The sequence below is a fragment of the Peromyscus leucopus genome, chromosome 19 (genome assembly GCF_004664715.2).
Source record: "Peromyscus leucopus breed LL Stock chromosome 19, UCI_PerLeu_2.1, whole genome shotgun sequence".
NCBI classification, from domain to species: Eukaryota; Metazoa; Chordata; class Mammalia; order Rodentia; family Cricetidae; genus Peromyscus; species Peromyscus leucopus.
The window spans coordinates 21,736,794-21,976,497 of record NC_051079.1 but is presented as its reverse complement, the minus strand read 5'-3'; the positions used below and the strand labels follow the sequence as shown (position 1 = coordinate 21,976,497).

The 239,704-nt window shown below is 43.5% G+C and overlaps 2 protein-coding genes and 2 long non-coding RNA genes across 4 annotated transcripts; 1 reads left to right on the top strand and 3 right to left on the bottom strand.

The window, feature by feature from the left end:
• Nucleotides 1-73,177: 73,177 nt before the first annotated feature.
• Nucleotides 73,178-105,990, bottom strand: LOC114691641. Its single transcript, XR_003734243.2, has 3 exons — nucleotides 105,263-105,990; nucleotides 87,958-88,550; nucleotides 73,178-74,041 (listed from the first exon to the last, which is right to left on the bottom strand). It is a non-coding gene; the product is annotated as an uncharacterized LOC114691641 (long non-coding RNA).
• An 11,468-nt stretch (nucleotides 105,991-117,458) lies between these two features.
• Ercc3 (ERCC excision repair 3, TFIIH core complex helicase subunit) lies at nucleotides 117,459-152,690 on the bottom strand. The gene is made up of 15 exons (XM_028867066.2): nucleotides 152,560-152,690; nucleotides 152,161-152,366; nucleotides 150,609-150,845; nucleotides 148,461-148,510; nucleotides 147,399-147,534; nucleotides 147,064-147,228; nucleotides 146,220-146,424; nucleotides 144,868-145,182; nucleotides 137,985-138,169; nucleotides 130,774-130,976; nucleotides 126,397-126,493; nucleotides 123,554-123,671; nucleotides 121,618-121,736; nucleotides 119,490-119,642; nucleotides 117,459-117,879 (listed from the first exon to the last, which is right to left on the bottom strand). The coding sequence occupies exons 1-15, from the start codon at nucleotides 152,585-152,587 to the stop codon at nucleotides 117,748-117,750; spliced, it is 2,349 nt and encodes a 782-aa protein (XP_028722899.1). The 5' UTR covers nucleotides 152,588-152,690; the 3' UTR covers nucleotides 117,459-117,747.
• Nucleotides 152,691-163,178: 10,488 nt separating this feature from the next.
• Nucleotides 163,179-232,094, bottom strand: Map3k2 (mitogen-activated protein kinase kinase kinase 2). Its single transcript, XM_028867067.2, has 17 exons — nucleotides 231,759-232,094; nucleotides 198,736-198,804; nucleotides 196,733-196,851; nucleotides 195,359-195,399; nucleotides 193,608-193,707; nucleotides 190,089-190,202; nucleotides 189,191-189,278; nucleotides 185,916-186,046; nucleotides 184,764-184,843; nucleotides 183,663-183,730; nucleotides 183,421-183,513; nucleotides 180,728-180,934; nucleotides 175,009-175,157; nucleotides 173,963-174,094; nucleotides 172,483-172,612; nucleotides 168,242-168,419; nucleotides 163,179-166,815 (listed from the first exon to the last, which is right to left on the bottom strand). Exons 2-17 carry the CDS (start codon nucleotides 198,737-198,739, stop codon nucleotides 166,590-166,592), a joined length of 1,860 nt encoding a protein of 619 aa, XP_028722900.1. The 5' UTR covers nucleotides 198,740-198,804; nucleotides 231,759-232,094; the 3' UTR covers nucleotides 163,179-166,589.
• Nucleotides 232,095-232,531: 437 nt separating this feature from the next.
• Nucleotides 232,532-236,509, top strand: LOC119086250. The gene is made up of 2 exons (XR_005089486.1): nucleotides 232,532-233,139; nucleotides 235,370-236,509. It is a non-coding gene; the product is annotated as an uncharacterized LOC119086250 (long non-coding RNA).
• The last annotated feature ends 3,195 nt before the right edge of the window (nucleotides 236,510-239,704 follow it).

The window sequence follows — 239,704 nt, the reverse complement described above, 5'->3', positions numbered from 1 at the left end:
GGGGGATTGCCTAATCCTGTAATAGGGAAATGATTAAGGGTCATTCACTATTCGTGAAGATAAGGCTGTCCAATGACACATACTACGTAGTCACTAGTGGGGGAGGGGCTGTGCTTCGACTTTGACGAATACCAAAATTCTCCGGATTCTCAGGTCTTTTAATGCAAAGACTCCCAGGGAAAGAGAAACAGGCAGTTACCTGACCCGTGCTGGCCAGCCAGCCTACTGTAGTTGGGGAGCTACAGGCCAATCAGATCCTGTGTCAAAACGACAGCTCAAATTGTATTCTGGCCTCGTGTGGACAGCACACACACACACACACACACACACACACACACACACACACACTCATGCAGACATACACACATGGCAGAGTATTTACATATAACTGACACCTATTCCCCCCCATACTTTAAACCATTTCTGATGATTCATAATGTCTAATTCATGCAGATATTGCATAAATAGCTGTTATACTGTTTTGTTCAGGGAATAAGGACAAGGAAAAAGAATTCAGTGCAGATACTCAGTGCAGATAAAATTTTCCCCTGAACATTATCAGTCCTAGGATTCAGAACTGCAAATAGGGAGCGCCAACTGTGTATATTTGTGAGGTACGCTGGTATCCACACCCTCTGCCCAAAGCCATACCAGGGACTGTGAAAAGTTCTGGGGCACTCGGCTACCCTGGAAGTGTCTCAGGATTTGTGGGCAGAAGTTGAACAGAGATGAGTGCTCCTGGGGGCCTAGCTGTGTCCAAAACATGGACAGGAGCCAGGGTGGGAGACCTATGGAATGCTCACAGTAGACAGAGGAACACTCCAAAGGTGGCTGGGGCAGGGTCTCAGAGACAACGGGATTCCCCAGGGGAACAGGAAGTACTCATGTAGGCTCTCCCCCAAGTCCTTGTACAAATGGAGAAACTGAGGCCTGAAAAGAAAAGGCTCAGCCAGCCTTCACAATGGCCCGTCTCGCCCCCTGGACCTCCCCTGGATATTGCCTGGCTACATCTGGTTCCCCATCCTGGACTCCTTCCTGGCCCAGGAGCTGATCACTGGCAACAGTCTCACAGATAGCAAAATAACCAGCCCTCACAAGCACTGAACACTGGGAATGGAAACCATTATGTTGAAATTATCCACCTAGGACCCGCTTTGGATCCTCGGGATGCATGGAAGAGCCAGGCACTGTAGGCACACTGATGATTCCCAGCCCTGAGAAACTCAAACAAGGGCATCTGGCCGGCCAGCCTGACTAAAGGAGACTATGAGCGCCAGGCCAGTGAGAGACAGTTTTAAAAAAATAATATGGAAAGCAATTGAGCAAGATATTCAAGGTTGACCTTTGTTCTCCATGTGCATTCACATACACACACACCACACTTACATGCACACACATACACACACACCACACTTACATGCACACACATATACACACACACCACTTATATGCATATACATATATGCACACAAACATGCAAATTCATTATAAACTTATGCCCCATTTATGAGCCCCTCAAACAAAATCTAAATAGCCTGGGTTCCTAAATCAGCATTCTCCTGAAATATATTTTTGCCTCATGGTCTCTTTCCTAATTTAAATTGTCTACTATTCTCTCAAAGTAATTATTTTCCTCCTCCTCCTCCTCCTCCTCCTCCTCCTCCTCCTCCTCCTCCTCTCCCTCCTTCCCTCTCTCCTGAGTCTCATATATCCCTTGACCTAAAACTCACTATGTAGCTGAGGATGACCTTGAACTTCTGATCCTCCTGTCTCCACCTCCTGAATGCTGGGACTACAAGCATGCACCATGGTGCCCCATCTATGGGGTGCTGTGCACAGAATCCAGAGCTTCATTCGTACTCGGTAAGTCCTCTACCAATTGAGCCCCATCCCCAGGCCTGTCAAAGCCATTCCTTCCAACACTCCTTGAGGGAAGAAATGAGCAGAAGTCAAATTCTATTACAGTCAGCCCCTGGGAATGGAAGATTCTGCTTCGTTGGGCTTCTGGTGTTTCCAAATATGACAGAAAAATATGAAACAACAGAAAATGTTCCTCAATGGGAAAGGGTCAGCCACGCCAACACAGCGGTAAGAGAAGCCATTGGGGAATCCTTCACAATTAGGAAACAATACAAAAGTGATGCCCTTGAGATGATCATAAATGAAAAGACAACCAAAATATATATATACATGCGCTATCCTTAAATCTACGTATGAGTTAATTAGGCACTCAGGATCAAAGACTCGGAAGAGCTATACATAAGAAAGAAGACTGAGGCCCTAGTTCCATCTCCAGAACCCAAATAAAAAAGCCAAGCTCACTGGCCAGTCAGCCCAGTTGAATGGTGGATTCTAGGTCAGTGAGAGAATCTTTCCCCCAAAAAGATGGACAAAATGGACAGCTCCTGAAGAATTATACCCAAGGTTAGCCTCTTGCCCACACACAGACACACAGACACAGAAGCAGGGGGTGGGGTGGGGGAGCCATCCTAACCAAATTAGCAAGTTCCAGGTAAAATTGAGCAACCCTATCTCAAAAAACAAGATAGACAGTATCTTGAGGAACGACATCCAAGGTTGTCATCTGGTCTCCATGTGTACCCATACACACAAACACTCACGTACATACATTTTTAAACATAAACATTGTGAGGAAGCTATTTTTGAGGACAGTATTTGGGAAGCAACAATGTGACAGGAGAGGCAAAAGCTTGGGAAGAGAGCGTGTGTGCTCCGCACCTGAATTTAAGGGGCAAAGAAACAATGCTTGCTTGTTTCTAATTGACTTTCTATTTCAGAAGGTCTTTTTTTTTTAAGACTTATTTTATTTCAAGTTGTATGTATGTGTTGGGTGTGTGCATGTGATCGCAGATGCCTATAGAAGCCAGAAGAGGGTTCAGGTCCCATGAAGCTGGAGTTACAGGCAGTTTTGATCCACCCAACTTAGGAACTGGGAGCCAAACACAGGTCCCCTGCCAGAGCAGAAGGACTTAACTACTTAGCCATCTTTAGGCATGCAACAAAACTGAGCAGAAGATGCAGCCATGCCCCAGGTACCTGCCACTCACACTTGGGAACAGTACCCTAGTTTCTCTGTTGACAAAAATAAAAAAGCAAAGTAGGGAAGACAGGATTTATTTTATCTCACACTTCCAAATTTCAGTCCATCATAGTAAGAACATCACAGCCGCAAATGCTTACGGGAGCTAGTCACATCGAGCACAGAATGATGCCTTCTCGGTGCTCGGCTGGCTTTGTATACTCTTCCAATCCAGGGCCCAACAGCAGGAGATGGTGCCGCCCACTTTCACACTGAGTCTTTCCCCATCAATGAAGGCGATCAAGACAATCCCCCACAGATGTGCCTACAGGTCCACTTGACCTAGACAGTCTCTTGCTGAGATTCTCTTCCCGGGGATTCTAGGTTGTACCAGGTTGGCAAAACTAACCATGACATGTAGCCTTCCCCCACCATCAACATCTGCATCAGAGTGGCCCGTTTATTATAGTTGATAAACCTGATAATTTCATGATCTGCTAAATTCCATAGTTTCCTTCCATTAGGGTTCACTCTTGGTGGTGGACATTTTATGGGTTTGGACAAGTGTACGGTGACATGGTTACCATTATAGCATCATACATACATTATGTGGGGCAGTTTCACTGTCTCCTGGGTACCAGCTATCTCCCCTCCCATCCCCAACCCCTGTCAATACAGGATCTGCTCCCCCTTCCCACTGGTGTGCCTCTTCCAGAATGTCACATCGTTGGAGCTACGCGGTATGCAGCCCTTACACACGGACCCCTTTCCCTTAGTGGTGTGCATTCCCGATTCGCTCTTCACGTCTGTCGCGTATGTAGGGAGATGGCTAGGTGGTTAAAGTGCTTGACTCACAAGAGTGAGGACAAAGGTTTAGATCCCAGAGCCCACACAAACGCTGGGTGGGTGTGGTAGTCTGCCTGTAACTCCAGCCTTACAAGGTGGAGATGGGATCCCCAGAGCTAGCTGGCTAATGAGACCAGCAGTGTCAGCAAGATCTGGGTTTGCCTGAGAGACCCTGCCTCAGTGACTAAGGTGGAAGAGCAGCCAAGAATGATTCCTGGCGTGAACCTTTGTAGCACGAATCTTAACAGTTCTTAATAATAAAATCAAACCTAAAGCCAGGTATTGGGGTGAATGCTGGAAGATCAGAGAAGCAGAACAAACCACAGCCACCTCGCCTTACCAATACCTCAGCTGATCCTGTTTCCTCAGACTGGAAGTCTCTGAATCCTTATCCAAATGGATCTCAGCTGAACTGCTTCTCGAAAGCCTGAAAGCTTAACCAGCTCTAGTTCCTGGTCCTCATGCCTTATATACCTTTCTGCTTTCTGCCATCACTTCCTGGGATTAAAGGCGTGAGTCACCATGCCTTGCTGTTTCCAGTGTGGCTTTAAACTCACAGAGATCCGGGTGGATCTCTGCCTCCCAAGTGATAGGATTAAAAGCGTGCGTGCCACCATTTTCTGGCCTCTATGTCTAGTGGCTGTTCTGTTCTCTGACCCCAGATACATTTATTAGGGTGCACAATATTTTGGGGAACACAATATCACCACAAACCTTAGCCCTCCACATACATGCACACACGTGCAAAGCCTGTACACAGGTATAGCACATACAGGGGGAGGGGCATCCTTTATTGCTTTTCATGTCTTAACAGCTCATTTCCTTCAGCACTATATAACATCCCATTGTCTTAAACACCACAGTTGTCCCGCTCGCCTATTAAGGGACGTCTTTTTTGTTTCTGATTTTGGATAATTATAAATAAAGTGGCTGAGAGCACCCGTATTCAGGTATTCATAAATGTAAATTCTAAACTCCTTTGGATACATATTAAGAAGTGCGATCCCTGGACCAAAGGACAAGAATAAATGCAGTGTTAAAAGGATTTCCCAGACTGTCTTCTAGAGCTGAACTGTTTTGCATTCCTACCAGCAAAAGTCGGTCCCTCCACTCTCTCTGCACCCCCCAGCGCTCTGGCGCCGTCACTGTTCTGCACTGGGTGGTTCTGACGCCTGTGTAGTGATGTCCATTGTGTAGGTATGCTAAGGGTGGTCATTTTTCCCTTGCAGAGAAACAGGATTTCCTTATGTTTCTCTTATACTTTTGGTTGTGAATCTGGCCCTTAATGGCTGAGCCATCTCTCTGGCCCTCCTTATTTTCTTTTATACTTGAAGAACTGGAGGATATTATTTGAGCATCTTTCTGTTATTATTTATATTACTTTTACTAAAAAATATTATTTTGTTTTATGTGTACAGGTGTTTTGCCTGCATGTATGTTGTGTACCACATGCATGCCTGGTGCCCACGGAGACCAGAAGAAGTTATCAGATGCCCTGAGACTGGAGTTATAGATGGTTGTGAGCCAGCATGTGGGTTAGAGGAATCAAACCCAGGTCCTCTGGAAGAGCAGCCATTGCCCTTTACCATCTCTTCAGCATTTAAATTCTTTTGAACGTCAGACTCAAATCATAACCAGCATATAACCTTTTCAGACTACCTTCTTTCACTTAGTAATATGCTTTTAAGAACATTTGGTTGTAAGCCGGGCGGTGGTGGCACACGCCTTTAATCCCAGCACTTGGGAGGCAGATGCAGGTGGATCTCTGTGAGTTCGAGGCCAGCCTGGTCTACAGAGTGAGTTCCAGGAGAGGCGCAAAGCTACACAGAGAAACCCTGTCTCGAAAAACCAAAAAAAAAAGAATATGTGGATGTGGTACCAGGAGGTGCCATGCAAGTTTTCAAAAAAGGGAAGCAATGTGCCCAGCTAGGATGCCTATGTGCCTAAACAATGAGACCACCATGGCACAAAACCCCTAAGGGTGTAATAGAGGCACACATACCTTGACAGTAAAGAACACCTACCTCTCTAATTGAACTTGAAATCCACTCAACAAGAGGGAAATCATGCCTAGTACCGGAAACCTAGCCAGCCACCTGGGGCTGGTGAAGTCATGGATCTTGAAGAAGAACCTACAACTGTCATTTTCTAAATCAGTGTAACTCCTACTTACATTCTAAATACTTATCCCTCTACCCACCTGTAAGTATAGTTCTCTCCCCCATCAAGGAAACATCTCTTTGCAACAGACAGAGACCATGACAGAAAACCAGAACTAGTTAAAATGCAAAGATCAAGTGACCACAGGGTGCCCAGCCCCAACTGATACATCTATAGCACAGATGCACCAAAGGTCAGGGGTCACAGAGGAAGAGGGAGAGGAAGGATTGTAAGAGTCAGAAAAACAGGAAGTTTACTGTGAGAGTTCTCCCAGAAATGTCAGAGAAGTTACATGTATGAAGTTTCATCAGCATGACCCGTCTCAACAGGACTGAACAAGGATTCCGCCAATAGACATGCTAATATGGAAGGGGGAAGTCTATCGGGCCTCAGCCACAGGCAGAGAACTGCAGGAGACTAAGGGATGCTAAGAACCATAGAAGGAAGTCTTCTCCAGATAATGGCTGCCCCCACCCACTGGTTATCCAATAGCAAGTGGCCGGCCCTAAAAATCACGTCCATACAATTAACAGTACGTGGACTGAGAAAGTTTTATATATATATATATAAACCGTTTATAAAATGGAGACCATGAATTTGAGAGAAAGCAAGGGCAGTGGAGATTACATGAGAAGGGTTGGAGAGAGGGAAGAAAAGGGGAAAATAATATGATTATATTTTAACTTAAAAAAAAAGAATCTCTGTGGTTTTCATGGCTTCATTACTACCCTTTTATAGGTGGAAACTCAGAGATGATGACGTTAACAAGGACATCTGGCTAGCAGACCCAGTGTGAGTTCAGTTAGCACCCCACCATCTCTGAAATAGACCAGCTTTATGCCTTCACACTGGAATGGACTTCACCTCTTAACATAGGGAAAGGGCTATCTTGCCCAGAATCTAGAAGAATCTACAAGCAGAATGAATTGTTTCAGAGAATTTAAACGTGTGGTAAGGTATCCAAGATCTCATGGATTTGAATGACTTTCATTCCCTCTCGTTTGTAAAATGCCACCAGCCTAAAAGTATTATGGAAGAAGTAGACAGATGCGGGGTCAGAAATCAGTTCCCTGTGTATCACTTTTCCATTCATAGGCATCTCGCCTGAACTGTTCTAATCCGATCTGTAATAGTGGAGTAGTGTCCTTTTCAGTTTATTGTGGGAACATGAACGGGATAAATGGTGATACACAGTAGACACCAGATATTATCAAGTCAGTAGACACCAGATATTATCAAATCAGTGTTCCCTTTCAGTAGTCCTGCTCCTTTTCAACTCCTTTAGGCTGAAAGCATGCTTACTGCAGCAATATTGATAAGTGTGGCTTGTTAAGGGATGAGGCCTAGTGAAAGGTGACTACCCCATGGAGCACTGTTTTCAGAACACATGAGTGTAGCTCTCTCATGGTTCAGTTCTCGTGAGAGCAGGTTATTATAAAGAGACACTGTGTCACATGCCTATGTGACTACTCTGTCATGCTATGGTATACTAGCTACAAAGCCCTCACTAGAGGTCAGGTGAGGGAGAGCCACCCAACCTTGCATAGTCAGCATCTGAAACTGTGAGCTACATCAACTTCTTCTCCTTATATATATGATCCAGCATCAGGCATTCTATTATGGCAACATACAATGGACTAGTATGATTAAGGGAAACTTTCCCTTTGCACCTGATCCATGCATACCATCCTAAATGTGAACGGCACCATTCCACCAGACCGGGGCCCAGACCGAAGAAAATGGAGAACGAGAGATGAGCGCCACTGTCCCTTGCTCTCTGATTTCTGACTGCAGACGGTGGCCAGGAACTTCAAGCCTCCTGCTTCCACGCCTTCCCCACCAGGGACAGATGTGAAGAAGAGTGAGTAAAGAGGCCAAGGCCTTCCTAGTCCATGCTAAGCACTGATGTCTGCACATCATCTACTGGGTCTGTCCAGTTTCTCTACAGTCATCCATGCAGACCCAGAAAGATGACTATCCAAAGAACTCTACAGGAGACCTGTCTCCTTCCACCCCAGCCTCCAAACCTGCTGACGTGGATGTTTAGAGGGGTCTCAGCCGTGGGTCGGTTACTTGGCCACCTGCTAACTCCAGGATAGCAACAAGGCTTCTGACAATATATAAACTAGTTCTTTCCTCTTGCCATCAGAAAATGGAGTCCTCCAAAGGGAGGGGGCTGTCTGGGCAGCTGAGTATGTTACTCGGTGATTATGAGGAATTCAGATCCCCAGATTCCAGGTAAACGGGGCACCTGTAACTCTAACCTTGGAAGGTCTAGACAGGGAAAACCCAGGGCAAGCTGATTAGTCAGACTAGCCATATCAGTGAGCTCTGGGTTTGATTGAGAGAGCCTGTCTCAAAGAATTTGATGGGAGAAGATTGGTGAGATCAACCTCAGGCCTCCACCTGCACACAATCTCGAATGTGCGTGTGTGTGTGTGTGTGTGTGTGTGTGTGTGTGTGTGTGTGTGTGTACATACATTCAGACATTCACACACACACCAAAAGAGAAAAACAGACTTTTCGAGAAGACAGTTTCCTTGTTTCTCCTCTGCTCTTTGCTGACCTCGCAGCCCGCGGTGCCCCTAAAAGACGCGGACTGAGAAGACAACACAGCTGTGGTTCAGACTTGGTGCCACAGTGAATGGCTCTTCTGTCCACGCTGCTCACGTGGTCCGGCGCCAATTGCTACTTGCTCTTCTTAAAGAAAGCAATCGCACTGGTCTGGCGAGGCTGTTGTTAGGGGACGGAAGAAACCTCAGCTCTGCCGACCCTGCACCGGAGGGACCAGTAAACGGTGACCATTACCACTATTCCCAGTCTCTTTGATCGGTGTAGCGTGGGGCCCACGTCACAGGTAAGACAGGAGTCTGACCTGTCCCAGCCTCACCAATGTGTATACACCTCAAGTGGCAAAAAAGCAAACGGCCCTCCCTTCGCCCAGCGCTCCTGCAAATCGCTGCTGAGATCCACAGAGAAGCAGCTCTCTCCCTACCTGTGGGCTGGGAGCCTTCTGGGGGCCGAACGACGACGCTTTCACAGGCGTCTCAGATCAGATATCCTGCATATCAGGTATTGACATTATCATTCATAACGGGAGTGAAACTACAGTTATGAAGTAGCAATGAAGTAATTTTATGGTTGGAGGGGTCACCACAACATGAGGAAATGTATAAAGGGTCACAGTATCCGGGAGGTTGAGAACCACTGGTCTAGAGTTATGAGCCCCATCCTGGGAGATGCTCACTGGAAATTTACTCGATCTTTGTATTAGCTACCACACAAACAAAACAGGGCTTACTAAACAGAAGCAAAGCTGCCTCCCCTTCTAAAGTATTGCTAAAGTTACACTAATCTATAAATAAATCGATAAGTTATAGGGTATCTAAGAGGACTATTCACTTCCCTGAATCACACTTACAGGGACAGGCACCCCTTAGGAGAGCAGTATCGGGGTATATAACAAACATACGCATCCTGAGGTGCTGTGTCAGAGCACGGAATAAGTCCAGTGGTGAAAAGTGAGGCCCAGATAGATGTTGGATGGCCCACATACATTATAGTTGGCTGTGTCTAATTTAGGTTTATCTATAACTTGAATATGGAGCTACCATTAAAAACAGCTAAATGTGGGGCTGGAGAGATACAGCTCATCAGGTAAAAGCACTTGCCAAGCCAGCGTGATGCCCTGAGGTTAATCTCTGAAACTCGTGTAAAATGCCCAGTGTGGTGGCATTGCTCTGTGGTCTCAGCATCCCTACAGCACTCGGGAGGCTAAGACAGGAGAAGTGTCCAGAAATGTGAGGGCCAGCTGACATGGAGTGTGAGAGGAGAGAGACCCTGCCTCAAAACAAGGTGAGTCCGGAAGGTTTTCCCCTGACTTTCACGTGCCATACATAGCACACACACACACACACACACACACACACACACACACACACACACACACACTTGGTTCACAGATGTGCACACCCACACTAGGATGTGTGGGGAAACCTTGGAGACTAAAGATCCCAACTCAGGTCCATGTATTTGAGCAGCAGGAACCTTAGTGACTCATCCATTTCCCCAGCTCTGGACCCAAGTCCTAACCTGACAGTGAATGAGGATGCGTGTTCTACTTCTCCAAGTGATAATTAAAGGTGTGGAGAAGATCACACTCAGGGGGAAAAAATCACTTCCTGCTCAGGTGCCACATTAAAAACTTCTATCACACTTTGCAAAATACTGTCTTTTTTTTCCTTGAGTAGAGGTGAATCCATTAGAGAGCCACAGTCTTCAACTCTGCCACTGGAAGACGGAGACTAGGTCTGGTTAGCAGTGACACTCAGTACTGTCTTTGGGGCTGGGCACAGGTCAGACATTCAGGAAATGTGCATGAAAGGGCTTGAGGAACCATTCATCCAAGTTCAGATGTGGCCCTCAGCACTCGAAAGAGGACAGGGAGACCGTGGCCTCCCTAGAGCTGGGGTCCCATCCATGGCAAGTGTATCTGTCTAGCACCTGCCTGCGTATCCATCTTCTCACTTAGGGCCTACACCTGTTGCCTCCTTTCTTGTGCTTATGTGTGTGGACGTGTAAGTGTGTGTGTGTGTGTGTGTGTGTGTGTGTGTGTGTGTGTGTGCACCTGTTCCTGTGGGTGTCGGTGCATGTGTGTGCCAGAGGACAGCCGTGAGTGTTGTTCTTCAGGTACTGTCTATTTTGGTTTCAGAGAAAGGGTCTCTCACTGGTCTCAACTTGTCAAATAGGCTAGGCTGGCTGGGATATCTCCGCCTCACTAGCTCTGGGATTGCAAGCATGAGCTGCTGCGCCCAGCTTTTCTGTAGTGGGGGTTCTTGGGGGGCGGGTGAATTCAGGTTCTCTGGCTTGCAAGGTATGCACCTTACCAATCAAGCTATCTGCCCAACCACTTCCCCTTTCTCTATGAACATTGGCTAAAATAGGTTTGGACAGGACCTAGGGTTTTAAGTCATTGGTGTATTTAACTCGCTTTTCCCTGACGCTCTGTCCTGAAGTCACCATCTACTAATCTTGCCTGGCTACACAGTTCCAGGAGCTGGTGGACACTCTGGGGACACAGCTGGGCTTGGCCTGGCCAGACCTTAAGGACAGGCTCACTGGGACAGACAGACGCACATTCACCGAAGTACAGGTGGCCAGCATTACTCTTGCTGTGAAATCATGGGGTTTGCCTTTTGCATTTTACAGAAGAGGACACAACATAATCATGGTTTTTGTTCGCTCTGAGTAAACATCTGACAATGTCCAATTCAGCGGGCTCTGCCCGCGGTCACAGCAAATGTTGTCAGATGTGTCGCTCACCCTACCATCATCACAGGGCAGGAAAGGACGGGCTTTTTATGCTTCGTTCTCTTTCTTTCTCTTAAGTGTGTGTGTGTGTGTGTGTGTGTGTGTGTGTGTGTGTGTGTGTGTGTGTACGTGTGGAGGTCAGAGAACAGCCTTAGTAGTCATTCTTAAGAGCCGCATACCTTGTTTCTAAGACAGGGTCTCTCACTAACCTAGAACTCTCCAGTTTATCTGGGCCTCCTAGTCTGCAAGCCCCAAGGATACAGTGCCTCCACCTCTCCCACACACCTCTGTGCTTGGCTATTCATTTGTTTTGTTTCGTTTTAACATACAGAGAGGGAAAGACAGGCACACAGAGAGAGGGGGGAGGGGGAAGGAAGAGAAGGGGGGAGAGAGAGAGAGAGAGAGAGAGAGAGAGAGAGAGAGAGAGAGAGAGAGTTTAGTTCTCTATAGAGTATCCCATATTCTGAACATGAGACAACTGTTTGTCTCCTGAGTCTTTGGTTTATCTTGTAGCCAGGACTTGGCATAACCACACCATAGAAAAAGTAGGTCTATCTAGGGAAAGGTGCTTTTTGCCAAGCCTGACCACCTGAGTTCAATCCCCAGGACCAACGTGATGGGAGAGAACTGATTCTTGTCAGTTCTCTGACCTCCACACACACACACATGCCACACACAGACTTGCCCCTGTAACACACACAGAAAGAAATAAGTAAAGCTAGTGATAAACTTCTACACACTCTGAACAGGCATCTGTGACCCACGTCACCATGGAAAGTGCCTGATGCTGGCTGGACCCAGTGCTAAGGTGGTGACCCTCATTGCTCCATCATAACAGGTCATTGTCACCTTGCAGTGAGCAGAGGAGTTGCAGGCAGGGTCGTCATTTGTCACTGCACAGAACCCAACCCCCAGGGACTTTCTGATGCGAACTTTCAGTGGCCGGAATGACCCATTCCCTGACCTGATTTCTCCCTGGGGAGCACAGTAGAGATTTTCCAACTCTACCATCTTACCACATTTCCTGTGAAGAAGTCCGAAGGCATGATTGTGTCTAGAATGGGGAAGTGGCAGAACTGTCATCAGTAGTGACAGATGAAGCGGGTTTCCCCCTTTCGATTTCTTTTCAAACATTGCTGTGAGCACACTGAGGTTTTTTTCATTATTATTTTTCAGTTAGCTTACAAAGCGGCCAGTTTCTTTGCGGCGTTTTCATACATACTTCGTTCTGATCGACCCTTTCTGCAATCCCTTTGCTCCCTCATTCCTGTTAAAGCCTTCCACCCAACATCCCCCACCCCACCGTGGTTGGATCATATGTGTTCTATTTCTCTCCCTACCTTTCTCCCTTAAAGCCCCGCTCTGGGGCCTCTGCACATGCTTATGTCTCACAAATACACGCATATAAGACGTAGAAGCCGGGATCTGCCCCAGGAGAGAACGTGCTGTGCCTGACTTCTCATTAAATGTATTGCCTCCCTTAAGAGATTTTTCCAGTTCCATTATTTTCCTGCAGATGTTTTGTTTGTCCTTGTTTTCTCTGATTGACCTGTGAGGCTTGCTTTGAGCGTTTTGGTTTTTGTTTGTTTGTTTCGTTTTTAAGGTAGGTTCTCCTGACATAGACCAGACTGTCCTAGTACCTGTTTTAGCCCAGAGTGACCTGGAGCAGATGACCCTCCCACATTAGCCTCGGGCATTCTGGGATTACAGGCCTGCACCTCCATACCAAGCAGAACTCATAGGTCTTTATTTATTTGAAGTTTTTGATCAATCTGTTCTTTTTCTTTTTGGTACTCCAATTAGTCTGGACTTGGCCAAGCCTAAGATCTGTAGACTAGGCCAGTGGACTGGAAATGCCTATGAGACTTCTGGTCACAGCCCAACTTAATGCTATCTAGTCCAGAAACTACAGGTATGGCTAGCCCTGCCTCTATCTGATAGCATGAGCTCACCTTAGGAAGGGCTGCCTTTGTAACTGACATCAACTGACTTTATATGTCAATCATAGCTACAAAATTTCTTCCCAGCAACAGCTCTACTCCTGTTTAACAAAACAGTGGGTCTAAGCATACCGATACATAAAAGCGACCAACACAGATGGAGTCTTTTTTTTTTTTTCCAGGAATATTTCAAGCTCATTGCTATAGACTAAATGTTTTTACCTCCCTCCCCAAATTAACATGTTGGCTGAGAATGTTTTACTGAACATAAGTAACAAATCAGGTCATACTTGGAAGGCACAAGGCTTTAGTTTTGTTTGTTTGTCTGTGTTCTGTACGCCTTCTGTCTTGGTTTCTTTTCGTGTTGCTGTGATAAAATATCCTGATAAAAAGCAAGATAAGAAGAAAGGTCCAGGGGAAGCTGGAGCATAGCACACCCTGCTCCCAGCCCAGAGATTCCACAGTCATCCTAGGCCAGCCTCCAAAACAGATGCTGCAGACAGGATGGGAGCCGAGGTCTCGAAGGACTTTAGGCTGGGTGCTGAGCCCCACTTACACGGTCTTCCCTGCGCTTACCGTGTGGCCTTCTGCAGGCTTCTCTAAGCTGGGGCTTTAACTTTAAGTAGGATATGTTTTAAGCGCACATCCCTGTTCTGCTTTTTAAGTTCCCTTCCATCCCCCACCCCCACCCTGCCTCTTGCTTTCAGCAGAAACAGCGAGGAATGGTTAGATTAGATCTGTACAGCTCAGATGGAAGGGGAGGAAGGTGGAATCTCCACAAACTGCCTGGCCCTGGTCCTCAGGCTGGCTGGGGTCAGCTCCTGCCCTGGTAAGCTGGCCTTGGATACTGGCCCCTGGGCTAGGCCCAGACTAGACACTCATTGCTCATCCTGAAACAGCAGCAGGTGCCACCTCTGTGCACATGCCCTAAGCGTCCACTTTTGTCCTAACGAGTCACCCCGGTGGCTCATCCTTTGCTCCTGAAGCCCAGGAGCTAAGAGTCCCTTAGTGAACAAGATTCATCCTTGTTCAGCAGTCTCTGTCAGAGCACCCACTTGATGTCAGAGCCTGGCATGGGGAAGGATCATTGCTTGGCCTTTGTAAGGGGAGAGCTCACACATCTCACTGCTGCACACTGTGTGGCTAAATGAGGAAGTGGGGGCTGGGGAAGGTAGCTGGTCGGCTCTGTCATCGTTCCTATCTCAGCATCCCAGCACATTACCCTGTCAGTCACCACCGCTGCCCATTGTGGTAGTCTGCATGTAATTGGTCCCCATAAACTCAGAGAATGGCACCAGTAGGAGGTGTGGCCTTGTTGAAGTAGGTGTGGCCTTGGAGGAAGTGTGTCACGCTAGGGGTGGGCTTTGAGGTCTCCTTTGCTCAAGCTTCCCTCAGTGTGACTTTCAGACCATTTCCTGTTGCCTGCAAGATATAGGACTCTTAACTACTTTGCCAGCTAGCTCCACATCTGCCAGTGCACCCCCATGCTCCCCGCCATGATGATAATAGCCACCCCGATTAAATGTTTTCCTTCATAGGAGTTGCCGTGGTCATGGTGTCTCTTCACAGCCATACAAACCCTAACTACGATGCCCATCCATCATCTTCAGTGCTGAAATTCCTTCAAAACCACATTCACCGAGTTCAGCTTCTCTTCTCTGCTCACATGGCAGTGGTTCTTCCCTCCAACACCCCCTCTCTTTAACACAATGGATTCCTCAAAGCTTTGGACGGGGGCACTGTCTCGATGGCTAAAGCACTTGCTATGCGAGCACGAGAACCAGAATTTAATCCCCAACACCCACATCAGAAGTTGGTCACGAGATCTGGAATGATGGCTCAAGGGTTAGGAGCACTTGTTGCTCTTCCCGAGGACCCGGGTTCAGTTCCCAGCACCCATGTGGCAGCTTATAACCATCTGTAACTCCAGTTCCAGAGGATCCAACACTCTCTTCTGGCCTCCATGGGCACCAGGCACAAATGTGGTACACAGACATAAGTGCAGGCAAAACACCTGTACAGATAAATCTCTAAAACAAAACAAAACAAAACAAACAAACAAATGCTGGGCATGATGGTACACTTTTAATCTCAACACTGGAAAGGTAGAAACAGGTGGAATCCTGGAGCTTTCTGGCCAGCCAGCCTAGCCTACTTCATGAGTTCCAGGCCAATGAGAAACCCTGTCTCAAAAAACAAAACAAAACAAAACAAAACAAAAAAAAACTGAGATGGGTCAAGCATGGTGGCACTTGTGTTTAATCCCAACACTCGGGTGGCAGAGGCAAGCAGATCTCTGTAAGTCAGAGGCCAGCCTGATCTACATAGCAAATTCCAGGCCAGCCTGGGCTACATAGTAAGGCTCTGTCTCTAAAAACCATAACCCAGCCGGGCGTTGGTGGCGCACGCCTTTAATCCCAGCACTCGGGAGGCAGAGCCAGGCGGATCTCTGTGAGTTCGAGGCCAGCCTGGGCTACCAAGTGAGCTCCAGGAAAGGCGCAAAGCTACACAGAGAAACCCTGTCTCGAAAAACCAAAAAAAAAAAAAAAAAAAAAAACCATAACCCAAACAAAGCAAGATGTGCAGTGCCTAAGGGATAAGAGTCAAGGTTGGCCCGTGCCCTCCACACACAACACTCAAAGTCCTCACAAGTTCGAACCCACTGAGGCCATCCCTTCCTGTTCTCTGCAGCATAGATCTACAGGCTGTGCATGTTTTTATCTAACCTTTTTGATGACTTGGGGTAGGAAAAGGCAATTGGCATTCAATCCACCATTTTGAACTAATTTCTAAAGAGGTTGTGTGAATGCTTCCCAGCAGCCCTATGAACTAGATATTAATCATCACTTTCATTTCACCAGTGAGAAAACAAGGTTGCAGTTAAAGGTGTATACTGTGTTTTAAGATGTCATGCCCAGAAAAGGGGGAAAAAAACAAAGAGTGATAACACATGCCTTTAACTCTAATACTTGGGAAGCAGAGACTGGTGGATCTCTATGAGTCTGAGGCCAGCTATGTAGAGAAATCCTGTCTTAAAAAAAGAAAAGAAAAGAAAAAAGAAAGATAGACTGGAGAGATGGCTCAGGGGTTAAGAACACTGACTGCTCTTCCAGAGGACCTGAGTTCAATTCCCAGCACCCACATGGCAGCTCACACCTGTCTGTAATTCCAGTTTCAGGGGACCCCAACACCCATGGCAAAAAAACACAAATGCATATTTAAAAGAAAAAAAGTAAAATAAAATTTAAAAAAAAAAAAAAGATGTCATGGCTGACAAAGCACAGCATTGCCACTAAGTCCAGAAAACTGAGTCACCTCCCACACTGGTGAGTGAAGCGTGGTCTCATCTAACTTTATAGTTCCCTGCAAACTCTGAATCCTCTGCCCCAGGACACAGCTGTGGACCCTAACTGTCTGCCATGTATCCAAGGCCCTTCCAACAGTCCATTCATCCATCCATCGATTCATTCATCCTCCTCCTCCTGAAGTTGTTCACTGAGAATAGCCTGTGTCGCAGACTCTGGGAGAGCAAACCTGGTACTGGTCCTTATGTACCTCTCTACCGCTCAGCCGTCCTTCATCTTTCAGATGGAGATGCTGAGAACAGAAGGGAGAAGACCTCCCAAGATCACATGAGAACAGTTGGAGGGATGCACAGCTAATGAATAGTCTGCCGATCCCCAGAACTCACATTGTCTGTGAGGGGGAGAGAGGGCTTGGTGTGCTGGTGCACACTGAAATCCCAGTGCTGGGGGGACAGACAGGAAGACAGACAGATCCCTGGGGCTCTCTGGTCAGTCAGCCTACCCTATTTGGCAAATCCCAGACCCTATCTCAAAAAATTAAGGCAGATGGTACCTAGGAAATGACACCTGAGGTTGTCCCCTGGCCTACAGACCCCCACGCATGCAAGGTCACAAAGACAGGAAAGCAGATTCTCCCTTTTTACAAACTGGTACCTAATACTCCCTGCCTTTTGAAAATAAATAATACATGGATGTTGTTGGAAAACTAGATTAAACACTATGTACATTTCTCCCTAACAATATTTGTAGGCCTTAGAACATTTGTTTTATATTTCAAAAGCTGAAGTCATATTTTTACATGTTATTTCTCTTTAGGATGTGCTGGAAGCTGAACAGGGTAACACACACCAGTTATTCCAGCTCTGAGGTTCAGCCAGGATCATAGAGAGTTTGAATCCAGCCACACTACATATATAATTTCCTTTTCATATACATAAGAATCTGTCTTCTGTAACTTTTTTTAGTTAAATGATTCCGGTAGAAACTTTATGAATTTTGGCTATATTTATAAAGTCAACATTTTAATTAAAAGAAAGTAAATGGTATACAAATGAGATATTTGCTGGGTTTTGCAAGTAGACCAAGAACTAGTATTTTCTATAGATTAAAAACTACAATCTTCGAAGTGCCGGGCAGTGGTGGTGCACACCTTTAATCCCAGCACTCAGGAAGCAGAGCCAAGCGGATCTCTGTGAGTTCCAGGCCAGCCTGGTCTACAGAGCGAGTTCCAGGACAGGCACCAAAAGCTACACAGAGGAACCTTGTCTAGGAAAAAAAAGAAAAAAAAAAACCAAGAAGAAGAGGAGGAGGAGGAGGAGGAGGAAGGCATATTATTCTTTCAGAGAACTTGACAAAGACCCATTTTGACTCACAACCATCTGTACCTCCAGTACCAGAGGGATCAGATGTCTCCTGCCTCCAAGGGCACCAACACTCTTGTACACATACCCACATATGTACATAGACACACATACCTAATTACACATAAAAACAAAGCTGTAAAAGCTACAGGGATGTGTGCCTAATGTGCACCCATCCTGGGTTCAATCCCTAGCAGCAAAAAACAAACAAAACTCAGCCTACATGGTGTATTATTAATTTGTCTAACCAATACCCTATTTTTTGAAAATCAAAAATGATTTCCGATTTTCGTAACTGCCAATCAACCTTTTAATTAACAACCTCGTGTTGTGCAATGATCTTCAAATAAGAAGAACTGTGGCTAATGAGCTTTGACACTTGCCTGATTTGGGATGGACTTTTGAGTCTCTGTGTCCTCGCCTGCAGAATGAAAATAAACTGTGCATTGTACATTCGTCTAGCTTGGCTCAAACATGCACATATCTGAGAAGATAAGGCTGGCATGGGAAGCCCCAGCCCACTGTGGGCAATGCTACTCCTGTGCAGGTGTTTCTGGGTTATATAGAAATAGGACTGAGTAAGCCATGGGGAGCAAGCCAGTGAGCAGTGTTCCTCCACGGCTCCCGCTTCAGTTCTTGATTCAAGTCCCTGTTTTTGTTTCCCTCCATGGACTGTGACCCAGGATATGTAAGACAAATGCCTCCCCCAACTCACACACAGTCTGCCTTTGGTCGAGGTCTTTACCACAGCAACAGGGAGCAAGGAAAGACCGTGTATCCGTTTCCCACTGCAATGTCAAAATGCCTGAGTGAATTCAATTACAAAGAAGAGAGATCTGTTTGAGTCCACAGTTCCAGTCTCTGGTCAGTTGGTCCCATTGATTCGGGATTGTGGTGAGGCCGAGCATCAGGCAGGAGTGTGTGATGGAGCGCTCACGTCGTGGTAGTTGTGGCCAGGAAATGCAAAAAAGAGAGAGGAGCTGGACATCCAACAATTCCACACCCGCAAGTGCATGAATACCTCCCCACTGGATCCCACCTCTCAAACGTCCCCAGTACTGCCAATCTGGAGACTAGCTTCTATCACCTAGGACACTGGGAGACATTGCACCTCCAAACTATCGAACAACTCCTGGATGCTGGTGAGCCGGGGAATCCCACCAACTGAAAAGGAGAGAAAAGGCCGAAACTCGTGAGCCTATCTGAGCCCAGTGCTGAAAGGACAGAACAAAAATCCCAATGAGCTCCAGAGTGGGTGGAGTCTCAGGTCACTGGCCTCCTAAAGAGCCATCCCTCTGCCCCTCCAAAACCCTATCACCACTGAGGAGTACCCAGGCATGATGTTTAATATTGATTGTCCACTTGCCACTTAGGAGACAATTCTCTGGGTATGTCAGTGAAGAAGTTTCTGGATTGGGTTGAAGTGGGAAGTGTTGGTTTTATGCAGCACTTTTACCCTGAGAGGAAAAGTCATGAGACACAACAAAACCCACTATAAGAGTTTTATTAGGAGGAGGGAGGGACAGGACAGAATGTGTGGTCAGGCCTGCTGAAAAGACACGTGCGGAGAGAGGGGGAGGGTACATGGGACTGATGTGGGGTTTTTTTTTTTGGTTTTTTGTTTTGTTTTTTGTTTTTTAGCTGAGGATCGAACCCAGGGTCTTGTGCTTGCTAGGCAAGCATTCTAACACTGAGCTAAATCCCCAACCCTGGGATGGGCCTTTTATAGACTACCCTGTGCGTGCGCACATGAGCCCACATGGCTACTCCACGTATGCACATAGATTACGTAATCACACTGAACACAAATTACGTGACCATGTAGCACACAGATTACGTAGGATGTAGGGCCTGGAAATGACTAGGTGGAAATGACTAAATGTCTCGCCAGGGCATGCGAGATCATGGGGGCGTGGCTAGAATTCCTATCAGGAGGACCCTCCCTAAGTGTGAGTGACCTCATCCCATGGGCTTCCGGTCTGAGCTGCCTGGGAGGGAGAAAGTGAGCTGAGCACCGGCACCCACCCCCTCTCTGCTTCCCCAGGGCAGGTGCAGCGTGACCAGCTGCCTGCCGCTCCTGCCACTCTGCCTTCCCTGGCGTCATGGACTGTGTATCTTCAAACTGTGAGCCAAGATAAACTCCTTGTCCAGTATGTCGTCATAGCCATGACAAAGGCAGCACCGTGAGTGCTGGTGGAATTTTCGAGCATGAGCATGAGCATTTCCGTGCTCAACTGCAAAGTATTTGCAAGCATGGCCACCTTTGGTCGCCTCCGACTTTAGAGTAGCCAGGACCAGGATCTTGCAAGGGTCTGTTCTCCCATCCCGTGCTTTACTACCCAGGTATTCTACACAGAACTCTAGAAACTCTCAAAGAACCCAAGTCTAAGACCATGAGGTCCTTTAGGGAGCTGAGCAGGAGACGCCCTGATTTAAATGAAAAGGCCTGCTGTGTGGTGGGTGGTGATCCCCCTCCTAAACTCATGTTAAACTGTGCTGTGACAACCAGGGAGGAAAGGGGTTATTTCATCTCACAGCTCACAGTCCATCACAAAGGGACATTCTGAAGGCAGGAACTGAGGCAGAGGAATGCTGTTTATGGGATTGCTGTCAGGCTTACGTTCAGCTACCCTTCTCATACCTCCCGGGACCATCTGTCAGGATTGAGATTGCCCACAGCAGACTGGGCCCTGCCACATCCATTAAAAAATCAAGAAACTGTTCCTCAGACATACCCACAGGACAATCTGATGAAGGCAAGTCTTCAATTGAGAGTCACGTGGCATCTACAGTCATATCCAGGAAAAGATATCATATGTCTGGGTTTGTGTCAAGCTGACAAAAATTGACCAACACACTCATGTTGGAACATAATCCCTAAAGTCACATGTCAATGGAACTCGGGAGTGATATATTTGGCAGGTGTCGAGTCATGGGCCTGTCCTCAAGAATGAAAGGAACCGTTAATGAATCAGGGAATTAATGGGTGAGCAAGGAAGCCGGTCTGCTATAAAAGTCAACTGAACAAGGGCACGGTGGTGCATGTCTGCAAATCAGTGCTCCTGAGGCAGAGGCAGGGGATCAGAAGTTCAAGGTCATCCTCAGCTATGTAGTGATTTGAGGCCAGCCTGGGCTACATTAAAAACCTAACTGAAAATCAAAATAAAAGGGAGTTGAAGAGATGACTCCACTATAAAGAGCCTTGGCCACTCTTCCAGAGGACCTGAGTTCAATTTCCAGGACCCATATGGTGGCTCACAACCATCTATAACTCCAGGCCCCAGGGGCTCCAACATCATCTTCTGACCTTTGCAGGCACCAGGCCCACACAAGATGCATAGATAAACACGTAGGGGAAATACTCACGCACATGCAAGAAAAAGATAAAAATCCAGGTTGGCCACTCCCATGAGCCCTCTCTCCACTTGCTGCCCTGGCTGCCTTGGGTTCTGTCTTGCCCTGTCAGCAGGGAACCCCTCACCCGAGCCCTCAGCTGCACAGCCTGCAGAACTGTAAGAAGCAAATTCTCTACAGTTAGAGCTTTGCTTCCTGTTCCTCTTTGGTGTGGAAAGCAGGAGAGGCAGGAGAGAAAGTGAAGAGGGAGACAGGCAGCAGAAAAGAGATCAGAAAGGGACCCGTGGTGAGTCGTCCAGTTAGTTATGAACTGAGGCGAGAGCAGGCTGCAGAGGCTCTGGTGAGCGTCACTGCCCCCACGGGCCTTACATCTAACTCCAGCTGACAGTCAGATGTCATGATGAATCTTAGACCTGCTGACGAGAAGAAGAATGCTCAGCTGGTTAAGTGCTTGCCTTTGCAAGGACCAGAGTTCAATCCCCAGAATCCACACTGAAGAAAAACAAATCCAGACATCATTACACATGCTTTTAACTCACAGTACCAGGGAGGTACAGATAGGTAACTTCCTAGGGTTTGTGGGCTACCAGCCTGGCTGAATCAGCAAGCTGCAGGCCAGTGAAGAAGGTCTATTTCAGAAAAAGAAGAAGGAAAAAAAAAGGTGCCATGCAAGCTTCCAAGGGAGGGAAGTGTGTTGACTAGTTTTATGTCAACTTGACACAAGCTAAAGTTATCAGAGAGGAGGGAGCCTCCGCTGAGAAAGTGCCACAATTAGATCCTGTTGTAGGCAAGGCTTGTAGGGCATTTTTTAAATTAGTGACTTATGGGAAGGGCCCTGGGCTGGTGGCCCTGGGTTCTGTAAGAAAGCAGCCTGAGCAAACCATAAAGAGAAAGCCAGTAAACAGCACTCATCCATGGCCTCTGCATCAACTCCTGCCCCCAGGTTCCTGCCCTGCTTGAGTTCTTGTCCTGGCTTCCTTTGATGATGAGCTAAATAAACCTTTTCCTCACCAAAGTTGCTTTGGTCATGGTGTTACATCACAGTATTAGTAACTGTTGGTTTTTAAAGCCACCACGAGGCATGACAAAACCCACTATCAGAGTTTATTAGGGAAGGAAGGACAAGAGAATGTGCTTAGGCCTATGGAAGACATGTGGGGGGCGGGGAAGTCTGTGACCCACTTTTTATGGATTCCTCCTGCACATGCGCATATGGGCTTATGGAGCTAGGCCAGGCATACACATAGATTTCGTGATCACGCTGTGCATCAATCATGGATTAAGTAGGACATAAAGCCCTGGAATGACTAATTATTTTGCCAGCACATGGGAGGTCATGTAGCTGGGGGAGTGGCCAGGGATTCCAACAGTAACCCTAACCAAGACAGGAAGTAACCAATAGTCCTACCCAGCCATTCTGCCTAGGAACTAAAACAATGACCAGCATAGCACAAAATCCATAAAGATACAACAGTGTCACACATAACTTGGTAGTAATCAACGGCTTTCTAATTGGTCCTAAGGCCTGCTCAAAAACATGGAAATTATGCCTAGTGCTGGAACCTAGCTAACTGCCTAAGACTAGTGAAGTCTTGGTCTTGAAGGAACACCTACAACCACCACTTTATTAAATCAGCTTAATTCCTAACTACCATCTAAACATTTGTCCATAGTTATACCCACAGGTAAGTAAGTGTATCACCTACCCTTCATCAAGAACACTTCTCTTTACAGCAGGCAGAGACCATTACAGCAAACCACAACCTTTCAAAATGCAGGAAACAAGTGACCATGTGGTGCCTAGTTTCCATTGACCCGTCCACAACACAATTCCTGCACCTAAGGTTCAGAGATCATCGCAGAAGAGGGAGAGGAAAGATGGTAAAAGACAGAGGAACAGGAAGTTTGCTGTGGGATTATGTCTCCTAGAAATATCAGAGAAGCTACAACCCATGAAGTCTCATCAGCATGACTGCCTAAACAAGACCTAACCAATGGTGACACCAGTGGACGTGCTAACACGGGAGGGAGAAAGCTCACAGGACTTCAGCCCTAGACAAAGAACTATGGGCAACTGGGGGTGCGGGGAGCAGGAGAAATGGTCTGCCCCAGGGAAGAGCTCACCAACTGGTTATCCAGTACCAAATGGTCAGCCCTAGGATCAGAAACGCACACGTAACATTATAAGGAATGAGCAGGGGGCATTTATGTATTTAGGAAAAAAAATACATAAAACAATAATTAAAGAAAAAGAAGCCATGAATATGGGAGTCAGCACAGACACATGAGTGGGAGGGGTACAAGGGAGGACAGGGAAAAATAATGTAATTATAATTTCAAGAAAGAAAAAAAAGTAGATAGTGCCTGAAGAATGACTCTCAAGATTGTCCTCTGACCTCCACATATGCCTAAACATAGACATCTCACACACACACACACACACACACATGCACGCATGCACACACACATGCATGTGCACCTGCCACCACAAATGCACTTGCACATATCTAAACATGTATACATATGTGCACACAGAGATAAATCTTAGAGCTCAAGGCAGTCTTGAGAGACTAAGCATTAATGTTAATAGCTAATAACTAATATGGAGTATTAATGACACTGTTTCTGTTGGGCTCATTCTCCCCAGAAGTACAGACATTGTTTCCATTCCTCTTTCGCCCATAACTTCACTGAGAATCCTACCGCTGGCGAGGCAGAGGCAGGTGGGTCCATGATACCTCACCTCTTTGACCACGAAGCCATTGGGATTGTTTTGTTTTGTTTTGAGGCAGGGTCTCACTATGTAGCCCTAGATGACTTGGAACCCACCATATAGACCAGGCTGGCCTCAAACTCACAAAGACCAGGCTGGCCTCTCAAGTGCCGGAATTAAAGGCATGTACCAACACACCTGGCCTGAATGTTGTTTTTAACCAAACTAGGCTTTGAAGGCAAAGATCTGTTTATTGCCTGAGCTTTGCCCTCTCTCCCCGCCCCTCACCGCTGGGCAGTGCACCTGGGCTGCTGCCTCCAGGTCTTCCTGACCTCTAACGCCCACAAATCTTCCTAAGGTTCCACATCTGGGCAAAGCACCGTGGTCTCTGAGTACTTGGAAGAAAATGTACTTGCAAGGTGTAGCAGGTTCTCCAGGGCATTCATCTGTTTCTCTGTCCAGTCCAGCCTCACTGATTAAGGATGTTGATCCAGACTCAGGATAGGTGCTGACAACATGGACCTGAATCACAGTCACACAGAGACTTTTTCTTTGAGACAAGGTCTTTCTACACAGCCCTGGCTGACCTGGAACTCCCTCTGTAGACCAGGCTGGCCTGGAACTCACAGAGATCTGCCTGCCTCTGCCTCCTGAGTGCTGGGATTACAGGCGTGCGCCACCACACCCAGCCCAACACCCACAGCCTTTCAATGAGTGGTCTTTCGGGCTACAAGCCGCCATCCCTCAGAAGAGTGAAGACATTGGCTAGTTGCCAATGCAGCTGTCAGATGTCACTCAAGCAGGAACTTTAGAAAGAAAACAGGAGGATATAATCAGTGATAATGTGTGCTTAGCAACAGGTGAGGCCTTGGGTTCAAGGGCAGCACCACAGAAAGCAATTTGTTCATTTATGTATATGTGTGTGCGTGTTTTGGAGTAGGTGGAGGCACATGTGTGAACATGTGCATGAACACAATGGTGCCTGCATCTGTTTAGAGGCCAGAAGCCAACCTCAAGTGTCACCCTCTGGAGCCGTCCATCTGGTTTTCTGAGATGGGACCTCTCCTTGCCCTGGGACCGACTTCCTGAGTAGACTAGGCTGGCTGGACGGTGAACCCTAAGGATCCACCTGTCTCCACCTGCCCAGCGTTGGAATCACAAAGCACATATCACCATGCTCCAGTTTTTTACATAGGTTATAGAGAGTAAACTCAAGTCTTCACACTTGCAAAGAAAGCATTAAGCCTAAACCATCATTTCAGCAAAGGAAAGACAGACAGGAAGGAAGGAGGGAGGGGGAGAGGGAGAGAGCAAGGGAGGAAGGAGGGAGGGGGAGAGGGAGGGAGGGAGAAAGGAAGGAAAATTATTTTTCAAATCATATGCGTTATTTTTTTTCAAATGACTACGTTTCTACTTTGAAAATGGAACTATTCATTGCTTCTTTCAGCTTACGAAGTACCTTAAAAAACTCTTTTAGTGTGTGGCTAAAATTCCTTTCCTGGGGGAGACATAAATAATATCTCTCTCTCCTCTAAGGTCCCAACAATTAACTGAGGCACGATTCCACAAAAGTTCACCCTGGGGGACCACTGAGTTTATTTGGCTAATTGACGGGGCAGTGGGGGAGGGGCTATGGGTCAGCGCACAGGTGGCCTTAAAGCATCCACACTGGAAGGTCTGCACCCAGTGTGAATGATGACTCCCCAAGGCTGTACAGATGAAGCCCTAGTCCTTCCTGTAGACTCTAGGTCTTCCAGGAGACCCCCCACCATGTACAGCTAGGGAAGAATTGCATACATCTTGCTGGGAGGCGTGGCTGGGTCCTCCGATGACGGTTCTGGATAGCCTGCATCCCATCCTTCTGTGAGCAAAGATCAAAAGTCAAAACAAATGCAGCTCTGATGGTCTTTTGCAAGCAGGCCCAGCCGGTCTCCAAAGATGAGGTAGACTGGCTTGTGGCTAGTCCTGTGGAGCCACCCACCGCTTCCTCCAGCTCTTACATTATCTCTGCCTTCCTCTTCAGCAAGGGTCTCTGAGCCCGGCAGGAAGTGACGTACATGTCTAATTGTTCTCCAGCTCCAGCAAGGTACCAAACCCTCAAGGCTTCTTGTCCATCTCCAGAACGCGGCTGTTGGCCGAGGTGAGGGATATCCCTTCCATGACAAAACGCAGATGAGGAAAAAGACGAACAACAGAAATAGAAAAGTAACCAAATGGACGTGGACTGTGGTATTAACCTATGATTGGAAACACAAATGCGGGGAAGCCCCTCAGCCAGCACGTCATTTAACACAGCAGTAACAGCTGGTTCTCCGCTGGATCCTCCGTTCCCTCCTCGCAGGATTGGAATCCAAGTTCCCAGGACCAACTGTGAATCCCCCCCCCACCCCCCCACCCCCCCACCCACCCCCCGTGAGGTGGGCCTCAAGTCCAATCAGAAAGTTGGTTCTGCCCATAACCGTTTGTCCCACCATTGCACTAGCTGGCACAGGTTGCCGGGCACTTCCCCTGTGAAGCAAGCAGGATCCACAGCTGAGTTAGGACTTCTGGTGTTAATCCTCCTCAGCGATTTTAGCAGCAACGCCTGGCGCTACAGGAGCTAGCTGGAAGGGAGGGGACATTTCCAGCTCAGTCCTAGCTCTGTTTCTCCGAGTCCTGCAAGAGAAGTTTGTGATGCCTTCAGCCAAAGGGTCTCACCGTCTAGTTCGGGAATGTAACCAACAGCCTCTGTCTTTAGGGACATCCAAGGCCTCGTTAGCCACCAGTCTCTAGAGAAGTAACTCACCCCTAGAGCTGCTGATTCTCAATCAACAACCAAATGTCTTCTGGCAACACCTGCTTCTCCCCCTCACACAATGCCCTTGTTTACTCTTATCATTCACAGGCCCAGGCTATTGCAGACTTTCCCCGGTCACCTTGGTGGATCACATCTGTGCCTTCATCCAACCATAAAGCTGCCAAGAATTGCGCGGCTGCACCTGTGCACGTTGTGAACTAATTTCCCCTGCTTGCTCCTTCATTTTCTCTTTTCTCTAAGTTGCTCTCACACTTTATGGACACTCATCCCATGCTGAAGTCACTTAGATCCCCCAGAGTCTTTCCTGCTTCGTGCAGATCCCGCCCCACGAAAGGCTCAGCAAAGCTGCTAAAGCTCTCTGCCTGTCTCCAGGTCCTTGCCGAATACAGTTCTTCCTTAAGTCTGTGGTGAGCACTGACCTATCAGGCCCTGGGAACCGGGCATCATAACTGCTTCGCTCATACCTACTTCCCTGAGTGTGCCTGTCCTTCCTATATCGTTAGGGTCCTCCACTGGTGATGACCCGGTGTCTCTGCTGGCTGAGCCAGTCCATCAGAGATTGGGTCCTCCTGTACTGCCTCAGGCTACGCAGCCCGTGGCTCAAGGATGGACGTGCTTCTGCAGCACTCCAGTGGATCCCACCTGTCTCTGCATCCCATAACTCCGTAATCCAGACTGGGAGAGATTCTTTCACTGCTTAAGTCTTTCCCCTAATGCCAGCAGTTCCAGTGCTGAGGATTCTCTGGGGGCCCTCACCCAGGGTCCCTCACCCAGACCATTGTTAAGACCCCGTCCACATGCTGAATCATAGATTTTCCCTTTCTCGGTATCCAAGGTCAGACTCAAGACGTATCTTCTGCTGCCTCTATTGCATTCCCTTCCTTTTTGGCATTCATCTTATGGATCCCAGATTTGGGGGGTCTCAGGAAGGGCTCTTTACTACTTTCTAATCTAGGCTCTCTGCTCTTTTTGCCCCCAGTCATTAAAAAAAAAAAGAAAAAAAAAAAAAAAAAGGACAGGCCAACACCTCCGTTTCTCCTCTTTTATGCAATTTATCTGCTAAGTTGGAAGTCAATTCCAGCTTCATATCTGTTTCTTGCTGCGACCCCCCCCCCCTTACACCTTACATCCCTGTGAGCTGCCCCCTCAGCCTCAGAAGATCTCTTACTACTGGTAGTGGAGGCCAGGCTGCCTCTGCAGCTGCTTGCTGACACCTCTGCCCCTGACGCACACTCCCGGGGCTCACAGTGTCTGCTGATACTTCTGCCCCGATGCACACACCCAGGGCTCACAGTGTCTGCTGACACCTCTGCCCCTGATGCACACTCCTAGGGCTGCTCTGGATCTCTAGCTTGCCGCAGAGCATCTCCATATTCCCAGGGGGACCCCACCCAAAAGGCAGGCATGTCACGCCCCACCACCTAGAAGAAGACTGCCATCCTGGGATTTCCGCTACAGACAATTCCCACCCAGGTGGCCTCACCTTACTTACATGTCTTACTATTCTCTATACTACTGTCCATGCCCCTGCCTCCACTCTCACAAGCCCTACAGGCAAAAACCATGTCTAAATATACTCTGCAAACATCACCCTCGATACACACACACACACACACACACACACATACACACACACACACACACATACACACACACACACACTTTCACGTCTGTTGTTTGTCTCCAAAAAAAGGGCACCACCATTGCTCTTCCCAAACTCACCCCGTTTTGTCTATACTGTCAACTACACCAAGTGTTGCTAAAATTCCTTTCCTGGCAGAGATGTACGCAATGTCTACCCCCTCCTCCTATGATCCCAGTGATGCACCCAGGTGTGATTCCACCGAAGTTCACTCTGGGGAACCAATGAGGTGATTAAGTTTACTGACAGTGCAGTGGGTGAGAGACTATGGGCAGGGGCATAGATGACCTTAACAGGGCGTCATGGAAGACCTGTACCCAGCAGGGATGACAACTCCCCCAAGGCTGCGTAGGTGAAGCTGTATCTCCAAACCCTCCCTGAGGCTCCAAGGCCATGTCCAATCAGGACAACCTTGCATACAATGGTTGGTGGGGGGATGGCTAGGCACTCAGGGGAGGGTCACGTGACCCTTCCTACCCCACCCCTCCCTCTATGAGGAAATATCAACAGTCTCCAAGCCCAACTATGAGGCTCTTTTGCGAGCAGGCTCAGCTGAACTCCTGCAGACAGCTGGGCTGGGGCTTGGGGAAGTCTGCTACAACAAATAGTTAAAACATCAACTTGGAAAACTTCTCACAGACAAACTCCTGCAGTGGCATTTGCTCCCTAAAAGGGCAAGATGGGTTTATTCTCTATACATTTTAAATCCAAACTTCTGTCCAGAGAGTAACATCTATAATCTGACCACTGGGTTATGAGAACAAAAGAGTTGAAAAGTAACACACTGACCTAGAGGCTGCAAGTAGCCGATATTTTCACTTTTTAACTTGCGTTTCTTGTGTGTGTGTGTGTGTGTGTGTGTGTGTGTGTGTTGGGGGGAAGTATTTTACATGTACGAGGGTGTATGAGCATGTATGCATATGTGGAGGCCAGAAGCCGATGTCAGGAATCTTGTTTGATCACTTTCTACCTTATGTCTCTCGATGAACACAGAGCTCGCCCAGCTTGCTCAGGGCATCCCCTGTTTCCACCTCCAGAATGCAGGAACTGCTGCTACAGGACACCACACCCTCTGGCATTTGTGTGGGTTCCACTAATCCAATTCCAGTCCTCACACCTGCACAGCAAACGCTTTACCCACCCAGCCTCCTCTCCAGGCTCTTCCTTTGTGGCTTTCTTATTGCAAAGAAACCAGGAACTTTCCTGGAATTAATATTTATCTCCGCAAATGCATATGCAAATTATGCTCTGTTCTTTCTGTTCTATAGAATTTTGAGCATTTCTCTTCTTGACATTGAGAAGAAATGCATTGAAATGGCAGTGTTTGCTGTGCATGAGTCTCCCAGAAATTGCTTCTCTACAGTTCTCTGTATTATCTGAATCCTTTACAATAATTATATTCAAATTTTGTGTGTGTGTGTGTGTGTGTGTGTGTGTGTGTGTGTGTGTCTGCACACAGGTGTGTGTGCATGTTTATGTGCTCATGTCGATGGGTGGGCATGCATGAGGATCTGCCTGGGTGCAGTTTTGTGTGCACACATGTGAAGGCCAGAGGCCAACCTCAGCTGTCATTCCTCAGGAACCATCGACTTTATTTTTTGAAACAGGATCTCTCACTCTCCTTGGAATCACTGACTTAGCTACTGGCTGGTCAGCAAGCCTGAGGTCCACCTGTTTCCACTTTCCCAGTGCCAGGAGTTCAGGATATACCACCGGGCCCAGCTTTTCTCCATGGGTGCTAAGGAGCAAACTCAAGTCCTCATGTCTGTGCGGCCAGTACTTTACCAACTGAGCCATTTTTCCAGTCCCAATTTTTTAAATATAATGCTTTTATTAATTACATGAGAATTTCATACCCTGTATTTTATAGATCTACCCCATCACCCTCCAAACCCCAAATAGTGACCTTTTTATTAAAAAATAAATTTCCTTTTTATACAATATTCTGATCACCATTTCCCCTCCCTCATCTCCTCCCAGATCTTCCCCACCTCTCTACCCATCCAACTCCATGATTTTTTTATCTCTCTTAAGAAAAAAAAAACAGATGAAAAACAAAGAAAAGGCAGGAGAAACACATGCGTAGACACACAGAGACATATACATACACTGGCACACAAGACCCGTAAAAACACAAAATCTGAAACCACAATATATAAGCAAAAGTTTAAAAAAAAAAAAAAAAGCCTAACCAAAGCATTATGAAAATACCACTGAGTTCATTTTGTGTTGGCCATGTACTGCTGGGCATGAGACCTCCCCTCAAGTGTGGTTTGTATACCCAGTGAGACTCCGCTGGAGAAAACTCATTTTTCCTTATGAAGTGCAAGCCACTGGAGATGGCTTCTGGGTTAGGGCTGGGGGCTCATGTTCACTTCCCCTGCCAGTGCTGGGACCCCATCTGATTTGGACCTGTCCAGGCCTTATACATGCTGCCATGGTCTCTGAAAGCTTACATGTGCTGTTATGTCCGGGAGGCATGGTTTCCTTGGTGTCTTACTGGCTCTTACAATCTTTCTGCCTCCTTTTCTGCAGTTTCTTGAGCCCTGAGGGGAGGGGCTTGATGGAGACATCCCATTTCGGGCTGAGTGTTCCAAGGTCTCTCTCACTCTCTGCACCTTGTCCAGTTGTGGGTCTCCGTATCAGTTCCCATCTCCTGCAGGTGGAAGTTTCTCTGGTGATGCCGACCGAGCAAGCCGTCAATCGACTAATAGCAGAGTGCTGTTAGGAGTCATTGTATGGCTACATTCCTTTAGCAGAACAATTGTATTTGGTTTTCTCATGTTAATGTCCTATCTAGTCTCGGGTTCTTGGCCACCTGAGCAGTGTCAGGCATGGGTTCCATGTGATGGAGTGGGGCTCAACTCCAATCAGAAAGTGGCTGATAGCTCCCATGACTTCTGCGCCACCATTACACCAGCCTACCTTACAGGCAAGTCACCGCTGCACATAGGATCTGTGGTTGGGGTGGTGTTCACCCTTCTCCTCCAGTACTGTGCAGAGTACCTCCCAACTACATGAATACCGGTCATTAGTGGTGAAGGCTCTAAGTCGGCACCAGCGCAACTTAATCTGTGTTCAGTGAAACATGGGAACAACTGTTGTCTTCAGCAATAGGGGCCTCTTCCCATCAGTTTGTGGAGAGCACTCGGCAATCACTTGAGTTGTTTGGGGGTTTCCATGGGCCCCTTCCGCCAACAACTTAATTAGATGTAGATGTGACCCATTCCTGGTACTAGAGGTCTTGCTTGCTGGCAAGAGATGTTGGGTCTTTGTCTCCACCACCATTTGGTGATTCCATTTAAAGGTCTTTACAAGAAGTGTGTATTTTAAGAAGCGTCTACTGTGGGACGTTTCCATGTGGCCTTCAAATGGCCCTTAATGTTAGCTGTCCCTCCCCATGTTCCCTACCTCACTTACCCTCCCCCTCTCTACTGAATCCTCCTGTTCCAGTTTCCTCCCTGTCTCTCTGTAACTAGACAATCTAATTCTTTTCTTGTAAGATTCTCCTCTCCTCCATATATGACCTTTTTAATGGTTATAGATTATTTCATGCCTATCAAAGGCGTAAAAACTCATCTGGTTCGGGGAGAAAGCCTTAAATATATCGGATTAAGTTTGGCCTCAAATTTCATTAATAAGCTCAAGACACGGTACAAAAATATCTACCTCCCGCACCCTTCTCTTCCGAGATGAAACCCTGGTCTTATAAAAATAGCCTTTGCTTGAAGTTAGGTGGAGAGAATTTCACAGGAGGAAAAAGAAAGGAGAAGGGAAAGTGCTGGCTAATGGGTCCCTGCTGACAGATGTCCGAGGGCTGACAGAGCCAGGCCACCCCAGTTCTCCTGTGTGTGCTGGGTGCCGGCTCTGTGTGTGGCTGTGATTAATTTTAGAAGACCCTGGCATTCCATCTGAGTCATTCTGATGTGGCCTGATTGGAACTAAACGGGCAGGTCCATTTCAACACTGTCTTCTCTAGTGTCCTGACCTCTGGGGTTCTGCCAGCTCCCGAAACTGCCCGGCCTTGTTCCTATCAGTGTGTACCATCTAGCTACCGGCAAGGGTCCAGTTACCACCAAAGGCAACAGAACCACCTTAAAACAGCTCTGTGTGTGTCTCCACTCAACAGAACCGGTGTGGTGAAAGCCTACCTCAGATCTTTCCAATGCAGCAGCTGTATGAACTGAACTATATGTAATCTGGGCTGCAGTGAGTCCACACCTAACCATCCACCTCCAATAAACAGTTCACTAACCACACACATGCTAAACCAGGGAGACGGTTCAGTGTGGAAAAGTGCTTTCTACGCAGCCTAACGACCTCCAGGACTCACATGGTGTAAGGAGAAAATGGATGCCCACCAGTGGTCCTCTGACCTCCATATGCACACCATGTCACACCTGTAATCCTCTCCATGGCCCGCTCCACACACACAACATTTTAAATTTTTAAATACAGGTGTGGTAGCTAAGTCAGTCAAGTGCTTCTTTTGCAAGGACAAACTTGAGTTCCATTCTCCTGGAATCCATATTTTAAAAACAAAGGGGTGGTGGCAAGAGCTTATAGTCCTGGTGCTGTCGATGCAAAGACAGGCAGATCCTGAAGCTCAGTAGCCAGCTGCCTAGCCCAGTCAGCGAATTCCAGGCCAGTGAGAGACCCTGCCTCAGAAAAAAAAAAAAAAAAAAAAAAAAAAAAAAAAAAAAAAAAAGGTGAGCAAAGCCTAGAGAATAACACCCAATGGGCAGTAGTGGCACACACCTTCAATCCCAGCATTCGGAGGCAGAGGCAGGAGGATCTCTGTGAGTTCAAGGCCAGCCTGGTCTATAGAGTCCTGTCTCGAAAAACAAACAAGCAAACAAAACCACCCAATGCTGTCTTCAAGCCTCTACTCCACTCACACATAAATGTGTTCACCTGCACCTGCAAACATATGCACGCCTACCTTTGAACATCACATACACACACATAAATGCCTAGGACCAACCCAGACACACTGATTCAGTGCATCCAGCCAAGGACCCCTGGGTATTTGTTTCTTTGAGGTCTGGGCACCTTAGCTGTGGAGGATGTAGAGGGGAGGGACACTCAGCCTTTGCCCTGAGGTTCTCTGAGTCAGCCAGGAGCCATTGCTGGGATGACAAGGAATCGACTTTTCTGAAAACCTTTTCTGGATCGTGTTCCGTGCCTGGGGACGAGGGGCATCCAAAGACACGGACTGAAAGCAAGACCAGCGTGTCTCCCAAATGAAGTCAGGATTGTTGTGACAAAGGGAATGTTGGGCAAACGGCGAATCACAAGCACCATGCTGGTTCAGCTAGGCCAGGAGTTTATAAGCCCGAATAGCTTTTTTCGGCACAGCGTCTAGCAAGCACCAGGGAACATACACCATCAGGCATTCTCATTTGTCTCTCCCATACTGTCCCATTCATCTACAGAGGGACTTCCATCTGGAGAGGAGCTGAGAATTTTCTGTATGCTCACGTGCTCACGTGCTGGCGTGCTCTTGCTCACCAGCCTCTCTGGTCCTGGTAATAGGCTCAGAAGTAAGCACCAGACCTAGGATGAGCCAATCAGAACCGGAAGCCAGGAGGAAGGTCCTCAGGTGTCCAGACGAGGTAAATCACAAGTGTCTGTGGCCGCGTGCGTCCCTGCGAGCAGCAGGCATAGCGAAGTAGAGGAGCCCACAGGGGAAAAGACGCCCTGGTGATGCTGTGTCTGCTCCTATCACCGTCACTACTGTCCAAGCTTGGGTCGTAGTTTGTGTCATTAGCAACCAGTGTTATAACTCCCACATGTGGGAGTGTACATCTGTAACCCTGGCCAGTGCTGGGGAAGATGAGGCAGGAGAATTGTGAGTTCAAGGCCAGCCTGGATCTCAGAACCCGCTCAAAGCAGCACTGCATGTCCATAGATCTCTGTATTCTGGGGTAGCTATAAATACCCGTGACTTCTCTGGAGCACACATACAGTACTCTGCCTATTCTTAGCATGCTGAGCTGGGAAGGGCTCAGGATCCCTGTGGCTACATGTCTTGAGAGAAAGATGAGCTGGCCCTCAGCTGTGCTGCCCTGCTTAGCTCACATTGCAGCTGAGGATTGAATCTCACGGGCTCCGAGAATCCTGTCTTAACAATGCTCAGGTTGGGAGTATGTCCAGCCAACACGGCCTTCAAAGTACGATGGTCCCAGTGCATACATCAGGTGGCTTCAAAGGCTTCCTCCCCCTCCCCCCAACTGTTCTGCAAGTTAACTCTCATCATGGCAACAGCCCTGCGTCCAAAGTTGTAACTGTCAGATGTCAGGGGTCTGGGACACACCCTTTCCCCTCAGAGACCATGCAGACACTAGATGTCTCAATTGAATGGTTTGGGAACATCCACATTTTTTTTTCTTCCCAAGATTTACTTTTTATGTGTATGAGTATTTTGCCTGCATGTATGTATGTGCCCATCTGCAGCCTGGATGGTTGTAAGCCATGTGGGGACTAGGATCTGAACCCCAATGCTTGGGGAAGAGTGTCAAGTGCCCTTAACCCCTGAGCCATCTCTCTGGCCCATCATCCCAATTCCTTGAAGTCCAAATTTTCCCCTGAAAATATTCATATGTTGTGTGTGCTTTTTTATTTAATTTTTTTTCATTTTACATACCAATTCCAGTTCCCCCTTCCTCACTTTCTTCCACCGCCCTCCCTACCCCCATCCCACCCCCATTTACTCCTCATAGGGGGTAAGGCCTCCCTTGGGGAGTCAACACAGTCTGGTATACCAAGTTGAGGCAGGGTCTAGCCCCTCCCCCCTGCATTAAGGCTGAACAAGGTGTTCCACCATAGGGAATGGGCTCCAAAAAGCCAGTTCATGTACCTGGGATAACTCCTGGTCCCACTGCCAGGGGCCCCACAAACAAATCAAGTTACACAAATGTCATCCACATTCAGAGGGCCTAGTTCAGTCCCATGCAGGTTCCTCAGCTGTCAGTCCAGAGTCCATGAGTTCCCACTAGCTCAGGTCACCTGTTTCTGTGGTTTCCCCCATCATGATCTTGACCTGCCCCCCTTGCTCGTATGATCCTTCCTCTCTCTCTCTCTCTCTCTCTCTCTCTCTCTCTCTCTCTCTCTCTCTCTCTGTCTCTCTTAAACTGATCTCCAGGAGCTTGGCCCAGTGCTTGTCTGTGGATCTCTGCATCTGCTTCCATCAGTTACTGGATGTAGGTTCTGTGATGACAATTAGAATAGTCACTAATCTGATTATAGAGGAAGGCTAGCTTAGGCACCCTCACCACTGTTGCTAGGAGTCTGAGCTGGGGTCTTTCTTATGGGTCCAGAGGATTTCCCTAGCACCAGGTTTCTCCGTTACCCATAATGGCTCCCTCTATCAAGATATCTCTTTCATTGCTCTCCCTCTCTGTCCCTGCCCAACTTGGCTATCTCCATCCTGTAGACAAAATTCTAAACAGTCTTAGTAAAAAGAAACACAGAGACAAATACAGAGGAAATAGCCAAAGAGATCAAAGCAATAGCCACGACTAACTTTAGCTTACCACCAGAAGTAGCGTCCTCAGAGAGAGAGTTTCTTCCTGTCTGACTTGTCTTTTTATTGCCTTTCTGTTCTGCCTTCTCATTGGCTCTAAACCCAACCACATGACTTCCTTGTCACTACCTGTCTATACAGACCTCCAGGTCTCTATGGTTGGTACTGGGATTAAAGGTTTGTGTCACCATGCTTGGCTGTGTCCTTGACCACACAGAGACTCTGCCTGCCATGTGATTGGATTAAGGGCATATGCCACCACCGCCTGACTCTGCTTATGGCTTGCTATCACCTCTGATCTCCAGGCAAACTTTATTTATTAACATGCAAATAAAATCACATTTTGGCACAAATAAAATATCATCATACCATCCCTCATGTTCCCCTCCCCCAACCCTCCCTTCCACCCCCTCCTCTCAGTTTGCCTGAGATATCTTAACTATTTCCCCTTCCTGGGGCCCTCCATACGTGTCCCTCTTAAGGTCCTCCTTTTTACCTAGCTTCTCTAAGGTTGTGGATTGTTCCTGTTTATCCTTTGATTTGCCTCTAATATTCACTTATGAGTACATACTGTGTTTGTCTTTGTGGGTCTGGGGTTACCTCACTCAGGATGATTTATTTCTAGTTCTATCCATTTGCCTGTAAATTTTCATGATATCATTGTAATACTCCATTGTGTAAATGTACCACGTTTTCTTTATCCATTCTTTAGTTGAGGGGCATCTAGGTTGTTTCCAAGTTCTGGCTATTATGAATAATGCTGCTATGAACATAGTTGAGCAAATGTCCTTGTAGTATAATTGAGCATCTTTTGGGTATTTGCCCAAAAGTGGTATTGTTGGGTCCTGAGGTAGGTTGATTCCTAATTTTCTGAGAAACTGCTATACTGATTTCCAGAGTGGCTGTATAAGTTTGCACTCCCACTAGCAGTGGAGGAGTGTTCCCCTTGCTCCACATCCTCCCCAACATAAGCTGTCATCAGTGTTTTTGATCTTAGCCACTCCAACAGGTGTAAGATGGTATCTCAGTGTCTTTTTGATTTGCATTTTTCCTGATGGCAAAGGATGTTGAGCAATCCCTTGAATGTCTTTCTGTCATTTGAGATTCCTCTGTTGAAAATTCTGTTTAGATCTGTACCCCATTTTTTAAAATTGGATTATTAGGTATTTTGAGGTCTAGTTCTTGAGTTCTTTATATATTTTGGATTTCAGCCCTATGTCAGATGTGAAGTTGGTGGAGATCTTTTCCCATTCTGTAGGCGGTTGTTTTATCTTATTGACCATGTCCTTAGCCTTACAGAAACTTCTCAGTTTCAGGAGGTCCAATTTATTAATTGTTGCTCTCAGTGTCTCTGCTACTGATGTTATATTTAGGAAGTAATTTCTTGTGCCAATGAGTTCAAGGCTACTTCCCACTTCCTCTTTTATCAGGTTCAATGTGACTGGACTTACATTGAGTTCTTTGATCCATTTGATCTTCAGTTTTGGGCATGGCTATAGATATGGATATATTTGCATTCTTCCACATATCAATATCCAGAAATGGCAGCATCATTTGTTGAAGATGTTTTCTTTTTTCCGTTGTACAATTTTGGCTTCTTTGTCAAAAATCAGGTGTTCATAGGTGTGTGGATTAATGTCAGGGTCTTCAATTTGCTTCTATTGGTCCACATGTTGGTTTTTATGCCAATGCCAAGCTGTTTTTATTACTATAGCTCTATAGTAGATCTTGAAGTCAGGGATTATAATGCCTCCAGAAGTTCCTTTATTGTACAGGATTGTTTTGGCTATCCTGGGTTTTTTGTTTTTCCATATGAGGTTGAGTATTGTTCTTTTGAGGTCTATGAAGAATTGTGTTGGGATTTTGATGGGGATTGCATTGAACCTGTAGTTTGCTTATGGTAGGATTGCCATTTTTACTATGTTAATCCTACCTATCCAAGAGCATAGGAGATCTTTCAATTTTCTGATATCTTCTTTAATTTCTTTTTTCAGAAACTTAAAGTTCTTGTCATATAGGTCTTTTGCTTGTTTGGTTAGAGTTGCCCCAAGGAATTTTGTTATTTGTGGCTATTGTAAAGGGTAATATTTCTCTGATTTCTTTCTTAGCCTGTTTATCATTTGTAAATAGGAAAACTACTGATTTTTTTTTTAGTTAATCTTGTATCCTGCTACATTACTGAAGGTGTTCATCAGTTGTAGGAGTTCCCTGGTAGAATTTTGGGGGTCACTTATGTATGATATCATATCATCTGCAAGTAGTGATACTTTGACGTCTTCCTTTCCAATTTGTATCCCCTTTTGTTGTCTTATTGCTCTAGCTAGAACTTCAAGTACTATATTGAATAGATATAGGGAGAGTGGACAGCCTTGTCTTGTTCCTGATTTTAGTGGAGTCACTTTGTGTTTCTCTCCATTTAGTTTGATGTTAACTCTTGGCTTGTTGTATACTGCCTTTATTATGGTTAGGTGTGGTGGTATTTTGTGTGTGATCTAACGAATAAAGCTTGCCTGAAGATCAGAAACAAAGCCAGCCACTAGTTAGCCATAGAGGCCAGGCAGTGGTGACACACACCTTTAATCCCAGCACTCAGGAGGCAGAGGCAGATGGATCTCTGTGAGTTCAAGGCTACCCTGGGCTACACAAGACTGATACAGTCTAAAAGAGAAACAGAGCCAGGCAGTGATGGCACACACCTTTGATCCCAGCACTTGGGATCTCATGCCTTTAATCCCAGCACTAGGGAGGTAGAGACAGGAAGTGATATGACTGGGTGGAGAGAGAAATATAAGGCAGCAGGAGACAGGAGCTCAGCTCTCTTTCAGGCTGAGGATTTAGCAGAGGTAAGAAGTCTCTCTAATGGTGGCTCATTTACTGATCTTTCAACATTTACCCTGATATCTGGCTCTGGGTTTTTATTAAGATCAATCAGAATTCATGCTACATTTAGGTGTGTTCCTTGTATCCCTGATTTCTCCAAGACCTTTATCATGAAGGGGTGCTGGATTTTGTCAAAGGCTTTTTCAGCATGTAATAAGATGATCATGTGGTTTTTTTTTTAAAGTTTGTTTATATGGTGGATTATATTGACAGATTTTCATATGTTGAACCATCCCTGAATCTCTGGGATGAAGCCTACTTGGACATGGTGTCTAAATTTTTTATGTGTTCTTGGATTCAGTTTGCCAGTATTTTATTGAGTGTTTTTTGCATCAGTGTTCATGACGGGATTGGTCTGTAATTCTTTCTTTGTTGCATCTTTGTGTGATTTGGATATCAGGGTAACTATTACCTCATAAAAAGAGTTTGGCAATGTTCCTTCTGTTTCTATTGTGTGGAACAATTTAAGGAGTATTGGTATTAGCTCTTCTTGGAAATTCTGATAGAATTCTGTGCTAGAACTATCTGGCCCTCGGCTGCTGCTGCTGCTGCTGCTTCTTCTTCTTCTTCTTCTTCTTCTTCTTCTTCTTCTTCTTCTTCTTCTTCTTCTTCTTCTTCTTCTTCTTCTTCTTTTTTGGTTGGGAGATTCTTGGTGACTGCTTCTATTTCCTTAGGGGTTATAGGTCTATTTAAATTGTTTATCTGGTCTTGATTTAATTTTGGTATGTGGTACCTATCCAAAAAATTGTCCATTTCTTTTACATTTTTCAATTTTGTGGAGTACAAGTTTTCAAAGTATGATCTAATGATTTTCTGGATTTCCTCAGTGTCTGTTGCTATATACCCCCTTTTCATTTCTGATTTTGTTAATTTCAATAGTCTCTCTCTCTGCCTTCTAGTTAGTTTAGATAAGGGTTTGTCTATCTTGTTGATTTTCTTGAAGAACCAAGTCTTTGTTTCATTGATTCTTTGTACTGTTCTCTTTGTTTCTATTTCAGCCCTCAATTTGATTATTTCCTGCCATCTATTCCCCCTGTGTGAGTTTGCTTTTTTGTTCTAGAGCTTTCAGGTGTGCTGTTAAGTCGCCAGTGTAAGATTTCTTCAATTTCCATGAGTATGTAGGCTTTCTGCCATTAGAGTTGTTGTTGAATTCTAACTTTAAGCCATGGTGATCCAACAAAATACAGGGGGGTATTCCAATTTGTTTTGTATCTGTTGAGATTTGCTTTGTTATTAAGTATGTGGTCAATTTTAGAGAAGGTTCCATGCGGTGCTGAGAAGAAGGTGTATTCTTTTGTGTGTGGGTGGAATGTTCTGTAGATGTCTATTAAGTCCATTTGAGTCATAACATCTGTTAGTTCCCTTATTCCTCTGTTAAGTTTGTCTGACAGACCTGTCCAGTGGTGAGAGTGGGGTGTTGAAGTGTGTGGGGTTTGATGTGTGATTTAAGCTTTAGTAATGTTTCTTTTACAAATGTAGGTGCCCTTGTATTTTGGGCACAGATGTTCAGAATTGAGACTTCATCTTGATGAATTTTTCCTGTGATGAATATGGAATGTTCTTCTCAATCTATTTTGATTGATTTTTATTTTGAAGTCTATTTTGTTGGATATTAGGATAGCTACGCCAGCTTGTTTCTTAGGTCCATTTGATTGGAAATTTTTTCCCCAACCCTTTACTCTGAGGTAATATTTGTGTTTGAGGTTGAGGTGTGTTTCTTGTATGCAGCAGAAGGATGGGTCCTATTTTCATACTCATTTTGCTAGCCTCTGACTTTTTATATGGGAATTGAGTCCATTGATATTGAGAGACATTAATGACCAGTGATTGTTATTCCTGTTAATTTTGGTTTTATTAGTGAGGATGGTAGTGTGTGTGTGTGTGTGTTTCCTTTCTTTGGGATTTCTAGTGTGAGATTATCTATTGGCTGTGTTTTCATGGGTGCAGCTAACTTCCTTAGGTTAGAGTTTTCCTTCTAGTACTTTCTGTAGGAATGGATTTGTGGATAGGTATTGTTTAAATCTGGTTTTCTCATGGAATATCTTGTTTTCTCCATGTATGGTGATTGAAAGCTTTGCTGGGTATTGTAGTCTGAGCTAGCATCTGTGGTCTGTTAGTGTCTGAAAAAAATATCTATCCAGGACCTTCTGATTTTCAGAGTTTCCATTGAGAAGTTGAGTGTAATTCTGATACATCTGCCTTTATGTGTTATTTGGCCCTTTTCCTTTGCAGCTCTTAATATTCTTTCTTTATTCTGGATGTTTAGTGTTTTGATTATTATGTGGTGAGGGGACTTTTTTGGGGGATCTAGTCTATTTGGTGTTCTATAAGCTTCTTGTATCTTCATAGGCATGTCCTTTTTTAGGTTGGGAAAGTTTTCTTATATGATTTTGTTGAATATATTTTCTGTGCCTTTGAGCTGGAATTCTTCTCCTTCTATCCCCCATTATTCTTAGGTTTGGTCTCTTCATGGTATCCCAGATTTCCTGAATGTTTTGTGTTAAGAATTCGTTGGATTTAACATTTTTTGACCAGTGAATCTATTTCCTCTATTGTATCTTCAGTGCTTGAGATTCTCTCTTCCATCTCTTGTATTCTGTTGGTTATGCTTGCATCTGTAGTTCCTGTTTGTTTCCCCAGATTTTCCATTTTCAGAATTCCCTTGGTTTGTGTTTTCTTTATTGTCTCTATTTAAATTTTCAAGTCTTGAACTGTTTCCTTCACTTGTTTGATTGTTTTTTCTTGGCTTTCTTTAAGGGGTTTACTGATTTCTTCCAATTTTTTTGTCTATCTTTTTCTGGTGGCACCATATTTTTCTTTACATTGTTGAATGTTCTTACCCTGCTGTCTACCCAATTGGTGCACATGGAGCCTGTGGCTCCAGAGGTTTCTCTTCCTCCAGTCAGGGCCTGTGGCTCAGGGGGTTGTTGAGGCTTTGGGGAGGGTTGAGGAGGTGGGGAGAGGATGCTGCTACCAGGTTACTGGGGCTGAGGTGGGTGAGGAAGGGGCCGGGATGTGCCTCTGGGGGCTAGGACCTAGAGGGTAGGGCTGTCCAGCAGGCACTCAGACACTCACCTCTTCTACCAACTGGGTGCAGGTGGGGACTGTGGCTGCAGTGGTCACTGATGTGGCAGGGGATGGTTGGCGGGGGAGGGGGAGTGATGCCGGCAGGTCAGTGGGAGTCTGTGTGTGCTTTTTAGCCACTTTATTTTGTGTGTATGTGTACAAATAGGTATGTGGGGGAACACATGTCCATATGTGTATACACATATGGATGCTGAAGGACATATGCTCAGGCGCTGTGCATATTTTTACAGGGACTTTCATCACCCAATAGGTTAGGCTGGCTGGCCAGCGAGCCCCAGTGACTCCTGACTCCATCTTTTCAGCACTAGTTGACAAGTATGTGTCACCACACCCTGTTTTTTAAACATGTTTTCTTGGGATTGAACTTGGGTCCTCACGCTTGCAAGGCAAGCTCTTTGCTAACTGAGCCATCTGCCCAGAGCCCAACACCTTTAATAAGGCAGGATTTATATGATACACACTTCTGCCTTTTAAAGCTTTTAATTCCATGGCTTGCCTGCACTCACATAGTTTTACCAACATCACCACAGTCGCTTTTAGGACATGGTCTTCACTCTACAAAGCAACGTGAAACTTGGAGCCATCTCCCAGTGACCACATCGCTTCAAGCCCTGGTCCTCTTTTCAGTCCCTGTAGATGGGATCATGTACTGAGTGACCTCCCTGGTTGGCTTCTTTTACGTAGCGTGTGCACAGTGTTCTCAAGATTCATCTATGCTGTCATGAGTCGGTGTGTTCTTAGGGCTGGACAACTCCCTGCTGTGTGAATCTGTTATGTATCATATTATGCCTTCTACAGAAAGAGATGGTTTGACTTCTTTTCCTGTTTGTAATTTCTTCTTCTTGCCTTATTGCTTAGGCTAGTGTTTCCAGCACTGTATTGAAAAAACAGTCAAGACACCAGACATCCTTGTCTCGCCTGATTTTAATGGGACCACTTTGAGTTTTTCTGCATTTAGGATAATGCTGGCTTGAGATGTTTTACCTTTCTTTTATTTATTTAAAAGTATTGTCTAATTTCCCTTACTATTTCTTTTGCTATGCATACATTTATGCATTTTCAAATGTATTTTTGTTACTGACCTACAGTTTCTTTCTTTCTTTTCTGCCAGTCCTATAGATTGACTCAGGGCTTCTTACATGCAAGTCAGGTACTCTACCACCAAACCACAACCCTCAGCTTTCATTACATTCTGATGTGGAAATAGACTTAGCAATAGATCAGCTTTTCTAAGCTTAATTAGGATTGTTTTGTGACCTACCATGCTCAGTTCTTCAGGATAGAAAGTTCTAGAGCTATCTATTAGCTCTAGTTGTTTTTAGTGTGTGTGTGTGTGTATGTGTACGTGTGTGTGTGTGTGTGTGTGTGTGTACACATGCACACGCATGCACATGCACACATTTGAGCTCTGAAGACAACCTCAGATGTCAGTCCTTGCCTTCCACCTTATTTGAACATGGTCTCTTTGTTGGAGTTCTGTCACCAATGCTAGGCTGCCTGGCTTGTGAGCTTTCAGGGGCTCTCCTGTCTTGCCATAGGCATGCTGGGATTACAGACCCATGACGGCAGCACCTGGCATCCCGTGAGCTCTGAAGATTCAACTCAGGCCCTTGTGCTTACTAAGCAGCTTCCCCAACCCTGTCCCATTTGTGTTATTCTGATATTTGTTCCTGATTTGTTCATCTGTTACCTAATTCTTCCATCCATGATTGAACATTAGTTGTGCAAGTCTCAAACTATTGCTGTTGAATCTTCCTTTTTTATTCAGTTCTATCTTTTATTGCTCATGTATTTTGGGCTCAGCTGATAGATGTGTATATATTTACAATTCCCTTCTTACTAATGTACTGACCTTCTGTTGTTCTAAATGGTTCCTATTTATCCCTATAGTACTTGGGGCTGGAGAGATGGCTCTGAGGTTAGGAGCACTGACTGCTCTTCCAAAGGTCCTGATTTCAATTCTTTCAATACTTTCTGCTTTTTATTCAGTCAGTCCCAGACCCCAGCCTAAAGAATGGAGCTGCCCACAGTGGGCAGGTCTTCCCACTTCAATTAACTTATTAAGATAATAATTACCTTTCAGACATGCCTAGAGACCTGTCTCCCAGCTAATGCTAAATCTCATCAAGTTGACAATGGAGATTAACCTTCAGTGGGTTGTTGCTGTTATTGCTATTGTTTGGGGGGGCGGTGTTTTAGTTTTAGCCTTTAAAGCAGTCTGACAATTCTGTTTTTTGTTTCATTTTTTTAACCTAAGTACATTAAATATTATCATGGCTATGATTAGGATGGTGTCTATCACTTTGATTTTTATGTTTTATATTTCTTACAAGTTTTGTTTCTTTGTTTCTCTGTCACTTTCTTCTTTCAAGTTCAACAGATGTTTCTAGTGTAGAACTTTCCTCAATGCTTACTTAGCTGTTTTCAGGGTTTCGTCTTGGTGTCTACTCTGATCGTTATAGTTCCTCCTTCAATGTACACCAATCTATCTTTTACTAATCCTTTCTTGGTTTCAGTAGTTTGCAGATCTTTGTTCGTAGGAAGTCGTTCCCTTCTCTCTGTCCTGTTATTTTTACAGAAGTCATGTTTATTAATGGGTTTACATTGCCTGCCCATCACCACAGGTTGCAAACAGATGCCTCGGGTTGCTCTCCTTTAGATCAGCAGAGGGAAGACGGCAACTTTACTCATTCCTCCCTCTTCTGTGTTTATTTCTGTGGTTCCCCTTCTACCAGCGTTCTTTATTTCCTCACCGACATTCAAGTCACTCATGTAAAGCCAAAAACAGCTCCAGCCTCAAAGGGAGATAAGAGAGTTTATTTTGGAGCCCAATTTGAGGGACCATGGTTCGCAAAACGTGGATCTCTGCTACCCCAGGTCCCATGTTGCCACTGGAAGCAGTTTCAGGAAGCTTTGCATGGCAGAGCACAGAGAGGCATGAGTCAAGTCGGTTTTAAAATACAGCAGTGGGTACGCGGGAGAAGCAGGTCACAGCCCTGTGGACAGGCCTCGGGTGGTATCTGACAACAGTCTTGGCCTTTGCATTTATATAAAATAGAGTTTTGTGAAGTTAATACATTACAAAGGCTTTTATCTGTTTATCAGGATGTTGGATCTGATGAGTGAACGAGGAATAGCTCTTAAGTCCATTAGAGACCCCAAGATAAACTGTCAATTAGGCTCTGAAACTGCACCATTCCAAACCCCCATACTCAGTTCATCGGCCTTGCACATGGCTGCTTTCCAGAGTTTTCTTTGCACTGCCTAGGGCTCTTTTCTTTTCTCCTAAAGGACTCCTGTTAGTGTCCCTCACTGGGTGATCTCCCTGTGACAAAGTTTATTTACCTGGGAGTGTCTTGATTTACTTTTATTTTTGAGAGATGTTTTGCTGGATGTAGAGTTCTTATTCTACAAGGTTCTGGTTTTCTTTTTAATTTTTAAATTACTTAGTGTGTCTCTGTGTGTGTCTGTGTATGTGCCTGTGTGTCTGTGTGTGTGTCTATGTGTGTGTGTGTGTGTATGCATGTTTGTGTGTGTATGCATGTGTGTGTGTGTCTCTCTCTCAGTGAGCATGTGTCTCTGTGTGTGTGTCTGAATGTGTGTGTTTGTCTGTGTGTCTCTGTATGTGTCTGTTTTTCTATGTGTGTGTCTGTGTGTTTGTGTATCTGTGTGTGTGTGTGTGTGTGTGTGTGTGTGTGTGTGTGTGACTCGTATGATATGGAGGTCAGAGGGCAAATTGTAGGACTTAGTTCTCTCCTTCCACTGTGTGGATACCAAGGATCAACTCAGGTCATCAGGCTAGGTGTTAAACGCCTTCATCCACTGAGTCATCTCATTGTGTCTGCGCACACGCACACACTCACACCTCCACCATTTTGAATATATCATCCCTTGCTTCCTGGCCTCTACTGCTTCTACTGAGAAGTTCACCTTTTGACTTACTGGAGACACCTCATCTATGAGTCATCCCCCTGCCCCGCCCTCGATTTCCAGAGTCTCCCTTTGTTTGTCTTTGTCTTTTTTTTTTTTTTTTTTTTTTCAGTTTACAAAGCATACTTTTTACTAAGCCAGGCAGTGGTGGTGCACACCTTTATTCCCAGCACTTGGGAGGCAGAGGCAGGTGGATCTCTGTGAGTTCAAGGCCAGCCTTATCTACAAAGCGAGTTCAAGGACAGCCAGGGCTGTTACACAGAGAAACCCTGTCTTGAAAAAACAAAACAAAAAAAACAAACAAACAAAAAAACCTGATTCATCAACAGTGACATGCTTTAGAATTGTAACATACAGTGGGCAGAAAAATGTTCCTTGGTATTTTCAAATTCCTGACATGATATTCTTTGAGATTAAGGGTATTCCCACATATTCTCAGAGTTTTCAAAATTATATTTTAAACATACTTCTAAATATCTTCACAAGCTATAATTTGAATAGCTAAAAATTGTAAAGACTAAAGTACTCTTAAGTTTATTAGTACTTTCAAAAACTGCATCCTACAGGAATAGTCAATAAAAACATACTTTAAAATTTAGGTCTCATGATAAAGTGACAGCCCTTCATGAGATCACATGTGGACACTGCCCACTTAAGGATTATTTTTTAATGAAAATGCATTAGACATTGAGAGAGCACCCGAAGGACTTACACAAGGTGATCTATTTATGTGAACTTACTAGTTCAGATTTTGTCTTTTTTATTATCATTTCTTGTTCTTGTTTCCAAATGTTACACTACACCCACACATACATTGCTTGCATCTACACCTATATACATTGTAGGCTCATGTCGACATGGGGGAAGATTATGTAGTATTTTTCTTTCTGAGACTGAGTGACCTCACCTGATATGATACATCCTAAGTCCATTAGCTTCCCTGAAAATTTCGTGACTTCATTTTTCTTTAGGGCTAAATAATAGTGCGTTTTACATACACACCAGGTTTTCATTATCCACTCAGCTATTGTTGGACTAGCTTGGTTCCCTCTCCTTGCTGTAAGGACAGCAGTGAACACAGGAGTGTAAAGATCTCCTTGGTGTGGAGTTCTCTGGGTATATGCCCAGAGTGAAATGGCTGGGTCATATGGTAGTTCTAGTTTTAATTTTTTGAGGAACCTCCAAACTGATCCCCACAATAGATAGATGTGTTAACTTGCACCACAACTGTGAATAAGAGTTCCTGTCTGCATCGCCAGCCAACGCTTCCTGTCAGATTCCTTAGTGACCACCATTCTGATAGGGATGAGGCAGCTCCACATCATTTCAATTTCCTCGATGTCTAGGGATGTTGAAAATGTTTAGAAGTAGTTATTGGCCATTTATAACTTTTTATTTGAAAACCATCTATCCAATTCATTAGTCCATTTGTTGATTGGCAGTTATATTTCCTTGGTATTCGGTTTCTGCAGTTCTTTGCAAATTCTAAGCCTCAGCGCCTCGTCCGAAGCGCAGCTGGTAAAGGCGGTCTCCCGCTCTGGGGGCGTGGCCTCTGCTGCTGTTGCTCTGCAGAGCTTTTAACTTTCACGTGGTCTCTCTGTTGACACTTGGGACTGGCTCCCGTGATTTGAGGGTTCTTGACTACTCCAGTGTCTTGAAGAGCAGGTGCTGTGTTTTCATCTGGAAACTTCACTTTGTATTTTGAGGAACAAGTTCATCAGAACTGGTCTGAAATCTTCCTTGAATGTTTAATAGAATTCAGCAGTGAACATGTCCCATCCTGGCTTTCCCTTGTGGGAGATTTTTTGATTACATCTTCAATCTCCTTGCTTGCAGTGAGAGTGTTTATTTATATCTTCTGGCTTTAATTTCGGTAGATGATACATATTTAGAAATTCTTCTATTTCTCCTAGGTTTGCCTAGAGTACGTTTACAAAGTGTTTGCTAATAATGTTTTGTATTTCACTGTAGTCTGTTTTGATGGCACACTTTTTTATCTCTAATTCTGAAGTAGCTTTAAAACTCCATTCCCTCTTAACGTTCTGTGGACCCCAGTAAAATAAGCAAGTTAAATCCTTTCTCCCTCCACAATGGAAGAGCCAGGGCACGGGCACGATCAAATCAAAGAAAAACTGAAGTCCGACGGTATAAAAAGTTCCGTGCTTGGCGTCTGGGACCCACTCCTCACAACTGCTGGAAAGTTGTACTGATGAGTTTTTCATCTTAGGTGTTAAATTTTCAATTCCAGAATTTTTTTTTCATGAAGGAGTGCGAGACAGGGTCTTACTACATAGCCCAGGCTAGCCCAGAACTGGCCTTCCTTCTGCCTCAGTGCTGAGACTGCAAGTGTGTCCCCAAGCCCACGTCAGACTTTCCCATATGGACATAGATAGAGACCATTTTTGTGTTTGTATTGGCATTTCTATTTGTTCTGATAATGTTCTTTCTGTTGGCTTCTTTGTTTGCCTTTTTTTGTCCTATGAATACACTTAAATTTTAAGAAACATGGTCTTACTGTGTTGCCCAGGCTAGCCCCGAGTTCCTGGGTTCAAGAGACCCTCTGCCTCAGCCTCCCTAGCAGCTGGGGTCACAGGCATGCACCACTAAACTCCATCTAAACAGCGGCTTTAAAGTCCATGTCTAGTGAGTCCATCTGTACTTCCTTGCAGACAGTGTCTACTGGTTATTTTTATTTCCCTGTCAATGGGCCAGCCTTGTGTCTTCCAGTGTTTATATTGTTTTGTTAAAAGCAGGAAGATTCTGCTTCCCTGAACACCAAATTCTCTATCTCCAGAGAATTTGAGTTTTGCTTTTTGTTTTGTATACTTTATAAAGTTGATTATGCAATCTACTTTTTTTAAATTATAGCCTGAAGTCTCCTCAGTTACCAGGGTTATTTCCAGAATGTTGAATGGCCTGTGGGTATTCATTTCCCCAGATTTCCCTTTCAAAGATTCTGGTTAGTCTGCTGTGTGTTAGTCACTGCCCCAGACATCTATGAAGTTACTCAGTTGCCTGAAACTATTTTCAGTGGATGCCCTGTAACACAAATGCCTTTCCCTCTGTGTGAGCACAGAAACAGGCCGTGAGTAGACATCCTAACAGTGGGTTTTCTGTGGGCTACTTGACCAGCGTGTAATGGTAGCCATTGGCAAAGGGGTTTGAAAACCCTCTGAGCATGTCTGTTTCCTTAGGTGGCTGCTAAGATGACAATTTTGCTAGGAATACGGGCTGTAACATTTTAATGTTACTTGGGGAGAGGTAACCAAGGCTTAGAATTCGAACCAAAAGCCAGACACTTTCCTTGAATATATATATATTCCCCAGACTTCTGCAATTTGATTCATTTCCAACATTTGAAGAAAAAAAAAGATTCTGACAATTTTTTACGCATTTTCTAATGACTTTTAAAATGTTTTAATTCAAATAAAAACACATCACATACCATTTTCCTTTCTCCCCTGCAAGCCCCCCTGTGTCCCTTCCTCCTTCTCCCCCCATGTTACCCCTCACACTCTCTCTCAAATTGCTGGCCTCCATTTCTTTTCTTCCCTTTTTTCAAAATAGATTTTTTTCACACAGTATATTCTTATTATGGTTTCCCCTCTCCCAACTCCTCCCACTTCCTCCCCTCTTCCCCTCCCATCCACATCCACACCTAACAGACATCTAAGAAATAATAACATAAAATAAATACAATAACATAAATAAAAAACAAACAAATTGAAATATGACAAAACAATCAAACAAGAGAAAGAGCCGAAGAAAAAGCACAAGACATACATATAGACACAGAAACACATGTATTTTTTGCGCGCGTGCGCGCGCGCGCGCGCGCGCACACACACACACACACACGTTTGCACACACAGGAATCCAAAAAAAAAAAAAAAAAAAACCCACAAAGCTGGAAGCCGTAATACATATGCGATGGGCCTATCAGCTTTTTTTTTAATGTCCTGACTTAACATTTATGAGACAAAGAACCTCCATGAAGGTTGGACTTCATTCTGTGTTGGCTGTCTACTGCAGCACATGGGGCCTACCCTTAAGAGTGGTTTGTTTCCTCCCTGGAAGAAAACTACTTTTTCATTTGCAAGTGGCTGTCAATTGGAGGTAGCTCATGGATTAGGGATGTGTGTGTCCACTTCTCTCAGCTGTAGGACCCCATCTGGTGCAGACCCATGCGGGCCCTGTGCATGCTGCCTCGCTCTCTGTGAGTTCACACGTACACCAGCCCTGCTATGTCTAGAAGGCCTTGATTCCTTAATGTCCACTATCTCCTCCGGCTCTTAACTCTTTCTGCTTCCTCTTCCAGACTTCCCTGAGCCCTGAGGGGAGGGATTTGACGGAGACATCCCTTTTAGGGCTGAGTGTTCCAAGGTCTCTCACTCTCTGCATGTCTGGCTGTGGGTCTCTCTATTTGTTCCCATCTGTTGCAGAAGGAAGCTTCTTTGCTGATGGCTGAGTGAGGTACCGATCCATGAGTACAGAAGAATGTTGTTAGGAGTCATTTTATTACTACATCTCTTTAGCTAAATAGTAGCCTTTGGTTTTACCCTGTGTGATAGCTTGAACGTAACTGGCCTGCTTAAGCCCAAAAGGAGTGGCACTATTAGGAGGTGTGGCCTTGTTGGAGGAAGTACGTCATTGTGAGGGTGGGCTTTGAGGTCTCCTTTGCTCAAGCTTCACTCAGTGGGATACTCAGACCACTTCCTGTTGCCTGCAGGTCAAGATGTAGGGCTCTCAGCTCCTTCTCCAGCACCATGTCTGCCTGCCTACATGCAACCCTGTTGCACCATGATGATAATGGACTGAACCTCTGAAACTGTAAGCCAGCCCAATTAAATGTTTTTCCTTTGTAAGAGTTACCATGGTCATGGTGTCTCCTCACAGCAATTCAAACCCTAACAAAGACACTCTAGTTCCTGGACTATATTTTCTCAGGTTCTTGGCCATCCAAGTGTTGGGTATGGATTCCATCTCACAGAGTGGGCCTTAACTCAAATCAGATACTGGTTGGTTAGTCCCGAAGTTTTGTGCCCCTATTGCACAAGAGTATCTTGCAGGCAGGTCACCATTGTAGATCAAAGGGTTTGTAGATGGGTAAGTGTTTACCTTTCTCCTATGGTAGTGTACAGAGTACCTCCAAGTACCCTGAACACTAGTCAATATGGGTAAAGGCGGGCACCAGCTTGACTTCTCTATGTTCAGTGATTTGTTTACATGTTATCTCCAGCAATAGAGCCTTTCTGTCTGTTGGTGGAGAATCACAACCTTGGCAATAGCCTGACTTGTTTGGGGCTTCCCATGGAACCCCTGCGGCCAAGAACTTGATTAGCTATAACCCATTCCTAGTACTGGAAACTTCATTTGGTAATGAGAGATGTCCAGTTTAGGCTATGTCTCATCCATTCTTTGGTAATTTCATTGAGATCACCTTCATATAGGTATTGTATCACAGGAAGCTTCTACTGTATTCGGTTTTCATAAAACCCCTCAAATGGCACTGAATTTTAGCTATCCATCCCATATTCCATTCCTTGGCCCCTTCTTCCTGCCCCTCACTGTTTGATCCTCCCATCCCTGCCATATCCATCCATTTTCTCTGTGTGTCAATAATTATTAGTTGCCTGTAGTTCTTTGTCCAGGAGTAAGACCCTGTGAGATGAAGACCCCTTCTGGGTCCACGTGTCTATTGGTGTTGTTATTCTTCAGGTCTATCTTAGGCAGCCATATTGTTGGATATCCTTGGTGTAGCCTCCCTATCATTTCTGGGAGATACAATCTCACAACCAATTTCCTGGTCCTCTGGCTCTTACAGTCTCTGCTTTTGTCTTCCTTGGTTTCCCCTGAGCCTTGAGTACAGGAGTTGTAGCATATAGATGTATCTGCTGGGCTCCCCACAGTCAGCTATCCTCTGCATTTTGACCAGTTGTGGTTTCCTGTGACGGTCTCCATCTGCTGCCAAGGGAAGCTTCTTTGATGAGCGACAGCTATATTTATCTGTGGGTATAAAGTTAAGTTTTATAATGCAGTTAGAAATTATTCTGGTCCAGTAAAGTGGTGGTTGTTGGCTCTCCTCTGAGATCCATGACCCCACTATCCCTGAGTAGTTGGCTAGGTTTCCAGTACCAGGCAGGATTTCCCTCTTGTTGGGCAGATCTTAAGTTAATACCAAGGTATGAGTGTCATTACAGCACCTTCGGGGATGTCTTGCCATGCTGGTCACTGTTGTGGTTCACAGATGTAACAGCTGGCTAGGACTATCCAGCTTTCCTATCTTAGAAGCCTGCACAGCACTTTTCTAGCAACTTGCATAGAGAGAATTCTGAGTCCTTGCTCTGCCATTTCCACCCACATCCCTTTCACATTTGGCATTCTACTTAAAGGGTATCCAAGTGCGATCAGTAGCCTGGACTGTCAACTGGATGGCCTCTAGAGTCACCGTGGAGGCAAGTCTCTGGACGTATCACTGGGGGAGTTTCTAGGTTAGGCTAGCTGAAGTGAGGAAACTCACTAAGTGTGAGTGGCACCATCCCATGCATTGGGGTCCTGGACTGAATAAAGGTGAGAGGAGACCCAACATTCATCACACGCTGCTTCCTGAGTAGGGGACACACTGTGACCAGCTGTGTCATGGCCCAATGGTCATGCCATCCCTACCACGACTGCACTTCCAAGGTCTGAGCTAGAATAGATTCTTCCTGAGTTGCTTTTGCCAGGTTTGTTTATTTATTTATTTTTTCAGCAATGAGGAAAGTAACTAACACAAATGCTTCAGTAGAAGCCAACTTGGTTTTAAATTATTTGCCATGGAATGAAATCCGCTCTCAAGAAGGATGGGCTGAGTCTATTCTGGGAGCTCACACCTGCCACTCCCAAGCAGCAAAGCTCTATTTAATGTTCTAATTCTGTGTTGTCTCATCTACCAGATTATATCTGCCCTGGGTGTAGGAACAAGTAGCCTTCATTTCTGTCTACTGTGTCTGGCATAAAATGGGAACAGGGGTGGAAGCGTAAATGAGAACCCAAAACAAATGTCCCATGTTCTTATTCTGACTACCCTAACTTTGGGCAGGACATCCCAGTAATACTAAGGAGTGTCCTAATGTCCCTACTAACTTATTTCTGAACTCTGTCGTAAGACTTAGGCATCCGAGATCCATGAGTGCTCTGCCACCGGCTATACGATTCCTAATGGGAATCACTATCTTGAAATTTTAGGTTAGGTGCCTCTAACAGTAAGGACAACATTTCTTTTTAGTGAATATAATCAAGTAGGCTACAGAATGGCTACATTTCCATAGCAGCTCCTTTCTCTGTACTCCAACAGCAAATGCTCAAAAGAACAGTAACAATGTGCTCTGACAGTGCACATGTGTACATTGGCATTGTGTGTGTGTGTGTGTGTGTGTGTGTGTGTGTGTGTGTGTGTGTGTGTGTGCATGAGTAGATGTACCCATGGAGACCAGAGGCATCCCATCTCCTGGAGTTGTAGCTTTGGTTTTAAGTCACCCAACATGGTTGCTGGGAATCAAACCCTGGTTCTCTGCAGGAGCAGTAGACTCTCTTAACCACTGAGCCGTCCCTCCAGCCCCAAGAAGTGACATCTTATGGTCAGTTTTGATGCTGTTGAACTGTGTGGTGTGTGTGTGTGTGTGTGTGTGTGTGTGTGTGTGTGTGTGTGTGTGTGTGAATAGCATGCATGCATGTGTGGGTATACATGGCTGTGTATGTTCACGGAGTCCAGGAGAGGGCATCCTGTGTCCTCCTTTATCAAGCTCCACCTCTTTCTTTGAGGCAGGACTTTCTCCTGGTACTTGAACTTCTTGGGTAGGGTGGAATCCAGGAGACACAGTGATCCTCCTTTCTCGGCTCCTCTCAGAGCAGGGCTCACAGGCATTTGCAGCAATGTTATGTAGATACTGGGATCCAAACTCGGGTACTCATGATTACAGAGCAAGCATTCCTAACTACTGGGCGTCTCTCTCTGGCCCCTGTTTTATTTTATTGACTTGTCAAAAGTATTTTTATCTTCATCTTCATGATCTAATAATTGAGACTGCTAGTATTTTACTTCCTCCAGCTCACTACAACCTTTACAACATAATATATACTTGTAAAACTAGACACTTTACTGTGTGTCACTTTTCCATACTAATTGTATAAAATAACAAGTTTCATCACAGCAGTTTCATGCATGTATACAACAACTTCTATAAATTAACATGTAAGGCTTACTCCTGGCCCAGTGTGACGGGCTAGTCCGTGTGTGTGCTCCCTTGAAATTCACTTGTTGAGGCCTGGAGAGAAGACTAAGGCAGGAAAGTGCTTCCTTGAAATCATAAAGACCTGAGCTCAACACCCAGGACAAAGAACAGCCATGGTCGACCTCTGACCTCCACATGCATACACACATAGGGGTCGACCTCTGCCCTCCACAGGCACATACGTATAAAGATGCACACACACACACACACACACACACACACACACACACACACACACACGTTTTCTTTAACTTCATTGTTGATCCCAAGCCCCCAATGTGATACATTTACAGATGGAATAGGGGAAATGCCTAGGATCAGGTGCTCATGCCCCCCCCTCTCTAGCCTGCTTTTTTTCATTTTTGTTCTCCATTTTTGAGATTATAATTACATATTTTTCTTTTCCCTTTCCTCCCATAGACCCCTCCTTGTTCTCTTTCAAATTCATGCCATCTTTTTAAAAAATTGTTATATGTGTATAATATATATTCATAAATATAACCTGCTCAGTGTGAATAATGTTAATTGTATGTTTTCAGGGCTGACATTTGCTGTTGGGTAGACAATTGGTGCGCTCTTCCCTGGGGACGACTGTTTCTCCCACTCTCCGAATTCCTTAGTTGCCTGGAGTTGTTGGTGAAGGGCTGAGGCCTCCTGGGCTTTACCCTGTTCACTTTGGGATGTCCATTGTTGTTCTTGTTCAGCTCAGGTTTGGGCAGCCATGTTGGTGAGACTTTATGTGCACAGCTTCTGACATTCCTGGGAGACACGGTCTCGCAGCAAATGTCCTGTCCTCTGATTCTTACCATCTTTCCTCCCCCTCTTCCTCAATGTCCCCTGAGCCTTAAGTGTGGGAGCGTTTTGTAGATGTATCCATTGGGACTGGGCTCCAAAATTCTGCATTTCAATTGTCTGAGGTTTTCTACGATGCTCTTTATCTGTTGCAAAGAGAGATTTCCTTGATGAGGGGTGAGGACTGCACTTCTCTGTGGGTGTAAGGACAAACATTTAGAGTGCACTTAGGGGCTGTGCCGGTTTGGTAAAGTGATGGTTGTAGCTTCTTCTCCAAGATCCGTGACTTCACCAGCCCTGAGTCGTTGACTAGGTTCCTAGTACCAGGCATGGCTTCCCTCCTGTTGAGCATTCCTTACGTCCAATTAGAGAGCAGTTGGTTACTGCCACAGTATGCATGCCACTACTTCAGGGGCAGTCTTGAAGGCAAGGCCCTCACCACGGGAGTAGTGAGTGCTGGCAGTTTCTCTGGGCTTCTGAGTATGCAGTAAGCACAAGCCCCTTTTCTAGGCCAGGGAGAGCATCCTTCCCGAAGGCCAAATCTGCTGGCAGCTTTGTCTTAGACATCTAGCCTTCTGAACCATAAGACATAAATAACTGTGGTATTTTGTTGTTGCAGCCTGCATCCTCAACGAACCAGAACATCCAGGATTCCAGATTTTAGCAAAATGTGTTCAGAAAGTCTAAAGAAATAACAAATCTCTATACTCCACAATATTGTAAAATACAGTGTGTGTGCATGCGTGCGTGCGTGCGTGCGTGCGTGCGTGCGTGCGTGTGTGTGTGTGTGTGTGTGTGTGTGTGCGCGCGCGCGCATGCATGCGTGTACATGTATGCATACACAGGGGCTCGTGTATGGATGATTGTGTGTATGTGAATGCATGCAGAGTTCAGGAAACAATGGTGTCTTTCCTCCTCAGGTGCCATCTGCCTCATTTTTTGATACCAAGTCTTTCACTGGGATCCAGGCTTCCCAATTTATATAGACTTGCTGGTCAGTGACCCCAGAGATCCTCCTGTCTCCACCTCCCCAGCACTGGGATTAGCAGCATGGGCCAGCTCACCTGTCTCTTTATGTGGGTTCTGGGAATCAAACCCATGCCTGCCCGACAAGCATGTTCCTGACTGATCGTCTCCCAAGCCTTTAATACTGCTTTTCTTCCCACCTGCAAGGTTGCTGGGGAGCTTGATTGTTAATATTTCAAAAACATCTTTGAAACTGATCACAGAAAGATGACCATGATTGATGAAAGTACTATCCAAATTCCAGACATGGCTCTGACTTCATACGTAATGTGTGTGGGTGACAAAGATGCATACTGCTTTCTAAATTTCATAACAGCTTGTGTAGCATGGACGTCGGATTTCTATCTAGCTCTAAAAGATATTATCCTTGAGTTAAAAAAAAACAAGGGACATGTTGGGAAGTTGCAGAGGAGTTAGAAGTGGTGGATATGATTAAAATATGCAGTGTATGTCTATTGAAATCCCAAAGAACAAATAAAAATGCTATAACTAACAAATGTTATCCCTGATATTCCTACTAAGCAGTCAATATTAAAGAATAAACAAAATATCAAAAATGGGTTTTCCACTAAAAATGCATTAGAATTACCTGCGTCCTCACCCTGGGGCACAGGGGACATTTAATAAAAAAGAAACCAAAAGAGGAGGTGGATGTCAGCAAAGTGCTTGCCAGTCACCCATGTGAAAAGCCAGACAAAGTGATCTGGCCTGTAATCTCCGAGCTGGTAGGTGGGGACAGGAAGGTCTCTGGGACCTGGTGGCAAGTCGGTCTAGCTGAATTAGAGCTTCAAGTTCAGTGAGGGCTCTGTCTCAAAAACTAAGGTGGGGAGCAATTGAGGAAGACACCTGACAATGTCCTCTGGCTGACACACACACATGAACACATGCATATACACACACCACAACACACACACACACACACACACACACACACACACACACAAGCAAATACACACACATACAAATACAAGCACCTCCAGAATCCAAAATGGTCCAGGTTTTCTTAGAGCCTCTTTACAGTCACAGAGACACACCAGGAGAGAAGCTCACAGACAGATGAAAGCTTGTGGGCTCCGGGCTCCAGGCTCCGGGCTCCGGGATCCAGGATCCAGGATCCAGGCTTTCTGCACTGGATTGAGACAGCCCACTTGGGGTTGGAGGGCAGGATCTCGGGGCAGGGTTGGCTTGTCTAAGGAGTAGAACCCAGACACAGATTAGAGCCACATTTAAGGAAAGGAAGCAAGGCCAAGGAGAAGGTACTATGGCTTGGCTAAGGCTAAGTATGGACCCTAAAGGGTTCCCATGCAGGGAGCTTGGACAGCAGTGTGGTGCTCTGAAGATGGTGGAGACTTCTAGTGGTGGGCCCCATGAGGGTGGTGAGGTCGCCAAGGCTCTTCTGTGAGAATGGATCAGCACTGTCTCATAGGAGTAAGTCTCATGTGACTGGATTACTTCTCTGAGAACAGAATGTAGTAGCTCAGTTGGTAGACTGCTTGCTGTGAATGCAGACCGACACATTTGTAAGCGACAATATCGTGCCTCAAAGTCAAAAGGTTGATGACTCCAGCCCCACGCTGACTTCATCTATTGCTCCCTTCCGTCAGCAGGAAGCCAATTCCCTTTCCTCTTCTACGTCACTGCGATGTAGTGGATGACCTCACCAGATGTGGTGGTCAGAAGCAGCCACTGGAAGTCTGAGACAAAATGCATCCTTCTTTATAAAATATCCCAGCTTCCAGTATTTTATTAGGGTAACACAAAACAGTCCAAGACAGAAGGTTCTGGGGGATATAGGAGACCTACCTTCCCATCCAATAAAATTCCCTCTTTTGGAGGGAAGCTCAGGAGACTCAGGAAGTAAACACGCTTTACTGTCCTAGGGAGATGAAATTTAGAAGATTCGCCGGGCTCCTCCCCCAGGGTTATGGACACAGTAATGGGACACTGATGGGGACTGGGAGACTCTGTCCTGCTGAGCTGGGGCAGACTGACACTTGCTGACCTGGCGTGCAGGAAGTTCTCAGGTTACGGCCTTCCTGAGTGATCACTCATTTGGGGGTGGACTTTTCAGAGGTGTGGCTGCTTTTGAGTCATCCGGGCTCCTGTGAGTAACCCCTTACCCATAGTCCTATAAAATCACCTCGGCAAATTCATTGGCTCATCAAGTTGGAATCTGGTGCAACCGTAACTCTGGTCTGCCCTCTGTTCCCTTTCTGGGGCGTCACATCTCCCCAGGAAAAGTCGCACACAGCATTACCTCACAATTGAAAAGCAATAAAGATCTGGAAGACCGCATCCACAGGCACCTTGCCCTGTTAATTTTAAAATTCTGAAGTGCCCACTCCCAGGCCTTTCCAGTTCAGGAGGAGCTGCCCTGTGGATCCAAGGCTCCAAAAGCACTGGGGGCTTTCCAGAACCCCTAACAATCACCTCTCTTGTGTCTTTCCCAGTCTATCCTGCAGGAGGGCCCCGGAAGCAGCCAGTCAATGTAACCTTGGGCCTGCAGTCCAAGGCCAAGTGCTCTACATGATTAAACAGAAACCAGGAAGAAGGAATGGATGCCCATGGACTTGGGTCCCTTTTTTAAAAAAATATTTTTTTAAGATTTATTTATTATGCATACAGAAAAGGTGCCAGATCTCATTACAGATGGTTGTGAGCCACCATGTGAGTGCTGGGAATTGAATTCAGGACCTATGGAAGATTTATATGTGTGTATGTTGGCCACTGCCTCAAACCAATCCATCTCCAGAGAGCATCCCCTAAACTCTTGCCACTAACTGCCTTGTGACAAGTGCCTGCATACAGATTCTGTCACTGGTACTTGCTTGCATTGCAGAGATGCCAGCCAATCAGCCAGCAGGTACCCAACCCACGGAGCTCAGGAGGCTTGCTAGGAAAGGATGGCATGGACACACCATCACAGGCTGTGAGGTGCTTCTATCTGCGGCCTCTCAAAGTGTGGTAGAGACAACCTGGGCATGCCCAAGGCCTTTACAAGGGTCCCGACATCAACATGATCTCCACGGTGATTGTCCTATGGGTATTTGCACAAACAATAGATGGTAAAATTTCTGGGGCGTTAGCTAGATACGGCATGTTTGATGAGAACAGGAGATGGAGAGGCCACTCAGGGCCCAAAGCAGCAGTTCCTGAACATCCTCGTCCAGGAGTGCCGAAGAGGATCCTCTTAAATGAGCAACCTATCTGGAGATGACACATGAAGAGAGGGGCAGGAACTCCAGGCCAGACACTGATCCCTTCTGCTGAACAGCATTTAGAACTGAGTCTCCAGATTCTCATGGGAAAAATGAGAATTTACTCCCCAATTTCAGCCCACCTCCAAAAACGATTTTAGGGTTGTCTCTTCAGAGGGGTAACGACACAGTAGGACACAACAGGAAAGGCCCATTAGCAGAAAACCAGTTCCTTCTGGTCAAGATGAAGTCTCTGCCCTGGAGACCTAACATTCCAGTGGGGTTAGCCAATCACCAGGCCAGGGCACCACCCCTCAGGAAGGTGGAACCATCCCCAGGAAGGCAGCCTTGCCTTAAGCCAAGCTAAAGAGATATAGCAGAATAACTATTTCCTTTAATGAAATACTGTACTTTTCCTTCCCAGAATTCCCATCCTTACCACCGTAGCTCACAGGGCTGTAGCCATGTAGCTCCATAAATCTGCTTGCTTTTCGGAATTACTCAGAAAAAACCAACACCAACAACATAACTTTTCCTTCTCTTCTATTTCTGTTCTAAGCATGTTTCCCTAACACTGCGGACTTCCTCACCATTTCCTCCCTCCTCACCATGGGCTACTTGTCCAACATATGGCTGTCCTCCACGCCTGCTTTACTCAGATGGCATGTCTTTTCCTTCTCTCCTCCCTAGGGACCTGCTGAGATCTACAGCCTCCCACACTGGAGTTTTTCTTTTAAACTCTAATGAAAGTGTCCTCGAGCGTCCACTAAATTCGTTTTACCAGTGACACCACTAAGAAAGAGGAGACTCAGACATCCCCAGCATGGTATCCACGAGAGGACTGTCTCACGTTTCTGGCAACACTTTGATCATAATGTCTGCATATGGCATCTGTCTTCAGCTATGGAGCTGGCAGACTGCAAGTGACCTGGACAGATGTGTTTCCCATAAAAGCTAGTTCTCAGGGTTGGGGATTTAGCTCAGTGGTAGAGCACTTGCCTAGCAAGCACAAGACCCTGGGTTCAGTTCTCAGCTCCAGAAAAAAAAAAAAAAAAAAAAAAAAAAAAAAAAACAGTTCTCTTGCTGAGGAGATGGCTGAGTTGGTAAAGTGTGTGCTTGGCAAGCACAAGGGCCTGAGTTTGATCCCCAAAACTCAGTTATATATCAGGGTATGGCCAGGCAATCTTGTAACCCAGCACCAGGGAGGCAGAAACAAACAGATCCCTAGGGAGCTCCCTTCGCCAGCCAGCCTAAGCCACTTAGTGAGAGACCCTGTCTCCACGCTGACAGAAACTGGGGATGGTTCCTGCAAAACAACACCCAAGGTTGTCTCCCGGCCTCCACACACACGTGCACTCGTATATGTATGGGCATTCACCCACACAGACATCTGCATACACCTCCAACGGGCCGTGTAATTAATTGCAATTAAAGCAGCATTGCACACAGCAGGCGGTGTGGAGAGGCTGGACACTCAGATGAGGGTCCCGGGCCCCTCCCCACCCCTCTTAAGGGGAAGTGAATAGTGACCAATCCCAGCTGGAGTGACCTTTGGCAGACAGGCCCAGCTCCATATCTTCCTCCAGCTCTTACACTCTCTCCACCCCCTCTTCAGCAAGGGTCCTTGGGCCTTGGAGGGGGCGACTTGGCTTTCTGTTTCCCTTAGATTCCTGCCAAGTACTGAACCCTTACACCTTCTCTCCATTCCTGGGGGACACACAGCTGCTGCCAAGTCTCGGTGGTGTTTCTCTTACTCCAAAACACAAGAGGAAATGAATGAAAAACAGGAAACAAAGTAGCGAAGAGGATACAGGCTTCTGCACTAACTGTGATTGTAGCCGTGACTCAACCAGCTCCACTGCGTCAGCCCAGCAGGGCAGGGGGCATGCACAGAGCCCCGCGAGAGTGCTCCAGGGTGATGCAGCCAGACAATTTCCTTTGGGGAAATCCCCCACCCAGGTGGGCTCACCTTAATTACATGTCCCAGTACTCTCTGCATCATCCATGCCCCTGTCACTACCCCACAGGCCCTAGAGGAACAAATCACCACACACACACACACACACACACACACACACACACTGGCTTCAGTTGTTGTCTCCTTCCCCGTAGCAGGAAAAGAACCATTGCTCTCCCTCCACTCATCTTGTTTTGTCTGTCTTGCGGACTTTACCAACTTTAGCTAAAGTTCCTTCCCTGGGGGAGACATCAGCAACACCTCTGTATAAACTGACATGTCTGCTCCACGGTGCAGTTAAGGGGAAGATTCTATCCTTGATATGAGAACACCCAAGGGCATCTGGAATAATGGTCTGAACACAGCCAGTGGACTGGACGTGGCCAGGGCAATCTGCAGGAAAGGGGTGAAGAACTGTGCGTGCGCGCGTGCATACACACACACACACACACACCAGGAATAGTGACAACAGCTGGGTTATGGGAGGGGTGAGCAGCTGGGAGGAGGGGGACCAGGAGGCTGGCTGGCATGGGGGCTTTGAAATACACACAGGCACTTATGAGTAGGACTGAGGGAGCCTGGAGGCTACCATGGACCTTGAGAGGCTGACAGGCTCCACAGGTATGGTAGTCCGAGCGCCACTTCTTTGCTGGAGGTAAAGGACTCCTTTTGGCCAGCTTCACAGGTTCCTGAGGAATGCTGGCCTTTAACCACCAGAACTCCTCCTATAATCCAGGTTGAGCTTCTTTCTGGATATTGGACTGCCTTTTGGATTTGGGGAAATTGGAGTTTCCCTTGGACCTGACACTCTACACTTCCTCCTAAGGCAATGGCAAATTAAGGTACCATTCCACCAAAATTCACTCTGGGAAACCTAAGGGTTTATTGTCCTTACTTTCCCTGTCTCTTTCTCTTTTCATCCTGAGTGTAGACGCACAGACAGTAAGCAGCAGGGTTACATTTTGAGGCTCTAACTATAGTCATCAGGTCTAATTCTCTCTGGTTCTTCTGCTTAATTGGAGACCCCACTCTGTGAAATTGGCAGAAAAGTTTCAAGGACACAAAATGTGCCTTAGTCCGGTTTCTGCTACCTGAGAGTGGATAATTTATAAAGAACAGACTTATTTTGCCCCTGTTTCTGCAGACTGAAAAGCACAGAAGCATGTTAGCAAGGGACTTGTGATGCTTCACTCATGGTGGGAGGCAGTAAGGCAACCAGTCACACACAAGCTCTCAGAACAGACAGACATATAGAGGGACTGACACACAGAACACGGACAGATTCACCAGATAGCCTTTGGGAAGGCACATATCATTAACAGACAGACAGACAAAGGACAGAAGACACAGGAAGCATGAAGTAGAGAATTTAAATCTGGGTTCACTCTTGGTTAAATGACTCCAAGGGGAAGTGATTTTATTTCTTTCTTTAATGTGACACCAATATGTTATTGGTATCTTAGACTTAATCGCTAAAGCATTATAATCTGCACATTGTGGGAGTGAATTTGTGATGTGGAATAATCCTTCTGTACACTATGAAGGTGTGTTACTCTCGTAATAAAGAGCTGATTGGCCAATAGCTAGGCAGGAGAGCCAAACTGAGAGTCCCAAGGAGTCACTAGCCAGACTCATAGAAAGCAGCATGGGCATTACAAAGTAAAGGTAACCAAGCCACAAAAAAGAATGTAGATGAAAAGAAATGGGTTAATTTAAGTTATAAGAGCTAGTTAGAAACAAGCCTAAGCTATTGGCCGAACTTTTATAATTAATAAGAAGTGTAGGCCGAGCGGTGGTGGTACATGCCTTTAATCCCAGCACTTGGGAGGCAGAGGCAGGTGGATCTCTGTGAGTTTGAGGCCAGCCTGGACTACAGAGTGAGTTCCAGAACAGGCTCCAAAAAGCTACACACAAAAAAAAAAACCCTGTCTCAAAAAACCAAAAAAAAAAAAAAAAAGTGTCTGTGGTTTTTAAGGAGCTGGCAGACAAAACAGGAAAATCGTCTACAAACTTGTCCTTTATAGTGGTTACTATAAAAACAGGGACACACAAGCTCTCAGAACAGACAGACATATAGAGGGACTGTGTGACTGTGACTGTGTCCCTAACAAAGGGCTTCTCTGTATTTGTTGAACATCATAGAAAGCACCACATGGGGAAGGGATTGGAAACTACAGCAGTCCTGAACAGAGTTTTACAAGGCATTAAGTCGGTGGCGCCAGCGAATCCCAATGACAAACAACGTTGTTTATCAACCAATCTCCACCAATGGTCACTTTCAACCTTTGTGGTAGATTTTAGGAAGTTGCTTTTAACTTCTGCATCTGCTGCTCTCAGCAAATGATGCACGTGCATTGGCTGGGCCATGGGCACGGAGGAGAACCCAATTTAAGACTGTCACTATGCGGTTTTTTAGGTTGTAGAAGTCAGTTGTGTCAGGTCCCAAGGAAGCTCCAATTCCCCAAACTCCAAAAGGCAGGCCAGTGGCCTCACCCTGGACTGTAGGAGGACTTCTGGAGGTTAGATGAAGGCCAGCATTCCTCAGGAACTTATGCAGTCAATTTCCATTTAACCAAAGGAGTCACTTCCCTTACCTCTGGCAGAAGGGACATGCCGCCTGTCAGCATATCAACACTCCCGCTGGCCTCCAGGCTCCCACGGTACCACAAGTACCTGCTACTCGTTTTACAATCCACACTAGCCTCCTGCCCCTTCTTGTTCCTCCCCTTCGCCCCCCCCTCCAGCTCACAGACTTCCCTCCCCCCAGCTACCCACCCTTCTTATCACCCTGGTATTCTTGCTCTTTCTCTACGAGTCCTGTTCTCACCTCTCTCTCTATTTTCTATCGCCTGCTGTTCTTCTCCTTCTCACAGGTAGCCCGGGCCACGTCCAGTCTACTTCTTTATCTTTCCCTTTGGACTCTCCCAGATGCCCCTGACTGTTCTCTCTCTCATGTCTACAATAAAAACCTTCCCAGTAACCACACCATGGAGAGGTCATGTCTTCAGTTTGTACAGATTGCCTAGGAAATCCAAGACAAGGAAGGCTGATTGTTACTTGGTTATCTCAAAGGCAGGTTAAGCAGTTTGAGCACACAGTAGGACAGCAGACTTAAGTCTTAAATGACCTAAAGGTATATTATTAACTCTGGCTGTGAGGTCCAGCAAAAGTTCCAGTCTCTTGGAATGTAAGAGATACTTTCAAAACATTGCATCGCCACACCACAAGAAAGGCGTTAACGTCTCGCATTGCCTCCTGCCTGACTACACTGGCACATTGTGGATCAAATTCCAACATGAGGCACTGACTCAGCAGGTAAAGGTTTGTTTTCAGGCATGAAGACCTACGTTCAAGTCCCTAGCACCCATGTCAAAAACCAGGCATGACCATGCCCACACCTGCTACCCCAGTGCTATGGTGGGCAGAGGCAGAAAGATCACTGAGGTTTGCTAGCTGCCAGCCTGGCTCCAGTTCAGTGAGAGAGCCTGTCTCAAGGGAGCAAGACAGGAGTGATCACGCAGGACACTGACATCTTTCTCTGACTGCTCAACATGTGTGTAGGCATGTGCACTTGCATATGACACACACACACACACTCACATGCTCACACCATACAGTCTCACACCCACACACTCACATACACTCTCTCACACATACATACTCACATACTATTACTCTCTCTCAGTCTCTCTCTCTCTCTCTCTCTCTCTCTCTCTCTCTCTCTCTCTCTCTCTCTCTCTCACACACACACACACACACACACACACCACACTAACCAAAATGTCCACGTAAGTTCAGGGGGAGAGGAACCGTATTCACACCATGTGGAGTAGAAGAGGAGTCTAGAGCTGGAGGAGTCTGGGAAGCCGGCATCCAAGGAAGCTGTGAATTCCCGAGGGACGAAGCAGTTGGCACTGTGGGCCACACTGCTAGAAAACCTCCTTCATCAGATCGTCTGGGAGCTGTGGTGAGCAGTCATTTACACATTCTCTAGCTCTTTCTCTGAGAACAGCTCCTCTGGAAGAGGAAGCCTTTCCTGTGGAGTCACATGCACAGGAGGTGGGGGCAGCCGAGAACGCACTTGCAGCAGCTAAGAATACAGAAATCCAAAAGATGAAAGCTCTCAACCGAAGGGGTTTGTTTCAAATGTTTCTAGTTTAATCATTTAAATGCAACATGTCTACTTTACTCAATAAAAGTAACAAGTGGGGTCTGGGGGTGGGGGTTGGCTCCATCAGTAGAGTGTTTACCATGCAAATGTGAGAATCTCAGTCCAAGGAACCTATAGAAAGCTGGGTGTGCTTGCTCGCCTTGTGATCTCAGTGATGGGGGAGGAAGAGACTGGTGGACCCTGAATTGTGCTGACCAGCCAGCCTAGCCCATCCAGCAGGCTCCAGGACAGAGAAATACCCTGTCTCAAACAGCGACACCTGAGGCTGACCTTCGGCCAGTGCATACACACACCTACAGATTGTGCACATACCCACACACCTACATCTGCACACACCCACACAGTACATACATTTCATTTCTGTCTGTCTCTTAGAAGAGATCCTTAGAAAGGCTATACAGCCCTGACTCTCTGATCCTATAATCAGCCTGTCCTAGGCTATTGGATGAGGCATCTCCTCATCCCTCTTTGGATGTCATAGGGGTTTGGGGGGAACTTGTTTGCAAAGCACTCTGGGTAGCACAGCATACCAATCAGCGCAGTGCCTGGAGCAGATCTGCTTGTGTGCCTTCCTATGGAGACACAGCTGGACAACTACCATGCCTACACCATGTGCCACAGCTGTTTCCACATCTGGCAGCAGCAGGGACTGAACAGGGGACAACGACCTCAAAATCTAATCATGCTATAGATGTTGCCCATGCAAGCTGAAGGTTTGTGTGTGGTATGCTGTGGATGTGTGTGTGTGTGTGTGTGTGTGTGTGTGTGTTGTAGGTTCACATGCACAAGGTGCCTGTGCATACAGAGGTCAGAAGTCAGTGTCATATGTATTTATCACTGTCTACCGTGTGTGTGTGCCCGTGTGTGTGTGTGTGTGTGTGTGTGTCCGTGTGTGTGTGTGTGTGTGTGTGTGTGTGTGTGTATGTGTGTTGTGGGTTCACGTGCACAGGGTGTCTGTGATACAGAGGTCAGAAGTCAATGTCACACGTCTTTCTCGATCACTTTCCACCGTGTGTGTGTCTGTGTGTGTGTGTGTCTGTGTGTGTGTGTGTGTGTGTGTGTGTGTGTGTGTGTGTGTGTGTGTGATGACAACTCAGGTCTCCACACTTGGCAGCAAGCACCCTCACCCACCGGGCTGTCTCACTGCCCCGCCACCTTACTTTTGACACGGAGTCTCTCACTGAACCTGGAGCTCACCTATTTGTCAGTAATGGCCGGTGAACCCCGGAGTTCCTCCCGCCTCTGCCCCTGCAGCTCTAGGGTTTCAGACGTGCACTGCCACACACCTCCCTCCCACCCCCACATTTTAGCACATTTTAAATTTTACACATGTGCCGGGCGGTGGTGGCGCACGCCTTTAATCCCAGCACTCAGGAGGCAGAGCCAGGCGGGTCTCTGTGAGTTCGAGGCCAGCCTGGGCTATAGAGTGAGTCCCAGGAAAGGTGCTAAAGCTACACAGAGAAACCCTGTCTCGAAGAAAAAAAAATTTTTTACACATGTGTGTCTGTGTAGGTTACCAAAGGACAGTTGGCGTCTGTATTAGTACTCACGTTTCTCATCACCATGACAAAATAGCTAACAAAGACAACCTAAGAGAGGTGGGTTTGTGTTGGCTCACACTCTGATGGTCCAGATGATACAGTCCATCATGTCAGGGAAGGCATGTCGACAGAGCTTGAGGCAGCGGATCTCATTGCATCCACAGTCAGGAAGCAGAGGAGAGGCCGCCGGTGCTCAGCTCACTTCTCGCTGTTCGGTCAGGGACCCCGGGCCATCATGGAACTGCTTGTGTTCAGGGTGGAGCTTCTGTTTCTAGCTGACTTGGGAAATAATTAAGTCAGTGAATGCTGCCTTGCAAGCACAAAGACCCAACTTGGATGCCTAAAACCCTCATTAAAAGTAAGTCAGACATGTCAGACAGTGGTGGCGCACGCCTTTAATCCCAGCACTTGGGAGGCAGAGGCAGGCGGATCTCTGTGAGTTCGAGGCCAGCCTGGGCTATAGAGTGAGTCCCAGGAAACGTGCTAAAGCTACACAGAGAAACCCTGTCTCGAAAAACAAAAACAAAAAAAACAAAAAACAAAAAAAAGTCAGACATTATAGTGTGTGTTCATAATTCCAGCACTAGGGAGGTGGAGGCAAGTGGATGCCTGGGACTCACTGACCAGGCAGCCTAGCCTTCCGGGTGAGTTCCAGGCCCATGAAAATCCCTCTTAAAAATACAAAATTTGGACAGTGTCTGAGGAATGCCACCCAAAGCTGTTACACACACACACACACACACACACACACACACACACACGTGTGCTCATGTGTGCACATGTACCCACACACATACACAATAGCATGCACACATACACAAGGAGGAAAATAACCTTTCCGGATCATCCTCATAAATGCATCCATATGTATGTTTCCATGGTGATACTAAATCTAATCAAGTTCACACTGAACAGTAATAATATATCACGCCATCTGAAAGGCTGAGGAATAAAAAATATATGGGCCTGAACCCCCAGAACTCTCTGAACCCCCAGAACACCGAGATCCCAGGAGGCCTCAGAGTCTGGCAGCCGGTGTGCCTCCTGCCTGTGGACTGGCTTAGAAGATGCACTATGCTCTGAGGTCTAGAATCTTTGTCAAAGGCCAATACCCAGGAGCTCAGTTAAAAGCACCTGCTACTCTTGCAGAAGACCCAGGTTTGGTCCTCAGGTCCCACATGGTGGCTCACAACCATCAGGCAAAAAACCTATACACATAAAACACATTAAAATAAAATAAATCTTACCTTTAAAAAAATCCACACCCAGCACTTTGAATGAACGTGCAGCCATTCATGGTACGTTTGCCTTTCCTTTATTTCTAGAACTAGTGGGATGTGTGTCTCTTCCTCCCTGTGCTGCGGGGCCAGCTAAACTCAGCCAGGTCTGTACTCAAATGTCAAGTGGCCTGAAAGCAGCGTTGGTCTGGTGCTTTGACCACGGAGCCGTTGAGAGAGGTTGAGCAAGGTACATGGGACAGGATCTGACAGGAGCTTCCCCTTCCAGAATCACTCCACATGCGGGCAGCAATGTGGAGAAGGACCCTAACCTCTGAGCTGCCCTCCCCCACACCCCGAGCTGTGCTCTAGAGAGCTCCACAATCCACAAGGAGGCCTGCCTCCACGACAAACAGCAGCCCACCACCTCCCTCACATGCTGCTCACCTCAGTCCTGGGACAGCCCAGCCCATCTCCTGCCCTCTTTCTTCCCCATTGTCTCCTGCAGGGACAATCTGGTTCCAAGCCTCTTCTCCATGTTTCCCTTAAGCAAGGGTATTCTTGGCACCCAACCCCCGTCCCAGTTATTTGATGTGAAAAGCAGATTTCCTCAGTGCTGTGTGAGATGTCGCCACCATCACACTACCTCTGACCTGAAAGCCACCCTCCCTATAATCCTTTTCTAGACATCCAGGGCCATCTGAACCTCATCCTGCTCCTGGTAAATCTTTGGGCCAACTGTGGGTCTTGCCTCCGGGTAAGGATGCATCCTGGGTACTGGGTTCTCGGGTTCCTGGCTAGTGCTGGACCAGGACTGGGCTGCTGCCTGCACCTGTGTCAACATCCAGCACAGAGCCTTCCAAAGATCTGAGAGCAGAAATCTAGTCTACAGTCAGCTCTGATGCCAAGAGACACCCCAGGGTGGTGTCCTTTCTATAGTCACATCAGATACCTTTGGAAAGTGGAAGTGTGTATTATTTATTTTTCTCCTGACTGTGAACAAATACCTCTCTCTCTCTCTCTCTCTCTCTCTCTCTCTCTCTCTCTCTCTCTCTCTCTCTCTCTCTCTCACACACACACACACACACACACACACACACACACACACAATTAAGGGAGGAGCTTATTTTGGCTCACAGCTTAAGGAGAGGCATAGTGGCAGGAGTGTAAGAAGGTGACTGGTCATGTTGCGTCCGCAGTCAGGAAGTGTGGAGAGATGAACAATGGTGCTTGGCTCACATTCTTCTTTCTGTGAACTCCAGGACACCGCCCAGGGAATGGTGCCACACACATGTAGAGTTGATCTTCCCGAGTCAATTAACCTAATGTCCCTCACAGACCTCACAGTGCCCAGAGGTTAGTCTCTTTAGTGACTCAAGATTCTGCTAAGGTCACAACCCTGACTAACCATCAGAGACAGATGCAGAACTGTCTATTGGAGCATCTACCCTAGCCTACAGCTGACCCACTAGTCAAAGCCACACTGTATGAGTCAGGGTTCTCTAAAGGAACAAAAACTGATAAAAACAAATATTCATATCAAAAGGAGACTAACTAGACTATCTCACAGGCTGTGGTCCAGGTAATCCAATAATGGCGGTCTCCTGACAGAAAGGCCAAGAATCCAGCTGCCCAGTCAGTGAGGTTAGATGTCTCTGTCCCAACCTGATGCAGGAGTCCTTGAGGGTTCCTGGAGAGCAGCTGGTCTTGGCTCTGTGTTGGAATCTTGAAGAAGTTGGATTTAATACTAGGCACAGCAACAGGATGGGCAAGCTTGTCATGGAGAGTGAGGGCAAGCAGGCAACAGGTAGAAGCCTCCTTCTTTCATGTCCTTTATGTGGGATGCCACCAGGAGGTGTGACCCAGATTTAGGTTGAGTCTTCCTTCTTCAAAACATGTGGCTTAAAATCCCTCACAGGAGTGCCCAGCAGCTGGGATTTCAGTTGATTCCAGATGTCGTCAAGTTGACAACCAAGATTAACCATCACATAAACTATATCTCCTTGAAGTACAGTCATCTTCTGTATCCACAGACTCAACAGTCTCAGAGTCCACCAATGACAGCCAAAGGAAGACAAATTGCATCTACAGGAACAAGCACAGGCTCTTGTCACCGTTCTCCAAACAACAGTATAGTAAACTGTTTATATGCTATTGGCATTGCATTAGAGATATTCAATAAGGTAGGGACAAGTAATTTGAATAAATTGAACACAGATTTTTTTTTCCATCACAGGCAATTTATTTTGTTCTATTCATTCACAGTTAATACAGAAAATACTTGGAAACATTTCCATATAATGTTTGACACAGAAATCATCAAATAGAAGTATACAATGTTGACAGGAGGCAGTACATTTATAATTTATAACCCCAAATGTATTTATAAATTAGAAATGGAAAGATCTACAAATGAAATTATGAAGGTTCACCAAAGTCATTTAATCTGTCAGTTTCTCATTCATTTTTATGTCTTAATAATATTCTATTGTATGAATAAGCCACATTTTATTTCTCTCCAGTATTTGATAGCTATTTGAGTTGTTTTAACTTTTTTTACTATTAGCAACACACTGCTGTAAACCTTCATGTACATGTTTCATAGGTGCACATTTTCAGTAGTTTGAGGATATATTCCTAAGGGTAGAATTGTTGAGTAACAGAGTAACAATGTTTTACATTTTGACCAACCACCAAACTGTTTTGCCAAAGTGGCACACCATTTTACAATCTCACCAAATTCTTGTTTTTAAGGCTCTGATTTTTGTACAAAAGCATTCAATCATTCTGTCAGACCAAACCAGGAAAAGTAAGCTATAGTTCAGAGCTGTTCTATTCCATTTACTATGCAAAGTCATTCTTGGCGTTTGCAACTCTCAGCCCTTTTGAGTATTCTTGCAGTGTTCACCTTTTCCTCCACCACTTTTTTTTTCTTCCTTTTTTCTGGTTTATTTCTATCTATTACAAATGTATAAAAAATCCTCCATCAACGCTGCTGTTAGCAGCAGAACCTTGAGAAATATACCTTTGGTTTGCCTCAGAAAAGGAACATGTAAAGTTTATAAAATTGGCGCAAAACATTGTGATAATGTTACAATACCAGTTTTAAGAGTTCAGTGACTAATGGGGAGCCGATGGGATACATGCAGAACTGTGAAAGCGATCTCACTTAGCCAACTGTACACGTAGACTGTAAATCTACATTCAGATCATTTCTGAACTAAGACTATCATCTCAGTTTATCTGTTGAGGTCAACCAGGAAACCCTAGAATATACTTTGATTTTTGCAAAAAACAAAATAGGGGGAAGGGTTTCTTCAGCATTTCAGTCCACGAGTAACAGTATCCTAACAGGCAAAGTGTTCTCTCACTGTCAACATAGAATGAACTGCTGCTGGAGGTCAACTTGGGTTTTAATTTGCATTAGCACTTACATGCATAGTAGTCCAAGTTGTTGACCTCATGACTTTAAAAAGTAACTCTAAAAAAGTAAAATGGCCCTTCTTGGAAGACTAAAGAAAGACATCCAGCCACAGTTGTAAAAAATCTCATCAAAACAATATACCCTTTTATGAATTACGCCTCAATTTAAAAAAAAAAGTAGCCCCAAATAAGAAGCAGCTCTGAAAAAGAAAATATAACTTAAGATATTTGAAAAAAACAAGGTGAATACAGGTTCAAAAATAATTAAGATACATTTTCTTAAGGCTACCTAGAATTAGGCTTTAAAGAATTCTACCATTTCAAGTTTACCACTAGTTACTAGATACCTATTTACAAACAAGATGTTCACTTTTTTTGTTCCTTTATCAAGAGAAAAATCTACCTTCAGACTATGAGGGTGGTGATGGGGAGGGACTAGAAAACAAGATTCAAACAATCCCATGCAAATATCACATTTTTCAAATGGAAGAACTCCAAACTGCACTAGAAGTTCCAATCACTAAGACACTTTCCATTGAAATGATTTAAGTACAACTACATGGCACCAAGGTTTAGGCCTAATATAGGCCTGACAACCAAGTCCTTGTTTTCTGGAAGAAAGGCCTCAAAAGTCCCACTCATTTCCACATAACAATACTTCAAAGATCAATTAGGTTTTCCTTTCCTTAATATTTTTGTTTTTGACTTCTAATCTTAAAGACTAGATTAAAACTTAGCTCATTTCCCAGAAGGCATTGCTTCCCTTTGCTCTATGAAAGAGTCCACCAAGACCTCTTCCTCAAAACCATCTAGCCCCCAGCCTCCAGTCTGTGCTTGTGATGCATCTTTCTCAACATCCTGAAAAGGTAATGTAGGTAAAATATGCTCATAAACATTAAAACTAGTTGTTAGAACACAGATTTTATATGAAAGACTTGTAGTCATCTGTGGACAGGGGCACTTGCAAAGTTACCTGTGGCTACCACAAGGGAGCACTGCCCTGTATCATAACTCACTGACTGGCCCTTCCTAGTTCAACCTGACAGCTCCCCCATCCCAGCCTAATCTACACTCTCTGCCACAGCCAAGGAAATCTTTAGGTGTGTTTATATGCTGTGTACATGTGTGCAATGGAGGCTGGAGGACAGCTTCATACATTGTTCCCCAGGCACCATCCGCCTTATTTTTGAGACAGGGTCTCCCACTGAGACCTAGAATTTGCTGGTATGTGAAGCCAGCAAGCTTTAGGGATCTGACTGTCTCTACCTCCTCAACACTGGGATAGCAAATGTGAGCCACCGCTTCTGGCTTGTTATTTGGGTGTTGGGGATTGAACTCAGGTCTTCACACTTGTCAAACAAGCACTTTGTCAACTAAGCCATGTTCCCAGCCCTTCCATCAGCATGTTAAGGGCTGTGGAGTATCATTCTGTATGCTGTGAACGTGATGCTCTGATTGGTAGAAAATAAAATGCTGATTGGCCAGTACCCAGGCAGGAAGTATAGGTGGGTTAAGCAAACAGAAAGAATTGTGGGAAGGCTGGAAGGCTGAGTCAGGAGACGCCAGTCAGCCGACGTCCAGGGAGCAGCATGTAATGGCACACAGGTAAAGCCACAGAAAGTGTGGCAACATATAGATTAACAGAAATGGGCTGAGTTTAAGTGTAAGAGCTAGTCAGTCACTGGTAGGCCTGAGCTAATGGCCAAACAGTTTTAATTAATACAAGCTTCTGAGTGATTATTTTTATAAGTGGCTGCAGAGCTGTGGTGAACAGTCATTTACACATTCTCTAGCTCTTTCTCTGAGAACAGCTCCTCTGGAAGAGGAAGCCTTTCCTGTGGAGTCACATGCACAGGAGGTGGGGGCAGCCAAGAATGCACTTGCAGCAGCTAAGAATACAGAAATCCAAAAGATGAAAGCTCTCAACCAAAGGGGTTTGTTTTAAATGTTTCTAGTTTAATCATTTAAATGTAATACGTCTACTTTATTCAATAAAAGTAACAAGTGGGGTCTGGGGTGATGGCTCCATCAGCAGAGTGTTTACCATGCAGACATGTAAGCGGCTGCAGGGTCCGTGGGGCTGGGCAGGACCGGAGAAAACTTCAGCTACACTTATGTCTTCAATAGCATCTGTCCAGAAAGCTTTGTCCTGGGGTATATCTGTATCACCGAAAAGCTCCCTCTATGTGGGAAGGACTTGAGAGCCCTGATTTCCTTTTGCATGGCATATTATTGAAATTAGAAGACATAAAACTTCACTTATACACAGCCCACCAGGGTCTGTCTTACACCCTGTTTATTCATGTCAATCATCATCCCAGGAGCACTGAAGTTCAGGAGCATTCTGCGACCTTGGTTGGCTGGAGGAGACAACTAGATCCACAGAAAGGACCTGTAAGAAATTTAAGCATAATCCAGTATTGACAGCCTGCTAACTCTCCAACCAGGAACTCCTCATCTTCTGGCCCTTGTGTAGTAGATGTGCAGCTGACCAGTGTCTTGGGTACCAGAGGACCAGCACATCATCTCAGCCTCCAGAAGCATTTCCTTGTCCCTGGAGAATGGAATTATAAGAAATGTGTTATAATCATCCTGACAGGAACAAAGCTACTCTCCAGAGAAAACTGTGCCCCTTCCTTTGGCCATCAGACTGTTGAAACAATGGACCCCAAGAAATTTCAGTTTACCTGGGAGTCTCATGCTGTGAGAAGAAAAAGGCTGAAGCCTATTTGCCAGCGAGAGAGATGTTTGTCTCCCAGAAGAGATTTCACACCATGCTGACCATTTGTCAGACCTCCTTGCAGGAGAGGCTGGAGCCTGGACAATGCTGATGGTGAGGACCACACTTTGACCAGGATGACTGAGTTATGCATATGTTCTAACTTCTCTTAAAACCTAAACCTTATGTCAGGACCCCAGAAATGAACTTAGGTAGTCACTGGGCTTAAGGAAAGGGTTTACAAGTAACTGAGCTGACATTGTTAGAGTTGTCAGAGCCCATGTTATGACCCTCATATCTCCCCAACAATATAGGAGTCTGAGAGTTCAACATATATATGGGCAAGGTTTGGCAGTATCATTCAGGTGTGGCTAAGTCTCTGGTCTTTTTATACCCAAGGTACAATGTATCCATCCCAGGTGACCAATTCAACACCCAGTATCATTTCTACCCAAATTCTCACCACCATAATAAAGATGCCAAGTAGCCAAGTGGAGGCATTTGGTTCATTCTTGTATTAAAAGTAATGCCCGCTAGGCAGTGGTGGCACATGCCTTTAATCCCAGCACTTGGGAGGCAAAGCCAGGCAGATTTCTGTGAGTTAGAGGCCAGCCGGGGCTACCAAGTGAGTTCCAGGAGAGGTGCAAAGCTACACAGAGAAACCCTGTCTCAAAAAACCAAAAAAAAAAAAAAAAAAAAAAAAAGTAATGCCCTTATTTTTATTTTTTTTTCTTAAGAGGAAAAAAGCCAGCAAGAGAAAAAAAATAAACAAACAAAAGACCCACAAATCACATATAAAGGAAAATCCACCAAAATAACAGCTGATTTATCAATAGAAACTTTAAAAGCCAGAAGAGCCTAACATAATGCAATCCAAGTCCTTAACATCATGACAAACAACCTAGACTAACACACCCAGCAAATCTATTTACCATAATTGACACCATGATAAACCAACCTAGACTAATATACCCAGCAAAGCTATCCACCATAATTGAAGGATAAAGAAAAACTTGCCACAATGCAAACAGCATAAAAATTTTGATATCAGCTGAGTGGTAATGGTGCATACTTTTAATCTCAGCATTTGGAAGGCAGAGGCAGATATATCTCTGTGAGTTCAAGGCCAACCTGGTCTGTTGAGCAAGTTCCAGGACAGTCAAGGCTACACAGAGAAACCCTGTCTTGAAAAAACAAAAAAACAGAAAACAAAACAAAAAAAATTGATATCAAACAAACCAAACCTAAAGAAAATACAAGAAGCAATACATTGAGCCAAATATTTAATATTTTGTATTAAAATACAAATAAGAGCACCCAGAATTAGTAGCTCAATGACAATGAGCATACACGTTTCATTAATAACTCCAAATTTCAATGACCTCAATATTCCACTCAAAGATATAGGCTAAATGAACAAAATCCAAGCTGGGTGGTGATGGCACATGCCTTTAATCCCAAACCCTGTCTCAAAAAACAAACAACCAAAGCCAAAACAAAAAAAGAAGGAAAATCCACCTATCTGTTGTCTGCAAGAAACTTCTTGACTTTAAAGATAGGTACCACCTTAGAGTAAAAGGATGGACAGAAAGTATTCCAATCAATGGGACCAGGAGGCAAGCAGGTGTCACCATCTTAATATCTGACAAAATAGACTTCAGATTAACACTAATCAAATAGGATAAAGAAGGACACATCAATAAAGAAAATTTTAAAAAAGGACACATCATTCCAATCAAGGGATGAATTAACCAAGACATTAGCATCCTAAACATAGATGCACAAAACTTTAGTGTACACAATTTCAGGGGGATAATATACTACTAAATTTAAAGACATGAATTAATATCAACCCATTAATAATAGTGATTTCAATACCCCACTTTCTCCAATAAGCAGGTCATATGAAAAAAAAAAAAAAACAACAGAGAAACACCAGAATTAATTGGCATCATATATTTAATGGACTTAACAGATATCTACAGACTATTTTACCCAAACACCAAAGAATACACATTCTACTCATGGATGTTTTCTAAAAATAGAACAAAATCCTGGGACACAAACACACAAAAAAATCTTCACAAATTCAAAAAGATTGAAATCACTCCTTTTATCCTATCTGACCACAATGCAATAAAATTTGAAATGGACAGCAAGAAAACCTCTAGTAAGCATATAAACCCACAGAGATTAAATGACTCATTATTGAATGATGAGTGAATCAAAGAAGAAATCAAGAAAGAAATGCAATTTTCCTGGAAATAAATGACAATGAGAATATAACAAAACCTCTGGGACACATTGAAGGCAGTCCTATGAGGGAAATCTAAGTGCCTAGATTTAAAATTAGAGCACAAGTAAATCACTAATGCAGTTCCCAAAACTGGAAAAACAAGAACAAACCCAACTCAACCCCAGTTGAAAGCAAGAAATAATGAAAATCAGAGGAGAACTCAGTGAAATAGAAACAAAGAATACAACACAAAGAATCAATGAATCTAAGAGCTGGTTCTTCGAGAAGATTAACAAGATTGACAGACCCCAGGCCCAAGTAACAACAATAAAAAGTAGATGATGGGCATCAAAGAAACTCCATATGGAGTTTGCTTTCTTTGTGGCAAAAGTTAGACACTGGGCAAGAAAATGTCCTTGCCTCAACTGATGAGAGTGTGCTGTCCAGGTTGGACAAGCAGGACACAAAAGAAAGTGACTGCTGAACTTTGCCAAGACAAGGTGGAACAGTCTTTCAAAAATTCCTGCTTCATAGAAAAGTCTGTCAGATGTTCTAGGCATATAGGCCAAAGATGGATGTCTCAACATTGCAGAGGAATCTTGGTTGACTGTCCAGGCTGCTAGCTGTTTCTGTCATTTTTTTCAATTTTCTTAATTTTTAAAAATTTTATATTATTATTATTATTATTATTATTATTATTATTATTATTATTATTTTACCAAATGCAGTTTATTGAAGGAGGGAGGAGGTCTTAAATACAGGCTTGCAGCACAATGGGAGAACCCCAGAGGGCAGAAGTTCACTACCAATGTTTTACAATCTTGCATCTAAGCTGTTAAGGCCCATTATGGAAGATACACCGAAAAGGAACTTCCATTAAGCATTCAGGAGGGTGGAACCCAGCAGGGAATTAGCATAGGGAGGAAATCAAGGTCAAGGTTTGCAAGCAAGACAACAGTTACCCAAAACGGGAGTCAGGGCCCTACAGGTCCCCCTTTTACTAGAAAATGAGTTTCTGACTTAGGTTGCGTGGGACGTCAGCAGGTCACCTTACCCGTCATGGAGATGCCTGTCCAGGCCACACAGGTGCTCTGTCTTAGGTTGGTGAGCACCCTCCAGGCATTACCCATCTCTGAATACTCATTATCATACAGGCTCAATCGTGTGTGAGCTGCAGAGTTAACTGTTGCCAAAGATCTCAAAGTGGCACTGGGCTTGCAATCTGTGTGTTCAACACATAAAAGACCAACAGAAGTCCTAACCCACCCATAGCCAGTAGGCTAAAGACAACTGAGCCATTCCCTTCCTTAACGAGCCTTATTGCAAATTAGAGTCCTTGTAAGATGGTATCCCAAAAGCAAATGGATCTTGAGTTTATAAATTTATAATTTTCAAAGCCAATCGGACTGTATATAACTATTGAATTAAATTTATCATGCCCAATAGAATGGAAAATTAACTAACTGTGGTAGCTACTTTTGCTGCCAGGATCTCCACTGTGCTAGCTGTAGTAACCAATTATGAAATGGTATTCCCAGAAACAGTAGCAGCAGTGGCTGCCATTGCTATAACAGCAACAATGGCAGCAGTGATGTCAAATTCTCTTCTGGAGCATGTGGACATCCACTGGCATGGATACAACTCCAGGAACATGAACCGCCAAGGCCCATTTTTCTTGATGCCAGTACAACTTAGGCTGGCAGCTCTGCAAAAGAACAACTAAGAACCATAAAGAAAAAATAGGCAGCTTACAAGAAGCATAACTAATGGTCTCATAATGGCTACATTCAGGCTCATAAGTTTTAAGGTATCTTCAAAGGGGGCTAAATGAATTTCAGGAGGCCAATAAATGTTGCACAGAGCCACTCCTGAAAAGTAGGTACTACACCAGCTTGAAGAGGATTGTGAAAATGAAAAGGCTTAGCTGGCATACTACTGTTAACAAATGGAGGTCAGTGACCTTCAGAGTTACCCTTATTCTCTAAGGTGTCTGGGTGACACTTTCTCAAACATACTTGAAAAAGCAGTTACCATACATTACCTTCTGGAGAATCCAACCACATGGCTATAGTTCCTAGGCTTACGTTAATGCTTGCCAAGGCTGGCCATATTGGGCTCTCAATCCCCATTGCATCAGAAGGGGAGAGTTTTTCACAAAGGCCCAATAGATCTCTGCCATGTTGGGCTTCAGCAGCAGCCACAGGGCACACACAGCGCTCAGGAATCCAAAGAGGAACCTCATTGTCCTGAGGAAAGACATAAACAGAACCCCGGGCCCACACCAGCACCAGATCAGGTTTCCTCCAAGTGCCAGTAGAAAGATCCTTCCATCTCTCCAGAGGGTGATTTGCAAAAGGAGCCCTCCAGTGCTTATCTGCAGCAGATACTCCAGCAGAATCCACCGATAAAAAATTTAAAATATATAAAACAAGGGAAAGAATAGAATGTGGAGAGGAATGATGAGTCCCTAGTTCCCCCTTTTTACTTTAGCAAAATATGTTTGTTTGGTTTTTTTAATAGTTCAAATTTTTCTTTTATTTTTATTTATTTTTTATTTTTCTAATTAATTAGTTAATTTATTTTTCTATTATCAGCTTGATACAGTATAAATTCTTATCTTAATAGTGAAATGTTTCATTGAAGTCTGCCTCGTTTTTAGGCTCCATTCTTCCAGACTCCACCACCATTCTAGACCAGTAAGCAAGTGGCACCATGAATCAGGGACCTGAAGTCAGCTACAAGATAAGAGAGGGGGACCCTCCCAGAAGGAGGTGAGTGAAAATAATGGGGCAGAGACTGGGGAAGGCTCTGTATTGTGTTGAACTTGTGCATCATTTTTTAAAGAAAGGAGGAGAACAAGCATCAACATCACAACTATTAGATGCTTGCACTTTGTTTCTAATTGTAATCTCTGGTTTCCAGAAGAAGGAACTTTAGATGAAGATATACAGGGTTTGAAAAAACATTGAAAATGCATTTAAACAAGGGAAGAAGATCCCCGTTAAATTTGGGGTCACTTGGGCATTAATTTGGACTGTTATTAAAATGCTAACTTTACAACCTAGAAAAGCTAGGGCACAGCAGGGAAATAGAATTCATTACCAATTCAGATTAAAAGAGGCATTTGTGTATCGTGTAGCTTCTTCACTGCCTTTAAAATTACTTATTTTCCCCGTTAAATTGCTTCCCATAGGCACAAGAGGAAAAACCATTGGGATGGGTTTATTTACAGCATAAGGTTCATAAAATACTAACTGCTTACCTTACTCTTCTTGCTCAATTAGTAAATCGGGAAGACCCGATGTCAATAATTATATGGGTTTGGTCCTTGTTGTATTATATTACCCTCAACTAAGAGTCAGCTTTTAAGAGCGTTACAGAACCTTGTAGATTTTCAAATTTCATTTGCAGATTACTACTGAAGGAAGTATCCAGCTGATGAGCTATGGGATTTTCTCATGCGAACTGAATCTGTAATTACAGAAATTGTCCAACCTTCTCCCATTCCACCGGCAGATACTTATTTTATTGATGGCTCATCTAATGGTATAGGAGGGATATTATGGTCCAGATAGTCATCAGTCTATTTATACTTCTTTTTTCCCCAGCCCAACAGGTAGAACTGGCTGCTTTGATTCATCTATTATGGTTAATTCATAAACCTTTAAATATCGTTTCAGATTCTGCTTATGTTGTAGGATTATTTCTAGCAATAGACTCAGACTTGTGCACGCTCCAACCTCCCTGGTTTTATTGCAGAAGGGAATAAGCAAGCTGATGCATTAACCTGCCCTATTTTTACTTCTCCAGAAGAAAATTGGGAAGGGGTATACATTTGTCATTGCAGATGGATCCCCTGAAACATTATGGATTTCTTTTGGACTCCTGGCCCCAGGCCATCAGGGACAGTGACGGAAGGCAAGGGGACAGTAGAAGTCACCAGCAAGATGGCAAGCCTCCAGTTGAAGGGCAGAGGGAGATATTGACCATGTCATCAGAAGTCAAGTCTGCCACCTCAGGCCAAGTTAAGGCCCTATGCGGCAAGGGAGAACACAGTCTATGGAAGACACAGCCCTGTGTCACCCGAGACTCTGTTCCTGGCAGCGCTAGCTGCTTTGACCTGTGCATCGCAGTGAGTGCTTCTGATTACACGTGTGTTCCCATCCTCCTTTGCCTTAACTCACAGATTGGATGCATCCAGCTCCGGTTCTCTCTCCTGACTCTGTTTATGACTGGACCTTGAGACTCATGGACTCATTCATCTGAAGAATCGACTGCATTTCATTTTTCCTTGGGGTTTAAATCACTTCCTATTTGCATAGGACATTGTATTCCTATTAAAGGCAAACGTGGGCTTATGTTCCATAAGATACTAAGAACTATGAATCATATGGGTCTCTTTTCAAGCTATTCGATTGATTTTTCTGATCAATATAGTAGTGTAACCAATAGCACTGGGCATGGATTGGATCCCTGTTCTTTTTTAAATTTTTTTTTTTTTTTTTTTTTTTTTTTTTGGTTTTTTTCGAGACAGGGTTTCTCTGTGTAGCTTTGCGCCTTTCCTGGAGCTCACTTGGTAGCCCAGGCTGGCCTCGAACTCACAGAGATCCACCTGGCTCTGCCTCCCAAGTGCTGGGATTAAAGGCGTGCGCCACCACCGCCCAGCAAATTTATTTTATATGCATTGGTGTGAAGGTGCCGGAATCCCTGTAGTTGGAGTTACAGACAGTTGTGAATTGCCATGTGGGTGCTGGGAATTGAACCCGGGTCCTCTGGAAGAACAGTCAGTGCTCTTAACCACTGAGCCATCTCTCTAGCCCCAGGGATCCCTGTTCTTGGTGGCAGAGTATTTATTATACACAATTCTTTCAATGTTCTAATATTATTCATCATGTTTATAATGTATTGCTTATAGGATACCCATGCATCAAATGATAATTAGATTTATCTACAACCTCTCAAATCAAAACCACTCTGGAAGTACTTCTATGAAAAAATAAAAAAGAGGACAATGTTGGAATATAGTTCAAGAGTGGAGTCGTGCAAGGGAAATTCTGAGTGCTTGTGAGAAAACTCCAAGAACACAAAACAAGATTCTTGTTTCCTCAGTTTTTTCAAAAACACAGAATTGTTCTTGGAATGTGCTTTCATGCCCCTCCCAGGTGTAATGGATAGGAGTGAGTTTACTTTAAATTATTCATTACAACTGGATATTGTTATTGGTTTATATGCCTCTATGGAAAGCATGTTTTTGTCATGTGTGGCTTGTCCTTGTGATTACATACAGCTTGAAGTCATGAGAACTTTACTCAGGTGATTTTTCGTGACCCTCAGAGTATAAACTGCCTGATGTTCTGAATAAAGTTGGCTATTGCAAGAGACTTTAGTCTGCCTCATTTTTAGGCTCCATTCTCCCAGGTCCCACCACCATTCTAGACCAGTAAACAGATATCCAATGCCCATATACTGGTAGAATTAACATTGTGAAAATAACCATTTTTGATTACCAAAAGCCATTTCTAGATTCAATGTAATCCCAATAAAATTCCTACAACATTCTTCAGATAGGAAAAAAAACTATGCAATAGAAAAAAACTATCCTAAAATTAATATGACACCACAAAAGATCCCAGATAGCCAAAACAATCCTGAGCAAAAAGACTGTGCTGGAGGCATCACCATTCCAGGTCTTAAGATATATTATAGAAAAAATTATATATTATAGAGCCATAGTGATAAAAACAGTGTGATAATGGCACAAAGATAGACATATAGATAATGGAGCAAAATCAAAGATCCAAATACGAGCAAACATGATTTTAGCCATTTAGCATTTGACAAAGATGGAAAACATGAGGTGCAGAGGAGAAAACATCTTCAACAAATGGTGCTGTGGAAAACGGGAGTCCCCATGCAGAAGAATGAAATTAGACCCATTTCTATCACCTTGTGCAAAAGGCAAAAAATAACAACAAAAAACTCCAAATGGATCAAAAACCTAAGTATGAAACCTGAAACACTGAAACTCCTAGAAAGAAAGAAAGAAAGAAAGAAAGAAAGAAAGAAAGAAAGAAAGAAAGAAAGAAAGAAAGAAAGAAGGGAGGGAGGGAGGGAGGGAGGGAGGGAGGGAGGGAGGGAGGAAGAAGCAGTACCCTTACTACAAAAAAACATAGGCAGTACCTACAAGATATATAGGCATCGAAAGTAATTTACAAATAAGGACTCCACTTGCCTGGAAACTGAGGCTAACAACTGAAAACTGGGACCTCTAAAATGAAAAGACTTCTGCACAGCTAAATAATTAACTAAGACAGTTGAGTGAAGAAGCAGCCCACAGAATGGGGGAGAATCTTTGCCAGATATACAACCAACCAAGTTTAGTATCCAGAATATGTATTTTTTTAAAAGATGGGGGAAAAAAGAGTCAAAAAAGTAAAACAACTTTGAGATTTCATCTCCTCCCAGTCAGAATTGCAATGATTCACAAAACAACTGCCAGCCAGTGCTGGAAGGGGTGTGGGGAGAGGGGGACCCTCACTCACTATTGGTGGGGTGCAAAGTGGTCTGGCCACTATGCAAATGAGTGTGTGAAATTCACAAAGAACTAAAAATAAATCTGCCATGTGACCCGGCTGTCCCACTCCTTGGTGTGTGCCCAAAGGGCTTGGCGGCCTTCTCCACAGATGCTAACCCACCCTGTTTCTCGATTTGCACTTGCTCCAGGAAATGGAAACAACCTAAATGTCATCCGACTGACCGGTGGATCATGGAAATGGGGTCCATATCCACTATGGAACACTATGCATCTGTAAAGAAAGATGAAATCATGAACTTTACAGGTAAATGGGTGGAACAAGAAAAGATCATATTGAGTGAAGCAACCCAAACCCCCAAATACAAATGTCACGTGTTCTCTCTGATTGGAGACTCCTAGCTCCAAAACCTCAGATGTGCGTACACATCCCGGGGTCCCTGCAGAAACCAGGAAAGTGGAAGGTGGGGCCATTGCCAGGGGAGGAGACCCAGGGGAGCCATAGAAGGGCCAAATAATCTAACTGGGGCAGGGGCCAAGAGCAAGCAGTCTCTAATTAGGGAGGGAGAGGGAGATAAATACACAGAAAAGGAGAGGAGGGTAAAATAACATTAAGGAGATCAGAAAAACATAAGAAATCACACTATTTACTATCTACCTTTCTAAAAAAAAACTATAATACATAGAAGTCTGTGTATAAATAAACATATATCATTTAAGTGAAGTTTTCTCATCTGCTCTGGCAATGATCCCTCCAAGAACCAAAGACCAACAACACCAGGCATGGGTTGTCATTCAGTTTTGTCCAAGAGACTCCCCAAAACATTATAGACTTTTGCTATTGCCCTTGGTTGCCCTCCAGAGGATCACACTTCACACACCACGCACTTCAGACACAGTGTCCCGGAGCTGGAACTGACCTGAATGCCTCCTCCCTGGGGACTAGCTTTCATGGTACCAGAAGGCGTCAAACAAACTTCCAAAGGAGGGGAGCAACTGTCAGTCCTACTCAGCTACGATGCCTGTGACCCACAACAATGACCAGCACAGAAAGAAACCCCCACGGGTGCAGTAGCAGCATGAGTCCCTTAGTGGTGACCATCAACTCTCTAATGGACTTAAGACCTGTTCAACAAGAGAGAAACCATGCCTGGTGCCGGAAAGCTAGCCAACTACCTAGGGGTGATGAAGCCGTGCATCTTGGAGAAGAACTACAGCCACTATTTTACTAAACCAACATAACCCCTAACTACATTCTAAATGTTCAACCTTATACCCACAGATAAGTGCAGTTCTCAACCCACATCAAAGAAAGTTCTCTTTGCAACAGACACAGACCATTACCAAAAACCATAACCAATCAAAAGGCAGAGTTTCGGAGCCTGATCCAAATGGATACAACTGCAAAACAGTACTACCCCTAAGGCTCAGGGGACATTGTAGAAGGGGGTATGGATAGACTGTAAGGGCCAAAGGATAGGGGAGTTTTCTGTGTCTTTGTGACAGCAGAAGCTACCTAAAGGCTCACCCACATGACCACCTAAACAGGGACTGAAAAGAGAACATTAAGTGGACATGTGAAAAATTATGGGGCATCAATGCTACACAAAGAATTCCAGACAACAAAGGAATGTCTTCTGTGGGGAAAAGCACACCAATTGGTTATTCAAGACCAAATGGTCAGCCCCAAAACATACATACGAGTGACATTATTCCTGAGCAGTCAGATCTAGGAATATGTGTATATGTACATACATCATGTAACAACAATCTTTCTTTTAAAAAGGACACAAATTTGAAAGAAAACAAGGAGGGGTGTATAGGAAGGTGTGTGTGTGTGTGTGTGTGTGTGTGTGTGTGTGTGTGTGTGTGTGTGTGTGTGTGTTGCGGGGGTATCTCTTCAACCTTCATGGGCAGCAGAGAGAAGAGCCACGGGAGGTAAGAAAACATTTCAGCACAACATAACTCAGTAGCCAGTGTTGGTTCAAACTTCAGAAGTCTGACCCAGATTATTTTATTTTAGGCTTATTTAAACACAGCAGAGCCGGGCGGTGGTGGCGCACGCCTTTAATCCCAGCACTTGGGAGGCAGAGCCAGGCGGATCTCTGTGAGTTCGAGGCCAGCCTGGGCTACCAAGTGAGCTCCAGGAAAGGCGCAAAGCTACGCAGAGAAACCCTGTCTCGAAAAACCAAAAAAAAAATAAAAAAAATAAAAAATAAAAAAAAAATAAACACAGCAGAATCTGGTGAAAACTATTCTTACGATGATTAACCCAGTCCCCCATTCACAACAAAGCACACCTAAATCACTTTGAGGAACACAGTAGGCTAAATACAGATCAGATGTGACTACATCAAAACTCTTCATAAAGTCCACGTGGCACCTTCCACAGAGATGGATTCTATAGATTGAGAAAAACAAGTTGACGAGAAGGGTCTGGAGCAGGGTCCTGTGCTTCAAAGTCTCCAGCCACACATTGCCGAAAGATCACCCAGCTAGAAAGCACGTCTGCTCCAGCCTTCTGGGTGGAAAACTGATGTTGCCTCCCTTCCCTTGAAGGAACAACTTAACATTCCAGGCTCCCCAGTGCAGGTCTGTGAACACAAGGAGCTCTGAGCCCCTACGTGTTTGGAGGGAGGAAAAGGAAGTGGAAATGATGCAACTGTATTATAAGAATTTTTCTTTAATTTAAAGGAGCCAAATTAAAGGTGGAACACAGAAAAAGGAGATTTATTCAATGTGGCCCCGTTAGGAGGAGGGACAAAGAGATCCAGAAAAAACGCTTTAGGTCAGCGGTTCTCAGCCTTCCTAATGTGTTAAGGAACCCTTTAACACAGTTCTTCATGTGGGGTGACCCCCCATCATCAAATTATTTTCTTTGCTACTTCACAACTGTAATTTTGCTACTTTTATGAATCATAATACAATTATCTGTGTTTTCTGATGGTCTTAAGTGACCCCTGTGAAAAGGTCTTTTGATGGCCCAAGGGACTACACCCCACAGGTTGAGAAACGCTGCCTTAAATCCATCTTCCTAATTAAATCCCTAGAACCCACGTTAAAAGCTAGGTGCCTTGGCATGCACCTTTATTCCAGCAGTCCCACAGGTAGATGAGATGGGAGGTGCAGATGTAAGAACTGCCTGGGAGTCTGTGGGCCAGCTAACCTGGGGTACAGAGCCCAGCAGCAACAGTAGCGAGAGAGGCCCTGCTTCCACAAGGTGGGAGGCGGGGACCAAGTCCCAGAAGGTGCTCTCTGACCTCCACTTGTGGCATATGCATTGTGGCATGTGTGTGCAAGCACACATACATATGCACACACATACACACACACACACACACACATACACACACACACACAGTTGTTTAAAAAATACAAACTAAAGATGGAGCAATGGCTCAGTGGTTAAGAGCCCTGGCTGCTCTTCCAGAGGACCTGGGATTGATTCCTAGCACCAATATGGCAGCTCACAACTGTCTGAAACCCCAGTTCAGGGGGGATCTGATGCTGCCTTCTACCCTTTATGGGCACCGGGCACACACATGGTGCACAAATGTATATTCAGGTGAAATACCCATATACATAAAATGTTTTTAAATTAAACGTAAAAAAAGAAACAAAAACAAAAAGAGTGTTGCCTGTAATTGGGGTCTTGGAACTAGGGAAACAAGGAGTGATTTAACACAGGGTGTCTTCAGGTTGCCTCAGCTTTGCTTGGTTGATTGGTTGGTTGGTTGGTTAGTTGGTCACTTGATTGGTTTTATAGGGTTAGTGACCAAAGTGACCAACCCAGGCAGGCTGAGAAACGGTGACTGGCCTGATAGCACCTGTGGGCAGTCAGGATCGACATACTGACCTCCGTTGGTATCTACCACTTTAAGTCTGCGGGAGCACTGTCCTGCAAGTGGACTGTTCCATCCCCAAAGTCCCCTTTTCCGCCCTATAAAACCTCAAGGCCCCGACACCCTGTATACACAATCTCCATTCCCTTCAGAGGTTCTGATTAACGAACAGTTCTGCTTGTCCAGAGGCCGGTCTCTGTTTTCTTTAATTTCCAAGTCACACCTGCCTCCTTAGCGCAGCAGGCAGCGCGTCAGTCTCATAATTTCCAAGTTACCTCTATCAGTCCTGATCTAACAGGTTTGGCATGTTTTAGGGTTTTGTTTGGGTTTTGTTTTTTAAGACAACGTCACATTCTATAGCCCAGACTGTCCAGAAACTCACAATGTAGCCCAGACTGGGTTCAAACCCAGGGCTGTCTTCTTGCACCAGCCTCCTGTGTCCTGGAGTTATAGGCGCGAACCTCCACGCACAGCTGGTTTTCACTTTTGCCTAAGGGTCAATACCGAGAACCTTCACTATCCTGCCCATTGCTCCTGGCCTATTTGGGAATTTGACTGTTCTCTTCTAGTCCTGATTTCTTGGAGTTCTGATAAACAGTTTCAGCACGGTCATGCGGAACTTTAGCAAGGGTTACTCCGTTTCAGTCTACCAGACAATTGAAACAATGAACCCCAAAGAAATGGGGATTTCCCCAGGAATCTCAATCCAGCCAAGGGCCCAGCCAGAGGAGGGGGTTGTCTCCCTGAAACAAATCTCACACAGCTTCAATGACTTCTCAGACTACCTTGTAGGAGAGATTGAAGCTCAGACAGTGACGGCCCAGTGGTGGCCAGGACCACTCTCTGACCAGGACTTCTCAGATGCACATCCTCGGCCCCCATTTCAACTTGACTCTCACTTTAGGAACCCGAAAACAGCGTTGGGGAAGTCCCCGGAACTACTTGTTCCTCTTCCCAATGTGGCTGCATTAAATAAAGCTCCTTTTTCTGCTTTCTGCTGTTTACCTGACTCTTTCAATTGACTTACTGGGGACGGGCGGCTAAACCCAGCGTGGCTCTGACCCCCCAAGTGTGGAAGCACTGGGCAGTAGGCTAGTTGAGTCTCCCTGGTTGTAGGATATACTTTTATAGGTCCCGATACCTGTTTTGGAATTGTCCTCCCAAGCCAGTATCATAGATGAACAGCAGCATGTGAGGTGGCTGTCTGCCTCCCTCCCGATTGCTTTGACAGTGTGTTTGAAGCTTCCATCCGGGGAGATCAGGGAAGACACCTTTGATTGAAGACCATCCTTCCTCTGTTGGGCAAGGTCATTCTCTTCCACTGCGTGCACAGCTAGAGGAGGGATATACGAGGACCAATGAAGGAGAAGGGGGACCCCACCCAGCCAGCCAGTTCAGCTGAATCAACGCTGGCAAGTAATGTGGCAACAGATGTTGCAGCCAGATCGCCCTCACATCCACTGTTACCGCTTTGAAAAGACCAGACATCACCTGCGTCAATCACTAGCACGCTGCGAGGAGGCCCAGCTGTCGACTCCATGTGAGAATTTACATTTCTTTGATGACCTTAGACGGGGCAGTGATTTCCTGTCAGAAAATACTGAGACTTCCTGAGCGCTTGCACCGTTCCAAAGTTGGCAGAAAATGAAAAGGACTGAAGGATGAAAGGCTCACTTATGGAAAGAGCTGGAGTTCCTGAGAGCTTGTCTTCCATATCCGGGTAATCATCTCCTCCTATGTGAATCAGATGAATAAAAAATAAAAATAAAAAAAAATGGAGGGGAACAAAGGCAGGAGGCTTTCTTCTGTGGTGGTTTGAATTTCAAATGTCCCATAGGTTCACGTGTTTGAACACTTGGGCCCCAGCTGGTGGTGCTGCTCGGGAGAAGCAGCCTTGCTAGAGGGTGAAGGTGCTGGAGACTGGCCTCGGAATTTTATATCCTGCCCTTTTCCTGTTCCTTCTCTTCTTCCTGACTGCTGATGTGGTGGGGCCCTCAGCCGCCCTCTCCGGCTGCCATGTCTACACACCAGGATGGATAGTTACCCATTAGAACGATGAGTCAGAATTAACCCTTCCTACTCAGTTACCCATTAGAACAATGAGTCAGAATTAACCCTTCCTACCCAGTTATCCATTAGAACGATGAGTCAGAATTAACCCTTCCTACCCAGTTATCCATTAGAACGATGAGTCAGAATTAACCCTTCCTACCCAGTTATCCATTAGAACGATGAGTCAGAATTAACCCTTCCTACCCAGTTATCCATTAGAGCGATGAGTCAGAATTAACCCTTCCTACCCAGTTACTTCATCAACTGTTCTGTCAAATCAATGTGTAAGTAGCGAGGACATCCTCCCTCACAGCCAGTAAGGAGGCACACTAGACTTTGGTGTGTTTACACACTCAACGGCCCGGCACCCCTGTGTCAGTACAAGTTCTAAACGCAGCACATTGTCCCTCTCATTATATTTCTGAAGTGTAGTGCTACCATGCAGATCCTTCCTGCAGCTTTCCTTCCTCACCCAGCGCCCTGCCCCACCCTCCAACACCTGCGTGGTCTCTCCCTGGAAATGCTCTGGCCACACTGGCCGGGAATCAGGTAGGCCATCTTCACTCTCCCTCCCATCCTCCAGCTCCTCAGTCTCATCCCCTGCAGTCGACTACATGCGGGGGGGGGGGGGGGGGGGGCTCTCTTCCCTCTTTTCCTCCATTCCCTGTGGACCCCGCAGATCCTCACAGCAAACCCAGCTCCCCTCCCTCCTGTGGACCCTCTCCCCTCCAGTCCTTCTAGCCTCCCCGTTCTTGGTGTCAGCTCCCAATACCAAAAAACAAGTTCTACCTGGGACCCCCAGAGGCCCACCCACAGGGACTCAGAAGCACTCCCTATCAGGCTATCTGCAGCCATTACAGGCTGCTAAGATCCAAAGAAAACAACAGAAACTAAGGAATGGAAAAACCCACCCAACAAAGACAAGACCAGAGATCAACATCTGGAATTACAATCATACCAAATCCAGATGCCTAGACGCCAGCTTAAGAACACAGTCAAGGGCCGGGCGGTGGTGGTGCAGGCCTTTAATCCCAGAACTCAGGAGGCAGAGGGAGGCCGATCTCTGAGTTGGAGCCTAGCCTGGTCTACAGAGTGAGATCCAGGAAAGGCTCCAGAGCTACACAGAGAAAGTCTGTCTAAAAAAAAAAGAACACAATCAATAACAGCCAGAACAATGTCTCCACTAGAGCCCAGCAAACCTACTACACTAGGCCCTGAAATATAGCTGAAGCACAAACAAGGACTTCAAAAGAGCTACTCTGAATGTGCTCAAGGACCTTAAAGAGGATGTGAATAATCCACTAATGACACCTAGGAAAACAGTGGGATGAAGTGAAGAAACAGCTCAAGGCCTGCAGGTGAAAACAGAATCAATAAAGGAAATTACAGACAGAGGGAAACCTGGAGATGAAGAATTTAGGAACTTGAACAGAAGACTCAGAGGCAAGCCTCACCAACAGAATACAAGAGATGGAAAAGAGATTCTCAGGCACTGAAGACAAGATACAAGAAATGGAAACCTCAGTTAAGGAAAATGTTAAATACTGTTGAAAAATCCAGACACAAGACACTCAGGAAATCTGGGACACAATAAAAACACAAAATCTACAGATAATTGAAATAGAGGAAGGAGAAGAAACCCAGGCCAAAAGCACAGGAAATATTTTCAACAAAATCATAGAAGAAAATTTCCCCAACCTAAAGGAGGAGGTGGGTGGGCTGGAGAGATGGCTCAGAGGTTAAGAACACTAGCTGTGCTCTTCCAGAGGTCTTGAGTTCAATTCCCAGCAACCATATGGTGGCTCACAACCATCTGTAATGAGATCTGGCGCCCTCTTCTGGCCTGCAGGCATACATGCAGGCAGAACAAATTTTAAAAAAAAAAGGAAGAAGGTGGCTATCAGAGCACAAGAAGCACACAGAACACCAACTAGAGTGGACCAGAAAAGAAATTCTCCCTGGCAAACAATAATCAAATTCTAAATGTACAAAACAAAGAATAGTAAAAGCTGGTAGGAGCCGGGTGGTGGTGCACTCCTTTAATTCCAGCACTTGGGAGACAGAGCCAGGAGGATCTCTGTGAGTTCAAGGCCAGCCTGGTCTACAGAGCAAGATCCAGGACAGGCACCAAAACTACACTGAGAAACCCTGTCTAGGGGGGGGGAAGCTGGTAGGAAAAAGAACAAGTAACATATAAAAGCAAACCTACTAAAATAACACCTGACTTTTCTACAGAAATAGTAAAAGCAAGAAAGTCCACACAGATGCTCTACAAACTCTGAAAGATTACAGGTGCCAGCCCAGACTACTATACCCAGCAAGACTTTCTAGTACAATATATGGAGAAAGAAAAACATTCAACAATAAAAGCAGTATCTGCCTCCCAAGTGCCTTTAATCCCAGCACTTGGGAGGCAGAGCCAAGTGGATCTTTATGAGTTCAAGGCCATCTTGGTCTACAGAGCAAGATACAGGACAGACACCAAAACTGCACAGAGAAACCCTGTCTCGAAACACCCCCCCCCCAAAAAAAGTAGTATCTATCTACAAACCCAGTCCTATAGAAGACCCTAGAAGAAAAACTTCAACCTGTAGAGACTAACCACACACAAGAAAACAAATAATCCCAGACCAGCAAATCAAAAGAAGATGGGTTTAAAAAGAAAACCACACAACCACAACAAAATTATAGAAATCAACAAAACACTGCTCATTGATAACTCTCAACACCAACCATCTCAATTCCCCAACAAAAAGACAGAGGAACAGAATAGATAGAGAAGGTCACTACATACTCATCAGAGGAGAAAATCTACCAAGAGGATACTGCAATTCTTAACATCCATGCACCAAACAAAAGAGAATCGAGTTCATAAAAGAAACGCTACCACAGCTTAAATCACATACCAACCCTTACACTGTGATAGTGGGAGATGTCAATCTCCCACTCTCCCCATAGACAGGTCATTCTAAATAGAGAAATGCTGGAGCTGAATGATGCCACAAACCAAATAGACTTAGATATTTATAGAACATTTCACCAAAATACAAGAGAATATACCTTCTTCTCAGCAGCTCGTGGAACTTTCTTCAAAACTGACCACATACTTGGACACAAAACAAGTCTCAACAGATACAAGAAAACTGAGATAACACCCTGCATCCTATCTGACCACCATGGAGTAAAGCTGAGTATCAACACAACAGAATCTTTATAAACTCATGGAAACTGAACAACTCACTACTGAATGAAAAATGAGTTAAGATAGAAATCAAGAATGAGATAAAATTAAAAACATTTTAGAACCGAATGAAAACACAACATACTCAAACCCATGGAACACATTGAAGGCAAGTTCATAGCACTAAGTGCCGACATTTAAAAAAAAAAAGGATGGATCTCATATTTGTAACTTAATGGTACACCTGAAAGCTCTAGAACAAAACACACTTATGCCCACAAGGAGTAGACAGCAAAAATAATCATCTCAGGGGTGAGATCAATGAAATAATAACCAACAAACCAATACAAATAATCAATGAAATGAAGAGTTGATTCTTTGACAAAACCAGTCAGGTTGACAAACCCTTAGTCAAATTAATTTATTTTGGGGTAGAGACTCAAAGACCACTCAGCACAACTGAAGTCCGAATTGAGAGTCTGTATCAAGCCTGCTGGAAGTTATGTAGAGAGAAATGCTTCTCACAGAGCAGCATTTCTTGAATGAATTTTACAGGGAGCTTTTAAAGGCAAAGAACAGGGTTTGGGGATTTAGCTTAGTGGTAGAGTGCTTGCCTAGCAAGAGCAAAGCCCTGGGTTCGATCCTCAGCTCAAAAAAAAAAAAAAAAAAAAGCAAAGAACAGAGAAAAACTACATCCTGGTTGAAAGTTGCAAGGAGAAACAAGCAAGCAGTTTAACAGGATCCAAGAGTGAAGGAACCAGAGAGATCAGGGATATCTCAAGAACATGCCCACAGAATCAACTGACCAGGACTCACGGGGGCTCAGAGATCAGGGAGCCTGTAGGGGTGTGACCTAGGTCCTCTGCATACATGGTATGGCTGAGTAGCTTGGTATTCTTGTGGGATTCCCAACAGTGGGAGCGAGGGCTGTCTCTGACTCTCTTGCCTACTTGTGAGACCATTTTCTTCCTGCTGGGTTGCCTTGTCCAGCCCTAATGTGATGGTTTGTGCCTGGTCTTATTGTGGCTTGTTATGCCTTGTGTGGTTGATGTTCCTGGGAGGCCTGCTCTTTTCTGAGGGGAGGCAGGTGGGGGGGGAGTCGGGGGGGGGGGAAGAAACTGGAGGGAGGGGAAACTATGGTCAGGATATAATATATGAGAAGAATAAAAAAAATGTGTATATGAAAACAGTAGTCAGTTGGGGCATTTCAATCTGAGTTTCTAGAACAGGATAGGTTGCTTTCCTATGGGACTTTTCATGGTTGGGAGCAGAAAAAAGGGGCAGTGAGTTTCAGTTTAAATGAAAGCAAACACCAACCAGCACAAACTTTGATCTACAACGGTGACCTGCAGGCCAAACGCACTAGTGTGATAGTGGCACAGTTGTGGGACTAGGCAACCCATTTCTGACTAGACTTAAGGCCTGACCTATGAGGTGGATTCCATCCATACGTGACACTGCTCAGGTGGCTACGAACCTGAGACTAGACAGGCCAAGGACTTAGGGCAGAACCAAACACTGCTGTTCTTATAAAGGAACCCAGCAATCCGATGACTCCTAATGACATCTGCTGTCCTCATAGATCAGTGCCTTGCTCGGCCCTCATGAGGGAAGGAAGCTTCCTCCTGCAGGAGATGGGAACAAATACAGAGACCCACAACTGGACAACGTGTGGAGAGTGAGAGACCTTGGAACACTCCAACCTAAATGGAATATCTCCATCAGTCCTTCCCCTCAGGGATCAGAGAACTCTGTGGACGAGGAAGCAGAAAGATTGTCCGTGCGAGAAGGAAGAAAGACACCCCCCCCCCCCAGAAAACAAGGCCTCCTGAACACAGCAGGACTGACTCACGTATGAACTCCCAGCAACTGTGGCAGCATGCACAGGGCCTGCACAGGTCTAAGCCCGATGGGGTCCCAGAACTGCGGAAGGAAGTAGACACAGGCCCCCGTCCCTAACCCAGAAGCCGTCTCCAACTGGTAACTTGCAGATGAAAACTTAGTTTTCTCCAGCAGACTCTCATTGGGTGTCTACAAGCCAAGGCCAGGTCCACGCTCAGCAGTAGACGGCCAACCCAAATGAACTCAATGCCATTTTTCGGAGGTTCTTCGTCTCATAATGCTTCGTTTTATTGTTTATTTGTTTTTAAATCTTACAGGTCCTATTCATATATATTATGGTTTCTGGTTTTGTTTTTTATGGGAGTTCTGTGTGTGCAAATGTGTTTCTGCATATATATATATATATATACTGAGCTTTTTTGGCTCTTTGTCTTCTGTTTCTTTGTTTTGTCCTATTCTGATTTTTTTATTTTATCTAATTTTGTTTTATTATTGTTTTTAAGATTCCTGATTGTTTCCTAATGAGAGACAAAAAGAGAGGGTATAGATTTGGGTGAGTGGGAATGGAAAGGAGGGGTTGGGAGATGGGAAAGCATTACCAGAACACATTGTATTTTTTTAAAAGTCTATTTTCAATAACAAATAACACCCCTCCCCCACAAAAGTGCACTACCTCCAAGAAGGGCGCTGCTTTGTCAGAGAATGTCGAATGTCCATGTGTGTAACAGACGTATCTGAAGCAAGCAGGGTAAGTACCACACGTCTGCAGGTGATTCTTGGTGTGCACCAGTTGTGGGAGCCCATTCTGGGGTTCCTTGTGGCTTTACCCAGCAGGTCCGAATAGAGGATGATCAGGACCACGGGCCTGAGTGCAGGTGTCTGAGATGCTCTGCACTTGGCTGTGCTGGGGGAGGAGGTCTTTTGCTCCGTCCCTTGGCGTCTCTATAAAAACCCTGGACCAGAGACAGTCGGGGCCCGTTGGAATAGGTTCCAGGCCCTCTCGAGGCTATCCTTTATTTTCTATCTGTTTATCTCTGCTATAAATTCTTCTATCTAATATTTCCTGCCGATCGCACTCAAGAAAACTCTGGGAAGCTGTGGGGGTGGTGGGTAAACGCCCCACAACCAGTGAACTGGTTAAGTGTGCCCCGTGAATGTGGAGGTCAGAGGTCAACCTCCAGTGTCATTCCTCAGGAGCTGTCCACCTTGTGTCTTTTTCTTTTTGATTTGTGCGTGCGTGCGTGCGTGTGTAAGTTCAAGTGAATGCCATAGCGCATGTGTAGAGATCAGAGGGCAGCCTTTGGGGGTGGCTGCTCATCCTCTGCTCACGTGGCAGGCTCTCTCTTGTATCTGCTTCTGTGCTGGGTCCTCCAGGACAGCTGGCCGGGGGGCTTCCAGGTGATCCTGTCCCCACCTCCCATCTCACCGTAGGAGTGCTGGGACTGAACTTCGGTGGCCAGACGTTCATGTCGCTTGTCCCCGCTGAGCCATCGCTCTGGCCCTCTGTATTTTGAGACGGGGTTTATTACTGGCCTGGCTCATCAGCTAAGTTAGGCTGGCTGGCCAGCAAGCCCCGGAGACCTCCCCACCTCTCCTGCCCAGCACTAGAATTAAATGTGCACTACCCACCTGGGTTGTTTTTATGGGTGAAAGGATGGAACCCAGATCCTCAGGCTTCCACAGACAACACCGACTGAGCCTCTTCTTCTCCAGCCCCGAAAATGATTTCATTTTTTGTTTTTGTTTTTGTTTTTTGAGACAAGGTTTCTCTGTGTAACAGCCCTGGCTGTCCTGGAACTCTCTCTGTAGACCAGGCTGGCCTTGAATTCACAAGAGATCCACCTGCCTCTGCCTCCCAAGTGCTGGGATTAAAGACATGCAACACCATCGCCCAGCCCCAAAGTGATTCGTAAGTATTCTCTTTCTTTCTTTCTCTCTGTCTCTACCTATCCCTCCCTCTCTCTCCTTCTCTCTCCCTCTGATACACACACATACACACACACACACACACACGCATGCATGCACGCACACTTGCATATATGTAGATTCTCTGGTATGCTCTCTATACCAGCATATATAGTCTATATATATTATATACATATATACTCACACACATACATTTAAGTGCTCATGAATATTCACACCCTCAAGGGTTCAGAGCACATAAAGAAAGCACTGGGCAGATGCAGCCAAATGCCAGTGGCAGTGAGCCACGTGAGCCCAGCGTACATTCCATCACTTTTCTGTAGGCTTCAACTTTTTTCGAAATTAAATTTGTAGGAAGAAAAAAACCCTGAACTCCATAGTCCTACACCAGGGCAAACTGGACTCCTGCGTCTTACCGAGCCGTTCACCGGGCTGTAATTTCTGAGCAGTCAAAACGTCCCCGTGAGGGCTGGGGCAATGACTCAGTGGGTAAAATACTTGCTGCACAAGCTCGACAACCTGAGTCTCATCCCCCAGAACCCGCAACTTAAAAAGCTGAGCACTGGGCTGGCAAGGTGACTTGCCACACAAGCCGGACAGCCTGAGTGAGATCCCCAGAACCCACAGTGGAAAGAGCGAACCAAATCCTAGCCGCTGTCCACACTCAAACACACATCACACATACACACACAGTAGTAAAACGTACTTCACCCTTTGTTTCTTGAGGAGTCCATTCATGAGCACTGTGTTTCCATCACTGCCACCTCTCCCTTCTCCAACTCCTCCTCTTAAACCCATGACCTCTTCTTCTTCTTCGTTATTGTTGTACATGTGAGGTGCTGAGTTCATTTCCTGCTCATATGTGTAGGTGTTTAGGGCTGAGTACCTGGGACTAGATAACTTCTCAGGGGGTGCCTCCCTGTGAAGACAGATCCTCCACCAGGACCCGTTAATCGCTTGTAGCTCTTCATCTAGGGCTGGGGCTGTCAGGATTCTGTACATGCGCAGCTCGGGGTCCTGTGCCTTACGTCTTACATCATCAGCAGTCACTGACGCAATCCCGACCTTAAAAAAGCCGGACAAGGACCCCCACCCTCTCTCTCTGTTTTCTCTCTGCTCTTCTCCACTCCCTCCCCCATCTTTCTCTCTTACCAGGCCTGGTCCCCTTACCCACACCCATTTTCCCTCCTAATAAAGCTCTAAAAACTCACATTGGGTTCTGCTGTGGCCCGTGACTTTTCCACGGGTAACCAGCGCCACTAACCAGAGCAATATACCCATCAGGGGCCCCATGGGAGCTCCTCTTTCCACAATGACCTATCAACCAGTGTTTTGTACAGGTCTTTCTCTAGGTGACCACACTGCTAAGATTTCATGGTAGCTCCTATGGTAGACACTATCTCCAAGCCTATGTATGGGTTCTCTCCCCTCGTCCCTCTTCTAGGATGCTCCCTGAGCCTTCGGTAAAGGGGTGGTGTTGTAGATGTTGGGGACCACATGGCCACTTGTTCTCTCCATTTTTACCACTGGTCGATTTCTGTAATGTTCTCTGTCTGCGACTAAAAGAAGAGTCTCTGATGATGGGTGAGAGCTACACTGATCTGTGGGTATAAGGATAATACTTAAACCGCAGTTAGAAATAAATAAATTGGCAATGATGGTACGTGCTTGTAATCCCAGATCTGGACAGGTAGCTCTAAGTAGGTCCTTGTGGCACTGGCTAGCTAGCCTAATTTAATAAGCAAATTCTGGGCTAGTGAGACACCTATCCCCAAACAAAAAACAAGGTGGCCCATGCTGGGTATAGCGGCCAGTGCCTTTAATCCCAGCACTCAAGGAGCAGAAGCAGGCAGACAAATGTCTGTGGGTTTGAGACAGTACAGTCTACTGTGGGAGACCTGCTCTCACTTATATCCCAGAGTTCTCTTGAGGAGGAAGAAGTGAGAAATATTTAGATAGATGGATAGAGGGGAGAGAGGGAGAGGGAGAGAGGGAGGGAGGGAGGGAGGGAAAGAGAGAGAGAGAGAGAGAGAGAGAGAGAGAGAGAGAGAGAGAGAGAGAGAGAGAATAGCCTCAGGAGGGTCTGGATCCTTAGCCACCGGCCCCTTCTGTCTCTTCTAAAGGGCTTTTTAAAGGAATACCAAGTGCAAACATTCCAAACCCCTGATAACCATGCACACGTGCACGCGCACACACACACACACACACACACACCGTCAAGCAATCCTCTAATGCATCTAATGCAGCTCTGCTGGGTAAAGCAAGCTCAAATCTCACTAGGAACTTTTGTGGGCCTCCACAGTCTCCATGGTAAGGTTCAGGCCAATCAGGGAAAAAGAAAGAGGAGAGGAAATAAAGAATAAGCATCTCAATGCCTGCATACATTTGAGCTAAACAAAACCCTTGCAGTGAGAAGGGGAGGGGAGTGTGCTAAGTCCCATCCCTAACCAAGAAAGTATCTGCAGCTGATGCCTGCTGGGAAAGGGAAAATGAGCTTCCGCCATGGGGAGTCCCTGGGCATATCAACCCCACACCCAAGAGTAGTTGGCCAGCACAAAAAAGAACTTCGTGTGTTGTTGTTGTTGTTGTTGTTTTATAGGCTTTTTGGGTTTGGGAGACACTTTTGTTTTTTGTCTACTGGATTTTTGTTTGTTTTGATTTTCTTTTTGTGTGTGGGTTTTGTTATTTTGTTTTTTGAGAGGGGAAATATCAAAATATACTATATGAAAAAATTAATTAAATAAAACAACAACAAAAAAAGAATAAACAAATGAACACCTTAGGTTGTCCTCTGGTCTGCACACACATGTCTGGGGTGTCTCCAGGTCAGCTTGATCTAGTCTCCTCTGCATTGTAGCAGAGGCTAGCCCCCTTTCAGTACCTCCCTGGCAGCATGAGCTGGCTCTCCTAACGCAGTGGGAGATGTCCCACTCGCAGGACATCTAGGGCAGCTGAGGAGCAGCCCCATCTAGTGGTGGGATAGGAGTAGGGAGCCAGTGCACACCCACAGCTTCCTCCCTCTCTTCCTCCCTCTCTGCCTGGCCTGTCCCACAGCAGCCGGGGACACAGAAAGCCAAGCCTTAGAGACAGACAGAATGCAGTAGTTACTCAATGGATAAATATCTGCTGACCCGAGTGTCATAGGTTTGGATAAAGACCAACAATCTATCCCCAGTGCCTCTCTTTTCAGGTTCTGCCGTGAGTCCTTACGTAGGGCTGTGATGTGGAGTATTATACTCAGGTAAGCTCTGAGTCATTCTAGAAAACAGCAGAACATGATAGGATTGTATGAATCTGATGTGAGATTGGCCTGCTGGATTCCTAAGCCTGCGGGTGAGTCTCAGTGAAGAGGGTCTGATTAGACAACTGTGCCCTTAATATGGTAAGTTCCGTCCCCCTGAGTCAGTGGTACCAGCAATCACTACAGCTGTTTGCCGAACCCTCGGTCACTTGTGCCATGGCCTCCCCAGGCAGACTCGTGAGAGCAGTGTTTGCTCATGGAACCCCAACTTCCCTAGAGTCACCCACTTATGAAAATTGCACATATGAAAATTGCACACAGCCCCTGGAGGAGGATGTTCTTTCTCTCCACCAAAAACCAAAACATCATATGTTGCTATTTTCTTCTTTACCATTTTTTTTTTGGGGGGGGGGAGATGCTGGGAGATGGCTCAGGGGGTAAGAGCATTTCCTCTGTAAGTACAGGGACCTGAGTCCAATCCCCAGCACCCACATAAAGAGCCAGGCTCCTCAGTACATTGTAGCTTGAGTTTTCCTGCCTTGCCCACAGTCAGGACAAATCTTTGTCACCCGCCAGTCCCACAGCTGCTCAGACCCAACCAAGTAAACACAGAGACTTACATTGCTTACAAACTGTATGGCCATGGCAGGCTTCTTGCTAACTGTTTTTACATCTTAAATTAATCCATATCCATAAATTTATACCTTGCCATGTGGCTCGTGGCTTACTGGCATCTTTACCTGTTGCTTGTCCTGGCAGCAGCTGGCAGTGAGTCCTTCTGCCTTCCTGTTCTTTCTTTTCTCCTCTGTTAGTCATGCCTATACTTCCTGCCTAGCCACGGCCAATCAGGTTTTATTTATTGACCAATCAGAGCAACTTGACATACAGACCATCCCCCAGCACAGCCAAGTGCAGACCATCTCAGACACCTACACTCAGGCTTGTGGTCCTAATCATCCTCTATGCGGACTTGCTGGGTAAAGCCAAGAGGAACCCAAAAATGGGCTCCCACAGGACATACAGAACATCCCGCAGCAGTACATGCCTGTGACCCCAGCAGAAATGAGCTTACCGGTCAACCCACTACTACTGAAGTGAGAGAGCCTAAAACAGCAAGCCAGAGAGAAATGGAGGGAGACACCCAGCATCCTGCTATAGTCTCCATATGTGCCTACATCAGCCCACGCATCTGCACATTCACATTATAACACACACACACACACACACACACACACACACCAAACACGGTTTTGTGTGAAATCTGTTCTGGCCACATTTTCTGACATAGATGTTAATCTTAAACATCCTACCGGTCCCCTGAGGAGTGGGGGTGGGGTGCCATTCTAACATTCACGCCAACATTAGCCCACGGTCATATCCACCCCACTCGCACTTACGATGTCTGTGACTCAGCGCTTGGGAACCAGGAAGGCTTGTGTGAGCGGCACAGTAATGCTAGGCTTTCACTAAGCTTGTAATTTAAATATCTGTGTGTGGTGACATTAGCATAACCACCTGGCACACCTCTGACACCAAAATGGTCCCCGGGGAGGAGCCACGGTGGGACACTGCAGGGTAGTGATGGCCAGCATTCTCTCTCTGCTCCCAAGTTGCACCCCCCAACTACAAAGCTCTGCTGGCCCCCAGGCAGAATCCGAGATGCCAGGGGGTCTTCTGAGAGGTTTTAATTGCATAGGAACTACAGCACCAAGCAGAGCCTGCATGAAACAAAACATTGGCGTGACTAAGACACTTCCTCCTCAGCGAGTTTCACCGTGACACACTCATCCTGGAGCCCACGGTCATCCTCAGACAGGGCCCCTGCTCAAATCTGTGACTGCCCTCCCAAGGTGGGGAGGGAGTGTTTGTTCTCTTCAATCCACACACTCCCTCAGCACACACTGGTGAAGTGGAAGAAGGGACACATGGAGAGGCCCCAGGAAAGCGGCCTGCTTAGGGATGACACTGTGACTCTTTCTAAAGAAAGGCTCTCTCAGTTGGCACCAATAAGGTGGACAGAGGCGTGAAAATCTTTCTGTTACAAAACACCTAGAAAAGATGAATAAAGGTTTAGCGTCCTTTCAAATGCATGAATGGGTTCATAGAAAAAAAAGAACCAGGGGTCAAACATTTGGGTAGTGTATTAGTTTTGGTGTGTGTGTGTGTGTGTGTGTGTGTGTGTGTGTGTGTGTGTATGTGTCTGTGTGTGTGTGTCTATGTCTGTATGTCTGTCTGTGTGTGTATGTGTCTGTGTGTGTCTATGTCTGTATGTCTGTCTCTGTGTGTGTGTCTGTGTGTGTGTCTATGTCTGTATGTCTGTGTGTGTGTGTGTGTGTGTGTGTGTGTGTGTGTGCAGTGTACTTGTGTCTGTAGGTTTATGTACATGTGGAGGCCTGGGGACAACCTCAGCTGTCATTCAATAAGACATCATCCATTTTTGTTTCTTTAAGATAGGGTTTCTCACTGGCCTGGATCTTGCCAATGAAGCTAGTGTGTTATCTAATGTGTCCCGTGGATCTGCCTGTTTCTGTTCCCCAGCCCTGGGATTATAAGCACATGTGCCTGCACATGATTTTTTTTTTTTAATGTGGGTTCTGGGGATCAAATACAGGTCCTTATACACACAAGGCTTTGGTGACTGAGCTGACTCCCCAGCCAGCTCCATTGGTTTTTTTTTATTGCTAACATAACAAATCACCTCAAACTCAGCAGCTCAAAACGAGTCAATTTGCTCACAGGTCTGAAAACGTGCAATGCAGTGTCACTGGACGGTCTTCCCCCAAGGAGGAATCTGTTTCCACAGCCTTTTCTGCTTCTAGAAGTTCCTCATATTCTTTCCAACATAGCCCTTCTTTCATCTTAAAGACCAGCAACACGACATCATTGAGACATTTTTCTCCCCCACCTGCACAGACCTTTGAGACGAAGTAACTCACACTCATAACTGACCAGCAGTCATGACTTCATCTGTAACTCTAATTCTTCTTTGTCATGGAATCTGCAGGGTGTATATGTTCTAAGGGGCGTGACCCTGCCTGCCACGGAGCAGAAACTGAAACCTACAAATAGAAGTAGGCTGTGCTGGTTAGGATTTTAATTTTGTATTCTGTGTTTTTTGTTTGTTTGTTTGTTTGTTTGTTGTTAGGTTAACGCAGACCACCAATTTCTGGGGGAAAGAGAACCTTCACTGAGAAAATACATTCATCGGATTGGCCTGGAGATGAGTCTGGAGTGGGAGACATTTTCTTGATTAATGATTGATGGAGAGGAAGGGGTCAGTCTAGCCAACTATGGGTGGTGCCACCCATGGGCTGGTGGTCCTGGGTTGTATAAGAAAGCAGGCTTGGTAACCATGAGAGTAAGACAGAAAGCAGCACTCCTCCATGGCCCTCTGCTTCAGTTCCTGCCCTGATTCCACCAGCCGCTGGGCACTCCTAGCAGTGATTTTTTTTTTTTATCAGATTATCTAAAGTAGAAAGATGCACCTAAATGTGGGTGGCGCCCTCCAGTGGCTGCCCAAATACAAGGAGGCTGAAAGTGTTGGAGAATATTATTTTAAGGTGTTAGTTACATTTGTTTATGCTGTGGAACATTTGTTTAATGATGCAAAGATGTGTTGCATTCTTTTATGTTGCATTTGTTTAACTCTGTGAAGCTGTGATTCTTTGCCTGTCTAAAACACCTGATGGTCTAATAAAGAGCTGAACAGGCAATAAAGAGGCAGGAGAAAGGATAGGCGGGGCTGGTAGGCAGAGAGAATAAAGAGAAGGAGAAATCTGGGAGAAGAAAGAGCAAGAAAACAAGGAGAGAAAATGAAAGGGGCCAGCCACCTGGCCACCCAGCCAGCCACTTAGTAAGTGTGAAAGTAAGATTACAGAAGTAAGAAAAGGAAAAAACCCAGAGACAAAAGGGAGACGGGATAATTTAAGTTAAGAAAAGCTGGCTAGAAACAAGCCAGACTAAGGCGGGGCATTCATGAGTAGGAATAAGACTCTGTGTGTGATTTATTTGGGCCCTTAAAGAAATGAGTTAAAAAAAAAAACCTATAACATGAAGGAAGCTTTTGCTTGCTTGCCTTCACTCTGGCCAAGTTCATCTCGTCTGTGGCTACATTCCTGTCCCAATAGCAGAACCTTCCTTCACCAGCCTTCCAATGTGGGCTGAAGACCAGAGGCTCTCCAGGGACCCTCTAAGCCCTCAGTGCCAGATCGGGGCAGCTGAGGCTCCCTGCCTCACAGATGGAGCAGCTGCCAGACATTCAGCCTTGGCAGCGCCAGGTGGCTGTTGTAGAATCGTTACAGAAGATGCTCTAATAAAGACGCGTGTCATACACACTCATTCTGTCAGTTCTGTTCTTCTGGAGAACCCTCACTAACGTATAGGGTTGACATCAGAAGCACAGTGAGAAATTCCGTACAGCGACTCAATATTTCTAAACAAATAAATTGCAAGGAATCGGGGGGGGGGGGCACTAAGAGATAAGTAAATTATCCCATGAAGTGAAGAAAGTAAAATAATGGGAGAGGAAAGGAATGGGCAAATACAACCAACTGGAGCCACCAAATTAATATGAAATAAAAACAGCTTTAATATCCAATCAGATAAAAACAAAAAGCAGAGTCTCGGGGAAGTGAGAACATCCCTATATGGCAAGCAGTTACCCACTGAGCCGCCTCCCTGGCCCCTACAAGTGGGAATGAAGGGGGGGGAGAGAGAATTGCAAATGCATCCTCAACTCATTGGTTCACACTGATTGAAAGACGAATATTTTTGCTGCTACTGGGATTGAATTAGGACTTGTACATACTGTGGACTCTACCACAGCAGTTAACCTCCAGTGTTAAGTGGGAATTTTTAAAACACAACACAAAACTCCCTAATTGGTAAGTATAAGACATGGCTGACCCAGCAGTTGGAGGACCTGCCTTCTTCATAAACGGACCCAGAACACCTTCTGAACTTAACCCTGTAGAGACGTAGACTTCGGAATCAACTTCAGATTGATGTGGTGTGGTTAAGTTAGTGACTTATATCAGGGGAGGCTGGCTAAGGGGTATTATGACTGGCTAAGTTGAAAAAATAGACTAGACAACACAGCATCCTGAGGCCCAGGGAGAGACAGGGTGAATGGTCTCACAGCTAAAGATGGACATCTTCTGGGTTTTGTCTCATGATCTCTAAAAGCTCATCACTTATGACTTGGACTGGCTTATGTCTCGATGTTTCAATGAGAGCTCCTGTCTCACATAAAAGGTAGACGTACCTGAGGACTGGTAGCCCAAATCCTCTGACCTCCAAATGTATGCCAAACACATGCATGTCTGTATCTACACATGTACCCCAACACACACACACACACACACACACACACACACACACACACACACCCCTGGAATAGGTGCATTGCCTGTTTCTTTAGAAGTTGGTCTGGAGTCTTTCTGCTTAGGAAACAACCAAGATGACTCAAGGGGGAATTGATGGCTCCATGATGCCTGACCAACTGAAGAGGCTCCGGCCACCTCCAGAATGTCATCAGTCCAAACCCCTCCTGTCCACAGCCCTCCCTCGCCTCTGACTCAAACATTGGGAGCAGGGAGCCTGTCATGGGCACAGTGCAAGGAATAGAGGAGAGGAAAGTCAGGAAATACGGGAGATGCCGATGGTCCCAAACTACTCCCAGGCTACTTACCAGTCTCAGGCTTCCCTGAGCTGAGAGAAGGGTAGTACTTGGCCTGTGGAGTTTTCCGAGATATTGCCTTTGTGTGAGACAGGCTGTTTCCACTACCAAATGAGATGGTGGCTGAGAGTTACTGGGGACCATTTCTTTTCTAGAAATGACCTAAGAAGCATTAGAAACTGCTCAAGGTTAAGGAGGGGGAAGAGAAGAAGGAAGAGATGTATAGACTAGAAATAACAATGCAATTTCCAATCTGCTCCCCGAGCACTCTACCTGGCAACTAGTGATTTGGACCCAATATGGAAATGTGAACTGGGGGCTCATTACCAAAAACTCTGCAGCTGAGGCCAGGTCACACTATACAGTAATAAGAGGACTCATCACATTGTTCAATAATTCTGTCCATATTATTTAATTTCAGTCTCAAGAATTACTTCCTCTACCTCAATGTATCTATAATAGGTACATTAGTTACTTTTCTGTTGCCGTGATGAAATACCATGAGCAAATGCAACTGAAGAGTTTACCTTGGCTTACAGTTCCAGCGGGGTCCGAGTCCCTAAACAGTGAGGCAGGCATTGCAGCAGGCAGCCAGGGCAAGACACTGATCACATTTCACCACACAGAAAGCAGAGAAAGGAAACTGAAAGTGGGCTATAAACTCTGAAAGTCTGCCCAGTGACGTATTTCCTTCAGCAAGGCTCTGCCTCCTAAGTTTCATAAACTCCCCAAACAGCACCACCAACTAGGAACCAGCTGTCCAAACACATGATGCTCTGGGAAACAATCCTCATTCAAACCAACCCAACAGGTAATAGATGTGCTGCTACTATTCCAAACACGCCGGTTAGTGGGTTGGAACAGCCAATCACAGAGACATACTTAACTCTACATACTTACAGTATTCATATTGGAGTTACTCTGTCATCCTAGTGAATTCAACATCACCACATACGTTAATACGAATAGTGTGTGGAATTGATATTCTTTTCATTCTATTAACGGATTATTTTGCAGAATGGCAAAACAAAGACCCTGCCTCAAATAAGCACAGTAATAGAAAAGACTCTTGACAATGACCTCTGCCCTTCACATGAGTACGTGAAGACGTGTACACACACACACACACACACACACACACACACACACACACACACACACCTTCATTTATAAATACAGATGGAACAAACATCACTGTGTCAACCCAGAACTGTTGATGTAACCAACCGTCTTATTAAATAAGAAACACAGAAACAATGTAAAAGAGAAAGCCGAGAGGTCAGAGCTCAGAGCTAAAATCTCACCCTTCCTCCTGCTGTCCCAGCTTCGCAAAAGAGACCTACTTCCTGTCTGTTCTTTTTTTTATAGTATGTTGTTCTGCCTTCTCATTGGTTGTAAACCCAAACACATGACTGCCTCGTCACTGTCTGAATGTACAGCCCCCTAGGTCTTAAAGGTATATGTCTCCAATGCTGGCTATATCCCTGAACACACAGATATCTATGGGATTAAAGGCGTGTGCCACCACTGCCACACTCTTGCTATGGCTCTAATAGCTCTGACCCCCGGACAACTTTATTTATTAACATACAATCAAAATAATATTTCAGTACAATTAGATTACCACCACACAGAACTATCAAGAAAATGTTGAGAGGATAATAAATATAAAACTTAGATTTGCTTTTACCTCAGTGGCTTAAATCCCACAGGGCTTACAAATACAACTGAAGATGTCCGCTTTCAAAAGCTTCCTCTCTGGTCTCCTCTTGTTCTGAGAATACTGTGCACTGTGTTTTATATATTTGTACGTTCTGCTACATGGCTATCTCAATAGCTTGAACAGTCCTCACTCTGGGCAGTCATTCATTTGATCACGTGACCTTTATGGTGAAGGAAGACCATGAATGAACAATTCACATACATCACACAACCATGGGGCTTTAAGCCCTGAGACAGAAAAGCCATTGGTTCTGCTTAGAACCAAAGTTTACACAGCACCATTAATAGAAATTAGCAGCAACAGCTGCTGAAAGCAAAAGGTGAAATAAATGAGCTCACCCCACTGGAGGGAAAGCATGCCTGGTACTGTGAATCTGGCCAAGAACCCAAGGTTGGAGCTCATAGGCCTGAGGGATGAAGCTGATACTCTAATTTTACTAAATGGATAGAGTACCAAACTGCTCTCTAAATTCCTATCTCTTACCCATAGGTTAGTGCAGCCCTCAAACCTCATCAGAGAAGTCCCGTTGCATAATAATTGTGGTTAATGCAGAAACTCACAACTGGTCAAAGTGCAGGAAATGAGTGTCAGTGGAGTGCTCGGTCACAAATAGGACATTGACATCATACTACCTCCCCACAGTTCAGGAACATTGTAAAAGAGGGGGTGAAAAGACTGTAAGAACCAGAAGGCAAGAAGATAAACAAGCAATCTATTTAACTTTGGTTAAGAAAATAAACCATTAATGAACTTGACCTATGTTTATAACTGTTGGATATCTGAGATATCACACATTTTCTGGGTTTTAGATATAGCTTGAGTTTTCATTTAAAATTACCTCATTAAATTGTTCTCTAAATTTTGTAGTAACAATAAAAATGTTATGTAGTAGGACATTTCTCTCCTGCCAGCCAGTTTCCAAATAACCATTCAGAGGCTTAATATTATTTATAAATGCTTGGTCCATAGCTCAGGCTTGTCACTAGCTAACTCTTACACTTAAATGAACCCATAATTCTTATCTATGTTTAGTCACATGGCTTGGTACCTTTTCTTGGTATGGCATTCTCATCTTGCTTCTTTGCATTTTGTCAGCAACTCCTCTGACTCCGCCCTTCCTCATCCCATCATTCTCAGTTTGGCTTTCCCACCTAACTTTATCTCCATCAGCTTGTTTATTAAAGCAATCACAGAGACATATATTCACACAACATAAAGGAATATTCCATAGTAATGTTAAGATTAAAGTATGTTATAAAATGTTTAAAAATGAATATAGTTGTAACTAAGTTAAAAATAATATAAAGTTATAAAATTTTAAGGTTAATTCCCTACCCTAAGATACAATTAATGTTTGGTTTTCTACAATATTTTCTTAAGTATTTATTTGTTTTTAGTTTCCTCTTACTAAATGGATATTTAAAACCCGTGATTAAATTTTATTTTTTTATGTTTTACCATTGAACAAAGCCTTTGCTTTTTGGATAGTTTTTGTTTTCTTTAATCATGAAACAAAATCTGTTTAGAGTGATGCCTACTTAGGATATTCTTACTAACTTACATAGTGATTATAAACTTGTTTTAATGAACAAAATTTAAGTGTTTATGAAGTTGAGTTTATTAGATAAACAAATAATGCATGATATTGTAACAAACTTAATTCTTTTAAATTTTTTTATTTTATGTGTCCGGGTGTTTTGCCTGTATGTCTGTATACCATGTTTGTGTCTGGTCTTTGTGGAGACCATAAGAGGGTATTGGAGCCCCCAGAATTGGAGTTACAGACAGTTGTGAGCTGCCATATGGATGCTGGGAATTGAACCTGGGTCCTTTGGAAGAATAGCCAGTAAATGTTCTTAACTGCTAAGCCATCTTTTCAGCCATAAGACTTAACTTTGATAACTAAAATTCAAAATTAGTTACAGGTCTTCCTCAAAGAATTAAACAAACAAACAAACAAAAAACCCAGATGATTCCATCAACCAAGGGGGGGGGGAAGACATCACATCAAATACTCCATTATGATTAAATGTCAGGACTGTATCCAGGTTCTTCTAACTCACTAGGAGGCAGGAACTTTCTCACATCATCTGAGAGCACAGATCTGTGGGTGTCTGAAATGCTAGATGTGCTGACCTTCACCACCACTGACAATCCAATGCCCCAAGGAACTAAATATTCCCCTCACTTTCTGTGTTTCTGAAATATTTTTGTAATTAGATTTTAAAAATTGCTCATATCTAATATTCTACCTGACACATTGCTAAATGACAAAATACTTGTCTTGATTTTAATGAAGCTACAAAGGAAAATGTTATGTCCATTTAATTTGATCATGGCTTTTTTCTTTTTTCTTTCTTTTTTTTTTTTGTTGTTTTGTTTTTTTGTTTTTTTTCGAGACAGGGTTTCTCTGTGTAGCTTTGCGCCTTTCCTGGATCTCGCTCTGTAGACCAGGCTGGCCTCGAACTCACAAAGACCCGCCTGCCTCTGCCTCCCGAGTGCTGGGATTAAAGGCGTGCGCCACCACTGCCCGGCATCATGGCCTTTTGTTATGACTCTTTGCTTATACTAAACCCCTATCTTATTCAAAACCACTGTTAGAAAGATTCAAGTTTTTCCAGTCTTTATAAACATGTATATTCTCATTATTTAGTATAATTTGGATAAAACAAAATAATCTAGTTTTTAGCATAAACCTTTGTGGGAGGCCAGCTCCCAGCTTTTCAAGGGTTCTTATGAGGAGGAGAGAGGGATAAGAAAATATTAGAAAGATAGCAAAGAGGAGAAAGACAGAAACACAGGATTGCTTCCAGAGGACCTGGGTCAATACACAACAGCCTTTTCCATTTATTCAAAAGAACTTTTTATAACAATGCCAAGGGGCGGGGCAAAAGACCTTTCCCCAGCTAGATCAAAGCACACCATACAGCCAAGTGTAGACCCTTCCAAACACCTGGTACCCACACCCACGGTCAAAGCATCCCCTTATGCAGCCCTGCTGGGTAAAACAACAGGATTCTCGGACCCTGAGTAAGTTCTCACTAGGAAACCTCTGTGGGTCTCCACAAACTTTAACTCCATTTACTCTATCTGGAGATAGGCAAAGGCTTGGGTTAACTCTTACTTATCAAAAGAATACAAGAGACATGTTTCTAATAACAACATTCATGTTTTGTACCTCAAGTATTGATGTTTACTGATTTAATTGATACCTAAAATACAGCCAGGATTAAATAATTAATTAAACAATATTTGTATTTTCTAATAGGAAGACAATACTACAGCGACTTATTCCAAAGTCCATCCTTTCTTTCTCTCTTCCTCCCTCCCTCCCTTCCTTCCTTTCTTTTTTTTTAGTTTCTTGAGAGAGGGTCTTTCTGTGTAACCACTGGGGCTGCCCTAGAACTCGATTTGTAGACCAGACTGGCCTCAGAGAGATCTGCCTGCCTCTGCCTCCTGAGAACTGGGATTAAAGACATGCGACACCACTGCCCAGTCCAAAGTCCCATTTCTAACCATTAAATATAAGTAAGAGCCGGGCGGTGGTGGCGCATGCCTTTAATCCCAGCACTCGGGAGGCAGAGGCAGGCGGATCTCTGTGAGTTCGAGGCCAGCCTGGGCTACCAAGTGAGTTCCAGGAAAGGCGCAAAGCTACACGGAGAAACCCTGTCTCGAAAAACCAAAAAAATAAATAAATAAATAAATATAAGTAAGACAGTTCATATAAGACAGTTCATAGAATGAGGCCAAGGTGATGTGCCTGGGCTGCTGTGCTGCCCCCAAGAGCCATGTCTGGGTCCGAGGTCCTACTGCAGCAGGGGACCCTGTTTATGGCTTGTGCTGTTGCCAGAAACCATGTGGAGGCCCATGATCTGTGCTCCCACTGCCTGAAGAGCAAGGAGGCTATGTTCGCCCTGCTATCTGCAGCAAGATTCCAGAGACATTGCGTCTGGCTTGAACAGCAGTGCTAGCACCTAGACTTTGAACTACCTTTTGTTTAAAGTTGGTTCTTATCTGAGTTCTTCCTGAACAATTCCAGAGCCTTTGCAACAGTTAGTATTGAGAGGACCTGGCAAACCAGGTCTCGTGGCTGAGCTTAGGCAAATGGTTCCTTCAAACAACCCCAGATAAGAGGGTTTTTTGTTGTTGTTTTGGTTTGGTTTGGTTTTTGGTTTTTGGTTTTTCGAGACAGGGTTTCTCTGTGTAGCTTTGCACCTTTCCTGGAACTTGCTCTGTAGCCTGGGCTGGCCTCAAACTCAGACATCCACCTGCCTCTGCCTCCTGCCTCCGGAGTGCTGGGATGGGGCCATCACCACCCAGCTCAGATAAGAGGTTTTGATGTGTGGAAATTGCTTGCTGAAGGTGAAAATTGTCTAACAATAGAAAGACTTTGTGTGAAGTAATGGACAATGGTTCACCAGAAGCTGGCTCAACCTGCTGCTTTTGGTAAGCCCAAAATTCATCTTGGAATGACCTTTTTCTTCAACAGACTCATGCAAAACAGAACACCAACAGATATCCAAGAATGCAGACACAGTTGAGAGGGAGGGGCATGGAAGGCTTCTGTGACAACCCCGGCCCCTCTACCCCAAAGAAACAGCTTAGACAGGAAGCCATCAAAGAGAACTCTTTTTTTTTAAGACAGGGTTTCTTTGTGTAGCTTTGCACCTTTCCTGGAACTCACTTTGTAGACCAGGATGGCCTCGAACTCAGAGATCCGCCTGCCTCTGCCTCCCGAGTGCTGGGATTAAAGGCGTCCGCCGCCGCCGCCGCCGCCGCCGCCACCACCACCACCACCCAGCAAGAGAACTCTTAAAAAGTGTAGTGGAGATGCTGAAGAGCAGCTCTCCACAATCGATGGCTTCTGGCGGAGGTGTGGGAGGGAAAGGCCTCGGCTCTAGTTAAGTGGCAGGCCACTGAGAGTTTGACCATGCTCCAGTGAGTATACAGATGACACAGAGTGGACTTGGTTTGGTTTTGCTTATTTTTATTTTTTACTTCTTTTTTTTTGGGGGGGGCAGTCACAAGTGGGGTCAGACATGAAGGACTGGGAAGGGATTGTGATTGGGGTATAAGACGTGAAATTCCCAGAGAATCAATAAACATGTTATGCGGAAAAACTAAAATATTGACATGCTGCTGTTAAACAACAACTAAACTAGACTATCCTTCTTCAGGACCAGCTAGAAAACAAAGACATCTGCTCTTGCCGCTTGAATTCAGTGCTGAACTGCAGGCTCTAGGCAAAGCCAGGGCCAACTAGACAAGAAAAGGAATCCATATTGGAAAGGAAAAACTCAGTGTCTCCGAAGACGGCACGGTCTAGCACACGGGGAATGGAAAGGGACATATACCAGCTGCCAAGAAAAAACACACAGGCTCATCAGAGTTGCAGGGGAGCTGGTCAATAAACAGAGCAGTGTTGCTCTACCCTGGCAATGAACAGCTTGGAAAGGAAACCAAGAAAAGTGTTTTACTTGAGACTGAGAAGATGGTTCAGTTGGTAAATTGTTGGCTATGTGTCTTAGGGTTTCTTTTTTTTTCCCCCTTTTTTTGGGGGGGGGTTGTTTTTGTCTTTTTGAGACAGGGTTTCTCTGTGTAACAGCAATGGCTGTCCTGGAACTCACTCTGTAGACCAGGCTGGCCTCAAACTCACAGAGCACCTGCCTCTGCCTCCCAAGCACTGGGATTAAAGGCATGCGGCACCACCGCCTGCCTCTAGTTAGGGTTTTTATTGATGTAATGAAACACCATGTCCAAAAAGCAAGATGGGGAGGGAAGTGTTTATTTGGGTTACACTTCCATAGCACCATTCATCATCAAAGGAAGTCCAGACAGGAACTCAAACAATGGGGGAATCTGGAGGCAGGAGCTGATGCAGGACTACCAGCCCAGGGATGGCACCACCCACAGTGAGCTTGGCCCTCCCCATCAATCATTAAGAAAATGCCCTACAGCTGGATCTTATGGAGGCATTTTCTCAATTGAGGTTCCCTCCTTTCAGATAACTCTAGTTTGTGTCAAGTTGACACAAGACTGGCTAACACACTGTGCATCCATGAAGACAGAGTTCAGACCCTGACAGATATGTAAAAAGAAATGTGGCAGCATATTTCTGTGATCTCAACACTTTAGGGGCAAAAGATGGAGGATACCAAGGTCTTGCTGCCCACCCAGTCTAGCTGAATCTGTGAGCTCCACATTCAGTGAGACTCTGTCCCAAAAACTAAGGTGAATGCTAGCTGGCTTTCATAGTGCTGGAAGGTGCTATGCAGGCCACTGGAGGGAAAGTCAACGGTCTTATCTAGGGCTGGACCCTGCATGCTCTGACACTGACCTGCCAGGCAAGATGTACCCACTAGTACAACAGTAGCATGGCTGTTAGAGCAGTAGACCAACCACTTCCGGACTGGATGTGAGGCCTGCTCCAGAGGAGGAAGTCCATGCCTGGCCAGCCTGGTCAAGTCTGTGACAAGGGAGGTCATAGACCCTATTGGGTGACCTATTACTATTGTTTTGCTAAATGGACAAATTGTCAAACTGCCTTGTAAGTATGATTATATTCATACTTTAGTGCTGCTTTCATTAGTGGTCAGAGAAGCTTTTGTAATGGGCAGCAGTAAATGGAAAGACTAATAACTGATCAAAGTGCTGAGAATAAGTGACTGGTGGTTTGAATAAGAATGGCCCCCAAAAGGCTCATAGACTGTGGCCTTATTGGAGGAAGAATGTCACTGGGGGGGGGGGGGGGGGGGCTTTGAGATTTTAAAAGCCCATGCCAGGCCCTGTTTCTCTTCCTGTCTTTCTCTGCTTGCAGGTTAGGATGTACATCTCAGCTACTGCTCAAGTACCTGCCTGAATGCCATGTTCCCCGCCATGATGACAATGGATTCTGAAACTGTAAACCTCCAATTAAATGCTTAATTCATAAGAGTTGCCTTGGCCATGCTGTCTTCACAGCGATAGAACAATGACTAAGACAGTGACTAGTAAGTGCTTACTCCTGAACGGGACATCTACATTACACGCACACACCCCACAAGGCTCAGGGAACGTCACAGAAGAAAGAGTAAGCCGGTGAGAGCTGGAGGACGGGAAGGGTCCTCTGAAATGCTGTCTGTGGACATGGCATGTCACCGCACCACAGCAGCTAGAGTGGCGTGCACAAGATCGAGGGAGTCAACATTCCAGCATGGATGAGGGAGGGGCCGAGGAGGAGCACCCCCCCCCCACAAGAGCTGTTGACAGTTGATGGCTGCCAAGGAAGGAGTCATTTACCTATCTGCACTCAAGCAGGGGTGTTAACTGAACCCAATGGGCTGTAAAAGAAGAGGAGGCATTAAGGTGGGAAGGAGATGTTTTTGCAGGATTCTGGGGAGAGCTGGGGACTGACATGATCAAGAGACATTATAAAAATGCATCAACTAGTCACAGTAAAAAATTTTAAATATTAAAAAAATAAAGTGGAGAGCAACTGACAAAACACCCAGTGTTAATCTCCCCACCACACACACACACACACACACACATCTGTATGTATACAGAGAGAAAGGCAGTTGGAGAGAATCACATACAAAATAAACTTACCAAAAGAACTGTAAGACTTGGACTGTGAAAACTATGAAACACTTGAAAAAGATTTTGTAAGACCCATTAAACAGACATTCACATTCACAGGACTTAATATCATTAGGACAGCAATACTCTGCAGATTTATCTATGGATTTAATGTAATTCATATCAAAAAAGGTGTGTTTTGCAGAAACTGACAATCTGATTCCAAATTGTATTTAAATTTAAATCAGAACAACCAAAACAAGCCTGAAAAGCTGAAAGCCAGGCTTCATTTCCAAACCTAACTCCTGGGGAAATGTTCTAGTCTGCCTTCCTGTTGCTCTAATAAACACTCTGACCAAAAGTGATCTGGGGAAGAAAGGGTTTACTTGGCTTACGGGTTACAGTCCATCATCAAGGAAAGCCGAGGCAGGAACTCAAAAGAGGAACTTGAAGCCGAAACCAAAGCAGAGACCATGGAGACATGCTGCTTACCAGCTCTGTGGAGATATATTGTGTACCCCAATATATTGTGTACCCTAATAAACTTATCTGGGGATCAGAGTACAGAGCCAGCCACTAGATTAGACATAGAGGCCACACAGTGGTGGCACACACCCTTAATCGGGAGACAGAATTCAGTCTGGATCTCTGTGAGTTCAAGGCCACACTGGAAACTGAGCCAGGCATGGTGGCACATGCCTTTAATCCCAGCACTTGAGATCTCAGGCCTTTGTTATCAAGTACTTGGGAAGCATACAAGCCCTTAATCCCAGCACTAGGAAGGAAGTAAAATGGCAGGGCACAGAAAGGTATATAAGGTGTGAGTAAACAGGAAGTCTGGCTCTGGAGGCTGAGGAGTTGGTAAGGTGAGGTTAGTTGTGGCTTGTTCTGTTTCTCTGATCTTTTAGCTTTCACCCCAATATCTGGCTCCGGGTTTTTTTGTTATTGTTGTTTTGTTTTTTAATAATAAGACTGTTTAGCAATTTGTGTTATACAGCTTGCTCCCTATCACTCGCTCACTTTCTTTCTTATACAATCCAGGACCATCTGCCCAGAGTGGCACCACTCAGTGGGCTGGGCCTTCCCACATCAACCGTTAATCAAGACAATCCCTGGTAGACATGCCCACAGGCCAATCTGAAGGAGGCAATTCTTAAATTGAAGTTCCTCTTCCCAGGTAACTTTAATTGACTTCACATTGGTTAAAAAAAAAACAACTAGCACACTTTGATAATCAAGAAGTATAGTATTAGCACAAAAATAGACACCTCTATTGGTGGAAGAGGATCAAGAGTAAAATTAAACCTGGAGATCCAGTCAGCTCCTTTTTGAAAAAGGAACCAACACAATTTCAATAAAGGAAGAATACCCTACGTAAGTGGTACAACTGGATATCCACACACAAGAATAAAACAGGACCTTACCCCATCCACTACAGTAATTAACTCAAGATCTTAGGATGTGGCGCAGTGGTAGAGCACTTATCTAACATGTCCAATGCCTTGGGTTCAACATCCAGCACTGAGAAAAATTAACTCATAATACATCAAAAGACTAATAGATAAGAATATAGAACCCTTAAACTTTAAGAATGTGAGCTCAAGTTAGGCAACAAGAGGGAACAGCCTGGGGAGCTGACTTGGTAGACAGCATCTGCCACGCAGCAGGAGGACCTGTTTGATCCTCAGAACTTACATTAAGTAGCTGGGCATGACAGTGCACGCTTACAACCCCAACGCTGGGCTCAGGACAGAGGCAGGTGGGTCCCTAGGGCTCTCCAGCCTAGTGAGCTCCAGGTTCAGTGAGAGACCTGTCACAAACAGTAAAGGTGGAGTGGCTGAACAAAGACACCCGGCACCAACGTCTGGCTTGTGCATACACATGTGTATGTATACACACACACAAACAAACACACACACACACACACACACACACACACACACACACACACACACACGCACACGATGGCGTTGGTAGAAATTTAAAACAGGACAGCAATCACAGGGAGGTGAGAACTCCTGCAGCCCTGGCGTGTGGCAGCTTCTGCATCCCTCAGTATCTGCAGCAGTGAACAGGGGCAGCACAGGCAGAAAGAACAGCCAACAGCAGCCCCTGGGGTTGACACTCCACAGGCCTTGGGTCTTGCGGTCTGTTAGTTCCTGTCCCCAGGGCTGCGACAAATACCTAACAAAAACAGGTTAAGGAAGGGGTTTACTTTGTCTCCCAGTGCAAGGGGACAGTCAGTCATGGTGGCGGGCCCAGGAGACAGCTATTCACTTTGCAGCTGCAGTCAGAAGCAGAGGCCGAGCAATGCTGGGTGCCCAACGTTTTCCTTTGTATTCTAGTCCAGATCCCAGCCCATCTGACAGCGCCACGTGTTTGGAGTAGGTCTTCCCACCTCAATTCTCCTAATCTAGAAACTTCTTCATCGACAGGCCCATGGGTGTGTCTCCTTGGTGATTTTAGTTTTGGTTGTGAGCGTAGCCGTTAACAGCTGAGCCATCTCTCCAGCCCTCCTAGGTAAGTGATTTTAGATCCTCTCAAATTCATGATCAATACTAAGCATGCAGTGGTTGTAGCATCAACTTGCCTCAAATTATATTCACACCCAAGTGTGGCACCATCTGGATCACTCACCTTTTGCTGGCTTGACCTCCTCTCCTGTCACCAGCCTTCTTTACCCAGCTGCTGCTGATTCCTTTGCCGGCACAAGAACCAGGGCTTCCAGGTGTCCATCCCTAAGGACCAGCAGCTCTCCAGGACCCTTCCATATTTTTGGCTCAAGAACGGGTGCTGAGGCACTGAGCCTCGTGGACCAACCAGTTCTCAGACTCTCAGGTGTGAAATATTAAAACCTCTCAGGTTGTTAACATTTCAAAGTAAGCTAGCTTAGTAAATTTCCATCAGTTCTGTTCCTCTAGAGAGCCCTGACTTATATAGAGCTTAAATTCCACTTTTTTGTTTGTTTGTTTGTTTTGTTTTGTTTTTTTGAGACAGGGTTTGTGTGTGTGGTTTTGGTGCCTGTCCTGGATCTCACTCTGTAGACCAATCTGGCCTCGAACTCACAGAGATCCCCCTGGCTCTGCCTCCCGAGTACTGGGACTAAAGGCATGCGCCACCGCCGCCCAGCCCAAATTCCACTTTTTTTAATAATACAAAAAGGAAAGCCCTGACATGAAATTATGAAGCAAGGAACCTCCGAAGATGCCATTGAGTCCGTTTCCTGTTGGCTGTTTACTGCTGGGTATGAGGTCTACCCTTAAGAGGAGTTTGTTTCCCCAGAAAGACTCCTTTGGAGAAAAATACATTTTCATTTGCAAGTGGCTATCAGTTGGAGATTGCCTCTGGGTGAGGATGGGAACATGCGTCCACTTTCCTTTCAGCTCCAGGGCCCTCCAAATTCCACTCTTTAATTTATCCAGTAGAACAAAGACAAATGTGCCTTAAGTGGTATACTTTTTATATACAGGAATGATCCACTCTCAGCAAGTCTGAAACAAACAAACAAACAAACAAACACAGTCTTTCTATCCTCTTTAAAGCCTGGGCACCCCATGAAGGCAGAGTAGAACCCTAAGGCTGACTGTTTTTCAGCACAGTCAGGCAACAGGTATTGCATTTAGATCAACACTAGCGAAGTACATAGACTTGGAGAGGAACTATCACACTGAGAAGTCTCTTTCTTTCAACCCTAATCTAGGCAGTCAGTCTTCAAGAGTAACATGGTGGGCGTCACTTCCTAAAGCGTTTGAAAAGTGGGTGCACGTGCTTGGTGGAAGCCTTGCTTCGGGAGGAGTGGTATTCCATATACACAGTGTCGTCTGCCCCAGACATAGAACTCATGGTGCCGAAGCGTCGGGATGCCTGTAGGGGAGAGGAAGGAGCCAGGCTGAGGTTAATCTCCAAAGGAAGGACCCTCTTACAACATTCATAATCAGATTCTGTAGTGTGTGTGTGTGTGTGTGTGTGTGTTTATACACGTGTGGTGCTAGCAATTGAACCCAGTGCACTGTGCATGTTAGGCAAGTACTCTACCACCAAGCTGAACCCCCAGGCATTTCAATACATTGTTTTTAAAATAACACTCTCTGGGCTGGTGAGTTGGATAAACGCATTGGCAGTGCAAACAAGGCAACCTGAGTTTGATCCCCAGAACCTATAAAGAGGCCTAAGGAGAGCAAAGACTCCAAAAGTTGTCCTCTGACTTCCATAAATGTGCCCCCTACACATATAAACACACACACACTTGTGCATGCAGATACACAAGGATCTCTGTGAGTTCGAGGCCAGCCTGGGCTACCAAGTGAGTCCCAGGAGAGGCGCAAAGCTACACAGAGAAACCCTGTCTCGAAAAACAAAACAAAACAAAAAAATTTAAAATATCCTTCTGACCACTTTCTGTCTTAGGCACTGCATATATATTACCTCCCCTGACCCTCACAATTATAATCTTAACCTACAGAGCAGAAAACTGAGGCACAAGAGCTTCACTTGGGCTAGCTCCAGCTCGTAAGAAAAATGGGACTAGAACACTGCCCAGGCACTCTGATGTGAAAGAACACTACAATGGCTCCCTTAATGTCAACTGCTCAACAGAACCTATTCTTTCCTTTCTTTTGTGGTTCTGAGGTCAAAAATCAGGGCCCGACACTGCACACGCCAGGCAGACATTCTGTTACCAGGCAACATCCTCAGTCCCTGCACCGAATCTTAAGAGTTAGAATGGACTGGGGCTGGAGAGATAGTCCAGCAGTTAAGAGCACTGGCTGTTCTTTCAGACTAGGGTTTGAATCCCAGCACCCACTAGAAGCTCACAACTGTCTATAACTCCTGTTCCAAGGGATCCAATGCCTTCTTCTGGCCTCCGTGGGCACCAGGCACACAAGTGGTATACAGACACACATGCAGGCAAAATATCCATACACATAAATAATTAAAAAGAAAGTTAGGATGGGAGTTCCTTAAAATCTCCTAAGACTTGATGGAAGAATTTGAACCAATGGGAAAGCCAGGAAATCCTGGCTTGACTCAGCTCCAAAGCCATAGACAAGTTTCCAGTGTCTGTAAAATGGGGATGACCAAATCTGCTCCAAAGATGGAGCATCAACAGAGCTCTCTCACTGAGGTGGAAAGCACGGTGAGCCAGCTAACCCCCAACCAACAGACACAGCATTTATTAGCTCCAGAGCCTGCAGGATTATTACTTTGGGCCCCAATATTACCAGCTTGTCATGGACAGACAGGATCCCGGTTACCGTTACAGTAAGCCCCTCTGTCTGGTGATATATTTACAAGGCACCCACATTAAAAAATAATGGGGGTGTTTCTGCATAATTTTCAGTTTCCCCCCAATCCTACTTGCTCACATGCTCACAGGTTTGCATGTGTGTGTGTATGTGCATGTGTGCATGTGCAAGCACATCACATATGCACACGTGGGCATCCTACAGAAAGACCCCTCTCTCTTCACTCACCTGGCCGGATCTAGAGCCAAACTCCCCAGCCACCACCTCTTCCTCCGCGTCCAGATCAGTGGCTGCCAGGACCTTCTGCAGGAGCTGCTGCTGCTCCTCTTTGGTGGAGAATGCCAGCTCTTCCTCCTCCATGCCAGCTAGCTTTGTGATCACCTACAAGAGCAATGGCAGACACAGGCTCTTCTCACCTCCAAATCCCCACTGCACCGCTCCTGGGCACCTCTTCCCACCCGCCCTGGTCCAACCAGAGCTTCACTACTGGCTCAAGACAGAGACTAGGGCACTCCCGATGGGCACAGCAGAAGGAGACACAACCCTCTATTTTCCCATCCTGCACCAGGAGGGAAGGAAAGCATGGAAAGGACACCCAAGGACACTCCACCCCACGGCACGGCGTCTTGGGCTTCCATCAAGAAGTACTTTATTCATACAAGATGTCAAGAATTGATTGACCGGGGCTAGAGATGGCTCAGTGGACAAGACCACTGGCTGCTCTTCCAGAGGACCTGGATTCAGTCCCCAGAACTCACATGGTGGCTCACAACCATCTATAACTCCATTCCAGGGAACCCCAAACCCTCTTCCGGCCTCTGTGGGCACTAGGCATATATGTGGTGCACAGACACACATGCAAGCAAAACACTCACACTAAAAATTTAAAAATAATTGACCAGATTTTCTCTCAGAAGCAAAATGTCCTAGTCTCATGATAAAATACCCTGACCAAAAGCAACTTTGAGAGAGGATGGGTTTATCTGACTTACACTTCCAGGCTACAGTCCATTACTGAGGGAAGTTGAGGCAGGAACTCAAGGTAGGAACCTAAAGGCTGGCCTACTTGCATTAACCCTGACCAAAGACCTCACTTCACAGCTACAGAAGTGTGGCGGGACTGCTCTGCTGAGGCTAATAATGGAACTATCACCCATGCTTAAGAGACCAGTGAAAATATATTTGAATGGTGGCTGTTTCTGTCCTAGTTAAAGAGCACACAGACACATACACTAAGCAGATACTGGTTTTTTCTTTCCTTCCTTCCTTCTTTCTTCCTCCCTCCCTCCCTCCCTCCCTTTCTCATGTACTGTATCATGAACTGAGATAACAGCAGTGGTTAAAGAGCTGTAAATCTATATCACATTTGTCATGAATCACTGAAAAAAACTCAGCATTCCTAAAGGGACTGCTGCCTCAAAAAAAACCCCACAAAAACCCACTGTGTGTGTGTGTGTGTGTGTGTGTGTGTGTGTGTGTGTGTGGTCATACATGGACAGCTGATCGTCTTAGGTGGAGTTACTCCTCTGGAACTGAAGCATGGCATAAGGAGATGTGACTGGGCGTCAAGCTGCTGGGCACTCCAGGAAGGACTCTCTTACCTAAGAGTATGTGACGCTGGAAGCCCTACACTACACCCAGACGACCCGGCACCTCCCGGTGGCAGCCCAGATGAAAGGGCGTGCAGAAGGGGACTGCTTTTGCCCTCACTCTCCCTGGCAAGTTCATCTACCCCGTTTCTGCAGTCAGTATTAATAACCTATGCAGGACTCCAGCACAGACGGCAGACCAGCAGCCTTCCAGGAATCCTGCAGGCCATGCAGGCCAGATTGAGACTGCTGAGACACCCAGCCTTGTCTCCAGTGTGAGGCTGTCATGACTGGACTACCCAGACCACACTGAGCAAGCTACTCTAATGAATGTCCTTCTGGTAAACACATTTATTACATCGGCTCCGTTCATTTACAGAACTCTAACACAGGGACCCATGTATAGTTCTTTTACAAATTAAGAACCTTGAACTTGGCATCCTGATGACATACTATTGGTAGGCCACAACAGGAGTTTTCTTCTCTGCTTCTAAAACTATTCCATTCCTCCCTCAGAACAGAACCTCAGATCAGGCCTCTCCAGCTAAGGAAGACAGCTCCAAGCCACCTGGAGGGCCGCCCCCAAGAAGAACCTCAGGATTCAGATTCTCAGTGACTACAGAGCTTCGGCACCTCAGAACTGCCAGGCTAGCAGTGTTACCCCAGCAATTTACAGAGACAAAAGAGCATGCAGCCTGCCTGAGTGCTGCCCCAGGCTGGTGCCCCAACCTTTATCAGAGCCTAACCAGAGGTAAACAAATACATACCTTAAAGCTGTAACCTTGATCCACTAAGAATCTCTGTCGCTTGGTAGAATAAGCCATTTCCTGTGTGTCCTGGGACACCAGTGAGTAGAAAAAGGCATTGTACTCCTCCGCAACCATCCCTACAGGAAAAGGTGAGAAAAGGCAAGAAAAACCCACACTAGTCACCCAAAACACCAGGGTCCCAACCAGAAACACGCACTGCAGTGAGCAAGCTCCTCATCCTGTGTGTAACACACACACACACACACACACCCCGACTGCATGGGATCGCATCAACATTAACACTCTGCTCTGAAGAGCACGATCAAGTGAGCTCAGCAGCAGGGAACTTGTCCGAGCATGTCAAAGGGGGCTTGGGTTTGGTCCCCAGCATCAGTAACACAAACAGAACAAACTTAAAAAGGAACAAAGAGGACGAGCAAGATGGTTAAGTAGATGCCAAGCCTGGGGATCTGAGTTTGACCCTGGGAATCTGTTAGGACACCATGAAAAGGCTATAGTGATGGTCTACAAAGAAAAGCAAACAGGTAAGTTCCACTTAGGAATAAGGTTTGGAGCCAGGCAGTGGTGGCGCATGCCAGTACTGGGGAGGCAGAGCCAAGCAGATCTCTGTGAGTTCAAGGACAGCCTGGTCTACAGAGCAAGATCTAGTACAGGCTCCAAAGCTACACAGAGAAACCCTGTCTCGAGGAAAAAAAAAGAAAAAAGAAAAAAGAAAAAAGAAAAAGGAATAAGGTTTGGTATAATGAGAACCTCAAGGCCATGACTGAGTATCAAGGTGTGCAGGGACCATGGAGTTGGCTTGGCCTAGCTGCCTTGAGAGGCATGTATCTAGGTTTTTCAGGTTAGAGTCTATGACTCCTGGGACACAGTGTGCCTCCCAGTTCCTGAGAGACCACACGTCCTTCAGGCAGTGAAGTGTTCAGGCCGCCTTGTGTTTCTCTGTCTGTTCCCTTATTAGTCAAGGAAGCCTGGAAACTTGACAGGACAACTGTCTTAGACATTAATCTGGTGTACCCTGTACAGCTCGCAAACGGCACTGTATCCTGGCAACTACAACTGTATTGATCCTGGCAACTGGCGCTGTATTCTGATTCTGATAAAGGTATAAACAGTCTGACTGCTCTCAATAAAAATGTCCCAGCCTTCGTGGTGCTGTGGTCCCTCCAACCAGGCCTGATTCACTCCTCGGGGCTGTATCAGGTGACCTTGGAGTGGTAAGTAAGCACGGGCACTTACACAGGCAGAGGAAAGCAGACAGAAACGCTACAATACACAGTGATAGAACTAGGAGGCCTTGGAGGGAAGGAGAGGCCTTCTCCCTTACAGCCTGGAGAAGAACTTCAGCCAGAGTGGGAATCAGAGATGGCGGCTGTCATGGAGGGGACAGCAGCGTGGAGGCCACAGGGGCCTCTTCAGAGAGCAGTGTTCATCTCCAGATCTTATTTCTGATTCAGTGTGCATGTCTGCGTGTCTCTGTGAGTGTATACCATGTGTGCGCACCTGAAGAGACTAGAAGAGGGTATTAAGACCCACTGAAGTTGAAGTTACTAGTAAAAACTGCCATTCAAGCTGGGCACGCCTTAATCCCAGCACTCAGGAGGCAGAGGCAGGAGGATCTCTGAGTTCAAGGCCAGTCTGGTCTACAAAATGAGTACCAGGGCTGCTAGGGCTACACAGAGAAACTTTGTCTTGAAAAAAAAATCACACACACACATGCACGCACCATTCAAAGACCATGGAGAACATGGATCCCTGAGGCAGGAGAAATAATGAAGACTGTAGGCTCTAAGCTCTGCTTTGGGCCCTTCCCCTCAATGGCTCCCCAGCTCTGAAGCAAAGCACACTGTGGTTAGACACACCACTCTTCCTAACCTATGTGGTAAGAGGCCATAGCATAGGCCAGCCTGTGGAAGCAGAGGAAAGGTGGCCTTACCTTTTTTGGCTCGGAGTACCCGCCCCAGTCTCTGGGCTTCCTGCCGTCTGGAGCCACCATGGGAGGAGATCTGAATGAGGACATTTGCTTCTGGCAGATCGAAGGATGTATCACCGACCTACAGAAACAAAGCAGCTATGAGTTTGAGAGTTTTTATGTAGGGAACAGTAAGAACAACAACCAAACGATCAACTAGTCCAGAATCTAAATTTTTAAATTTCTGTGCTTCTAGGGATGGAATCAGGGCTTCAGGCATGCTAAGTATGTGCTCTCCCACTAAGCTACCTCCCTATTCATCCCTAGGTGGAGATAACAGAGGGAAATCTCCTCCTCCTCCTCATCAAGGTCCTGCCACTGCAGGCAGTGGGGCCACACTGGACCTCAGAATGAGCCCCAGAACCTAGCCACAACTCGTTTCTCCTTGCTACAGGAATGGGTCTGTACAAAGCCATCTACTTGATGACCAGGTCACCTGCAGCAGCCCAGGTGGACGGTGCACACAGAGAAGGGCACCGCCCACAAGACCCTCACTAGAGCTGCTCCTCAGCTGGGGGGTCTCAGCCGCAAACAGGAACAACTTCCCAGCCGCGACCACCAAACTGTGAATACTCAAGTCTTAAGACTTGAGCTCCAGCTTCACCTCCCTCTAAATGCCAGCTTCTTAGGGCTATGGTGTCTGAGGTGACTGCAGGTGACGGTGCTTGCCTGCAGGCCCGAAGACCTAATCTCAATCCCCGGGACCCGTGAAGTGAAAGGAAAGAAGCAGTTCCCACAAGTTGTCCTCTGACCTCCACACATACAACATGGCACACTTGTGTCAGCCCTCTCCCGAACAAACAAACAAACAAACAAAGAAATGTAACTAAACAATTTTAAGGGTTTCTGAATGTTTAATCAAATGCATAATCTCACTACAGCCTTGGTTCCAAATGCACAACACATACACCTCACCCTCGCAACACAAACAAACGCAGCTTAAAATATCTCAATTCCACAGACAAACTTTTCTGCTCTTATATAATGGTTTAATTATGGAAAACAAAGACTTGTAATATTTTCCTAAAATCCTTCCCAAGCATGTGAGTACTGAATTAGTATATCTTTGCATTATATTGTGTTAGAATGTTTAATTTTAAAACTGCTGCTTCAACAGTTAACTCTTGAGTTTCATTTTTTAAAAATTATTCAATAAATTTGGTCTTGAGCTTAGGACAGAATTTCCAACAATTTCTGGAATGGTCCCAAGCATACAACTGTTATTTTGAACTATGTTTTTATGCAAAACCGCATTCTCAGCATTGACAATTATGTAAAAAAAAAAATAAATAAATCCATCAATGCTGACAATGCTCTACATATATAGTAGAATCCTCTATAACCTGTGATATCAGCTGAGATTTAATTCTTTAGTAAAAGCAGCAAACAAGTCCATCATCACATTGATGGGAGAATTCACTTTCATCTTTCACAAATGTCTCCACCTCCATAGTTGATCCTTGCTGCTACAGTGACAGATCCTTACGTGCTGTGAGTTCGTAAAGAGACTCACCAGGTACCCAGTGACAGAAGAGTGACAGGTTGTCAGACTCTGAACACGGGAGCCGGTTAACTGATATAATGGAGACAGCTCCCTAACCCTAGCAACTGTACCCGCCCACAACTCCCCGGACTCAGGGACAGCTCGGCTGTAGGCTTGTGCTGGAAACCTTCTTCCAGGACTCCCACTCTGCCTTGTGGGCTTCAATTCTCCTCAGAGCTCCCGCCATGCTGCTGCTGTCTACCTAGGGAGGGAACTCTCCTAATAAACATCTAACTCAAAAGAACATCCACTTCAGCGCCCTGCTGAACCCCAAACCCCAGACCTTTCACACATATAAAAATTTCTTGGGTAAAGGGATCATGAGTGTTTTAAACCACTGGGTCAAGCAGTGGTGGTATATTCTTTTAATCCCATCACTCCAGAGGCAGGCAGATCTCTGAGTTCAAGGCCAATTTGGTCTACAGAGTAAGTCCTGGACAGCCAGGGCTACAAAGAGAAACCCTGTCTCAAAAAACAAAATAAATCAATAAATAAGCATATAAATAAATAAATAAAAATAAAGCTGGGTGGTGGTGGGACACATCTTTAATCCCAGTACTTGGGAGGCAAAGGCAAGCAGATCCTCTTGAGTTTGAGGGCAGCCTAGTATACAGAGTGAGTTCCAAGACAACCAGAGAAACCCTATCTTGAAAAAAACAAAAAGGAAGGAAGGAAGGAAGGAAGGAAGGAAGGAAGGAAGGAAGGAAGGAAGGAAGGAAGGAAGGATGGAGGGAGGAAGGAAAGAGAAAACAAACCAGAACAGGATAAAATAAACAAAACAGAAAAACAAAACAAAACCCACTGGGTCATATGTTAGCAGTGATGGCATGCTGAAGCTTGGCCTACCAAGTCCATTGTGGCACTGGCCACCCACCGTCAAGGCACATCAGGCACCAGGACAGAAGTTTCCCAAACACCAGCTCCAAAAAGGAAGCTTCATCCAAATACCTACTCTTTTCAGAGCAGGAAACCCACATTACATTACAGCCTTCTATAAAGGAAATAAAATTTAAACCTCTATTTTCCAGGGGGAAGTGGGAAAAACCTGAGGAACAAAAAGCCCTTATAGATAACCTGCAAGCACAAGAACCCTAAGTTACTTCTCACACTACCCAGATCTGCCACTCCCTAACCCTAACCCTGGGCCAGGAGAGTGAGCATACATAGGAGGCCTTCTGCATATATGAACCATGTCCAGGAGCTCAGTGCACCTCCCAGGCCCCCAGGAGAGGGAGGCACTGCACTGCCAGACTATGCCACGTACCTTGGAGATGAAGATGGTGTTGATTTTGGGGTTGTGCTTGAAGTTCTGGAGGATCTGCATTCTTTCTCCCTGGGATGTGGGCCCATAGATATAAGGTCTAGAGAAGAGCAAGGAGTTTTAGAAACATCACAGAATCACACATGGGGATTAGAAACTACCTTTGCTACAAAGCACTGACTTCTCACCTGGGCCCACAACGTAACTAAGCAGGGTGCAAGCTTGGCATCTTTGCCTGCATTGTGTGTCTGTGTCCTTTTCTTAGGGATGAGCTCCTACTTGACTCTGCATAGACGTATGTGGTGGTCTGAATGAGAATGGCCCCGTAGGTGCATATGTTTGAATACTGGTCCCCAGTTGGTGGAACTGTTTGGGAAGGATTGGGAAATGTGTCCTTGTCAAAGGAGGTATGTCACTAGGATGGGCTTTGAAGTTTCCAAAGACTCCTGTCATTCCCAGTGCTCTTTCTGCTACTGGGATGGGAGTTCTCAGCTCTTCCTGCTGCCATGCCTTCCGCTCCGCCATCATGAACTCTAACTCTCTGAGTCATTATCCAAATTAAACACTCCTGTTTACAAGTGGCCTTGGTCATGGCATCTTTTCACAGCAATAGAACAGTAACTAATACAACGTGACAGTGGCTTAGGAATGTCTGCCTCTCAGACCTGTCTCATCCTAGTGAAAGATGAAGGCACACTTGTCCAGCCTGAATGTGATGGGTTTTGGTCTATCTTATTATATTTAATTTTGCCCTGTTTGGTAATTCTCTCAGAAGCCTGTTCTTTTCTAATGAGAGACAGAAAGGGAGTGTGCATCTGGAGAGGAGGGGAGGTGGGGAGGGACTAGAAGTAGGAGGAGGGGAAACTGTAATCAAATATATTCTATGACAAAATTAATTTCAATAAATGAAGAAAACCTCAAAACAAAAGGAACAAAAATAACAAAAAAGGATGAAGTACAAGATGTCACTGTCCTACACTCAGTCACCTTGGATTTGAGAAGGACAGACAACTCCCTCCGCACATCATATGAGAACAATGGTCTACACTGGGAAGACTATAGATCCTAGAGCTGGTCAGCCTGTAGGAGCCAGATGTGACAGCTGTTAACAGCTTATCAGACCATCTTACAGGACCCCAGCTGACACAAAGACGACGGGCCATACCTCGGCCAGAACTGCTTCATTATGTGTACCTCCTAGCCCTGGTCTCAATGCATAAAACTCTCAGGTTGATGGACTCTTGCCAAGGCACACTGATGAAATAAACCTGTCTGTTTTTCACCATTCCTTGTCTGTTAGGGCTGCTGAGGTCTGGCCTTTCGCCCTCACAGTCCAGGTGCTAAAGCACACCTGAGGAAGCCCTGCCACGTCATCATGAAGAGCCGGGACACGGAATGCTGCAGACCTTTCTCTCTCACCAACACCCCCCACCCCTATCCTTCCCCCTGCTCACCACTCTTCACAATTCCTTCTCTTGTTTCTTTCTGGTTGGTTTGGTTGTGTTTTGGTTTGTTTTAAGATAGGGCTCCATAGGTACCACAGGCTGGCCTCAAACTCATGATTCTCTTGCCTGTCTTCTGGGTTCCAAAATAACTTGTGAGCATCATGGGTCCTGGCACTTACTGTTTTTCAGCTTTGATTTTTCCTGCTTCAGTATCTGTGGCTCTAGGCAGAGTCCACAGCAAGCAGAATCCTTGATTCACAAGGCAGTGGGACAACAACCAGGAAAAGAGCCTCATCCTAACCACAGGCTGACTGTGGGTGAGGATGACAAACGCAGGCGCCCTTCCTTCAAGTGAGCAGAAAAGAAGAACCAGCCTAAGCGGCTTCTACTGGTCTCCTTAACACTTAGTTGAACATCTCCTTTGTTTTCAGCTTCCACCAGAGGGCAAGGTAACCCTGCTGCCTACTTCCCACACAGAAAGGAGCCGGTCCTCTGCATTCTTTCTGATAATCCTGGTGGCCTGTTTCCGGGGCTTCTCAGTGGCAGTAATGACTAGACAGGTACTCTGGACACACCACGGAACTGGGTACTAAAACAATGCAAAAGGCAGACTGCAGTTCCCAATTTACACACGGCAACTGAGGATCAGAAGCCCAACAGTAGCCATCCAAAGCCTGGGCCCACAGCACCACTGCTTCTTCTGTTCCAGGTAGCACTACCAATGTCATGTGTCCCATAGTATGCCTGTAATCAAATTTCTCAGTGTGGGGAGCTGGGCAGGGCCTGGGACAGCTGCACATTCAGATAGGTGGTCTTTGGACAGCCCAGATGTGAGCTGCTGTCCCTGGCACTATGAGAATCCAGGACCCTGCATAATGCTATCATTTTCTGCATACCATGCTAGGAAAAATGTTGGGAAGCCACACTCATCAGGACAGGTTTTAGGGGGTCTTTTTTAAAGGCCTCTATCCATTTGGAAAATGCAGGCCCTTGGATTAGGAGGCTTCTCCCATACAGGAAGTGGAACAGAAGGTACTAATCCTCCACGAAGAGAACCTCACATTTGGTAAACACAAGAGACACCAGGCACAAGCATCCTCTGTGATAAGTGGTGCAGGTCAATGTGACCAAGAGGAAAAAGAGGTTCAGAGTGGCAAATCGCCTTCCTGATGTCAGACAGCCAGGAATTCGGTCTGTCAGACTCCAAGATGATGGACCCTCTGCCCACTCCCACAGTCACACAGCCCGTCACAGCGTCCTGCAAGTACTGCAGTGAAGATGGGAAAAGCAGACACTTGGAGATCCTCTGCCACATACCAGGGCTTCTACCACAAGCTAAGAAAAAAGCAAGACCCAGAGTCCACAGTATTATTTCAAAAGCAAGAAAATAAAACATGTTGGGAAGAAGAAGTGAGATGGGGTGATAAGAGAAGGGAACCGGAGAGTAAAGATGGGTTCCAGAGTGTGGTGGTTTGAAGAAAATGGCCCCCACAGGGGGTGGCACTATTGGGAGGTGTGGCTTGGTTGGAGTGGGTGTGGTCTTGTTGGAGGAAGTGTGTCACTGAAGGTGGGCTTTGAGGTCTCATACATGCTCAAGATACCACCCAGTGTCTCAGACCACTTCTTGTTGCCTGCAAGATGCAGGACTCTCAGCGCCTTCCCCAGCACCATGTCTGCCTGCACACCCCATGTCCCACCATGATGAGAATGGACTGAACCTCTGAACTATAAGCCAGCCCCAATTAATGTTTTCCTTTATAAGAGTTGCTGTGGTCATGGTGTCTCTTCACAGCAATAGAAACCCCAACTAAGACACAAAGGGAGACAGGAAAGAGAGAGGAAATGGAGAATCCAAAGATAACAAACTTTCCCTCCTTCCAACTACCAGGTCATGTGCCCCAACAAAAGAACTCTGAGGCCGGGCAATGGAGGCTCCGATGCAAGAAACTGGCCATGGAGATTTAGAAGACGGGTGTCTACAGAAAGCCCCATGATGGCAGCAGGGCAGCTCTAGCCCTAGACAGGCTGGAGCAGAATGAGAGAATGATGTGCAGGAGTCAACAGGAAAAGAAAAAACAACGGAGAGGTCCCAGACACACTGAGAGGGAGTTCATGCTTAAAAAAGGAATTTGGGGGAGAAGTGATATGTAGAAAACCAAAGCAACAAGGCAAGTAAAGTTCCCAGGAAAAACAAAATGCAATCACAGTATACTACAAAACTCTGCCTGGACAATGCTGGAACGGTCGGGACAATGTAACCCCAGCTCAGACTGTTATCAGGTTAGGAGGGAGGAGCAGAGAATGCCGTATGTCAGAAAGCTAAACCTTAACTCCCGCAGTAAGAAGCTAGTAGGCAATTTCTACAATGACAAACCAAAAACTGTCACCAAGGTACCAGTTAAAGAGTAAAAAAGTAAATAAAGAAGAGTTGAAGGTGGCTCCTTCCAGGGAACTGGGTAGCAAACAGATACAAGAGCTGCTCACCCATCACAACAGACTACAGCCCTGAAACAGGAGCCGAAACGAGCGTCTCTTCCCTCGAGTTGATTCCATCAGGCATCTGGGCACAGTGATGAGAAATGCGAGCGTACCTGGGACACCAGCCACTCCATCTTGCCCTACTAGCCACTCCATCTTGCCCTACTAGCCCCGGGACCACACAATCTGGCCTCAATGCCAACCCCAGTTCTCACTTAGCCTGAAACATGACACGCTGGCCTCTGGAGTCCAGTTCAGGCGGCCAAGTGCCTCTTTTCTACATCTTCTAGCCTCTGACCTGACTAAATGCTTCTGTGTCTTGCCAGTTACTGGGACAAAGGCAGAGAACAGAGACCTTTAGGTCCCAGGGACTTCTTGAGGGCTCACAGAGACAGGCACCTCCCACACTCTCAATGGCAAGAGGATTTGGAGGCAACTCAAAATTTTCAACTCTTACTTGTTCAGCCGAATGGCATATTCCTTCAAGGCAAATACGTTATCAGCAAAGACAATAATCTTGTCATTCCTCCGTTCATGGAACTTGATCAGAAACTGGCAGGCTCTGAATTTGTTGGGATTCATGGTGTACAGCAGGATTCGTTTCTTTGTTTTGATTGCCACATACTCCCGGTAGAACTCAGGAGACATCGGACACCAAACCTGAGGTGTAGTAAGAATAAGGAATAAGGGATCATTTTGCAAAACAAAACACCACACCATTAAGGATCTTTGATGCTCTTTCATTTAGCAGAACTGCTTAGAAAAAAACATTTCAAGTGCCAGTGGCTGAATGGCTCACAAGCAAAGGTGCTTGGGCTTGCAAAGGCCTAGTGAGCTGAGTTTGATACTCGGACTCCACAGGTAGTAAAAGAGCAACAATCCAAGAGTTGGCCTCACCCTTCACAGACACACTGAGGCATGTGTATGCCTACTCACACAGGCACGCATGCAGGCACACATGCCACAAGAATTTTTTTTTAATTAAAAAACAAAACCAATGGTAGGTGAGTTTTATCTCAATACAGTAGTCATCCTTTACCCATGACTTCAGTCTCATACAATCAAACGTGATCTGAAAATACTAAATGGGAAAATCCACCAACTACACAACTCATGAAGTTTAACCTGTACACTATTCTGATAATGAAATCCTATGCACACCCATCCTACTATGCCTAGGCTGCCAATCATCTCTTGCTCTAGGTTATCTGCACTTCTCTACTCCAAAAGGTAAAGTCCTTGACTTAGGAAAAGACAAACTCGTGCTGAGGCTGCTAAGAGCCATGGTAAGTGACTATTCTACCATTAAACCGTGAAGAAGGACAGCAAACTCCAGCTGGGTGTTCTGTCGAGCCTCACAGAGCAGAAGTTATGGCAAGTGCTCAGTACAGTGCAAACGCCATTAAGTCAGACGATCCAGACTATCTGGTATCTGACACCCCGTGGGGGTCTTAGAAGAAATCACCATGGACAGGAAGGGAAAATTACCGTACAACTATTAATCAAGTTTAATACCTAGGGCCATATCTTTAATCTCAGGACTACAGAGGCAGAGGCAGAGGCAGGGGCAGGCAAATCTCTGTAAGTTAAGGCTAGCCTGGAACCTACATAGCATGTCGCAGGCCAGCTGAGGCTACATAGTAAGACCATGTCTCAAAACACAAAAACCACGTTTGTTTTTTCCGGAGGTTAATGGTGGGAGGTGGGGGAGACATGCTTGTTTTTGAAGTTTAGATAAAGACAGTCTGAGCTATTCAGGGCGGCCACTTGTGTGAAACGCATCTAGTGGTCGGACACTTCATTTCTTCGAGCCGACGCCCCTTCCCTGGCTCAGCACCTGACCCCAGGCTGTGGCTGGACTGCAGCAGGATCTCTTCTATGTAACAGGGGCAGTTGGGTTTCTCTCCTTAGTACGAAATTTGTGTTCTTTTAATTTCCTTCTCTTGCCTTACTGCTCCAGCTAGTGCTAAATTTCAAGCTCAATACTGAAAAGATGTGGTGATAGTAAGTGGGACTTCAGAAAATGAAAAAGCTTCTCTACAGCTAAGAACTCTCAACTGAGTGAAGAGGAGGCCCACAGAGAGGGAGAGAAACCACACATATGGCAGAGTTAATATCCAGAATGTATTAAAAAAAAAAAACAAAAAAGATTCCATTAAACAAATGATCCAATTTAAAAATGGGTATGGACCAAACAAAGAGTTCTTAAAAGGAATAAAAATAAAAATGGCTAGAAATATAGCAAGAATTTTTTATCATCTTTAGCAACTAGGAAAATGCAAATCAAAACTTTGAGATTTCATCTTAACCCAGTCAGAATGTCTAGGATCAAGAAAACAACAGATGTGCCTGGTGTGATGGCACACACCTTTAATTCCAGCATTCAGGAGGAGGAGGAGACAGGCAGATCTCTGTGAATTTGAAGCAGCCCGGGGTACAAAAAGAGACCTTGTCTCAAAAAACAAGGAAGGGGGAGAAATGACAACAAATGATGAAAGGGTGTGTGGAAGGGGACTCTAACTCACTGTTGGTAGGGCTGCAAAAGCCACTATGGAAACGAGTGTGCAGAATTCTCAAAAAGCTAAAAATAAATGGGTCTACCATATGACCCATTTATACCCCCCCCTTGGTATATGGTAGACTTGACATCGCATTCCACAGATAGTTGCTCAGCCATGCTCATTGCTGCTCTGTTCACAAGAGCTGACACAGAAACAACCTAAATGTTCCACAACTGGTGAACAGATAATGGAAATGTAGAACACATGGGATACTACTACTCAGCTATAAAGAAAAATGAAATCATGAACTTAGAAGATAAATGGAGAGCAGAGGTCATATCGAGTGAGGTAACCCAGACCTAGAAAGACAAATAGTACATGTGCTCTCTCATTTGTGATAGTTCCAAATCTTCAGATGTAAATAAATAACTGGGAATAACCATAGAAAGCAGGAAAGTAAAAAAGGACGATGGGGGGGAGGAGGAGAGGATGGAGATACAGAGAGGAAAATAGCAGGATATAGGTGATATCTATGTGGAAATTGGAAAAACAGGAGGGGGTATTAGTTGAAGAGGAGGGAAGAAGGACAATGTTGTAGAATATTTGTTTGTTTAACTATGCAAAGATGTGTTGCAATTGTTTAACTATGCAAAGATGTGTTGCAATTGTTTAATTATGCAAAGATGTGTTGCAATTGTTTAATTATGCAAAGATGTGTTGCAATTGTTTAACTATGCAAAGATGTGTTGCTATTTTACCTTGCCTGGCTAAGACACCTGATTGGTCCAATAAAAAGCTGAATGGCCAATAGTGATGGAGGAGTTATAGGCAGGACTTCTGGGCTGGGAGAATATAGTAGGAAGAGGAATTTAGGCTCAAGAAAGAAAGAAAAGAGATGCCAGGGCCAGCCAGACACATGTGGAGGAAGCAGGAAAATAGGATATACAGAATGAAAGAAAGGTAAAAAGCCCTGAGGCAAAAAAATAGATGAATAGAAACAGGTTAAATTAAGTTTTAAGAGCTAGTGGAAGAAGCCAAAGCTAAGGTCCAGCATTCATAATTAATAATAAGTCTCCGTGTCTTTATTTGGGAGCTGATTGGTGGCCCAAAGAAAATTCTAACTACAGGACAATACAAGAAAGGGAGGGAAGAAGGCTAAATCATACTAAGGATGTTTAAAAAAGCAACAGTAAATTATTGTATATTTATAACAAATCACATATAATATACATATAATAAGTATACGTGTATACATACACACATATATGTGTATATCACCTGAGGACTAGCTTTCATAGTACCAAAAGGCAATACATCATCTGCAAAGGGAGGGAAGTAATCAATAGTCCTGCCCAGGCGGGATGCCGATGAACCACAACAAAATCCCTAAAGGTACATAGTAGGTGGCGCTTTCATTTGGGCAGTAACCAACAGCTGTCTAACTGGATTTAGCTGTCTAATTGCCTTAGTCCACTGAACAGGAGGGAAATCACACCTAGTACTGGAAATCGGAGCCACCAAGGCTAGTAAAGTCATATAACTCAGGAGAACTTCCTGCTGCCACTTTCTCCAAACCAGTGTAATTTCTAACTGCATTCTAAATACTTACCCTTATATCCAGATAAGTGCAGCTCTCACTCCTCATCAAAGGAGCTTCTTTGTGAAGCACACAGACAGACAGACAGACACTGTTACAGAAAGGCACTGGTCAAATGCAAAGAACAGCTAACTGTGGTGTCCCGAGCCCTAACTGATAGTCTACAACACAACCCTCCACCTAAGGCTCAGGGAACACAGTGGTAGGGAGGTAGAAAGACTAAGAACCAGAGGACCAGGACAGCTGTTGTGAGACTGTGTCTCCTAGATATGACAGGGGACAGGGAAGCTGTACTCACAACACCTTACCAACATGGCTACTTAAATAAGACCTGAAAAATGACAACATGGATGGGGGAGATCTCATGGGGCTCAATCCTCAGATGATGAGCTGTAAGCAACTAAGAACTGCTAAGAGAGGGAGAATTAATCTTTCTCAGGGGTAAGTCACTAACTGATTATCCAGTATTGAGTGGTGAGTCCTGAAAACAAGGAACACTAAGCAGGATAAGCAAGTATTTATTTATACACACCCCACAATAATAATTAAAGAAAAAGAGGCTATGAATTTTAGAGGGAGTCACGGGGGGTAGGGATTGGAAGGGTTGGAGGGAGAAGAGGGAAAGAATGATATAACTGTATTTTAATTAAAAACAAAATAGTGGCTGGAGAGATGGCTCAATGGTTAAGATCACTAATTGCTCTTCCAGAGGACCTGAATTTGATTCCTAGCACCCACATGGCAGCTAACAACTGTCTAACTTCAGTCTCGGGATCCAAGGCCCTCTTTTGGTCTCCAAGGACACTGAATGCATGTGGTATACAGACATACAAGCAGGCAAACACTCATACAAACAAAATAATTTTAAAAAAGAAAAGAAAAATGAATACTCAATACTGAACTGGATACTAAGTTAACTAAGATTTTTAGTACGGTCATATCCGGGGAAGTATCATGGAGCTGCTAGTGTGAGCCTCAGAGACCTCTCCACCTGGACCACACCACCACACACCAATCAGCACTGCTCCAGAAACGCCGCCCTCCCTGGAGAGCCAGCAGCACATCAGACTCTCGGGGTGCAAAGCCCTCTGCCACTGGAACTGTACAGCGCCCTGGTGTGAGGGGCTTTCATTCCTCCCTCTTCCCTGAACCCCAACCCTCACTCATAAATTATACTCTAATAAATGTGCTTGCTTATTTGTGTGTATGTGCTGGAGATGAACCCAGAGTCTCTCTCGTACATGCTAGGCAAGAGCTTTGTCACTGAACAAGTAACAAAACCCTTATAAAAACAACTTAGTAAATCAAAACATCAGTCAATATTAAAAAGGGTTTTCTATTGCTAGGTAGTATTTAGTTATGTATCAAACTGGGGTACATCATATGAAAGACCTACACAGTAATTCAAAGGAATGAACTACAGCTACATGCATGATCAAGAAAATAGTGCAGGGCTGGCAGGATGACTCAGTGGTGCGTGCTTGACAGGGATAACACGGGTTCCATATACCAGTGACTGCCCTGCTGGGCAGAGGGAAAGGAGGGAAGTGTGCCAGGCAGTGAGCAGGGACACCGCGCTGTGGACGGGTGGTCAGACACAACCTAACGGGAGGGTTATTTCAACACAGCAAACACGTTACAGGTTTCTCACGCTCATCTCATAAGGGATGAGTCCCCTCCTGCCCTTTCATAGGGCCACCCCGCTCTAGCTCTTGAGCGGCAGTCATGTTCAAGTGCTAAGATGTATTGAAGCCGCTGGTAGCAAACGTCCATGGAGTGTACAGCAGTGACAGCTAGAGTTCAGAAGGTCAACCTGTCAGAACTAAGGGTTCCGTTAGAGGAAACCATCACGCAAGGCGTTATGGAATTACTGCCTTTTGAATGAACTGCTGTCTCTTGTTGTAAACTTCTTGTGCAATAACAGCCATGATTCTCCCCATTTACCGTGCATCTCCATGTTATGTGTACATGTACTCTCACGATTGCATCTCAATCTTGGGAACCACCTTCCCTATACATTTGGGGTAATTGGATAACTGTCCCCAGCTGTGTTTATCTTTCATTAAGATAAATCTGGCCAGGGCCATTCTCTAGACAAAAGTATTTCAGCAAAGATCCCTTTTTCCAAGGACAAAACTGCACATAGATAAACATTAGCTCATCTCACTCACAGATAGAGAAAATAGCCACTAGCAATTAAATCCTCAACCCCTTACCTTCACCCCAGGTTATTTACACAAGACCCTAACTTAAGAGATTTACTGCTCACATTCCTGGGATGATGTTTTAGCCACCTGCTAGTTAAGGCAGTTACTTTCCACTCACCCAAGGAGATTGCCTTCAAGGCCAGACAGGTGATAGGTGCCAAGCTTCTTTCTTGTGCAAATTAATTTCTTATTCCTCCCTAGCCAGGTGCTATTACTAGATTTTCTCCTCAGCAATTACTGAGTGAAAGTGCTTTTACTAACCAAACATGCTCTGACATAGGTTGCTTAGCCACCTAGCGTATGTCCCCCTCCCTATCAGAAAGCAGCTGCAGCTGGGATGAGCGGGAAAAGCGGCACCAAAGACAATTTACTTTCTTGTGTCTTACTGACCCTAACATCCTACCTAGCATTTCTAGACTATAGTTTGAGCACATAAATTCCCTAACTGATCTTAGCCTTTAGTTGACCCTACCAGAGGTCAGTGCCCTTTAGGCACTCCCTTTTGGGTTGTAATTGGAAGCTGACAATTGCTTGATGTGTAGGTCCTTATCACCTCTGTCTGAGACTCTGAAAACTTCAAGCCTCGCACTGCATTGCCAAAGAATGACTGTATGGGTATATAGACTGGTTCTCTGACAGCACTGGGAGGATTGATGGAGAAGAACAAAGATGAGGACGGAGATGGAAAGAACTAGGTAGACATGAGAGAACAGCAGAAGGGACTGAGAGAAGGAGGGACTGAGAAGAGCTAAGTATGAGAACAGAAAAGAAACTGTGTAGATAGAACTGACTGAGAAGAATAAAGTGAATGGACTAAAGAACTCAGTGTGCTTAGATTCATTTGAGATCCCTCAGATTAGAATTCTCAGCTGGTTCTTAGACTCTTCCACAGACCCTGGGAGAAAACAATAAAGGCTGGACCTTTTATTGTTTCCGCTAAAGATATACCCTTGACTATGGATTTTAACACATACCTATGCAGGTATTCACCTGAGAAGTGTTCTCAGAAATAACACCATAAGGACCAACCTATTTTCTTAGGACTTTGGCACTGGAATTAGTTTAAGTGGTTGCCCACATAGGCTGTTGTAGCGATCCTTCAGGGCAAAAGTGGACAGAGTACCCAGAAGCCCATGGCAGGAGGAGCATGGTCTGTACTGGCTTACTGACTTTACCATATGGCAGAGACAGGATTCCACTGCACTCTGCTGTGAGGTCTGGCTCACCTTTCAAGGTGAATACGGCATGCTCATTTAGACAGGGTCCTGACCTGCCTGTGTGCCCCTGAGGAATTTATCTATAGATCCCTTCCGCTCCCACGGGAGGCGTCCTTACTTCACGTACCACCCAGGGGAGCAAATACCTCGGCACACTGGACTTTGGCGATGTACCCATTGTTCTGCAGCTCCATCCAGTTGGCTTCATAAAGCTTGGGCCCAATCAGGAAATTTAAGTCAACAATTTTGTCATCTTCCCGAACAAGGGTCGCAGTCAAACCCAGTTTACAGTGGGCCTGCACAATGGTCAGCACACGCCGGAACATCTTGGCTGGAGGAACAAAGGGAACATTCACATCATCACTTTCTACACTGAGAAGGTCCCACACACAGCTTGAAACTTGGCACTGGTCTGTGGTACCATATGGGCTGACCTGGGACTAGAGAGCTGAGGACCGTTCCAGACAAGAACAACAAAGAAAGAGTATTTCCTCATGGCTTTTAGACCCGTTCAAAAGATCGAAAGAAGAACAAGGCACAAATGACCTCAAGGAGTTCCAAGTTCACAAATGTCCCAGCATCCTCCTACCAACACTGTCAAGAGTCCAGACAGCAGCAGCAAATATGACTTGACTCCAAGCCACACAAATCACTCATCCTAAAGCTTGTCCCCAGGTTACAGCTGGGAGCGCTGGAATGTGGGCACAGAAAGAAAGCCAGCTCTGCTTGCTTCCTACCATCCCCCTCAAACAAGAGAGCAAACAGAGCTCATGGGAGTGACGAAGCTCAGCCACCAGTCTGCCTAAGCATCCAAAGATACCAATTAAATCAGGCGTGGTGGTGCACACCTTTAATCTCAGTACTCTGGAAGCAGAGGCAGGAGGATCGCTGAGAGTTCTAGGCCAGCCTATTATAGTTAGTCAGTCAGGACTACAGAGTAAGATCCTGTCTCAACAAAACAAAACACCCAACAATACCAATGAGACTGACTTTCATCAACACGCAACTTTCATTTTCTTCCTTTGCTTGATTGGTATAATTCCTGATTTTAACAAACAAACACCTAATGGGAAACACCCTTTTAAACATCTTCGTGGGCATGCTTCTCTGTGTGAATGTAGGTACCCACATGCTACAGCACGTGTGGACATTAGAAGACAACCTCAGGCACCGATGGTCATCTCCCCCCCTGTTGGAGGCAGGGTCTCTTTGTGGTGCATATGCCAGGCTAGATGACTAGCAGAGTCCAGGGACTCTACTGTCGACACTTCCATCTTCCCACAGGACAGGAGTGCTAGGATTACAGATGCACCCTAGCACATCCAGCTTTCATGTGGGTTCTCGAGACTTGAACTCTGGTCTTCCAATTTGAAGGTTTCCATGGCCACAGCTTTAAAAACTTTTAATACTTTGGAAGAATATTAAGATGTTTTAAGTTGGGGGACCAATGAGCTGGCTCAGCAGGTAAAAATACTTGCTGCCAGGCCTGATGACCTGAATTCAAAGTCTAGGATCCACATGGTAGGAGAGAACCAACCCCTGCTGGCCTCCACACCCTTGACACGGCATATACATGCCCTCCCCAAAAGTAAATATCAAATTTCTAAGTGTTTTGGGTTGGGCAACAGATTTTGGGGGATAGCCCATCCCCACCCCCCACAGGGAGCTGTTACTCTACTGGCTTGCCTGCCTTTCCAAAGGAGGAAAAAAATGTTTGAGTCATGGAGCTGAAGGCGTGACTCAGTGGAAGAGCATATGCTTCACGTGCATGAAACCCTGGCTTCAATCCTCAGAACCCCTTTAAACACACACACACACACACACACACACACACACACACACACACACACGAGTCGTGCTTATCTTATAATATAATAAAAGATGAGGCCAATGATACTTCAAAAAGAAACACAGTTGCAAGATGAAAAAGCCAGAACATTCCAAAAGACAAATCAAACACAAGAGCCATGGAAAAACACGGTGGTCAAACTCCGAGTAAATGGCCAGTTTTAAATATTACACACTAAAACAGCTTTTGAAAACTTAGATGTGCAAACACAACAAAAATTATACCAAAACACAAAAGGAGGTACAAGCAAATAAAAAGTTAATGTCAAGGTTATCTCTGGCCCCAAAAAGCAACAGCCAAGGATCCAGGCTTCCCTTACTAAGAGGAGCATTAGAGGCCCAGGCAACAAGTACAACACAGTGTGGGCCTGGGAGGCAGGTGAGGTAACAAGGACAAAGTAGGACCTGATCCAGATTTTTTTTCAATTCTGCATCCCTCTAGGCCATTTCTGGCAGCCACAACTGCCCCGGCAAGTGAGGCATGCTGTACAGAGAGGACACATCACAGTCACAGATGGAGCACTCAGCACAGTATCCCACAAGTCTCCCATCACCCCTCTGTCAATAGAGACCATCACCCTGACTTCTCTTTGACCTTCACATAAATGTAGTCACCTTCCTCACTCTGGGTGGAGCTTGCATCACTGTTATGTAAAGCTACGCCTAAAGTTCATTGGGATGACTCCAATGCCAAGCACAGTGCCTGAATTCTAAAAGTGCTTAATAAATACTTGTTAAAACAGTAGAAGAGGGAAGAATTCAGTGGAAGGTTGAGTCAGAGAAACTGCCAGCCGCCACCATGAAAAGGCGCATGTGAAGGCTCTGGTAAGCCACAAGCCACGTGGCAAGGTATAGATTTATGGAAATGGATTAATTTAAGATATAAGAACAGTTAGCAAGAAGCCTGCCACGGCCATACAGTTTGTAAGCAAAAAAAAAAAAAAAAAAAAAAACACAACAGTAGAAGTAAGGCCGGTCAGTGGTGGTGCACGCCTTTAATCCCAGCACTCAGGAGGCAGAACCAGGCGGAACTCTGTGAGTTCGAGGCTAGCCTGCTCTACACAGCGAGATCCAGGACAGGCACCAAAACTACACTGAGAAACCCTGTCCCGAAAAACAAACAAAAACAGTAGAAGTAGCCTTTAATAAAGCTAGCAGAAACACCTTTAATCTATGTGAGGCTGGGGATATAACCTAGAGGCTAATGTGTATTAAGCAATCACTGTACTAACTGAGCTCTCTCTCCAGCTCATTACAACACAGATGTATTAATAAATAGGTCCAGCAAGGTTCCTTTTAAAACACCTATAAAAGAAAAGCAAATCTCTCTTTTGAGAACTCTAGATGTAGCACTCTGCTGATCCAATGTAGTAAAAGTAGGATGTCAGGAAATTTACTGATCTGCTCACATCTGTATTTAATAGCAGCTCTTGGGGCTAGATTGCCAGTCAGTAGGGCTTGTAGGATTTGTAGTTCATCCTCTGCTGTCATAGCAAAATGCACATTAAAGTCCAAGATCGGGCAGCACCACTTGTGTGGACAAGCCTCACAGTAGATAGCATCACACACACAGAAAAGCTCCCGTGGAATCAGAAAGGCTTGCTCTCTTGTAACCACCTAGCTGGCATCCCAGGAGAACAGAATTAATGCCTTCTGCAGGTGATACACATGACCAAAAGCCTTCTCTTAAAGACCCCATCATCTCTCAGAATTGCCTCCAACAGATGAACTCTTTTTTTTTTTTTTTTTTTTTTTGGTTTTTTGAGACAGGGTTTCTCTGTGTAGCCCCAGCTGTCCTGGATCTCACTCCGTAGGCCAGTCTGGTCTCAAACTCATAGAGATCCGCCTGTCTCTACTTCCCAAGTACTGGGATTAAAGGGATGTGCCACAATCGCCTGGCTCAACGTAGGAATTCTTATTCGACACACTCAAAGGCCTGAACTCAAATCTCGGTTTCACTTTTATCCCCAAAGACAAACCAGTGATGTTGTGAACCAGATCAGAGAACAGAGAGCACACTATGAGCTCTATCTTATCACCTGATACAAGGTTCCCACATACCTGAATTTGAGATTTCAGTTAAATACTGCAGCGTGCATTAAGTACACTCTCAGGAAGAATGTCTCAGCCCTCCCCCGCTTCATACTCAGCCTCCAAAGAACTACTGCACAACAATCTCAAACTCATTTATAAGATGTGACTTTCTACACCATCACCTTTAATCCTGGCAGACCTGATACCTATACTCTTTAATGTTGAGTTTCTAAATTATCACAAAATAAATCTAACTCTAGGGAAGGAAGCATCAGTTCTATGAATTTTAATACATGTATAGACTCATATGTCTACATCAAAATCAGGACATCGATCAACCCATCACTCCCTCAAAACTGTCTAATGCTGTCCTTTAGAGTGTCCTTGAGTGCTGTCCTAGCAACCACCGGCCTGTTCACTAGCACGATGCTATCTTTTTGACAACGTCATGTATGTGTAACCACAGGCTTCTTTCAGCACCATGGCCCTGAAACTCAGACAAGCTGTCGCATGTTCATTCCTCTTTATTGCCAAGTTGTGTTCTAGTGTATAGATGTGCCATAGTTTGCTTATCTAAATATCCCCAGAGGACCACTGGACGTTGGAGATTATGAACAGAGTTGCTGTTCGCTCTATGGAGTGGTATAGACAAATCATGTGATTTTATAGTGTTTTACAGTGAATGTCAGTTTGTCCTACAGAGCAACCATCCACTCTGCAATCCCTCTGCTCTCAAGCCTCCTCTGCACAGGCAATGCCAGTATTCTCATTTTAGGCACTCTATATGGGGTAGCTGCGACATCTTGTGTTTTAATGGTCATTTCTCTGATGGCTAATGATGCTTAGCACCTAAGTGCTAACACAGCATGTGCATATCCTTGCTAATGTCATTTCCTCACGTTCTGGTCATTGCCTGAATTCATCTGACAATGCAAATCACTATGTCTCACATCTAACAGACTCCTGGCTGCCCCTTGTAAGCACGATGTTTCCAAAGCTTTCCCCATTTCAACCAACGCCCTGCTGCCCTTCCTTCACTCAAACCAAAGCCTTAGTCTCATCCTTGATTCCGCCTTTTTCTACCCTCACGCCTAACCTGTTCATGGGATCTCTGCGGCCTGTCCACTCAGGTTGTCTTTGTCTTCCTGTATTCCCCTGGGTCAAGCCTTTTCTTGGGACTCCATAAGACTGTTCCTTTCACTGCTCCCAATGCTCAGCAGCCAGAGTGATTCCTATTGTAAGTCAGCTCAGGTTAGGCTCTGTTTCTGATGGCTTCTTACTTGGAGATGAAGAGTGTAAGCCAAATCTCCACCATAGCCTATGGGGTCCTAAAGATGCTCTGACACCTGCATCAGTGCCAGCCTTGACTGCTCTCTTAGAACTTCTCTGTGGACACTTGGCTGCCTTGAGTAGTCTGAGCATGCCAAGACTATTTTGGTTTGTTTGTTTGTTTTTGAGAGAGGTTTCTCTGTGTAATGTCCTGGAACTTACTTTGTAGACCAGGCTAGCCTCGAACTCAGAGACCCACTTGCCTCTGCCCTCCCCCCCCCCCCCCCCCCCGGCCCCCAGGGCTGGGATTAAAGATGTGCGCCACACCGCCTGATGAATGCCAAGTACCACAAGGCCAGTACCCTGTCATTTTTCCTCCTCAAAGACATTCAATCTCCACCAGACCTTCTATGAACACCTCTATTAACATCTCTAGTTATCCTCAGACATATACAGACCCTGGAAGAGCTCTTATCATATAAAAAGACCCAAATGGTAGGCTGTTTTCAGTGTTCTGAATGTTCTCTGTAAAAAAAACGCCTCTCTAAAGTAGAAGAACCTCTGCTTTAGACGAGGGATCTTCCTTAATCTCTCTTTTCAAGGAAGCGCTGCCTAGCCAGGCATGTTGACTCATACCTAACAATCACAGTTACTCAGGAGCCTGAGGTGAAGGCACCATGTGAGCTCAGGAGTCTGATACCAGCCTGGGCAACACAAAAAGATCACATCTCCAAAAATCAAAAACCAGAAGAGTACAACAGCACCACCAATGACAACTCAGAAGAACCATTTGCTTAGAGCACTATGCATCAATAAAAAGAACACATCACTGTTATGACACAGATGATCAACTATGCAAAGTGAAAGATGACCGATACAAGAAGGAAGTACTGCATTGTTTCTTTTATATGAAAACTCCCAGAAAGGGTACATCTAGAACAGAGATTCTCAACCTGTGGGCCACAGCCCATTTGGGGTTGAATGACCCTTTCACAGGGGTTATATATCAAATATCCTGCATATCAGATACTTACATTATGATTCATAATAGTAGCAAAATTACAGTTATGAAGTAGCAACAAAAATAATGTTATGGCCAGGCAGTGGGGGCACACACCTTTAATCCCAGCACTTAGAAAGCAGAAATAGGGATCTCTGAGTTCCAGGCCAGCCTGGTCTACAGAGTGGATGAGTTCCAGGACAGCCAGGGCTACACAGAAAAACCCTTCCTCCAAAACAGTAATAATAATAACTTTATGGCTGGGGTCACCACAACATGAGGAACTGTGTTCAAGGGTCACAGCATTAGGAAGGTGGGAACGTAGGTGGGTTGCCTCAAAATGCAGAGGAAAATAAGGCCTGACTACAAATAGAGATACAGGAGCTGTTCTAAAACCAGATCATGGTGAGGGTTGCACAGCACTAGAAGTTTACTAAAACCTGCTGGATTATACTCTTATAATGGGTGACCTTTACAGCAGATAGATTATATCACTGAGGCTGTTTTAGAAAAAGATATGCCTGTAATTGGAGAAGTAGGATTTATATTACATTTTGACAACTGATTCTTCAGCCTTCATTTAAAGGAAACACAACAGTACCAAGGGTTATGTAGTGCTCTTGGCTCAGTTTCACAGGACCATAAAAATGGGTTAAGGGTTAAGTTTCAACAATTAGAAGATGTAGGAAGGAAGAGAATACCACTCTCTAGGCCAGGGACTGAGGAGGCTCTGAATGTGCACACCTCCCTCCCAGTTCCATCCCATCAGGCTGAATGACTATTTCAAGCTTTGCTAGCAGTGGGTAGAACACAGAGCAGCCACCTGCAACCCAAGTGGAAGCCAGCGTTTACCTCTATGAAGACCGCCCCCCTCCTACCTGGAATGGTGTGCACCTCGTCGAGGATCATGAGGCCCCACTCCTGGGTTCTGAGCCATTCCATCACCCTCTCCGCCTCCCAGGACCTCTTGGTGGTGTGGCCCAGCATAGAGTAAGTGCTAATGGCGATCGAGCAGCCAATGGGCTTGTCCTTGGCATCCGAGGTGAAGCGGCAGATCTGGCTGTCATCAATGGTTGACCACATCTTAAACTGGGCTTTCCACTGCTCCACAGACACAGCCGAGTTGCCCAGGACCAGACAGCGCTTCCTGACAGTACATGCAGCAGTCACACCAACCAGGGACTTCCCGGCACCTGCAAGCAACCAAAGGGTATGCTACCCACCAGCAGACTGACCCAAAGGTCAGGAGTGGACAGGATGGCTCAGCAGAACCAGAATCTAGGCAAAATTCACATACTAGTCCTCACAACCAGGATCTGGAAGGCATTTACTGCTTCAGGCTGTTTTCTTTACAAAGAAAGGAAGTCTGGAGCAAAGGGCACTTTGCCTATGGTCATATGTACCCAGAATACATTTAGGCAAATGACAACTTTTACCTAACAGGACAATCAAGGCTCAAGAATGCACAAAGTGTGCATGCTCCTGGCAAAGTCAGAGAAGATAAAATTCTTTCAATTTCTTACTTTAGTTTCACCTTCCATTAGAAGATTAGAGTGGAAAAAAAAAAATCAAACTGTTCATCAACGATTCTGCCTTTCCCCCTGACATAATGCATGAAGCTTTATGAGGAGAACTGAAGGCAGAGGCCGTCTCTGCACACTGTGTCCGGGTGGGCTTCCCATCCCAAAGGAGTCTGTTGTGGCCTCTGGCTGTTAACCTAGGCAGACCTGCCACTACTCAGAACTGTGAGGTCTGACAGAGGGTGTGCGTGTGTGCAAGCGCGTGTGTCTGCTGTCTTTCCTCAGCCTTGCCTTCCCATCACAAGCCATCTAGAAACAAGCAACACTTCTGGCTAGGCAGCCTCCAAACCGCCATTTCCCAAGACTGACTTCACTGGGTAAGGAGTGTGCTAACCACCGTACTGCTGTCTCCTCATACGCCACGCTCCAGTGTTCTTCCTCACCTCATTATCAGTCAAGGCTTCAGAGGCCCTGAGCTGAGCCGCTTGTGCTCATTCTCGACCCCAACTGAAAGAGCGCTGACATTCCCGCAGGGCCTAGACTAAGGGCTGCACAAAGCAGCGCTTTAATAAACCTCAGTCGAGGCCGGAATAAGGAAGTGGCAGGAAGTGGCCATTCACAGGCCACGTGCTAGCAGGGACACACACCGAGTAGGGCAGGAGGCGGTGGGCAGACAAAGAAGGAGCCTCCCTCCCTCAGGCCTCACTTACCACAGGGAAGAACAATGACTCCAGAGCGTGCTCGTCCATTCCCAAACATCTTCCGCAGGCTCTTCTCCTGATAGGGTCTGAGCACAGCTGTGGGCTTCAGGTCGATGTTGATGTCAGGGTTGAGAGAATCATTCCGGAAGTCATATTCTGCCAACAGAGGGTACTCTAAGTAGATGCAGCGCTTCTGGAGCTCCTCGATCATTTCCTAGGAGCCAGCAGGAAAGATGTTTGATAATCTCAACTCCAAAAAGTATTCAAGACAACATTCAAAAGGCCTCATGATCAAAATCTGGGAATTTTACCTGGATGAATACAATGTTAGACCTTGCTTGCTATCAAGAAGGTTAGCACAAACTAGCAATACGGTCAAAAAAAATTTTTTTTGTTTAGTTTTTTTTTTTTCTTGTTTCGATTTTTTTTGTGAGACAAGTCTCATCTACCCCAGGCCAACCTTAAATTCACTGTGTATGTAGACAAGGAAGATCCTAAACTGCTGATTCCTCCTGGCTTCAACCTTTCAAGGATCAGGATCAGATTACAGGTATGTACTACCACATCCAGTATATGTGATGCTAGAGACTGAACCCAGGGACTTACATATGCTAGGAAAGTTATTCTACCAACAGAGCTACATCTCCTCAAAATGAACATTAATCAGAACCAAAATGGATCCTGTGGAAACCAGCCTCCTAGCCCAAGGACACTCAGACCATAATCCCGAGGAGACTCTTATGGCCCACACTGGTAAGAACAAAACTGGAAACTTACAGGGATCCTTTTCTCTCTGAGTAGAGGGTGCTAACACAGGCTGGACTGGTAAACAAACCAGGAAGCATTCACTCACCTGCTTAACTTCAAAGGATACTGTCTGTGTCTCTTCTTCTTCTTCCTCATCCTTGTCCATTTGCTCATAGAAATCAAACAGGTCTTTGGGGATGTCAGACTTGGCCTGTGGATCTGCCACCTGGGAGGTAGAAGGCCCTCCGCTGCCTTCTGCTGTCTTGGAAATCTGTAAGAGAAAGGCAGTCTGGGGCTCCACACAACACTGAGCCTTGTCATCAACTGTGAACTGAAGCTGTCAGAAGCAACGGAGGCAAGGCAGCTAGACTGCAGTGCTGGGTTACAGCAGAACCGAGCTCCTCCATCCCCGGCCCCCAGGTAACCCAGGAGCTCACGCACAGCGGATTTGCTTGTGAAAGTCTCTGTGATGAGTTCCGTGGCCTCCCCCTCAGCGTTCCTCAAGCGACATTCTCGGATCACAGTGTCCTGAAGAAGATGCTGGATGACATCAGGGTGAGAACTTTCAACGAAGTACCTACAAGCAGGGAAGGAGAGGCGTCTCTACTGGCCAGCACAATATTTCCAGAACATTCTGTAACTGTAACTCAATTAGATGATCTGAAAATTAGAGCCTCATAATGACTCTTCCCACACTTCTGTCAAATCAGAGATAGGGAGCTACAGGCAAAGAAATAACATGCCAAGAGTCATAGGAGATGCTCATTTTGAAGTTAAATTGGCCTGTCAGCAGCAGGAGGGCAAATAACCTTCCTAGTGAAGGTCTGCAATGGGAAAGCACAGTTGAACTCAAGTCATAAATGCTTATAGTTTGTGTGATCACTGCTATTTTAACATTATTCTTCGAAATACCTCTATAGAAAAGCTACTACTAACTGTATGTAGGTAAACAACACTGCAATTTTTTTTTTTTTTTTTTTTTTTTTTTTTTTTTTTGGTTTAAGATAGGGTTTCTCCATGTAGTTTTGGTGCCTGTCCTGTATCTCACTCTGTAGATGAGGCTGGCCTCGAACTCACAGAGATCTTCCTGGCTCTGCCTCCCGAGTGCTGGGATTAAAGGCGTGCGCCACCATCATCTGGCAGCACTGCAAATTTTAATTTCTATCATTCTTCTTTGTTTGTTTGTTTGTTTGTTTGTTTGAGACAGGGTTTCTCTGTGTAGACATGGCTGACCTGGAACTCATTCTGTAGCCCAGGCTGGCCTTGAACTCGAGAGATCCACCTGCCTCTGCCTCCTGAGTGCTGGGATTAAAGGTGTGGGCCACCAGGCCCAGCTAGAATTCTCGATTACCAGCGGGAAGGAGTCAACTAGACTACAGGGTGAGGGACTCCCTTCCCTTCCCACGTCCTCTCGGCTTTCCATCTCGGTCTCCAGCCCCCAGCCCCAGCCCTCCCCCCTGGCAGGCATGCAGAGGGCAGTGCTTGGCAACCGCCTCCTCTTACCTGTTGTGCTTCAGGACCAGCTTGACCTTCCCATAGCTGACAGTACACAGCTGCAAGCAGAGAGACCACCAACAGGCAGCATCAGCTCTCAGAACTTGGCATGCCTTAACACAGCCAAGCGAAGAGCTGAGTTTGCGTTAGGAAAACTCCATGTGCAGTCAGAGCTGCCTAAAGGGAGCTTTTATCCACTGACCTCAACTTTTTTACGGACAAAAGCCTTCCTCCTGCCTAATTCGCACACCTAACCTTTTATTTAGAAAACACAGCTAAAAATCGCTGCTGTGTTTTCCATTTTTCTTTCCCTTGCATGCGCACAGTCCCCATCCTGATCTGGAGGCTCATCCCGCCTCCCCAGAACTCCAACAGCTCCCAGGAGTCATCAGGCACACAGTGATGCTCAGCAGTACCTGCTACACAAGGAAAGTTCAAACATCATAAATGTTTGGGCCTTCCCACCAATGTTCTCATTTCCCCAACTAAAAATCTAAACTTTATAAACTGTGCAGTGGTGGTGGCGCACGCCTTTAATCCCAACACCTGGGGAGCAGAGGCAGGCCAATCTCTATGGGTTCAAGGCCAGCCTGATCTATAGAGTAAGTTCCAGGACAGCCAAAAGTACACAGAGAAACCCTGTCTCCAAAAAAAAAAAAAAAAAAAGCTTTACTTATTTATTTATTGCATTGGCAAATAAACTCAGATCATGATGCTACATCCCTAACTACTACCACATATATTTTTAAATTTTGAGACAAGTTCTTATAAATAGACCAGCCTAGCCTTGAACTTTGAATCCTCCTCCCTGGACAGCTGGGATTAGAGGCACATGCCACCATGCCCAGCACAAAGTAAGCTTCTTGGTGACAGGGAATATAGTTTAAATCCTCGCAGGTTCCCCATCTGCTGGAAGGAACCCAGTCATCTGTGTGCTGGCAAGGACAACTCAATACTCAGGATCTGAGCCGCCTTCCGACCACCGCAGCACCGCCCCAACACCAGCATCCTTGTAGCCAGCCTCCCGCCAAGACTGACCTAGCCCCAGTGCTTTCTCCTTGGGCATCCTTCTACACCACAACAACAGAGAACTCTGCACAGCTCCAAAGCTGCTCCGGGAGTGGATGCCCACGGCATTCTGCCTCCAGATGTCAAATCTGATCTGCAGTCCTCTCAGATTAGCAGAAACTGCTGTCCCATCTTTGAATAATATTCACTTACATTCAACTGCTGTCCCATGGAACCCTCCTCACTTCAACATCTGAAGTTTTGATTCCCCAGCAGAATTCATCTACCATGGGCTTTGGGTAAATATTTAACCTTAAATGGAGCTCACTACCTGTAATAGCCAGCCACCCAAACCCCACAACTGAGATTTATTTTCTCAGAGTTCTAAATGTTCATAATCAATGGACCAGGACCAGCTGATTTTGTGACCAGGTCTCCTGGCTGGTAGATAGCCATCTTCTCTCTATATACATAGTCCTGTGAAGAAGGAATTTATGACAATTGTATGATGCCTCCTAATAAAGACAAGTATCTTCCTGATTGGGAGGTCTCACTCTTTCTTGTTTTTTTGGGTTTTTTTTGCGGGGGGTGGGGGGTAGGGGGGTGGGGGGGTTCTTTTCTTTTGTTTTTTCGAGACAGGGTTTCTCTGTGTAGTTTTGGAGCCTGTCCTGGATCTCACTTTGTAGACCAGGCTTGCCTCAAACTCAGAGAGATCCATGTGGCTCTGCCCCATAAGTGCTGGGATTAAAGGCATGCGCCACCACCTCCTGGCTAAGGAGGTCTCACTTTTATGGCCTCATTTAGTCTTACCAAATATGGATATATTGGGGTAAAGATTTATATATGTGTGTGTGTGTGTGTGTGTGTGTGTGTGTGTGTGTGTGTGTGTAGTGTACAGCACCACCCATTCAGAGCTGTTTTCCAAAGAACTCTTGCTAGCCTGGATCTGAATTATTACCCCATGGCTAGGCACAACTCACAGGAAACACAGCCTCAGCCAGAACCATGCTGGGTCCAAAGCAGCAGCAGCTGGGCCACAGGCTATTGTGCTACACAGGATACACAAACCAGACATTTTCATGGCAACATACAGTACCTGAGCACACCACTGCCACATTATCAAGATAGTTAGAATTGCTAGCAACTCACCTTAATAAACTGGATAATTCCATCAGGGACTCCAGTCTTACTGAGCTTTCTGAGGTACTCAGTGATGTCACTGGTTTGCAGCCCCACGCTGACAGCTGCATAGAGGGAGTAGGCAGTTAGCTTGTATTCGTGTACATGAGTAGGCCGGCACACTGGCTCTGCGATTGCCACCAAGAAGTCTTGGGCATATTTGTAAACCGGAGAGAAGGCTTCCAAAAAAATGTGGCCATCGGGAGCCTAAAAACATCAAGTGAACACAACAGGCAAGAATATTAATGAGCTGCAGAGACCACTGGACTCTCATATCACTATCAAAAAGGATGAGCTATCCAGGGCTAAAGATATTTTTGCAACCAATCCTTCAGGCAACTGTACGGCTCCTAATACCTTAATTAGATATAGAAGAGTAGAGGAAAAGGTTCCCAATGTTCCATAAACAGAAATCTTCCCTAACTTACTAGTCTCAAATTGTCTTTAGGCTAGAATGAGAATGAGTGCAAAACATTATGTATTTTAAAGTCAAGCAAACTCAGCTACCAAATACATGCCTTCCATTAACTCGAAAGGGGGCTAAAGAGATGGCTCAGTGGTTAAGAGCACTACTACACTTGTAAAGAACCCAGATTCCATTCCCAGCAGCCACATCAGGTAGCTCATAACAGCCTGTAATTCCAGTTTTAGGGGATCTGACACACTCTCCTCTCCTGGCCTCCTCGGGAACCAGGCACACACATGGCGCTCATACATGCAGGTACTCATACATACAAATAAAGTTTTAAAAAAATCATTTTTAAAAACGAGCAAGTAAATGGTTACCTAACACTATTTAGTGGCTGGGGAGACGGGACGGCTCAGAGGGTAAAGTGTTTGTGATGAAGCATGAGGGAGGACCTGAGTTCAGAACCCCAGCACCCACATAAAAAACCAGGAATGGTAATGCATGCCTATAACCAGAGCTGGAGGAGGTGGGGATAGGTAGGTGGGGAGACAGGCAGATGGGGGGGGGGGTCACTGGCCAATCAGTCTAGCCAAAACAGGAAGCTGGGCAAATAGGTGAAGTGTGATTGAGGAAAACCTCCCGACATCAATCTCATGAGCACACCCGAACAACGTGTGCACATACACCACACACCCAAAGAACAAATAAACGCTATTTACACATTTATTGACTGATGGTGTGTGGTGTATGTGTGAGTACATGCAGGCCACAGTTCCAATGGTGAAAGTCAGGGGACAACCTGCCTGCGTCAGTTCTCTCCTCCTACCATGTGGGTACTGGTACAGACTCAGGTCTCACTCTTGACAGCAAGAGCCTTTACCTGCTGAGTTATCTGGACGACTCATAATGCTATCTATTAGGCAAACGGCATTCGCTATTGGAATGTGGTGTGGGCCGGAGAGAAATGGAGAACGCCCAGGTCACACCAGCTATTCCAGTGTGCACGCACGGTCCCGGGCTGCTTCAGAAAGCAGTTATTTCTGACTCTTGGATTTTGGAGGTGTTATCATGTCCAAGACGTAGCTGCCACCCAGACTTTTCGGCCACGCTTACCACCCAGAGGGGCCGGGAAGAGTGGTCGCCCTTTAGCGGCATCTGCTGCCTGTAGTCCTTGGCTCCATACTCATCCACCTTGGTGCCGGACTCGTCCACCTGTTTCCCGGCGGCTGAGGGCACCGCCTCCTGAGAGTCGTTCCCAGGCGTGTCGTCTTCGTCTTCCTCTTCCTCCTCATACTGCCTCTTTTTGGACTTCTTCTTGTCTGCGACAGAAGACACCAAAGTGAGCCCAGCAGGATTCTAGGGCTCCCTCCGTCCTGCACAGGGGAACGTCTAAGTTCTCCTGAGCCGGCGCTCTGCATCCCGGCATCCCCCCAACCCGGCTGGGTACCGCATCTCCTGGACCCAACAGACCGGAGAAAACCCTGAGACAATGTGGGCACCAGGGCTCCTTACCGCGGTCCACTCGGTCTCTCTTGCCCATATCGGCTCCAGGACCAGGCAGGCAGCCACAGCACACACACCGCACCGCGTAAATTCCGGAGGAGATACTTTCAGAGGAACTTCCGGTCCGCACCGGAAATAAGCCCCAGGACGTCGGAAATCCCGCCTCTGAAGCCTTGGACCGGAAGAGCGGAGCTACACTGGCCGCAGCCGTCCTAAAGTGAGCTAGCTGCGCGTGCGTGGAGTATTCGTCCTCCGCTCGACCAGCTGTGATTTGAACTCCACGGAATTCTGGCAGCTGCGCTTGCTTGCCCTCTAGACCAGGCTGGGCCACAACTCAGAGGCCTGCTTGCCCCTACCTCCCGAGTGCTGGGATTCACTATGCCACTTTCCTTCGCTCTGGTTTTTGTTGAGGCCACTGCCTAGATCGCTAAGGTAGGGCAGTGAACAAACCTGGATGGTTCCCTCAGCCTCCCATGAGCTAGGATTGCACGCGTGTTCCACCACACCTGGTTTTTCTGGAAGCTAAGTTCTAAACGAGAACGAGAGAGGTGGGAAATACACATTGTTTTAAGGGGACTAAAATGAGCCGTGTCGTTCTAAATGGAGTGGCCCTGGGTGGGGGTGTGGCTCCTTTTGTGCCTCTACCAGAAACCAAAGAATAATAATCTTGGTGCCTCACCAAGGATGACACGAGCAATAACTCGGCAAGGCAATTCTTTTTGAAAAAGGGTGCACCAGAACCCGAAGGGACTAACAAACACATCAGAGCAGGCGGTTCACGTGGTTTTTAATTTGGTGACTGTGTCTTTTCCCCATTGGCTGGGGCCAGACCTCACATCTGTTGACAATTGTCCAGTTTTTGTTTTGTCTTTCGAGACAGGGTTTCTCTGTGTAGCTTTGTGCTTTTCCTGGAACTCACTCTGTAGCCCAGGCAGGCCTCAAACTCACAGAGATCTGCCTGTCTCCCGAGTGCTGAGATTAAAGGCGTGTGCCACCACTGCCCAGCTACAGTTGTCCAGTTTCAAAACAAGGCACAAAGGGAATGGAAGAAAAAGGGGAAAGGATCAGGTCAACTGCTTTGAGCCATCTAATCCTGGTCAACAGCATGTGTGTGTGTGTGTGTGTGTGTGTGTGTGTGTGACAGTTTTTTCCTAACATCTAGCAGGTTCCAGCCCCAGCACCACACAAACCAAGTGTGGCAGCTCATGTCTGCACCAGGAAAGTGGAAGCAAGAAAGCAGTTCAAAGCAATACTTGGCTACCTAATAGTTTGAGGCTAGCTTGAAATACCTGTTACATGTTTCCAAAAATAATAGTAGAGTGGTCCTGGAATAGCTCCAGTAAAAGTAGAAGAAAAGAAGACTGGTTTCACCCTGTTTATTTTGAAAGAGAAATAGATGAGATTTGCTGACTGGGATAATATGGGAAGTGTGGAGGAAGAAAAAATAACACCCAAGATTTTTGGTTTCAACAACTTCTAAAATGATGCACCTTAGGGTGTAAGCATTGCGGCTTGGATGGAAAGGGATTCTGGCAATCAGGAGTCAAGGAATACTAAGTGTTACAGCTCGGATGGAAAAGTATTCTGGCAGTTGGAAGGAAACCAAGCACAAGTCACAGTAAACATAACACTTTACATTTCTGCTCCAAGGAAAGGTTTCACCAATACAAACAGCTCTGCCGGGCAGGGGAGGGCTTCCCCAGAGAATTGTTACAGGTCTGCTTCCTAGGGGAAGCTTTCCCCAGCTCAAGTGTTACAACCTTGCTCCACTCTGTTCCCCGGGCAAGAAGGTCTCACCCAAACCTCTTGCAAGAGATTTATTGGGAGGGAAGAATCCAGGAGGGTGGCTGCCTCTGCCAGGGTGGGAAAAGGCCAGCAGCAAACTGAACAGGCACAGGGCTTATATAGGGGCGGTGTTTTTCCAAGGAGAAGTTGTTAAGAGTGGGAATTGGTCAGATTCCAGTCCTTGAACTCAGATTGGCTAGATCTTCTGCTCAGAGATTGGTTATCTGCTTAGTTGGTCAGGGGCTCTGGTTTCAGGGCCGAAGTGTGTTTCTTTCACTGGCCCTTTTGAGCCTTTTGGCTCTAATTTCAGGGCCAGAGCATGTTTCTTTCACTGGTTCTGATTCTAGGGCCAAAGTATGTTTCTTTGGCACTGTTTTCAGGTCAGTATGTATTTCTTTGGTTTAGGTTCAGGGATAAAGTGTTTCTTTCACTGGCTCTGGTTTCAGGGCCAGGGTGGGTTTCTTTCACTAGCTCTGGTTTCAGGGGTAGGGTGAGTTTCTTTCACTGGCTCTGGTTTCAGGGCTAGGGTGGATTTCTTTGGCTAGCCCTTTTACTGTACATAGGGAAAGTTCAGGTTTGGAAGATGATTTGGAGCAAGTCAGATGTAGGTGGCTGTAGTAAGTCTGTTTGCTGTTCATAATAAAATGTCATGGTGGGGGGCAAGATTTAAACAGCAAAACTTAGAAAAAGTAGAAAGGTGTGAAAGGGGGACCAGAAAGAGGGAGGAAAATAACAAAGCATGTCTGTCACTGTTTGTAGCTGCACGGGTGTGTGGGTTCACAGGGATCCATGGAAAGAAGACTCAGAAGCATCTTAAGAATGAATGTAACTTGCCTGGCGGTGGTGGCGCATGCCTGTAATCCCAGCACTTGGGAGGCAGAGCCAGGCGGATCTCTGTGAGTTCGAGGCCAGCCTGGGTTACCGAGTTAGTTCCAGGAAAAGGCGCAAAGCTACACAGGGAAACCCTGTCTCGAAAAACCAAAAAAAAAAAAAGAATGAATGTAGCCTTTCATGGCTGTAAGGGGGGCCAGCCTCGAAGGACTGAAACACTTTCCTTTGCCTAGGGCATTTTTATTTTCCCTCTATTTACAGTTTAGCCAGGTAATTCCAATACCTTCAAAGTAACCGAAGGGAACTCCAAAAGATAAAATGCCAAGTGCAAATTCCTTGATTTCTCAGGTACCTCGTTTTACAGGTTTCCTGAACCAAGTTTTACACAGGCCTTTGATCCTTGGGACTGACTCTTTGATCCTTGACTCTCAGTCAAGATTCACATAGGGCCATAAGAGAAATAAAAGGTTAAACAAAGGATGGATTAGGACTAGGTGCTACTCTCTGGAACCAGACCATGTGTAGCTCAGCAGGAAAGCAGCCACACGTGTCATATGTATGAAAATGTCACGATGAAGCCCATTATGCTAACAACAACAACAAAAAAGCAAACAAGCAATAAAAAATTGGACTTTTTTTTTTTTTTTAAGAGAGCTGGGAAGATAACTTAGTGGGTAAAGGTACTTGCTGCACAAGCTTGAAGACTTAATTTGGGATCCCCAGAACCTACATAAATGAGGCAGGCATGGTGTTACATAGCTGTGGTCCTGGAGCTGAGAGGCAGAGAAAGGAGAATCCCTGGGGCTTACTGGCCAGTCTAATCAATGAGCTCTAGATTTAGTGAAAAATCCTGTTGCAAAATAAATAAGGTGAAGTGGAGCTATGAGGAGATGGCTCAGTGAAAAAGCACTTGCCACAAAGGTGTATGGATCAGAATTTAGAGCTATGGAACACCCATGTAAAAGCCAAAGAGAGAGCTCAATGGCCAAGAGCACTTGTTGCTCTTCCAGAAGTGTGCTTCCCAGCACCCACATGGTGGCTTGAAGCCATCCCTAAATCCAGTTCCATGGGATCCAAGGCTTTCTTCTGACCTCTCAGACACCAGTCACACATGGGGTGGACATGCATTCAACAAAACACTCATACAAATAAATCTACACAGACAAAACAAAACCAGGTGGGCCAGGTAACCTGCTTCTAATGATGACATGCAGGAAGCCGACTGTAGGTTCCTGGAGCAAGCCAAACCTCTGGGCTCTGAATTCAAGTGAGAGACCCTGCCTCTATAGGTGGAGAGCAAATGAGAAGGGCAACTGCACACACATCAGAAAAAAAATGAGCAAAGTGATAGAGGAAGCCACCTGACATCAGCCTCTTGCATCAATGGGTACACACACACACACACACACACACACACACACACACACACACACACACCCCAAGCAAGCACACAAGGGAGTGAAAGTCAGCTGAATTTGTGGACTCAGTTTCCTTTGGTTTATACTGCTGCTAAGTCTGTACTAAAAATGTGTCCAGTGTCTATGAGAGCTGTCTCCATAGTGGCCATTTTCCTTCTGGGTACCTCTGTTGGTCTCACCCAGCTTTGCATTCTATGGGCTAAGCAGGTTCTCACCCTCTAAAGACTTTGCAGATCCTACATTCATTGGGAATGTGGAAGCAAGCACAACACTGAGATCAGTCCAGATGGAGGACTGTCTTCCTGCTTTCAAGCCTCTTGAGTATTAATCACACTGCTGGAGGGATTCAGCTGTGGCTGTCAAATGCATCCCTGGAACTTCAGAGTCCCTTCTCAAGATGTTGTGACAAAATGGGAATTCTCTCTTCTGCTGGCCCATCTACCAGAGGAATCACTCTCACCAAACCCCACAACTGGAGCTGAGACTCATGAGGGATGTAGGACTGTCCTAACAGGACTGCTTGGCTTTCATCTAGCTTCCCTTTTGAACTGGCATCTGAATCTCCTCCGTCCCCTTCTGCTTTGCTCCCCACTCCACCCCCCCAGTATCTTTTTGTGTCCTTCGTGGCTTCCCCTCTATTTCTCTTCTTGGAATAAAGTATTTTTCTTACTCTGAATCTCTTTTACCAGATGCCTTGGATGGTTTTTGTTGTTTTAAATTCTTAATGTAGTCGGAGAACAACCTCACGGGTGGGCTCTCTCCCTCCACCATGGGTTCTGAGGATTGGGTTCAGGTCCCCAGGCTTGTGTGCCAAGCACTTTAACCCACTGACCCATCCCCTAGCCCTGTGCTTGTTTTTAATTACTACTACATTCAACCTGGGCCATCATGTCCACACAAAGATCTATTAAAGAGGCTTTATGGACATTATAGGCTTAGACATCTAGAGTTTCTAGGTAACTGCTAGGTGTTCCAAAGAGAAAGCAAGCAAGAAGAAACTTCTGCGGGCTGGAGAGATGGGTCAGCGGTTAAGAGCACTAACTGCTCTTCCAGAGGACACGGGTTCAATTCCCAGCACCCACATGGCAGCTGACAACTGTCTGTAACTCCAAGATCTGACACCTTCACATAGACATACATGCAGGCAAAAGCACCAATGCAAATAAAATAAAAATAAAAAAATTATTAAGAAACTTCTGTAAACACACTATGTTAAAGAACATATCTGTACACACAAATCACAGTGGGAATAAATACCAGCTTTATTAACACTCAAAGTGCCATCATTTATGTCCATCCTACAGTCCAGAAGATTACTGATAGTAAGCCTCTGTACTACAATCCGTCCAAAGATGAACAGGAAAGAAAAAGTATGTCTCACTGTACTAAATATCGCAGGCCTTCATGCATGACAAATCTAAATAAAGATGTGTCAATAATACACAAATTGCCATATAAACAAACTCATAATCACTAACAAAATATAAACATGGTTTCTTTTATATTAAATTTTTAAAAAGCTATTTACCAGCAAGAGAAAAATACATAGAAATTATAAAACTCAAGAAATTTTACACATTTTTTACAATCACAATTTTGAATAAACAACAAACCCAAAAAGTGTATGAAATGTGGCACATACTACACTGTGTCTGGCTTCTGGTAGGTTCTAATCACATGGGTTCCTTTCAACCTAATAAGCTTAGTGATAGTCAACTTCAACTGTAGACTTTATTCCTAACACAAATCATTTATAACACCACATACTTTTAGAAGGCTTCCACTGAACACTGAATACAGTAACATTGTCAGACAGGAAACCTAACTTCCAACTCTTTCTGCCGGTTGCTTAAAACACACAGTACAGTATAAAGACACTCTGTGTATTTGGAGATTCCTAACACAATGGTAGTCAACTGAAGAATCACAATGCCAATGCATTGTTTCATAGACTCAGTCTAACTTTGCTCAGTAAGAGAAAAATTAAAACTTGAAAACTTTGGAAATAAAGGAAATATTCAAAAATAATAGCCAGACAGGTCTAAAGTAATGGAAATATAAAAATCTTGACATGTCTTCAAGACTATTTAGTTGCTCACATTTTTTAACAGCTCTGAGAAGTCAAATGCCATGTTAGTGGACAGTGTGTTTTGCTACTGCTTAACAATCCTGCATCCCACCCCCCAAAAAAGGATGTTAACTGCAAGAGTATTTTAACTGAGCTCTAAGCAAACGCTGTATCCAATTCTGGAACTACAAATGCTTAAATGGTTAAAACCAAAATTTAAAAAATAATTTTGACCAGCCAGATGAAAATATAGTATATTTATATATAGTAAATAATCTTTCAGAAAGCTTTTACATATATTTAATTATCATAAAGTTCTTTAAATTGTAGAAATGAAATGAAAATAAGAATTTACTAAGATATATACATGTACCTACACATGGAAAAGGACATCTCCACACAAACCCATAGCTCATGATACAGAATACTTTCAACCTAGGAACTGATTCAGAATACAGGATAAACTTAGAATGCAACACTGAACTCCTGAGTTCCTCAACAAAGACAGAACCACACAAGGTAACTCTGCAAAAGCAAGAAGGTCCTATTAAGTACTGTAGCAGCGTCGTAACTGAGGGCTACATCTGGAAGAAGTGCAAACACGAAGACAGTAGTTCAATGCACACACTCATGATTCGCAGACACTCAACATTATTGGTCATATAAATCAGTGTACAAATTAAATGTTTGGAAAATGTGCAAAAAAGTCAACATTGGTAAGAAACAAAAAAATATTTATACATAATTATAAACTGCCCAGTATTCAACTGAGATTAAAAACATTTGCTGAAAATAATACATTAAATATAGAGAATTTAATGGATACATTTTAAATTTACATTAAGTCAAAGGGTAAATTTACAAATTGATAATCATAGTTTGTAAGATAAAAGTTTGTTTTCAAATTTATCCAAGTTTATTTACAATGAGTAAAAACAACCACGTGAAATATAAGAGATGTCAGACATTAAAAGTATTTTTTGGTATTAACTTGGTTACAATATTTCAGAATGCAGGCTAAATTTAAAAACCAACAGCAATAGAAGAAATGTAAACCTTTTACTTACTAATTTAAAAAAAAAAAAAAAAACACCCACAACTGTTTGTCTTTAAAGAAGTATTCTCCTCCCTAGAGAATGTGGTTTTAATTCACGAGGGTTTGGCCCACTTTCTTTTGCCCATGCAACTTTCTGGCTTGTAGCTTCCCACTTGTCTACTCTCCTTACTGCAGGTGGGAAAAACAGTCTTTGGAAAAATGAGAACATGTCAAATATAGCCTGGAGTCAAAGCATCTACTAGAGTTTAACGTATAATTACTTATCTTCCCTTCTAAGTAACGCTAATGCTAAAATCACTGATTACACTGTTTTTTTTTAAGTTATAAAACATACAAATACTAAACACAAAAGTGCTTTTCAAAACAGTCATAAACTTTTCTCAACTGGCATTACAAGATTCAGAAATCCTAAGCAGGGGACAGATTCTGTAAGCTTTAAAGAACTAGAGAGCAGATGCTTCTGTACGTTCCAAATGTCTATGGCACAAAGCAGACTGCAGTTCATGACCTACTTTTCTTCACAGCATTGTCTAAATGTCCCTTAAGTCAAACACAGCTCATTAATGTTAAGACACTAGAAAGAAAATAAGCCACCAATCTGAGAAATCAGATGTCAATGCGAATCTACATACATCAGTGGTCAAAAGACGTCAGTAAGATTGGCACACATACAAACTTAAGTCTGCAAATCTACATAGCTCCACAATAGTTGAAGGAAATTCTGCATGTCTAAATGCCAACACTGAGCACCTGTCCTTTTCCTGGAAGGATAGATTGGCATACAAATGCTACTAGCATCTGCTCTACCATTTATATTCTCTTAGCTTACACATGGGCAAATTTAACAGGGCTAGTCATTTTGGCTATATGTGCAGGGAATACAAAAGCTTTGGTTTAAAGTGATTCTGGTAATACAGACTGAGATACAAACAAACATCATCAGGCAGAAGGACAGGAGTATTCTCTTATTTAATGTCTTTGCTGTTAGGAAACAATACCCTATGACTAATACTTTGTTTTTGTTTTGTTTTGTTTTGTTTTGTTTTTTGGTTTTTTCGAGACAGGGTTTCTCTGTGTAGCTTTGCGCCTTTTCCTGGAACTAACTTGGTAACCCAGGCTGGCCTCGAACTCACAGAGATCCGCCTGCCTCTGCCTCCCGAGTGCTGGGATTACAGGCATGCGCCACCACCGCCCGGCGTATGACTAATACTTTATGACTGTCTATTAAAATACACACACACACACAAACCATGAATTATATGAGACTGTATACAGGCATTGGATACAATTTATTCATTTCTTTACTATAGCTATGACTCCCCCCTTACCTTCCTGAAGCTCAACCTTGACCACTCTTAGTACCTCTGAGAAAAGAAATGTCTAGGTTCCCCTGAAAACTTATCATCTCCAACTCTGAACAGTGCAAATGGAGAGAAGGCTGGCCCTGGCATTTCCACAGCTCGTATGGCATCCTGTCTGGACAGTGGGAGGAGTCAAAGCAACACGAACGATGACTAAGAAGTAGGAACAGTGGCATCACAGCACACCTTCCTTAACCAACCAGTAAGAGGTACAACAGTATTTCCTTTTGATGACTTGGTAAGCTAAGGAAGTTGGTTAGGTTAGATAACGTCTGGCAGAATTTCTATTCCACAAAGTTCATGGAGAAATAGCTAAGATTGAATACTTTCTATTTAAGAATTATATATAAGCTAATTATTATACACACAAACACACACATTGATTTTAACCTACTTTTAGCAACTAAGAGCTTGGCAATTTACAATAAATACCTTTATTAAACAATCAATTGTACTAACTACTTACGGAAAATATACTGGCATGCCTACTTGAGGATGACCATTCTCACCCCACATTAGTAGATCATACATTTTCAATTGTTCTTCCAAGAACAGAGACAGATCTAACTGAACAACTACACCTTCCTTCCTACCCCTGCCCCAGCTCCAAACACAAACACACACACACACACACACACACACACACACACACACACACTCACAGAACAGTAAGCTAGAGTATCAGTTAACATGTTAAACACTAAGGATTAGAATTCGCTGTCCCTGGATTTCATGCTCATTGCCTCAACATTTGTGAAAGGAGCTCTTTAGGGCAAAACAACAATCCTAGTTCTGTGAAAACCATAACCGAATAATGAGACACAAAGAACTTGGACAGTGCCAATATGACTGAAAAATCAAGTAATCAATCAAAAAATCAATTTACTATGTCTTTTAGAATGAGAATGCCTTTCTATAGTTATTTTAGGACTTCACATCTAGTGGAGACTGCAATCAGAACTACTGTTTTTCTGCGAACTTTTTAAAAAAAGAGGTAGAAAGGGTAAGATGAGGAAATAAGCAATAAGAAACACATAGGGGCCAACACACAGTCCAAGACCAGATAAACTCTTGAGGCCTAGTGCTTCTGGAAAACCCTTCATTTTGTTAGGTAATTCGAATTACAAATCTAAAATAAAATTAAGGCATACAGAGAAAAAGGCACTACTAAAAATTAACAAATTGCTTTTCATTGAAGTTTAACCAGTGTTAAAGTCAAATAAATATGAATGTTACATCTAAAAGTAAATGCCAAATTTAATGATAAAACCATAGAGTCTCAAAAAACCTGATCTTTGCATAAGAAACACTTGGCGGGAGTTCAACCTCTATCAAATATTTTGGGTATTTTAACACCTAAAAACTAAAGTTTGGGGTTATTTTTCCCCTTAAAAACCAAACTAAAACAGTAACAACAGCTGGGTCAGGGAGAACCCCAATACAGTGTGCTAAGGAAAAAATGCTCCATTGTCACAGGACAGACTGGGGCTGTGTGGTGTAGTAAGAACAGGTTCTGACAGAGGCTGTCTAACCTGGGATACTGGGATAGTTATACTCTAATCCTTCTTGTTACTGTCTTTGGAGTCTACAATAGTCAACAATTATCCAAAATTTCTTCCTTATGATTTCATATAAAAATCCTAGTGTTTTAAACATCACTGCTAAACTTTCAGAGTTAGGGTATGCCATTAAGTAACTGTCTGCCCATTCTCCTCCTCAACTGTAACTTCCTGAAGGATATTAATTTGATGTGACATAGCACATCACAATTATTGAGTAAGAAAATTAAAAAGATTGACCCTATTTTTTTTAAAAAAAAAATGGACAAAGCTGGGTGTGGTGGCACATGCCTGTTTTCCCAGCACCTGGGAAGCAAAGGCAGGAGCATTTAAGTTCCAGGCCAGCCTGAAACACATAGTGAGAACCCTGACTCCAAAAACACAAATTAAAATAAGACATATATTTGTGTACCTGGTTGACTCCAGCTGAATTTATATGAAGGTTCTCAAGACCCCAAATGAAACCTTTGGCATGAACTCTGCCATTAGCCAAGGAGTCTGCATCATGCTGGGTCATCTGCCAATCTATTCAGGTTTGATTTTATTTTCTTAGTGATTTCACATATTTTATAACAACTCTATTTCAGAAGTAGTACAGGTCAGACATGACCAATGTCAGAACTTAGTAGCAGAAAGCTATTCTAAAGATGTATTTTTACTTTTTATGTAATTTCTATTGGGAACAAGATAAGACTCAAATGAAAGCCAATTCAATTTATTCTGAAATAACAGTTTTAATTTCTTTTATAGTCCAGCATGCGCATTAATATTTGACTTCTCATATATTGTAGATTGTGCCTCTTAATACTTTCTAAGGCAATAGTTATAGATGTTTTTAAAGTTAGAAATATATTTTTGTAAACAAGGAAAAGTGCTGAAATTGTTCAAGGCATTCATTCTGAAAACCTCAAAGTATGTATAACTTCCATACATTTTAATACCAATCCATCAAAAACTGTACTGGTTATGTTTTCAACCCTTTGTTTGCACTGCGAAAGGTCTCCACTTGACTCACTCCTGTCACACCACTTTGAATCTCTCAGGGCCTCGGCAGAAGGTGCTTCCTGAAAGCACATCTGTCGCTGCTAGTGGATCTCGCTCCAGCACCGGAAGTCTGCTACTGGCAATGCAGAATGCATGTAAAGGCACAAAGTCAGAAGTCTGGCCATTTCCCAGCCACAAAGAAACATTGCAGTACCAAAGAATCAGTTGTGCATTTAAAAAAACAAAATACATTTAGAGTCATTTTTAAAAATTCAAACTTCATCTGTCAGCCCATACTATTAGGCAGAAAAAAAAATGGAGTGTAATATTTTACTTCCTTTGACAAACTGTTTCCTTTCAAAAACTTCTTTTTTTTAAATTTACTATTGACCTTCCATGTCCCATACCCCTATCTACTTCAAGCTTTTTTGCTCTAGCAGGGTTTGCGCTTTTATATATATACACATGTACATGTGTGTGTATACTTTTATACATATATATGTATGTATATATATGTATGTATATAAACATTGTGTTTTTGGTACCTTCACAACTAGTCTGAAATAAATTCACATCATATTCAATATAATAACTCTGTAAATTATTAGTCTATTTTTAAGTCTTTATAATTTTATTCTTCTTAAAAGCAAAAGTATTCTGATGCAGCTAACACCTGCTTTGAGTTCCAGTGTGCAAGTATCTTTCTGAAGAGGGTTTGTCTCTCTTCTGTACTGCACGTTACCCTGATGGACCAAATATGAGCCATGAGAAATCACAACCAGACTCAAGACAAAGAAACAACAAAACAAACAAACAAATAAAACCCCAGCAATCCAGGTACCATAATTTTGCTCAAGTAGAAAAGATGCCCTCACTCACAAAAGATAAAGAAATTAGAACACACACACACACACATTAGGTTTCCAGCATAAGATTAAGATTTGCTGAGGTGAGAAGCACCTAATGCTTGTTCTTTGTAAGGGGCTTCCTTTGCTTGACACTGTACAGGAGAAGTGTTAACTAACATTCTGTGCGTTGACTCTTAGACTGTTGGAATTTCAAAAATTATTACAGGGTATGCTGGATAGGATCTTGATACATTAAAGCCAGATCTACATAACTTCAGAAGCCAAGTACTTAAAAAATATCTAAATAAACATGCCTTGCAATAATAACAACAATGAAATCAGACTCTTTAGTCCCTTCTGATGAAAAGCATCCCATTCAGGGTCTCCTGGAAGACTGTTATCGTCTAGACTTTTAAAAATAAACTACTTAGCACTTGGTTTAATATGCTGAAAATTTTCAAGTGGCCAAATTACTGACACCTTCATGTTTTTCAAGTCTCATAATTGTACTAGAGACAGTGGGATCTTCCCCAGCTTAGTCTTTCCATTTAATGACATGGCTCTAAGTAGATGCTTACACTGGAACTACCTGGCAGTGTTTTAACCTTCCCACTGCTAGCAAACACTTTGTTTTGGTATACTTTTCTGGGCCTAGAAGGATGAACTGACTTTTAAGGAAAGAATATACAGAGAGGCAAAATTCAAAAGGTTCAATACTCAAATTCATTATTTCTAAAGAGATAGTGATTCCAACACAACCAGCAGCTGTCAAAGGACCGACTGTTGCCTGCTGTGTTGAGCTGTGCACCCCTGACTAATCATCATCTCTCGGGACCCTCATGGCCCTGCATCTTTCCTCTGAAATCTGTGTTTACGCTTTGTGAATGGCTGTTTTTGGCTTATAACTGGGTTTTCCTTCTAGGCACTTCTGCCTTCTGTGGCAGGATGATTCCCGGGAAGAGTCCTTGTGCACTAGTCTACTTAGCAGCACCCCAACCCTACCCACTAGATGCTAGCAGTACCTTGTCAGTTATGGCAACAGAGTGTCTCCAGGCACTGACAGATGTCAGGTGAAGTGACGTGACTCCCCACCACTGATCTCAGTTCTACCTCATGTTTGTTCTTCAGAGGTCCCTCTGGCTACGCACACTGGGATCCCAAGAACAAGGTTTTATTTAGTGACAGGAACTTTAACAAGTGGGTATTTGAGTTGAAGAAGGTTAGGAAGATAGTATATACAATTTTTATTATTTCTCAGTTCCCTTCATTTGGGGACTTTCCCATCAAGTAAATAATGTTTAAAATATACTAAATGACACTTGGTTCTTTTTTCCATTATTTCTACTGACTGGCAAATGTGGTCTATTCTACTGCTCATACATCTAATGAGCAGTCGTCTGTGTTTTAGTTAAATTTACTCATTGGCTTCACATAATCTGCTTTCAAATACAACAGTATTTTAAGCAAAAAGCTGTCTCTCAAGGCTTACAGATTCCAGTAACATGGATCCACTATAATGTATTTGTCTATTATACTGTTTAGGATTAACAAACATACCTCTTAGAGACTCGCATCTCCTAATCAAGATTCCTACTGAGCAAAAAAGCTTGATAGACAGAGGTTAGGATCTAAAGAATACAGATATAAGAAGGAACCTATATTCTTTAAGTTGAGTACCTACCCTAAACTCAAGTTTAGGGCTCCACCCCACAAATAAGGATCTATTTAAATACTATCACTAAAAACTACAAATTGTACATCACTTTCTTTTCTTTGTCTTCCATGTCAGTGATACAGGGCAAGACTACAATCTTTATATATTCCAAATGATTTGTTTGTACTAAAAAGAGCAACTATGTACTAAAGTGCTTTATATCGCTGAACCACATCAGTACATTATAAAAATTTTTAAAAAAAAGAAGTTTCAAGTTCTTGTAAAGAAAAAAAAGATTAAATATAAAAAATTTAGTTTACTATTATTAAACAAATTTAACCAGGAATCAAGAGAAATCTTTCCCTCTTGTCTTTGTCTCCCATCTCTCATTCTTATAAAAAGGAAAGTGCAGTAAGAGAGAAGGTGAACCCGAGGATGGAGCTGGCGGGGGGGCACAGGAGCAGGCGCCGGCTGCTAGTGATAATGCACGAACAGGTGCCGCAAGAGCTCCTCCGCGGACGGTCGTAGTTTGGCCTCTACAAAAATCCGTTTCAGGAAGTCTCGGGTATAGTCTGAGACATGAGGTGGCAGCTTCGGGTTGGTTGGCTGAGTGGCAATCTTAAAGATGGCAGCCATTGCTTCAAATTCAGCCCAAGGTGGCTTTTCAGTTAGCATTTCTACCACAGTACATGCTACACTCCTAAAAAGAAATAAAAAGAAGCATTACCCAAGTAATAACTTTAGGAAAGAAAGCTGACTAGCCAGAAAATAGAAACTGGGATAAGTCCGCATATAGTTTAATATTACTTATTTCAAATACAAAGTTTCACTCAAAGGTTAATTAAATAAAAATGTAATTCAAACATGAAAATTAATGAAAGGCTGGAGCAATGTATACATTTCAATGAAAATATATCATAATTATCTATGATCACAAATGTATGGTTAGGCAAAGAACTTTATTATATTTGTTTTAGATCATTTTCTAACATGATGTTAATAATTCTGTCTCTATCATACAAAGAATACAAGTATTATAAATTACTTGCCTTCAAGTTCCTAAAATCAATATATTTCTTCCCTGGTTGGGAAGTGGACAATGGCCATTTTGTGACCTAACTTACGTGATTTATTAATTCAGTTTTAAGATACTAACAACTACACACACAGCGCTGCCATGACAGAGTCCCTGCCCCTGGTATAGGCACCAGCATCATTTCTCTTCTTCCTTACCTGGAAGACTTGCAGATACCTTAAATCATCCAGAATCCAATAATGCATTTTCCAAAAACAACAGAGCTAAGCATATTATGAAAATACCACATCACACCACCACCACAGCAACAGTTTTTATTTCTGTAAAGCAATTATCAATTTATTGTAAATAATTATATGATTAACATTCAAGATCCTTGGAAAATCTGACTTTGCAATCAAAACATAATTAATGTTTTTAATTAATTAACCCAGCTATTAATGGAGATCTCCTTGTTCTTCAAACACATAAACAGAAATTACATGATGACCCATTCATAACTACAGTGCTTCACTGTAAGGTTTTAAATTTTTAAGTAAATATCCCTGCAATGGAAAGTTTGTAGAGTCTGATATGTCCCAGCCCAGGGTGGTGGTGAGGAGTCAAGATTCATGTTAGGGTGGGTGGGTATGTCAGGAGTGATGAATTAATCTCCTCAGGTGACCTCATAACTCACTCTTACCCCAATTATTATTTGTAGTCTCACCCATCTTATACAGGCAATTATGTGTTTTCAAATGTTTATACATACCTTTGTGACTTAAAAAGAAAATCACCGATTCATTTTTTTTTTAAATTTTGTTGTTTTAAGATACTGACAGCCAAGAGTTCTTTAAAAGTTACTCAGGGGAATAAGAGCTTTCTAATGTTGAGGTTTGCTTAAGACAAAATCCTTTCTACAGAAGGAAAAATATTTCAAAGACTCAAGTATTTAGTCTTAGCCTTGGTAAGATATAACTAAAATGGAATTAATCATTACAATTCATATATCCTGCTTCCAAAGTACACAGGATAATGTGAATCTGGCAATTTCAAATGTGGGTAGAAATAAGAAGGTAAGTTTCCAGGCAAATCTGACATCCAAACTTACCAGATATCTGCTTTTCTGCCATAGCCTTCTCCACTAATGACCTCAGGACTCATCCAGTATGGCGTGCCTGTGACAGACTTCATTCCTGTGCCTGAGAGACAGATGGTCTGAAGCCGTTTGCTAGCCCCAAAGTCTCCTAATTTGATATTGCCTGTGGAATCCCTCAAGATATTTGCTCCTAAAAATAAGAAATAGTCTTATTTCAAAGATTTTATTGGCATTCTAGAATGTATAATAAGTGACAGAGAATTACTGTGTAGACTCTAATCTGTACCCAAATTAGGTTGCCTGTCTAGTCCCAGCAGTACCTGGCATGCCTCGATTAGCAAGTCCTATTTACCTTGCATTAAGCATCTGCTGTTTAGACATCACTTCTCCAGGTGTTTCAGAACCTAATGAGCTTCTCAGATAAAGGATGGGGCAGGGCTAGGCGAGGTTAAAGAGGAAGGGGAAAGGGCTGAGAGTAAAGCTTAGCCAAGCACCAAGAAAGGCTCTGGCTCCATTTGTTTGCTGATTACAGATGGCTGTGAACCACAATGTGGGTGCTGGGAATTGAACTCAGGACCTCTAGAAGAGCAGCTAGTACTCTTAACCTCTGAGCCATTTCTCCAGCCCCCAAATGTGTAGCCCAGGCTGGCTTCAAACTCGTGATCCTACTGCCTCCACCTCCTTCAGCAAATCCTATTGGCATGCGCCACCACAACCGCATTTGTTTGCTATAAAGCAAGAAGTCCATGACTGAAGATTATTTTCCTGGTAAGCCAGTTTCTCCTCAGGAACTTCCAAAAGGACCTTCATGATCAAAACTTCTACCTACTCCATATTATTGAAGCATTAGTTACCTTGTATTTTAAGGTATTCTTTTGTTGTTGCTGTTATTTTTAACTCAAGGCCTCAAACTTGAGATCTTCCTGACTCAGCACCCCAGCACTGGAATTACAGGTATGCACCACCATAATACACTTTTTTGTTTTAATGATTTCTATGGAGAAGGCTGAATAGTGCAGATAATCTACATTACAGACCATACAGAATACAGCCTCTCCACTTCCACCATGAGCTTCTACTCTCCCAGAAAATTCCCCAGCCTTACCAGCAGTAATTCCACAGGAGAGTCTAGGATCCTTCTCAGCAAAACCTATTAAGCCTGTCTGACCCACCAGTAATTTTCTCATGTAGCTCTGCTTGTTTATGATCTCCTACATCTAGTATATAAAAAAGGACTATCTCTAGACTATTTAATCACAAAGCAAAACAGACCTTTTTGTTTGCTTGAAATGTGGTCTTGCCATGTTCAGGCAGGCAACTTGAACTCTTGGGCTCAAGTGAGCCTCACAATCCTCTTATTTCAATTTTCCTAAGTAATTGAAACTACACTTGTTTAATAAGCCAGATTTTACTGGCTACAAGCAGAGGACACTTTCCCTACACAGACATGCGCATGCGTGCAGAGTCGCCGTTTGAGAAGTAGCATCAATACTGAACTAATGCTCACCCACAGGAGGAGCTGAAGAAAAAAATAGGCAGCCAGGTTCCCAACACAGTTTTCTGGTTTTTAAACTGTATTTTAAATTTAAAATAAGGCTTTTCAAACATAGGCAAGGGTAGACAGAATTGCTTATGTTCCCATTACTCACATCCAACATCCAATTAGACAACTAAAAGCTAAAGCAAAACCAAACAAATCCAGGATGGGGAGATGATTCTGTGGGTAAAGTACTTTTTGTTCAAGTATGAGGACCTGAATTCAGATCCCCAACATACACATAAAAACTGGGTGTACCGACATGCATCTGTTATCTCAGTGCCAGGGGCAAGGACATAAGAGGATGACTAGTACTCCTGGCCAGCCAACTTAGCTAGAAAATGGTAAGCTGAAGATTCAGTGAAAGATCCTGACCCAAGAAAACAAGATGGAGAGAGACAGAGCAGGCATTCCCTGTCCTTTTCTGGTGTGTGCACATGCACAAACAAAACCATTAGGAAAATAAATTGTCCTTTTATTAACTATTTGGTATTCAATAGTATAGTTCCTTCCCCCGCCCCTAATATATAGACCAGGCTGGCTTTGAACTCAGAGATCCACATGCATCTGCCTCTGCTGCAATTAAAGGTATGCACCGCCAAGCCTGTCAACAGTACAGTTCCCAGAAAGACAAAAAGAACAAAGAACAGGGCCAGAGCAATGGCTCAGTGAGTAAACCTGTGCCTTCCATGGTAGAAGAGAACCAACTCCTTCACGTTGTTCTCCGCCCTTTGTGCATGGTCTGTGGCACTCGCATGCACATGCACACACACTCAAATACAAAAACTGTGATGAATTTAGAGGGAGGAGAGAGAGAAGGAAGGAGAGGGAGAAGGAAAGAAGAGGGAGCTGGGGGAATAAACTTTGGAAATGAGTGGGTTTTCTAACAGTAATGATCTTCATCTTTGTTATGATCCGACAGGTCTGAAATTACATGAAATCAATTATCTTACCTTTCCATTTGCCACTTATAAATTGTTCAAAAGAATCAGAAGACACAGAACAAGTCAAAAGTATACTATAGAAAGCAAATGCCACTGTGTTGCCATTTGGTGGCCACCATTTTCCTTCTGTCATACTTAAATTTACAAATTTGAGGCCCTATTTTTATATCTTATTTTTCTCTCTTATCAATATTTGTCCTGTAATATTTATATATCAGCTTGCTTTCATCCCCTTCACTTGACCACGGTGGTTCATCACACTTTCTGGTAAGATTAGGAGATTGGTCCATACAGAAAACAGCTCCCTTTGTTTCTTTTCTTCATTTTGAGGGCCAAAGAGAAGTTAGCTTAACTAGGACTAGATATTCCTAACTGAATAATTTCTTTATGAAGTTCTTTAAAGTATCAGCTTTTATACTTAATAAGCCCCACTATAGTGCATGTAACCTGCCTCAGGAATTCTGCATACTAGACTCATGGTAGAAAGTACTGTTCAATTACCAGAAATGATTGGCACTTTCCTTCTTGGCCTAATCTGGACATAGTCAAGATGCGGCCCTACCATATGGAAAAGCAGAAATCTGGGAACTTGTAAGAGGGGCAATAAGATCAATGAGTAAATTTACTTTTTTTACTCAGTGATTTCTAAATTTTGGGTCATACTTCAGTTTTTAAAGACTCAGGTAGGCTCCCAAGTAAAGAGTTTTTAGTACTCTCAAATTTTACACATCTCTCCCATTAACTCACTCCATGTACTCATTTCTATATTTGATCCCTGGGGGAAAGTGAATTTATCCTAGTTGAAATTTATCAAAGCGCAATTTTGGGATCTTCCCTTCCTTCCTCTTTATTCTTTCATGACATCTATTCCCATGACTTTAAATACAATTATAACATAAAGCATGTCATCACGGTAGCTAAGTTTTAAGTGCTGAGCACTAGGCATTGTTTTAAACATTGCAACATGTTAACATATTTGATCCTTGAAAGAATCCTATAAATTGAATACTATTATTACTCTAACTTAAGAATAATTAAAAGAGAGGGCAGAGGGTGCCTCTCAGGGGTAGAGAAGCTGCCTAGTAGATGCAATTCCCTAGGTTCCATCTCCAGAAATTGGGGGTGTGCACCACGGGAAGGGAAGAAAAAGGAGGATGAAAGAGAGAGGGATGAAAAGATTAATGAGGAATGAAGATACAGAAAGATTAACATGTCCAAGGTTACAGTTAGAGCAAATGAAGCCCAAGTTTGAATCCAACTCTGTGATGGCAGAACCCCTGCTCATTGCCCTAATGCCCAGGCAGTACTCATACAAACATGGTTATATTATTCTAGGGGTGTCTGAATGACACTGATCCTATGGACCCTTACATCAAAGCTAATCATTCATTCATGTAGGCCCAAATTTCAGAACTGGTCTGACAGGACACTAACAGAGTCCATGAGAAAGCTGGAGAACTGTTCCCCTCTGGTAGTTTACAGTTTAAATGTTCAATGCTTTAATGGTATTTCTTTCATTCACACTCAAACAAAACTGTGTATTTAAAGTAAAAAGTAAGCCGGGTGGTGGTGGCGCACGCCTTTAATCCCAGCACTCGGGAGGCAGAGGCAGGCGGATCTCTGTGAGTTCGAGGCCAGCCTGGGCTACCAAGTGAGTTCCAGGAAGAGCGCAAAGCTACACAGAGAAACCCTGTCTCGAAAAACCAAAAAAAAAAAAAAAAAGAAAAAAGAAAAAAAAGAAAAAATAAAGTAAAAAGTAATTTATGACTTACCTTTGATATCTCTATGGACAATCATATTACTATGCAAATAATGGACCCCCTCCAGAATCTGACGAGTGTATTTCCTAGTCACATTCTCAGTAAGAGCTCCATATGCTTTTAGTTGGTCCTTAATTGAACCCTAGGATAAAAGAAAACAAGTAAACCTTCTGTTTAAAATAAAATATGCTATTCAATCTTTATTTTTATTTTATTTTATTTTTTGGTTTTTCGAGACAGGGTTTCTCTGCGTAGCTTTGCACCTTTCCTGGAGCTCACTTGGTAGCCCAGGCTGGCCTCGAACTCACAGAGATCCACCTGGCTCTGCCTCCCGAGTGCTGGGATTAAAGGCGTGCGCCACCAACCGCCCGGCTCAATCATTATTTTTAAGAGAATCCTTAGTTCATGGCTAGGAGACTCTAAGTGGAAAGGGCAGAAATTCTCGGTAAAATAAATATGCACAGTTTCTGTTCTTTCAGATTATTTATGTTGAACTCATCTCTTTGAAACTAATAAATTACAAGTCTTCCATATTTGTAGGCCTTTAATACAACCCCAATGTGTTTTCCAAAAATAGTGTTTAAGCCAACTTCCCCAGGAAACAGAATATTTGAAAACATAAAAGTAGTAGCAAATAAGGCCGGTCAGTAGCAATGGTATCATGACAAAGAGCTGTGCATAAAGGAGGTGTGCTGCTGCTTGCAGGACACTGACGGTGGTCAACAATAGCTGGCACTACCAGGTACGGATCTGGAAGCTCAGAGGGCAACCTGTACCTTCAACGTGCAACTCTAGCTCCCTACTCCCATGAAGACCCATAATTCAAACTTCTTTTTCCTAATTTATGCTATTAAATTATGAGAATACGTTTTCTTCTTCTTCTTTTTATTCTTTTGATATTGTGTTTTGTTTTTTTGAGACAGGTTTTTCTGATTACCCTTGGCTATCTGAGAACTCACTCTGTAGACCAGACTGGCCTTGAACTCATAGAGACCCACCTGCCTTTGCTGGGATTAAAAAAAAGGTATGTACCACATTTTTTTTCTTTTAAAGTTTTTTTTTTTTGAAGTCATTTTGTCAAGTCTAAATTGGCCTTGAACTTGAAATCCTCCTACCTCTACTGAGTACTGGGATCCTGAGTACTGGGATCACAGATATATGTTACCATGCCTGTCAGAAGGCACCTATCTCTTAATGAGTAACGATGCTAACTGCCATCTTGAAAAAAGTTTTTAAATTTATTGAATAATCACAATACTGGCTAAAGGAAAAACTAAAATTTTACTATAATGAGTCAGGCTATGATCATTCTCCTCTTGTGACTAATCAGCGTGGCTACAGTGGAATAACCAGACATCCTACGTCTCCTGACATTAGCCACATCAGGTTCAAAATTTCATCTATGACACAGAAGATCAAAAGGGCTGGACTGGAGTCTCCTCAACTTACTTTTAATAAGAATGTATCTTTTCAAAAAGATGCATGAACTTACCCCTGGCATATATTCCATAAAGATGGAGAGTGTTTTCTCCTGAGGATCCCTCAAGCAGCCGTAATACTGAACAATTCGCTCGTGTAGCAAGTTTTTCAACAACTGAATTTCACACTCAAGTGCATTTACTTCCTGAAAGACAGAACTCCTGTTAAGTCTTCTTTTAAAAGTACGTTGTTATTATATTTGTCTCTCTGTCTGTTTGCATGTCCATTTGTACATGCACCAGGAAAGACAAGTGGAGGTCATAGGACAACTTGCAGGAGTTAGTTCTCTCCTTCCACCATGTGGGTCCCCAAGAGGTGGATTCTGGGTATTGACCTAAGGTTGACAGGCTTGGTGGCAAGCCCTTTACTTGTTAAACAGTTTCACTGGCCCTACATTAAGTCTTTATAGCATCAAAGTAAACACAAAATTCTCTTAGTTCATGGACTGTCATGGAAATGTTCACTCTACATAGAATATTTTAGTCTCTACTTTTTAATGTATGTGACCTTGCCTAAATTTGTCTGGACCACATGTGTGCAATGCCCTCAGAGGCCAGAAGAGGGGGTTCGACCACCCCTGGAACTAGAGTGACAGACAGGTGTAAGCCTCAATGTGGGTGTTGCAAACTGAGCCTGGATTGTCCGACAGAGCAACAGGTGCTCTCAATCACTGAGTCATCTCTCCAGACCCCCAATATCTTTTATTTAACAGCCCCAGGTTGTTTGCTAAGGAAACACCAAGTCCAACTAGGAACACAAATGAAGCACTAAAACAGCTGATCATTTTACTACAACCCACAAATCCCTTCACATTGTTATATTACATTTTAAAGCTTTTTATGTACATTTAGTCTGTCTCTGGGTGTTGGGGGGTGTGGTGGGGGTCAGAGAACAACTTGTGGGAGCTGGGTCTCTACTATCATGTGGGTTCTGGGGACCGAATCAGGTCTCTAGTCTTGGAGTAACTCACTAGTCCCATTTTTGCTTTCGGCTTTTTCCCCTCCAAGAAAAACCACTTTTTACGATGGCCAAGTAAGCAATCAGAGCGGTGACTTTTACCTTGCTGGTCTCCGGGCTGTCCGGGTTAAACTGAACTTGTTTAACAGCCAGTTCTCTTCCGGTATCAACATCATAACAGAGGTAGACCCTACCAAAAGCTCCTTGGCCAAGCAGTTTGCCCAATCTCCAGTTCGTTGGAGCTCGAGGTGCTGAAAAAGAGTATTTTCTTAATATGGAGTAGTCAGGTGCTAATCAGTGACTTCCTAACTGAACATTCAGATTCAAGGGAAAATTATGACCATCCAAATTTATAATGGTCTCTATCGTTCTCCCTATCAAGAATTCTAACTAAAAGTTTATATCTCATGACGTATTTTTCCCAGTAAGATTTTCTTTTACCAACTACAAAAGTGACAGCCATCTTTCACTTGATCTAAGATGTCACCAACTATAAGATACCCTATTTTCCAATTTTTACTGCAGCAAATTACAAATATCTGTAAATAGTTTTTTCAGTCCATCTATAATACAGAAATGTGGAAAGAGTATCAATGTCCATCTCTATAGAAGAAATCAGGCAATCAATAAAATTACAGCTTTATGTATATGGTATTTTCCCTGCATGTGTGTATGTGCACCACATGCATACAGTGCTGGAGGCCAGAAAAGGGTAAGGGATATCCTGGAACTGGAGTTACAGATGATTGTGAACCGTCTCCTGATGCTGAGAATCAAAACTACATCCTCTGGAACAGCAGCCACTGCACTTAACCACTGAGCCATCTCTCCAGCCCTATAACTTTTTTTTTTTTAAATCGTTGTGTGTTTTATTTTGTTTTGTTTTGTTTGCTTGTTTTGAGACAGGGTCTCACTATGTAGATCTGACTGCCCTGTAACTTGTCATGTAGCTCAGGTTGGCCTTGAATTTCTGGTGCTTCTGCTCCCAAGTATTGGAATTACAGATGTGTACCACCCTGCCTGGAAGAAATTATAACCTTTACTGAACATTTTGGAAAAAAGATTACAGGGCACCCAACTAACCTAAAATCTAAGGAAAAGGAGGCGCTCCAAGGAAAGAAAAGAAATGGTGAAGAACATAGAATAATGTGGTGATATTTTGTTTGCACTCTAACAAATAAAATTTGCCTGAAGATTACAGAGGACAGATCTAGCCACTAGATTAAACAGAAGCCAGGCAGTGGTGACACACACCTTTAATCCTAGCACTCAGGAGGAAGAGATCCGTCTGGATCTCTGTGAGTTCAAAACCACCCTGGACTACACGAGATTAATCCAGTTTAAAAGAGAAACAGAGCCAGGAAGTATTGGCCCACATCTTTAATCCCAGCACTTGGGATCTCATGCCTTTGCTCCCAGTATTTGGGAAGCACACACACCATTAATCCCAGCACTAGGAAGGTTGAGATAGGAAGTGATATGGCTGGGCAGAGAAAGGCATATAAGGCAGGAGGAGAAAGGAACTCAGTCCTTTCCGCTGAGAAGTCGGAGGCATTCGGTCTGAGGATTCATGGAGACAGGATCTTCCCCTTTCAGCTGAGGAGTTGGCGAGGTGAGAAGTGGCTGTGGCTTGTTTCCTCTGATCTTTCAGCATTTATACCAGTATCTGGCTCCATGGTTTTATTATAAGACCAATTAGGATTCATGCAACAGAATAATCCATTCCAGCAAGTAAGGAAAGCTAAGTTCCACTGTGCACAAGTATGAGCTGCCATGACAACACTAATCACAGGAAAAGCAAGACATACATGGGTCCAACTTGCCCAACTTTTCTGTGTACCTCCTCCCTCCCTGTATTCAGAGGAGACAGAGATCATGGCCTTAGTGCTCAAGGTTAGAGAACAGAATGGTCCTGTGATAGAAAAGTAAGAGTCACTGCTGGACATGGTGACACATACCTTTAACCCTATCACTAAGAGGTAGAGTCAGGTAGACTTCCCTTGGGAGTTCCCAGCCACCATGGCCACAGAGACCCTGTCGGGGGTGGGGGTTAGAGCTCACAAGAGAAAGCAATCAACATAACCAGACTCAAGAGAACTCATTCAGGAAACTTAATTTTTGAATAGGCTGAGGATGTAGCTCAGTGGTAGAGTGCACAAAGCATTTTTTTGTTTGTTTATTTGTTTCTGTTTTTTGTTTTTCGAGACAGGGTTTCTCTGTGTAGCCCTGGCTGTCCTGGAACTCAGTCTGTAGACCAGGCTGGTCTCAAACTCAGATTTCTCCTGCTTCTGCCTCCCAAGTGCTGGGATTAAAAGTGTGCACCAACACTGTACAACTTTCAATGGGTTTAATTTCCACAACTACATACAAAAGCAATTTAAAATTAAAATAAAAACACAAAAAACATGGTAGCTGAAGAGATGGTTCAGCAAGTAAGAGTAGAGAGTGCTTCTGCTCTTGCAGGACACACACTGATGGCTCACGACCACCTGTGACTCCAGCTCCAAGGAATTTGATGCTCTCTTCCAGTCTCCATCGTCACTGCACTAATGTATGTGTGCACGCGTGCGCTCTCTCTCTCTCTCTCTCTCTCTCTCTCTCTCACACACACACACACACACACACACACACACACACACACACACACACACACACCTAAAAATAAAAATAAATCTTTTTTAAAAATCTATTAACATATTAAAGGTCTGGATGGAGAAGGTAGGCAACATGCAAGAACAGATGTAGAGTCAAATGAAAATGTTTCTTCAAAAAAAGGGAAATGTTTCCTCAATAAGATCATAAACAGATAAGCCCTTAAATCTCAGACATGGGAAATGGAGACAGGAGGATCAAGAGTTCAAGGTCATCTTCTGGTACACAGGGAATCTGAGGCCGATCTGGAATGCATCTCAACATCCTGCATCACAAAAGAGAAATGCTCAAAGGAGAGCAAGGGTGAGAACGAAGACGGGTGAGGTGCAGAGCAGCAGCAGGAGTGCAGGACCAGGGGAGGGGTGAAGACGGATGAAGACGGAATTTCTCCTGGAAATATGTAGGCCAAAAGACAAGGGGTGAGCTAAAGGCACTGGTTCTTTTTTTTTTTTTTTAAAGGATATCTACATGCAGAAAAAATATCTTTCAAAAAATGAAGGGGGGGCTGCCGGGCGGTGGTGGCACACACCTTTAATCCCAGCACTCTGGGAGGCAGAGGCAGGCAGATCTCTGTGAGTTCAAGGCCAGCCTGGGCTACAAAGTGAGTTCCAGGAAAGGCGCAAAGCTACACAGAGAAACCCTGTCTCAAAAAACCAAAAAAAAAAAAAAAAAAAAAAAAAAAAATGAAGGGGGGGAAAAGCCTTTTCAAGCAAATAAATGTTAATTGAATGTATTATCAACAGACTTGTATTTAAAAAGGGGTTAAATTCAATTCTTTAGGTAAGAATTTTATACTTGACTGAATCTTGACTCTACATAAAGATCTACAGAAACAGATAAACGAGGTATGTACAAAAGACCAATCCAAGACTTTCCTTCCTTCCTTCTTTTTTTTTTTGAAATTTATTTTATGTGAATGGGTGTTTTGCCTGCAAGTATATGTCCACCAGATGCTTGTCTAGTGTTCTCAGAGACCAAAAGTGGGGCACTGGATCCTCTGAGACTAGAGTTACTGACAGTTGTGAGCTACCATGTGCTGGGAATTGAAGCCAGGTCCTCTGGAAAAATAGCCAGTGTCTTAAATGCTGAGCCAACTCTCCAGACCTGTCTCCCCTTATTTTCAATCTTTAAAAACAGCTGCCCAATTAACTCTGCAGCTCACACATGATTGAGCCGGTATGACAATGAGTATTCAGAGACGGGTAATGCCTGGGGGGCAATCACCAACCTAAGACAGAGCACCTGTGTGGCCTGGGCAGGCGTCTCCATGACGGGTAAGGTGACCTGCTGACATCCCACGCAACCCAAGTCAGAAGCTCATTTTTTAATAAAAGGGGGACCTGTAGGGCCCTGGCCCCCATTTTGGGTAACTGTTACCTTGCTTGCAAACCATGATATCCTCCCTATGCTAAGTAATTGCCAGGTTTCACCCTCCTGAATGCTTAAGGGAAGTTCCTTGTCTGTGTATCCTGAATAATGGGTGTTAACAGTTTAGATGCAAGATTGTAAACCATCAGTAGCAAACTTCTGCCCTCCGGGGCCCTCCCATTGTGTTGTAAGCCTGTATTTAAGACCTCCTCCCCCCTTCGAGAAATGACATTAGGCATTTAAAATTTTATATATATATATACACACACACACATACATATACATATATACATATATATACATATATATATAATATACATATATATAATTGAATGAATACTGCGAATGTAATCTATGAATACCACCACAAATGTGATTAATATCATGAGTGTAATTAAGAAAACAGCTGCCAGGACAGTGTGACAGCAATGCAGTGTGGGGTACAGGTGTGAAGGGAAAGAGTGACAACACTAGAAAAAGGAGGGTCAGATCATGCAAGTTTTGCTGCAACATCTGTCTTTGAGCTGGAGCAGGCAAAGATGTTGTGGACATAATAAAGTTCAAATACTTTTCAATTTGATCTCCTTTACCACTGTAGTCCTAGTTCTACTACTTCAATAAGATATCCCCATGTCAGTAAAATGTCTTTGAGAGTGTTTCCAGAAAGGATGAGCTGAAGAGGGAAGGCCCAACCTGAATGTAGGTGTCATTATCCCCTGGGCTGGAAACCCCAGCCCAAGAGAAAAGAACACAATGAACTCAGGACCGCCACTCTTCCTGTGTCCCGACTGCAGACTCAACATGACCAGCCCTCAGTGCTCCCACCACTGTGCCTTCCCCTCCATGATGGACTTCATTCCCTCAACTCCTAAGTCAAAACAAACTCTAAGTTGTTTGCCTCAAGTATTTGTCAAGCAACAAGAAAACAAACTTTGTTACAGGTATAACAACCACCAGCCCACTCCATACATGCACATGAATACGTGCACGCACACGCGCACGCACACACATATGCACACATGCTGATATACTGAAAGATAAAGAAAAGGGCCTGAGAGATGGCTACTCAGTGCTGATGGAACCACTTTGGGAAGTTCTGAAAACTTCAGGAGATGGAGCCTTGCTAAAGGAAGTGCACCTCTAGGGAGGGGGTGCCTCTGAAGGTTATACCTCATCTCCCTAAGCCTAACCTTAACCCTAACCCAGATGGGAACTGAGTTCCACTTCTCCAGTCTTGTTTCTCATTTAGTATGAGGTATGTATGTATCCTCTACCAACGTGTCCATCACTATGGTACTCTGCCTCATCACAGAGCCAGAATCAATGGAGCCAAGGACAACAAACTAAAATCTTGAGCCAAAATAAATCCTTCCTCCTTTAAGTTGTTTGGGTAAGGTATTTCATCAGTGATGAAAATCTGACACATACAATTAGTAAATTTCTACACATTAGGATATAACAAATGCTATACTGTAATTTTTTCTCTACAAACCAATCTCCTCACTAGGCTGTTTCTTAGAAGTTGCTTAGTAAATCTCAGTGCTTAAAAATCTCAGTGTTTAACATGGACAAGTAGAACAGAATGTATAAGAATAATTAGTAACAATTTTCCTAATAAAAGTGAAGAACAATTAGCTAAAGTAATTAACTGTGATACCAACTTATGCCTGAATGCTTAGCCCCCTTTAAAAATCCTATTATTACCACTTGTGAAGCGAGTTTTTCCCTGAGTTCTGATTTGCCATTTACTCCTGTTAACACAAAACTACTCCAATATTCTACTCTACTTCCTATTACTTACAGCGGCTGGGCGGGCTGATGTCTGTGACAGTCAGAGTAGGATTGTCTATGTCACTTCCCCTTCTTCGTATCCGGCTGTCTTCATAGTCTGGAGTAAAGATACTGCTTCCACTACTAGTGCTTAAGGAGTGATCAGTAGGACTGAAACTCACAGGAGACCGGAAGCTGGTGCCCTGGGTCCTTCTGGCTCTTGGGAAAGTCTTACGACCTACAAAGCGAAAAGAGAGTTCACTTATTCCTTCTATTAATGTACTACATGTTTGAGATATTTAAACATCCAGAGTGTAGATAGAGTAGGAACCAGCCTTGAAATGTAAGCTGAAAAAGCTAAAATAACAATGATTATGTGTGTGAGGAGTGATAATGAATACAAATTCAAGTACTCTTGCTGTGGGATGGTCTGTATGTCAAATGCTCTGAATGGTCAATAAATAAAACACTGATTGGCCAGTGGCCAGGCAGGAAGTATAGGCGGGACTAACAGAGAGGAGAATTGAGAGAATAGGAAGGTGGAGAGAGTCACTGCCAGCCACCACCACGACAAGCAGCATGTGAAGATGCCGGTGAGCCACATGGCAAGGTATAGATTTGTGGAAATTGATTAATTTAAGCTATAAGAACAGTTAGCAAGAAGCATGCCACGGCCAGTTTGTAAGCAATATAAGTCTCTGTGTTTACTTGGTTGGGTCTGAGCGGCTGTGGGACTGGCGGGTGACAAAGATTTGTCCTGACTGTGGGCAAGGCAGGAAAACTTTAGCTACATACTCTGCTATGGGAAAATGCACATACACTCATGTATACAAGAAAGCCATAGAAGAAACCCTTCACTTTCACAGAAGAAAAAAAAATTCATTTCCAATAATGGCTTTAAAATAAACATAAAACCAAAATGGAAAGTTACAGATAACAGAGAGATACTGTTTGTCCTGGTTGGTTCTTTCTGTTGTTTTGTCAACTTGACACAGACTGGAGTCATTTTGGAAGAGGAAATCTCAATTGAGAAACTACCTCCATCATAATGGCCTGTAAGCAGGTCTGTGGGACACCTTCTTGATTAATGATAGAAGTGGGAGGGCCCAGCTTACTACGGGTGGTCCTACCCCTGGGCAGATGATCCTGGGTTGTATAAGAAAGCAGGCTGAGCAAGGCATGAGAGCAAGCCAGTAAGCAGAACTTTTCCATGGCTTCTGCTTCAGTTCCTTCCTGCCCTGACTTCTCTTCATGATGGACTGTAACCTGCTAAGTGAAATAAACCCTTTCATCCTTTGGTGTTTCAAATGCTCAAGCCAGGCCCAGTGTCTCTCTCTTCCTGGGGCCTGCTGATAGGAATGTAGAACTCTCAGCTACTGCTTTAGCATCATGTCTGCCTGTGTGCCACTGTGCTTTCCATTATGACCACAATAAACTAAACCTCTGAAACTCTAAGCCAGCCCCAATTAAATGTTTTCCTTTAGAAGAGGTGCCATTGTCATGGTGTCTCTTCACAGCAATAGAACACTGACTAAGGCAAGTTTGTTACACACACGTGTGCACATGCATGTGGAGATCCAAGGTCAACAATGGGTATCTTTTTCAATCACTCCCCACCTTTATTATCTTCGAACTCACAGAGATCCACCTGCTTCTGCCTCCCAAGTGCTGGGATTAAAGACGTGCGCCACATGCCCAGCTGCCATCTTTATTTTTTGGAGTATTATTTTTGAGTCTCTCACTGAACCTGAAGTTCACTGATTCAGCTAGGCTAGCCAACCACTAAGCTTCAGGGATCCACTTGCTCCACATCCTCTCCTCCAATCTCAGGTCAGCGGCACACACTGCTATGCCCAGTGTTCCCATGGGTTCTGAGGATCTGAACTCAGGTTCTTGTGCTTGAGCAGCAGACACTTTACGGACTGAGCTACCTTCTCAGAACCAATTTACTTACTTACTTTCTTTCTTCCTTCCTTTCTTTCTTTTCTTTTCTTTTATTTTTTATTTTTTGGTTTTTCGAGACAGGGTTTCTCTGTGTAGCTTTTGCGCCTTTCCTGGAACTTGCTTTGTAGACCAGGCTGACCTCGAACTCACAGAGATCTGCCTGCCTTTGCCTCTGCCTCCCGAATGCTGGGATTAAAGGTGTGTGCCACCACCGCCCAGCCCAATTTACTTTTTAAAGGAACAAAGCAAACATGAATTTCATCCTCAGGAAGTATATTTCTAATTTATACCATTTCCAATTACTCCTTTGCAGTAAAACATAAAAATCACAAGTTGGCAGAAAACTACTATATTATTTTGCTTTACTTATAACCCAATTTTCTCCAAAAAAAATTTTTGGAGGGTTGACAAAGGTCAAATTTGGGGCCTTAGGCAAGTACTTTACCACTGAGCCGCATCCCCAGCAAAAAGGTTTGTTGTTTTATTTTTGTTTGAAACCTGGTCTTTCTATGTACCTGGCTGTCCTGGTACTCACTATGAAGACCAGGCTGGCTTGAACTCATAGAGATCTGCCTGACACTGCCTCCTGAGTACTAAGACTAAAGGCATGTGCTACCATTCCTAGCAAAGGTTTTTCATTTTTTTTTTAACCAGAAAAATAAATAACCCAAGAATAAATTATTTGGTTATCATAAATATGAGGCTTTTTTAAAATGCAGTCTCTTTTTAAATATTTGCTCATGATCATCTGTTCATGTAGTCTGATTGTTCAAAACTTACCATCATTATATTCTTGATGATGATATGAAACATGATACCTTCTTGGATATGTTCCTCCTTTCCCAAACTTCTCAAAGATAGGGTTATCATAGTCTGTTAAGACATAACAATGCTATCATTAAAAAAGCAAATATTTTTAGTAATGAAAAGCATATTTATCATTTTTAATTCTTTCAAAATATTTCCCCCTCCCAGCCAAAGCATGATATAAACATTCGAGTATGTAGAATTTATAATCTAACCTGAAAACTCCTGATGATTATCTGGGTAGCTCTGTGCCCTAGGCATCCGTGATTTGGGATAGTTTTCTCTATAAATAGAAAATATAAGATTAAATTAAAAGAGGGTATGTAATAAAACATTTTTTAAAATCTTTAAGCAATATCTATATATTTGTATATGTGTTCATACTGTGTGTGTATGTGTGTGTGTGTGTGTGTGTGTGTGTGTGTGTGTGTGTGTGTGTGTTAAGGAGCTCACTTAAATACTAATGTAAGTTTTTAAAAAGAGAAACTTGTTTGAAACACTCATTTAGTACACACAGACAGAAAGTCAAGCTTAAAATCAGCTACTACATACAGGGGTAAGAATGATACATTTGGAATCATGGAGTTTTATTTGAAGCACCTGCATTTCAGCTTAAGTTGAAAGATATTTTTTTTTTCTGAATCTATACAAAAGACATATAATTTAACTTATCAAACATTAATGACAAATATTCAAGTACAAAATTCCTTTCTTTTGGGGTAGGGTGGGTGTGAGTAGACAGAGTAGGTTTCCCAAGGCAAACAATGACAAATAGGTTCCACAGGTATGGGTAGAGAAAAGTGTACATGAATTTCCAAATGTCTATCTGTTCTCCAAAGAAGCCCAGAGGAAATAAACAAGTGAATCATCTAATACTAATTCTGTGCTACAGAAGACTGCAAAGAGCAATGTCCTTCTGAGAACAAGAGAGGGAACCTTACAAAGGCACATCATGCACACATGGAATAAACAAATACAACTTTTAAAAAGCAACTGCCAAAACCAAACATGAGAAATTTCATAACAATTTCAAGAGCTGCTATAAAATAAACACATGTGAAGGCTAAGTGTGCACTTGCTTCAAACAGGATTTTGACAAATAGAAATAGTAGAAGAAAAAAACATAATGAGACAATTAATAAAGATATTGAACTCCATGAGGTTAAAAGATTTATTCACAATATAGAAAACTTTACTTGCTGTCTGTGTAGACAATTATCAATCAGCTACATTCTTCAGAATATAGAATAAAAGAATTATTGATAACTCTACATGTACCAATATATACTAAAAAGTAGAACTATAATCATCATTACCCATCCAAAGGGCTATCAAGTGATGGACAGCTTCCTGAGCCAGAATTTTCAGGGCTGCTTAAAGACAATGGATCCAGCATCTAAGAAAATAAAGAGTTCCACCATGACCCTGTCTGATAATAACCAAGTTATTTTTTTTTTAAAAAACTGCTTGACACATAATATAACATAAACCTCATTCATTTAAAGTATATGATTCAATGGCTTCTAGCATATCAAGAAATGTACATAACTTTCCCCACAATTTTAGAATTCTTTTTAGGACCTTCAAAAGAAACTCTGTAACAAATAGCAATCACTTTCCAGAATTATTCATTTTTAAACATCCTGAATAAACAAGCTGTGACTACGAAATTTTCTAAGGGAAAAATAAAGTTTTTCTGTAGTCAAGTAATTGAAGCTAAAGTAATTTTGCTTATTGAAAACTGAACAATGACTCTGTTTTATTGAGATAAACAATACATTGACTGCTACATTAGGAGATGTAAAATGCTGCAGTTCTGTGGGCATTCAGTGCAATATAAGGACCTAGCAGCAACTCCACAAAAACATCTGAATACTACAAAAGCTAAAGCATTTTTTAAAATGTTCTGAACAGTTCACAAACCTCAGCTTTATAAAGTCATAATTTTACTCTATCTTTAAAGTGTTCATTAAATCAGGTAGTGGTGGTGCATGCATGTCGTTAGCCCTCTACAGATAGGTGGATCTCGGAGTTCGAGGCCAATCGGATATAGTTCCAGGACAGCCAGAGCTACACAGAGAAACTCTATCTCAAAAAACCAAAAAAGTAAATAAATAAATAAAAATAAATAAATAAAATGTTCATTTAAAAAAACCTGAATGTTATTTAACCTAAGATTACAAGCCAACTGTGTCATGGATGATCAATATAAGAAAACTAGATAGCTCCAGTATTTAATAATTTTATTTCACTTAAGAAGATAGAGGATTAGAGAAAATGTGTGTATACACACACACACACACACACACACACACACACACACACACACACGCACGCACGCACGCACGCACGCACACACGCACACACGCGCACACACACACATCCCACCCTAGGTGCCTGCCATATCACACTGGTCCTGACCAGTACCTCTTTACATATAGTGAAAAACAGTATCCAGTCCGGCTTACTTGGTCCATGCTCTCTGGAATGAACTCTCCTTCACTGTTGATGCTAGTGAATGACCCATTCCGGGCAATCTCATGTAGTTCATCTGGAATGTATCCTGGGGGAGGGGAACTTCTATCTCTATTAGTGGGACCTCAGAAAGAAAAATTATAAGTTTTATTACTGTTAGCAAGCAAACTAATTTTTATTTCAATTAAATAGGTCATATTTATAACAACATAAAAATAACTTTAGCAAAATGAAATTTAGTGTTTACAAAAACTTAATCAGAATATTTAGGTTCAGAGTTTTTTACAGCCTAAATTCACACTCTACAACCTCATTAGAATATGCTAATTTACACCCAAGTTTTTCTGGCTGTTGACAACTATATCATGGGCCAATAACTGCTTTTGAATTTCCAAAGATAATTTGTATCCGCTAGTCTTAGTAAAAGAATAAGGGCTCTGGAATCAGGCATGGTCTAAATTCCAGTGCAGGTTACCATCTTAGTGTCTTTGGAAACTGGTCCGTTTTCACACCAATGAACAATGTACTCACTCCATCACTTCTTGGTAAGAATACTGTTGATGGTAAATTCATTTCCCACAGACACGTTATGCAATTCAGTCCCATGACAGTCTTTCTATTCACTCTCTTTAATCTTTTTTTTTTTTTTTGGTTTTTCGAGACAGGGTTTCTCTGTGTAGCTTTGCGCCTTTCCTGGGACTCACTTGGTAGCCCAGGCTGGCCTCGAACTCACAGAGATCCGCCTGGCTCTGCCTTCCGAGTGCTGGGATTAAAGGCGTGTGCCACCACTGCCCGGCTCTCTTTAATCTTTAGAAACCTGAAGTGAGATTGCTTCTTAGTCATTTGGCTCCTATTTTGTATTTAGTATCCTGGATCTTATTTTTTATTACTTAAAACTATGCTTTTGTGGCAAGCTATATTCCTTGCATTTAAATCTCTTCAGGTGTGCTGCCAAATACCTTTAATCTGAGCACCCAAGAGGCAGAGGCAGGCAGATCTCTTAAATTCAAAGCCAGCCTTATCTACAGAGAATTCCCGATGAGCAGCCTATACAATAAGACCCTGCCCCACCCCCAAAAAACCTTTGTACTTTAAGAAAAAAATGGAGGAGAGCCTGGCATTCATTTAGATAGTTCACTTAATTACTCACAACTCTTATGAAACAATAATCTGCCTTATTTTTACCTGGTTCACAGGAAACAATACTTTATTAACAGAGTTTTCTTCTCTCCTTGCCGTTTTTTTTTTTTTTTTAAGTGAACAGATATGTAAGTGGTGTAATCATTTAAATTCTATTTAAGTTTAAAGGAAAAAAGCATGTGTAAAGGGGTCCTTTGCTAAGTAGAAGGAGGAGCAAGAGAACACCTATTAGATGTGCAGAGACCTCATCTGCTGTCTGACAAGGAGCGTGGGCTGAGTTTTGAGTCCGGGTTCATGTAGACTTTAACAGTTATGGCCACAGTCATCACAGCATCCTGACATTTTAATTCTATCTGGATACTCTTTTTTTTTTTTAAATAAAAGAGCAATATATTCAACTACTAAGAGGAGACTGAGAAAAGGCAGCTATAAAAGTTCTTCCAATTACTTGACAACTCTTAATTCTTAACATTCATTGTAATGGGCATGTTAACACACTCAGAAATTCTGCACAATTTTTAGTTTTTTTCTTATCCTGGCACCAAAGTCAAACAATAAGACACTTACTAGTAGGTTAATATTGAGGAATTCAAAATGGCAATTTAACTAGTGCATTTAAGCTTTTTCATCTAACAACTGAAATGAAGTGGCTGTTTTCACTTTACTTCTACAAAGAAAGAAATGTACAGTTAGTAGCAACTGCGCCTCCAGTTTGAGAAGTGAAGCGTACTTTACAAGTGCTCTCTTTGTGGCTTTAGTCCCATTGTCCAAAGGCAAGGGGCAAAGTTACTGGTTCATGGTCAGAGTGCCAGAATCTGAAATCAGCTCAGGTAGTCTGTCACTGTTTTGTTTCGCTTTTTAGTCCTATGACGTACTTCTGAGTGAGGACAAGCCGTGTCTATTACGTATCATCCCTGTGGGTTATATCTCTAGCTCTCTGAAATAGACTCATGTGAGACAAGACATTTACAATAGAAAGATCATAAAACAGCTTGTCCTGCAAAACAAAAGAACATCAACACCGGCTCTAGTCACTCACACGCTAATTCCATCTTCTCATCCACTGTTACCACCCTTCTTCTAGGTGAGTCATTTCGAGATTTTCACCCAAACGTCTCACTTTGTCCTGCGCTCTTGCTTTCTCTTTTATTCACCCGTCTCCCCTCTTCTACTTTCCCTTTCAAATCTATGCCTCAATCAAGAGCTCATGCTACCTGGAACAACTACATCTCTGCCCTATCTGTTAAGAACATTTACATCAGCTATTCTTTAAGCAACAAGACACTTTAATCTTGTCAATTTTTTTTTTTGTATTTTTAATGATGCTTTAAGAATTTATTCTATTACCTTTATTTATGTGTATGTGTGAGTCTACATGTATGCACGCACATGTGAGTGCCAGAAGAGGCCAGAAGATGGTGTTGAATCCCCTAGACCAAGAGTCACAGGTGGTTGTGAGCCATCTGACACTGGTGCTTAGAATCCAACTCTGGTCCTTTGCAAGAACAATAAACACTCTTAACCACTGAGTCAGCTCTTCAGCAACTTGTCAATGTTTTTTATGACAACAAGCATGAAGGATTCAGAACACCTCTGCCTACCCAGGCTCAATAAGGCCACCTCAAAATATAGCACATGGGATCTTTATTTCTTTATATCATAAGCTTATGTATAAGGAATTATTTGTGATAAATAAAACTGGATACTAAGGAAGCAAAAATAACACAATCTAGTTATTCTTAGCCATTTTTATACTGTAGCATATTCTGGCAATATCTAAAACCCTAGAGAACTTAGAAACAAGAGTCCAGTCTACTCATTTCAATGTCTTAATTACTTCCTCTCTTTACTTGTATCATTAAAACCTCTTCAAGATTTTATTTGAATTCTTGAATATTAAAATCTCTGTATAAATAAGAACTTTAAATTGGATATTGCTAGTCCTACAATATATGAAATTAATTTCTCAGGAACAACAGTTAAGACAAAGTAGTTAAAGTATATAATTACAGAAAGCATAGAGACAGGGTGCTATTTATCAGGTATATAGTTCACGTTATCTTACATTAAAAGATGAGAAGGATTTGAGAAATCATTCATTTCCTTATTCAGACCCTGGTTTTCTCACCTACTACAGACAGCCGCTTCTTCCTCTCTGCACCAAGTTGTGTATTACTCAAATCTTCTGATGATGGTGACGGCTCTAAATTAGCAGTCTAGAAGAGAAAGGGGCAGTAAATGCTATCTTCCCATTGATGCTTTCCATGGAACCCTCCTCTTACCAAAACACAGCCTAACTGTTCTCCATTCTTGGTGGGCCTTTTCAAATCTACTCTTACTATTTTAATTTACCAGGAGAGTGGTCACAAGCCTACCACCCCAGCTAGCTGGAAGGTGAGAGCAAGATCACTTGCAACCAGGAACAGAAAGGAAAAAAGCAAGAAAGAGGAGGGAGGGAGGGAAAAAGGGAGAGAGGGAGGGAGGGAAGGAGGGAGGGAGGGAGGGAGGGAGGGAGGGAGGGAGGGAGGGAGGGAGGGAGGGAGGGGAGGAGGGAGGGAGGGAGGGAGGGAGGACGAAAGGAAAGTGGGTGGTTGAAGGGGGAGAAGATGAACAAGATAAGATATTTCAGGGCCAGTAAGATGGCTTAGTAGGTAAGCATACTTGCTGTCAGCCCTGATGACCCAAGTACAAACCCTGGAACCCAACATGTGGGAAGAAGAGAACTGATCTTCATACATGTGCCTGTGGCATGCACACACCTCACCCCATCCACACGAAATATATGTAAAAGGTAAAAATAAAAAATGGACATTTCAATTCTAACATAATTTTCCCAAGCTGCCAGTTTCTATTCATTTCACATGTATAATATATTCTTATTTGTAACTCTGACTATGTAGTTTTGAGGGAAAAGGATATTAAGCTACAGCAATGGAAGTATATTAATTCACATTCTATAAATTAAAATATATTCAGTGATTACAAGTCTTATAATCTTCAGTGAGAAACACAACCCCAATTCATACCTGTGTATTTCCATTTGTTACAAGTAATATCTTGAGACTCTTCATATGAATACTCCGGTCCAGCAGTTCCACAGCTTTGTCTAAGTCATCTTGAGTAGTTAACGGAATTACCAACTTTAAAAAAAAAAAAAAAAAAGAGAGAGAGACAGGAATCATGCAGACATCACACCAGGTCAAGCCCTTTCATTACTGGGGAACTGTCCATTTCAAAACACCTTGTACTCTATTACTACAATTAAGGAAGTCTAAGGAGTATACGCATCTCTATCCTCTACTCCAATACCACTAAAGTCTCAGAATGATGGTAAAGAATCAAAATGGGCTCTGTTCCGCTTTTCCTCCCACAAGGTATGAACCCTTGACACCCCTCTCTCTGTCTCTCTCTCTCTTTCTCTCTTTCCTATCTTTCTCTTCATCTCTCTATTATAATACACTCTCCATGTGGAAAAAAAAGTCAAAATGGTTCCCTTATTGATCGTTACCTTCTAGTAAATATATCTAAAAATTAATTTTCTGTGATATTTTATAACATTGCTAAATTTAAGATATAGTAAGTATATTCATGCTAAGAACACTGAAGGATACATACACAAATTATTTAAAATAAGGTACTACTTTTCATCTGCACAAATAAAATTCTTAGTTCTTTTTCTAGTAGCAACCACAGGTTTACACTCTGCCTGGTGTGTTTACAATGTAACAAACCTTGAGTATCAGTGACAGCTGCCATGGGAAGGTATCATCAGCCACATATCTGCAATCTACAGTTCACCTGTATTCATCTCTGGTCCTGGTAACTGACCACTACACTCTAGAACAAGTAAGCTAAACAAGTAATCATCTCATGGACTCCTCAGTGTGAAATCTACCTTCATTAGTACTCGCTCATGGCTAAGACATTAGGAAGGACAAAAGCACCCAAGAGGCCTATGAAAAAAGTATGATTCACATAATTGACAAAATCAAAATCTTTTATTGTTTTACGTAAAAACTTTCTTGCAGCTTAAGAGGATTGTCAATGATATAAAAGTATGTATCATTTCATTGGAAGAGGAACACAGTAAAAACAAATGGACATATGCCATCACCCTTATTAACCATCTTTAAAAAGCAAAGCATGTGAAACATATTTAAATGTAAAGTATACTCAGCTCAGAGTCCTCTGCAGTATAAACCCCTGAAGATAGGGTCCCTTCCAGCAGAATAGCCAAGAGCAGGCAGGCCCTTGGCAAATGCTGTTCAGTACATATCACAGGGTGAGCACTAGAGGTGCACCCAAACGCAGGAACTATTATGGTATGTAATCACACTCTGTAGAGTGTTTTATGAAAAGTGTCTTTTTTTTTTAGATTGACAGAAGTTTAAGGCCATCCTAAGATATACAGTGAGTGCCAAGTCAACCAAGGTTACACAATAAGATTCTGTCCCCTAAAAAGTTAATTAATAGAAAAAGAAAAAAGGAAAGCTGTCAAGTGTAAATATAAACCAGGACTACTTTGAACTGTCTTATACTCTGCTTACATTTGTCTATTTTGTACTTAAAATTTTATTCCTAATTTCTATTGGCAGCTAATTTTGTGTTAGGACACATCATCTTAGTCTCATTTCCTACTGCTGATAAAATACCCTGGGAGTGGGGGGGAAGGGAAGAAGGAATGGGCAAAGGGGTGGGAAGGTAGGGTGTCTTTGTTTCCCTGAGAATCATGTTAGGAGATAATGGTTCAAGGTCAAGTTATTCATATGGAAAAGAATCTAGGTAAGAGATTGAGGAAATGGGGCTGGCCATGAAAAGTGCATTCTCCAGAGCGCTGCTCCTTTAGGACAGTCAATCATCTACCCCTCCACGTGCTTCACCCATGTCTACATCTAGAAAACCCAAAGAACCTCAGGCTGGCTGCTGAAAATCTGGCCAGAATGATACAGTACCCAGAAAAGACTGGATAAGACTTTTCATATGCTTATGAATAATTAAAACCCAAAATTAACTGAAAAGCAAAATGTCAAGATATTGCTACAGTACAATATTGATTACTCTGTTCAGAGATCCTGTTTAAGATATAGATTTGTACTTATGAGAACATGTTCTTCTGCCTTCTTGGGACTCCTATGCAGGTCCTCCTGTGGCTCTGTGTCTGTAAGCTGATGCAGGCAGAAGGGGCTGACACAGGTTGGCTGGTGTTGCTGCAGGCCCTGGAGCTCCCAAAGCAATGAACTGTCTTGTATGCGGCAGAGAAAGTATTCTATGTTGCACATAAGCATTCAGACTGTGCTGTTTGTCTTCCATGTTTAAAAGAGTGTTTTCATCTCTGAGCTATTCTGAAGTATTCTATTTGCATGGGGCTCCATGTGTTTTCTTAGACAAAGTTTTTCTATGACTTCTCTTGTCATCCCATCCCCACTGGGACACTTTCCAGTCACACTGTTCTCAAGCTGGTCCACTTTCCATCTTCCCTTGAAACTGTAGGGTTGCCTTAAAATACCAAGTCTCTGCATAAACAGTACCTCAGCTAGTTTTTCCTTAATAGCATCAAGAGGATACTCACTTTTTTGGCTTGGGGTTTTTAGAGACAGGTCTCTACAGAGACCAGGCTGTCCTGGAACTCACCATGCCTGCCTCTGCCTCCCAAGTACTGGGATTAAAGCATGCACCACCACTCCCAGCTTTGACTTTTCTTGTATTCATTGTCACAAGACTATGCGTCGCCTTCAAAAATCTTCAACTCACTGTCTGCTTCTTCTGCAAATAGGTAATGCCTACCCCATAAAAGGCCGCAACTCATAAATCATTAACATTAGGTCAATAAAAAGTTTTTCCAAAGAGTAAAAAAAATTTAAAAATTTTAAGATCCCACAAACAGTAAGAAAGTCCAGTTACCATCTAATACAATTCTAATCTCAAGATTAAAAGGGGTTTCCCAAAAACATAGTGAGCCCTCAAGACCACATGTACTGACCCCAAACATAAATAAGATGACTCAGTGGTTAAAATCACTAGCTACTCTTCCACAGGACCAGGGTTCAATTCCCAGCATACAAATGGCAGCTCGCCAACTGTCTGTAATTCCAGTTCCAGGAATCTGGTACCCTCACACCAATACACATGCAGACAAAACACCAATGCACATAAAAATAAATAAAAAATATTTTAAACATATATAGAGGAATAAAAAAGCATCCTAAGCGGTATCACAATGATCCTAAGTTTTAATGAAGTTGTCGGACTGTCAGAGCTCTAAGGGCCCCAAGAAAGTAAACTGACTGAGTACACACAGTAAAAGGAAAAAATGAGAGCAGAAGACAGCAAGGTGATGCCCACTTCTTCCTACTGCATGTTCTCACTCAATCATCTGCACAGGAGCACGTCCACTTAATACGGTAAAATTTACAAATCTGTCACATTTCTCCATCTAATGTACCACTCCTTTACTAACTAGACACCAAATAAAAACACAATCTCTTACGCGAATACATTAATTTTCCAAGATAAAAACTACCCAAAGTGAAATGGCACATGTTTACCTCATTGTTGGTATAGTGCAGATCCATTGACTGCCCAAAGGCAACTTTAGACTTAGACCTCAGATCTTCTAGTTTAACTGGTCTGGTAACCTGCAGGATTCTACATGAAAATAATTTTGAAATATTTTATTTTGTTTGTCATAAACAATATACTTACAACAGTTCTATTTTGTTATATGAAAAAATTAAGTTCATCTGAAGAGATGGCTCAGCAGTTAAGAACACTGGCTGCTCTTCCACAGGTCCTGGGTTCAATCCCCAGCACCCACATGACAGCTCACAACTGTCTTTAACTCCTGTTCCAGGGGATCCAACACCCTCACACAGACACACACGCAGACAAAACACCAATGCACATAAAAATAAATTTTTTTAAAAAGCTGGGAGGTGGTGGCACACGCCCTTAATCCCAGCACTCAGGAGGCAGAGGCAGGCAGATCTCTGAGTTCAAGGCCAGCCTGGTCTACAGAGGAAGTTCTAGGAAGTCAGGGCTACATAGAGAAACCCTGTCTCGAAAAAACAAAAGCAACAAAAAAAAAAAAAAAGCAAAAATCATAACACACTTTTAATAAAATACAAAAATTTTCAATATAAAATTTAGAATAGAACCAGTAAAATTTGTTCTATGTTAATTATAATTTTTAAAAAGTTTTAAATTTATAATCACATAAATATTAAAGACCAATGTAAAGCATCCACTTAGGAAAATAAATTTAATTAACTATGTGACCTATGTGTAACAGAGCACAATGAAATTGTTAATAATAGTAAGTATCCATCCTGTAGAGATCAAAGTTTGATTTCTGGACCCTTATCAATTCACCATTTTAGCACACATACTATACAAGCATCTCTAACACATCTTCAAGGGACTGCAGTAAAACAAACTCATGAATACGGTATTTACTTCTTTTGTTCCTACGGCCTGGCCGGATCAGAGGACATGCACTAAGTCTAGATAGTACCATGTTCGAATTACTGCTTCTTGGGGAAGAAGGCAGTTCCGTGTTCACTTTATGTATTCTCAGGGCCTATCACATACTAAGGACAGAGCAGAGGGGATGGAAAAGCTAGCAAATAACCAGCAAATAATCTCTAATAAGGAATACATTAGATATTACAGTTTGTCAGGCATACTTTTTTTTTTCAGTATCTCTGGTGAATTGTGTTCACATCTTCAAGTTATATGACTTGTGAGTCATTTTAAATTCCTTAAGACTGACAGGCCTTCAGGAACATCATGAGTCACTAATAACAACAAACTATCTTCTGTAACTCCTGTTAGGTCTTTTTATCAGCTACTTTGCCCTGAGGTATAGATACCAAGTCGACACCAGGTATAGAAGGCTAGGCTTACATTCCTGCTACATAAATAGCCTGCAGCCACCATTCCAACTCACTTGTACAACATTATTAACAAAATACATGTCACAGCATCCAAATCTCTTGAGAACAGTCAAAAATTTTACTCGGTAAAAATAAAAGTAAACAGTAAAATTTTAAAGTGTGCATTATAAGGTGATCTTATTTACTTCCTGATATTGCAAAGCAGCACATTCAGTATTTCCAATGGTTAGCAGGCATTTTGACATATTCTATTTCTCCTCAGTCTAGGTGAATGTCACACATTACCAAAGACTATTCCATTCTTAATTTCAAACCCCAAACTTCACTCAAATCTAAAAAGATTCTTTAATGGCTTAATTGGAATATACGTTTTATTATTTAATTGATGTGTAATGTTTCCTTACCTTTTTTCTCCTCTATGTTCAAATTTGACTCGGACATCATTCTATAATAAAATGAAGATATCAGTCATAATCATGCAGAGAACAGATAAATCTGAAGTCATTTTTTCTTTAGCCTATTCATTTAACACAGAGCAGAAGAAAGGGGGTTTCACTTTCAAGGTGTAATTCCAATCACCTGATATCTGCCAAAAAAACTGAGCTGAGAATTACTCTGTTAGATCTGACAACAGGAAAGAGCACCAGTATATTGTGCTCAAATGACCTGAACCTAAGGACATACAGAATGCTACACTGTGGACCTTCCTCCTCTGTACGTTTCAAGGCCTCTGAACATGTTTGTTGGTTTGCTTGTTTTTCCTTATTAAGTTCAGAACTGTCTCCTTTTCTCTTAAAGGAAGAACTTTAAAGCTTCTTTTCTGCATATTCAAATCGTTGGTATTTTCACTCTCAGATTTCGGTAGTCAATTCCCTAAGTTAAACAGCTTCTAGGTAACAAACAGATGGGTAGCATATACAACATGGATCAACACACACAGAGGTATAATTCATGTCCGAAGCAAGTAGAGCAGGACAGTGTGAGATTTCATTATACTACTTCAAATGGCACAGAATTTAAAACTTATGATTTGCTTATGTCTCCAACATTACATCTGTTGTTTTCTGACCTAAGCTGAGCATGAGTAACTGAAACTCCAGGAAGGAAAGACAGTGAAGGGGACTCTAAGATTTCTACTTCCCGTGCTAGCTGTCTCATACTAATCCTGTTTATAGGAATCAAAATCACCACATTTCTAAGCATCCAGAAGAGACTTATTTTATCTTAGATGCTTGAAGAAGAGATGAAACAGAAACAGAAACTTAAGCACTTATCATATAGCTTTTTAAAAAGTATTCATTTTTTGTCATATTTTGTCATTATTTCTTCAATATTCTACCTATACATAGCATTCATATTGTATCACATATTAAATGTAAATACAAAATTTAAAATGAAAATGTACAAGACAATGTACTAAATAAACACAACGTGTGATTCAAAGTATAAAAGAAGTCCTTACAAGATCAGGCTATGAAAGTAATTCATAGAACAACAAAATACACTTATTAAAATATTACTAATATTGGGACTAGAAAGATGGCTCAGTGGTTCAGAATACATACTGCTCAATTCCTAACACAAGTTCAATTCCTAACATCCATGTCAGGCAGCTCACAACTACCTCTAATTCTAGCTCTAGGGGGACCCGGTATTGCTGGTCTCCACAGGCACCTACAATTTCATCCACATACCCACACAGACACACAAATACACATAATTCACATAACTTAATATTAATAAAAATGAAATCTTTAGAGTATTACTGAAATAGATACCTGTTTTTTTGGTGATGAAGGTTTTGCTTTTCTTGTTTCCTGTAGAGATAATGCTGGCCGACTGGCCTTATGAAGGACAGCCAAATCTTGCATGATTGAATTCAAAGCTTGCTGATCATCTAGGTATTTTTAAAAGAACACATACACAAAACTGTGATTTCAACATATATTTATCATAGACATCAAACAGAATTTATAATGAAATTTAATTTAAAAATGAGTTAGTTGGACTGGAGAGATGGCTCAGTAGTTAAGAGTGCTTGCTGCTCTTTCAGAAGATTCAAGTTTAGTTCCCAGCACTCACACTGAATAGCTTACAACCACCTGTGACTCCAATTCCAGAGAATCCTGTGCACTCTTCTGGCCTTTATGGGCACCCACACACATATGAAACATACTCATAGATAAAATAAATCTGTTGCTGCTGTTTTTGCTGCTGTTGGAGACAGGGTCTTTCTATGTAGCCCTGGCTGTCCTGGAACTTACTATGTATATAAGGCTGGCTTTGAAATCACAGAGATCCACCTGCCTTTTTTATAAAATAAAATGTTGTGTGACAAGTAAATTAAAAAAAAAAAACACCTCTGGGAACAACTAACATCAAACTGCGTAAGACTCAAGCTCAACATAAACTAAGTGTCCACATGAGACATTTATTTTTGTTTTAAATATTTGTTATTGTATTTGTTATTTTGTATTATTGCTATTATTTTTAATTGTGTGTATGTATGTGTTTGTGTATGGATAAGTGTATATGAGTGCAGGTGCCAGAGATGTCAGGTCTCCTAGAGCTGGAGTTATAGGTGTTGTGAGCCATCTAATGTAGGTGCTGGAACAAGAACTCAGGTCTTCTGGAAGGGCAGTATGTGCTCTTCACTGCTGAGCTCTCTCCAAGTCCTACACGAGGCATTTATAAGGGAAGTAAATGTCATTCTAATTCATTTAGTGATTTAACATCCTGAGTCAAAACAGCCCAGCTAGAACAAATTCTTATCTACAACTCCCAAACAAAACATTAGATGTCAAAACCTTAATAAAAATGAGGGGAAAAATAAACCTTGTGTAAATATCATCTTCCATTAGCATTTATATTCAAAATGCAGACTTCACTTTTGAGATGTGTTCCTGTTGCTGATACTTGGAGGAAGAAAAAGAAAAGCTCCCTCTGTGGACACTGCCTACTAATACTCTAAAAGGGTCTCTCAAAGTTCTTCCAAAGACTACAAATATAAAAGTATTTATCAGGCTGGAGAGATGGCTCAGTGGTTCAGAGGACTGGCTCCTCTTCCAGAGGACCCAGGGTCAATTCCCAGCATCCACATGGCAGCTCACAACTGTCTGGGACTCCAGTTCCAGGGCTTCTGACACCCTCACACAGACATATATGTAGACAAAATATCAATGTACATAAAATAAACAAATAAATCATTAAAATAAGTAAATAGAAGTATTTATTATCAAAGACTAATAGCAATGTAAACAACAACGTGGAGCTGGAGAGATGGATCAGCAGTTAAGAGCAATGGCAAATGGTCAATCCAAAACTATAACCACATAAAAAGTACTTCAACTCAAAACTGCTTTGCCTCGCTTTGGTTTTGGTGGCACCTGTGACTGAATACAGGGCCTCACATATGCTAACTATTCAAACACTCTACTTTACCCTAAGCCTTAAAATCCATTAAGTAAAATATTAGCTAAATCTCCTATATCACATATATAAATATATTGTATCACAAATTCTAAATAAGCCGGGCGGTGGTGGCGCACGCCTTTAATCCCAGCACTCGGGAGGCAGAGGCAGGTGGATCTCTGTGAGTTTGAGGCCAGCCTGGTCTACAAAGCGAGTTCCAGGAAAGGCGCAAAGCTACACAGAGAAACCCTGTCTCGAAAAACAAACAAACAAACAAAAAAGTTCTAAATAAAGTGTATTATAAGATATTTCTCCCTCATCCTATTCTTTAGTTATAAATGTTTTTTAAATGCTTTTAGCTTAAACTTACCCATGATGACAACCAGCTCAATAATTTGGGAAAAAGGAAAATGGTTCTCTCATCAACATTCTTTATTGCCTTAAAAGGAAAGAAGACAAACATATTAATTAATAAAAAAAACAGCAGAGGCAACCACAAAAAGGAAAATAGTGGTACAACTGACACTAATGAAAGATACGTGTGTATACACTAGAAATAATTTGAGTTTTTCAGAATACCTAATGTTAGGACCTGATTTTGTAGGTACCCTTCCCTAACACACTAAACTTCCAGGACCTAAAAAAAGTAGGTGATCAGCAGCAAACATAGTTTGTATAAACAGCTTTGACACACGAGCCCTTAGCACAACCCTCCTCAAATCTCAGCTCCCAGGTGCCATTTTGTATCAGGACTTTCTAACAGCATGCATTCTTTCTACCCCTTCTTTCTATGAAAACAGCAACCTCTATGTTTAGGTTATGATCCACCTATTTAGACACTTAGCAAAAACACTGAAAATGTACTTAGTACTTTAATCAACTGACCTTTCCTGAAACCATACTGTTCTGAATTACATCTTTAAGTGTACTACTATGCCAGAACTTTACCAAAACATATGAAATTTAGAAAGATAGGTACCAAACACCAGCACAATACTTGTATATTTTTAGCATCATACAGAACCAAAGTTCCAGGAACTGAACACCCCAGAGCTTCTGTGTTCTGTTCCTTCAGTCATTTCAAACACTGCAGGGCTGCTCTTCGTTACCACTCCATGTTTATATCTCCCACACGCACACACATACACACCAGATTTGTGCAGTCACTGATTAATTGTTTTTTTGCCAAGTCTTATGATGATTATTCAATGACTTTCTATGTCTTCTTCTGTGCTGTTATGGGAAACCTCCATTCTGAAAATCTACTTTGTTACAGAAGCACATATCTTCAATAATGTCTCCAAACAAACAGACAAACAAAAAGCCTATATAGTTCTGGGCATGGTAGTACATGCCTTTAATCCATGCACTTAAGAGGCAGAGGTAGGCAGATTTTTTATAAGGTGGAGGTCAGCCTTGTCTGCAAAAAGAGTTCCATACTATCAGAAGTTGTTTTCCAACTTCTTAATTGTTTGAATTATGATTTTCCCCTTCTTCCCCCAACCTCTCTTGAAAGAAAGAAGGAAGGGAGGGAGGGAGGGAGGGAGGGAGGGAGGGACGGGGTTCTGCAAATGAACTGAGGCAAATATCTAATAGCTATGTAACTTAGTAATTGGGTACTTGATAATTTGTTTTCTTATATAATAAGTAAAATAGCAATGTGTATTTTTCAACCATATTATTTATATTGCCTGGGAATGTATGATTATAGTTCTATGGGGGAAATAATTTCTCAGTATTCACCAGCTTGTAAAACTAAGTTTAAGAGCTTACAGTATAAACAAACAATGAAATGTTGTTTCATATTAGTAAAAGGAAACAAAATATCCATCAGCACTTCATCACCACTCTCCACATTGCACCCTAGTCGGCTTCAGAATCTCATCTCCGCATGGCTGTGACATGGGCACGCCATTTCGAGTTTCACCTCGCACTACCGCTCTTTTCACCCTATCAGACTTCGAGAAGCATCCTTTCCTGTAACAGCCGCTACTGACAAGCAAACTGACAATCCCCAAACATGCTCTGGTGTCCAGATGGAACTCAGCTTTCCACTACCTAAGTACTACCGTTGTCAGCCACCTGCCAGGGTGCCAAAAAGTCCAGGACGGCTTCTCTGAGTCTCCAGATTAATTATGTGAAAAGACTGATTTATTTAACATCTAATTTATTACACAATTATAATCTCTGATATAGCAATATGTTGAGAAGATGAGGCTCTTGGTCATTAATTTTATCTCTTATTTACAGGATTTCCTCACAAGATTGTCAGATTATCAGGATGGAAAACCTCATAATCACAGGACATTGAAGCAAGTACACAGAAGCATTTGGGGGCAATTTTGCACAAAAACAAATAAATGCTGTTTCGATTCTACCTAAAAATCTTAAAATTCCTAAAGAGAAGCAATATAAACAAGGTCCAGAAGTGACACACTGGAGAAATAATATACAATGTCATTAATTCTTCTGCCATAGCTTATATTCAAGGAGATGAAAGAGAGGCGTTAAGTGGCTTAGAAGTTTGTTTTATGTTTTGGGTTTTGTTTTGTATTGATATGCTTTGTTTTGTCACCCTGGGGATTGAACCTAGGGCCTTGCAAATGCTAAGGAAGAGATCTACCACTGAGCTACATCACTCATGCTACAAAAAATTCAATAGAAGGTCTACATATGAACACCACACACAAATAAGTAAATGTGATACAAAATTGAAAAAAAATCATATATAAAGGAACAGCAGCAAGGATGAACAGTAAGAATATCTTTAAACCACCTAAAAAACTACCAACCCCAAGCACCCTTCCCAAAGACAACAAGGGAAAGAAAAAAAGAAGACAAAACCCTGCCAACCTGGAAGTCTAGGTTGTACAGAAAGGGTGTAGGTACAAGCACACACATACTGAGATAACAGTGCTTGGGTACAGGCCGGAAGACAGCTTGCAGGAGCTGCTTCCTCTTTGCACCTTGTGCAATCCTAGAACCTGGAACCAACTTCTCAAAAATAAGGGAGAATAACTTTGAAAAATAAAGATGTCCAGACATTAAAAATTAAACAAAACAACCTAAAGGAACTCACAACCAGCAAACCTCCAATGAAGAACAAAAAAGTCAAGAGGTTCATTTGAGCAGAAGGAAAGCTGAAGCAGTGGCTCAGCATTAAGACCACTTATCCTTGCGGAAGGAACCCTCTGGTTCTACTGTACGTAGTTCTAGTGAGAATGACCCTCAGAGGCTTGTGTGAATGCTTAGTCCTTAACTGATACAAATCTGGGGGAAGGATTAGGTGTGGCCTTACTGGAGGAGGTTGTCACTGGGAGTGAGGTTCAAAAGCCCAAGTCATCCCCAGTTAGCTCTCTCACTGGCCTGCTCTCTCTCCTCTCCCCCCACCTTTCTCTGTGTGTCTCCTGTGGATCAGATGTAAGCTCTCAACTACTGCTCTGGCACCATGCCTGCCTGCTGCCATGGCTCTCCACCATGATGGTTATGGACTTGCCCTATGAAACTATAAATAAGCCCCCAATTAAATGCTTTTTTTTTTTTTTAAGTTTGCTTGGTCACACAAAAACTTCAGCAGTAAGCATGTGTGTGTGTGTGTGTGTGTGTGTGTGTGTGTGTGTGTGTGTGTGTGTGTGTGTGTATAGACACACATATAATAAAAGGGAGGATAGACTCTTAGGCATTGAAGACAAGATACAAGAAATGGATAACTTGGTCAAAGAAAATTTTAAATATAAAAAAATCCAAACACAAAATGTCCAGGAAATCTGGAAACCCATGAAAAGACAAAAATTTAAGGATAATAGCAATAGAGGAAGGAGAGAAGCACAGGTTAAAGATACGGAAATTATTTTCAACAAAATCATAGCAGAAAATTTCCCTGACCAAAAGAAGGTGTTTATCAAGGTACAAGAAGCACACAGAACACCAAAGAGACTGGACCAGAAAAGAAATTCCCCATGATACATAATAATCAAAACACTAAATGTACAGAACAAAGAAGAACATTAAAAACTGGAAGGGAAAAAGACCAAATAACATCTAAAAGCAAACCTATTCGAATAACACCTGACTTCTCAATGAAGACTCTAAAAGCCAGAAGGGTCTGAGCAGATGCTCTACAAACTCTAAGAGATCACAGATGCAAGCCCAGATTACTGCATCCAGCAAAACTTTGTATCATAATAGATGGAGAAAGAAAAGCATTCCACAATAAAACCAAATTTAAGCAGCTCTATCTATAAATTCAACCCTACAGAAGCCTCTAGAAGGAAAACTTCAACCTGAAGAGGCTAACCACACCCAAGAAAACACAAAGAATAAATAATCTCAGACTAGTTAATTAAAAGAAGGGGAGAAAAAAATCCACACTACCACAACAACATAACGTGAACCAACACTGCTCATTTATAATTCTCAACATCAGTGGTCTCAATTCCCCAATAAAAAGACAGACTAATAGACCGGATTAGAAAACAGAATCCATCATGCTGCTGCATCCAATAAACACACCTTAACATCAAGGATAGACATCACCTCAGAGTCAAAGGATGGAAAAGGATATTCCAAGCAAATGAATCTAAGAAGCAAGCCATTTTACTATCTGACAAATCAAACTTCAAACCAAAACTAATTAGAAGAGACAGGGAAGGTCACTACATACTACTCATCAGAAGAAAATCCAACAAGAAGATGTTGCAGGGTTTTTTGTTTGTTTTGTTTTTTCCGAGACAGGGTTTCTCTGTGTAGCTTTGGAGCCTGTCCTGATCTCACTCTGTAGACCAGGCTGGCCTTGAACTCAGAGAGATCTGCCTGCCTCTGCCTCCCGAGTGCTGGGATTAAAGGCATGCACCACCACTGGCTGGGTGATATTGCAGTTCTTAAAATCTATTCACCAAACACACAAGAACATCCACGTTCACAAAAGAAACACTACTACAGCTTAAAACACATATGGACCTTCACACAGTGAAAGCGTGTGACTTCAATAATCCACTCTCCCCAATAGACAGGTCATTCCGACAAAAATTAAGCAGAAAAAGGCTGGAGCTACCTGACATCAAAAGCCAAATAGACCTAACATATTTAGAGAACATTTCACCCAAACACAAAAGAATACACCTTCGTCTCAGCAGCACATAGAACTTTCTGCAAAATTGAACACGTACTTGGACACAAAGCAAGTCTCGATAGATTCGAAGACTGAAATGACGCCAGGCAGCCTATCTGAGCACCATGTTATAAAACTGGATATCAACACCACAGAAGCAATACAGAGTTTACAAACGCGTGGAAACGGAACAACTCACTACTAAATGAAAAATAAGTCAAGACAAAAATTAGGAAAGAAATTCAAAAGCTTCCTAGAATTGAATGAAAATGAAACCACAACATATCCAAACTTATGGGACAAGATGAAAGTGGGGTTTTGTTTGTTTGTTTGTTTGTTTGTTTGTTTGTTTCTGGAGCTGAGGACCGAACCCAGGGCCTTAGCAAGCGCTCTACCACTGAGCTAAATCCCCAACCCGAAGGTGGTTTTAAGAGGCAAGTTCATAGCACTGAGTGTCTATTTAAAAAAAAAAAAAAAAAATGGAGATCTCATACTACTAACTTAACAGTATACCTGAAAAGTCCAGAAGAAAAGAAGAAATAACACCCAAAAGGAGTAGAAAGCAAGAAATAATCAAACTCAAGGCTGAAATCAATAAAATAGAAACGAACAAACAAATAGTGCAAAGAATCAATGAAACAAGGATTTGTATCTTTGGGGAAAACAATAGGAACAACAAACTTTTAGCCAAATGAACTCAAAGGCAGAGAGAAAAGATTCAAATTAACAAAATTAAAGGTAAAGGGGGGTATAAAACAATAGATACTGAGGAAATCCAGAGAATCATAAGGACATACTTTAAAAACCTGCGTTCAACATAATTGGAAAATCTAAAAGAAATGAGTACTTTTCTTCATACATGCCACCTACCAAAGTTAAATCAAGATCAGATAAGCAATTTGAACAGACCTATAGTCCCTACTAATGAAATAGAAGCAGTAATTAGAAGTCTCCCAAACAAAAAAACCCCAGGGTCAGATGGTTTTAGAGCAGAATTCTACCAGACTTTCAAGGAAGAGTTAACTCCCAATACTCCTCGAATGATTCCACAAAATAGAAACTGAAGGAACACTGTCTAATTCTTTTTACAAGGCCACAGTTACTCTTATCCCTAAACCACATAAAGACTCAACACAGAAAGAGAATTACAGACCAATTTCCCTTATGACCATAGATGTAAAAATTCTCAGTAAAATACTTGCACACCAAATCCAAGAACACACCAATAAGATCATCCACCATGATCAAGTAGGCTTCATCCCAGAGATAGTTCAAGACACATAGATCAATAAATGTAATCCACCATGTGAATAGACTGAAAAACAAAACCACTTGATCATCTCATTAGATGCAGAAAAGGCCTTTGACAAAATCCAACACCCCTTCATAATTAAAGTCCTGGACAGATTAGAGATACAACAGACATACCTCAACATAATAATAGTGACTAACAGCAAGCTCACAATCCACATCAACTTAAATGGAGAGAAACTCAAAACATTTTCATTAAAATCAGGAACAAGACATGATTGTCCACTCCCTCCATACTTACTAATTACAGCACATCAAGTCTCAGCTAGAGCAATAAGACAACTGAAGGAGACCAAGGGAATACAAATAGGAGGGGAAAAAGTCAAGGTATCTTTATTTGCAGATGATATGACTGCATACATAAGTTAGCCTAAAAATTCCACCAGGGCCGGGCGGTGGTGGCGCACGCCTTTAATCCCAGCACTCGGGAGGCAGAGCCAGGTGGATCTCTGTGAGTTCGAGGCCAGCCTGGACTACCAAGTGAGTCCCAGGAAAGGCGCAAAGCTACACAGAGAAACCCTGTCTCGAAAAACCAAAAAAAAAAAAAAAAAAAAAAAAAAAATTCCACCAGGAAACTCCTATAGCTGACCAGCACTTTCAGCAAAGTAGCAGGATACAAAAATTAATACCCAAAAATCAGTAACCTTCTTATACATTGGTGGTTCTCAACCTTCCTAATGTGGCAACCCTTTAATACAGTTTCTCTAGTTGTGGTGACCCCAACCATAAAATTATTTTCATTGCTACTTCATAACTATAATTCTGCTGTTATTAATGGCAATGTAAATGTCTGGTATGTAAGATGTTCTTAGGCGACCCCTGTGAAAGGGTCTCAACCCACAGGTTGAGAACCACTGCTATACACATCTGTCAAACAGACTGAGAAAGAAATTAAGGAAACTATATACTTTTCACAATACCCTAAAAAAAAAATCTTGGAATAACTCTAACCAACAAGTAAGAGACTTGTATGACAGAAGCTTTAAAACATAGAAAGACGGCTGGAGAGATGGCTCAGAGGTTAAGAGCACTGGCTGTTCTTCCAGAGGTCCTGAGTTCAATTCCCAGCACCCACATGGTGGCTCACAACCATCTGTAGTTAGATCTGGTACCCTCTTCTGTCCTGCAGGGATACATGCAAACAGAACACTGTATACATAATAAATGAATGAATAAATAAATAAATAAATCTTTTTAAAAAAAAAAAAAAACAAAGAAACTGAAGATATCAAAAGATGGAAAGATTTCCCATGCTCATGAATTGGTAGGATTAACATAGTAATAACATCCATCCTACCAAAAACAGTTTACAGACTGAATGCAATCCCCATCAAAAGTCCAACACAATTCTTCACAGATCTTCAAAGGACAGTTTTTGGTTTCATATGGAAACATAAAATACAAAAGATAACTAAAACAATCCTCAATAATAAAAGAACTGCTGGAGTTATCACACTATCCCCGATGTCAAGCTGTGTTATAGAAGTAATAAAAACAGCATGGTATTGGCATAAAAACAGACAGATTGGCCAATGGAATTTAAATGAAGATCCAGGTATAAGTCTACACTCCTACAGACTCCTGATTTTTTTTTTATAAGAAGCCAGAAATACACACTAGAAAAAAGCATTTTCAACAAATGGTGCTGGTAAAACTGAATGACTGCATAGAGAAGAATGCAAATTCGTACTTCTCATCCTGCATAAAACTCAACTCCAAATGGATCAAGGACCAAATGGATCATTGGCCTCATAAGGACAAATACATAACACCACATACACTTAACCTGATAGAAAAGAAAGTGGGAACTAGTCTTGAACTCACTGGACAGGAAAGGACTTTCTGAATAGAACACAGATAACACAAGCACTAAGATCAACAATTAATACATGGGACTTCATGAAACTGAAAGCATCTGTATGAGAAAGGACGTATCCCACATATTTGGACATTTGGACAATGTGGCAGGCTACAGAATGGGAAAAGATTTTCACCAACTTCACATCCAATAGAAGGCTAATATCTAAAATAGGTAAAGAACTAAAGAAACTGAACCATCAAGAAAACAATCCAATTTAAAAATGGGGTAAGATCTAAACAGAGAATTCTCAAAAAATGAAACACAAATGGCTGAGAAGCACTTAAATAAATTTTCAACATCTTTAGTCATCAGGGAATTGTCAATTAAAACTACTTTGAGATTTCATTTTAAAACAGTCAGAATGGTCAAGATCAATAAAACAAATGACAGCTCATTGCTGTGGAATATCCTTCTGTATGCTGTGAATATGTGTCTCTCTCCTTGGTTGATAATAAAGTTGTTTTGGCATAATAAGGCTGGGCTGGAAAGCCAGAGAAACAGGGAGAAGGGCAGAGTCTGGGCAGACACTGCGAGCTGCCCAAGAAGCAAGATGTGAAAGAACCAGTAAGCCATAGGCCACGTGGCCATACATAGATTAATAGAAATGGGTTAATTTAAATGTAAGAGCTAGCTAGTAATAAGCCTGAGCCATCGGCCAAACATTTATAATTAATATAAGCCTTTGGGTGATTATATGGAAGAGGTTACGGAACGGGGCAGGACAGAGAAACTCCATTTACAGCTCATGCAGTCGAGGATGTGTAGCAAGGAGAACACTCAACCAACTGCTTGTGGGAGCACAAACTTGTACAGTCACTATAGAAATCAGTGTGGTGATTCCTTAGAAAGCTGAGACTAGATTTACCTCAAGATTCAGCTATACCACTCCTGGACACGGGCCCAAATGATTCTACATCCTACTACAGAGACTATTGTTCAACCACATTCATTGTTGCTCTAATCATTTATAACCAGAAATTGGAAACAGACTAGATGTCTGTCAATGGATGAATGGCTAAAGAAAATATGTTACATTTACACAGTGGAATATTACTCAGCTATTAAAGAAAAAACAAAATCTGCAAGTAAATGGATGGAGCATTAAAAAAAAAAAACCCTAATGAGGTAACTCAGATCCAAAAAGACAAATGTGGTATGTATTCACTTACATATGAATGCTGGCTGTTAAGTCTTCGATAAGCAGGCTATAATCCATACAACCACAGAGGTTAGGTACAGAGTAAGGGATTATGGTGAACGGAAGAATCTCAAGGGAGGAGAAACAGAATGTATAGCTTTGGATGGATGGGGACTGGGAAGGAAGATTAAACAGAGCGGTGGGGTGAAAGGGAACAAGAGGTGAGAAAGGGAATACAGGGGTGTACAGCTAAAACTAAGGGCCAGTGGAGGGGTCTTATGGGACCTTACTACAGTAGAAGCTTCTTAAAATACATACAATAAGAAAGAAACTGAAGTGGAGTCACCAAGTAACAGGAGAGACAAAGTCCCAGCTCGACGTCTCTCAATAACAAGTGCCAGGAATGGGTTACATTGCTGGCCAAAGTGGCACCATGGAAACCCCAAACAACCCAGGCATTGCCAAGGCTATTGGTTGCTTTTCACAAACTGTTAGGTCCCAAAACACATAATTAAAAATAAATATTTTTTAAAAGCATAGATCATCTAAAAGCAGACTTTTAAGATACAGTCAACTAATTTTTGTAAAGGTGCTAGAATTATACAATTGGGAAAGGATAAGATTTTCTATATACAGTGGTAGAACAATGGGCTTTTGGGGGGAATAGGGTTTGGGGGTTATTTTTGGTTCTGTTTTTTGGTTTGGGGGGTTGTTTGTATGAGGCAGGGTTTCACTGTATAGTTCCAGCTGACCTAGAACATACAATGTACTCATAGTACTCACATAGTACTCATAAAACTCACTATGTAGACTACGTAAGCCTTGAACCCACAGAGATCTGCCTCTGCCTCCAGGGTGCTAGGATTTAAGGTTTGTGTCACCATACCCAATGGACATATAATGTATAAAATATAATTCATGATTATTAGTAAACCTGAATGAGTAAAAGACATCCAATTCTAGGGGGGGAAATTAGTGACCTTGAGTTTGGCAAAGATTTCTCTTTAGTTCCTTAATAATATCCTTTCTAAAAGCAGTATTTATTTATTCATTGAGTGTGTATATGTATGTGGGCTCATGTACTACCACATGCATGTGGAAGACAACTTCTAGCATATAAATCCTAGGGACTAAACTCAAGTGATGAGGATTGGCAGCAAGTGCCTTTACCCACTTAGCTATCCAATTGGTCCAGTACTATGTTTTGAATAACAAAAATACCAATCTTAAAAATATGCACTGAACATCAAAATTAAAAACATGTGCTCTCCAAAACACACTAGAGTAAGACAGTAAACACAGGCCATGGGACTGGACAGATGGCTCAGTGATTAAGAGCAATGGTTAGTCTTCTAGAGGACACGAGTTCAATTCCCATCACCCACATGGTTGCTCACAACAATCTTTAACTCTAATCCCAGAGGTCTGATGCCCTTTTTCTAGCCTCTGACAACACAGGCACACAGACATACATGCAGACAAAACACCCATATTCATAAAAATAAAAAATAAAAAGGCCACTGATAAGGAGAAAATATGCACATGCACAAACCTAAGTATGCCAAACACGTGCCTTTAGAAAGCATAACTCTTACAGCCCACAAAGACAAATCTGTGGGAATTTGAATAAGAAAGGTCAATGGGCTTGCATTTGTCTTCAGTTGGTGGAACTGTCTGGGAAGGATCAGGAGGCATGGCCTTGTTGGAGTAGGTGTGCCACTGACTCATGACATTCCATTGTGCTCTCGACCTCCTGCTTACTGTTTGAAATGTGACCTCTTAGCTATCCCTGATGCCATGCCTTCACTCCACCCTCATAGAACACTTTCTTTCCTAAGTTTCCTTAATCATAGTGTTTTATCACAATAGAAAAGTAACCAATACATAATCAATAAAGACTTGCTATACAAAAGATATTTATATACTGTCCAACTACATATAGATATCAAAACATGTTACTTTTAGCCATTATAGAAAAGCAAATGCAAATATAAATCAAAGTCATAAGATTCCAAAAGACTGAAGACTCAAATGTTGGAAGGATTCTGCATAAATGGCCTGGGGACATAGTTCAGTAGTAGAACACCTGCCTAGCATGCATGAATGAGATCCTAAATTTAATCCCCAGAATCACTTCCAACAAATAAGAGCCAGATGTGGTGGTACATAACTTTAATCTCAGCAGGGGCAGGAGGATCTCTGGGTTTGAGACCAACTTGATCTACACAGCAAGTTCCAGGACAACCAGGACTAGGTAGAGACTCCCTATCTCAAAAAAAGAATTAAAAAAAAAAGTGCAGGGGTGGGGCTTTTGTTGACATCGTGGTGCACATCTGCAATCCCAGCACTAAAGAGGCTCAAGATTGCCACAAGTTTAAAAGTTTGAGGCTGGTCTAAGCCAGGGCTACACAGCAAGACCCTGTCTCAAACTTAATAAATGAACAAATACAATTTTACTTTTAAAACCAGGGACTGGAAAGAAGGCTCATGAGCTGCTCTTCCAAAGAACTCAGACTCAATTCTCAGCATAAGGCAGCTCACAACCATCCGTAACTCTACTCCCAAGGGATCTGCCGCCCTCTTCTGGCCTCTACAGGCACTGCATTCATATGGCACAGACATATATTCAGGCACTCATACACAAAAATAAAAATTAATGAAATTTGTTAAAAAAAAAAAAGAACAATTACATTTAAAGAATGTAATCTTTGAGTGAAATAAAAATAACTGTAGCATATCATACAATGGATTAGTGATAATACTGTCATCTTAACAGAATCTAGAATCACTTAAGAGACAAGCTTCAGTGGGCATCTATGAGAGATTATCTAAATTAGGTTAGCCTCTAGCATGCCTGTGAGGAATTCTTTATTAGGTTAACTGAGGAGGTATGGTGTTTTGAATAGTTATGGCCCCCATAGACTCATGTGTTTGAATGCTTGGCCCATAGGGAGTGGCACTTTTTGGAGGTATGGCCTTGTTGGAGGAACTGTGTCATTGAAGGGACAGGCTTTGAGGTATCATATGCTCAAGATACACCCAATGTGGCACACAGTCTCCTTGCCTATGAGTCAGATGTAGAACTCCCAGCTCCTTCTCCAGCACCATGTCTGCCTGTATACTGCCATGGTTCCCGCCATGATGACAATGGACTAAACCTCTGAACTGTAAGCCAGCCCCAATTAAATGTTTTCCTTTATAAGAGTTGCCATGGTCATTTAGGTGGTACCATTCCACAGGCTGGGGTCCCAAAATGCATAGAAAGAAGAAACAGGGCTGTGCTAATATTCATCAGTCTCTGCTTCTTGACTGTAGATGCAAAATAACCAAGCTATCTCCTCTACATCCTGCCACCATGACTCCCTACCATGATGGACAATGACCCGGAACTGTGAGCCAAAATAAATCTTTTCTCCCTTAAGTTGTTTTTATCAGTGTGTTTTACCATAGCAACTGGAAAAGTAACTAATACAGGAGTATTACTTAGAAAATAATAATAAAAAAATGAGCTATAAATAATGCCACAAAAAGACAGGAGGAACCTTTAATGCAGATTGCTAAGTAAAAGAAACTAATCTGAAAAGGTCATATACTGCATGATTCCAATTATGTATAGTTAGAAATACAGAGATAATACAAAGATCAATCAATGTTAGTAGTTGGTTTAGCAATCCCTAGCATTGTAAAAACAGTAATAACAACAATCATGATAATAAAATACCTGTAAACAAAAGAGAGGACTTTTAACAAATTTAGCTAGCCATGGTAAGACTGTTAAACTGTGAAAGCATATATCCACACAAATATTTAAAGAAAATTGTTAGCAGATTTATTTGTAGTCACTAACTAGAAAGTAGAAACCCAATGTCTATCACCAGTTAGACAAGTCTGTGGTAATTGTACACAATGGAATAAATAATATTCATCAATATATAAGAATGAACTACTGACACAAGTGAACAATATGAATGAATCAAAAGTAATTATTATACTTAGCATGGAGTCTGTCTATCTGCCTGTCTGCCTCAGCCTCCCAAGCAGCATGAGTACAGGCATGCATCACCATGCGTGGCCCATAATTTTAATCTACAACATTCTTTTTCAGTCATCTACATTTCCTTTTTGAATGGCCATGGTCCCTTCAAAAGTAAAGACAGAAAGCAGAGTAGTAAAGAGCTTAGACTGTGGGCCCAAACTGTCTGATTTTGAAACTGAATCTGTTACTTAACAAGTGTACAACCATAGGCAAATGACTTAACATTTCTTTGTTTAGTTTCCACACTTGTAAATATGGAGATTGTGGTATGCATAACCAAATTGCAGTGGAAATGAAATAAGTAAATGTTTCTTTGTGGCTTGTTTTTTGCTTTAATTTTCTCTCAGATCCAACCCAGGTTCTTGTGCATAGGTAACAACTATACCTGTGAGTTACAGTCCCAGCCCAACAAGTAAATATTTGTAAAGTACTTAATTGAAGCTTGACTAGCTAGTAATAATTATGCTAATAAGTGTTAAAGCAAAATCAACTTGATATACTGCTATGGTTTGAATGTGTCTTTGAAAAACCATGTTGTTGAGCTTTTCCCAATAGGACAATATTAAAATATAGACCCTTAGAGAGGTGATTATGCCAGGAGGCTTGACCTTCCTGCATAGATTACTGTTGATAAAAGGGGGGGGGGGGGGCTAGAGGCTCTAACTTTGATCTATTGCTCTACCCGCCCATAAAATGTATTCTACCATGTTATACCACATCGAGATGGTCCTCTCACCAGCCACAACCTCTTGATTCTGGATTTCAACCTCTAAGAAATCAATCTTTGCTCTATGTAACTTACAGTCTGTGGCCATCTACAGGTGCACAAAACCAGCTAGGAGGTATATACTTCAAGTTCTTCCCACTTCTGCTTTTGAGCCATAGTGAGAACGTATGTGTCTACAAATCTTTTTTCCTGTATTTTATAAGACAGTCTTTTAAAAAAGTCCTTATTATTTTATTTGTATGGGTGTTGTGCCTGTATGTATGTCTGTGAACCATACATTTGTGCAGTGTCCACAGAGGTCAGAAAGGCCAGAAGGAAGTTTTAGATCTCCTGAAACTGGAGTCACAGATGGCGTGAGCCATCATGTAGGTGCTGGGAATCGAGCCTGGGTTCTCTAGAAGAGCAGACAGTGCCCTTAACCACTGAGTCATCTCTCCAGCCCCACTATAAAACAGTCTTAAAGGAAATGAAGGTAGCATTTAAATTAGTACTCTAACAAATTTAGGCTTTGGTCAAAACTCCCAAGTCACTTTGGACATATGTACAGAGTATATAAACTCTGTTGTCTAGGGGTATTTTTGTGAGGTATTAAAAAAAAAAAAAAGGAATACTTCATAAATGAGTTACCAAACCTATTACTCAATGTTCACTGACAGTAATTACAATAATGGCTCTCAGGGTCTCTCATACGGAAAATGGGAACAGGAACTGCATCCATTCATGAATGTTGTAAGAATTAAAGGAAATGTATAAATGTATAAAATGTTTAAAATTTCAGATCATCATGCATATATAAGAAGTTATTAAGTTCAGCTTTGACTCTAATCTTGTTCAGAATCCACTCATACACACTACTGCACTGCCTTTAGTTCATTTATTTGTTCTAGAAATATATGTCTTTGGTATACCATCATACTGACCTCAATACTCTCCCATATTGAAAAGTGACAAAATAAAGCCAGGCCTGGTGACACACACCATTAATCCCTGCACTTGGAAGGCAGAGTCAGGTGATCTCTGAGTTCAAGGCCAGCCTGGGCTACAGAGCAAGCTCTACAGCCAAGGATACACAGAGAAACCCTGTCTTTAAAAAGTAAACAAAAAATTAATAAAATTTTTTAAAACTAAATTATAAAATTTAATATTATCTTTTTAAAATTCTAAAATCAGGCCAGTATGAAGGCCTGATTCAGTAGTTAGAGGCGCTTGCCACCAAGCATTAAGACCTGAGTTCAATCCCTAGAATCTATCTGATGAAAGGAGAGAAGCAATCCCCACAAGCAATCTTCTGATCTACAGACATACATACATAGGCACACAAGCACACACTGCTAAGGCCATGGAGTGGACACACAGACACATGTACGTACGTACATACATACACACAGTAAATTTTTTAATTAAAAATAAAATTTTTCCAAAGCATAAAAATAATTTTACAGAACCAATAAGATGGCTCAGTAGTTAGAAGTACTTGCCACCAAGTCTTAGGACCTCAGTTCAATCCCCAGAACCACATAAAGGTGGAAGAAGAGAACTGATTCCATAAAAATGTCCTGACCTCCATATGCACCAGGGCACATGCATTCACACACACATCATACATATACACAATAGTAATCAACTAAACAAGTCCTTTTCAAAATAATATCTATACCTTAACACTGGCCTAATAAAACAATTCCTGGGCCCATCATGAATACTCAACTGTTGAGAATACTTTGCTGGTAGGAGTAATACTTCCTGCTGCTTATTATTGATATCTATTTATCATACATGTTCTATGCACCACATGCATTCCTAGTGCCCAGACAGCAAAAGTCACTGGATCCCCTGGCACTGGGGTTATAGATGATTATGAGCTACCTACCATGTAGAAGCTGGGAACCAAACCCAGGTCCTCTACAAGAACAAAGTGTTCTTAACTACTCCAGTCCTCTTTCTGCTATTTATTATATAATTCAAAAGTCCCAAGTAATACCAAAGGCTGCACTGTTCCACCAAAACTCAGAAGACACATTACCAAAACCTCAACCTCCAACAAAAACCCCATGACAAACCAATAACATGCTGCCGGGTTTCCCCCAAAAGGACTTGCCAGAACCTACTTCCTGGGCCTACCTTTCTACCATCCCAAATGCCTATCTCCCTCTCTCCTCTAGTAATCCTTACTCCTAGACACGTAATGATACATGCAAAAAATGGTTTCCCTGAATATGAGAAAAGAGGCTTTGTCTAAGTCAAGCTTATTTCTTATTTCACTTAACATGATGGTCTCCAGTTCAGTTCATTTACTACAAATGGTGTAATGTCTTCATAGATGAATAAATAACACTCTGTTGTGTACATACTCTAACACTACTCCCCGCAGAAGGAAAAGTTCTCAATTAACTTACTGCCACTCTGCACACTTTTGCATCCCATTTGGGGGCTTGGGGTATGCTCTCCCAATATGGAATTTATTTTTATTGGCCAAACTGAGGTTTCTGTCTATTTACATCTTATTTCCATTAGGTAAGGCTGATATTTAAGCAGACTTCATTTCCAAAATGCCAATATTACTGACATCATAATTATATATATTTAAATGCTTACTTTTTTTACTATGAGCTTTTGGAATATAGTGTTTTATATTAAAGATTTCCATGGTACTTTGTAAATATTGCACTGCATCACATTCATTTTAACATATGTAGGGAAACCATACATTCCAGTGGGCTAGTGGTTGTTCCAGTTTATTTTTGTTAAGTAAGGACAATTCTCTTAACATTTATCTATTGGTGTGCCATGGCATATGGGGGTCAGATATCTATAAATGATATGTCTGTATTTGATCATATCTACAAATGACAGTGGAAAGAATTACCACCTGGAAACCCCAGACAGTATGTTAAGGAGTTCATACACCATCACTCAACACCAAGCTCTCTCACTGACAGCACATGCTATATCTCTAGCCCATGTGACCAAGTGTTCTCGCAGTTAGATTGCAATATCCTCAAATATATGGACTTCATGTTACATTCTTATCTCCACTCATCTCCTCTCCATCTCTCCCTCCAAAGTGTGCCCTATTTCTTTCTTGCCATTACTACTGTAATTACTAAGCTACTAAGTACCATAGTTTGCATTGTGCTTGTACGGTAAAATGTCCAAGCTCACTTCTGGGTTTTGAAAACCCACCAATTCCTGAGTTTAAAAACCCACCAATCCCGCCCTGGAAATTTCCACCCTGGAAAGTTCCGCCCCTCAAAAAACCCTATATAAAGTCTGCCTCTCACTCAGCTCTCTGCTGTTCTCAAGCAGAGGCAGCCACCTTCATGTGTCTTTCCCAATACATCTCTTGTGTGAGGTTTGTTGTACAGTGTCACTTTGTGGTATTCCTTGGCTCCCAACTGCCAGGACACTGTTCCCCTCAGAGCTGAAACACTTCCCTTGGGGAAGCCTTTCCCCTTGGCTACAACACTTATAATGCTGACACTGCTAAATGCTTTCACAACAATCCCATAAAGTAGATAAGGAAACAGGTGTGGAGAAGTTAAGCAACTGGCTTTATCAGACTGGCATGGGAATAGACTGCAGACACCCACAACTTCAACATCCTCCTTCGTGGAGTTTTCCCCTCCCTTTACTGTCGTTGTTGTACTAGGGCAACTTGATTAATTCAAACTACATTTCCCAGAATCCTATTCCAGGTTACAGTTGGCCAAAAGGGCAAATTACTCTCAAAAACATGATTAGACAAAGGTGAGTGCTATCACCAGATTCCACCATATCTCTGGTCTCCCTGCTCCACATATATCTGTTCTTCCAAATCCAGGTCCACCAGTGAAACCTTGACAGAGAGCAAATGAAGAGGAGGCTGTGTAGAAATGTCATCTTGCAGACTTTCCACCAGCTCCACTCTGTGGCCCCACAGGTTCACCTATCATCTGCACTGAACCACTGCTTCAGACAAGCTGGTGAGTGGCTTTTCTCAAATCTGCAGATCGGGCTTCAGAGTCTCTCCCACAACCGTATCTGCTTTTGCTCCTTTCCTAAATCTCTTATTCCATATACCACAGTAGCTGTATGTCTTTGATAAAGCTCCCACATAGAGCAAGCACTGCTTCTCCTCCCAAGATCAAGACCAAGAAGTGTCTGCAACTTTCCCTTCTGAGATTTTTGCATAACCAAACTTAAGGGACTTTGTCCTCCCTTTGCCTCCAATCAAATCACTTCTGCAATACTCGTTTTTGCTTCCAAAAAAGCCACTTATCCCTACTTGCTTCTCTTATTAAAAAAGAGCAGGACTTAGTGATGAGAATACCAGTTAATGTAGCTACCAGATTAACAAACATCAATAAAAGCAAGATCAACAATAAAAGCGAGGGGCACTTTTGCATCTTGGTTAAGACAGACAGACAGAAAATGGATAAAAAAAAAATTCTAAGAAAAAAATGTTGATAGATAATTGCCTCAAAAATGACTTTTTATGTAGTAATGTTGGACTTATCAAAGTATCTCCCTAAATTTTTAAATTTCTACTGAACATAAAAGATTGCATATAATTTTCCAATACTTTTTTTTTCTTTTCTTAAAAGATCCCTCGCTTTTGGCTAAAGTATTTCACTAGTTTGGTTTCTCCAGTCATAAAATGAGAATAATCCAATTCTGTGTGATTTTCTGGGACCAGTACTTCTTGGTTGCCTCACAAGTAACTATGACTTCTGGCTTACTCTTTTAAGAATCCACTGAGAGCTTAAAGTTCTGCGCTACCAAGCACAGTAAAGCATCTGGGTATAAAATGCTTATAAGAAACTTCATTCAGATCAATTAATTACATTAAATAAAGCCATCTGTCCTGTTCCCAAGTGCTGTCTTGAAACAAATCTACCCTCATACTACTGTCATGTTCAGTAACCTCACAAGCAAAAAAAAAAAAAAAAAAAAAGTTTCCTCCACCTCTCCTCTATTTCTATTAAGCTGTGGGTCTCAGAATCATACACTAGACAGGTCTTTTATACAAGAACACCCAGGCAAATGGACTTTTATGAATCCAGAAGTCAGGGCTGGGGACATAGCTCTGTGGTAAAACACTAACACAGCAGAGCACTGAGTGTGGTCCCTTGTGTTGAAGCATTCGGTCACAGTTCTCCTTAACAGCAGACTGAAGACTGTATGCAGGTTTCCTACCAGCAGTTGTATAGCAGTTTTCTGAGAGATTCAAACATTCCACCTCCCAGGGAAGCTACTTAAGACAGAAGGTAAATAACTCCAATAGCTTCACGAAGTACCTGAAACTGACTAGATTCACTAGGTTCTTCCATCCCCCAGTAAGCAACAAAGACTGACTGCCGGCAGGGTCACTCTCAGCCAAAGAAAACTGTGAGATCAGGGCCCTGGAAGAAGTTTACACCTACTGAGTCACTTATAAAGGGCACTCTCTAACCTGTTGAGCTGTCTGCAGGCTGGGCAGTGTGCTCCGGCTTTTATTAACTGGCACACAGGCTGGGGTGGACTTAGGTGATGCATCTGTCTTTGAGTCTTTTCTGTTCCTTTAAGTAATCCCTTCACCCATATTCCTGTAAGCAATCCCAATAAATAAAACTCAATGGTTCACCAAGTTGACTTTGGTCTGTCATGGGCTCCCTATCTTGGGTGAGTAGACATGTATGTTGTGTCTCCCCATGAAGTCATGTCACACACCTGTCTAGCTTCTGACCATCAGATAATAGAGAACATTTAAGGTTGTTTGTTTGTTTGTTTGTTTGTTTTGGTTTTAATCTAATAAGAAAATGAGATTAGTGTCACATGTTTCAATCTAAAACAGAAATCGATTAATTCATATCACAGCTTCTTAAACCTTTTCCACTCACAGCCTTTTTCACTTGAGAATTTTAAACAACCAGGTATACAAAATAGATACATAAACATTTACTGGTAACTGTGAAGAATTGTATTTTAAATGGATTTTTAATTATTTTCATTATTATTTTATGTATGAGAGAACATGTGGGTAGGCACATACATACCATGGCATGTTTGTGGAGGTCAACAGACTCTGTGGAGTCTGTTCTCCTTCCACTTACACAAGGGTTCCAGGAATCAAACATGGATCATCAGGCTTATACAGAGCAAAACACCTTTACTTGATGAACTGTCTTGCCTCCCAGATTTTTATTTTAAAATATTCTTTGGAAGAAATGTAATTTTAACATTTAATAAAGAAGAAAACAAATATACATTTGGTGAAATGGTTGCACTTGCTCATTTTTACATTTTATATTTATAAAGTGCTTTTAACAATCAATTGAGCTGGGCAGTGTTGACGCACCCTTAAATCGCAGCACCTGGGAGGCAGAGGCAGACAGATCTCTGAGTTCAAGACCAGCCTGGTCTACAAATTAAGTTCCAGGACAGGCTCCAAAGCTACAGAAAAACCCTATCTCAGGGGGAAAAAAAAATTGATTTGAGTATTTCATGCTGCAGAAAGAAAAGTATCTTCAAAATTTTTCAAAGTTGACCAATATTTGATTTTGTGATCATCAATATTCAGAATGCCACTTCATATAAACATGTAGTACAAAAGGGCAGTAGTGCATTTAGGGCCCTTTCAGAAATTGCTAGAAATATTGCCTTAATCCCAAGCCAAAATTCATTCAACAATTTTTTTTTAATGAAACTCAAGTCAGCAAATCAAACAGCGCGCGCGCGCGCGCGCGTGTGTGTGTGTGTGTGTGTGTGTGTGTGTGTGTGTGTGTGAGAGAGAGAGAGAGAGAGAGAGAGAGAGAGAGAGAGAGAGATTTATGATTCCTCAGGAGGCATCCCCCTTATTTCTAAGGCAGGATCTCACACAGGTCTGGAACTTGTCAAGCAGTTCAGGCTAGGGGGCCAAGAGCTTGAGAGGTCCACTTACCTGTGTCTGCCCAGGACTCCCCAGTACCACCACACCAATCTTTAACAAGGTTCCAGGGACTGGCTCAGGTCTTCCCACTTGTACAGCAATCGCTTACTTTACTGACAGAGTCGTCTCCCCAATCCTCAAACAGTGTTTAAAATCAAACATTCTAACACAGCCAGAACTATATTAGTTTAGTTAGATCCTGAGAATGGCAGTTTAAAAAAAAGCACTGTCGCCGGGCGGTGGTGGCGCCCGCCTTTAATCCCAGCACTCGGGAGGCAGAACCAGGCGGATATCTGTGAGTTCGAGGCCAGCCCGGGCTACCAAGTGAGTTCCAGGAAAAGGCGCAAAGCTACACAGAGAAACCCTGTCTCGAAAAACCAAAAAAAAAAAAAAAAGCTCTATAACTGAATCACACACTTCTGTAAGAGAAATTTTGTATGTGCAGTTAAAATCTCTACAATTCTTAATATACAATTATCTAGAATCTAAAAGTAGGCAGTGTTCACCGGTATTGCATGGTGTGACAGCACATGTTTTATGTGCAGAAACAAGGTTGTAATATGATCTCTCCAAATGCATTAAGGACAGCAGCACTGCCAGAAACACTCTGGATGTGTTACATGCTAGATTTTGAATTTATTTTATTACTTAATTCAGGTACCTTTTACTGTTGCCAAAAACGAAATTAGGTCTGTGTATCTCTCACCCTGCTCACCCTGCACAAAAATTAATTCCAATGGATCAAAGACCTTAATGTAAGACCTGAAGATTTGAAACTGCTACAGAGAAACATTTCAAGGCACAGCTACATGTAGTGCCTTTCTGAAAAGGACTCCAATAGCACAGGAAGTAATCCAAAGAGTTGTCAAATGTAGTTTACAAGACATTAAAAATTTTCTGCAAAGCAAAGCAAACAATCACCACTGTGTGTGTGTGTGTGTGCGCGCGCGCAGTCAGCAGTATGAAGAAAGTTTTTGCCAACTACTCATTGGACAGGAATCTAATACCTAGACTATATAAAGAACTGTAACAAACACCAAAACCCCCTATCATCCATCCAATAAATTAAATTAACAGATATCTCTCTAAAGAAAAAACACAAACAACCAATAAATATTTGAAAGTGTTCAACATCCTTAGTCAAATGTAAAATGAGATTCCATTCCACACTAGCCAGAAAAATTATCAACCCAAAAAAGAGATGGTGGGAACTGACACCCAGTGATGGCAAGGATGTGTGGGTTGAGAGGAATCCTTACATACTGCTAATGGGAATGTAAATGTGTAGACACTATGGAAATTAATATGAGGTTTCTCAAGAAACTAAAAGCAGCACCGCCGAATAACCCAGCTATATCACCCCTAGGCATATACCTGAAAGATTCTGTATTAGTTACCTTTCTGTGGCTGGGATAAACACCATGACCAAGGCAATTTACAAAAGGAAGAGTTTATTTGGGCTTATGGTTCCAGAGGTGGGAAAACATGGTAGAAGCAGCGGGCATGGCAACCAGCAGAAGACACTGAGAGCTCACATTGTCAACCACAAGTACAAAGCAGAAATAGGATGAAGCCTTAAACTCTCAAAGCCCACTCCAGTTACAGACTTCCTCCAGCAAAGCCCCCAAACAGCATCAACCGACATCAACCGTTGGAATACTCAAGACTGTAAGGGACATTTCTCATTCAAATCACCATATGCCCTTCCCTAGCCCAACAGTCTCGTGGCTATATCATAAGCCAAAATGCATTTAGTCCAACTTCAAAAGAACCTACAGTCTTCCACAGTCTTGTGAGCCCTACTGCTGCTTCTCAACTTGACTACATCTGGAATCAACTAAAACCCAGGCAGCTGGGGCACACCGGCAAGGGAAGGGATTTTCTTGATGCGATCATCTGAGGTGAGATGGTCCATTTAAAATAGGACCACACCTTCTGGTAACAGCCCACATACAAGGACACGGAAAAGAAAGCTTTTGCTTTTTGCCTGCTTGTCTTCACTCCACCTGGCAAATGCATCTATCATGTTCTGAGGCATTCCTTTGCTGGTTTAGAACCTACTTCTTCCAGATTCCAGACTTAAGACCAACAACTCCCTAGGAATTCCCTAGGACTCCAGTACCAGATCAAGACTGCTGAGACACACAATCTCCTGGACTGGATTCTTGGCCTTTCCATTAGGAGACCACCATCTTGAATTAGCCATACAGCAGCCTGTAAGTCACTCTAAGAAATCCCCCTTATATGTATACATACTTTTTTTTTCAGTCCATCAGTGCTGTTCTTTTAGAGAACCCTGACTAATACACAGTCTTAACACTGTTTAAAAACCCAAAGTCTGAAGTCTCTGGTGGGACTCAAGACCAGTAGTTCTCAACCTGTGGCTCACGACCCCTTGGAGTGGGGGTGGGGTTAACCCTTTCACCTAAGATCATCCAGCATATCAGATATTTACATTACTGTGGTGGTCTGAATAAGAATGGTCCCCATAGGCCCATAAGAAGTAGCACTATTAGACATGGCCTTGCTGGAGGAAGTGTGTCATTGGGGAGAACTTTGAGGTCTCAGATGCTCAAGAAACGCCCAATGTGGCATTCACTTCCTGTTGCCTGCTGATACAGATATATCCAGATGTAGAACTCTCAGCTACTTCTCCAGCACCATGTCAGCCTGCACACTGCCATGCTTCCCTCCATGACACTAATGGACTAAACCTCTGAAACTATAAGTCAGCCCCAGTTAAATGTTTTCCTTTATAAGAGTTGCCATAGCCATGGTGTCTCTTCATAGCAATAGAAACTCTAAGACAATTACGATTCATAACAGTAGCAAAATTAGTTATGAAATAACAACAAAAATAATTTTATGGTTGGGGGGTCACCATAACATGAGGAACTGTATTAAAGGGTTAGAGCATTAGGAAGGTTGAGAACCACTGCTCAAGGCAATCCCTTAATTGTAACTGTCTGTAAAATCAGAAGGCAAATTACATACTTCCAACATACAATGGCACAGAATATACATTACCATTACAAAAGAGAAGAGTGGAGAACAGTAAGGAAATACTAAACCGAAGCAAGACCAGAACCCAGCAGGACAAACATCAACAGAAAACTTAAATGGTAACATCTTCCCCCTTGGGCCACTTCCACTTCTGTATGAAGCACTCCTTCATGGAAATCTCATGACTCTGATATCTCCAAGGTCTTGGGTTCTCCACAGCAAGCCAGGCTTCACTTTCACAGCTTAAAACAATGGCCTCTCACAGCCTCTTGCCCTTCTCATGGCCTTCAAGCAGAGACCCTGCTAGAATTCCCAGCCACTCCCCCAACTACATTGACCACACAAATGCTGTCCAGTAGCCAGGCAAGATGCTTAGTCATCCCAGGGCCTTCCGTGCTATGTAATCCGTGCACTACATGATCACGTAATCTATGTGCATGCGTGGTGTAGCTACGTAAGTGCATATGCACATGTGCGGGTGGAACCCATAAAAGTGGGTCCCACTTATCCCTCCCCCCTCTCTCCATGCATGATCTTCCATAGGCCTATGCACACCCCTTCTGTTCCCTTCCCTTAATAAACTCTTATAGTGGGTTTTGCTGTACCTCATGGCTTTTCTCGCATGGTAAACAGCACCACTTAATGAATAACATTGCGCCTCTTAATAATAACACCCTCTCCATACACTGCCTGGCCTCAGCAGCTCTCTGAAACAGGGAGAACCCCCAACCCTCTCACTCTAGCGTCCTTAGTGTCTCCAAAGCCACAGCACATGGGTAACACTGCCAAATTCTGCTGCCAGCTTGGGGTGGAGCCTGGGCCCCTTGAGCCACATTAACAGCAGATTTTTAGGATGCTTTCTATGATCAACTAACGCCTTAGATTCTCTTTCACCAGTTTAAAGCTGGGGGAGGGGCTCTTGCCCTGAGGGGCTCCCTCCTTGTATTCCAATGCACAGGTTTCTCCTGAATCCTAATCTTAATCTCCGCACTCTTTCAGCACAAGCCTTGGCACAAAATTCAGTTTAGTGGTACTCTTTCTCTTAAAACTGAACTTTTTTGTTTCTTTCTTCCCCACTTGCTCTTTTTCTCTGAAGATCTGCAAAACAGTCATTAATAACAACCCTGCCAGATTCAATATCACATTGCCTTAAAACTCCCTCTGCCAGAGACATTAGCCCATTACTTTTTCATTTAGCCTTGGGCAAGTTCTTAGATTAACGACAGAAGGCAGGCAGATTCTTTGCCAAAATATCATAGCAATGGCCTCTGCCTGGTGGCTAATATTGTTTCTCTCTGAAACCACTTGAGCTCAATCTCCATAGTCCAAATCCTCTCAGCAGTACTGTCTTCTACTAGGACAACTCTTTAAGCTCTGATTATAGCATTCAACTGCTTTTCTAATCCAAAATTCCAAAGTCTTCCATATTCTCAAAAAAAAAAAAAAAGTCAGATTCCTTACAGCAACAGACCACTCTCTAGTATCAACTTTTGTATTAGTTACTTTTGTGTTGCTGTGATAAACACCATGACCAAGGCAACTTACAGAAGGAAGAGTTTATTTGGCTTAAGGTTCCAGAGGATAAGAGTCGGTCACAGCAAGAAAGCATGGCAGCAAGCAGCAGGCAGCAGGCATGGAAGCCAGAGCAGGAAACTAAGCACTAATATCCTCAACTGGCATCATGAAGGAAAGAGATCATGAGAATTAGGACCAGGCTTTACAATGTTACCAACTGGTGACCAAGTGTTCAAATGCCAAGACTATGGAAGCATCTCTCATCCAAGCCACTCTTAAGTCAACACACCATTTTTCAAGAATTCATACGTGCATTTATGTATTTTGATCAAAGTCACCCCCATCGCTCCCCTCTATCCCCATCATCTCTTTTCCCTCCTGACTTCATGGGTTTTGTTTTGCCTTTAACTACTGAGTTCACACAGAACGGCCTAGACCTGCATCTATACCTGTAGAACCATCTACAGGGCACAGTTAACCTCTCAGGAACCACATCCCTAGAGAAAACGGACTCCCCGTCCCTCAGCAGCCATCAACTGCCAACAGCTCCTTGACTGGGGGTGGACCTTCATGAGCTGAGGTCTGGGCTGGCTTGATCTCAGCAGGTCTGTGCAAGCAGTGCCAGCCTCTGCAAGTTCATGAGCACAGTGGCTGTCACACACACCAAGTACTGATTCGCTGCCGATGTCCACTACCTTAGTCTCTAAATCTTCCCATCCTTTACTCAACCTTAACAAACAACGGTAACAAATTCACTGTCTCTATTCTCTCTATAAAGCCTTTTAATAAATCCTCAGTATGCACCACTAGTTCTGCAGTTTTTAATCAACCAGTAAATTTATTTCTGTTCCCATCAATTTATTGAGAATTAGATATGGTTATGTGGTTGCAATAATTAGTTAATTAAAATCACATAAACCAATAAGAGTTACTGAAGTCGCCGGGCATTGGTGGCGCATGCCTTTAATCCCAGCACTCGGGAGGCAGAGCCGGGCGGATCTCTGTGAGTTCGAGGCCAGCCTGGGCTACCAAGTGAGCTCCAGGAAAGGCGCAAAGCTACACAGAGAAACCCTGTCTCGAAAAACCAAAAAAAAAAAAAAAAAAAAAGAGTTACTGAAGTCAGGCTGGGCATGATGACCGATGCCTTTAATCCCAGCACTCAGGAGGTAGAGGCAGGCAGATCTCTGTGAGTTTGAGGCCAGCCTGGGCTACAGAGTGAGATCCAGGACAACCAGGGCTATGATGTAGAGAAAACCCACTGGGGGAAAAAAAAGTTAAGGAAGTTGAAACTATGAAAATGAAGTCAAATAACTAGATTCAAAGGCTAGTTACAAAGAAAAAAAAGACTTTAATAGAGATAAATAAACTGGAAAAGACTAGTGGGGGGGGGAATCAAGCAACTATAGGTGGGCCATGTACTCAGAATGCTTTACATTTACCTTATAAAATATAAATACAAAATAAAATACTTAGGATAAAACAGGCCATTTTTATTTCCCTCATATTATTTTTATTGAAATGAATATCATCAACCCTAATAATATTAATATTGTTTCATTGTACATAAACAATGATCTACATAGCTGTAGATTTCATAACTGATATATACATGTTACACATATATACTGTATGTGTGTGTGCACACATGCATGTTCACATGCACACACGTACAAGTATGATAGGAATTGTCCTGAACCTGCTATCCCATTTACACATGGTAACAAATCTGTGTGTTAGGCTCTATAATCCCTATCTTACAGATAAGGCAAGTAAAGCTTGGAGCAATTAAAGAGACGCACTAGCACTCATTTAAGTCTGACTGCCGCGCTCCTACTTACAGCCTTTATCAGTGCTTCTCAACCTTTCAAATACTGCGACCCTTGAATACAGCGCCTCATGCTGTGGTAAGGTGTGAATTATTTTCATTGCCTCTTCATAACTGTAATCTTGCTACTGCTATGAATCATAATGTGAATATCTGTGTTCTCTAATGATCTTAGGCGACCCCTGTGAAAGAGTCATTCAACCCAAGGGGTCTCAACCCAGAGGTTGAGAACCACTGATCTTTACCTTGTCTTCTGTATTTTTAAATATTTTAGTGGGTATTATAAGCAGTAGTTTATATAGTACCTACTGTGTCTTCAGTAGGTATTATGAGCAGTCAGTTCACATCTAGAGTTTGTCCATTTGGTTCCTACTGTTGCCTACATTTCTTTTCTTTTCTTTTTCTTTTTTTGGTTTTTCAAGACAGGGTTTCTCTGTGTAGCTTTGCTCCTTTCCTGGAACTCATTCTGTAGACCAGGCTGGCCTCGAACTCACAGAGATCCGCCTGCCTCTGCCTCCCGAGTGCTGGGATTAAAGGCGTGCGCCACCACCGCCTGGCTTGTTGCCTACTTTTCAAGACTTGGAAAACACCCTCCCCAGGCTTAGTATATGCTCAATGACTGGATAAGACCTACTCTTTGGTAAAGCAACTCAAACAGAGAGGCAGTGTATGGAAGCAGGGGTTCTGGAGCCAGACTGTCTTAATCCAGGTCCTAACTCCACTACAACAAGAGAGTCTAAACACGGGCAAATTACCTATTATCCCTCATCTACAGTCTGCATGTAGTAACAGTTGCTAGCTCACTGAGCTAGTGTAGGGACTAATTGAATTCAGTTACTTAAAGTAGTACTTACATCTGCACCTACAACAGAAAATTATGCTTTAAGTCAGCTACATAAAATCAAATAAATGGCACAAGAGAAAAAGGAAACTCAGAAAATTAGACCAAAACTACTGTATACTACCATGATTTGGGGTATTCATGCCTTTTAAGTAGTCTTAAATATTGCAAGAGGAAGCCTCCACTGTTCACTTGTGCTAGATTTGGGGATACCAAAATCAACAAAACACTACTTCTGTCCTTGAAGAGCTAACTTCCCCCTAGAGGACAAAAACGATTACAGTGTATCTGGTTAGAATGATGGCAGAAGTAGGTGTGTACAGTGCTAGAGGGACACTGTGTTCAGGGTGGAATGATCTTTAGAAAAAACCCAAAATGTATGAGCTACATACAGCTTTCTACATTTATGGTACTATTAATTTCAAACAGACAATTGATAAGCACATATTAAGAAAAACAGTCTGGCCAGGCCATGGTGGTGCACACCTTTAATCCCAGCACTTGGGAAGCAGAGGCAGGTGATCCCTGAGTTCACAGCCAGTCTGGTCTACAGATCAAATTCTAGGACAGCCAGGGCTACACAGAGATACCCTGTCTTGAAAAAGAAAGTCAGTCTGATACGTGTGACAAGGATGGTTAAAGAAGAGGCTGTGAATGGTGTGGGGGTGAACACGGGAGGAGGACAGGGAAGAGAGAAAAGATGTACAAATATTCTAAATTAAAAAACAAAAAGGAAGAAAGAAAAGCAGCCTGCCAGTTATAATAGGGAATCTAAAATAAGATTCTGTCCCTAGCTTCCCATGTGTTGAAAGACACACACACACACACACACACACACACACACACACACACACACACACACACAAAGCAAGTCTTGGGGCTGGAGAGACAGTTCAGACATGAGAGCAAGCATCACTCTTGCATAGAGCTTGACTTGGTTCCAGCACCCACATCAAGTGGCACAGAACTGCCTGGTACTCCAGCTTCAGAGGGTCGGAACTGCACTGTGCACATGTACATAATTTTTAAAATAATAATAAAACAACAATCTAAGTTAAGTAACAACAAAAGCAATAACCAATAGATATCACAATGCAAATATGTGATTACCACCATGAGGAACATAGTCAGCCAATGTTCAAAATAAATCTAAGGGATCCAAGACAAAATTATACTAGTTTTTTTTTAAGCATGCATGTATAGGTGTGTAGATATATAGATATACTACAAAAGCATTTTAAAAATAACAGTTAAGCTTTTTATTTCTGTGTACATAAGCCATCTTGATCTACAAAAAATACATGTAAAAAATCTTCAAAACTGTTTCAAGAGTTAAATAATATTTTAGTGAAAGAATGTGCTACTTATAGAAATCTAACTATGAAACCATTAAAATAATCAAATACTAAATTCATTGAAAATAAATGTGATTTTATATTACATATTTATATCTGGCTTAATAAAAATGAGGCCCATCGCTAAATGTAGTTAATATGCCTCATTATCAGAAGTTCATTCATCCTTTATTCACAAATGCTTACTTATACAATCATTACGGAATGAGAATATAGAAGTAAAGTGCAAAACCACATTTTATTTATTTATTTATTTATTTATTTATTTATTCATTTATTTATTTTTGGTGGTGGTAGTAGGGTTTAAACCCAGGGCCCTGTACACTTAAAGCATTTTCCCAACCAGTGAGCTACACAGATTGCTCCTCCCAGCCCACAATTTACAATTCTTCAACCCAGAGCTCCATATTTCTGGATATTCCTGTGCAACAAATATTGACTGCATAAAATTTAAACAAATTTCTTTACTAAGTATTCATTACAGGAAAGGGCAGTCATTGAATTCTTCCAGTTTTTCTCAAGCCAAGTTTCTTTTCCAATTTATAACAGGTGATACTTTGAACTCATCACTAAAAATCTTAAAAAATTCACAAAATCAGATTTTAATTAATATAGCAGCTACCCAGGATACTTCACAATTTTCATAATCTTACTTCCATCTATTGACAGACACAAGATTATTACAATGCATTCACAAGTGAGCTTGCAAGGATTATCACACTACAATAATTTGTATGTGGAAAGAGACTGCGTAGGAGCTGATGAGATGGCTCCGTGGTTACAAGCACTGGCTGCTCTACCAGTGGACTAGATTAGATTCCCAGCACCCATACAATGGCTTATGATGATCTAGAACTCCAATTTCAAAGAATCCAACACCTTCTTCTGGCTTCTGCAGGCACCAAGAGTCTATATGATGCAGAGACATGCATGCAAGTAAAACACCCAAACACATAAAATAAAAAATTTAAAAGATGATTGGACAACAGACAAGCATCACCACTGTGCTCATTTACCATAGCACCAGGTGTCTTTTATTTATCTTTTTTTTTTCTTTCTTTCTTTCTTTTTTTTTTTTAAGGAGAACAGGCCTCTCTAGTTAGACTTAGCTGTCCTGGAACTCCTATGCAGACCAAGCTGGCCTTGAACTCACAAGATCCACCTGCCAGTGTCCCAAGAACTGGAATAAGGGAGTGTGCCACCATGCCCAGACATATCTTGGTAACTGTGGTAGGAAACAGGTCTTACTACACAACTCCCTCAACCACATGATCAAATAGCATCAAGAAGTAAAGGGACTAGACAGTGTGAAGCTCCTGAGAAGCAATACTAAGCTAAGTACGTAGCATCATTTACCGGGTAGTCTTGTCCTCCTTGGACTCTTTAAAACTAGTTTACAATCAACAGCTAGTTTAAGTGGGACAGAGAAAAGAGCTTGTAGCTGACTCCACTGAAAGGAAAATTTCTGACAAATTAGAATGTGAGTCATCTCCATCTCTCTCTCTCTCTCTCTCTCTCTCTCTCTCTCTCTCTCTCTCTCTCTCTCTCTCTGCAATGTCATTTTATAAGAAGGAGTTGGGTAGTCTAAATGAGAAGAAATCAAAAAGAGTTAAACAAAAGCCAAGAATAAACTCTGATGAAATCCTGGTTGGGTAAGAAAGGCTGTGTACAATGTTCTAGAAGACCTTTCAGGACAATTGGAGAGATAAAAACCTTAGATTACTCTGAGGAGAGACTGGAGAGACAGGTTATCAGTTAAGAGCACCAGCTGCCTTGCAGAGGACCCACGTTTGGTTCCCAGCACCCACATGGTGGCTCACAACTACCTGTAACTTTAGTTCTAGGAGATGTGATGCCCTCTTTTGACCTCCATGGGCACCAGCCCATGCACACAAGCACCTAAGTTTGTTTTTAAGATTACACTAAGCAATTATCATGTTACAGAAAATGAACAATAACAGCATTTTATCCATGGACGAAGTGCCCTAATCACTGACACATCAAGGGTAAAATGTCATAAGTCAACAGCTTAGTTTCAAATGGTTCAACAAAAATATACATTTACAAACAAAGTCAATACAGCAAGCTATCAACAAATGTGAATGGAGAGTCATCACATGGCTGTTTACCACTGACAGATTTTCTTTATGCTCAAACTGCTTTCATGATAGAAAGCTGGAGAAAGGGGACCTAGAGAGCTCCTTTTCCAGAGTGGGAAAGAAGCAACCTAAACGTGCACATGCAGAAAGCATAGCACACTACCACAGTGCAGTGCCTAATTGACATTCGTCCCTTTGGCAGCATCAAGTAGGGAGCAACAGTCCACCTAAAACATCACTTGAATGATTCAGTCTTAATGTGTAATTATTTCAGATTAGCCCCTGACAGCTAGTTCTCTCACAACAGACACAGCAGGAGCACGACGAGACAACTACTCCACTATAATACCAAATTCAACCTACTTCAACACGTTTGTATCTGACCAAATAGCCATTCACCTGTTAACTCTTTAAGTGTGACCTCTTCCCTATCAGTTATTACAAAGACAGTCAACTACAAGTTTCTTTCAAGGTGTAATACACGAGTAAAATTTGAGTACTGAGCATTTGTAGTTACAGGATTACTCGACAGGAATTTATCAGCACTTACTTCTGTAAAGGGCTCTAGTCCTGCTTATTCACTAATCAAACACTACAGTGTTAAATGGTGCTAAAATGAGAACTTTCTGTCAGCTCATTAACTGGTTAGTAGCATTTTTCGTAGATACATAAATCACGCCAACAAATGATCACTTCTGCAATATTCTACACACTGACTTTTAACATTAAACTCTGAAATACTGCATAAGACAATGCAAAAATCACTACGTATTGCCACACAATCCGGCAACAAAGTTTGGAATAAGGAATTCTCAAACAAATAAAATAACCTGTGAATTCCCTGTATATCAACAGCAAAATGCAAAAATTAAATACAACCTCAAGAAATATGAAAGTTCTATCAAGTATAATTCTTCTGTCCAATAAGATGATAAATTTTTCTTCTGTACAGCCCTAGCACATAAAAGGATGCTCAGAGCCACTTTTCACAAGCAGTGTCTTTGGAAATTAAAATGACTGGGGACAAGGCTGCAATCAAACGCATCCAACAATGTAAGTCAAAAAGTGTAAACGCTAGCTAGCTAGGTGTTTGGAATTTACAACCAGGGGGAAACTTTCCAGCCCATCTCATTCTCCAACGTACTTCTTTTTGCAAGACGGAGAAACACAGTCCTCACAGAAACGTATCTGCATATGTGAACTTCCTCGATGACCACTTGCATGACCTTGGGAAGTTAAACCATTATCTCGCGGAGCCTCAACTTTTCATTTGTAAAGCTGACAGACTGCATACTCGTCTTGCGGGGGGGGGGGGATAGGGGGGGCTGGGAAGACGAGACGAGTTGACATACAAGTACGTGCACCTCGAGAGCTGGCCGACCGCTCCAAGATAAGGGGAAACAACCTTCCTCAACATCCTACCACCACCGACAACCCAAAGCAAACACTTTTCTAGCAAAAAAAGGCACGTCGGTCCCAGCTTCCCTGCGATCAGCTGGTTGCGACCTTCCGGTTAGGATAAAATTCCCGCGGAGTACGAGTCTGACAGTTTCCCGGCCCCCACCGCACCGACCAGGAGGTTCTGAGGTCAGCTCCAGCCTAGCAGGGCTATCCCCCACCCCCGACCCCCCTGCAGTGGAATTCCCGTCCCTGGGCCCAGTCGTCCGCTGAGCCAGAAGCACTTACCGGCCGCTGGGCGGGGATCGCGGAGCCGAGGGCCGAGAGGAGGCCACCGAGCTGGCCCCTCCGCCCCCGCACGGCCTGTCACCGCGCCCCCCAGGAGCGGCGCCTCACTGGGCCCCCCCGAGGCCCGAAGGGCCGCAGCAGAAACCGGGAGCGGGCCGGGGACCAGGCCCAACCTGCTTCACATGGGGCAGCGGGCGCGCGGCCCGGGGCCTCGTTACGGCCTCAGGAGAGCTGCAGCCCCGGGGCCGGCGGGGGAAGCTGGGCCGAGGAGAAGGAAGCCACGGGCCCGCGTCGCCGGTGGCCGGAGAAGCAGCGAAGCGGAAGCGGCGGCTCCTGCCAACCGGATCGTCGTCCGCCGCGGGTCGTCTTTGTCGCCGGCTGCACGACCCGCGGACGCCGCGCCACCCTCGGCCAGGCGATGCGGCTGAGAACAGCCGGGCCGCCACTCCACGGAGCCCCGTGATGTCTGGCGTAGCACGGCGGAGCACGTCACGGCGGCTCGCTCGTGTGCGCGCGCCCCCCTCGGCCCGCCGGCAGCGGAACCCGCCGCATCCGCGCGCCCGGCGGAGGCGAGAGGGCAGGCGCGCCTGCGCACTGTCCGCTCGCCGCCGCGGCCGCACAGCCGGCTCCGCCCACTCAGGCCGGGCTCACCGACGGCGCGACGTTCCCAGGCTTCAGACGGGGTGCGCACGCAGCGGAGACCCTGGGTTCTGAGCATGCGCAAAGTGTTCGCTGTCAGACGGGCGCCGAGAGGGTTCCCCCCCCTCCCCCCCGCCGACCGACGGCGAGAAGCCACATCGCGGAGAGGCAGGGACCGTCTCCCCATCCCGGCAACCGTCTGCCTCGACAGATTTCACAAGTTTTTTAAAGGACTTTTAAAAAAAAAATCCCTGCCGGGGCCTTAAACCACCGCCTGGGTCGCAAGCTAAATTTTAAGCGTTTTATGCTTGGCCTAGTACGTTATTATTACTTTCCCAGTTTACCGGAGATGACTTGATATCACACGCCGGGACCAAAAGATCGTGAAATCCCTTCCACCAAAGCCTTCCCTTGCCCTCCTTGACCCAAGAGATAAAATACAGATTAACCTGCACCCTGAGGTTTTTGCAGGACTCAGACCCGCAAAAAACACCTTCCCACCCCATCTCCTCCCTCCCTCCAGTACCCCTTACAATTTCCTGTGCCTTTCCTCCTTGGTTATCAGAACAGTCTGATCCCCTCTCCCGCTTGCTTGCGGCAGACCACGGTTCTGCTTCAGCATCTGACGGGAGAGAGACGGTAGCTGGCCCACGAAGGCCGGGGATAAGAAGAGACCCCCAGCTGTCAAGGGAGCTAGCCGGACCACAGACTCCAGGAAGCAAATGTCGAGTACTATCAAAAGGTCTGCATCTCCTTCCAGGGGTATCAGCCACAGAAAAAAACAAGGATGTTTGTCCCAAATATGTAGAGCTAAGTGGTAAATCAGTTTAATTCCATTTGCTTAAAAAGCAGGGCTTTCCAACTTACGTATGCATAAAACTAAGGAAGTCTTTTTGTGGACCAGAGAGACGGCTCGGTGGTTAAAGGTCATACCAGCCTGACAACCTGAATTCAATCCCCAAATCCACGGTGGGTCGTTTGTTTTGTACTGGTGACTTTTCCTCTTAAATATTAAATCTTGAATCCTTTGGTTATTTTAGTATATATGATTACAAATTGAGTTCAGATGTGGTGGCACACCCTTATAGTTCCAGCGTTATAACCTATGTTATGTAACAAGTTTCAGGCTGGCCTGAGTTGAATAGTAAGATCCTGTCTCGGGGGAAAAAAAGTGTTGGGGCTGGAGAGGTGGCTCAGTGGTTAAGAGCGCTGGCTGCTCTTGCAGAGGACCAGGTATCAATTCCCAGCACCTACACACAGTGCTCACAGCTGCCTGTAACTCCAGTCCTAGCTGATGCCACACCTCCTTCTGATCTCTGCGAGAACCAGGCATGCACATGGTGCACGGACGTGCATGCTGGCCGACATCCGTACTCATAAAAGCAAATTTAAGAAAAAAAAGAGAAGGTGAGATCATTGTAACACGGGATGACTTGCACTGTGACAGAGGTAGCCTGTGACACAGCAGTGGAAAGGAAGATGTCACAGGTGTGCCTGAAGAGTAGGGGAAGGTGTCAGACAAAACGCAGGATACCTGACTCTGCTGCTGCTGCTGCTGCTGCTGCTGCATGACAAGTTACCACAGACGGCCAGAGGTGGTGTCCTATACCTATACCCCAGCTACACTCAAGAAGAGTTCAAGACCAGCCCAGGTTACATGGAGAGGTCACATTTTAAAAGTGAGAGAGAATAGAAAAGAGAAAACAGACTGGATAACTTCATTTAATACCTGCTAATAAGCTCACAGTGTTGAGGTGAGAATTTTCTACCAGGAATATCCCAATTGCTCCTCAGGGTATCACAGGCTAAAATTAAGAGATCAACTGGACTGAATTCTCATTTGAAAGCCCTGTAGGAAGTCCTCATGCCTTATCAATGCTGTCAGCAGGATTCAGTTCCTTGTGGTTCTAGATTGAGACCCCCCTCCCCATTTCCTGGGATTGCTTTTGGCTTCATGAGGCCACTTACATTCCTACCCCCCTCTTCCTTAGCTAGAAACAGAGAGTGCTATGCAGTGACTCTCTGACTTCCTCTTTTGCTACAAAGCAAAGAAAACCCTGTGTGTTAGTTACTTTTCCATTACTGGGATAAAATACTGTGCCCAAGGCAATTTACAAAAGGAGAAGTTTATTTGGGCTTCCAGCTGCAGGGGGATGAGTCCACTGCCATCACAGCCAAGAAGCGAGGCAGCATGGGAGACCTGGAAGCTGGAGCGGCAACCGAGAACTCGCCCGGTAAACAGCGGCGAGCACAAAGCAGACACAACAAATTCAAAGACATGGGAGTCTTTCAGCTCTCAAAACCCTCTCCCAGGGACGCTCCCCCCAGCAAGGCCACATCGCCGAGGCCTCCCTAGACACCACCAATAATCGGGAATTGAATGATCAAAAGCCAGAACCCATGGAGGATGTCCCCATTCAAGCCACCCCAGTGTGCTTTTAAAGGGTTAATAAATCCTGGGTATGGTTGATTGATAAAGCCCTTTGCCTGGCATTTTCAAGGCCCAGGATTTGACCCCCGGTGTTGCTAAATACTAATAAAATTAAAAACAGAGTTTTTAATGCTTATCTAAATAATATTCTATTAAAGACAACTTAGTTACAGAACTTCATCAGATTACTATGCATTATGTTCACAGTACTGAGGGTTATCTGGGGTAAGTACACCAGTAGACAGGATCTTCAGATTCTGTCCTGGGAAGGGCAGAGGCTGGATTTGGGGAGACTGACTAGGACTCTCACAGGCTGTGGTGGTTAAATGTCCTACAGCAAATCTATTATGATTATGGTACCTGCTTTATTGTCACAAAATATTAGTAGAGTGAATCTTATTTTTAAACAAACAAAAAGACTAAGGTGCTCCCTAGAGGGAGATTTGCCTACAATTATTTTAACCTAAAAATCAAATAATTTAAATAATCAAGTAAATTAAATTGAAACCAATATTTACATTGTTTCCCTCTCCCTCTCTAGAAGCCATCTGGGAAGACCACCCACTGTGATTCTAGCCACTCCACCAAGTGTCAAAGTGCCTGAAAAGCAGATCCTGGGGTCACTGCTGAGTCCAGCCTCTCAGGAAAACAGGAAAATGAGAAGGAGCCCGTAGATGGATGTGCACCCATCAAGAGGCTCTAATGTGCCTTGATTTGGACACATCTCCTTTTCTGTCTTCTCTGGATTCTCAGATAAACTAATAACTCTTGCCTTTACTTCCTTCTCACATCTTTTTCCAGACATTTTTTCCTTTTCTCTCTACATCTGGCAGTTTAGATACACTCTTTGGAGAAATACCCCAAAACCGCCACACTAAACACCCCAAATTCATTTGGAAGAAGCCAAATCAGCCATTCCCAGATTCTGTAATGACTCTTGCAGGGCATAAGAATAACAAGAGGTAGAAACTGGGTAGACAACTGAGACAGTTCAAGAAAAGCAGCCAGTTTCTTTGTTAGGTCTCATCCTTGCCAGAGACCAAATATGCCAAAAGTGTTTGGGGGCCCTGGTCTCGATCATTCCTAAATGACTCTAAGGTGAAAGCAAGTTCACCTTAAACCATGCTTAGGTCAACACTCACCATAACAATAATTTACTCCGGGGCTGGAGAGGCGGCTCCGAGGTTAAGAGAACTGGCCACTTTTCCAGAGTACCCAGAATTCAGCTCCCAGTATCCACATGGCAGCTCAAAGCCGTGTGTAACCTCAGGTCCAGAGAATCTGAGGTCTTCTTCTGATCTCTATTACCACCAAGCATGCAAGTAATTCACAGACATACAAGCAAAACACCCATTAACATAAAATTTAATATTTTTAAAATAATAAATTTATTCTTTCTAGAGACTTCAAATGATCAACATATGCTGGCTAAGTCTGAAAAAAAAAACTGTAAAGAAAAGGGAAATTTTAGAGAAAGTCTATTCCTGTTAAAGTTATGGGTTTGTTTTTTTTTTTTCTACCAGAGGTGCTTGGCCTTGGCCGGGCAATGACTCACATTTCCTGGACCTTCTCTTCCTCTTTGTGCCAATTAACCAATTTTGTAAGATTACAAAGTCAAGCTCTGACCAATGGGGGAGGAGTCATCACCTATGTCAGGAATAAAAAACTGAAAGCATCTTGACCAAGTGTGTTTGCCGGCTCTGCTTGGGGTCTGTGGTGGTTTGAGTGAGACTGGCCCCAATAGGCTCATAGGTTTGAAGACTGGACCCCCAGTCGGAGGAACTGTTTGTTTGAGAAAGATCAGAAGGTGTGGCCTTGTTGAAGTAGGTGTGTCACTAAGGGTGGCTTTGAGGTTTCAAAGACTTAGCCATTCCCAGTGTGCTCTCTGCCTCCTGCTTATTATTTGAGATGTGACCCCCTTATTATTTGAGATGTGCACCCTCAACTTCTCCTACTGCTGTGCCTTCCCTCTGTCATCATGGACTCCAACCCCTTGAAAATGTAGGTGCATTTATAAGTTGCCCTGGTCATAGTGTTTTATCACAACAATAGAAAAGAAAGCAACATGGAAGTTGGTACCAGGAGTTGGGGATTGCGGTGACAAGCCTGACCATGCAGGGTTTTGGAAGAATATGGAAGAGTTTGAGGACTTTGGACTAGAAAAGTGATTGAATTCTGTACGGAGGACTTAATGGGCCATCCTAGTAGGAGCTTGGAAGCCATAGGACTGAGCAGTGTAGACTATGGAAGCCCAGATCAACAGGTTTCAGTGGGGAGCAAGATTAAAAACTGCAATGGAGACTGTTCTTGTGACATTTTGGCAAAGACTGTGGCTGATTTCTGCATTTGTCCTAAGATTTTGCCTGAGACTACACTGGAAAATAGTGGACTAATTTCTTTGGCAGAGAAGATTTCTAGATACCCTAACATCAATCCTATTTCACAGTTATTAATAATCAATCTTATACATTGCTACCAAAAGAAAAAAAAAGAGCAAGTACAGTTTGAAGAGAAAAAGAGCATCAGAAAATTTAATGCTGGATCCAAGGCTTGTGCTGAAAGAGCTAAGGAGATTAATGAGAGACCAGATCTGAAACGGAATTGGGGGGTAGGGTGTTGCCCTCATGGAAGACTCTACCCAGATAATCATCCTACTTGTGAAAGGAAAAGGACTAAGGGATTTTCAGTGATTCAAGGGAGCTAGGCAGGCAGCCAGACGCGGCGATGTTGTTCACATGGTTCTGGCTTTAGAGTCATGAAGGGTACAGGAGTAAAGAGGTTGTGGAATCTTCCTCTGAGGTTAAGCTGTGAGGCCCCGCACCATGTGGCAGGCTAGCCTCTGCCTGGCAGCCCCGAGAGGCCATTCTGTAAAGCTGTAAAAGCAAAGCCTGGATTGCAATGGAGCACCCCCCCCAAGATGTTAGAGGGGCCAGAGGCATGGGATATTTGCCGATGAAAGCTGCAGCCAAAGAGTGGAACCAGCCTGAGAGAAAGGAGGATGTTACAGGCAGGAAATCTAGGGAGGCAGAGCCACCTAAGCCCTTTGATACCAGCCATGAAGCTACAGGTTTTGGAATTTGCTGTTCTGGGTTTTTGTTTTTCTGTATTTCTCAAGATGCCTTTATTCTTCCCTTTTAGAATGGTAATGTATATCCTATGCCATGTTAGAAGTATGTAATTTGCCTTTTGTTTTCACAGGTTGTTACAATTAATAGATTGTCTTAAGTTTCAGAAGAGACTTTGGACTTTAAACTATATGGGGACTGTGAAAGACGATGACTTTTGGAGTTGGATTAAATGCATTTTGCATTATGATATGGTCAGGAGCTCAAGGGAACTAGGGAGTGAAATGTGGTGGTTTGAACGAGAATGACCTCCTTAGGCTCACATGTTTGAATACTTGGTTCCGATTGGTAGTTGGGAAGGATAAGAAAGCCTTGTTGGAAGAGGTGTTTCATTTGGGGCAGGCTTTCAGGCTTCAGAAGACTCATGCCATCCCACTGTTCTGTCTGTCTCCTGCTTGCTGTTTGAGATGTGAGCCCCGAGCTGTTTCTTCCACCTTGCCTTTGCTCTGCCACCACAGAGTTTAGCCCTCTGTAACCAGAAGCCCAATTAAACACTGTCATTTATAAATTGCCTTGAAAGCTCGGCAGCAGTGGCTCACGCCTTTAATCCCAGCACTTGGGAGGCAGGGCCAGGCGATTCTCCGTGAATTCAAGGCCAGCCTGGTCTACAGAGTGAGTTCCAGGACAGGCTCCAAAGCTACACAGAGAAACCCTGTCTTGAAAAACAAAACAAACAAACAAACAAACAAACAAATTGCCTTGGTCACATTGTTTTATCACAGCAACACAAAAGTAGCTCATATGTGTTCTAATGTACTCTTTTTACACACACACACACACACACACACACACACACACACACACACAATTGCCCTGCCAAACAACTTTTGTTTTGTCAAGGTTTCCTTTGTGCAACAAGATTATTCTTTGTTACGAACAGTAGAATAATTGCTAGAGTTCTGGAAATATTGAGGAGCGAAGAAATGAACAGGTGTGACTGGGAACACTTGGAGCTCCTGAGCAGTTTATTTTGATGGTTATAACCCGAATGCCGAGAGAAATATGGAAAGTAGTAAACATCCTGATGATGTAACAAATGGAAATAACGAAGAACTGGCCAGAAGTAGACGTTAAAATCTCCCTTGTTAAATAGGAGCAAGAATGTGTTGTCTCATGTGCCTTGTGTCTTTACGGAAGCTAGAACAAGGATTTCTGGTGGAATAAATTTGTAAGCAAGATATGGGAGAACTACACAGTTACTTTGGTCAGGGTAGTATATGTGTACACATATGTTCATATGTGTGGGTTGGTACATGTGTGGTGGTGCATGTGAAGACCAGAGGACAAACTCAAGCTTCATTTTTCAGACACCATCCATGTGGTTTGGTATTTGTTTTTATGCGGGAGACGGGGGATCTCTCTCTGGAGCTCCCCAAACAGGCTAGAGTAGCTGGCCAGTGAGCCCCAGGAGTCTGCCCAGTCTTCTAGTGACAGAGTTACAAGACCAGCCCCCTCCTCCTCTTTCTTTCCTCCTTGTTAATTTGCATGTTTATGTGGGTTCTGAAGACCAGGTCGTCTTCAGACCTGGTCATCTCACAGAGTTATCTCCCCAACCATGTGCAATTGCTTTTGAACCGCTTAAATTGAGATACAAGAACAAAGGAATGACCTAAAGATGGCATTTACAAGGAAAAGGAAAATGTTAAAATTTTCAAAACTTTGCAGACTGGCATGCAAGGAGCGAGAAAGCATGTTCAATGGAGAATGCTGAGTATGGCCGTGCTACCCTTTATTTGAGAGCTAAGTATCAA

What these genes read in the sequence shown, in the direction of transcription:
- Map3k2 (XM_028867067.2), bottom strand. An exon ending in CTTCATCACCAAAAAAACAG is followed by an intron (nt 195,400 to 196,732) that starts GTATCTATTTCA and finishes ATTTTATTATAG; the next exon opens with AATGATGTCCGAGTCAAATT. An exon ending in TAATCATCAGGAGTTTTCAG is followed by an intron (nt 183,514 to 183,662) that starts GTTAGATTATAA and finishes ATGTCTTAACAG; the next exon opens with ACTATGATAACCCTATCTTT.
- Ercc3 (XM_028867066.2), bottom strand. Translation starts at nt 152,587, where the DNA reads ATGGGCAAGAGAGACCGAGTGGACCGCG. An exon ending in GAGAGACCGAGTGGACCGCG is followed by an intron (nt 152,367 to 152,559) that starts GTAAGGAGCCCT and finishes CTTCTGTCGCAG; the next exon opens with ACAAGAAGAAGTCCAAAAAG. An exon ending in TATCCTTTGAAGTTAAGCAG is followed by an intron (nt 146,425 to 147,063) that starts GTGAGTGAATGC and finishes GCTGGCTCCTAG; the next exon opens with GAAATGATCGAGGAGCTCCA.